Genomic DNA, 287,308 nt, shown 5'->3' on the forward strand with positions numbered 1-287,308 from the left:
TGGGGACCCAGACTCATACAGGAGAAACTAGACTGTCTGGCATCGGTCAGAACTCGAGGACAGCTTTCTCTTGGAGGTGCTTGCAGCGATTGCCAGGACACTGAGAAGCGGGGCCTCTGAGGGCAGCCATAGCTGCTTGCTCCGCCCTGTTGATCCCCTGGGACCCCGCCCCGCCCAAGCTGTGCATGGGGCTTTTGCATATAAAAGGCCTGGACCTTTGCAATCTGAAAATTACCTAACAAGCTGCAGCTGGCCCAAGGTCCTTCACAGCTGGCTCCTGCTAAGTAGCCTCAGGCAGAGGCTAGATTAGCACCTCCTTAGAGATCCAGGAGCCAGTGTGCCCGGTGGTCAGAGTGGGACCATCCAGATTGCAGCTCCTCAGATCCATAAAGGACACACTCAGGGGGCAGACTCAGTGAGCACCAGTGTAGTGCAGGGAACAAGAGTTAAGGAAGAAAAACCAAGATGGTGGCATAGGTAAACACCGGAGATTGCTGCTTAGCACAACCACTTCAAAAATACAACTAAAAGACTGAATGAACATCATCCAGAACCACAGGAAAGCTGGCTGAGTGTAAATTCTACAACTAGAAGGAAAGAGAAAAGCATACTGAAGCAAGTCTTGCCCCAGAAGGGTGTCTCCAGCACAGAAGTTCTCCCACTGCAAACACAGCTGATTCTCACAGCCAACTGGCCTGGAGGTCAATTCCTCCCAGTGATACCTACAACAATCAAAGCTTAACTACAACAAGACTGTGCACAAAAACCACAAGGAGGTGCACCAAGAGTGTCCTCCTCAGGTAATTGGGGAGGCTGAGCCACTGGGCCCTATAGGACACCTAGCACAGAAAGCCACTCTATCAACACAGGGAAGCATAAAAAATGCAGAGACAAAGAAACAGGTCACAAATGACAGAAATGGAGGAAAGCAAACTACTGGATATAGCATTCAAAACCACACTTTTAAGGTTTTTCAAGAATTTTCTGGAAACCGCCAATAAATTTAGTAAGACCCTCAAAAAGACTGGTGAGACTGCCGATAAATGTAGTGAGACCCTCAAGAAATCTAGTGAGACCCTCAAGGTTATGATAAAGGACCAACTAGAAATTAAGCATACACTGACTGAAATAAAGGATATTATGCAGAGTTCCAACAGCAGACTAGAGGAGCGCAAGAATCAAGTCAAAGATTTGAAATACAAAGAAGCAAAAGACACCCAACCGGAAAAGCAAAATGAAAAAAGAATCCAAAAATACGAAGATAGTGTAAGGAGCCTCTGGCACAGCTTCAAGCGTACCAACATCCGAATTATAGGGGTGCCAGAAGAAGAGAGAGAGCAAGATATTGAAAACCTATTTGAAGAAATAATGACAGAAAACTTCCCCTACCTGGTGAAAGAAATAGACTTACAAGTCCAGGAAGCACGGAGAACCCCCAACAAAAGGAATCCAAACAGGACCACACCAAGACTCATCATAATTAAAATGCCAAGAGCAAAAGACAAAGAGAGAATCTTAAAAGCAGCAAGAGAAAGACAGTCAGTTACCTACAAGGGAATACCCATACGACTGTCAGCTGATTTCTCAACAGAAACTCTGCAGGCCAGAAGGGAGTTGCAAGAAATATTCAAAGTGATGAATACCAAGAACCTACAACCAAGATTACTTTATCCAGCAAAGCTATCATTCAGAATTGAAGGTCAGATAAAGAGCTTCACAGATAAGGAAAAGCTAAAGGAGTTCATCACCACCAAACCAGTATTATATGAAATGATGAAAGGTATCCTTTAAGAAGAGGAAGAAGAAGAAAAAGGTAAAGATACAAATTATGAACAACAAATACGTATCGATCAACAAGTGAATCTAAAAATCAATGAATAAATAATCCGATGAACAGAATAAACTGGTGATTATAAGAGAATCAGGGGCATAGAAAGGGAGTGGGCTGACTATTCTTGGGGGGGAAAGGGGTGTGGGGGATGCGGGAAGAGACTGGACAAAAATCGTGCACCTATGGATGAGGTCAGTGGGGTGGGGGGGGAGGGCAGAGGGTGAGGTGGGAACTGGGTGGAGGGGAGCTATGGGGGGAAAAAAGAGGAACACTGTAATAATCTGAATAAAGATTTAATTTTAAAAAAAGAGTTAAGGAAGCTAAAATTCTGCTTTAATATCTTCAGTAATAATAGTCCGGCACTAGCAGAGATAAACGAGTAATTTCAGGGATGCTCATGGACTGGTTATTTGCCTTGCAGCTCTTTATCATCAATAAATGAATTTGATAGTGACCTGCAAAACCAAAGTCATATAGTCATTTTCATAAGGAAATTCTAAAACAAAACTGGGTTAGACTGATTCATGATTCTAATAATACTATCTAATAAAAGGTAATATGCAAATTAACCATCGCTCCATCACAAAGATGGCGGCTGCCCAGTCCTCTCAGCCCTGCCAGAGTCCCCCAGTTCGGTGGGGAGGGAGGGTGGCTGCTGAGAGGGGATGGCTGCTGAGAGCGGGCAGCTTGAGTGGACTGGGGGAATGCTTGCCTCATCGCTGTGGCGACGAGGCAAGCGGTCCACCCTGGCCACAGAGGGCCTCTGGGCAGCAGGAACAAAGCAGCCGGCGGGGACACTTGCATCATTGCAGGCTGGGCTGAGGAGGACCACCCCCGCCCTCGCACAAATTTCGTGCACCGGGCCTCCAGTCCTAAATAATATTCCAAATGTTATGATAAATGTATACTGTCAGACTGCAATATACCCTACCAGATTCTAGTCACACTGCTTTCTAATCCCAGTTTTGCCAATTACTAGCCAGGTAACTTTGGGTACGTTGTTTAACTTCTTTATACTTGTTTCCTCATCTGTAAAGTGGTTATAGTTATAGATCTGCCTTTCAGGACATTTATTAGAATTAAGGGATTTACATAGCATTTAGACAGTACCTGGCACATGAAAGTTCAATAAATATTTCCTATCATTATTCCAGGTACTAAGATTGGTGCTTATGGTGAGACAGAATGAGTCCCAAAAAGTTTTATTCTTTGACAAGATGATTAATAAAGATATTATGCCCTTCTTGGCAACTCTTAGTACCCATCTGGCATGGCTCAGTGGTTGAGCGTCAATCTATGCACCAGGAGGTCACGGTTTGATTCCCGGTCAGGGCACATGCCCAGGTTGCAGGCTCAATCTCCAGTGTGGTGCGTGTAGGAGGCAGCCCATCAATGAATCTCTCTCATCATTGATACTTCTCTCTCTCTCTTCCTCCTCCCTCCCTCCTTCCCTCCCTCTCCCTCTCCCTCCCTAAAAATCAATAAAAAGATACATATCCTAAAAAAATAAAAGGAAACGTGGAATAGAGATGTGCTTGTTACAGTGTCCTTTACTGAGGTTGAGTTATAATATCAAAGAGTTGTCACTGGGCTTAATCTCCAATGACATCCCCTACAAAGAGTATATAGTGATCCATGGTAAAAATGGGAAAACATTAGTAGGATGGTAAAATGAGATGGATACCAAGAGTTTCCAAGAAGGGGAAGATGAAGCCTATTTAATACCACACTCAACAGAAAGTCATTTAATACACAGAACCCAGGGGAGACTCAGCACCAGGTCCTAGGCCCTAAACAAACACATGTGCCCAAGGGGCAAAACTGATTCCTCAGTGATTCAGAGTCAGAATACATCAGCAAAATAGCAGGGACCTCTGCAACCATACCACAGCCACAGGAAGGAGCTGCCTCAGTGAATATGTTTCTCTAACATTTGAAGTCCTTTTCTCTCCTCACCCGCCACAGTTACAAATATGTGCAGAGAACTTCTCATCCCTACTCAGCTGACAAATTCTATTCCCAAGTATGTATGCTTATGACTCATAGGGGGTGGGGGAGGGGAGTAAAGTATAAAACAAACTTGAATTTAGACTTAAGTTGACTAAGAGTGAGGAATTCATTTCTATCTAATCAGAATATCTCGTAACAAATCAAGAAAGTAGCCTTTAAAAATATAGTAACAAACTCAAGACGGTTTGGAAATAGCCTGAAATCTGTCTACATGTCACGTCCCCTACTATTCCTTAAATAGACATGACACCAAAACACATTGCAAGCCCTCTGTGTAAGGCCCACCGTTACAAAGCAGTCTGCATCAGTACAAAGATAGCACAGGCCAAAGCAACAGGGTGTTTCCCACAGTTTCTGTCCCAGCAAATGGCCAAGTTAAGAGGTTCAGCCCCTACTACACAAAATCATTTCTTAAGGGTGCAGAGGTGTCTCAGCCTTTTCTGCTCAAACCTACATCAGGAAATTTGTATGCCAAGAAAGGAATTCATTTCCATCTCCCGAGAACTGACCTTTGTGATCAGTAAGAGAAAAAAAAGGAAAAAATACCACACACACTACTATTTTAATGAGATAAGTTTCTAAGAGAGAACCCAAAGACCATTTCTGACACTGTATTTTACCACCTTGGCATCCTCTAAAACATATTTTGTTAAATAATACAAATCTTGCCTCCTCACCCCATCCCAGAAATTCTGAAATATTCTCTATAATTTATAATTGCCAAAACAAAACAAAGCCAAACAAGTCACCTCTTTAACTTGAAAATCTGAGTCCTCCACAGAAATGTACACAGACAGACAGATGGACGCATGCAAGAACACAGACTTCGAGCCCTGGCTGAGCCCTGAGCAGGCCTGAGCCAGTATGGGTGCACAGGGCAGCCACACAGGCCTAGCTAGTGGGCTGCGCCTGCTGTTGCTGTACAAATATAGAAACCTGAAAAGTGGAACAGGAGCTTTAGCAGAACAGATTTTGCTCCGTGCTCAGAGAGGGAGGAGCAGAAGACCAGAACAGCTTTACCCATACATGGTTGCTGAAAGGGGGCATTAGTGAAAGCCCAATTATCTCACACACATGCACTCTGTTCACATGCTCCAGACAAAAAACAGAACCATGCAGGCTGGCACTTGAAGGAAGGTTTGAGAGATTGTATTTCAATCAAGGAACTTCCCAATAATTTCAGTCACTTACACCAAGAATCCCTCAGGCCAGGGAAACAGAAAAGACATTGTAAAAACTTTACTGGGTCAGATTCTTACCAGCTCAGCAGTATATGTGAGGCTTAATTTATCATCTAAAATCTGAAATTTAACACAAAGAAAAGATACTGGTATTTCCCATATTTGTGAATGAGCTTAATCTTTACGTACCACTTACTGTTTTCAGAAAGAAGGTCTCACTCCAATTTTCAGACTATATTTTGGGCTCTCTTTTTTCTGGTAAGAAGTAGTTAAAATAATTTCTGATATAATATAATATTAAAAATGTATTTCCCAGGATGCAGGCTTATAAAATGTACTTATATTCCCAAAATTACTTAGCTTGGAACAATTCATTCAGATTTATCTCAATGTGAAATATATGAAAAGCCTAATTTCTGATCAGAGTGAACGCTCCAAAGATAAACACATGGCTTTGCCCTGGTCAGTGTGGCTCAGTTGGTTGAGTGTAATCCCATTTCATGTTCGATTCCTAGATTACAGAGTACATGTCCAGATTCTGAGCTTGATCCCCAGTAGGGGGCGTGCAGGAGATAGCCAACTGATGTTTCTCTCTCTCCTGCCCTCTTCCTTCCTCCCTCTAAAAATCAACTAAAAAATTTTTTTTTAATACACAGCTGAGCCCTAGGTGGTTTTGCTCAGTGGTTAGAGCAGCCGTGGGCAAACTACGGCCCGCGGGCCGGATCCGGCTCGTTTGAAATGAATAAAACTTAAAAAAAAGAAGACCATACCCTTTTATGTAATGATGTTTATTTTGAATTGATATTAGTTCACACAAACACTCCATCCATGCTTTTGTTCCGGCCCTCCGGTCCAGTTTAAGAACCCATTGTGGCCCTCGAGTCAAAAAGTTTGCCCACCCCTGGGTTAGAGTGTCGGCCTGTGGACTGAAGGGTCCCAGTTCGATTCCAGTCAAAGGCACATGCCCAGGTTGCAGGCTCGATCCCCAGTAGGGGGCATGCAGAAGGCAGCCAATCAATGATTTTCTCTCATCACTGATGTTTCTATTTCTCTCCCTCTCCCTTCCTCTCTCTGAAATCTACACGAATAGAAGGGTAATGTGCTAATTAGAGCGAACATCCATCCATACAAAGCCACAGCGGCTGTGAGGGCCTAGGGCAGGCGCTGTGTGGGAGAGGCAGGCCGCAGCTCAGGCTGCTGTGGTGGCTGCAAGGGACCAGGCTCAGACAGCCGAAGCGGCAAGCAGGCAGTAGCAGCAGCTGCAGCAGGGTGATGGGGGCTGCACCTTCCCCTGATTGGCCAGGGTGCCTCCCGTAGAGGGAGGCCAGACTGTGGCTTAGGTGGGGGCAAGGCAGAGGCAGTTAGGGGCAATCAGGCCAGGAGGGGGGCAAGGTAGGGGCTATCAGGCCCGCAGGCAGGCGAGCGGTTAGAAGCCAGCAGTCCTGGATTGCAAGAGGGATGTCCGACAGTCAGACATCCCCCAAGGGGTTCCAGACTGGAGAGGGTGCAGGCCAGGCTGAGGGACCCCCCGCCCTCGGGCATTAATTTCGTGCACTAGGCCTCTAGTCAAATATTAAAAAAAAGAAACGCACAGCTGAATGGATCAAATGATTCTGTGCTTTAGCTCTTAATGAATCAACCAAGTACTTCACACTGTCTATATATTTATCTATTCAGTATTATATGGGCTATAGAACAAATATACACCATACTATCAATTAACCCCAATACTTACTAGTATAACCTAGTTCTTGGATAACAGGAGATAATAAAAGCTGATAGTATATGACTAGAACTAAAATGTGGAGTACAAACTATAAATGCTATGCAAACAGAAAGACTGAGGACAGACATGCCTACACCCTCCAGGGGTTCTACTTACCAGCACACTCACTAAGAGAACCTACAGTTATCTTAAGAGGCCCAGTGCACGAAATTCATGCATGGATAGGGTCCCTAGGCCTGGTCGGCAATCAGAACCAATTGGAGCCTTCTGGCTGCCGGCCAGGGGCCTTCCTTCATTCCGCGCTGCCCCCTGGTGGTCAGCACATGTCATAGCAAGCGATCCTCATAGCGAGCAATCCAACTCCCAAGGGGACAATTTGCATATTAGGCATATATATATATATATATATATATATATATATATATATAGATGTGAGGATATAGGATTTGGACTACATGATTTCTAAGGTCCCTCCATTCCTGAAATTTCTTTAGCACAGCAGTTCTCAACCTGTGGGTCACGACCCCTTTGGCAGTCGAACGACCCTTTCACAGGGGTCGCCTAAGACCATCCTGCATATCAGATATTTACATTACAATTCATAACGGTAGCAACATTACAGTTATGAAGTAGCAATGAAAATAATTTTATGGTTGGGTCACAACATGAGGAACTGTATTTAAAGGGCCAGAAGGTTGAGAACCACTGCGTTTAGCACATAATTTAAAAATGTAAAGTAACTTAAACCTAAAATGTTTCACAGTAGTATGCAATTAATACCACACTGTTCATGGAGGCAAAACTAGTTTTTTTCCCCAACCAAAGAGAAAGCGTATCCTAAAGAAAGATACAAATACAATCAGCATCCACTCTAACATCTCTAACTTTCAGGAAAATATTCTTTCATCTCAGAAACCTCTCCCTAGTACCACTATTCAGAGAAAAACAAGTACCTGCCATGGAGAAACAAAATGGAGGAACTAAAAAATGTTGATGCTGATGTACTCTGAGATCCTCAATTACAAAACACTGCTAAGTCATCCAGTCATGACGTGAGCTCCAGAGAAAAGAGCACTGCCCAGCTCCTTTCCATCACTGAGTTGTCTGAAGTACATGTGTACACAATCCCAAGTTTATGGGGCATAAATACACAAATATACTAGGTAGCCCTCCAACAACACACAATCCCTAAAACTTAAAGAAAATCCTTAAGATTTTACTGGTCCACCATAATTATTTACTTTAATACATTTTATTAGCAAATTAAACATTTGAAATTTTCTCTTTGCCCCTTATAGGTAATATAGCGGTAATGAACAAAAGATGCTCAATGATAGCACGTACCTATATCTCCTAGTGCAAGGCAGAGCCCCATCCATACCGTTTGATATACTGAAAAGAACACAGCAGGATTCCTACAATAGTGGCACTTTCATGTCCCAGAAAACACAGGCATACAAGTGTTCAACATTTTATTAAAAACCTCTTAACTGTGTATAGTGATTTATATGCTTTAATTTTTCTGAGCAGCCCTGTTACAGCAACTTTGATTCTTCAAAGAGTAGCTTAATGTGAATTGATATGCTATTTTGGTGAGTTAAGATCACAGCTTTAATTACCTGTTATGAACTTTATTAAGGTTACTTAAATGGCCCAGATAGTGTTGCTCAGTGGTTGAGTGTCGACCCCTTGCTAATAAGAAGTCAACAATTGGATTCCCAGTCAGGGCACATGTCCAGGTTTGTGGGCTTAATTCCCAGTGCGGGGCTTGCAGGAGGCAGCCGATCAATGTTGATATTTCTCTCTCGTCACTGTTTCTGACTCTCCCTTTCTCTGAAATCAATAAAAACATTTTAAAAAATAATAAGAATGTATTCCAGTATTGGCCAGTGTGTTAAGTGGTTAGTATCTGCCGGAGCACCAAGGGGTTGAGGGTTTGATTCCCAGTCAAGGGCATGTACCTGGGTTGCAGGTTCAATCCCCAGCACTGGTCAGGGCCCATGTGGAAGGCAACCGATATATTTGTCTCTCTCGCACTGATGTTTCTCTATCTATCTCTCTCTCCCCCCCTTCCCTGCCTCCCTTCCACTCACTCTAAAAATCAACAGAAAAAATATCTTCCAGTGGGGATTAACAAAAAATAAAATAAAAAATAATGTATTGATTCAAACTAAACCTAATTTTTTTTTGTTTTTTAAATATATATATTTTTAAATATATTTTTATTGATTTCAGAGAAAGGGAGAGGGAAAGATAGAAACATCAATGCTGAGAGAGAATCATTGATCAGCTGCCTCCTGCATGCCCTCCACTGGGGATCAAGCCTACAACCTGGGTCTTCACCCTAAGTTGGAATCAAACCATGACCTCCTGGTTCATAGGTTGATGCTCAACCACTGAGCCATGCCAGCTGGGCTAACCTGAATTGTTTTTACATGACAAACATCACAATGCTTTTTTCTTTTTTTCTTTTTTCTTTTTTTTAAATATATTTTATTGATTTTTTACAGAGAGGAAGGGAGAGAGATAGAGAGTCAGAAACATCGATGAGAGAGAAACATCGATCAGCCGCCTCCTGCACATCCCCCACCGGGGATGTGCCCGCAACCCAGGTACATGCCCCTGACCGGAATCGAACCTAGGACCCTTCAGTCCGCAGGCCGACGCTCTATCCACTGAGCCAAACCGGCTTCGGCCACAATGCTTTTTTCAAAAAAGTTTTGAGCCCTGGCCAGTTTGGCTCAGTGGATGGGGTGTTGGCCTGCAGACTGAGGGGTCCCAGGTTCAATTCCCGTCAGGGTCATGTGCCTTGGTTGTGGTCACATCCCCAGTGGGGAGTGCGCAGGAGGCAGCTGATCAGTGTTTCTCTCTCATCGATGTTTCTAGCTCTCTATCCTTCTCCCTTCCTCTCTGTAAAAAGTCAATAAAACATATTTAAGAAAAAGTTTTGAAGCCATTTTACCACCACTACAAGCTCTTCTCAGAGGGCTTACAGGAGAGAATAATTCCTTAGATGTGCTTAGAGATATTCCACTAGGATAATCCCTCTCTTTCCAGGTGCACTTTTTTGTTAAATTTACAGCTTCCAGTTTCCTACTTCTAACCCTATCATGTAGCAAAGAGAGTAACAGGAGACAGGTACACAGGGGAAAAAAACTAGAGCACGGAAGATAAGAATGAAGAAGACTGGTAATAGACAAAGAAGCTACCCATCCAGAGATAGCAAGAGGGGATATTATAAAAATGGCCACTGCCTAATATCTCAATTTGTAAAAAGTACGTTAGATAGCAAAAAACGAGCTTTCCTCTAGGACAGCAGTTGCCAACCTGTGGTCCACAGACCACTGGTGGTACACGAGGTCCAAAAGATTGGCGACCGCTGCTCTAGGACAACAAAAGAGAAAAAAAAAAAGTGTCTGCTACTGAACCATTTAAGCCTAAAACTTTTAGGTTCTCATGGCAACCTAAGTCATCACACTGCACATACTGTATATAAAACACATATTTAGAGGCTTAACTAGTAAACTCAAAATGTGACATATGTGCAATGTGGGCGACATTATTCTGGGAACTTTAACTTTAAAATCTTCCAACTTTTATTTTGCAGCCCCAAAGATGATATAATAGTCAACTATGCAGAAGGTACAAGCTCAAGGAAGAAGAGATACAAAGAACATAAATAGAAGCAGAGATGAAAGACAAGAAAATCCAGGCTATCAGAAAAAGTTTCTGAACACAGCTCTCTCCCACTGTGAATCAACTTGTAAATGGAGGCTTAAAAAAAAACAAGATTGCTAGTGAGGACATATATCAAGATAGCATTTGGAGTACTCTTCAACCAGGCCCAGTCAAAAGAGTAAGACCACAGATCAGGCCATTTGGTAAATGTGGCACTGACTGCAAGGCAGTCTGAAGAGGTTGATGTTCTTTTTTTTTCTAGGAGCTCACGGAATATAGCTGTTTAGAATCAAGAAGCAGTATCAGAGCCAAAAGGATGGCTGTGGGTCATGGGAGTTGGGGAGGAGGGAAGCAGACTTTAAGAAAAAAGGTTTATCCATGTGCCTATTGATGAATACTTGGGCTGTTTCCAGATTTTGGCTACTACAAATACAGCTAATATGTTTGCATACAAAAATTTGTCTGGACATATAACTTCATTTATTTTTTTAAAATATATTTTATTGATTTTTTACAGAGAGGAAGGGAGACGGATAGAGAGTTAGAAACACTGATGAGAGAGAAACATCGATCAGCTGCCTCCTGCACACTCCCCACTGGGGATGCGCCCGAAACCAAGGTACATGCCCTTGACTGAAATCGAACCTGAGACCCTTCAGTTCGCAGGCCGACGCTCTATCCACTGAGCCAAACCAGTTAGGGCTACCTTCATTTATCTTGGATGAATATCTGGGTATGGAATGGCCAGACTGTAGTAAGTACATGTTTAACTTTTTAAAAAATATATATTTTTATTGATTTCAGACAGGAAGGGAGGAGAGAGACAGAAACGTCAACGATGACATATAATCAGTGATCAACTGCCTTCTGCACACCCCCGCCTTGGGGATCAAGTCCCCAACCTGGGCATGTGCCCTTGACTGGGATTGAGTCCAGATCCTTCAGTCCAAAGGCTGACACTATCCACTGAGCCAAACCAGCTAGGGCTATGTTTAACTTTTTAAATAAAATTGTCAAACCACTTACCAAAAAAAGAAAGGGGGTGGGGGGCAGGGAGAGAAAGGACACGACAGTCTGACATCATCCTGTCTCATGTCTCACTAGGGAACAAAATAAAGATGTAACATTCAGTTTCTCATCTACACTAATAAAAGAGAAAAATGGTAATTGGCGTACGGCGATACCATTTTCATTGGCTAATCAGGGCTATATGCAAATTAACTGCCAACTAAGATTGGCAGTTAACTGCCAACAAGATGGCAGCTAATTTGCATACGTAGGCACAATGCAGGGAGGCGAAAGGGAAAGCAGAAAGAAGCCCCCTGCCACTGACAGTGATCTGAAACCCAGGGGGGAGCTAAGAGCTGGGGGGCAGGGCAAAGGCGGCCCTGGGTCCGCCTTTGCCCTGCCCCCCAGCCATGATCGGAGAATCAGGTGCCTTTTCCGCCCTGGCCAGTGATAGCAGGAAGTAGGGGTGGAGCCAGCGATGGGAGCTAGCGATGGAAGCTGGCAGTCCCAGGAGCTAGGGGTCCCTTGCCTGGGCCTAAAGCGAAGCCCACGATCGCGGCGCCCCCCGCTGCCACTGCAGGTCCCCGCTGCCCGGGCCGGACGCCTAGGCCAGAGGCGTTAGGCCTGGGCAGGGGCGGAGCCTGCAACCGCGGGGAGCTGGGGGTCCCCTGCCCAGGCCTGACACATCTGCCGGAGGCCTCAGGCCTGGTCAAGGGGCCAATCCGGTGATTGGTGATCGGAGGGTGATGAGGGTCAACTCCTCTGGCCGAGGCATCAGGCCTGGGTGGGGGGCAGAGCCGGGGGTTGGGGGGATATGATGGTCCCCTTGCCCAGGCCTGAAGCCTGGGTCAGAGGTGTCAGGCTTGGGCGGGGGGTGGAGCAAGCGATCAGAGGGAGATGGGGGTCCCCTGCCCAGGCATGATTCCTGGGCCAGAGGCCTCAGGCCTGGGCGGGGGCCAGAGCCAGTGATCGGGGGGAGATGGGAGTCCCCTGTCCAAGCCTGACACCTCTGGCGGAGGCGTCAGGCCTGAGCAAAGGGCCGATCAGGCGATCGGAGGGTGATGGGGGTCAACGCCTGAGGGCTCCCAGTATGTGAGAGGGGGCAGGCTGGGCTGAGGGACACTCCCCCCCCCACACACACACACACACCCAGTGCACGAATTTCGTGCACCGGGCCCCTAGTTTACTATATGATCCATGGGTGGGATACTTCCACCTGTCTGCCCTTAAGAACTCCATTATGCCCTGACCGGTTTGGCTCAGTGAATAGAGTGTCAGCCTGCAGACTGAAAGGTCCCAGGTTTGATTCCGGTCAAGGGCATGTACCTTGGCTGCGGGCACATCCCCAGTGGGGGGTGTGCTCGAGGCAGCTGATTGATGTTTCTAACTAACCCTCTCCCTTCCTTTCTGTAAAAAATAAATTAAAAAAAAATTTTTTTTAAAAAGAACTCCATTATGATCCAAACATTTCTTCTAAATGACTTGAAGATGCTATGCTATGAATGCTGCTTTAACACCACATTTTCATGCCACTTTTGCTAAGGTTAAATTACTGCTACTTTTCAATAAAAACAGTAAACAGTTTAGGTAGGGAACACAAATAGTATCTCATCAGGGTGGTTAACAGGTGTGCCTATTTTCCTAAAGCATTCAAAAGAACTCAGTGGTCGGTAAAACTCATTAGTCAACAGAGCCAAATATCAACAGTACGACGACTGAAATTTCTTTTGAGAGCCAAATTTTTTTAAACTTAAACTATATAGGTAGGTACACTGTTATTAATTTAATTAGGGTACTCCTAAGGCTTAGGAAGAGCCACACTAAAGGGGCCAAAGAGCTGCATGTGGCTCACGAGCCGCAGTTTGCCGACCACGGCCCTAGCTGGTTTGGCTTAATGGATAGAGCGTCAACCGGGGGACTGAAGGGTCCCAGGTTTGACCCCAGTCAAGGGCACATGCCCAGGCTGAGAGCTCAATCCCCAGTGGGGGGCATGCAGGAGGCAACTGATCAATGATTCTCTCTCATTATTGATGTTTCTATCTCCCTCTTCCTCTCCCTTCCTCTCTGGAGTCAATAAAATATATATTTACACACACACACACACACACACACACACACACACACACAAGCTAGAGGCCCAGTGCACGAATTCGTGCACCCTTAGGGTTCCTTGGCCTGGCCTGAGGGATCAGGCCGAAACCGACTCTTCAGCATCCCCTGAGCAGTCCCAGATTGTGAGAGGGCACAGGCCAGGCCAAGGGACCCCACCAGTGCATGATCGGGGCCAGGAAGGGACCTGGGAGGTTGGCCAGCCGGGGAGGGACCACACGGGAGGGCTCCAGGGCGTGTCCGGCCCAACTCGCTCAGTCCTAATCAGCTGGACCACAGCAGCAAGCTAACCTACCAGTCGGAGCGTCTGGCCCCAATGGTCACTACACGTCATATCGAGTGGTTGAGCAGCCTTAGCATATTATTAGCATATTACGCTTTGATTGGTTGAACGGCCAACTGGACACTTAGCATATTAGGCTTTTATTACATAGAATATAAAAAAGTAAACACTAAAAAAAAAATACAAACTTCTAGAATGAGACAGTGAATTCATATTTACATTACTGATTACTAGTTTACTCATTGGTTGAGCATCGACCTATGAACCAGGGGGTCATGATTCAATTCCCAGTCAGGGTACATGCCTGGGTTCCAAGCTTGATCCCCAGTGTGTGGGGCGTGCAAGAGGCAACCAATCAGTGATTCTCATCATTGATGTTTCTATCTCCCTCTCCCTCTTTCTTCCTCTCTGAAATAAAAATATATTTTAAAAAATTATACTACCACATGAAAGGGAGTGGCTACAAAAATAAATTATTCCATTATTCTTATAAGACTGAGCCTCAATAAGCAAGAAAAGTCCAGGAAGATACTGCAGCATTTGGACTATATGGACTGGTTCTGTCCTAGGATGCCCCAAATAAGTGACTGTCTTCACTGAGGTAGCTTGACTCAAGTTTCCTTGTTTACAAAAGGGTAAGTATGCAGTCATATCTCTTCCTCTCGCCCTCTCCCCATGGTCTGTCTCTACCTCTCCTGCCCACAATCAATGTGAAGTCTTTTTTCCCCCCTTAAATATATTTTTGATTTCTGAGAAGAAGGGAGAGGGAGAGAGAGTGGGGGAGGGGGAGGGAGAGGGAAACATCCATGATGAGAGAGAATCATTGATTGGCTGCCTCCTGCAGGCTCCTCACTGGGAATTGAGCCTGCAACCCAGGCATGTGCCCTGATCATGAATTGAACTGTGATCTTTTGGTTCGTAGGTTGACACTCAACCACTGAACCATGCCGGCTGGGCTCTTTTGATACTCTTTAGCTCACAATCATTTCATCACATTAAGTTCATTATAAGGTACTTTAAGCTGAACATAGAATTCATCATCTCTTTCCTCCCACCTGTTAAAGAACTAGTTTGCTCCAAATATGGCACTGTCTCCTCAAAGTTCTAGGTTAGGTGTAACATAATTCTTTTAATGAATCACCTGTCCTGTCATGACTGACACGCATGACTTAAATGGAGATAAACAGGCTAATGAAAAACACTCGGGTCTGATTTTCAACTGCTCTTTACTAAGGGGAGAAAAACAACGCATATAGCTTTACAGTGGGAAATCCATGTAAAACTGCATTCTCTTTGAACTTAGGCAGTGGGTTTTTAGGTAGCCCAACCTGAGGAAAGGGGAAGAGGCAAAGGCCGCCTGTCCAGAATATAGAACAGATTCTTTCCCTGGGTAGAAAGTTTCCCTGCACAATCTCTAAGGTCCTTTCCTAACCTCAGAAAATGAGGCTTTATTTATGAAAAGTAAGGCATGGTAAATGCAATGCATGGGTGGGGACAACAGAACAGGTATGCCAGAAAATTAGATAGGCTGAATCCTGCTTCTGCTTCTACGTGAACCTAAGTAACACATTTCAGTTCTCTCATTTGCAAAATGAAAAGATTAGAGAAAAATCTCTAAAGATTCCAACATTCTGAGACTATGGCTTCCTTCTATGCCTACCTCAGCCACCACTTTTTCAACTACTGCACCTTACCATAATTAGGCAGCTTTTTTAAGCACCTAATTAATGGAACACAGAATTAAAACCTTAAACTTTCTATTTCTGGCTCACTGCAAATGTACAACAGCATTTTATCAAAAAGTAGTTAATGCCACAGAGTTCTTGGGATATTGGCTTTTCTTTGAACCCCAATGACAGTTACACAGTGACAAGTTGTAAGCAAGGAGGCTGTTACCATGGAGACCCACTAGGATTCCTGGGGGTGGATCCAGCAGGCCTTTTCTTCCCCCTCCGCCCCTTCTTCTTTTTCATGTCAAAGCATTGTTTTTTATGTTCTGGATCTGGCAAATTCAGAAAGCCTGATCTGCTTTTTCTTCAGCAAGCTTCCTTCAAGAAATGTTACCATGTAATATACAGTTCTGAAGAAATAAAACTGTTCTAGTGATTCTCTTGCAAAAGAGCTAAATATATTCAAGTCTTAATCTTTCCTCTCCCTATTCATAAAAACAATTAAATACAAACCCAATGACGTTTCAGTGACTTATATATGCTGCCACTTCTTTCCAAACCATCATATTGCATAAATTATATTATTTAGTATCTTCTCTGTCAAGACTTCCAAGTTCTTCAAAGCAAGTTTCTACTCAGGAAGTTTCAGCTTCCCTATATATATTAGAAATATAACAGACACACAAAATATAATTATAATAAATCAAAATGTTTATAAAATAGATCAAACTGATTAAATGAGAAAAGTATAAGTTTAAATTCCAAGTCTGCTCCAAAGTTACTGTGTGTCGACAAAGGGACTATAATTCAGGGATATGAACGGCCACTCCCAGCTAAATGTGGGCTGCCACTCAGCTCTCCCAAGACACATTCTGTTAGAAGACACCTTAAGAAAACAGGTCATTTACAAATCTGATCTGTGCATTTGGTTTGTTGAGAAGCAAAGCAGTCAGAATTCAAAAGGAAGACTTCATTCTGTTCCAAAAAGCATACAACATTTTTCTAAGTTGTATGCTTCTTGGAAGAGAGTGAAGTCTTTCTCTAGGTCTTACTTAGCTCAGAGCAAAGTTATACCAGACAGATGATCATTAATAAATAAAAATAGCACTTGATTTCATAGTAATAAGTGGGAACTTCAGCTATCCTAGGCCTGATCCACAATAACTTGCAAGCTAGAAAGTACCAAAAACAAAGCTCAAAAAGCGTCCCTGCGCACACCGGTGTGGCTCAGTGGTTGAGCATTGACCCATGAACTAAGAGATCACTGACAAGTTTGATTCCTGATCAGGGCACATGCCTGTGTTTCTGGTGGGATCCCCAGCAGTGGGCGAGTAGGAGGCAGCCGAGCAATGATGTTTCTCTCACTGATGTTTCTATCTTTGTATCCCTGTTCCTTCCTCTCTAAAAAAATAAAATAAATTTTTAAAAAGTGTCCCTGCACTCATAAGTCTTTCCTTAATCTCAAATTAATAATCATTAAAAAGCCTAAATATAAATGCTACTAAGATAAAATGAGTTGAAAACCAAATTTTATAACCATATTTTAAAACAGAAATCAAGAATTCACAAGCCCAAAGGGGAAAAAATGATCTAAAGAGATAGGATATGCCATTAACTAAAGGTAAGCAACAGGCATCAAGATATTCCATAGCAGCCGAAGCCGGTTTGGCTCAGTGGATAGAGCATCGGCCTGCGGACTGAAGGGTCCCAGGTTCGATTCCGGTCAAGGGCATGTACCTGGGTTGCGGGCACATCCCCAGTGGGAGATGTGCAGGAGGCAGCTGATCGGTGTTTCTCTCTCATCGATATTTCTAACTCTCTATCTCTCTCCCTTCCTCTCTGTAAAAAATCAATAAAATATATTTAAAAAAAAAAAGATATTCCATAGCAATATTGTATCAGGTTTTTATACATTTATTCACCTAAGCTTTCTTCCTGTAGCAGGTCCAAAAGGGTCATTTTTAAATAGTTTCCCAATCCCATTGCCACAATCTATAACACAAATTAGATCATTAAATAAGTTTGCAGGCTTTTTAAATTGCACTTGTAAATGTATCCAGAGGCTATTAGACAGAAACAGCATATATTAAAACCAATAAATACATAATAAACATGCCCAGCTGGAATGGCTCAGTTGGTTAGAGGGTCGCCCTGTGCACTGAAAGGTTGCGGGTTGATTCCTGGTCAGGGCACACACATAGGTTGCAGGTTCAATCCCTGTCAAAGCACCTACAGAAGGCAGCCAATGGACGTTTGTTTCCTTCCTTCCTTCCTTCCTTCCTTCCTTCCTTCCTTCCTTCCTTCCTTCCTTCCTCCTTCCTGCCTTTTCTTCTTCCTCTTCCTCCTTCTTCTTCCTCTCCGCACCCCCCCCCCCTTCGCCCCCGGCCCTCCTCTCTCTCTAAGAATGTCCTTATGATATCTTTCACGATTATTTCCCATACATTTGAAAGAAGAGTGAAGGAGAAACCCAGAGGACATTTTTGCCACACTAGTTTAACATCAGAGTCTAAAAACAAAAAAGGAGAGACTCGGGTGACAGGACATGAGAGAAGGCAACCCCTGGATGCTTTATTCATTTTTACTACTGGTTTACAATTTCCTTGATTTTATTTTTAAATGCATGTCTTGGCCAGAAAAGTAAGAGAGCACGGACTGCCAGCAATATCAGGTTCTCCTTTTCTTATTCTCTGGGGCTACAGAAAACAGAGCCAGGATCAGGGTTATCTAAAGAGCCTTCTGATTTTGTTCAAGCAATATACAATATGAGGTTTCAATCACAGAACTACACAAAGGCTTTTATAGCACAAATCTTAGCCAACTTAATGTCTTTCAATGGAAAGCTGCTTACTTTTTTTTTCCCACCCAGAAAACTCCTTGGAGCTTTAAAGTACTTTATCTTCAAAAAGCAATAATTTGAACAAACAAGAAATTCACAGAATTTCAATTTTAATGTTTTCTTCCTATTCCTAGTCCTTATTACTAATCTATCTCAAAACATAAAAGTGCCATTAGGCCAAATATGGACTATTCAACATATATTTATTTAGTATCGACTTTATGCAAAGCCCCAATACAAGTAAGCACTGAGGACTGTAAAACTTCTACTCACAGCATTCAGTTTAATACTATATACATACGACGTGAAGGCATAACAATGTTTAGGTACACATTTACAACCACTTGGCCTCCAGTGTCAAGTAATGTCTTCCAGCTTTTTCTACCCTGCAATACTATTCCTTCTTGGTTGTATACAAATCCACATTTCAAAGCTGGCTCTTGTCGCTTTTTAATTCCTGCTCATTAATTAATATTACAGGGAAATTGTACATTTTTCTGGAATAAAGTCTTTCAACTTAAACTAAATGATCACAGGAAGAAAAGAAAAATCAAATTAGAAGCATTAAATTGTCTTTCTCAGAGTTTCCCCCCCCTTCTTCATTAACATTTCTCAAAGAAAAAAACTCCACTGTGATGCTCCTATTACAGATCATTTGTGAAGTTACTGAGCAGAGACCAGACAGACTTCATCAACTGGGCACACAGCCACTCACCATTACCCTTTGTTTAAAGTCTCAACTGCCATTCAACCCACATCATTGTATTCCACTCAAGTCCATTAACCTTTTTCAAAAGAGAAAACAAACAAGACACTAAATGTGTTACTTCCCTAGAAAAGAAAGAGACCTAATTCATATGCCTCACAAAAATTCTTTTTTTAAAAAATATATTTTTATTGATTTCAGAGAGGAAGAGGGAGAGAGAGAAACATCAATGATGGGAGAGAATCATCTATCGGCAGCCTCCTGCAGGCCACACACTGGGGATCGAGCCTGCAACCCACCCATGTGACCAGGAATGGAACCATGACCAACCTCCTGGCTCACAGGTCGACCCTCAACCACTGAGCCACACCTGCTGGGCCTCAAAAAATTCTTTAAAAATAATGGCTCACTTTAAGTTTCCTATTTGAAAAAGCAAGATTATTTTATTGTATGTCTAAAAATAATAGTTATAAAAAAATAATCTTTAAAACTTGTTAAAAAACAAAACAAAAACACCTTCAATGTTGATCCGGCAAAGCACCAGAGAGAAGCACTCTACACCAAAAGTAACATGAAATTAATATTCTCTAAATAAAACTTTAAAAACAGCCCTGGCCAGTGTGTTTCAGTTGCTTGGATGTTATCCCATGCACCAAAGTATTGTCAATTCAATTCCTGGGCAGACACATGCCCGGGTTGTGGGCTTGATTGCCCATAGAGGGTGTGCAGAAGACAATCCATCAATGTTTCTCTCTCTCCCTCTCCATTCCCCTCTCTCTAAACAAAAAACAAACAATAGTTAAGTATGAAGGAGAAAAAATCATCCATGTCCCAATGCCCAGAGGAAATGTTGGTGTTTATCCTTCTAGCTTGTGAAATAAAGTTTTTAGGAGAATTAAAGATTTCCTTAGCAGAAAAAATGTTAAATCAACATGGAGTTTTTAATGGATATAAAGCATCCTTGGAAAATTTTACAGGTCTGGAACTCAAAGAAGTATAAAATAAACAAATAGGCCCAGCCAGAGTGGCTCAGTTGGTTGAGCGTCATCCCGTGCACCAAAAGGGATCGATTCCAGGTCAGGGCTTATTTACCTGGGTTTCGGGTTTGATCCCGTCAGGGAGCATATGGAAGGCAACTGGTTGAATATCATTATCTCTCTCTCCCTCCCTCTAAGCATGTCCTCAGGTGAGGATTAAAAATATGAAACAATTCTGTAAGAAAACCCCTACTTTTTTTTTAAAAAATATATTTTATTGATTTTTTACAGAGAGGAAGGGAGAGGGATAGAGAGTCAGAAACATCGATGAGAGAGATACATCAATCAGCTGCCTCCTGCACATCCCCCAGTGGGGATGTGCCCGCAACCCAGGTACATGCCCTTGACCGGAATCGAACCTGGGACCCTTCAGTCCACAGGCCGACGCTCCATCCACTGAGCCAAACCGGTTTCGGCAGGAAACCCCTACTTTAAAGAGATTCTAATAGTCAATTTCATGGCAAGGGTAAAGTTACAATTATAAAGATCTCATCAAGAAAACTGTCTTTAGCAAACTACAAAGCTCAGATAAGGATTTTTGGTACAAGACAGTTTACAAAGCAAATAGCCCAAACTGATTAACTCTTTCCTCTACATTACAAACTTTATTTCTCCCTCCCTTCCTAAAACTAGTTACCTACTTAGGAAGAGACCCAGGTATCCCTATTACAAATCCGATAATATATTCATTTGTATTTTCAGTTTTCTACCAATAGACTCTCATGAAGTAGACAGTGAAAATGAATCTAGGAAACCACAGTACCCAAGGATTCCACAGGGAACAGTAAGCTAAACGGTTCTATGGGAAGGATGCCTTGTGCAGCAAAACATTTCAAATGCACAAATTGGACATTAGGAAACAATGTCTCATCCCTTAAGCCACAAAAGACACAGGAAAATTCAAAAACAAAATACACCCAAAAAGGGAAAAACAAAAGGAACCCTGAGTTAGTAGCTACTTTTTATGTATGGTACAACTAGGCATTTTAACTGTCGTTTTATTTGAACTGCATTACTGACCCATGGGATAAGTAATATACCCATTTTCTACACATGAAAAAAAGGAAATAGCATTATCAACACCACACCAGGCACTGTTCAGTGCCCAGCATAAGTTATCTCAATTAACTCTCACATTATCATTTCAGGTTGGTATCTCTATTTTACAGACAGGAAAACAGGCCCAGAAATGTTAAGGTCACACACAGTGATGGTACCAATTTTTAAGCCCACTGGCTTGAGCTATCACATCTATCCCTCCCAGGCTACTTATAAGCCCCATCCAAGTCACATCATTCTTTGAAACCACAAGTTTTCATTTTAAGGACTTAAAAATCAAACAATCAACTCTCAATTATGGAAAAGACTACTTCCTTTCCCCAAAAATTGTTTCTATTTTACTTGCTGTGTGCCACAGCACCTCTAGGAAGTTGTATGCATGTAAAATACAGGATTATATTAATATCAATCAACTTCAGAATTTGTTAGAAGTTCTACTGGGAAAGGCTACACAGAAAGTTAATTCTTGGTTCAAATTATATTTCCTGAAATACTTGAACTTCCATGATATATTCAATGTCTAACTATTATCAAAAATAATCAAGACTCAAAGAATAGTTTTGAACAAAAGAATGATTCATGTTGTTTGAGGAAAATGTATGCATACCCTCCCTGACACTACAAGTCTCATGTGTGAGGGCTGTAATACTTCATGGGACAATAGGGTTAACTGAATAAAATTTCTAGTTATCCCATGCCCCAAGAATTAATATTGAATTGCATTTATTACTGGAGAAGAGGAACATAGGGTGGGAGGCAAGGTCCAAAAAGCAAAGAGAGGAAAAGCAGACAATCAAGCAGACAAAAAAACAGTTATGAACCTCCAAAAAATACATACAGGCTCATCTTAATAAGAAAGCTTTTCATGCATGAGAATACTCTGAATAACTTTGTTCCTACTGAAACAAACTGGGAGTCCTAGGACTACATTTAACATGCTCTTGCTCTGGAAGTATTAGTTAACCAAACTTGACCATTAAATGTCAGGTTTTTAAACTTATCTGTACACAATGTAAAATACCTAGAGATCAGTCCACACTGACAAAAAACACTCATCTATATATATAAAAGCCTAAGTGATCGGAACAACCAGTTGCTATGATGCGCACTGACCACCAGGGGGCAGACACTCAACGCAGGAACTGCCCCCTGCTCGGTGCGCTCCCACAGCCAACCTCCCCCAGCCAGCCAACCTCCCTCGGCCCCTCCCCCTGGCCGTCAGGTCCAGATTGGCCTGCCACCCGCAGTGGCGGGGGAAACCGCGTGGTGGCGCAGCACGGATGGCGGCGTCCATTCCTTCCACACCCCCTTTCCTAGGGGGGCCAAGGGCCAACCTCCTATGCCCCGTCCCTCCCCACAGCCGGCAGGCCCCAATTGGCCTGGCCCCGATTGCCAGCCAGGCCTAGGGACCCCACCCGTATGTGAGTTTCATGCATCAGGCCTCTAGGATATTAAGAGGCAAAGGCAGAAACTTAAACCTGCCTATTTTTCTCTTCATGTGATACTTTTTCTGTATACAACCCATATTTTGAATATGCTGCACAAAGATTAGAAATTAAAATTAAATTAGAAGTGGTGCTATTATTTGTGATTTGGTTTATTGTTATGTACTTTTATGCACCCTGATATATTTGATTTTTCTAGAGATTTGAGCTTGGTGGTGGACATACCTGTGTGACAATCCACAGGAAGAGCATGAATTCTAATCAATTCAGCAGTCTTTGTAGAGCTCCAAGAGAGGAAGAACTATCAAGAGACATCACTGTACACAATGACCTTAAGAAGCAGAGAATTCAGCCACAAAAAGGAATGAAGTCCTGATGCATACATGCTACAACATAGATGAAATGAGTGAAACTTATTGCTAAGTGAAATAAGCCAGATACAAAAGGACAATATTGTAGGGTTCTAGTTATATGAAATACCTAGAAGAGGCAAATTCATACAGACAGTAAGTAGACTAGAGCAGCGGGGGTCCCTGAGGTCCGAAGGTTGGCCACCACTGGATTAGAGTTTACCAGGGGCTAGGAGGAAGGGGAAATGGGGTGTTTATTGCTTAATGGTTACAAAGTTTCTGTTTGGAGTGAAAAAAGATCGTGGTGGTGACTGCACATGAATGTACTTGACCTAAACCTAAAAATCTAAAATTATAAAACTCCTGGAAGAAAACAGGGGGAAAGCTTCATGGTTTTGGACTTGGCAATGATTTTTCAGGTATAAAACCAAAAGGACAAGCAACAAAATAAAAAACAGACAAATGAGAGGACATCAAGCTTTAAAAAAAAACACACCTGGTTTTTAAAAAAATATTTATTTTAATTGATTTCAGAGAAGGGAAAAGGAGGGATAGAAACATCATTAATGACAGAATTACTGATGGGCTGTCTCCTGCACATCCCCCACTGGGGATTGAGCCCACCACCAGAATCAAACCGTGACCTCCTGGTTCATAGGTCAACGCTCAACCACTGAACCACACCGGCTGTGCAATATTAAGTTTTTAAAGAACACAATCAACAAAGTGAAAAGGCAGCGTACAGCATGGAAGAAAATATGTTCAAATCATAAATTTAATAAGGGATTAATATTGAGAATATATAAAAAACTATAATTCAACAACAATAAAATCAAACAATGTGATTTAAAAATGGGCAAAGAACTTGAAGGCACTGGCCAACAAGCATAATGTTCAACATCATTAATCAGAAAAATGCATACCAAAACCACAATGAAGCCCAGTTGGTGAGGGTCAGTGGCTGAGCACTGACCTATGAACCAAGAGGTCACGGGCTCTCAGAGCACCTGTCCGGGTTGCAAGCTTGATCCCCAGTAGGGGGTGTACAGGAGGCAGCCAATCATTGTTTCTCTCATCCATGTTTCTATCTATCCTTCTCCCTTCCTCTTTCTCTAAAAATCAATAAAAACATTTTTTTTAAATTACTCTCAAAACCACAATGAGATATCACCCCCATCAGGTTAGCTACATTTTTTTAAAAAGTTTTAAAAACAGGGTAGCTCAGTTGGTTGGAGTGTCATCCCAATATGACAAGGTTACAGGTTTGGTCCACAATCAGGGCACATACAGGAATCAACCTGTCAGTCCATGAATGAGTGGAACAAATCGATGTCTCTGTTTCTCTCCCCCCCTTCCTCTCTCTAAATAAATAATTAATTTTTAGAAAACCACATGCACACAAAACAAATGTTGGCAAGGATGTGAAAATATTGGAGCCCTTGTGCTACTGCTGGGATTGTAAATTTTCAGATTAGCAAGACAGAAATTCTGTAGATATTTCCCAACAATGTGAATGAATTTATGTCACAAACTAACTATACACTAAAAAATAGTTAAGATGGCCCTGGCCGATACGGCTCAGTAGGTTGGTGACATCTGATGCACTGAGGGTTTGCGGGTTCAATTCCAGATCAGAGCATACGCTTGGGTAGTGGGCTCGATCCCTGGTGGGGAGTGTGCAGGGGGAAGATGATCAATGTGTCACTCTCACATTGATGTTTCTTTTTCTCTGCCCCCCTCTCCCTTTCGCTCTCTAAAAAGCAATTAAAAATCTTTTTAAAAAAATAGTTAGCATTTTAAAAAATAGTTAGCATTTAAAAAAGTTAGCAAAATAAACTGACAAAATAGAACCAGAGACATTGAAGAATGCATGCAACAGACTGTCGTATTTCAGAGGGGGAGGGGGTGAGAGAAGAGATTAACCAAAGAACTTATATGCATATGTGCATAACCCATGGATACTGATAAATTTGGTGAAGGCCTGGAGAGGGGGCAGGAGTAGGGTGGAGAGGGTGAAGGGGGGGGGGGCAATTTCTGTAATACTTTCAAAAATAAAGACAGCCTGGCCAGTGTGGCTCAGTGGTTGAGCATCCACCCAGGAACCAGAAGGTCACCGTTCGATTTCTGGTCAGGGCACATGTCCAGGTTGTGGGCTCGATCCCCAGTAGGAAGCATGCAGGAGACAGCCATCAATGATTCTCATCATTCATGTTTCTAACTCTCCCTCCCTCTCTCCTTTCCTATCTGAAATAAAAAATAAATTTAAATAAATATAAAATTTTATAAAACAAAACAAGGGTGATAAAGTTTATATTATGTGATTTTATCACATAAAAATGCAAATATAAAAATTGGTTAAAATGGCAAACTTTGTTGTGTATGTCAATCTATATATAGAAAAGCCTAAGCAACTGGCCAACTGGCCAACCGGCCAACCGGCCAACTGGCTGATCGCTATGACATGCACTGACCACCAGGGGGCAGATGCTCACAGCAGGAGCGGAAACCATAAGCATGGAAACATGGAACAGACTGATGAATCTCAGGGGGAAAGGGGGAAGGGGAAGGAGGGGAAGAGATTAACTAAAGATCTTATATGCATACTAGAGGCCCAGTGTGCAGATTTGTGCACTGGTGGGGTCCCTCAGCCTTGCCTGTGGGAATCAGTCTGAAACTGGCTCTCTGACATCCCCTGAGGGGTCCCAGATTGTGAGAGGGCACAGGCCAAGCCAAGGGACCCCATCGGTACACAAATCTGTGCACTGGGCATCTAGTTATAGAATGATTTACTATACCAAGAAACCACTGAATTATATGCTATGTGAATTATATCTCAATAAAGCTGTTAAAAAAAGGGGGGGGGGGGGAGAAGAAATAGCAATTTGTTGAGAGTACCCAAAGCTTTGAGCATAGAGGAGCCTAATGCTCCTATTTCTTCCAAATTTATCCTGGCCTCCAGGTGACAACTCTTTTCTTTCCCTTTCCAAAGCACTTCCTTATTAGGTCTAGCCTCACAGTCAAAGTAAGTTAAAGAAGCTGCAGTAGCATTCACAGGTAGGGGAATGGGATTCAGGATTCACACTCCATTTAGCAGCAGAGCCCAAATCTTTATTTTTTTATTTTAAATCATACTGTAGACATACAATAAATGTTAGGTCTGTGCCCTTCCTCTCCTCCTCTTCCAGGTCAGCAAGTATTAAAAGAGCAACTTCTCTGCTCCTATACTGGGATATCCACTGACCTACCTCACATGTGCTGGAGCTGTTAAATACAGAACACTATTTAAAATGTGGTTGTTAAACCACGCCTATCACCTATTATTAAATCTTAAAAACACAGCACAAAATTGTTACTAGGATAAGCTTCTTTTGGTAAAATAAACATTTCTATAGCATATAAAAAGGATAAGATAAAGACTGAATATCAATAATTACCTCTGAGTGAGCCTCTGAGAGGTGGGACTAGGGTGAGTTTCTGCCTTTTTGGCTTACCTGTATTTTTATAATGACTCTGTAACTTCTGTAATAATAAACAGAAATTTTATAAAAATTAATCAGCTAACTCAAAAATTCACTATTACACCGCAGGCACTTTCACATGCTAAAGCACTGAAGCTGGATTAGTACCATGTGTGAGGTAGACACATTTTCTCCATTTTGCAAATGAGAATAAACAGGCTCAGAACAATTACTTGATCAAGGATGTGTAGCTTAGTAACTGGCAGAGCAAGGATTACAATCCAGGCCTCCTAACTTCAAGCTCAGGGCCCTTTCCATTCCATCATATTTTAAAGGGCAATTTGCATGATACTGTTTTTTAAAAATCTGATGAGACTGTTTTAAGAAGACTTCCTATGTAACCTTGGGCAAAGTCACTTAACCTCGGAGGCCTTGGTTTCCTCATCTAGAAAGTGAAGAGCTGATGAACAAGAATAGATCCAGAGACAAATGGCAGGAGAGTGGGGGGTTAGAGAGCAACCAAAGGACTTGCATGCATGCATATTAGCATAACCAAAGGACACAGACACTGGGGCAGTGGAGCTTGCCCAGGATAGGAATGGGGGGGGGGGGGGGTTATATGTAAAACTTTAGACAATAAAAAAAAAAGGTGAAGAGGTTGGAAAATATGTATCCTACCTCTAAGAGCCCCACCTGCTAATAGATTTTAAGTCCAGACACTGAGAGATAGTATCTAAAAGAAAATCCCCATAGGCAAGAATGAATGGTTGGCCCAGCTGGTTAGCGGTTGAGTGTAGACCTATGAACTAGGAGGTCAGGAGGTCATAGTTGGATTCATGGTCAGGGCACATGACCAGGTTGTGGGCTCCATTCCCAGTAGGGGCATACAGGAGGCAGCTGATCAATGATTCTCTCATCATTGATGTTTCTACCTCTCCTTCTCCCTTTCTCTCTGAAGTCAATAAAAAACGTATTTTTTTTTTTTTAAAAAAAAGAACGGTTGGAGAGAAGTTGAGGCCTATCCTCTTGGCCAAGAGTCATTTACTTATTTATTTGGGGGGTGAAGGGGTTAATCAACACCCGAGGATATTTTTTCCATTGATTTTTAGAGAGTGGAAGGGAGGAGGAGAGAAACATCCATGTGAGAGAGAGAGAGAGATCGACTGGCTGCCTCCTGCACTCGCCCCAACCAGGGCCTGGGAATGAGCCTGCAACCGAGGTACATGCCCTTGACCAGAATCAAACCCTGGATCCTTCAGTCCACAGGCAGAGGCTCTACCCACTGAGCCAAACCAGCCAGGGTGACCCACAGTCATTTTTAATGGAAACAGGTGGCATACATACACGGTCAAGAGGAAATATGGAACCCACGGGGGAACCATAACCTTCCTGGTTAAAGCAACAGCTGAAAGCTCCAGATTCAATCCTGGCTAGCTCACGATCAGAAACCACGTATTACTGCCAAGTTAGGAGAACATAAACACAGACGTGGAGGGCGCGGGGTGACCAAAGCAACAGTTGCTGCAAGCTATGGTAACTGTGTGATTTTCCACGCGGGCTCATGGAAAGGCAGAAGAAACAGCCATTTGTTGGGAGCACCCAAAGCCTTGAGCCGAGAGGGGCCTGATGCTCTAAAGCAGAGAGCGCCCTGGGCGACCCGAAGCGGAGAAACACACCTTCCTCCTCCCCGAGAATTTCAGAGACTGAAGCGCGCAGAGAACTCTGGGAGACGCCACCCTCGGAACGAGCCCACCCAACACCACTTGTGGGAAAGGTGGCAGAATGCGATAGGAAGCCTGCCCATCCCAGGGCATCAGAGCGCGGAAAGGGCCTTTAGAAGGTGAAGTTCCTGTAAAGGGGTGGCTGGGCAGCTGCACCCTCCTTCCCACCCCGCGGACACGGCAGCACCCCCCGCTCCCGGAGACCGTTCCACGGCCCTTCCTCGAGGGCCAGCCAAGTACAGCGCTCACTCTGCGGGCGAGAGAGAGATTCCATTTTGCTCCGACAGGCTCCGACCCGCTAGGAGGACGAGCGCGGACGGACAGAGGGCTCCTTAGAGCCGGTGCCATCGTCTCGGAGAATTCAAACGACATCCAGCCCCGAGGACCGCAGCCGGGACACCGCCGGCTTCCCACCCACAGCCGGGCGCCTGGCAGCCGGCGCGTCGCGGGGCTCCCCGCGCTCGGGGGGCGAGACTCAGCCCCGCTTCTAGGCCACGACCCGGCGCACACCCGATGGGGGAGGGGGGCGGGCCGAGGCCCGAGCGGATCCGGGAAGAGGAGCCCGGGCCCTCGAGGCTGCGGCGGAGAAGCGCTGCCCTCCAGGGGCGGGGGTCCCGGCCCTCCAGGCTGAGCACCTGGAACACGTGGGCCGACAGGAGCAGCGAGAGGGTGTCTCGGGCAGGCAGCCTGCGTCTGGCACGGCGGCCGGAAAAAAAAAAAAAAAAAAAAGAGGCCGGCGCTCCCCCTCGGCAGGGACCGGAGCCTCTGGGTGCGGAGGGTGAGGCAAAGGGCGCGGGGAGAGGGAGAGAGGCCACGAGGGCGGGTCTCCCTGGGCGGCGGGGCACGCGCCGGGCCAGCGCGGCGGCGCCCGGGGAGCAAAGGACCCCGACACGCGGGAGGAGATCGCGGATCTGGCCCCGGGGCGCGGGGAACGAGGAGCGGCCGCGCCCGGAGGGCCTGGTGCCCCGCGGCCGCCAGGACCGGACCCGCCCCGCGGCGCCTCCCTCCTGCCTCCCTTCCCTCCCTCCCACCCGCGGCCCGTTATCCCGCGGCCGCCCCACTCACCAGCGGCTGCACCTGAGCCCGCCGCTGCCTCCGCTGCTGCCTGCGCCTCCTCAGCCGCCGCCGCCGCCGCCTCGCTGCTGAGGCCGAGTCCCCGGGGAGCCTCCGCGTCCCGCCGCCGCCGCCGCCGCTGCCTCCGGAGCAGAACACCCCAAAATGGCGGCACTTCCGGCACCTACCACCGGCGGGGAGGGCCGCGGGGGAGGGCGGCGAGGGGAACGTACCACCGCGGAGCCGCCCACAGCGCAGATCCGAGCGGAGCGCGGCGCGGCGCGGCGCAGGGGCGGGCCGAGCGCCCGGCGCTGCAGCGCCCCCTCGGGCTGGGGAGTGGAGGAGCAGCTGCACCGAAGCCCGGCGCCGCGGGGAGCCCTCCGGTTGGGGAGCTGCGGGGGCGCATCCCTTTGTCTCCGAGCTCTCCTGGAGGGACAGGTGGGGAGACCCCGGCCTGGGAGTCTGAGGATGTCAGCTTTGCGCGCGGCACCCACAGGAGCTCCGGAGGACCTGCTGGGCAAGGACCCCTGCTTGGCACTGACTATGAGCGTAATAAAATACGGGGTGAATGAATGAATGAATGAGTTGAATGGAAGGGTGTGCTCGGCCAGCCTTGGGCACGTGACACACCCTCATTTCTGCCCTCGCGGACGAGCAACAGGGTCCCTGCCTTCTTCCTAATTTACCGAGATGTGGAATGTGCATGTATTGCAAGCTTTCAGAATTAGGGGAATGCTTTCTAGCGGGATGATATGCTGTCTGAACCCACAACTTGGCCCAAATCCCTGCAGCGCCAGGAAGCTCATAAGGGTTCTATTAAGAAACCACAGATGGCCCAGCCCTAAACTTCTTTCCCTAGAAAAACATTTCTAAACAACCCAGGTTAGGACATGAAAGCTCTCCTTCAGAGTGACTCAGAAATACCAGGATCTAGGTGGAATGCAAACCGTACAATAGTTTTGTGGGGTGTTTTTTTTAAGGCTAACGTCATTTATTCCGCAGGTTCTACACCTTGTGGGACAGTGAAATACAGAAAGACAAGTAAAACTTAGCTCTGAGACCTTTTGGCACCAGCAACATGCAGATAACTCATGGGTTTGCAAATGATTTTTCTGTAACATCATCTGGCTCACCAGAGTAAATAATTCTTATACCCACAAATACTGATTATACCCTACCTTACCACAAAAAAACAAGTGGACTCCCAAGCAGAAGCCTCAAGGGTTTCCCCATGTGTTGGAAGCACCACTTTTCCCCTTAGGAGGAAAAAAAAAACTAACACAGTTTTTCTGGTATCATACAGATCAGAACAATTAGCCTCATTTATTATATACTAGAGGCCCGGTGCACGAAATTTGTGCACTGGAGAAGGGAGGTCTTCAGCCCGGCTGCACCCTCTTGCAGTCTGGAACCCCTCACTCCTTCGCTGTTTGGTCAATTTGCATATTAGGGTTTTATTAGTTTGCCATTTTATATACATTTATTATGTCAATATATGATCATAGTAATAGTTTTATGTGTAATTTGCTGAAAACATCCAAAAATTAAAACCATTATAGCTTGTAGAATGTTGTCACATACATTCCCACAATTAATGTCACCATTAAATGTCTGAATTTTTTTAAGAGTACATTTATTAAAGCTGGGGATAGGGAAACAAGAAAGGGCTCAGGATAGCAGAGTATCAAGAGAGAGCCTAGGCGGGGCTGCTGTCAGCTCACTGAAAAGTCAGGAAAAGGGGGCCTTAGAGACAAGTTCAGGGGGTTAGCCTGAGACAGGCTGCTGCTGTCCACTGTTCCCCACATTGCAAGTCCTATGGGGACCCTTAGAGTTTAGGACAGAAAAGTCCTAAGATACACGCCTGAGAAGGAGGGTGCTAAATGTCTGAATTTTAAATAGATTCTTGGACTTTTTTGAAGTTGGTGCTGTGAACATCACGCTGCATCACTTCTGGAGGCCAATGAGGTCAGGTTGTCCTGCTTCTATCCATATGGAGATTAATTAATTAGTTCAGGTGGCCTTAGCCTGATCCCTCCATGGGAGTTTCCTATCAGCTTTTCATCTCATGCTTTTATCCACTGATGACCATTGACTGAATCCATTTTTTCACCAGGGATTGCAAAATGCTGAGTCTCTAATTCTATCATTCTTTCCACAATTATTAGCTGGAATGCAAAATACCGAGTTTCTAATTTTATTATTTCTTCCCCATTTATTAACAGGTAGTTTGCTATAGAGAAGAACCTTCCCTCACCAACCAGAGATATTTGGTTATTCCAAAATACAGTGCACACAGGAAAGGCAAGAGAAGAGAGGGCAGCAACCCTCCCTGGTGTTCACTGATGTATCCCAAGTGTTGGAATATTGTCTGGAATATTCAGGCCACTCAATAAAAAATTGTAAGTTTAATTGAAAGCCGCATATTGGAATAATGTGCAACTCTTTGAAAATGATAAATTAAATAGGTATCTATACCAGCGGTTCTCAACCTGTGGGTTGCGACCCCTTTGGGGGTCAAATGACTCTTTCACAGGGGTCGCCTAAGACCATCGGAAAACACATATGTAATTACATATTGTTTTTGTGATTAATCACTATGCTTTAATTATGTTCAATTTGTAACCATGAAAATACATCCTGCATATCAGATATTTACATTATGATTCATAACAGTAGCAAAGTTACAGTTATGAAGTAGCAACGAAAATAATTTTATGGTTGGGGGTCACCACAACATGAGGAACTGTATTAAAGGGTCGCGGCTTTAGGAAGGTTGAGAACCACTGATCTATACTGACATGGCATAATACTTATATTGTTGAGTGAAAAAAAGGGAACAGAACAGTAAATAATAGGATGAGTCAACTTTTATAAAAAATTTATATTCTAAATGTATCAAAAATAGGATGGACTAATGGGTAAATGTGATAAAACAATTAAATGTTAATTGTAGCATTTAGGTAGGAGTTATATGGGTTTTTCCTGTTCAATTTATTCAGTTTTCCTGTGTTTAATTTATTTTATTATGAAAACGTTCATAACAAAATGATGGTAAAATACATATGCATAAAAATCTGTATTTTGAAAACAGGGTTTTGGGGTAAGAATGGAACTTTTTAGCTTATGTACTTTATTTAAAGCAAAAACTGTAAATGATTCTTTGACACAGTAACTCCACATTTAGGAGCCTATCCTACTATAGTAATTCTAAATGTAGGACGTACAGAAATAATATAGAGAAAAAATTATATAATATATGGAAAAGGGGGTGGGGGAGAAGTAGGCGAGGGTAAAGAGGGAATAAATGATGATGGAAGGAAACTTGACTTGGGGTGGTAAACACACAATACAATATACAGATGATGTATTAAAGAATTGTACACCTAAAACCAATATACCTTTTTAACCAGTCACCACAATAAATTCAATAAAAAAATTTTCATGCTGGAAATGTCTGGAAACAAAAATTTTGAAATAGCCTAGATATCGAATAGTAGAATAATTACTTTATTGTATAACAATTGGGTTCATTTTAAATGATAAAGACAATGTAATAACATGGAAAGTGCTTATAGTACATCATTTAGTGAAAAAAATCATGACAAATTTTTTATCAACATGATTTACAATGATTTTTTTAAAAAATATTTTTATTGATTTCAGAGAGGAAAGGAGAGGGAGAGAGAGATAGAAACATCAATGATGACAAAAAAAATCATTGCATTGAACCCACAACCCAGCATGTGCCCTTGACTGGAAATGAAACCGGGACCCTTCAGTCCACAGACTGACGCTCTATCCCCTGAGCCAAACCAGCTAGGGTTACAATGATTTTTTTTTAATAGTACACATAGACTACATAATGATATCATATGACTCAATAATTGCAGTTAGATGTATATCCAAGAGAAATAAAAACATGTACACACACACACACACACACACAAACTTGTATATGAATGTTAACAGCAATATTATTCAAAAAGTGGAAATAACCCAAATTATTATCAACTGATAAATGGAGAAAAAAAAAACATGGTATATCTACACAATGAAATATAAAAAGAAGTACATTATGATACATGCTACAATATGGAGGAAACTTGAAACATTATGCTAAGTAAAAGAAGCCATATTGTGTAATTCCATTTATTTGAAATGTTCAGAACAAGCAAATCTATCGAAACAGAAAATAAATTAGTGGTTACCTGGGGCTGTTGGGTTGGGGGGAAGTGGAGACTGAGTACTAATGGGTATAGGGTTTCTTTGAGGGATGATAAAATTGTTCTAAAATTGTTCGTGGTGATGATTGCACAACTCTGTGAATACACTAAAACCATTGACCTGTACACCTGTGCAACAAAGGGTTGCCAGTTCAGTTCCCAGTCTGGGCACATACCTGGGTTTGCAGGTATTCCCCATTGGGGCATATACAGAAAGCAACCTCCCTCTCTCTCCCTTTCTCTCTTTAAGCATGTCCTTGGGTAAGGATTAAGAAAACAAAAAGGCCCTGCCAGTGTTGCTCAGTGGTTGAGCGTCGGCCCATGAACCTGAAGGTCATGGTTCGATTCCCAGTCAGGGCACATGCCTGGGTTGTGGGCTTGATCCCCAGCAAGGGACATGCAGGAGGAAGCCGATTGATGTTTCTCTCTCATAGACGTTTCTATTTCTCTATTCCTCTCCCTTCCTCTCTGTAAAATCAATTAAAATATATATATTTTAAAGATTTTTTTGTGAGTTCATTTGAGCCAAACTGTCAACAATTGCTGGGAAGCAGTACCTCAAGGAATTGAGATAATGCTCCAGAGAATGGTGGGTTTTCCTCTATTTTTATACATTGCAATTAAAGGAGGGATGTAGGTGGGTTACATGAAATCCACTGGGGACAGTCTAGAGAGGTGGGGGGGAAAGCAAAGCGGGGAAACCTCTGGGAGGGGATAAAAAGTGAAATGATAGACAGTACTTAGGTGGGTGCAGGAACAATTAACATGATAACAATGAAGGAATTTGTGATATCTGTCCTGGTGCCCAGCCCATTTGGTTGTGCCTCAGGGGGTCCTGAAAAGGGAAGTTACAAGTTACTCAGACATTTCAAGGAAATGTTATGATAGATGCGAAAAGACGGATGGGCTCAGTTAAAGTAAAGGCTGCCCTTGTCAGCGAAGATACGGCCTAGGACGTTAGCTGCCCACCATAAGTGCTTTAGTTAAAGTTCAATTTCAGACCATCCTTGTGGTTACTGTAGGTCTCTGAGTTTGCAAGACTGCCATGCAGGCCTTCCCTGAGCTTGTCAGGTCAGCATGTGGCCCCTTTCGTCTACACATCCCCCTTTTGGTCGCAAATCAATCCAAAGGATGCATTGATGACCAACCTTTTGGTTGGATAATGGAGTTCCATGGTGCTAAGAAGGCTCATTCTTAGGATGTCTCACTGTCAGCATTTGTCCTGCTGAGCATGGTAGAGGACTGGGGATGGGGCAAGACCATAACCTTAGGTGGCATTAAGGTCAGATTAATATTACTTTTTAAAAGGGCAGGTAAATGGGAGGCAGTCAGATCCTATATGTCTTTGCTAAAAAGTATTCTGGATCATTTCTAATTTTTGAGCCAGCATGATCCCAGTCTTTTTTGCTGTTTGTCAAGTTTTGTTTTTCTGCATCTAGTATAACATTTACATACCAGGAACAAAAGTAACAGGTAATAAATCAGTAACACGGATTAGAAACAGAAAATGTCTACTATTAGACAAGGAAGGATCTGAAGGGACACTTCTGCGCAGTTAATTTCATCCACTCCTATATTTAGACAAAATTCATCTAAAATACTCATCTAAATTAGATCTATATATAATTCTACCAGGGGAATTATTAGGGAGGTGTTCTTGGAGAGGTTTGTCCAAGGTGGAAAAAATATTTTTTAAAAAAACAAAAAATGGGTGAATTGTATGGCATGTGAATTATATCTCAATAAAGTTATTGTAAAATTTTAAAATGGTACAAATAAAAAAGGAAATTGAAGAAAAAAATTAATGTACTGTGTTTGTGGTGGTAGGATTACAGATGATTAAAGTAAATTATACTTTCCTGTATTTTCCAGTTGTTATGGTATTATTTTTACAAGAAGAAAATAAGCCTGTTTTATTTATTTACTTATTTTGATGGTATAGCAAAGGTGGAGATTTAATGAAGAGCAAGCACAGACTCCCAAGTGGGGAGGGGGAAAGAGTCCCCAGAAACCTGTTTTGAAGGCACCAGATGCACATCCCAGACAACTACTTACCACCCTTACATCTTTGTAGGTTGTGGGTATGATGCTTAAGCGCATCATATTTTTCTTAATGGTCTATTAATGCATTTTCACAACACATTAGCGATCTGACATTTTTTCCAGAATGTGCATGTGGGTCAGGAGGGAGCCATGACTTCAGGCAGATGGGCGGGGGTGGGGGGTGGGAAAGGCCTCATCAGCCCGGGGTCCTGGGAGCCGTCACGCCCTCCCCCGGGGCAGAGGCCCCGCCCTCCCGCCGTCCGGGTTTCAGGCCGCAGGCCATTGGCCAGGCCCCGCCTCCCGGCCGGGGTCACTGTCCCGCACGCCGGGGTCAGGCCCGCGCGCCCGGCCACCGCCCCCTCCCGCGGGAGGAGGGTCGCCGGCCGCCGGCATGGGCCGCAGTTTGACTCGCCGCACGGTCCCGGGCCTCTGGCCCCGGGCGCGCCCTCCCTCGGCCGGGACCCTGCTGTCCCGCCCCGGGAGCCACGGTCCCTCCCCCGAGGCCGGCGGCCCCTCCTCCAGCTCCAGGCCGCGGGGCTGGGGATCCCCCGTGTCCATCTCGGAGACCTCGGGGGCCCGGCCGGAGGGCTCCGCGCCCGAGGGGCCCGCGCCCGCCGCGTCGCCTTCGCGGGAGGCCCCGGCCGACTCGCCGCCCCCGTCCTCGTCCCCCTCCTGGCCCTCCTCGCGGCCGCCGCCCGCGAGCCCGGAGGCGGACGGGCCGCTGCTGCGCCAGGGCGCGTGGGGCGGGATGGCGGCCGGCTCGTTGCTGGAGGCCGGCCTGGCCCGGGTGCTCTTCTACCCGACGCTGCTGTACACGGTGGTCCGCGGGACCGTGCCGGGCCGGGCGCGCCGCGACTGGTACAACCGCATCGACCGCACGGTGCTGCTGGGCGCGCTGCCGCTGCGGAGCCTGACGCACCGGGTGAGCGGCGGGGGCCGGGCCCCGTCGGTGCCCCCGGGGGGGCCGGGCGCCTGTTTGAGCCCCCTCTTTACCTCGGCAGCTGGTGGAGGACGAGAACGTGCGCGGGGTGATCACCATGAGCGAGGAGTACGAGACCCGATTCCTGTGCAACTCCGCCAAGGTGAGGGCCGGGCCGGGCGGGCCGGGGAGGGGCCCCCGGGGCGCTGCAGGGGGCCGCGGGCGGGGCGGGGCGGGGCGGGGCGGGGCCGGGAGGCAGGGGTCCCCGCCTCTTGGCCGCTTCAGAGGACGGCCCGGTACTCTAAGCTTAAATGGCTGCGGCCGGAGGTAGAAACTCTCTGTGAAACCAAAACTGTTGGTGAAAGGCGTTTGAAAGTAGGGTTGACAGAGTCTTGTTACTACCCCTTTGTGCACAAATGTATTTTTAATTTCGGTGATTAAGAATCAGTAAGCAGCCCTGACCGGTTTGGCTCAGCGGATAGAGCGCCGGCCTGCGGACTGAAGGGTCCCGGGTTCGATTCCGGTCACGGGCATGTGCTTTGGTTGCGGGCACATCCCCAGTGGGGAGTGTGCAGGAGGCAGCTGATCGATGTGTCTCTCTCATCGGTGTTTCTAACTCTCTATCCCTCTCCCTTCCTCTCTGTAAAAAATCAATAAAATATATATATTTTTAAAAATCAGTAACCAAATTTGAAAGGCAACTTTTCTTTGGCTTGCTGATCTCATTCATGCCACACTTACTGAGCACTACGTACGGGGGAGGCGCTGCCCTAGGCATTCAAGACTAAGGCCCCATAAACTTGGAGAAGAAAAGCCACCCCCACTCCCAGAGTAAATTTATCATAAAACCCATTGAAAAACTGCATCGGGTTAATTTGGCTCTGACTTGAGGGTATTTTTATTGAGATGTTACAGAGGTGGTGGAGTTACAAAGTGCTGTCATAAGGAAGTTCGGGCCTAAAACATAATCTTCATTAAGTGTGAATGCCCGCCTGTGGGACTCTCCACCGAGGTGATCAGGCATTGCCCTGTGTTGTCTTTGACCTCTACTAGCACATACAGCTATCTTCCTTGTTTACTAGCATGGCCTGATGAAGGTGCTGTAATTTCAACCCGTAGGTTTTTTGAAACCTGAAAGACTCACATTTAAAATATATTGATTAGTGATGGCATGCATTTTTAAGGAATGGGTAACAGTTCCTTCCATTTCCCAAAGTACTTTGCCATAAAGCTGCAGAAGCTGTTAGCCAGAATGGTAAAAGTTCCTGAGTGTGGTCAGCCCTGTGGAGCAAGAGGAACATAGAAAGGGCGTGGTTGCTGGCCGTGAGGTATTGACATTCATACTAAGTAGCTATATTATCCCACTAGCCTAGAAAAAAGAAATCTCCAAGGCAGTGGGCCTCACATTGTAATACGATCTACCAGGCTCCTTAAAATACCATATTCCTAGGTACAAGCCCCAGAGAGTCTAACTCAGGAACTTCAGCTTGGGTTCCAGGATCTGAATATTTACCAACCACTGTAGGAGTTTCTGGTGTAATCCTATATCATAAAACCCTAGTATGCAAATCAACCGAACGGCAGAGCGACTGGTCACTATGAGTCACACTGACCACCAGGGAGCAGACAATCAACGCAGGAGCTGCTCCCTGGTGGTCAGTGCGCTCCCACAGGGGGAGCACCGCTCAGCCAGAAGCCAGGCTCCCCTGCCTAGGCAGTCCGATATCCCCCAAGGGGTCCTGTGTTGCAGATTGTGAGAGGGCACAGGACTGGCTGAGGAGACCCCCCCCCCCCGCCCCCAGTGCACGAATGTCGTGCACTGGGCCTCTAGTTGTAGCATAAGCTACACATTGCAAAGCCGTTTGCTAATTTCATGAGCTGTAGTGACCTTCATTCAGAGTTCTAAAGTCTCTGGTTCTAAGAGATTAAAAGAGTATCTGAAGGCCTGAAGGCTTAAAGAAAAAAAAAGTTGCTCAGTTTGCCAGAGGCCTTTTTTCTATTTCTGAGTCTTTTCTTCTTTGCTAAGTGTAAACATTGCAGTAGCAAAGGTATGTGCATTGTTTTAATTTTAAAGTAACTCTATTTTGTTTTTTAGTGTATATTTTTATTGATTTCAGAGAGGAAGGGAGAAGGAGAGAGATAGAAACATCAAAGATGAGAGAGAATCATTGATTGGGTGCCTCCTGCATGCCTTCCACTGAGGATCAAGCCCCCATTCTGGGCACCTGCCCTGACTTGGAATCAAATCATGACCTCCTGGTTCATGGGTCGATGTTCAACCACTGAGCCACACTGGCTGGGAACTAACTCTACTTTCTACCACATACCCTCTAAAGAAAAAAGTGGTAATAGAAAGCTCTCAAAATATAGTAGCCCACCCCAGCAGCTAGGTCATTGCATAGCGACCAAGATTATGCAAAGAGACAGTTTCACAACTTTTGTAGATGAATTTTATATAGTTAACTAGAGGCCTGTTGCACGAAGAGATTCGTGCTATAGGCCTTCCCTTCCCCTGGCTGCCGTCACTGGTTTTTTTCCAGCACCCAGGACCCAGGCCTTCGCTCCAGCCGGAGCTGCCTTCAGTCTTCACTGCTCTGGCCGGAGCCACCTTTAGTCTTCGCTGCTCCGGCCGGAGCTGCCTTCAGTCTTCGCTCTGCCATTTCACGCCTACGTATGCAAATAAACCACCATCTTTGTTTGTTTAATTTGCATACTCTCCTGATTGGCTGATGAGCGTAGCAGAGGGATGATCAATTTACATGTTTGTCTATTATTAGGTAAGACTAGAGGCCCGGTGCACAAAAATTTGTGCACTGGGGGGAGGGAGTCCCTCAGCCCGGCCTGTGCCCTCTCGCAGTCTGGGACCCCTCGGGAGATAACGACCTGCTGGCTTAGGCCTGCTCCCGGGTGGCAGAGGGCAGGCCCAATCCCTAGGTGCAGCCTCTGGTCAGGCTCAGAACAGGGCTGATTGGGGAGTTGGGGCGTCGCCCCGTCATGCACAGAGCAGGGCAGATTGGGAGGTTGCGATGCCACCCTCAGTCACACTCAGGGTAGGGCCAATTGGGAGGTTGGGGCACCGTCCCCTGTCACACTCAAGGCAGGGTCGATGGGGAGGTTGCGGCGCCACCCCCTGTCACGCAGAGCAGGGCCAATCAGGGGGTTGGGGCGCTGCCCTCGTCACACACAGAGCAGGGCCCATCAGGGGGTTGGGGTACCGCCCTCTATCACCCACAGAGCAGGGCCGATCAGGGGGTTGGGGCGCCGCCACTCTCACACTCAGGGCAGGGCTGATTGGGAGGTTATGGCTCTACCCCATCACACACAGAGCAGGGCCCGTGGGGGGGGTCGGGGTGGGGAGCTCCCCCCTATCAGGCACAGAGCAGGGCTGCTCAGGGGGTTGGGGCCCCGCCCCCTGTCACACACAGAGCTGCAGGGCGATCAGGGGGTTTGGGCGCTGCCCCCTGTCACACTGATCCTGGTGCCAGGAGGCATATTACCCTTTTACTGTATAGGGTAGAGGCCTGGTGCATGGGTGGGGCCGGCTGGTTTGCCCTGAAGGGTGTCCTGGATCAGGGTGGGGGTCCCCACTGGGGTGCCTGGCCAGTCTGGGTGAGGGGCTGAGGGCTGTTTTCAGGCTGGGTGTGACTGAACTCACAAACGCTCCTTTTTTTCTTTTTCTTTTTTTTATTCTGGGCCAGCTTTACCTTGAGGCTTGGCTCTAGCTCTTAGGCCTCACGGCTGAAAGATTTCTGGCCTTTGCTTACAATGTTGCGAATCTGCTGGCTGAAGTCCGGCGGTATTTGTTACAATGTTTCTTAAACTGCCTGCTCAGAGGCCTGCAGCGGCAGGTGGGAACTTTGGAATCCTCCATCACTGAGGCAAGCAAGCCTCATGTTAGTTTCAATCTGCCTGGCTGCCGGCCGCCATCTTGGCTGGCAGTTAATTTGCATATCTTGCTGATTAGCCAATGAAAAGGGTAGCGGTCGTACGCCAATTACCATGTTTCTCTTTTATTAGTGTAGATGTTTTGCAGTTAAAAATTCAAATACCCAAAGGGCACTTTAAGAACACTTTAAATCTTGGACATAATTCTAACTCAGCAGCATAGTTATTGTTTGGTAAAGACCAACCATGTAGGTCAGTCATTGCAAAAATTCTTCTGGCCCTGGCTGGTGTGGTTCAGTTGGTTGAGCGCCATCCTATGCACCTAAAGGTCCCCAGTTTGATTCCTGGTCAGAACATGTACCCAGACTTGAGGCTCCGTCCCTGGCAGGGGTGTAGTCATGTGTTTGGGAGACTGTTGATGTTTCTCTCACATTGATGTTTCTCTCTTGCCCTTGCTAAAAATATCAATAAAAACATATTAAAAAAAATTTTTTTCTGGATAAAAGCAATACAGAAAATATTTCTGTAAGAGTTTCTTGTTAGAAAACAGTAAACAGTGTATTCACAGTGTAGTAAACCCTGAAGCTTCCTTGTTGCTTTGCTACCTCTTGGGAGCCCATCTTCATATGACTAACATCTGGCTTTTTTCATCCTTTTATGCTGGTGGACCTGGTCCCAGGAGTGGAGGAAAGTAGGAGTTGAGCAGCTTCGACTCAGCACAATAGACATGATTGGAATCCCAACCTTGACTAACCTCCAGAAAGGAGTTCAGTTTGCTCTCAAGTACCAGTCCCTGGGCCAGAGTGTCTACGTGCATTGTAAGGCTGGGCGCTCCCGAAGTGCCACTATGGTGGCCGCGTACCTGATTCAGGTAGGAGAGGTCTTTCTGGGTGGGTCCCATTTACAGCAGATTTCCAGAACTTCAGTAGCATAGTCTACAGGGGGGCCTTGCTGGAAGGAGCCGTGTCCCCCGTTTCAGACTGTTGGGAGGTGGAAAGTACCTGAGCTTTGTCAATAGGCCGACCAGTGGCTGTGCCAGCTGCCAGCTATGTGACCTTATGCAAAAGTGGCTTCTCTCTCCGATGCTGTTTCCTTAAACTAAACGTGTTAGGGAGTTTGAATGAGAAAGTATGTCAAGCACTGACTTACAGCAGACACTCAATAAATGGAGTTGCAAAGGATATTAACACCAGCTGAGGGTGAGAATCACTTGTTAAAAATAGCATGTCTAGTACTGTAAATAGTGCTGATCACTTACGGCTCTATAGTACTCGGATTTCTTCAAGTGTTTCAGAGTAGTTTTGGACATTAGTTTCTAGAAACAGGACAGGATCCAATGGAATTCCTCCTATCAATTTGTATGATCAGCAGGTGGGACACTTACTAGTAAAAATATTTAGAAGCAAATACTCATCATTCCATTGTATGCCCCGTGCTTAGCTCATTTTTGTTAGCTGTCTGGCCCCTGCAGAGCATTTACTAAGTCATGGGGATAGTTTAAGGAAAAAGGAAATGTAAAGATAACCACCTGGCCTTGTTTGTGTTACTGTGGATTGGTGAGTACATGATTTAACAATACTAAAGCTTTGGTCATTAGGACTGTTTGCTGAAAACAGGGTCTCAGGAGGATATTTTGGGCCAAGTGAAAATTGCACTGGCAGGCTAGAATCTATATTTTCTTGGTTCTGTTGCGTTCTAAACCAGTAAGTTTAGGACACAAAGATAACCCTACCAGTAAAATTCAAAGTGCTGTTTTTCTAGTTATGGTGACAAGTTACTTAAAAACATCTGCTCTTGCCAAAACCGGTTTGGCTCAGTGGATAGAGCGTCGGCCTGCGGACTGAAAGGTCCCAGGTTCGATTCCGGTCAAGGGCATGTACCTGGGTTGCAGGCACATCCCCAGTGGGGGATGTGCAGGAGGCAGCTGATCGATGTTTCTAACTCTATCTCTTTCCCTTCCTCTCTGTAAAAAATTAATAAAATACATTTTTAAAACAAAACAAAACAAAAACACACAAAAAAAACATCTGTTCTTTCCAGGAAATGTGTACCCACTGGTCCAGCTCAGGGAGGACACCTAGTAGGCCTTGGCAGGCTTGGATTTAGGATCTGAGCTCCACACGTTCAACCTTCTTTTGCCAGAGTTTGGCAGAGCATGAATTAAGTAGACTGACTTGTCCCCTGGCCTGTAATTTGAGGCTGGTTAACTGAGAGTGCTAAACTGCTCTCCCTTATAATACATGGAACATGGTTTTTAACCCCTCCCCCCCAAAATGGAGTTTTTACAAAAATGAAATTCTGGGAGCCCATTAGCACCTGTCATTAGGTCAAGACACCTTACACCGCTTCTTTCATTTCCCAACCCTGTACTTCAGGTGTACAACTGGAGCCCAGAGGAGGCTGTACGCGCCATAACCAAGATCCGGTCACACATCTTTATCAGACCTGGCCAGTTTGAGATTCTCAAGGAGTTCCACAAGATGACTGCAGAGGCAGCAAAGAAGGAGCTGTATCACCCGCCACAGACATGAAGCATGTGGATTAGAAAGAACTCAAGACAACCCAGCTGGCAATAGAATGCAAACACTTAAAGGACCAATGGGGCTTAAGCCCAGGCAACATAACGGAAGTGTGCTAAGTAATGGGTCATTTTTCTCCCTTTGTCATGGTTTCGGTTTCCTGAAATAACACTGCTGTATGGCTAGAAGGATTTAGCCTGGCTTTTATTTGCAGGGGATGGGGATGTGGGATAGGGATGAGGATGTCTTATTTTTTTAATAAGGTCAAAGAAATCTATCGTGCACCTACTATTGCACCTGGTGATATTTAGCACCATAACCCAAAGGCATTTAACACTAGGAAAGAGAAGAAATATCAGCTCTGGCTCTTTTCCACTGTCAGAATCTCAATTCACTGGCCCCTCACTTTTGGAGCAGCAGTCCTGTGTATAAAAAAGGAAATATGGTATTCAATCAGGATTGTGGCTGACTTAGAAATGTGTGTGCATGTAATTAGTTTCCCTCAGGAAATCACTCCTTCAGAATTCAAAACAGACACACGTATCCCTCTAGAAACTTTATTTGTATGAACAGTTTCTAGCTCTAGACTGGACTTAGAGCTTTTAAAAGAGTAGAGACCTTATATATTTGAGTTTGAAAAATGTTTCTGCTATTAATAAAAATAATCCTTTCTACTGTTTTCTGGCTTATCCCTTAGAGTAAGCCAAAAATCAAACCGAAATATACATTTCCTGACAGATAGATGAGAAAGCAATAGACACAATGTCCAGAATTTCAGAGTTGACTCTTGGTGGTGAAGGACACCTTCAGTTTTGTCCATTCTCCCACCAAAGCCTGAAGGAAAAACTCTTAAACACCTAATTCTTTGTGAAAAAATTACCAAATAACTTTGCAGACTATAGAAGAAAGATTGGGCATTTTTCCTTTTGTCCTGGGGTCAGGGCTGCTTATATTTAACACTGATCAGGTAAGGAGGGGAGGCGGTACCTCAGATCCAAGGAGCGCTTGCTCTGAGCAGTCTGTGGTGGGCACAGGGTGACCAGGGACGGCAGAGAACAGGCTGCCTGCACTCAGTCAGGCCGCCAGCTGAGCAGTGGCATCTAGAAAGCCCCACAGTGACTACCCCCGTGGATTCAGGGAAGCGCTGAGTGCTGCCTGTTGAACATGTGCCACAAAATAACATAGTACTCTGGGTTGGCATTTTGGAGACTTCCAGTTTGTGTGGGCAGGTACTGGCAGAGGGGAGGACAAAAGTCAGCCCCTTTTCCCCCGCTGCCTATGCCAACACAAACTGCAGATTAGTAAGCAGCACCTTAATGCCTCTGGTGACTGTGATGGTGGAAGTGGCAGGGTCCAGCTTGTAGGTGTTGGCATCCCCCTTTTTATATCGATCCCGAAAAACATAAATGCTCCCATTACAGCTGGCGATCTTCCAGAGGGGTGGGGTCGAGCTCCAGGCCTCAGGAAGGCAAAGCCGGGTAAAGCTGTCTAGCAGGGGATTGTAGCATACCAGGGAGTCCCCTTCAGCCACGATGAACACCAGATCCTTATGCACAGCGGCATGCATGCGGCCGGCAAAGGGCAGCACATAGGGCTTCATGTAGCACTTGTCTGTCTCTGTGTCAAAGCACTGGATGAGTCGGGAAGGTTTGGTAAAGAAGTCCAGGTCATTCTCCTCCCCCCCCAGTAAGTAGATGATCCCGTTGAGATTGGCTCCAGCGGCCCCTGACACAGCCACCTCTAGCTGTGTTGTCTCTATCCAGATGTTATAATCTACCTGGTAATAGATAACTGCATTGGAGAGGGTATCCTGCAGTGTCTTGCCACCCAGTGAATATATAGCATCTCTCGCGGGCACAGACACCATGGTGTGCTGGAGCCGGTCCCGGGGTAAGGGCGCACACCACTCCCAGTCCACAGTGGCGTTGTTACACTTCCACATGCGCCGTGGGATGGACCCTCCTACCACGTACAAGTCTCCACCATGCTTGCAGGCTGCAGTGATCTGGTGGCACAAACTGTTTTGGCCACGTACACTGATGGAGTCATCTTCAGCACAATGCAAGGACACAGCCAATGAGTGGGTACGAGATGACTCTTTCCCGATGAGATAAATGTGCACATTCTCCCCAATTTCCTATTGGAAAAATTAAAATTATAAGTGGTACCTACCGATTCTAGGCTAAGGTTCAGCTTAGACTCAATGCTTTAAGGTCTTAGGCCACACACTTGTATTTTGCTCTAGCCTACTCCCCTCCGGTTTCTGGGTGTCACCCTGCCTCTCCTCCAATCACTTTTCAGGCATTTTATGCCGGGGCGGAGAATCTGTTGCACTCATCCTCTCAGCTTCTTAAAACTATCACGAGCTGGTGATTCAGACAAAGGGTGCTTAGGATTGTTAATGCAGTGATGAAAGTAGTTCCATCGAGGAGCTTTGGAGCTCAGAGGCACACATATCCTTCTCCCCCAGCTCCTATCAACTTCAAGCCAGAGACAGTCACCATTAAAATGGCCAGCCCAATTGACGGGTGTAATACATGGCTAGTATAGTGTCCCAATCCAAAGAAATCTGCCTTACCTTCAAGCTACTCTTGAGTGACTCTGCAAAAGATTCTCTTTCCTCTTTATTAAAATTGATCCAGGCTTCTATTGCCTCTGTTGGGTTCTGGGAACATGGAACTCCATCTGTTGAGACCCAAAGGAAAGGCATGGTCAATGGCACTCTGACAATCCAAAAGGGAGATCTAGAGCCAGGGACTTTACATATATGAATCACTTTGTTAGACTACCACCATGTATGTATGTGTACACGTATGAGAAAATCTCAAATTGCCTTTTAATCAAAATGGGTGGTATGATGTACTCCCATTTGCCACAGAAGCAATCTACTGGGCTGCAGAGCTCACACCTGAAGTATGTGTATATCTCACTTGCAGTATCAGGACTGTAACCTAAACTTGGCCAATCACTTAAAATATTTTTTAGGGCCCAGCCGGCATGGCTCAGTGGTTGCATGTCAACCTATGAACCAGGATGTCATGGTTTGATTTCCAGTCAGAGCACATGCCCAGGTTGTGGGCTTGATCCCTGGGGTGGGGGGGAGGGGGAGGTGCGTGCAGGAGGCAGCCAATCAATGATTCTCTCTCATTGATGTTCCTATCTCTCCCTCTCCCTTCCTCTCTAAAATCAATAAAGGTATATTTTTTTAAAGTTTTTTTTTAGGTATCTCGACTTATCCATCATTCATCATAAATTTACTTAGGTAACAGGTACATGCAGAGTGCAGGATAGATAAGAACACCTATGGTGCCGAAACCGGTTTGGCTCAGTGGATAGAGCGTCGGCCTGCGGACTGAAAGGTCCCAGGTTTGATTCCGGTCAAGGGCATGTGCCTGGGTTGCGGGCACATCCCCAGTAGGAGATGTGCAAGAGGCAGCTGATCGATGTTTCTCTCTCATCGATGTTTCTAACTTTCTATCTCTCTCCCTTCCTCTCTGTGAAAAATCGATAAAATAAAAAAATAAAAAAAGAACACCTATGGACCTAGCAGGTTTGGATCAGTGGATACAGCGTTGGCCTGTGGACTGGAGGGTCCCAGGTTCGATTCCAATCAAGAGCACATGCCCGGGTTGTAGGGGGCGTGCAGGAGGCAGCCAATCAATGATTCTTATCATTGATGTTTCTATATCTGTCCCTCTCCCTTCCTCTCTGAAATCAACAAAAATATATTTAAAATAAACAAAAAACAGAAATAGAAAAAAGAACACCTATGCACAGGGGAGATTAGAGTATACATACAAATACTTCACTACCTTCTGCTTTTCTTTTCCTGGAGTCTTCCTCAAAAGGAACTCTCTCTGACAGCAGCTACACTAAATCTCAATTCCTTTCAGAAGATACCTAAATTCTCACCAATACCGTAAACTAACACCAGGAAGCCTGAGGGTTTCTTTCTCTTGAACTAGAATATCCACTGGGTATGATATGCCCCCTCCCTCAACTTACCGGAGATGATATCGGTGAGTAGGTGGTGGGGCAAGTGGAGAAACTCCTCTGTGTCCTGCAGCTGGGCTAGGTGGGCCTTCGCACAGTGCTTGGCAGCAGTGTAGAGCTCAGGATCACTGTGCCGATCTGCCAGCCACATCACCTGAAGGCAGTTCCCCACCTGCACTGTGCGGGCCAAAAACCGAGAACATTCCTCAAAGAGAGATGTCAGCTGATACATATCTGACACCTCATAAATTTCCTGCAGCTCATCAGCTCTAAGTTTCACAGTCCCGTGGTAGATATAATCAACCAGGAGCTGGAAGACAGACTCACTGACGTCCTGCAGCACAATCACCCGGTTGCGGGCCTCCTTCAGGTTGGAAGTGAACATGGACCGGAAGAAGCAGCTTTGAGCTGAGAGGACCAGCCGGTGGAGCTGAAACTCCCGGCCTTCCACTGAAATGGTGACGTCAGCAAACAGCTCTTCCTCCAGACACAGTTTCATGATGCCCTGAGCCACACGGCCTGAGTGTGACCGATCTTTGAAAGTGTAGTTCACAAAGTAGTTTTCATCCATGAATGCTCCAGGCTCCTCGGGTGATTCCATGGTAGCCAGCTTCTCTCTCTGCCAGTTGTCTGCAAAGTGACACCACCCTCAATAACAAGGAATCCACGCCCACAGTCTATGAATCAAATGGTGCAATTCAGAGGGAGAAGGAAAAAGTGGTTGTTAACAAAGTGGGCCCAGCTTGTCCTTAATCCTGGCCCGGCCAATAACATCTCTGATGATCTCCTTCAACTACAGCTGGGTTCACTCTGCAATGGCACCCCAAACCTACTAAAATCAATACAATTTCTTACTATGGGTGTTTCCTTTCCGTGATGTAACAAAAGGCCTGGAATTTTTGGTCAAGGCATGAAAACAAGTGGTTGGAGTAAGCCAATTATCTTAAAAACCTGGCAAAGAGCCTTCAAACCAAATAACTACTGGGTATAAAACTAGCGAGGTTCTGGAGAGTAGAACCAGGCAAAAAACACACCCCAAATCCTTGTGTCCAGGTAGACGCTCTCCCTCCCCCGGCGCTCGCATGAAGTCCAGACCTTCTACTACGAGGCTTGGCAGGGGCATCTGTCAGCCCCACATCTGCTCTTTTCTGAGTTTCTCCCCCGCATTTCTCAGTTCACCCTAATCACTCCCCAAGGCTCCGTCCCAGAACTCGAGACAGAGCCAGTCGTCCCAAGCCCAGGGCACAAGGAGGCCCATTGCCACGTGCAGTGTCGCCGCTCCACCCGGAGTCGGCCTGGGCACGGAAACGGTCGCCGGGGAAACCGTCCTCCGCCCCGCCGCCCCCAGGCCCGCCAGCCCGGCTAAAAGCTTAGCTAAGGAAGCGGGGAAGGGGTGTGGAATGTGGAACCCAGAACCCCGCCCCTTCCCCTCCTCTCACCGTTCCGATTCTTTAGGGTCCTCGCCTTCTTTCCAGATTCTGCCACACCAAGCTAGGGCCACGTTCACCTCACGGTTTTCCCACCAGCTTGCCTTGTTTTCTCACCTGCTTCCCTTCCGATCATTCGGAAGCCCGGACCCCGGAACCTCTGCTTTTGGCCCGGCGTCCGCCCGGAAGAAAATATAAGGAACACTCCCGCTTCCGGTCCGTGCCCTTGTGGCTCCGTGTCCTGTAGGTCTTGCCTTTGCTGCTTGGTCTGCATCTGGGGATCATGGCGGCCGCCGCTAGGGCCTGGTGTCGGGGGCTCGTGGGGGCCGTGGCGCTGCCCAGGGGTGAGCAGGGGATGACCGGATGAGGCTCGGGGCAGGAGGGCGGGCGACCAGCGCAGGGAGCCCCCCAGGCCTCACCCTGCGCTCCTGTGCCTTTTATCTCCCCGTGCAGGGGTTGGACGACCCTCGGCGCTGTTGCTGCCGGTGAGGAGGGAAAGCGCTGCGGCCGACAAGCGCCGTGAGTATGTGCGGCCCGGCCCTTCTCGGGACTACGGGCGGGGGCTCCTCATTCCCTTCGTCATGTTTGTCCTTGCTCTGGGATGCCCTTCCCTGCGGCCTGGCAAGTCTGCTTGTCCTTGGAGAGCTGACTGCTACGATCCTCACTCCGCAGGCCGAATCGGGCCCTCCCTGTTCCCTTAGGTCCCTCTGTTATGTCCATGATTGCCTCCTCGTCCACTTCCGTGATTCTCTTTTTCTGATTAAACTGTCAGCTGTTTGAGAGCAGGAAACATAATATTTGGGCCTTAGAGCCCAATATAGAGCCTGTTGTCATAGTAGCTCACATTGAGTGCTTATTGTGTGCCAGGCACCTGGGAGGTGTTTTTATGAATGGTCTTAAAGTCCTCACAACAATCTCATGAGGTAGATTGAATCAGGCTGGAAACAGTTCAGAGAAATAACTTGCTCAGGGCTACAACACTATTGAGTGACAGAGCAGGCCTGCTTGCTGCCAGAGGCAGAGAACAAATAGCCATTACCCTGCAGTTTATGCTGTTTGGGTGTTCAGTGATTAGGTTGCATGAATGACTGTATAGAGATACGTTATAGACAATATAAGCCAACTGTGAGTCAGGAGACCTGGCATTTCCCCCTTTTTGGGTCTCAGTTGCTTCATCTATGCGCAAAAAAATAAGGTTCAACGGGAGAGTCTGAGAGCTCGTAAGCCCTGAAGTTCTTCCTTGAGAGCCTGCTATGAGCCAGGTGCTAAGGAGATGCACAGGAGCAAACGTTCTGGCTCCCACCGTTATGGAGTCTGGTAAGAGAGCGGAGACATATGTTGCTTTAACAGAAATGCAGGCTTTATGAAGGGAAGAACCATGGAGTAGTTTTGAGAAGAGGCAAACATGCCAGCTTCAATATGAGAGTCTTTGCGGACTGTGTAGGTGGCATTTCCCCTAAGGTTTCATCACTTCCTATTCCCTCCATCCTCACCTTCAAAGTTCCACAGGGAGCCTCTTATAAGCCCAGACTGGATTGGATGCAGGGCTGGTTGCTGTCTTTGCCATTTGTTTGTTAAATATGCCTTCTCCTTTCAGCCACTGTCAGACCACGGAATGATGTGGCCCACAAACAGCTCTCAGCTTTTGGAGAGTATGTGGCTGAAATCCTGCCCAAGTATATCCAACAAGTTCAGGTAATATTCAGTACTGTTGTTTGGCCGGGGTCAAGAAAGAACCATATTCTCAGGTCATGTGGGAGTGGGCAGCCTGGGATCAAAAACCACAGATTCTGCCCAGCCAGTGTGGCTCAGTGGTTGAGCATCAACCCATGAACCAAGAGGTCACTGCTTTAATTCCTGGTCAGGGCATATGCCTGGGTTGCAGGATTGATCCCCAGTAGGGCTGTGCAGGAGGCAAACGATTGATGTTTCTCTCTCATCAATTGTTTCTCTTTAAAATCCTCTCCCTTCCCCTCTCCTCTAGAATCAAGAAAAACATATTTTTTAAAAAGCCCCCCAGATTCCTCCATCCCAACTCAGGTTTCTTTCTCTGCCTTAAATCAGAGAATCAGCTAAAGTTAGTTGCTCCCTTGGTAGCTCTTTGTTGTCTCTACCTCCTGTTCCATGTCTGCAGGTGTCCTGCTTCAATGAGTTAGAGATCTGTATCCATCCTGATGGAGTCATTCCAGTGCTGACTTTCCTCAGGGATCACACCAATGCACAATTCAAATCCTTGGCTGACTTGACAGCAGTGGACATCCCAACCCGGCAGAACCGTTTTGAGGTCAGTCAGGAGGTTTGAGAAGGTTTCCGGGGGTAAAGGAAGGAAAGGGAACAGAACACTTTTAGACTAAGAGTTGCCAGTAGGAACCATAGCCTTCTTAGTTTTAGTTGGGTCAAACAGCTTAACAAAACAGTTAAACTAGAGCCTCAGCATCAGGCAGGCCTCGAGTTTAAATCCTGGCTCTGCCATCTATACACTGTGTGAATATTTTGTTTAATCTTTGACTTTTCATTTTCTTTTGGGCAGAATAAGTATAAAATTGTCCCTAACTCAGGGTGGTTGTGAGGATTAAATGAGATAGTACAGGTAGATTGCTAGCACACAAGTTTTCAGTATATTTAACTATTGACATTTACTGATCATATACTATTTGCCAGATAGTGGGATAGAGAAATAACACCCAATAACTGCCTTCCAGGAGTCCCGCAAACTCCAGTCAGGAAGGATACATAAACAGCTTAGTGTGATAACATATGACACGTGGTATGTTAAAGATGTGCTATAATAATGAAGGAGGACCACTTAGCCCCGTCTGGAGGCTTCTTTGAAGGGAGAGAGAATGTCTGTGCTGAGTCTTAATGGATGGCCAGAAGACTAGGAATTAGTCCAGTGAGGATTGGGATTGGGGGAGATGTGGTTTGGAGACATCCTAGACCAGTGATGGCGAGCCTATGACACGCGTGTCAGAGGTGACACGCGAACTCATTTTTTTGGTTGATTTTTCTTTGTTAAATGGCATTTAAATATATAAAATAAATATCAAAAATATAAGTCTTTGTTTTACTATGGTTGCAAATATCAGAAAATTTCTATCTGTGACACAGCACCAGAGTTAAGTTAGGGTTTTTCAAAACACTGGCACGCCGAGCTCAGAAGGTCCGCCACCACTGGCCTAGACAAAGGGAATAGCATGAACAAAGACAAGTATGCCGACTGCTGAGCAGCTACATGTTAGTGTGGCTTAGGCCTTTGGAAGCAGTTGTTAAGTACAGCAGGATCTTGAGGTTTTGAGCTTCAGGATAGAAGGCAGATTTATCTAATTCACCTTGTGTCGTCATTGATATTCCCCCTCAGGGACTTCAGCTTGTGGCCATCTTGGTCCTCCATTTCCTCTGTTCTCCCTAGATTGTTTACAACCTGCTGTCTCTGCGCTTCAACTCCCGCATCCGTGTGAAGACCTATACAGATGAGCTGACACCCATTGAGTCCTCCGTCTCTGTGCATAAGGCAGCAAACTGGTATGAGAGGGAGGTGAGTTACTGGGCATGGTGGACCGTGCTTCGGAGCCAGAGTTGCAGAATTGGTTGGAACTACTGTGGGCAGCACAGGCCTTTACCCCCATGTTGGCCATGATGGACTGGTTGCCCGAGGACCTCTTTTTTCTAGATCTGGGACATGTTTGGAGTCTTCTTTGCTAACCACCCTGACCTAAGAAGGATCCTGACAGACTATGGCTTTGAGGGACATCCTTTCCGGAAAGACTTCCCCCTGTCTGGCTACGTTGAGGTAGGAGCCTTGGAACTGTGATAGCAGCCTCAGGGAAGGACTGGCAGGGAACCTGGGGGATCCTGGGCATGGCAGGATATATGGTTTGTGGATTGTGGTGGTTTAAGAGCATTGGCTCTGGATTCAAATCCTAGCTCCACTTTTATAATTTGGGGCAAGTTACAAATTTCTGTATGACAGTTTTACTCATCCGTGAATTGGGAACAATAATAGTACTTAACCAATAAGATTTGCAGTGTTCTAAATGATGTATGTGTAATACATGGTGTACTATAAATTCTCAGTTGATGCTAGCCATTATTGTAGTGATCATTTGAATGATCAGGGCAGCCTTGAAAACACAGTCTGTCCCCAAGATCTGAAAGTGGAATGTCATTTTACCCTACCCTGGATCTCTGAGAAGGAAGCTGACAGGGAAGACACTGAATATTCAGCCTTTGAGAATGGCCAGAGGCAGGACCAGTAACATCCTATCTAATAAAGAGGGAATATGCTAATTGGCCCTCACACCGTTGCAAAGATGGTGGCACCTATAGCCAATAAGGAGGGAATATGCAAATTGACTGCCCCGCCCTCAAAGATGGCAGCACCCACAGCCACAAGATGGTGGTTCCCAGTCCCCTCAGCCCCGCAGGGGCAGCAGGCTCCCAGCAAGGCCAGGCCCACCCCCAGATGAGCCCGGCCACTCTGCACACCTGTCTCCAGAGTCCCCCAGTCCCCTCAGCCACCCAGCTGCCCAGGGCCGCCCGAGGCTCAGGTAACCAGGGCCGGCTGAGGCTTGCGCTGCTGGCAGTGGCAGCAGCAGGGGTGTGATGGGGCGTTGCCTTCCCCTGATAGCCTCCCACCCAAGGGCTCTCGGACTGTGAGGGGGGCAGGCCAGGCTGAGGGAACCCCCCTCCAGGCCATGAATTTTCATGCACCGGGCCTCTAGTGTGACCATAAGGGCCTTATAAAGAAGTTCAGTGCTTTGCTTTACCATCCATGTGCTGCAGGTTGTCAGCAGGGAGATGATCTATTGTGTACATTAACACCAGTGATTTTGTAGCAAAGTGACTTAGAAATACCAAGATAGTGGCAATCCAGCCCTTCTCTTTAGTGCTCAAATGCTCCTCTTAGTATTTTGCATGGATCCCTTTCCTTCTCAAGCTACTTCTAGTCAGGGTTACTTCCCTCTCTTCTCCCTTTCTTTCACCCCTACTGTCCCCCTAATTTGGACTGCCTCTTAACCCTAGCACTTGTTTGTTCTTATCTTATCCAGCTGATCCTCCAATAACAAGAAAAGCCGTGCCAAATTGATTGCCTCACATCTTTTATTTTTTTGATTGCCTCACATCTTGACACTGATAATGCCAAGGCCCCAAGGCCTGAACTTGAGTGCCTGCCAGTTAGGTGCACTCTTTTCAGCCACTGACTTGCTCTCTAATCCTGGGCAAATTCTTATAAAGTGTGTGGATGGGTGAGCAAATTCAGTTCAACTGGAAAGAGCTCATAATGGGATGGTGGGCAGGTGAGCCTGACTGGGTGATGGCAGGGCATGAGACAGAGGGCATTTTGGACTATGGTTAATAAGTAACAGGTGTGAATGGAGACTTGCAACAGGCTGGGACAGGAATCAGGAATAGAGAAGTAAAGGGGCTGGCATGGGGAAGTGGGCTGCTTGCTGTAACAAGGCCTTGCTCCGTGCACAAACCTGCCTTTTTCTTCTTCAGTTACGCTATGATGATGAAGTGAAGCGTGTGGTGGCTGAGCCAGTGGAATTGGCCCAAGAGTTCCGCAAGTTTGACCTGAATAGCCCATGGGAGGCTTTCCCTGCCTATCGCCAGCCCCCTGAGAGTCTCAAGCTTGAAGCCGGGGACAAGAAACCCGAAGCCAAGTAATTCCAGGGAAGGCATCTGGATCCTAGAAAGCGCCTTATCTATAATTGAGTCTGTGTAAATAAAATCCTAGACTTGCCATTTCCTGTGTGCTTATCAACATGATGAAGTTTTTTTGTGTGTTTTTTTAAAAATATATTTTATTGATTTTTTACAGAGAGGAAGGGAGAGAGATAGAGAGTTAGAAACATCGATCAGCTGCCTCCTGCACATCTCCCACTGGGGATGTGCCCGCAACCCAGGTACATGCCCTTGACCGGAATCGAACCTGGGACCTTTCAGTCCGCAGGCCGACGCTCTATCCACTGAGCCAAACCGGTTTCGGCATCAACATGAAGTTTTTACTCAGGAGAGGGGAGATGGCAGACAGGAGTTTTCCCTGCTGACTACCAAACTGGGAGTCTGTTTTAACGGGACTGAATAGTGCAGTTACAGATGTGGTGACCTGCAGGCCTGGATGTATTTCTGAGGGGTGTTCTGCAGCTGAAATTCAAAGTTCATATAGCACACAGGCCTCAGGGTGGGTGTGGCATGGCCTCTAGCAGGGTCTCAACAACTGCTGGAGAAAGCCCATGTCTGGCAGTAACTTATGTGTCCAGGGGTCTGGATGGAACCAGGAAACCACTATCCACCCTCATTCCATCCAAATATCCACAGGGTTCCATGAGCTGCAGCTCCTTTTTGAGTCTTGAACCCTGCAACCTGACAGCCCATCACGCTTGATCTAAGGGAATCTTCCTAAACCAGTGATGGCGAACCTTTTGAGCTCGGCGTGTCAGCATTTTGAAAAACCGTAACTTAACTCTGGTGCCGTGTCACATATAGAAATTTTTTGATATTTGCAACCATAGTAAAACAAAGACTTATATTTTTGATATTTATTTTATATATTTAACTGCCATTTAACAAAGAAAAATCAACCAAAAAAATGAGTTCGCGTGTCACCTCTGACATGCGTGTCATAGGTTCGCCATCACTGTCCTAGACTCTGGCCTGAGCCAAGAATGTTGTAAACAAGCAAAGGAGGACCCAGGGCTGAGGCAAATGCCATTCGGGAGCCGCAGAGCTTCCAGTGGATAGGACTCCCACGCGAGCTGGTCTGGACTCTGTGCAGCCGGTCTGGCTGAGTGCCTGAGGTGAAGTGCTTGGCTTTGCCTGCCCATGGCACTGTCCAGTCAGTCGGGGATGCATCTGTAGGACTGAGCTTTGCAGCTGATGCTCTTGGCTGCTGAGGGGCTCCCTGGAGGCTGGGCTGGGGACTGGGCGTCAGAAGTTGGGCTCAGCTGCAGGATGTTTTGGGTATGAGGACAGATAAACAGTAAGGTAGTATTACGGCCTGGGCTCTTCCCTACCTTTTAGGAGGGCCAAGCTCAAGCTGTTTGCTACCCAACACCTTTTTTCTATTAACTAAGAATCCGGTCCATCTGGGTAGCAACAGCCTACTGCTGCCAACAACCAAGGATTTCACATTTCTACGGGATGGAAAGAGCCCTGGGAAGCCAGAGCCAGCTCCTCCCTGTTTTGCTTTAAAGACTGACACGCAAAGCAGGGAACACTTGAGCAGCCTGCAGTGGAAAGCTGGAGCCATGGTGTGTGGCAGACGGATGCAGGAGCAGAGAGCAGCCGGGGAGAGCAGAACTTGGAGGACGCGGTGGGGCATGGCGGGGAAAATTAAGTTCCTGGCTTGGCTAATGGTAGCCATCTGCCTCCTCCCTGGGTTGACTACAACCCAGCGCCATGAAGGTACCAGGGCTTCAGGGTGGGGTGGATGGGAACCAAGGAAGGCTGCTGGCTAATAGCAGTTAGAGTTGGTTCTGAGCCTAGCAGGGCCTCGGGACTGCGGGCTGACGTGTGCTGCAGAGGTTAATGGCGTGGGCCCCTCCCCTAGAACAGGAAAGGCCCAGGTGAAGTGAAGGGAGATAAACGTAGGTGCTGACCTTGGACACAGTTGTGCCTGGGCTTATTCTGGTTGATGCCTGAAGCAGTTTCCCTTGATCTGCCCTGGGTTTGGAACAATCATTTCAAGGGACGGGTGCACCCTGGGGTGGGATGAAGAAAGCTGTAACAGACATTCTGCCTTGCCTGGTCTCCCTGCCTTGCATACCATCACTATTGAGGAGTAAGGGAGTGGGTTCTTTCCAAAAGGGGTCCTCAATCTTTAAGGAAGGTCACTGTTTTAGGTTACACTGTAAACCAGATGATAGGGAGGGAGGGGGAGTGGGAAGTAAAGTGTCTCGTGACCCGTTGCCCTGGAGCTCTTGGCCAAGGGAACTGCGAAGTTCAAGGAGTTCTGGACATTTGCTGAGGTGGTATCTGGGTTTGGGATGATGATCTTGGAATAAGACCGATGCCTGGGGTGGTAAATGTCAATGTGTGTATGTGTGTAGGGAGGGTGGGGTGGAGGGGAATGGAATGGCAATCCTACTCTTGCAGCTAAAGTCTAGACACTCTCACAGGCAGCTAAGGGGCACTTCTGGGAAGCTGGGTTGTTTAGGATGGAGCTTGGCAGGGGCCTGACTTCTCTCTGCTGCCCCAGGGCAGCCCATGGACAGCACCAGCGTGGCAGGTGGCCTGCAGGAGCCAGAGGCCCCGGAAGTGATGTTTGAGGTCTTTCCTCCAGCTTGGGACGTGGGGGTAGGGGTGGGGGTGCAGTGTCCAGAGGTCCCTAAACTCAGAGTTGGGAAGGGGGATGTCTCAAGCTGGGCTTGCTGGGGGAGGGGGGCAACCCAGCATGGGACCTCCTGCCTGCTTATGCTCCCCTGGCCCACTCTAGCTCCCTACCCTGCCCCCGGAGCTCAGCCCACTCCTTACACAGCTCCCCTTGCAGCTGCTCTGGGCCAGGCTGGAGCTGGATGTCACGGGGCAGCTACACATCCAGGATGAGGAACTGGCGTCCACACGTCCAGGCCGCCGACTCGGGCTCCTCCTGCAGCACCACGTGCCCAGTGACTTGGAGGGTGCTGAGCAGCGGCTGCAGCAGTTCCAGGGCCTGCGGAAGGGGCCTCCTCTTAGCCCCTGGGATTTTGAACACCTGCTCCTCACCGGCCTATCCTGTGTCTACCGGCTCCACAAGGCTTTGGAGGCTGAGGAGAGGGGTCGCTGGGCCCAGGTCTTTGCCCTCCTGGCACAGGAAACACTCTGGGACCTGTGCAAAGGCTTCTGCCCCGAGGGCCAGCCTCCTTCTTTGGGGCCCTGGGCCTCAATCCTTGACCCCATCCCCTGACCCTCCCCTTTCACCTATCAGCCCCCTAATTCCCACCCCCAAGCCAGACTCGTCCTGGGCAGGGGCTTCCATTGGCACCTGGTTCTTCCCACCGTGCTCCGGTCCTTGGGCTTAGGGCTGCACCCTGGACCATGCTTACCTCTCCCCTGTCTTCTTCCCTGGGCCTGACAGGCAGCGGGTGCAAAACTAAAGGCAGGACTTGCAGGCAGTGTGTGTGGTGTGTGATATGTGTGTGTGTGGTGTGTGTACGTGTGCGTGGTGTGTATGTGGTCTGTGTGTGGTGTGTATGTGGTCTGTGCGTGGTGTGTATGTGGTCTGTGTGTGCGTGGTGTGTATGTGGTATGTGTATGTGTGTGTGTGCATGGTGTGTGTGTGTGTGTTGGGGTCAGGCCTGAGAAGTGTGTTTTAAAAGATGCTGGAAGGGAAGCCGCCCCTAAGTCGGGGGGCAGGCCCCGCGCTCCCCTGGCGTCCCTGAGGCCCTGGGCATCCGGGGCCTTCTGAACGCTCCACACCCCGGCTCGGCACCCCCTGAAGCCCAGCCACGCTCCGGGCCCTGAACCTCCACGTCCCCGCTGGGTGGGGACAGCCTGGCGTCCTTGGTTCTCTGTTGGGAGTGAAGGGAAGCGGGTGGAGAAATGCATTTTCAGGGCGGAGGGATGTGTCGGTCCATCTCAACCAGCCCGCGGGGAGCGGTCAGAGGAGGCAGCGGGGCTGGGAGGGGATGGACAGCGCAGGCCGAGCTGGTGGGGAGCCCCTGATCCCGAGCCCCCCCCCCCCCCCCGCCCCATAAAGTGTTCTGTTCCGGCCTCCTGGGTCCTGTGCTGAGCCGATCGCCCTCCGAATGCGGGCCGCAGGCGGTGGGCACCCAGGGGCCAGCTGCACCCTTCACCCCCGGGCCGGAGGAGGCATGCCGGTTGGACGCCGCGCTCCCAGAGGAGCTGGGTATGGCCGTCAACCACCCGCGGACCAGGGACGGAGGGCCCGCGGGGAGGAGTTCGACAGGGACGGACCGAGAGGGGCGCGCACGGGAGGACGCGCACGGGAGGCCCCCCACGGGTCGGATGTGTCGGATTCAAATTCTCCGCTCACCTTCCCAGGCCTGACGAAGCGTGCCCTCTGACCCCTGGCCCTCACCCCACCCCAAAGAGACAAGACAGAGAAAGTCGGGACACAGGCGCGGCGCAGGCCCGCTTTATTGGCATCCGGCCGCGCGGGGCTGGCCGCCATGCTCGCCGGCGAGTGGCGGGGCCGCGCGGCTCGGCCTGCCCGCCCTCGGCTCCTCCGGGCGGGCGCTCAGAGCTCCAGCGGCGCGGGGCCGGGCGGGCCGGCGGGGTCGGCGGCGGGGGCGGGCGCGGGCTCGGGGTCGGGGTACACCAGGAAGCCGGAGAAGGTGATGTACTTGCCGTGGTTGCTGTAGGCCCCGAAGCCGTCGTGGTCGTGGCTGAGCAGCCACACGGCGTCGCCGCGCCGCAGCGCCAGCATCACGCTCTGGCTCTGCATCTCGCGGCGCCGCGACGCGCCGTCGTCGTAGATCATGGCCTGCACCTCGTCGCGGTTCTTCATCAGCTTCACCGACAGCGTCTTCCGCGGCAGCTTGCCCAGCGTGAAGGAGAAGAAGTAGGCGCCGGGCAGGCGGCAGCGGAACACGCCGGCCTCCGCGTCGAAGTCGCCGCCGATGTTGACGAGCTCCGTGTCGAAGGCGAGCGGCCGGTGCCGCGGGCGGGGGCCGGCGTCCGAGCCCACCAGGCTGCGCGTGCGCGCCGCCGAGAAGGCCGAGCGCGGCTCGGGGGGCGCGGGCGCGGGCGGGCGGCGCGCAGGCGCGGGCGCGTCGGCGTCGGCGTAGACCAGGTAGCCGCTGAAGGTGGCGCCCGGCGCGCCCAGCGCGTACTGCGGGGCGCCGTGCAGCCGCAGCCACACCGCGTCGCCGTAGTCGAGCTGCAGCATGGCGCTCTGGCTGGCGGCGCGCCGCGCGCCGGGCCGCCGCTGCTCGTCGAAGGCCAGCGCCTGCACCTCGTCGCGGTTGCGCACCAGCATCACCGACAGGCTCTTGTGCGGCGCCTTGCCGGCCGTGAAGGAGAAGAAGTAGGCGCCCGGCACGCGGCAGCGGAACCGGCCCGTGGCCGCGTCGAAGTCGCCCCCGATGTTGACGTACACCTTGTCGAAGGTCACCGCCATCTCCGTCTCCGAAGTGCCCTCCAGAGGCGTGGTGCGCGCCGCCGAGAAGGCCGAGCGCAGCTCCGTGGAGCCGGGCCCAGGGCCCAGGGCCCAGGAGGCTGCCGGGCCCAGCAGGCCCAGCAGGAGCGGCAGCATGGCGCCTGCAAGGGGGAGAGGGGGGCAGAGGGAAGGAGAGGAGCGTTGGGCGGGGGCACCTCCAAATTCCCGGAGCTCTGGGCCCGGAGACCGGTTCTCTTCCAGCCCTGCCCTGGATGCGTAACTAGGACTCGGTTTCCCACGCACCTGGGTGAGACCAGTGATGTGCAAACTGCGGCAGTCTCGCCTGGAGAGCGTATTCACACAGGCATGGTTGGGCCTCATCGCCAGAGTTTGCATTTAGTAGGTCTCACGAGGCCTGAGAATGTTCGTTTTCCAACGCATCCCCAGGTAAAGTAGATGCTGCTGGTCCAGGGACCACACTTTGGGAACCATTAGATTAGGCCAGTGATTCTCCAAACTCCTGTTGTTACAACACCGGAACCCCTTCCTCCGGTGAAAGCTGGCACGCGTAGAACACAGATGCAAGCAGAGTGTTCTGTCTGTAGGGGCTGCCCCTGCCCCCTTCCCCTGGCACCAGGGGCCCTGGGAACACAAGGGGTGGGCAAGGGGTCTGTCTCTGAGTGCCCGCCATCCCCTGGGCTGCTGCATTTTCCTGTGGCTATTCTGTGGTCTCTGGTTTGCCTTTCCCTCAGGCATTGGCTTGCTGTACTGATGCCCTCCGTGATGGCTGCTGTTTCAGCCCATCTGGGCAGGAAAGGAAATGGCTCCTCCCTGACCCCTCCCTGGTCTCTGATCCACACCAGAGTCAGCTTCCACGCTGGGCTTCCGGATTCCTCAGGGGCCCTTCTGACTTCTCTGAGCCTGGGGGCTGGTCACAGGGAAAGGGGAGAGCCACCATTCCGGCCGGCCTCTGACAGTGTGAGGTCAGCAGCTTTGCTCTTCCGTGCAGTGGAGAGGACCGACAGCTAGACCTGGGCTTGCTTGGGTCCTGGCTCTACCACTGACGCTGTGACATCTGAGGCAAGTTCCTTAACTTCTCTGGGCACGGCTTCCTCTGTGTAAAGGGGAGGAAGCCTGACTGTGAGACTGTTCTGAGATAACAGGTGTGAACACAGTCTGCACGGCTGTGTCACCCAGGTGTGGAGGTGCTTCTGCTCTTGGCCTTGAGAAAAGCAACCTGATCAAGTTCTTGACGTCAGGGGTTAGGGACTCAGTAACGCCTACTCCTGGGCCCTTGGTGAAGGCACTGCTTAACTCAAAGGAGCCGCTCTCCGATGGTGGGGTTCCATCAGCTGCCTAGTAGGCATAGGCTCTGGGAATCGAATACCCAAAGGCCTTGAAATGGAGACAAAGCAGGACAGAAAATGCGCTGGCAGCAGCCTAGCATGGGGGCTTCTGTAGGCAGTATCCTGGGAGCGTGTGTCGCTTTATGTCTCTCTGAGACATGGGGACCTGCCAGGTGCAGCTGTACAGATGTGCTCTACACAGCAAGGCCATTCACCTTGGGGTAGGTGGGCACTGGAACCTAGCCCGCATTACACTTGCCTGAATGTGTGGGGCTGGAGAAAAGTGTGCCTTTTCCTAACCCTCTTCATAAAGACCCCAAGTCCCCAGCCCAGCTGAACCCTCTCCCCCCAGAGGAGGTACCTTTCCTATTTCCTACAGAGGCCCCCTGTGGGTTAGCGCCGAAACCCGTGGGGGGGGGGGGGGAGGCAGGAGGGACCCACCGCCGTTCGGAGTGGGGAAGACTGCACTTCAGTGCATCCCCCTTTGAAAAATTCTTTGGAAACATCTGGGCACCTGGCAGACGAGTGGGTCCTCGCCCACTTCATAGATGAGAAAAGCCAGGACCCAACAAGAGGGCGTGTTTTGGACCAAGATCACACATGGAGCACTGAGGCAAGCCTTGAAACAGGGTTTTTGACTCCAAAATCAGTGTGCCCTCCTCTCCACGGCCTTTCCCTCCTAAACACCACTATTTCCAGACAACCTGTCCTCTGCCTCAGTTTCCCTTTTTGCAAAATTAGGAGGGGAGTCCAGTGGAATGAGTCTTGGCATCGGGGGTGAAGAAAGAAAGCAAAACCAAATAAAACCAACCAAACAAGAACTCCCCCGTTTTGCCTTCTGAGAGCGTGGGAGCATCTGAGCTCTTCCAGACCCTGCTGCTCTCTCAGCTGTCCTGCTACGGGCGCCTGCCCATCCTACCCCCAGCCGGCTGGTGCCCCGTGTGTCTAGGACCCCACCTTTGTTCCACCACTGCCCAGTTCCCAGATGCCTAGGTGCCCTCCTTCCCTGAGCAGGCCAGAGGGGGGAGGGGTCAGGTGGGCATCACAGCTGCAGGGAGGGAAATGGCTGCTCCTAGCTCTGTCCAGGTGGAGCGCAAAATAGTCATCTTTAAAGAGAAAAAACTGGGGCACGGATAAGCGGGCAGACCCGGAGCCCGGGGACCCACGCGGGAGGTGCAGCGACGGCAGGCTAAGGGGATCTCAGCCCCTCTCCTCGCCCAGCCCGCTCCCCAAATCCTGCCTCCCTCAAGAGCTCCCCTCCCCACCTACCGTGAAGGCTCCCCGTGCTCCCAAGAAGCCCCCCCTTCACAGAAGCCAATGAATCATTGCTCATGGGAAAAAATCCCCCATAAAGGGGTACCCCAGACCTCCTCCCCTCATATCCCCCCGCCCCCCCAGAGCCTCCTTTATTCATCTTTTCCGAGAGAAAGCCCTTGAGCCTCATGAAAAAGCTCCCAGATCCTCCTTGCAGGGAAGGACCCGATTTCCACGCGCCCTCCCCGCCCCCGCCCCCAATTCAGGTTAAACCCCGCCGCCCGCACCTCCCCAGCCCCCGCCCTCCAGCTGCCCTCGCCTCACCTGGGTGAGAACGGGGGTCGGGTCGGTCCGCTGCGAGCCCGCTCGGTTCTGGGCTCCGGGCTCCGGGCTCCGGGCCGCGCACCGACCGCCCGCGCTGCGGCGGGAGGGGCCTGGCGGGGCGGCGGGGGCTCGGCAGCTGCTCCCGGGCCGGCGCGGGGTGCGGGGACCCGGTGGGCGCGGGGGCGAGGCGCGAGGGAAAGAGGGCAGCTAGAGAAGGAGCCGGCAGCCGGGCGGGAGGAGGGGCAGGGGCGAGGCGGGAAGGGAGAGCAGGGAAGCCGGAGGGCGGGGCGCGCCACGGCGGGAAGCCGAGCCGCGGACCCCGGGGCTGGGCACCAGCGCCGAGGAGGCCCCTGTGCAGGCTGCGCGGACTCGGGGTCCTTCCTCCTGCGCGACCTCCCTGGAGCTGGCTTCCTCCCTCTGGCTCTAGCGTGCGGGCTGCATTAATCCAAGCGAGCAGAAGGGGAAACTGAGGCCTGCGCAGAGGCCAGACTGGGGGCGTGGGGGTGGCCCAGGGCACTGTAGAGTCTACAGTATATAGACCGTCCTCCTCCCTGGTTGGGGGAGAGGGCACTGGAGCAGGACAGAGACCGGGCTGGCCTCCGGGCTGCAAGGACAGTGGAAGGTGAGAGTTTGGCTGGGCCGATGTCCAGGCTGAGTGGCACTGGGGTCAATGTCGCCAGTATAGGAAGGGCTTAAATTGACCTAATTTTTCTTCCTCGCCTCCAAATCCGAAAACAAATGCCCCCGGTTGGTTAGGGCAGGAGGAGGAAGACACAGCACCCAGACATCACAGGCTCAGCCTCGGCCTCCTGGGGAGGGGTGAGGAAGGGGTGGACTCTTTGGGGCAGAATTGAATTTTGGCTGGAAAGGCTGCTTTGTCGGTGCCGTGCCGGAGAGAAGGGAGAGGGTTGAGAGGGACAAGCAAAGGATTTGAAGGACCTGTGTGCAGAGGGACCCTGACAGCCTGCCTAGCAGGGCCAGGGTAGCAGGATTGGGGGTGGGGGGGTGGGGGGGGGGCAGGCGGCAGGGCTGGGAGCAGCTGTCTTCCAGGTCAGCACCCATGAGAGGCCCTTCCCAAGGCCCCACTCTAGGCTTTGATCCCATCCCGGGAGCCCAGGGAGCTGGACTCTCTTAATCAGAGCTGCTGTTCTCTCGAGACCGTGACCGTGGCCGCTGTGGAGGCGATGGCTGCCTGGCACTCAGTACACCGAGTGGAAGGCTTTTCAAGAGCCCTGCTCTGAGGTGCCAGCTGCTGGTGCCGTTCCTGACCCGGCTGACTAGGTGGGGGGCCTGGGCTCGGGTCCTGGCCCTCTCTATGTTCCCTTAGAAGCTTGGTGACCCGTGAAGCCCTCTGGAGCTTTTCGTATGCTACCCCCCAAAACTTAGTGGTCCCAGTTGATTTAGTACGTTAGTCCTCATGACGTCTTCAGGATGTTAGGCGAATGATGAATGACTACGTACCTTAAAGGAATGAGCGGAGGCTGGGCATGAGGGCATTTGGGGGCATAGGGTGAAACACCTGTCTAGCCCTGTCAGACCATGACTGTCTCCTTTACAAGCTTGCAAGGCCTATGGAGAGGGCATGAGGCGAGGGGAGGGTGGAATGAACCTCACAGGAATGTAGCAGATGGACTGGGGAAGGCAGGAAACTGACCTCTGGCAGCCTCAACCCTTCTGAGGGCAGGGCTGCCATCTTGAAGGTGCCTTTCCCCTTAAATTTGTTGTTCCGCATATTCTATCTACATTTATATACATACTAGAGGCCTGATGCACGAAATTTGTGCATGGGTAGGGTCCCTAGGCCTGGCCAGTGATTGGGGAGCCCCCACTGGCACCCGCCTTGGCCGGCCTGGCACCACTTGCTGGCCAGCCCTGATGCCTTCCTCCCAATTGCCGCCGCTAGTTGCCTCCCTCTGCGGGGTGACCAGAGGGGCGATTGGGAGGCCCCCTGCTGGCACCCACCTTGGCTGGCCTGGGGGCAGCTCCTGCATTGAGCATCTGCCCCCTGGTGGTCAGTGTGTGTCATAGCAACTGGTTGTTCTGTTCAGTTGATTTGCATATTAGGCTTAAATGCTGAGCTAAGGAGCTCAGTTTATCCTGCAGCAGAGGGGAGAGTGCTCAGCGCTGTGTTGTAAGACCACTCTGGCTGCAGAGTGAAGGACTGACAGGAAGCAGAGTGGAGAGGAGGGAGACTGGGAGAAAATACTGTGTTCAGATGGATCTGAACTGCGCAGGGCCAGTAGATAGGCAAAGGGAAGAGACAGATGGGAGAGAGGCTGAGAAGAGAGATGCAGATTGACAGGGTGCGGCATAAACTCACAATTATTATTATTTTTTTTTTACACCAAGCAACCTACATGGTTGCTTTTTCACTAAATTTTTAAAATATATTTTTATTGATTTCGGAGAGGAAGGGAGGATAGAGAGATAGAAACATCAATGATGAGAGAGAATCATTGATTGGCTGCCTCCTGCACACCCCACACTGGGGATCAAGCCCACATGTGCCCTTGACCAGAATCCAACCTGGGACCCTTCCGTCCACAGGCTGATGCTCTATCCATTGCGCCAAACCAGCAAGGGCACAAACTCACAATTTAATTAGCTTCCTGGTTTGCCAGGTGATTACAGGGGCATTAACAGACCTCAGAGTCTAGGGACCTGCTGGGAGGTGAAGGGAAGTTAATGAGAGAGACAACATGCCCCAGGGAGAAATGAGAGCAGAGGAGGAGGCAGCCAAGCAGAGATGCTGGCCGGAGAAACAGATGTCAGGGCGCGGAGTCTCTGCCTTCCTTGGAGATTTCAGACCTCCAGGGGAGAAAATGGTCAGAGCTCCCAGCCTGATGGGCTGGGTTCCAATTCCCCTGAGTACTGGGAGGGGAACGCTGGGAGTGGCTTCCAGGATCAAGGTCCCAACTCTCCCTTGGCCTTTGCCAGAGGGGAACTGAACACCGCCCCCCGCCCCCCTTTCTGCAGATGGGGAGGTTGAGGCCAGGGATGGGAAGTGACCTGCTCATGACCAGATTGGCAAACTGCATTTTCCAAGGACAGCTGTGGCAGCATCTCTTCCCACTTCTTACACTGTGACCTTAGGAGAATTTTGGTTCAGTCATAAAAGGTGATATTGTGTCTCTTTCTGGAAACTCTCCCACTTGGAACCCAGCCACCATGCTTGAGAAAGCCCAGGCCACCTGGAAAGTATAGATGTTGTGGCCAACAGCTCCAGTCAGGGCCAGCTATTTAACTGCAAGATCCAGTGCAGAACGAAAATGCAGGCCTCTTATTCAAAAATTAAGAATTTAAGTGGTGACAACAGGGCATTAAACCTAAGTGTGGGGCCTGGTGCAGCTGCACAAGTTATACCCCAAGAACTGTCCCTGATCCCAGCTGAGGTTCCAGCATCAATTGCTCACAATACGGGTGAGGAAGCCTTCAAGATGGCTCGGGGCACAGCCACTGTCTGACTGCAACTGTACAAGGGACCATGAAGAGGAATCACATGGCTGAACCCAGTGGCCTCCAGACTCGCACTTAGAAAAATCAACTGATGATTTGTAAAAACTTCCTGAGGAAGAACTTTGAACTATAGCATATATTCCAGAAGTCAAAAAAATGATGGATATGTATTTTATTATACAGCTTAAAAGGAAAACAGCGCCCTGACAGTGTGGATCAGTTGGCTGGGTGTCAGTCCATGCACTGAAAGGTTTCTGGTTCAATTCCTGGTCAGGGCACATACCCAAGTTGTGGGCTGGATCCCTGTAGGGAGTGTGCAGGAGGCAGCCAATTGATGGTTCGCTCTCATATTGATGTTTCTCTCTTTCTTTGCCTCTCTAAAAATCTTTTAAAAAAGAAAAAAGGAAAACATGGCAGAAACAAAATAGAAAGACAAACTACAAACTGGAAAACACTTGTAACTCATATCATAAAATTTCTTTAATATACAAAGAGCTCTAAGAAAGACAATTCAGTAGAAAAATGGGTAAAGGATATAAACAATAAAAAAGTATTAGAATAAGAAAGTTACATTAAGATGCCATTATTTTTTTACCCCTCAGATTGTCAAAGAGCAATAATATGTATAACACAATCTGTTGGTAAGGAGGTGGAAAAACTGACCCTCACACATTGTTAAGTGGTCACAACTGGACAATATCTACCAAATTTAAATGTGTATACCCTTTCACTCAGTGATTCCACTTCTCAGACAGCTCTTCTTCAGATACACGCCAACACATTTGAAATAAGTTACTCATTCATTGAAGCATTGTTTATAATAGCAGACCACTGGAAATGATCTATAGGTCCAGCAATCGAGGGTCCATTAAATAAATTCTGGCACATATATACGGAATACTGTGCATCCTTTACAAAAGAATGAGGAGTCATTTTGAATAATGATATGAAATAAGCTCTAAGATTTACTGATCAGTGAAAAACAAGATATACAGCATGCTACCCTTTATGTAAAAAAAGAAAAAGAAAGCATACATTTGCTTTTATGTGCAGAGGATCTACTAGAAACTGTTAACAGCAGGTGCCTCCTGGGAAGAGAAATGGTTATACGGGAGAGACACACTTTTCACTGTTTCAACCTTTTGTACCTAAAATAAAAATGGGTGGGAGAACCACTATCTTTTTAAGCAGCTGCTCCATTCCTATTGGCTTCTATTCAACCTGAGGCCGGTTGAAAGCCCTCAGCCTTTTCCTGTGTGCATCACTGTCAAGCCAAACTTCCTTCCTCCCATGCTTACGCAGCTGGTTAAAAAGAAAAACCTAAATGCATGTCTTCATACATTTTTGGGGGGACAAAGGGAAGCTCAAGAAATGACCAAAGGAGGCCATTTTTATTCTTTTCAAAAAAAACAATAAATGCCAAAACCGGTTTGGCTCAGTGGATAGAGGTCGGCTTGCGGACTGAAGGGTCCCAGGTTCGATTCCGGTCAAGGGCATGTACCTGGGCTGCGGGCACATCCCCAGTGGGAGATGTGCGGGAGGCAGCGGATCGATGTTTCTCTCTCATCGATGTTTCTAACTATCTTTCTCCCTTCCTCTCTGTACTCTGTAAAAAATCAATAAAATATATTTTAAAAAACCCCAAAAAACAAAACAATAAATTTGTGAGAAATTGACAAGACAAAAGAAACTAGGTTTGGGTGCTTAATTAGTGAAGAATCTGAGAATTTGAGCTTAGGTAGTAAATTAGTAAAGAAGTAACAAGGTTTGTTTATACTGTCTTCGGTCACTTAACAGGAATATATTCTGAGAAATGTGTCCTCAAGAGACTTTGTCATTGTACACACATCATAAAATGTTACACAAACCGAGATGGTATGAATGGTTATTGCTAGGCTACAAACCTGCACAGCATGTTGCTGTACTGGATACGGTAGGCAATTGTAACACAATGGCATCTGCTTTTCACTTCTTTTAAATTCACCCTGTTGGTTTCAGCCACTGTTTCAAGATGCTTTAGAATCTGGATTCGGACAAATATTAGTGTTTGCTCTCAGCAAGTGGTGCCGTCTGCAGACATGGTGAGTGTGGCGGGCACTGGCCAAGTATGGAGCTGACCAAGTGCAGAGCCTGCGGAGCCCCGAAGCATGGAACTTAAGGCTCGTCTCCAGATTTGTGTCCCCTGGACACCCAGCGGGGGGAGCGGCATGACGCCAGCTGATGGTTCGATCTCTGAGATCAGTTTTCCCAGCTGTCTCCTCAATCGGAGGCATTCAATGTCCAACTGGAAACAAGTTACACTATGGTCAAGGACTTTTCCTAGTGGCCTTCCAAATAAATAATAATTAATTGTTGGTATTATTTACTGTGTCTGTTCTTAGTGAAGGTACCGATTATTTTTCTAGGTGTTCCCAAACTCTGTTTAATATTGTATTCTAGAATAAATTTTGGGGGATTTACCTCAAATGTGCCCACCTAGAGTTTCCAGAATCTATTTTTTCCTGTCTTCTGAGTATCAGGACATCTGCAGCCATCCTGCACTGTGCTCCCTTTCCTTTTATCAGCTACACTGGCAAGGGTTCTCAGATGTTACCTGCAAAGGTATTTCAGCATCTTGGAATTTGCATCTCATTTTAAATGGCTAGGTGCCTAGATTTTTTTCTTCCCATCTCTTTTATTTGGGGTTTCAATTTCCTCTAAACCTTGTATTGCTTTACTCATTCCAGTTCAGAAATGCTTTTCCTCAGGGGACAATGAAGAAATCTGTTTCCAACAAAGGCCAGCCTGACACCTCATCTGAGGGGTCCTTTCCTGTTTATTCCTTAGTCTGAATATAACCGACATTTTCACTTTCTACATCCTTTCCAAGTCTCAGTGTATCAGGGACTTCGCGGGTTCATCTCCATCCCTGCCTTTTAATTCTCGAGCCTGTCAGGCGCTCTCTGCAGAGCCACATTGGTTTCTTCGGCGCTCCCTCTGTCCCAGGTCTTTCTGCTAGTGGGCTGTCCCCACTGCCTATTGTAGAGCTTCCTGTCTCTCCTGTGCCACATCCCCACTTCAAGTCTCTAAGTGTGGGATCCTAATTTTTCTATGAATTTTTAAAATTAACCCAGCCGGTGTGGCTCAGTGTTTGAGCATCGACCTATGAACCAGGTGGTCATGGTTTGATTCCTGACCCGGGTTTCGGGCTCAATCCCCAGTAGGAGGCAGCTGATTGATGACTGTCTCTCATCATTGATATTTCTCTCTCTCTCTCCCCCCCTCCCTTCCTATCTCTGAGATCAATAAAAACATATTTAAGGAATTTTGTTTTTCAAATTATTTCCTAGGATGTTTTATTCATCCATCCATTCCATGCCCCACATGCCCTCTTTCTTGATTTGACTTTCTCCTGTGGTTCCTGTTACACCCACAGCACCAGGAGGCAATTCTTGCCTATGGTCACAGGAAGCTTGTGGCAGCAGCTCCATGGTAGTTTTTTTCCCCACTGAGAGAGGACCCTGTCCCTGATGCCTGTGAAGGATTTGTCGCTCAGCAGGTAGCTGTGGGGACTCTGGTGGCCAGAGCAGAGGCCGTCTGCCAGCCCAGTGCCATCCTGCCCTCAGAGCACGGCTGGGCAGTTGAAGGTGAGCTCCCACAGGGACACAGCTTCCAAGAGTTCATCTTTCAGTCTCACCAAAGGCTCCGTGTCTGCCACCACCGCCCCCCGCCCCCCCCCCCTCTCCATGTGCTGCGGTACAAAGCATGCAGGCTTTGCTGTCAAACACCCAGGTGTGTCTGAATTCTTGCTCTGCCCCTTACTAACAAGTTGTTTGATGAGCCATGCTGCTCCAGCTCAAAGTATAAGGTTCCAGTGGGGCTTACCCTGGATCCTGACCCCTTCAGCTGGGCCTGAGACTCAGGTCCGGCCAGTCGAGTACTCCAGAGTACTGAATGGCTTGCAGATGGACCTGTATTTGAGGCCAGAGTCCTCCAGGAGCTTCCCTAAGAGATATTAGCTCGTTCTCTGGAGTAACAAGCCCTAAGAAGCCAACACGCCACTTGGCATGTTGCTGCCACATGGAATGAGCCTGCCTGAGGGAAACTAGGCAGAGGTAGGCAGACCCATGGGATGAAGATGGGAGTCCTGATGCCTTTGCTTGAACCAGTGGATTAACCACTGGCCATTTCTGCTACTTGAGCCAATAAATTCTTTTTTTTTTTAGGCCAGTTTGTTGGGTTTCTGACCATGCAACCATAATATACAATGTTGACCCTTTTATTGTTATAAAATCACGAGTTCCTGTTCATCAAGTTTCAACTCCTAAAATCTGTTCCCCTATTTTAATGCAGAAAAACAGTAGTACTCAATACATGTGCACAGCATATAGGAATTCCCCAGGCTTGCAGGCCTGGGTCTGAATCCTGGCTTTGTCATTCACCAGCCTTGGGCAAATCTATCAGTAAAGTAGGGGTGATACTGCTTACCAGTAAATGGCTGTTTTATGGGTTGGAACTAATGAATATATGGGCAGGACATGTAGTAGGCCACCAGCAAATACCCTATTATTAGGTGGTAAGTAGATTTGTTATTTCAATAGCTTTTACTCTGCACAGTTGTCTATACATGATAAATCCATTTAGTTTTTCCACTCTTTCCAGGTCACACCTCTTAGCCACTATGGTTTCCAGGTTTATCATGGCCGTAAACAAGGAGAGAGCAGGAATCAAAGACTTTGAGAGAAGATGGAAGATGAAGAGGTGGAAAGGAATTTCAAAGCTCAAATGGAGATGGAATTAGCCTTGACACATTTGCAGAACTTTACACCCACTTTCTATTTATAAATATCTTGCAAGGCTTCAGTGGAAGATAAACACAGAGAGCAACTACTGGTGAGGTATAGAGGCACAGAGCAGTGGAGGTTGTAGAATTGGGACTGTATGGCGTGGGCTCGGGGTGTAAAGATTTAGGACGCTAGGGCAAGAAGTCTTAAGAAATGTGGGTCAGAAATATTTTACCCCTGCCAGAAGCTTGCATAGGCAGGCAGTTGTAGCTGTCCTCCAGACCTTGTCATCGGGCAGAGCTCCAGCTTATCTACTGCCTACTGTGCCACGCTGATGGCAGGAAGACAAGATAACAGGCTGCTGCAACAGCTGAGCAGAGATGATCCACCAAGACAGTGGGGATGGAGGGAAGATGACAAATCCAAGAGGCATTTCTGAGAACCTAGCAGCAACTTCTTAGAAGTAGAGGTAAGGGTGGGAGGACTCAGTCATCTCCAGGGTGTTTAGCTTGGGAAACAGGGTGATAATTAAGTGTTTAATAAAGTTTGTGAATGCAATTACCACTGCAGACTTAGGGAGGTTGAGATATAATTCAATTTCAGGGTCCTGAAGGACATCCATTTATTCACAAACATTTACTGAGTCCTATGTGACAGCTACTGTTTTGGGTGCGAATTATTCAAATGAGCTTCAAATACAGCGTTGAAGAGATGCAATTCCACTCTTCAGCCTCCATCACCTCCATGACTTTGCCCACATTATCTGTACTTGTCAGATATCCTCTCCTCTTCTTAGATAACAGCTGTCACATACCAAATTTTTTCAGATGCTATATTAAACTCAATAATCCAATAAGCCCAGCTGGTGTGGCTCAATAAGTGAGCATCAATCTATGAACCAGGAGGTCATGGCTTGATTCTCAGTCAGGGCATGCCTGGGTTGTGGGCTCGATCCCCAGTAGGGGCTGTGCAGGAGGCAGCCAATCAATGATTCTCTCTCATCGATGTTTCTCTTTCCCTTTCTGAAATAAATAAAAATATATTTTAAAAAATACTCCAATAAGATAATTGCTCCCATTTAGAGGTGAGGAGATGCCCGAGGTATCACAGCTACTAAGTGAGCTGGAAATGGTTCCCATCTCACCATCCTGCTCCCTATTACCCTATCCTCCATGAAGTCGTCCCCATGTTCTCCCAATGGGATGTGAGCTTCCCCTCTTGGGAGACCATGGTGCTTGGTTTCAGCAGCTCCTGGCACATACTGCCTTGTACCATAGTCACCACAGTGTGTCTCCAGAACTCGGTGTCTGTCCCTTTTCAGTGCACCAGGCTTTGTTCTACATATGGTTCCGTTTAATCCTCCCACCACTCCTCATTTTTGTTCTTGTCACACCACATCCCTCCCTCAGGGCACAGCAAGTGCCAGGGAGGACAGGGAGAGATTTACTGCACGCTGTACATTCTCCCGACCCTACCACAGGACTTTGCCTCGGCTACACGTTTAATAACGGAGGGCTGCACTTATAAATTCTAAAGTTTAAGTCCCTTGGGGGGAGGAAAGGCATGAAATACCAAATTCCAGTGGGAGGTGAGCAGTATGCAGTGAGGTGTGGCTGTTGTTTCCATTTTCACCTTCTCTTTTCATTTTTAGCCAAAGGACATTCTCCCCAGTCGTTCTGACGCCAGGAGGGCAGGGCCCCAGACTGGATACAGAGTAGGTACAATTCTGTTTCTTGTCCTTATTTGACCTTTAGCTCCTCAAGCTAGTCTGTCTGGAAACAAGCTGCAATACCAAGTAGATTTTCCATGGAAATGTGGCATGACCAGAGAACATTCTTCTGGCTGCCTTAGTGCGCAGGAATTGGTGTAGAAAACTTCCTCTTACCCACTGTCATTGTGGAGACTTTGGGAGGGGCGGGGCTTGTTTCAGCATTTGCCCTTCCTCTCAGGAAGCTGGTGAGTCTTTTTTTTTTTTTTTTTTAATACATTTTATTGAGTTTTCACAGAGAGGAAGGGAGAGAGATAGAGAGTTAGAAACATCGATGAGAGAGAAACATCGATCAGCTGCCTCCTGCACACCCCCCAATGGGGATGTGCCTGCAACCAAGGTACATGCCCTTGACCAGAATCGAACCTGGGACCTCTGAGTCCACAGGCCGACGCTCTATCCACTGAGCCAAACCGGTCAGGGCTGGTGAGTCTTGATTAGCACCTCCAGGTCACGTTTCTTTTTCTCAACCTGTTCTCCTTGACACTCTCTAAAGCCCTGTTCTCCAACCATATTTTGGAGGGTGACAGTGACCTGAATCTATTTGAAAATACTCTTTTTCAGGGCCATAGTAAGTTGGGCCAACAACTGTGGTTTTAAAATTTGCCTAATTGGTCCCACACTGGAGATTTGGGCCTGGATTGCAGAAGAATGCACTATAAGAGCAAGGCAAAATGGGCTTTCCAAGATTTCAGCTTGTGGCCATGAATCACGGAAGACTAGTACAGTGTGTGGGGGCCTCCCCAAGACATCTCTTTAGGCAGGCAGACAGATGAGGAAGCTGATTCTTAGGGACAAAGTTTGTTGGAAGGAAAACACTCAGTTGCTTTAGAAATTTAATCAGTCACCTTCAAAAATATTCTGAAAAGAAGGCATTGGTTGGTGGCAGAAGAACCTTTCATTTGCAAATTTCCCCTTAAGACAAAAATCAGAGTGCAAGATTACCTCAAGTCTGAAGAGACAATAGGATGTGGGGCCAATGGGGGTGGGGGTAATGAGATGTCACATGTGACATTCTTAGGTACCCGAAAAATCTCTGCAAAGGAGATAAACGCTCATCTTTGTCTATATTTAAAAAACAAAAAACTCCAAGATTAAATTACTATGGCATTTAGAAAGGCAGCCTGAATAAAGCCCCCCAATATACAAGGATGTTCTAGAAAAATCCATCAGAGCTGACACATAGATCACTCTGAAGAAATGTTATCCTCCAAAAGCGGTAGAAATCCAAATAAGGACTGATACTACTCCTAAAGAGTAAATCCTAAATATACAAGAACTTTGCTTTCCAGCTGTATAAACCATCATAACAGTCTAGGTGGGCCATGGCAATTGTATCTATTTTCAGTTACTTCACCTGTTTATCATTCTGCTGAGGCAAGAACTATGTATTTCCTGATTTAAGACCATTCTGCTCTCTGTCCTAGGGGAGGCCTGTTCTTCAGTTCACTGCTTTCACTAAGAGCTGGGCCTTTTTCTTCAGATGGATGACTTACTTACCATTTGGTTCATTTGGCTGATTTTTTTCCTCAGCCTCCATGAAGCAGTAAATAGACCTTACAATTTGAAACTTGGGTTTGAATGCAGCTTTGAAACCTACTCTGCAGTTTTGAATGAATAATTTAATCTGAATCTCATTTTCTTTATTTCCACCAAAGATTATGAGAAAACTTATGCAACAGGCTTGGCAGTTATTACTTCCCAAAGCTCTCTCTTCCTGCTCCCTCACCTCAGACTGACCAACTGCATATACTGCTGCTCCTTGATCAGCTAGTTTTTCTATAAAGTCCAGTGTTTTAGGAGGCCTGTCTAAAAGGGCTAAATGTAATTATTTTCACAGAATTTCAAATCAGAGAGAAGTAATGCCCTGCTGGGTAAGCCTTACACTTGGTTTTGGATGTAGTTTCCATTTTGTCAGTTCAGTTTATACTGTAATTACGGGACTTGGGGGAGGGGAGTTTGAAGGCAAGTACCTTCAAACTAGGATTATGAGTGAGAGACTTCACAAGGAGATCACACAAGAGCTGATTCTTACTATAGAGGACAAATGTCAATGGGAGAGGGAAAGGAAGACAGTTCTAAAGTAGATCACAACAAAGCCAACGTATGTTCAGGTAACAGTAAGAAGCTGGAATGTAGGGTTATGTTTAAAGTTTATTTCATTGTAAGGTTGCTTTTACAACCACCCCAAAAGTTCCAGGAAACCCCTCATTCTTTTCTTTATTTAATCAAGGCTTCAATGACCATCACACTCCCTAGAGGGGGATATTTCCTGGCACTTTTGCTCAGCACTGCCAAAGCAAAGCACCTGCCCAGTGTCACGGGTGCGGTTTACTAGATAACTCTCATATAACTCTATATTACATATATAATGAGTCAGTTCATTATTTTTACATATGTATCTTAAGAGTACCTTTGAATTTAATAGCCCCTGAATAAAGTTCAGACTTTTTATTCTATGGATAGCCTTTAAACTTAATGAGGAACATAGGAATAGCACCCTTACTGGACCTATTGCTTGGATGTAATCAGATTGCCTAGACTAGTACTTTGAACAATTCCAGGCCTTGGTGAAATATTTTAGCAGCCCAACTTGCACAGGCAAAACCAGAGTCTTGGCGCCCTCTGGTGGTAGAATGGTCCTTACAGTCAGACTCAACTAGGAAGAGGCAGGTGTGTATGAGCACAGAAGCCACAGGATAATAAACATGGCACATTTTCCTAGATCATCTTTACTTGAAGATTTTTTTGGGGAAAAAGATGGGTAATGCAAAACATTTTTATATTAAAACAAATGCATATAATATTGAATAGAATATAAAATTTACATTACTTTTTAAGACAAAGTAAGAGACATCAAAGACATTTCAAGGTAAGCTACTCATGAGCTTCAGGCTGATTCCTAAACCCTGGGGAAGGAGAGACCTGCATGCTCAGTCGGATATCCTGGGGGCTGCTGCTTTCACAGAGAAATCTGAGAAGCAGCAAATTAAGTGCTTACTCATTTGGCAACATCCTAGTGGGTTACTTAAATAAGTAAAACAACACGCTTTCTCATCTTGGAGCATTTTAACCTGCTTTTAAAAGTCCTGAGTAAATAGATGCTTTATGCTTGAATTGAAATTCATTGCCTCCTAAAATGATTTTTTCCCCTTCTATAAATGCTGTTAACATGCCTAACTGAGGGTATGACATGCGAGGTGGTCAATATCCTAAGAACCCTGTGGACTGCATCACCTGATATGCAGTTACAAGTACACTTTCCAAGGGTGTCATAAGGAATGAAAAACAAACTACTCACCTTCTGCAACAAAAAGGAAACAAAACAAAAACTGAAGAACAAGAGTATATACAATTAGAACTATGTAATGATGTCATTTAGGGACTGGAAAACACTTAGCTTTTAGAGAAGGAGCTACTGCTGCAGCATTTGCTTTTTATATTTTAAATAACAAGAATTTCTTTTTTGGGGAAAAAGCCAGTATGCTTCTTTTCCAAATCTTGCTTATTCTCTATAATTGTCTTTTTTTTTTCTTCTGTTGACAACAATTTATTACTTTGCAATAACAGACTGAAGGTGTGGATGCTTCATGTAGAGATTTTGTAGGGTGATTTAGCAATGGATTGTCCCTTTTATGAAGTATGAGAGACAGGATTAATAAAAAGTGCTTAGAAGCATATAATGGGAGGCAAATTCTGGAGGATACTGCTGAGTTTTTAGGGTGTACTAAAGAAAGGTCATTCATGACCTCCCATACAGTTTGCCTTACTATTCTGAAATTTTACAGTATTTATCTTTCTTCTTGGGACTGTACTCTTCATTTTACAAAGCCTTGAATTAAGACCAAATCACATGACAGTAGTTAGGAAAATGCAACTTTTTTTCCCTGTTTAAGTAAGATAAAGAGTCTGGAGCAAAAATGTACAATTTCAGAATAACTAAAGGGGGAATATTAGTGGTAAATTATGCTGTGCTGGGAAAAAGAACAAAAAAAAGGCAGACACCAAATACCTCCATTTTCCCAAGATTAAATGATTATTAAAAAAGCGTGCCACACTGTATAGAAATCAACATTCTCTCCCATAATTCTGTGCATCTGGGACTATAGAAATGTCACTGTCCCTGTCCCACATCTTCAAATTAACATTCTCAGGTCACAACAATAAGTCTTCCCAAAGGGGACCTTCCGGAAAAACAAGCTATTTCCTCGGCTCATATTTCCCTGGAAAACAAATAAATACAAATAAAATCTAGTGTAAAGATGAGATCAACCAGTCCAAATCAGTAGAGATGCTTCTAGACATGTTTCTAGGAGATGTAACTAAGCAGCTAGGACAAAACCAATGATCATTAAGAGTAACAATTTGTACTTTCTGACTCATGCTAAGCTTTTGTGGAACTAACTCCAATTTTGCCACATGGATAAGGCAAAAAATTTCTTACTTATTTAGACAAAATTCCCAGTTTGGACTCTGGCTCTGACACTTGCTGGCTGGGCTATGAAATGAATCACTATATATAGAGTGCTGAGAACAGTCCTAACAGTCAGTAAGTGCTAGCTTTTATTTATTTTTAAAAATACATGTCTTTATTGATTTTTAGATAGAGAGGAAGGGAGAGAGAGAGAGAGATAAAAACATCGATGATGAGAGAGAATTATTGATCAGCTGCCTCCTGTACAGGGATCTAGCCTGTAAACTGGGCATGTGCCCTGACAGGGAATCGAACTGTGACCTCCTGGTTCAGAGGTCAGCACTCAACCACTGAGTCACACTGGCCAGGTGCTTTTATTTATTTTTTAATAGAATGGTCAGGTCTCTAGGAAGTGGTTATACAATCTTATAATTAAAACAGTAATGTGTGAGTTTAACTGAGTAGACTGTGAAGTTAGATAGCCTACACATAGATCCCACTCTCCCAAATATAGGTTGTGTAACCTTGAGTTACATAATTGGTGTTATTTAACTGTTCAAAATCCCAGTTTTTCCCATATGTAAAGTAGGATGATAGAAAATGGTTATTTTGCCCAGCCAGTGTGGCTCACTTAGTTGAGCATCATCCGATGCACCAAGAGGTCACACATTCAATTCCTGGTCAGGACACATGCCTGCACTGTGGGTTCCTTCCCCAGTAGAGGGCATGCAGGAGGCAGCAGATCTATGATACTCTCTCATCATTGATGTTTCTATCTCTCTCCCTCTCTCCCTACTTCTCTCTGAAATTAATAAAAATATATTTAAAGGTGGTAAAAAATATATACATATATATATTTAAAAATAAAATTATAATAAAAACATAAAGAAAAAAAAAGGCCCTAGCTGGTTTGGCGCAGTGGATAGAGCACTGGCCTGAGGACTGAAGGGTCTCAGGTTTGATTCTGGTAAAGGGCACATGCCTGGGGTTGCGGGCTCGATCCCCAGTGCGGGGTGAGCAGGAGGCAGCCGATCAATGATTCTCTCTCATCATTGATGTTTCTACCTCTCTCTCTCTCCCTCTCCTTTCCTCTCTGAAATCAATAAAAATACATATTTAAAAATAAAAAATAAATAAATAAAAGAATTCTAGCCTGGATTCAGGAGGGGCTTGTTGTGTATGCACACTAAGCATAAACAACTGCAGTGGTACTGAGCTTTATGAACAAAGGCCTTTCTCATATGTATCACTAGTGCTATAATATAATGAAACAAAGAGTTTCTTCATGTATTTTCTTCTACAATCCTATAAAAAGTGCTACCCACTTGCCCTGGCTGGTATGGCTAAGTGGGTTGGACCATTATCCTGTGCACTGAAAGGCTTCAGGTTTGATTCCCACTGGGGGCACCTATGTGAGGCAACCAATTGATGTTTCTTTCACACATCAGTGTTTCTCTCTCTCCACTCCTTTCTCTAAACTTAGTAAAAAAAAAACATTTTTGGGTAAGGATTGAAAAAAAAAAGTGCTTTCCACTCAAAAACAGCTTTAAACAGATGGCAATTTTAAGTGGTCCTGTGTTAAATTTAGCACACAGCCATCCATTACTTTGGTTCCTAATAAAACTTTGCCTAGAGTGATCAGGAATTTTTGGTTGCAGATGATATATCTCACAGCAATAACAAACAATAAATTGGAGTCAAAACAAAAATGATTCACTAACATATTTAGGAGACATAACTAATTGACTAGGACAAAACTGGGACTAAGCCTCTAGCAGTAAGAGATCAGGTCTATCAACATCATTGTGAACAAATAATGACATAAACAACTTCTCATTTCTCCGTTTACTCCTACCACACTGTGAGAAAAAACTTGAATACATAAGGAGATTCTGAGAAGTTACAAAAAGGTGAGTGGGGAAAAAAATCTGAAATCAAGGCTATCATTTTCACAACCAGGATAAGCGTTTACTCGGAGCCCATTTGTAATTTGAATGTGGTAACTCAAAAGGCATCTGGATCACATCTAGGGATTCCTGCTTCTTCATTACCCGTGCTGATTTCTAAGCAGCATATTTTACTACTATGCCAGATGACATATGGAACACTGTCAAGGGCACAGTAATTGGTAGCTAAAAGGTAAGCTACAAGAATTAACCTGGGATCCCAGAAACATTATTTAAGAAAACAAACAAGAACAAAATAAAGTAAAATATATGGAGGAGGAGGTGTGTGAAGGGGGGAAGAATAGGGGCAAGAGAGGAAGAGAGAATGAGAGAAGTACCTCTTTTTGTAGCATGCTCCAGCAGTCTATCCAAGAAGTATATATTGGGGAGTAAGGAGGGCACCCACCAGCAAGCCTGAAATAGAAATAAAGATGAGCCATTCAAGTTAATATTCACAAAACATTCTCTCAAGAGTCCAGTAAATTTGTCAAAACATTCTTCTGCCTAGAAGTTTCTCTGAGAGGCAATTTTAGTTCTAATAAATTTCCCTTATATTTATGTTTTGAAATCAACGAATAAACTTCAGTTATGTATTTTCTAAAACATCTAGGTTTTTAATTTGTGGAGATACGAAATTCTAAAACACATCAATTATATAACTAAAGAGTAGGAAAATGGGATTTAAAAACTAAGTGGTGTTTAAAAGCACCTATTGAGGGAACAGTGGCTCTTTTTTCCTCCCTGGCTGCCTGAAGATCAACCTTCATCATGAATGACACAGGAACTATATGGATCAGGAAGCTAATGACCAACAGAATACTTCAGCAGAAGCAAATGGTCATTAATGTCCTTCACCCTGGAAAGGCAACAGTACCCAAGACAGAAATTTGGGAAAAACTAGCCAAAATGTGTAAGACCACACCTGATGTCATCTTTGTGTTTGGATTCAGAACCTACTTTGGTGCTCGTAAGACCACTGGCTTTGGCATGATTTATGATTCCTTGGATTACGCAGAGAAAAATGAACCCATATATAGACTTGCAAAACATGGCCTAAATGAGAAGACGACGACCTCAAGAAAACAGAAAGGAACGCAAGAACAGAATGAAGAAAGTCAAGGGGACTGCAAAGGCCAATGTTGGAGTTGGCTAAAAGAAGGAGTAAAGGTTCTGCAGGACTTTATCTGTGGTGATTGTGCAGATTTTTCATGAAAAGATTAATAAACTAAACTTATATGTGAGGGAAAAAAAAGGCACCTAAATATGACAATGGATGTAACAGTGGTGACTACATGCTCTTACTCACGTATAATCACTTCCTCTCCAAAAATTATAAGGAATAAACACAGTGAACTCGTCCTTCAAGTATGCTCTGGGCTAAAATATGGCAGCTACTCTACAAAGCAAACAGAATGTAACATGATATGAAATACTAGAGGCCTGATGCACAAAATTCGTGCGATGGTAGGCCTTCCTTCTCCTGGCTGCCAGCACCCAGGACTGGGCTTCCCTCCCGGATCGATCACTCCCCCCACCCCAGGCAGAGGGAGGCCCTGCCCACCCGCTGCAGCGCTACGGGCCGGGTAGCCTGGGCCTCCCTCTTTGGGGTGATCACGGAGCCCCCTGATCAACTGCCCTGCAGAGGGTGGCCTGGGTCTCTCTTTGCGGGGCGATCATGGAGCGATGGCGGGGCCCCCTGACCAATCGCATCGCACCCGCCTTGGCTGTCCTGGCACCAGTGCATGTCATAGTGTGGTTGTCCAGACGGTTGTTCTGCCCTTTGGCTGTTTGGTTGATTTGCATATTATGCTTTTATTATTATAGAAGATTATTATAGATGACAACTGTGCTCAAAACTCCATACAGCTTTCCAGTTGCTATCTTGTTGGAAAACAATGACATACACGTCCAATGGTATATTGTATCAGGTACTGTATTAGAACAGAGTTCTCCTGAATCGAATCAAGAGGCAAAACCTGTTTCAACTTGGTATGGTCACCTGGCATCTAGAAGCTTGAACTCAATGGTGTCCAGCACCACATCACACCTATCCTTCCTGACCAATACACTAAAAGGTTAAGAAACTTTCCATGGACCAAATTCCCCATTTTTCTTTCTTTAAAACTCACTTTCTCCTAGGAAAAACAGGTACAGGTTGTCATTCAATCCCTGATATACCTGTTGTAACTTTCAAGGAAAAGAGGATAAAGATGTAAAATAATGGAAAGATGTAAAAATAGAATAATTTGGTAATTATCCAGTCCTTTTCGGAATAGGACCTATAATGGCAAGTGCATATTATATTTAAGGACTTGAGAAACATTATCTATGCTTTCTCTATTCCAAAAAAAGAATATGAGGTGGCCACTTATAATATAAACTAGAGGCCTGATGCATAAAATTTGTGCAAGAGTAGGCCTTCCTTCCCGTGGCTGCCGGCATCGGCTTCCCTTCAGCAGGCACCCGGAACCTGGACTGGCTTCCCTGGGGCCGCCTGCAGGTATCAGGGGCCCAGGCTGGCTTCCCTCGGACCACCTGCCGGCCCGGGCTGATATGTAAGCCTGGCTTCTCTCTGGCCCCAGCTTTGTCAGGAAGGACATCCAGAAGACGTCTGGTCTAATTAGCATACTGCCCTTTTATTCTTATAGGTTAATGCCACTGCTGATACATGGGACTTACAGAGAAAAAAAATTGGAAATATAGTAATAGCATCAACTGTACTTTTCTCCCTGACATTTCCACCAGGACCACTCTGCCTGTCAAGCACACAGCAGCCAATTACCAGGAGAAGAAATGCAAAGCACTTACCCGCAGTTGTTGACAGCCATGAGATTAGAGACAAGCACAAAGGGATAGGTCAACATACTGGCAAAAAACTGTAAAACAGTAAAACAATAGCTAAGTTATTAGGTCATCAGTCTCCTTTCTTCTCTTCTTTCTTCTCCCTTAAATTCCTAGCGCCTCTGTGGTCAAATACTCCAATACTGGCTTTGCTTTTTCAGTATTCCAGAAAAGACTAAATGTCAAATTTTCAGCTTGAGATACGTCCTTCTCTTAATATACCACTATAGCTAACATATTAATAAAGGCCAGAAGAATTCCTTATTTTGTGATTGAGTCCTCATTCAAATAAAACTGAACTACAGTATTTAAGAGAAAAAGCAAATATTACTAAATACAATTTCAAAACACCCCTGAAGAAACTAAGAAAAAACGCTTGGCTAGTGTGTTCAGGTGTTGAGCACTGACATATGAACCAGGAGGTTAACAGTCTGATTCCCAGTCAGGGCACATGCTCAAGTTGTGGGCTCAATCCCAAATGTGGGGCATGCAGGAGGCAACCAATCAATGATTCTCTCTCATCATTCATGTTTCTATCTGGCCCTCTCCCTTCCTCTCTGAAATCAATAAAAATATTTTTTTAAAAAAAAAAAAGAAAAAAAACATGAGTAGCCTTCCAAAAACAATGAAAATGACTTCAGAAGTCAACTACTGGAAGGCTCCATATGACTAAAGTGGGTGCCTTCTCCACAGTAAGATCAACGGGATGCAGGGAGAAGCAGCCCTGAGAATCAGGGAAAGCGGTGATGAGAATGCCCACATCCCTCTCCTGAAAGCTCAACACGAAACCATGTGGGCTCATTATCACTGGTACTGTTATGTAGGAACTCTGGGCTATTCTTAGCTCTGCCAAACATTAACAATCTGACTTTCCTGGGAAACATCTGGTTGCTTCAAAGCAGTGATAATACAGGCCAAATTAAAAAAAAAACACACACAAAATTCCTAGGAGGTTAAAAGGATTTAAAAAAAACAGCAACTCACTCCTGTGACAGCTTGGGAATAACTCTTCATTTCATTCATGGTAGAAACCTAAAAGAGTAAGGAAGCCTTTATTAGAATGAATAATGAGATGAAGTTGATATTAACAGCTACTTGTCCCCAACCATACCCATATATTCTATCTCTAAATTATCAGTGACAGCTTAAAAATTAATTTTGAGCATGAAAACATAAAATACTGATTATGAACATAAAAAGATAGTGGTCAAAATGATGAATTTGATTCAAAATCAGTAGACATATTCACAGTAGATGAATTTATAAAATGGCTTAGGAACCAATGTAACAGCCTGAGGATTTCAAAAGAAAATGAGATTGTTAACCTTTCCCCATGTCCTAGAAATAAAATCTCCAGAAATTCCTTTTACCATATACCTCTATGTGCACCCAGCTGTGTTCCAGATGCTTTGGAGACCAGGCTCTGTATTCAAGAAGCTTACAGCATGGATTTAGTCCTATCCCTGGGTCTGTTCTATTTTCCACCATGCGAGGGACTGCTTGTGTACAAAGAGGCCCACAACTGCTGAAGTGGAGGAAACATTACTTCTAGGGAAGGCCGACTCCCCAAACCTTCCAGACTGAGGTTTCTAGAAAGCCCAATACAGGAGTTACCTTAACATTTCAGATTAGATAAAACACATTGAATAACTACAAAACAGTCCTGCTTCATGGTGGCCTCTACAATTAGCTATCAATAAAGAAGTGATCTCCTTGCAGCAGAGACAGGGATAAATCTCTTGGGCTTACTCTGCTACACCGAGGACTTTTTAGGTACATTTCTCTATGGTAAATAGCATGGGTCATTCCGTGAGCCTTTGAAAACTTGACTGATGTTTAGCTACATAATGATGAGTCTGGCACATAATAAACTGCCATCTTACTTTTTAAAGCTAACCTAGCTGCCGCTCGAATACAATAAAGTCAGCACTAGCACATCTCATCCAGGTCACAACCTACCCCACTGTCCAGTGCATAGGTATTGACGAGGTAGGCCAGTGAGTTACAGAGCCACAAAGAAATGATGTCACCTAGGAGGCGAGGAATAAGACCCCTACATGGAGAAACAATACAAATAAGAATTAAGAAGTGTGATCAATAAAAAGATAATCCAAACACTTCCCAATGAATTAGAGATTTCAAAACATTCTAGAGAATGGAAAAGACATCGAATAACAGAACCTAGTCCTTATTCTAGTTGATACAACTGTACATGAAGCTAATCTCTAATGACTTTCATTCCTATTTTTAAAATGCAGGCCAGCCATACCCTTTAACCTATGGCCAATGGCTCACCTTACTATTAACAACTACTCTGGAGAAGAGACTTAAATACCTTTTTTGCTAAACTATACTTTATATTCAAAGTTGGCAGGGCAAAAGATGAAAAAAATTACAAAATGAAAATGATCCAAACACAGGTACAAGTAAGAGACATAAAAAACCCATGTTTTGAGAGTCTCAGTGATCTTTGTGGGGGAGCATGGAATAGTGGGACAAACATTAGTCTACAGACTGAAGACCAGACTGTCACATCTATCAGATCAGCTATATGACCAGCATCAAATGAACTTCCCAGAGCATCCATTTTAAAATATATATCTAAAATGAGAATAATATGGCTGTTCTGCCCATTTCCCAGAGTACTTATGACACATGAATAAAATCAATTATGTAGAAACACTCTGAAAATTAAAAAGAACCATTTACTTAATAATGTAGTTTTTACTATTAATTAAAAAAGAAGAGGGTAGTAATTTTAAGTTCTTTCAAAGTAAATTCAAGGGAATTGATATACCCTTGCAAAAACATATTCTCTCAGGATACACGTTAGATGATTTCCCTTTTTTCAAACATTAATTTTCCTTATTTACACTTACAAAAATCACACACACAAATCAGCGATTTACTCACGCAAAAAATCCTATCATGCCCTCTTCCCGATAGATGGTTACTATGGAGTCACAAAGTCCACTAGGTACAGAGGAAAGAAAGGTAAAATACATTAAGATTTTTTTCAAGCTATTTTTTAAATATCCAATTATCATTTCTGACACGGTCAAATCTCCCCTCCCCACCCCACCACTTTTATCACTCTCCCTCTGCAAAGGCGGTTGATTCTGGGCCCAGAACTGAAGGTATTACTACCTAAGGATATTGTCACATGGAGCCATTGTGAGTTTTGGCTTCAGTGGCTCTGTAACTTATGAGGTCCCAGGTAGGCTCCTAAACCTGCCTGGGCCATTTTCTACTATTTTCTGGTTTTTATGCAGATCAAATGATATAAGGTATATGAACTGTTCTATAAACAGGCAACATAACAATGTAAAGCACTATTATTCTAATACATTGGTTTCAACATATCTCCTTGAATACTTGAAAACAAAGACACTTACCAGTACTTGGATTCTCTGCCAATGAATTGTACCATGGATCTCAGAGTGATCACTACAGAACACAGAGAAAAAAATTTTTTTTAAACTATACTGAGATAAATTTTGATAGCCCTGAAAAAAAAAAAAAGGTTTTCCCACCTAAAGCCACTTTGCTTTCTGGATTAGATAAAAGCCAAAACATGAAGCATACAAAAACATGCAGGCAAGGCACTTTACTGAAATCCCATGTCAACCATCTAAGCAGTCAGGAGAGATCATGTTATAGAAGACAATAAATCAGATTTCAGTTATCAATTGCTAACATACCATGGAAGGGATGTGTGATGAGGGTAGCAGCAGAACGAGCCATCATCTCTCGTGTTGTCTAGAAACAATCAACACACACTTCTGAAATCTAAATAAATGACACTCAAATTCCTGTGAGAAGTAATGTGGGTGGATATTGTAGAATAAGAAAGTGAGCGACCAGCACCCTTGCCCTGAAGTCAGGAAGAATAAGTAGTTTAAATAATTACAATATAACACACCATCACTGTATCATATCTTTCATTCATGGATTTCAATGTTTAGTTACTGCTTAAAGTTTCTTGGCAAAGATTTATTATCTTCTCAATTTTTCAGACAAGAAAAACAAAAGTAAAAAAACAGGGAGGGCCTGGCCATTGTAGCTTAGTGGTGGATTGTCAACCTATGAAACAGGAGGTCACGGTTTGATTAGTGGTCAGGGCACATCCTGGGTTGTGGGCTCAATCCCCAGTGTGGGATGTGCAGGAGGCAGCCGATTGATGATTCTCTCTCTTCATTGATGTTTCTTTCTCTCTCTCCCACTTCCTTCCTCTCTGAAATCAATAAAATAAAAATAAATAAATAAATAAAAATTAAACAAACAGGGAGAGTCACCGGGAGTCACTGAGCCAGAATAAAACTATGAGGCCTGTATTCAGATTATTAAGTGGCTCTCTCATTGTGAGTGATTTCAGAGACTGATAACTATGCTAGACAAATGTACCAACATCTCTGGGAGAACAAAACTTTGTTTTTTTACCACAACCCTATAACCCTGCAGTATCTTAGAGCTGCTATATTTATCCTAGTTTATCTTTCTTTTTACAGGACTCCATATAAAGGTAGTAAAGAAAGCTAAATTATAATACTTGGAGGCAGTTATAAACAGATCAGGTCAGTTATTCATTTTTGCATGTAAACATCTTCAGTCACTAAGTTAAGACATTCCTCACTCCTATTCCAGAGGTAATTCTGAAAAGATCCTATGAGACGGGATGGGTAACTAAAGTTAAGAAAAGACCAAATGCCTATTAATACATTTATCTCTACTTTTAAGGCAATTCACTGCAAGGAAAACCAAGTTGATTCATCTGACATCTAGACCTACAGTAAGGTTTGTTTTGGAATATATATTTTAGATGGCAGCACTTACTAGAAAATTGTGATCTTACTAAAGACAATTAGACAATGTAAAGACTAAGAAATAAGAGTAGTTATGAAAGCCATAAATATTAAGTCAGGAATGAAACAGACTCCAATGGCAGAGTATAAGAGTGGGAAATGAGTCATGAGGAATCTTCCAAAGTCAGAATAATGTTGCAAAAGCATTTCTGGATATATAGTATCAAACACACAAAGGGCCTGGCCACTATTTTAACATCTCTGTACTAGAGAATTGTAACTCTACTCTTTTAGTAGAAACCTCTTCAATTTTAAAGATGAAATGAGTGGCAAATTAAGTTTCCTTGAAATGTACATATTCATAACAGCATGCAATGCTTTTCTTCTCTTTTTAAATATTTTATACACACACACACACACACACCAAATTACATTGAAGGTTTAATTCCATTTGGAATAGACACTGCACAGACAGGCCTGATGATCCTGATCCTACAACCACCACACTGCACATCCCCTTATTTAGGGAAATAGCATAGGCCATAACTCATCTCTTACCTCCTTGATAACTTGGTCGAAGGAACATGGAACTTCTTTTGGTACATTTCCTGGTCCTAACTCCTGGAAATCAAATAAAAGACATAGCTCGATGGTTTTAAATAGAACTGTTAAATAGGAGGTCACCCTCTATGCCAACATTCACTGAGATGAAAGGGAGACTGCCTGCTTGCCCCTTCTCCTAAAGAGGACCAAAGAAGAATAACTTGCAAGGGAAATGGGCCCAAGCATACAAATCAGCTCCAACATACCTCAACCTTGTCACTCTCCTGGTAATGCTGCAAAGGAAGAGAAAAGAAAGGATGAGAAGGGCTGTCACAGTGTCACTGAGGGAGGACATAAAATGAAAACTCTATTGGTAGAAAATAAAACCTTTTTTTTTTTTGCTGCAAATCTCCCATTAACTTCTAACTTTAACTAGTCAATTATAAGTAAGTAGCTCTAAGACAATCTTGTTGCTAAGTTTAACATACTGGGTCAGCTGAAGGGACAAGCAAATGCTCAAGAAAACACATCTAAAAGGAGAAAAAGGAAAACAAAAACAAAAATCTAAGATCATTTACTAAACATATATTTAACAGAAAACAAATTTGTTAAAAACATAGCCTAGGACTAAGGCCATGGAAAAAACCTCCTGTCTTTCACAGAGAAAAGCAGGACCAATACCAAATTAGGGCAAGACTCTTTTCTTCACTGTACAAAAGAACAGAGAGCTGGTGCTAAGTCTGAATAGCTGAAATCGCTTCACATTGTCTTTTGTATCTCTTTCCAAAACAAGCAAAGAGAGACTTTTTTTCTACCAGGGAAGAGAACATGAATACTGATGGAGCTCAGTTATATTGAAAGAGGAAATAGTATTTGTGGGATATTTCAGAAATAAAAGATGGGCTAGGTGAAATTGAAAGACTCAGACAATTAAGCTCCTAGTCACACCAGATTAAAAAATAGACAACACTTTATCTTGTAAAAAGAATTATGTTTTTAAAGATCAGAGGCAAAAGAACAAAGATCAAGATTAAACAAAATAGTGTTTTTTGGTCAAATTAGAGGTCTCTGACTAGAATTAATTGTAATAGTTTCGGGCATGTTTAAAACAATTCTCACTCATTTCTAGACTTTGCTTTTTATTCCATTAATAAAATTTTCTGTCACTTCTACATTATTCCAAACAGATTTTAGTTTAACCCTTGTTCAGATAAGTAGAACTCTTTCTTATAAAGTTTAACAGTTGCATCAACCCTGAACTGGTCTGTCTTCTTGACTGCATAACCTCTTTTTGATACTAAATGTAGTACCAATCCCGTTATTTTAATTTAACTGCACGTGAAACACATATTCCAATGGATATTTGGATACCTCAAGTTTGTCCTACTTTCTGGAACTTGGTTTCAAGCAGTAATTTCACTTTGCTCTCAGTCTATACCTAAACCTCTTTGACTACATGACAATTGCCTTTGTGTATATGAATCTCATTTAGGTAACAGCAACACTTTCCCTGAGCCCAGAGTACGGTGTGACTAGAAAAGAAACAGTAATCAATGCACCAAAAAATCATTAATACTCCATCATTCTGACCCATAGACTACCCGGAACTGGGCTTCTAAATTCAGTCCATAGGCACGACAACAGGAGTAACATTAAGAGCTCAGCTGGCATGGCTCAGTGGTTGAGCATCGACCTATGAGGAGGTCACAGTTCAATTCCCAGTCAGGGTACATGCCCAGGTTGTGGGCTCAATCCCCAGTGTGGGGCATGCAGGAGGCAGCTGATCAATGATTTTCTCTCATCACTGATGTTTCTCTCTCTCTCTCTCTCTGTCCCCCCTCTTCAGCCCTGAAATTAATAAAAAAATATATATATTTTAAAAAAAGAATAACATAAATAATATTAAAATAACTGGAGGTTGAAATAGTTTCCATGTGAGAAACTGACTGAAAAAACTCTCTAATTCAAATCAAGGTCGAAAAGCACTTAAAATCTAAGGCAATTAGATAATGCAACTATTTAACAAAATCATGATTTGCTGATCAGATGAGAAAACATTAGAATTGGGGCAATGTTAAAGCCTAAAAAATTACAAGGAGGATTATACTGAGTACTATTTAAATAAGCCATTAGTAAATATTTGGAATTTAGCACATCTGATACATTATAGGTTGAAAGTATTATACAGATTTGGTTAGCATACACTACTATATATTTTGAGTTATAACACAGAGTATAACACACTCTTGGTACCAGTAGGAGACAGAATAATTCACTAGGAAAAAAACCATTAATTTTGCATTCTCAATTATACTAATGCTGAATAACCTTCTCATAGACTGTTTTAAATGATATAAAATTTGTATTCATAACAACCTTTATAAATAGAGCAAAGGGCAATGCTGTTTGACCTACATTGTAATGGTGCAACTGAGAAACCAGTACAATTAAAATTATATGCTTTAGCATTTGAAGTTAAAAGAAGGTGGTAAAACAAAGGATCGCTAAAAAAGAAATAAATATAACTTTGATGTTTTCAAAAACATTATGAAACATCTCAAACATACAGAAAAAAATTCACCTTTATATCCACCACCAATAAATGTTAAATAGAGGTTAACATTTTGCCCCTTTTGCTTAAGATCTCTTGCCTTCTTAAAATAAAATGCCACAGCCCTAACCGGTTGGGCTCAGTGGATAGAGCGTGAGCCTGCGGACTGAAGGGTCCCAGGTTCGATTCCGGTCAAGGGCATGTACCTTGGTTGCGGGCACATCCCCAGTAGGGAGTGTGCAGGAGGCAGCTGGTCGATGTTTCTCTCTCATCGATGTATCTAACTCTCTATCCCTCTCCCTTCCTCTCTGTAAAAAATCAATAAAATACATTTAAAAATAAAATAAAGTAATAAAATGCCACAGATGTAGCTAAATTCCACCCTTACCTCTTCCCCTTTCCCAAAAGTAACCACTACCCTGCAGCTGTTGTATATTTTAGTGAGGGTTTAAAACAAATTTTCAAATTTATGCAAATGTAACACAGATAAAGAAACAGTGCACAAAATACAAATGTATAATGTAATAAGTAATTAAAAGGCAATATCCATATAGCCACGGTCCAGGTCAAGAAAAATCATTTGCATTAATTACCCCAGAACCAATGCAAGGTCCCTCTTCCTCTCTCTCCCCCCACAAATAAGTATTATCCTGACCTTTATGTTGATCTTGTTAAAAAACCTAAATTGTAACAGAAAGCATTTTACTAGGGATTACTCTAGAAATAAGAGAATAACTTCAGAATGAGTTATGTTTCAATCAGCTTTACTTTTTCAAAGAAATAAAATCAGCTATACAGGAGATCAAATAAGTGTATTTAATTTTTGCTCCAACAATAGGTTCAATTCTGGTCAAGGGCAGAATGCAGACTTGACCCTCAGCCCTGGTTGGGGTGCATGCGGGAGGCAACCAATCGATGTCTCTCTCACATCAATGTTTCTCTCTCTCTGTCTCTCCCCGTCCCTTCCACTCTCTCTAAAAATGAATGGAACAATATCCTCAGGTGAGGAAAAGAACAACAGGTTCAGAGGAAGAAGGTTGTGTAATAAAGATCAATTATTTCATTTCACACAAATTCCCTTTGCTTCCCAAGATAGAATTAATAATGGGTATTTCATGCAAATATTTTTAAAGAAGAAGAAAAGCCACCGCATATAAATATATATTTGGAATCGATAAGTAGGACAAACTGCATAAACGATAATCTAAAGCTGTAGGAAGATTATCTGATTTTCTTCTTACCTGTAAAACTTTGCCATGGACCACAGTCCCGAGAACTCCTGAACACAGCCTTGGAGTTAATCCTGTGAACAACCCACGCTTCCCATCGATGCTCGCAATGTGCTGAGCTAAGAACACAAGTCAGAAATTTAAATTCTAGTTGAAGGAAAGGGTTACACAGAAATTTCAAGGAAACATGGTTTCTAACAATTTTTTTCAGTAACTCCTGCCTGTCATGATCCTCAATGTCATCCAATTCCAAATAAATCAAAGACACTTACCGTAACAAAAGAGACCAGGAAGCTGACATACTTGCCGCCCAAAAATATTTCGTCCAATTGTTGGAGGAAGAGGTTCATATCCCACCTTTGCAAACAAGAGAATACATCATCACTACTAAGCAATATTCCCTTGAATGCCTTGGTTGAAAGGTCTTGAATTAAGAACAAAATTAGGGTTAATATTTAACACAAGTTAAAATGCAGTGTATGTTTTCCAAGGCGATGATGAAGCATCATCCTTGACAGTTTTTTGTTTTGTCGATTGATAAGACTCGTTTCAGTTAACTCCAAGTTTTCTTTTGGTTCAAATTCTATAAGGCAAGCCATTTAGCTGAGATACACTAATATCAAACTGAAAGTAGAAAAAGGGAACTTTTGTGCTAGGAAAGCAAAAATATTTTCTGAAGAAAACTAACACATTTCATATATTTGGACAAAATGAGAAGACTAAGCTATCAACTTTGTATTTGGTTAGCAAAACAAAACACTCAAAAAGCAAATGCAGATACAGCTGGATAATTCACGTGGGGAATAATTACAAGCTATGGCCACGTTAAACAGCAGACTGTCATGAACAACCAAATGAAGGCCACTTTAGAGTTAATGATTATCATCTTATTTCTACAGTATATTCTTTTTAGAGTTTGAGAGAATGAAAACGCTGTAGGACACAGTTTGGGCTCTACTGCGGTGATTCTTAACCTGCTCAGTTAAATAACTCCTGACGGAGCTCCCTGAAAGTGTAACTATGCCACTATTTTAAAAACTATGTATTTGGATTTCATCTTGAAGGGTGTTTGCTGGTTTCCATTGTCCAAGAACTGCATTTAATACCAGATAAGACTCATCATGATCCCGTTTTCTCAAGCTTCCGACCAGGGGAGCTGGTTGCTGAGAATATGGCAGGGATGGTTTCCCCAGGATTTTTACAAATATATCTCATTTTTAAATATTGGATTAAGCATTCTCCTACTGGGAATTTCTGTGATCGCTTTCTTATCCAGTGATATACCTTTTTCTCTTGCAATGATAATGGCTGTTTCTGGAGTTGTTTTTGCTGTGATTGTTGTAATGTTCATTTTCTATGAAGCTGGCCAAAACTCAGAAGATTCACCATTCGCCTTAGAATTATCAAACCTTGGAAACACTCAGGGGCGCAGAAATATTGATTGTGAAATGGATGCATGGGCAGCAGGCACTAGACCAGGGGTAGGCAAACTTTTTGACTCGAGGGCCACAATGGGTTCTTAAACTGGACTGGAGGGCCGGAACAAAAGCATGGATGGAGTGTTTGTGTGAACTAATATAAATTCAAAGTAAACATCATTACATAAAAGGGTACCGTCTTTTTTTTTTTAGTTTTATTCATTTCAAACGGGCTGGATCCGGCCCGCGGGCTGTAGTTTGCCCACAGCTGCACTAGACTATAACTTCTATTAAACCCAAATATCTTTGGGCCTTTGGACCCCTGTACACATTGTTTTAAATAGAAATAAACTCTGGCTTTTAACAAACAAACAAACAGAAAAACAAAACTATGTATTTGGGAATTTTACCATAACCCCTGAGACACTTGGCAACAGGTAGATTTTGTGTAATTAGGATTAAGGATATTCAAGTTTTTGAGGCAAAAGCTTTGAATGTCACTAGAAAATCCTACGTTCCGGAAAAGTACTGGGCAATGGACTCATACCGATTTACTGTAAAATGCTGTCATCGGAGATACTCTCTGGCCACAAACCTGTCAACTCCGGTTTAGATGACATAGTATACATTCCCATCCAAGTCTTTGTTCTTGGATCAAATAACTTATTTTACAATAGCGTTTTACATATAGAATCCGAATCCACACGGGTCAACTCAGCAACACACCATTTGGGTCAGCATCAACTCAAGAAGAAGAAAGGTGGTCCTTCCTCCCCAGTGTCTTGCATATATTTTTTGTTGCTGTTAATCCTCACCGGAGGCTATTTTCCCATTGATTTTTAGAGAGTGGAAGGGAAGGGGAGACAGAGAGAGAGAAACATAGATGTGAGACAGACACATCAATCGTTGCCTCCGTACTCACCCCAACCAGGGCTGGGGATGGAGCCTGCAACCCAAACACTTGCCCTGGACCAGAATCGAACCGGGACCCTTCAGCCCGCAGGCAGATGCTCTCTCCACTGAGCCAAACCAGCTAGGGCGTGTCTTGCATATTTTTGACAGAAAGGTAGACTTCTTGATTTTTTAAGATTTTTTTTATTGATTTCGGAGAGGAAGGCAGAGATTGAGAGAGAAAAGAATCACAGATCCCCTGCCTCCTGCACGCCCCACCCAACCGTGACCTCCGGGGTCACCGGGGGTCACTGAGGCCGGCCGGCTGGGCAGAAAGGACGACTTCTAAAGGCGTCCATGCCTTGGCACAAGGCGTGATGTAAGTATGTCAACTCTCAACAAAGGTAAGCTCTGTGAGTTCCCTCCCACCGCAGGGAAGCTAAAAAGGCAACTGGTAACACTAACTTTATCATAGGCTGAAACCTGGCCTACTTGCCTGTGAATACAAATACCTTTAAGAATTGCCCTGAGCAGCGGCCTGCGGACTGAAGGGTCCCGGGTTCGGTTCCGGTCAAGGGCATGTACCTTGGTTGCGGGCACATCCCCAGTGGCAGGGGGCAGCTGGTCCATGTTTCTCTCTCATCGATGTTTCTGACTCTCTGTCCCTCTCCCTTCCTCTCTCTAAAAAGTCAATAAAATATTTTTTAAAAAAGAATTATTTTACAGGGCACTGGAAACTAACATATATGTTTCAACGCGCTGACACTGTTTCCGCTGAACTGATTTCCAGCGCAGACATGTGATTTCGGCGTCAGGTGCCACATGGGCGGCTGCCGTCGAGGGCGCTCGGGACCCTCCGCAGTTCCGGGCCCCCTTCGCGGTCCCCGCTGAAAGGGCTCCTGTGTTTATCTGGGGCTAAAATCTCGGAACAGAGGAGCGGCAGTAAGAGCAGTCAAAGAAGAAAAATAATGCTCATGAAATGTTAGCTCTCATTTCAGATTTTAACAGATCTGCGTGTCTCCCGTCCGGGCAGGGGAAGGAGGGAATACCGATTTCGGAGAGGCGAGGGGTGGGTGGGGGAAGCCCTCGGCGACGAGCGGCCGAGATCAACCTCAGGAGAGAAAATACAAAGTTCAGAGGAGCCGCCGTGCAGAGTAGGGCGGCAGTTGGCGACGGGGACGGGGCGGGCCTCGCCTCCTGGCAGAGAAGCCGAGCCCCCGAAGGCCCACAGTGGCAGATGGACGGCGGGCGGTGGAAGCTGTCCCTGCCGGGAAGGACGGGGCCGCAGAGGAGCATCTCGGGCGGCTGAAGGCCCGGGAAGGCTGGAGCCGGCCCTCCGGCGCCGCGGGCAGCGGCAACCGAAGAGGGAGCCGGGCGGGGAAGGGAATGGCGACGACTCATACCTGGATGAGCACCTTCACGTACATGAGCGGCTGGGACAAGATGGTGAGACCGGAGCCCAGGAGCACCTGACTGGCCGCGTCCGCCATGATGGCACCCGCGGACGGACGGACAGACCGAGCCACCTAGCGACCAAGCCGGTCCCGGATCACTGGCCCGCCCGCGGCGCGCGCGCACGCACACACAGCGGCGCGCGCCTCTCCCCCAGGCCCCGCCCACCGCCCCGCCCCGAGAAACGGCTGGCGCTCGCGCGCCCGCGCAGGGGCCTGGGCGGGGCCTACGGGTCTGGGGCGCATGCGTTTTGTAGTAGGATCCGCGCCCACCACTAGGAACGGCAGTTTCTCCTGCGCCTGCGCAGGCCGGAAGCGCCCGGAAGCAGAAGCATGGGCGTGGCAATGGGGTGTGTGTGACCCTGACAGCTAAGGCAAGGTCAGAAGAAGAAAATAATGGGAAGGAGTCTTCGTTATGACTCGCCTCTGCAGTTGGCATTTGGGCATCAGCAACATAAGGTCCAAAGGGTATTCGCCGTCAGAACCATAAAAAAATCTAATAGCCAACAAAAACTCGGGTTGCTATTCATGCATTCATTCAATTAATGCTAGCTTCTCAGAAATGCTTTTTCTGGTCTTTCTGTAAATTTACCTCCCCCTTATTTCCTACCACAGCGTCCTGTAGGACATATCCTTGTAATTTATCTGTTTGTCTTCTCCACACTACAATGTAAACTGAGTTCAGGAACTTTCAGCCTTTTTTCATTGTATATTGAGCCTGGCACATCCCAGGTGCTCATGAATGAACAAACATTTTCGTGACCATCAGAGTACAGGCTTTTAGAAGCAAAAAGAAAAAGACATTGTCCTTACCCCTTCAGCCCCAGCCCACATGTTCTATATCAAACACTTAGTGAGACAAAGTGGGGCACAGAGAATGAAATGCCAAGACGTCTTGTATTAGATCCTGACTTTATTTTCTTTTTCCGGCTTTCTTTTGTATCGAAGTGATTCAGAAGTCATTTTCTCTTCTTTTGTTTTCAGATTTTGTATTGAAATTTAAGAGTAACTCTAATACCTATCTCTCAGGGTTACTGAGCATTAAGTGAAATTGTGTACAGGATAAGATTTTTTAAAAACTGTATAATAAAAGACAAAAGTTAGTTTTGATTAATATTGTCCTGTACTCAGCACAGTGCTAGGTGATATGGGGAGGCAGTTTACAGAGCAGGAAGGAGCTTGGTCTTTAAAATTCAGTGGACCTGCTCCAAAGTCTTCTTCTACCAGTTATTAACTGTGTGACTTTAGGCAAATCACAGGACCTCTTTGAATCTTAGACAAATTAGTATTGTAATGTCTACTTCATACTGTTATGAGGATTGAATAATATAATAAGCCTATCCATCCTGGCACAAAATAAAATAATATATAACTGTAGCTTTTAGAATGATAAGAAACATAAGTTACTTCTAACTAAACCCAGGAAATTTTAGGTATCAATACAATTGATAATCAAAACAACAGTGTCTAACCAGACAATGTCTGAGATCATTTAGCAAGAGGACTTTTAGTCATAGATTTGTATATTGGTGGTGCCAACAAAATATCCACTGTCTCTGCCCCACTGATACGTGTGGGCACTGAGAGGTACAGAGCCTCTGGCAAGAGTGGGTGGTTGGGAGATACAAGCGGCTCCACCATATTCTCCTATGGTACAGGAGAGAAGTTGCCCACGAAGTTTGGGGAAGAATCTTAGAGGAAAGGGAGCAGAAGTCAGCAGCATAGATAAGAGAAGTGAAAAAAGGTATAGGGCCCTAGCTGGTTTGGCTCAGTGGATAGAGCATCGGCCTGTGAACAGAAAGGTCCCAGGTTCGATTCTGGTCAAGGGCACATGCCTGGGTTGTGGGCTTGATCTCCAGTGGGGGACTTGCAAAAGAGGCAGCTGATCCATGATGAGCGAATCATGGATGTTTCTATCTCTCTCTCCCTCTTCCTTCTTCTCTGAAATCAATAAAAATATATTTAAAAGAAAAAGAAAAAAGGTATAGGGCTGCACCCCAATGTGATAGGAAGAAAGTAATTCAAATGGGAAGCCTGGGAGGACCTGGGGTGACCCTTTCTGAACATGATACTAGCACGCTGACAACATAGGTGCTTGTGAGGGACCTAAAATTCCTGTTCACAAAAGCTTATGCAGTTAACCAATCAATGGAAACAACTGGTTATAGAGAAATAATTTTAATAAATGGGTTTTAAAACTTACATAACTGTGTTGAACATAATATATGCAACATTAAATTTCGGGTAATACATGAATTGTTTTCTATATGTGGGAACATCTCATCCTGAGCAAGTCTGAGATACCACAGTTTGACATCACTAGCAAGTTGTGACACATTTTTAACATGGCACACTCACAGAATATGTTTAAAACAGAGTTTATCACTTAAAATTGATTTGCACATAATTTTAGACAGGATATCTACTGGTTAAAGTGAGGTATTTCTGTCTATAATTCCAGGAGAACACACTTGAACTTCTGATAAAGGAAGCTTTTCCATACATCACAATGAAGCTTCATTTTATGAAAAGTAATTTAATGAATGAGGTGTGCATCTTGAAGGCATGCACATAGTGGAAGGTCAGTGCATGTGAATGCACAACACAGTACACCACCAACAAGCGCAGTTACCCACCACACAACTCCCTCATTACAAATGAGGCTCACCCAAAACATGCCACGGAGGCACCGTGTAGTGTGGCCCCAGGGCCCTAAGGGAATGTGTATATGTGCAAGGACGGGTACCCCGCCACGGTGATGTGGCCTCTCTTTGTGGCAAGAAACCTGTTCCTGGACCAGTGTGGCTTCGTATCCGGATCTGGCTCTTTGCCGGTGTTTGTGCTTCTCTTTGAAGAGCATGCAAATCCTGGCTTTTCTGTCTGTGCAAACAAGATATAAAAGTTGAGCTCACTTTATGTTGCAATTTGTAAAGTTAGAATAAGGATGCAGGTTGGTTTACAAGGAGTTAGTGAGAAATAGTTGTTACAGGGCAGAGGCAAATCAAGCATTTGCCTTTGTCCCTCAGAGTGCCAGCTGTCTGTGGCCAACATTTTTTAAAAATCTTTATTGTTCAGATTATTACGGATGTTCCTCTCTTTTTCCCCCCATAACCCCCCTCCACCCGGTTCTCACCCCACCCCGGGACCTCACCACCCCACTGTCGGTGTCCATAGGTATAAGATCTTTGTCCAATCTCTTCCTGCACCCCCACACCCCCCTCCCCCTGAGAATTGTCAGTCCACTCCATTTCCATGCCCCTGATTCTATTACATTCACCAGTTTATTCTGTTCATCAGATGTTTTATTCATTTGATTTTTAGATTCACATGTTGATAGATATGTATTTGTTGTCACTTTTTTGTTCATAATTTTTTATCTTTACCTTTTTCCTCCTTCTTCCTCTTCTTAAAGAATACCCTTCAGCATTTCATATAATACTGGCTTGGTGGTGATGAACTCCTTTAGCTTTTTCTTGTCTTTGAAGCTCTTTATCTGACCTTCAATTCTAAATGATAGCTTTGCTGGGTAGAGTAATCTTGGTTGTAGGTTCTTGCTATTCATCACTTTGAACACATTGTATGCGGGAAACGTATTTATATGTTTTACGTATTTATACGTTCTACCAGTGTAGTAGAGCGTGGGACACATATTAATACGTTTTTTATAGACTAGCGGTAGAATGCGGGTAACATATAAATACGTAAACTAAAGTTATCGTAATTTTACTGAACATTGCCATTTGCGCAAAAAATTAGCAAAAATGGCCCACGCCACCTGTTAGCGCGCGATAAAAACTACCCGCAAACAATGTGTGAATATTTTTACCACTCCCTTCTGGCCTTCATAGTTTCTGTTGAGAAATCAGCTGACAGTTGTATGGGTACTCCCTTGTAGGTAACTAACTGTTTTGCTCTTGTGCTTTTAAGAGTCTCTCTTTGTCTTTTGCCCTTGGCATTTCAATTATGATGTGTCTTGGTGTGGTCCTCTTTGAATTCCTTTTGTTTGGGATTCTCTGCACTTCCTGGACCTGTAAGTCTATTTCTTTCACCAGGTAGGGGAAGTGTTCTGTCATTATTTCTTCAAATAGGTTTTCAATATCTTGCTCTCTCTCTTCTTCTGGCACCCCCATAATTCGGATGTTGGTATGCTTGAAGTTGTCCCAGAGGCTCCTTACACTATCTTTATATTTTTGGATTCTTTTTTCTTTTTGTTCTTCTGGTTGGGTGTTTTTTGCTTCCTAGTATTTCAAATCTTTGACTTGATTCTTGGGATCCTCCGGTCTACTGTTGAATCTCTGTATATTATTCTTTATTTCAGTCAGTGTATGCTTAATTTCTGACTGGTTCTTTTCCTTTTTTTTTTTTTTTTGCATTTTCACTAATATCCTTGAAGGTCTCACTAAGTTCCTTGGAGGTTTGAACTCTATATCCAGTAGTTTGCTTTCTTCCATTTCTTTCCTTTATGACATGTTTCTTTGTCTCAGCATTTTGGCTGCTTCCCTGTGTTTGTTTCTATGTATTGGGTAGCTGTTAAGTCTCCTTGAGTTGATAGAGTGGCCTTGTGTAGTATGTGTCCTATAGGGCCTAGTGGCTCAGCCTCCCCAATCACCTGAGGTGGACACTCTCTGTGCACCCCTTTGTGGACTGTGTGCACAGTCTTGTTGTAGGTGAGCCTTGACTGCTGTTGGTATCACTGGGAGGAATTGACCTCCAGGCCAATTGGCTGTGAGGACCAGCTGTGTCTACAATGGAAGAGCTGCTGTACAGGAGACACCCTTATGCGGCAGGACTTGCTTCAGTGGGGCTTTGGTGCTCACTGAGTCTGCCCCTTGAGTGTGTCGCTTATGGATGTGAAGAGTTATAATCTGGTATGGCCTCACACTCACCATTGGGTACACTGGCTCTTGGACCTCCAAGGAGGTGCAAAGCCAGCCACTGCCTGGGTCCACCCAGCAGGAGCTATGGAGAGATCTTCAGATTCTTCCTCTTTGTATCAGGTTTGGAAGTGCCCAGATACAAGCAAGGCACTGTGCAGCAAGGCAGGCTGCTGCTGGTGCCAGCCTTGGGCCTTCTTTTGGTAGCTTTGGGGCTCCCTGACCTAGCTGCAGCTTGTTAGACAGGTTTTAGGCTGAGAAAGGACAGGCCATTCATATGCAAAAGCTGCTGTGCACAGCTTGGGTGGGATTGTAAATTGGGTGGGGCAGGTTCTCAGGGAATCTCCAGGGTGGAGCAAACAGCAATGGCTGCCAGTCAGCCCTGCACCTGGGAGATGCCAGCACAGGAGCAATGACCACTGCGAGCATCTCTGTCTGGAAGAAAGCTGCCCCCATGTTCTTGCCCCGATGCCAGACAGTCCAGTTTCTCCCCGTATGTGTCTGGGTCCCCCAGAGTCTTGCCCAGCACTGGAGTTCAGAGCAAGTGGGAGCTTGTATCTCCCTCCTGATTAAAAAAGCAGCGCACCTGGGTACCAGCCTGTTCCGTGCCTCCACACTTCCTACCAGTCTCGCTATGCTTTCCTCTTTACCTCTCTAGTTGTAGGACTTCCACTCAGCCAGCTTTCCCATGGTTCTGGATGATAGTTGTTCTGTCTTTTAGTTGTAATTTTGATGTAGTTGTCGGAGGCAGCAAGTACAGGTGTTTACCTATGCAGCCATCTTGGTTCTCTATGGGCAACATTTTAATTGCTCTGAGCAGTTCAGGAACTGCATTTTATAAGCTGTCTTGAAGCTGCATGCCTACATTTCTGTTAGAGAGATACTACACTAGGAACTTTAGGAAAATTAAGTAAAGGTACAGGTTTGGAAGGCATTCATCCAGTACACTGGGTTTCACTGAATCCCTGGTTACATGTTGCAGCTTAACCAGCATGATTCAGTTGCAGGATATGGTTTTAGGCACCCACAGCTTCTTGTAATAAATGCTGAATGGGGAGAAAGGGCAAGTCCATCACTTATTTGTCTGTCAGGCCAGAAACTCTCTTTGTTTTGACTTTATTTAAACATCTCTTCTTTTTTTTAAATTATATTTTTTCAGTTATTTCAGAGATGAAGGGAGATAGATAGAAACATCAATGATGAGAAAAAAAATCATTGATTGGCTGCCTCCTGTATGTCCCCTACTGGGGAGGGGGGTCGAGCCTGCAAACTGGGCATGTGCCCTTGGCCAGAATCAAACCTGGGACCCTTTAGTCCACAGGCGACACTCTATCCACTGAGCCAAAATGGCTCGGGCTAACCCTCTTTTTTCATTGCTCTTCAGTTTCTGTTATACCAGGTGGTTGGACTATCTTGCCCCCCCATGTAGAGGGTCATTGCCTTAAGGGAGGGGTCATATCTTACTGTCCTCAAAGGGCCTGGCACCTAATAGGTTCTCCATAGGATACTGCTGAATAAATGAGAACATTAACTTGACAATTCTCAAGCAACAGATTTGAGAAGAAAGGAGGGACTTCCCCTCAGGGGAACTGTGGGTGCTATATCCAGTATACCTACTCAATCCAGAGGTTTCCAATCTTTCCCTGGACACATGAGCTGCACTCAGTGGTATTTGAAACAACAGCTTACTTACCATATGTCCCTCTCTGCCTCCCTTTCAGGAAAGACTATGCAAGTGCCAAGGAACAAGAGCGATGGATAGGGATAAATATGAGCTCACGCTAACTTATTCTTCTAAGAAAGCGAACCATTCACAAACCTCAGCACTGAAGGATCACTGTAACACAGCGCGTGGGCACACGTCATAGCTACCCTACTCCGCGTGCTGCTAATAACTCTTGAGGTGAGAACTGCTGCATTACACTATCACTATTTTACCTGAGACGTTGCCTGGAGTTACAAAATAACAGCTGCCTAACAAATGTTCGTTGAAATAAAGGTACCTTCTCCATGGCAAACTGTTAGCTCTGGGAGGGCTGTCTGTGTCCTTCAGTACCTGGTGGGCTGTGCCCCAGGGTGCAAATTACCTGAGCAGAACAAATCTGAGAAGGTGAAACTGTGTGGACTGTGGATTACCACCCCTCCAAATCACATAATACATTTCAAAACCAAATAAAGTAAATCACCAGCATAGAGGTATAATATATGTTAGGCGAAATACCTGCTTTCTTTCTTTATTCTTAGTCAGAATCAAGCTAGTTGCTTTTGACAGGTCCAGGGAGATGCCTTTGTCTCTTCCATTTAACTGTGACTAGAATAAATGAACACATTCTCATTAAAATTTCTACTTGGATAAGTGTGAGTATGTAGAATATACATTCTCTAAGTGTTTTTCATTCATGCATGTTGATTCATTATGATACTCTTAACACAAAAAGAGAGGCAGGACACAAATAATTCAAAGAAAATAATTCAAATAATTCAAAATAATTCAATAATATTTATTGAATACCTACCATATGCCAGGCCCTTTACACACAGATTCACATCTAATCTTCTCAACCAACCTTATGTTGTTGATATAATTACCCCAACTAGAGGCCTGGTGCACGAATTCATGCACAGGTGAATGCACAGGTCCCTCGGCCTGGCCGGTGATTGGGGCCAATTGGGGCCCATCTCGCTCAGTCCCTATCAGGCTGATGGGGGCCAGCCATGGGAGTTTGGCTGTGGGAGTGCACTGACCACCAGGGGGCACCTCCTGCATTGAGCATCTGCCCCTGGGTGGTCAATGCATGTCATAGCGATTGGTCATCCGGTCGTAACAGTCACTTAGGCTTTTATATAGATAGATATTTTAGATGCAGAAACAGAGTCCCAGGATGGTTCAGTATCTCACAAAAAATTACATGGTGGGGGTGACGTTTGAACTCAAGACAGATTTCAGAGCTGTTTCCTTGTCACTATTACACTAAACCCCAGATGTCCCTCACTACTGCATGGAGATGCCTGCGCCTGTGAGGGTTCCTCGTGTAACACAGCGGGGCCTCTTTATCTCACTGTTACTCATGGGGTAGCATTCTGCCACAGGAGGGCCAATTTTACAGTCTACCCACTAAGAATTAGCTACTGTTGTACCAAAACTTATATTTATACGTAAAGGAACCAAGGACTGCCCTAGCTGGTTTGGCTCAGTGGGTAGAGCGTCAGCCTGCAAACTGAAAGGTCCCAGGTTCAATTCTGGTCAAGGGCACATGCCCAGGTTGTGGGCTCGATCCCCAGTGGGGATCTTGCAGGAGGCAGCCAATCAATGATTCTCTTTCATCATTGATGTTTCTATCTCTCTCTCCCTCTTCCTTCCTCTCTGAAATCAATAAAAAAAAAAAAAAATTTAAAAAAAGCCGAAACCGGTTTGGCTCAGTGGATAGAGCGTTGGCCTGCGGACTGAAAGGTCCCGGGTTGGATTCCGGTCAAGGGCATGTACCTGGGTTGCGGGCACATCCCCAGTGGGGAGTGTGCAGGAGGCGGCTGATCGATGTTTCTCTCTCATCGATGTTTCTAACTCTCTCTCTCCCTTCCTCTCTGTAAAAAATCAATAAAATATATTAAAAAAAAAAAAAAAGAACCAAGGACTTTAGAGCCACAAAACTCGGAAGTATAAAAGCTGGCTCGGTGCTTCTCCTCTGTGATCCCTACTCTGTTGTGTCATTTGCTGTTTACTTGTCCAATCCCCAGCCCAGACCCTAAGGTCCCTGAGGCAGGGAGAGTGTTTTGTTCAATGTCGTATTTGCAACATCCAGGAGAGGGCCTGGCACATAGTGGTTACACAAAGACAATTTGTTGAATAAACGGCTGGCTGGATGGTAAAACAGACTGTTCTTATGTTCTAGATATAAAGTCACAAATCACCAAAATTTGGTGTCAGACTTCAGTGGTGTGTAATCTAAAGCAGAGCCAGCCTCCCCACCAAATGTTAGTGTTCCCCTGCTCCCAGTGTCACCGACAGGTAAGGGTGACACAGAGGGCTATTGTGTTCTTCGCCCTGTGGGAGAGACCTACTAATTGGAAAAATTACAGAATCTGTGTGAACGAGAGTTAAGAATGGACCAGAATATAGAGCCCAGAAATAAAGTCATGCATATATGGTCATTTAATTTTTAACAAATGAGCCAAGAATATACAATGGTGTTTCAAAAACTAGATATTCACATGTGAAAGAATGAAACTGTACCTGTCTTACACCATACACAAGAGTCAACTCAAAATGGATTAAAAACCTACATTTAAGATCTAACTCTGGAAAACTCCTAAAAGAAAACATAGGAAGTAAGCTCTTTGACATTGGTCTTGGCAATGATTTTTTTTTGTTTTGACAACAAAAGCAAAGACAACAAAAGAAAAAAATAAACAAACAAGTGAGACTACATCAACTAAAAAGCACAGCACAGAAAATCAATAAAGTTAAAAGGCAATCTACTGAATGGGAAAAAATATGTGCAAACATATGTTATTTAGCCATAATAAAGAAGGACATTCTGCCATTCATGACAACATGGATGATCATGGAGGACGTTATGCTAAGTGAAATAAACCAGACAGAGAAAGACAAATACTACACTTATATGTGGAACCTAAAAAACTCAAACTCATAGAAACAGAGTAGATGGTGGTTGCCAGCGACTGGGAGGTGGGGCAAATAGGGGGAGGATGGTAAAAGGGTACAAACTTTTAGTTATCAGATAAGGTGTGACGATCTGATGTATAACATGGTGACTATAGTTAATAATACTGCATTGTATAAATAAAATTTGCTATGAGTAGAAATGGACATGTTCTCGCCAAAAGAAAAAAAGATGACCATGTGAGGTGATGGATGTGTTAGTTAACCCAATGGTGAGAATCATTTCACAATGTATGCACATCAAATCATCACGTTGTACACTTTAAAAAACTTAACAAAAAAGTTTTAATACATTTTTTCCATGAGTGAGTTAAAAAAAAGTCAAGCAAAAACATTACCTCATTCATCCTTGGTCTTTCATTTTTTACTGTTGAAGAACTGGCATTCTCAGAATATTTTAAAAAGGAAGGCTGCTTTTGCATCGTGGAAGCAAATCCTGGTCTTTTCTAGAAGGATTAGTGCAAAGAAAATGTTTTTCAATTGACGGATTGCAATTAATCTGCTCATAATTGACCCAATTCACCCAACAGTGAAACGCCCACCTATGAAAGCATTTTCAACTTTAGAAAGCAGAGGGTATGATGTAGGTACAACAGCTGGGAGAAAGACAAGGAAGGAGCTATCCAGGTGTCCTTAGTGTTAGCGGGGCCAGGCCTGACCCCTCAGCACCCAGCAACCCTGACTAGCTCCAGCCCCTCTTTTGCCAGCCATTCCACCACTTCCCTCTGGAAATCCAGACTTGGTCAGCACCCAAACTTGCAGCTCCAGAGCACAGCAGAGGACCATGAAAGACACAAAGCTTTCTGCCGGGGTCCAACCCCAGCAGGTCCAGGGGTCCCCAAAGGTGTGGACGGAGTCGGCGAAGAAGGAAGGACACGGAGACAGTGTTCAGTTGATCAGCAGCCTAGCCAGGATCTCCAGCCAGGATCTCCAGCCAGGATCTCCAGCCAAGTTCTGGTCTGGATCTCCAGAGAGGTTCTGCTTAGGATCTCCAGCCAAGTTCTGGTCTGGATCTCCAGCCAGGTTCTGTGTCCATGTTCTCTTGCTAGGTTCTCCAGGTTCTCCAGCCAAGCTCTGTAGCCATGTTCCCTCGCTAGGTTCTCCAGCCAGGTTCTATCCAGGTTCTCCAGCCAGGTTCAGTCACCAGGTTCTAGTCAGGTTCTCTTGCCAATTTCTGTAGTCAGGTTCAGTCCAGGATCTTTTGCCATGTTCTCTTGCTAGGTTCTGTCTCTAGGTTCTGAGGCTAGTTTCTGTCCAGGATCTTTTGCCATATTCTCTCCAGCGAAGTTCTTCTGTCTCTAGAGAATGTTCTGTGTAGGTTCTGTGCCTAGGTTCTGTCTCTCTGTGTCTCTTGCTGTCTTGTTACATCTGTATTTATACCAGTTGATTCAATCCTATCAATCTCTATTACAAAGGTTAGGGCATTTCTTATCTCCATTCCAGGGAGTAAAGATTATGTAGCTTAAGCATGATTGTTCATAGTTAAAGTGATTAATTACCCGCCTGGCACTTAGTTAAGAGGTTTTATTCCCTCCCTAACTTCAGGGGAAAATCCCTATCTGGGGAAACAACCTTTCTCAGAGACTTTGGTTAAAACACATAGTGCCAAGAAGGTGAGCAAACATATTAAGAACAGTATGCCATATATGCCAGGTCCCTTGAAACAGCAAGCATGGACCGGCTCCCGGCAGCTTTCACCTCTGACCCCCTTCTGATTTAGAGTAAACCTTAACCCCTAGTACTGCCGTTAATGGAATACTCTTTACCTGACAGTAGAGGCAGGCAGCAGAGCTTTCTTACCAGGGCATCTTCTGTTGACTTCAACTCCCGTATCATATTATTTTTCCGATACTGTTCATTTCGCTGTTTCCTTGTCTGAAGTGGCTTCTTTTTCTTCTTCTTGTATATCTTCTTCTTATGATGCAACTATTTCAAAAAGTACAGAGAAACTAGTCACAGAGGATCCCAGAGGACTCTTCACACAACACTCAAGACACGATGGCTGAGCCAGTGTGCGGTCCTCAGGTTACACTGTTGGTTTGCAGAACAAATAGTTGTTACCTCCTTATCGGAGGCTGCTTCCCATGTAACAGCCCCCAAATCCTACTATCATACATACTCCAATGACCAAGTATTTGTGACTTTTAATTTAAAGCCAGATCACTTACGGCAATAATGTCAGGTACAGGCAATACTGACTATTTGATGTGTGGTTAAAAGATTCAATTTGGGCCCTGGATGGTTTGGCTCAGTGGATAAAGCGTCAGCCCGCAGCTGAAGGTCCCAGGTTCAATTCCAGTCAAGGGCACGTACCTCAGTTGTAGGCTCAATCCCCAGCCCTGGTTGTGGGGTGAGTGGGAGGCAACCAATTGATGTGTCTCTCTCACATGGATGTTTCTCTCTCTCTGTCTCTCCCCCTCCTTTCCACTCTAAAAATCAATGGAAAAATATTCTTGGGTGAGGATTAACAACAACACCAAAAAGATTCAATTTGGTTGTTACTTCAAGCAAATGACGCTCAGGACAAATTTTCTAGGTACCTATGGTGTGGTGAAGCTTAATCTGATGTTGCTGCAAATACAGTTGAAGAAATTGCAGGGCTAAGTATAATTTGGCTGGCTCCTCCTGACAGCCTTAATCTCACACTATGATGGAGATACTTCTTTTTTTTTTTTAAATATATTTTATTGATTTTTTACAGAGAGGAAGGGAGCGAGACAGAGAGCTAGAAACATCGATGAGAGAGAAACATCGATCAGCTGCCTCCTGCACATCTCCCACCGGGGATATGCCCGCAACCCAGGTACATGCCCCTGACCGGAATTGAACCTGGGACCCCCCAGTCCGCAGGCCGACGCTCCATCCACTGAGCCAAACCGGCTTCGGCAGAGATACTTCTTAATGCAATTAGGAAATCATGTGCATAATAAATCATAAGAAATATTTTGTTGTTTGTAAATATCTATGTAAGAAAACGTCTGTGAGCAGGTGGGGCAAAAAAAGTTACTTAATATGTGAAAGTATAAAAAACGATCTAAGACGACATGAATAAAGAAACACTTTTTAGTCCTGCCAGATAGTTGAGCTGGTTAGAGCATCGTCCCGACATGCCAAGGTTTCAGGTTTGATTCCCTGTCCGCGCACATACAAGAGTCAACTAGTGAATGCATAAATGAATGGAACAAGTTAATGTCTCTCTCCCTTCCCTTCTCTCTCTAAAGTCAATCAATAAAAAAATGTTTTTTTTTGTTTTTTGTTTTTTAATATATTTTATTGATTTTTTACAGAGAGGAAGGGAGAGAGACAGAAAGTCAGAAACATCGATGAGAGAGAAACATCGATCAGCTGCCTCCCGCACATCTCCCACTGGGGATATGCCGCAAACCAGGTACATGTCCTTGACCGGAACCGAACCCGGGACCCTTCATTCCGCAGGCCGACGCTCTATCCACTGAGCCAAACCGGCTTCAGCAAAAAAATGTTTTTAAAGAAACACTTTTTAAAAAAAATTATGGGTCAATTTTTTTAAAAATATATTTTATTGATTTTTTACAGAGAGGAAGGGAGAGAGATAAAGAGTTAGAAACATCGATGAGAGAGAAACATCGATCAGCTGCCTCTTGCACATCCCCCACTGGGGAAGTGCCTGCAACCCAGGTACATGCCCTTGACCGGAATCGAACCTGGGACCTTTCAGTCCGCAGGCCGACGCTCTATCCACTGAGCCAAACCGGCTTTGGCATTTTTTAAAATAAAATAACTAAAAACAACTTTAAAATTTCAATTTACATTTTTTTAGTCTCAGGTGTACAGCATAGTGGTTAGATAATCATATAATTTCCATAGTGGTCCCTGATATTTCCAGTACCACCTGCCACTATCCATAGTTATCACAATATTATTGACTCTATTCCCTGTGCTGTACTTCACATCCCCATGACTATTTTGTAACTTGCCAACTTGTACTTCTTAAGACCTTCACCTTTTCAACCCTCTTCCCCTCTGGCAACCAAGTATCAGTCATTTATAATAACCTATTTCTTAACATGGTTTTCACTTTTAGTTAAACTTTCTTTTTCTCACTCTCAGTTAACTTGGAATAAATATGGAGTCCTCACCCCTCACCCCCCATATTTTTAAAATGAAAGTTATAACAGACAAAGACTTCATAACCAGTTGGGACACTATTGCTCTATTTTCTGCAGATCTTAGAATAGTTGGAAAATTCCACCACATTATCCAGTGGTGCCATGCTTTTTTAAGGCTGCTACTCTTTGGGTATAAGAGTCTATCTAATCTCACCTCATGTGTTATGTTCAGGAGTTGAACAGGGAGACCGTCTGAGAGGGAACTGTCAGAACCACTGGTGCTGTTTTCAAAAGGAGAGAAGAAAGGGAAAAACCTGTTATTCATGTCTGGAAGTATACCATTCACCAAGCCATCTGCATGGGGTTAGGATATCTAGTCCACTATTTGCCCACACTGTCTGTGTTTTAATTGTTAAGAATTCTTGACAAGCATATTCATTCATTCATTCATTCTGAATGCCCATTGCATGCCAGGTAGTGCATCAGGCACAGGAAACAGAGATGGACAGGGCAGAGCTCCTGCCCCAAGGAGTTTGCAATCTGTATAGCAAAAAAACAAAAAACAAAACAAAAATAAAAACACCAACCTGCCCTGGCCAGTGTGGCTTAGTTGGTTGGGCATTGTCCCATGCACCAAAAGGTTGCAGGTTTGATTTCTGGTCAAGGCACATGCGAGCGTTGCTGGCTCAATTCCTGGTTGGGGGCTCAATTTCCGATTGGAGGCATGCAGGAGGCAGCCAATCAATTTTGCTCTCACATCAATGGTTCTCTCCCTCTCCCTTCCTCTCTCTAAAAATTAATTTTAAAAATCTTTAAAAAAAATACCAACCAGTCAGATGGGCAGAGCTGCCCTTGGCAGCAACTGTGAGAGGCTGCAGGATTCTCAATGTGCAGCCCTAGAGAATGCCAGGGAACTGTAATTTGTTTGGAAGCAGGGACTCTGTCTCATTCATTCCTGTCTGGCCATTACCAGTTCAGAGAGCCAGGATCCTACCAGGTCTTCTTTAAGAATGTGTTCAATATATAAATAAATATATTTAATACAAAGAATCTATAGGTCAGAGACTAGGAATATTATTTTCATCACCCCAATTCACCTTTCAAAAGTTCTGGATGCATGTCTAGACTGATCACAAGTCCTCCCTCATGAACTGTCCCCGCCCCCAGTCTTCAAGGGCTAGGATGAGTGAGTCCTCAGATAATGAGCCCTTTCTTCCTTTATCATGTGTCACATTATCTTTCCCCCTTTCCTGGAGCGTGGCTGGCTAGAATTGAGAGCTGTGCTCTGCAACATGAGCTCCATACAAAAAAATGTCTTCGGCACAAAACTCAAATCTGGGTAAAGACAGCATTTCAAACCATCCTTTTGCTCAGCCCTTTCATTCTGTTCTTGCTCCCCTCCCTCCCGCCGGTGCACAACAAGGAGGAGCCCGACAGAAGACCGCGGGAAGAAAGCCTCCTCTTCTTTGATCTAACTCCCAATTCCACAGCCTTTGAGGCCACTAGATAACAGTCTCTGAGGTGCCTTTCAGAGGCAATGGAGAGCGTTAACAAACGGAATAAGAGCATTAGATGCAGTATGTATGGCCCAGAAATGCTCAAAACCAGTGTGTTCACACCCAGACAGAGCAAACTCCAACTGAGCTTGTACACTCAGTCTGCTTCTCTGTGTAATGGTGAGAATGGAAAGGGGGTTCCTGATGCAGAGGCTGGCAAACCGGTTTCCATAATTCCTAACTGAATGCGTCGGCATTCCCTGCTGAGCGTCTGGCTGTTTCTGAGTTGAGTCCCCTGGGCTCTGTTGTATGAGTTGATATGCAGGGGACATTTAGTTTTTGAGGGTGAGAGTGGGGTTGGTGCACTTATCCTGGGGAGTTAGGCAAAGGATTCTGGGAGAATGGAAGAGGAGACCTGGTGAATGGGGTGCTTCACTGGGCCTGATGGTCTGGCTTAAGGCTCCTTAGGAGGCATCTAGGAGACTCAGCCAGCAGAACTGCTTTAGGGTCAGATGTCGATGTGCCACAGGGAGTGTGGGAGAGCCATCCGCTTCCCACTGTCCACACAGACTACAGTGCAGCCCCTGGCAGAAGACCTCCATGCCTAGCCCAGAAACCTTCTGACTGAGGGCAGCTGGTGCAGGCTTGAGGCACCTTGGCCAGAAGCTGGAGTAGCTGGTGTTCTTGCACACATGTGAGATACCCACGCACCTATAGCTGTGGAGGCTATGAGGGTGGGGCTGAGATCTATGTACTGAATTAATTCAACAAGTATTTACTGAGCTCTCCCCATGTGCCAGGTACTGTTGTAGAGATGCATGAGATATAGAAGTGAACAGAATAAAGATCTCTGGCCTTGTGAAACCTACATCCTTGTAGGGGAAGATAACAAATAAGAGACACAATACAGTTGTAAATGATACAGAATGACAGAGGTGATAAAATGCTATAGGTCAGAGACTAGGAATATTACTTTCCTCGGTGCTCTGAAAAAGTCCAAGGAGCTAAGGCGGATGGGCAATGGCAGGAGGGTGAAGGCAGGGGAGCAAGTTGCAATATTAGCGTGAGGAAGGTAGGCCAAGTTAAAAAAATTGCATTGAAGCCTGGCTGGTGGAGCATTGACCTATGAACCAGGAGGTCACAGTTCGATTCCCAGTCAAGACACATGCATAGTTGTCAAAGGAATGAAGTGTATTTAAGTGTGCCATGATTTATTTAATATTTTGCACCTGAGGTTCAAAACCAACAACAGAGCAGAGTAAAACTTTTCTGGTTTTTTTTGAAATGAAGTTTGTTACCTGGATTCGATGTCAGAGAAAGAAATGTCATTCCAACTTCTTTCTAAATCCGTATCTTGTCCAAGTTCATTGAATTTCTTAGAAATTTCCTTTTGTAAGAGCTCTTTAAGCTCTACTAGACACTGCATGAACTGTGGAAATGAAGAAGGAACTATTTTTGATTATTTATTTATTTACTCATCAAATATTACTAAATATATGCTAAAAGGCACTTTATTGCTGGGGACATAAAGATGAGTAAGCTGTGCCCTGGCGGGGTGTGGAGGTGGGGAGGGCTAAGTTGGTTGGAGTGTCGTCCATACACCCAAAGGTTGAGGGTTCAATCCACAGTGTGGGCATGTTCCGAAGGCAACTGATGTTTTTCTCTCATGTTGATTTCTCTCTCTCTCTCTCTCTCTCTTTCTCTCTCTCTCTCTCTCTTTCTCTCCCTTCTCCCCCTTCCTTTCTCTTTAAAATCAATAAAAACATATCCTCAAGTGAGGATTAAACTTTTTTTTAGTTTAAAAAAAGAAAAAGGATGAGTAAGCTGTAATGTCTGCTACTAAGGACATGTTAACAGATAGCTACATGAGCTGTGGGAACACAAAGAAGTGTTGCCAAGTGGCCAAAAAAAGAAGGAACTCTTCCTTTTTGCAACAGCATGGATGGACCTGGAGATTATTATACTAAGCAAAATAAACCACTCAGGGAAGGACAAATACCATATAATCTCACTTATATGTGAAATCTAATGAACAAAATAAACTGATGAATAAAATAGACACAGGCATGGATACATGGAACAGACTGACAAATGCCAGAGGGGAGGTGAATGGGGTGGACTGGATGAAAGAAGGTGAAGGGATTAGACAAAGAACATATATGCATAGGCCATGCACACAGACAACAATGTGGTGAGGGCCAGAGGGAGGGGAGGGCAGGGTCTGGGTGGAGGTGGGCACAAAGGGGGGAAATCTATAATAATGTCAATAATAAAAATAAAATATTTAAAAAAAAGAAGTGTTTTTGGGGCAGAACACCAAAGAGCACTGCTTTAGCCACTTTTTCCTGCCCATAGCCAATTATAAACTTCTTAACCCAAAGGCCTGATTAATTTAATTTAATTTTATTATTATTTTTTAAAATATATTTTATTGATTTTTTTATAGAGAGGAAGGGAGAAGGATAGAGAGTTAGAAACATCGATGAGACAGAAACATCGATCAGCTGCCTCCTGCACACCCCCTACTGGGGATGTGCCTGTATCCAAGGTACATGCCCTTGACCGGAATCGAACCTGGGACCCTTCAGTCCGCAGGCCAATGCTCTATCCACTGAGCCAAACTGGTTAGGGCTAATTTTATTTTCAAGTAGTAAGAAAGGAAGTTAGTTAGAATGAGGTGGTGCAGATTTTGGCCTATGGCAACTATGATTTAACGGGCCACGTTGCGATCAAATTCTCCTTTAAATATATTTGTTTAAACAGTTGCATCCAGCCCGGCCAGTGTGGCTCAGTGCTTGAGCATCGACCTATGAACTAGGAGGTTCAATGCCCAATCAGGGCACATGTCTGAGTTACAAGCTCAATTCCCAGTGTGGGGCATGCAGGAGGCAGCTGATCGATGATTCTCTCTCATCATTGATGTTTCTGTCTCTCCCTCTTCCTTCCTCTCTCTGAAAGCAATAAAAACATATTTAAAAAAACCAAAACAGTTGCATCCAGAGTGGTGCATATCAGGTGTTCCCAGGGCCGACAAGTCAGATGGGGTCTGAGAGAGGGGGTTGTAGGGATGCTTAGCAGGTGCACCAAGGGCAGAGTTAGTTTTGGAGAAGAGAAAGGACAGCAGGTTTTCTGAAATGGGAGAAAGGGAATCAAGAATGAGTGCTCTCATGGTTCGCCTGGACGTGAGGGAGAGGAGTGCGGAAGGGAAGCCGGAACGATGGCTCCTATCATCTTGGTGGATTGAGGTCTTACCATTTGCCGAGAGTGTGTAGGCTGGGCCTTTCTTATTTTCTCTGATCATAAACGCTTCAGAAAAATACTAAGAGGAAATAAAAATCACCTGAAATCGCACTGAGCTGCCTGTGGACCCATGGGAAACTGATCACAGTAGCGGCATCACCACACTTCTTGAAGCCCCATTTTTACCTTGGTTCGGTCAGGATCACAGAAATCCAGGAGGGTGTCGCAGACGTGGTAGCCTAGGGACTTCAGATCCTCAGTGGTAAAATGAGTGTCTCTTTTATTGCCTGGAAAAACCCCATAAACATTTCTCATGAAATCTTAATGAGCAAATAAATGCAGATATAATTTACGAATATCTCATTAAAGAGACCACCTCTTATTCTAGAACACTGTGCTTCTGGACAGGGTTTCTCTCCTAGCTTTAGGTTGGTTCAGAAGAATCTTTGACAATGAAAATGTTTACAATCACGATGGCTGTAATTGTGAAGCTGTAATTACAATGATAACGTTTTACTCGGTAGCAGGCACTCTACCAAGTGCTTTCCATGCACTAGCTCATTAAGTAGTACCCATAATGCAGGCACTACTACTGACATTCACAGAGAAGATGAGGTTCGAAGAATTAGGTAACTTCCTCAGGATCACACAACTCGTAAATGGAGCTGAAATTCAAACCCAGATCTGCCTGATTCCAGGCCCTTAGCCACTACACTATATTGCCCCATCAAATACTATATTTCACACTCATATTCTGGGTGCTCAAATTTGGCATAAGGCGCAGACAAGAAAAGCCTCTAGATCAACTCTCCTCTCAACATGTTTAAGGATTTCATCTCCCCAGTGCTTTACGTGGCTCCCCTGGCCATGCTGGCCCACGGTCTACAGAAGTGAACTCACCCAGGGTGGACCCGCCAAAGGTAGACTCCATGGTGTAGCTGTTCAGGATTCCCATCCGCCACATCACGACTCGTCCTGTTCCTTCTTTGCACTTTTGGACCTTAAAATTACAACTATGAAAAGAGAACTGAAGAGAAATCCAAATCCTCTGTTAATCATAGACTGGCAAATGTAAGATATAGAAGATTCATTGATATGCTACAAGAATGTTTCTCTTGGGAATCTATATATTACTTCCTAAAGTGTGTCCCCTACAATACTGGTTCCTAGGGATGCTAATAGGTATTAGGGAGGAAAACATGAGTTCTATGGTCATGTTCACCAGGGAGATAAAGGGCTAAGAAAATGGCGCAGGCTTCCGCTGCAGCACCTCTCAGGCTATTTAATACGCTATTGTGGACTGTGATCCTCCAAAGGCGAGAGAGCATGTTGCTTTTCATTGCCCATGAACCCTTCCTTCTCCTCCCCATCTTCTCCAGGGGCATTCTGCAGGACTCGGGTTCCTTGAATGTCTGTTTGGGAATGCTGGCTTTCTTTGGCATTCAAGGCTAGTAGCCAACCTTTCTAAGACTTATTTTCTACCTCTCTCCAATTTGAACCCTTCAATATGGTTGGGTTGATCCTCTCTATGTGATCTGTGTATGCCTCAGCCCTACACTACAGTCTCTGCGTGGAACGCTCTCACTCCCTTATGCCAATGTTCTCAGGTCGAAGTTCAGTTTCTTCCATTGTCTTTCATGACCATGCCAATGCTCTTTCCTCTCTTGAAGTTTGTAACATATACTTGGCACCTATCCCAACCTATCCTAGCCTGTCCTGCTGAAAACGCTTTACATTTGGGAGATATCTCACTACCTTGTGGTTTCTAACTTGTGCTCTATAGAATCCAGGGGTTCTAATGAGGAGCCACAGGGCATTCCTGTCCAAGGCCTGAGGGAGGAGGCCGAATGGACAGGTGTCCCAAGCCTTCAACCCCTCTTCAATAACATAGTTCTGCTTTTATTTTATTTTTTAAATATATTTTATTGATTTTTTACAGAGAGGAAGGGAGAGAGATAGAGAGTTAGAAACATCGATGAGAGAGAAACATCGATCAGCTGCCTCCTGCACATCTCCTACTGGGGATGTGCCCGCAACCCAGGTACATGCCCTTGACCGGAATCGAACTTGGGACCTTTCAGTCCGCAAGCCGATGCTCTGTCCACTGAGCCAAACCGGTTTCGGCAGTTCTGCTTTTAATTGTTTTAGATACTGGGTTCTGGATGTGATTTCACTTGAAGAGATACCTGGCAAAAATCAAAATGTTTAAAAAAGAAAAAAGAATGACCCTAGCCTGTTTGCTCAGTGGTTAGAGCACCGGTCTGCAGATTGAAGGGTCCTGGGTTCAATTTCGGTCAAGGGCATGTACCTCGGTTACAGACTCAATCCCAGGTCCTAGTTGGGGTGTGTGCGGGAGGCAACCCATCAATCAATCGATGTATCTCTCTCACATTGATGTTTCTCTTTCCCTCTCCCTCTTCCTCTCCCTTCCACTTTCTCTAAAAATCAATGGAAAAACATATCCTCGGGTGAGGATTAACAACAACAACAAAAATATTAACAAAAAAAGAAGAAAGGAAGAAAGGAATGAAGGAAGGGAAAGCGAGAGGAAGAAAAGCTTCCTCTTTTTTTTTTTTTTAATAATAAGAGCAGCAGATACAAAATATGTCTTAAATATCTTTATGTGAGAAAATTTGTAATTTAAATGTTTTCCTGAATCCAACCCAGTTTCTTCATTATAAGGACAGTTACATTTTGTGGATGTATTTATGATGCTGAAAACCAACTTTCTAAATCAATGCAGATACTCTGTATATGCCCGACTGTCACACTCAGCCAACTATCAAAAACTTGTTGCTTTAAAAAAAACAAACAAAATAAAACTTGTTGTTTTCATTAGCCCTTTAATATCTTTGTTATTTGTGATCTTGCATTACTCAAACTTTTCTTTGGAGGCTCATGTAACATTAGCATTTTGTCTGTCCTACAATCCCTGCTTCCACTGCAAATCACAGGATTAATGATAGATAACTCTACCACTAAGAGTTTGAACTTGTGCCCAGGCAAAGCAGCCAGAGCAATTTTTTAAAAACATATATTTTATTGATTTTTTACAGAGAGGAAGGGAGAAGGATAGAGAGTTAGAAACATCGATCAGCTGCCTCCTGCACACCCCCTACTGGGGATGTGCCCGCAACCAAGGTACATGCCCTTGACTGGAATCGAACCTGGGACCTTTCAGTCCGCAGGCTAGAGCAATTTTTAAAAATCACCTTTATTGAGATATAATTCACATACCTTAAGATCCACACATTAAAAGTACACAAGTCAAAGGTTTAAGTATATTCACAGAGTTGTAATATAAGTTTAGAATATTTTTAATACCTTCCCAAAACCCAGTACCCATTAGAAGTCACTCCCCATGTCACTTGTCCCCAGTTGAGGCAATCACTGAACTACTAGTAAGTTCTGTCTCTACAGCATTGCGTAGAATGGAATCATGCCATATGTGATGTTTTGCATCTTTTCTTTCACTTAGCGTCATGATTTCAAGGTTCCTCCATGACCTAGCTGCACGGTGATGGCGAACCTTTTGAGCTCGGCGTGTCAGCATTTTGAAAAGCCCTAACTTAACTCTGGTGCCGTGTCACATATAGAAACTTTTTGATATTTGCCACCATTGTAAAACAAAGATTTTTATTTTTGATATTTATTTTATATATTTAAATGCCATTTAACAAAGAAAAATCAACCAAAAAAATGAGTTCGCGTGTCACCTCTGACACACATGTCATAGGTTCGCCATCACTGAGTCCTAGCATATCAGCAATTAATTATTTTTAAAAATATATATATATTATTGATTTTTTTACATAGAGAGTTAGAAACATCGATGAGAGAGAAGTATTGACCAGCTGCCTCCTGCACACCCCCTACTGGGGATGTGCCCGCAACCAAGGTACATGCCCTTGACCGGAATTGAACCTGGGACCCTTCAGTCCACAGGCCAACAGCCACTGAGTCATACCAGTTAGGGCAGCAGTTAATTATTTTTATTGCAGAACAACATTCCATTCCCTCGACATACTGCATTTTATTTATCTGCTCATCAGTTAGTGGACACAGAATAATTCTTAAAACCACACCTTTCTAAATTCTTCAAGTCCAGGTTGCTGGGATTTACCCAAGATAAAAAAGAGAGACAAGCCGAAACCGGTTTGGCTCAGTGGATAGAGCGTCGGCCTGGGGACTGAAGGGTCCCAGGTTCGATTCCGGTCAAGGGCATGTACCTTGGTTGCGGGCACATCCCCAGTGGGAGATGTGCAGGAGGCAGCTGATCGGTGTTTCTCTCTCATTGATGTTTCTGGCTCTCTCTCTCTCTCCCTTCCTCTCTGTAAAAAATCAATAAAATATATTAAAAAAAAAGAGAAACAAAATGGCAAATCAAACACTATTATTGGGTATAGGAAGCAGAGAGTTTCCTTCTTCCTTAGTCAATGAGCAGAAAATGACCTTATGTGCTTACCTTGTCTGGTACATTTTTGCTCAACATGAAAGGAAAGACTCGTTCATGAAGCCAGTACTTGCGATCATGGCTATTACAGCCATATAGGAAGATGTTATTCTTGCGGCTGTGGCCATGGAAATCACAATACAAGAGAACTTCCCTTTCTTCGAGAAGTCTATTAAGGGGAGCAAACAAAGGACTCAGTGGACTCCAAATGCATGGATTTTTTTGGAGTCTCTTCCTAAGTATGTCTGTTGACACCTTCCTTTCTAAGAAAGTGTTGACCCCTAATGGCCTTCTGAGGACCCTATCTCTACCCTCAGCCACTGCTGTAAACTCGGCCTCAGTCCTCCTTGCCCCTGCCCAACAGAAGGACTTGAGATGTGCTGACGTGGAAAGGGGTGGTGGGTAGGCCTTGTGTAAATGGACAAGTGGAGGGAATCTGTTGAAAGAAAGCCCACCCTGGTGCAGACTCGTGGGAAGAGGGGAGAGGTAGAGAGGCTGTAATCACAGGGATGAAAAAGACAGAACCAAAGAAAGCCTTGGGTCCTCATTTCCAGGGCTCGTTCCTATAAGGCTCAGATCTGCCTGATCTCCTGATCACCCAGGACACCTATTCAATCTTCCAAATGAGGTCACCATCCCCCTGATGGTCACAGGATGAAGAGTATGATAACAATGCCACACATTAACAGTGGCTGGGGACTATGCTAAATAGATAACATGGTAGCTCACCATTTATATATATTTTTAAATAGATTTTTATTGATTTCAGAGAGGAAGGGAGAGGGAGAGAGAGATAGAAACATCAATAATGAGAGAGAATCATTGATCGGCTGCGTCCTGCATGCCCCGCACTGGGGATCAAGCCTGCAACCTAGGCATGTGCCCTGACTGGGAATTGAACCATGACCTCCTGGTTCATAGGTCAACGTTCAACCACTGAGCCACGCCAGCCTGCTCTCACCATTTATATTTTCTATCTCTCCCTCTCCCTTCCTCTCTGAAATCAATAAAAATATATTAAAAAAAAGACTGTCTCAAAAGACATTTCCAATTCTTATAACATTAGAAGAGATCTTCCCTCTCCCTCCAGTCCCTGCCATTAGATAGTGCTCACAGTAACCAGAGAAAGTTCAACAGATTAGGGGACTCACCTCTTGATCATGTTCCTGGTGTGCCAGATGCAGGGGAAAGACTCCTTCAGAATGGTTTTATAATGCCTGTTCAAGTCCCTGCCAGCCAATGAACACCGGTAATTCCCCACAATCACTCCATCTGGATTTAACATGGGAATCACTTTGAAGATAAAGATATCTCTGAGGAGCTCGGCATCTGGGGAGTTGCTAAGAATGAAGTCCAAAAAGCCTTTCATGATCCAGGAGCCATTACTTTCCCCAGGGTGGACCCTGGCACTCAAGACCACGGCTTTCTTTGCAGCAGCCTCTTGCGTGGTTCGGGATGGGTTGGTGATGGTGAGCAGGTACACGGTATTTCCTGCAAGGCTCCTGCATAAAGTGCGGAGTTTGCAGAACTGAGACTGGACAGGGTTTTTTGCCACCGACATGAGGTAGCATTGCAAATCCGTGTATGTATATGGGTAGAAGTGTGCAAAGAAGCAAGTGTCCTGGTCATGAGGAAACTGAATGGTCCACGTGAGACAGTAAAAGGACTGCTGCCCATTATCCGTGTTGTTCTTGTAGTACTTGATTTCATTTCCTTCTCTCCTCCAGCCAATGTTGTAGATGTTGGCATCCAATTGGGAGTACATGAGTGGCTTCATTCCTATAGTATAAAGGCTCTTGGGTTTTAGCAAGTTGACGATGGTGAAGCGATAGGTGGCATCTTTTCTGGTGTTCTGAACTCGAAAATAAAACCACTGAGTGTGTTTGTTTGTGTAGAGGTCAGTTCGTAAGGTGAGTTCATACTCATAGGTGTCTCTGTAATGAAGAATATAGAATATCTCTGTAATACCTCCCTCAAAAAATAAATGTGGGAAAACATTGTTTTTCCCTGGTAAAAATAGATCAAATCACAACAGAAAGGGTGCTACATCAAACATTTGTTTTCTAATTTACTTAGTTCTCCAACTCATGTTAGGCTAACAGGGACTTGGGGGAAGAACGTGCATTTGGGGTGGGACAGAAGAGTTTCATAATTCACATGCAGCACCGGATGTTTGGGCGCGCTGAGCTTCTTGGTGCCTTTCTAGAGCCCAGAAGGTGGTTTCCAAACACTTCAACCCATTTCCCCGAAACACACTGAACTCAGGGAAGCCGGAACCTCTGTTGGCTGTACCTACATCCTGGGCATCACCAGGATGGATCAGACCCGTAAGCTTCCTGTGCTATTTTTATCTCTTATCATCAATTGTTTGAAGATAAGGGGGCTTTGCCGGAATGCATGCACCTTGTGGAAAAGAAGGCCTAACCTGCAGAAGAGGAAATACAAATGCCAAAAACATGAAAAGATGTTCATCCGCATGCATCACGAAAGAAATACAGATTAAAAGAGGATGCCGTCCTTTCTCCTCCATCTCAGCAACATTTCCACATTGGGCAACAGGCCCTCTCATCCACAGTTGATGGGAACTGAAATCATGCTGGAGGGCAATGGGGCAAAAACTAGCAATGCTTAGGGTTCAAACCCTTTGACCCACCAATTCTATATCAGAATCTGTTCCATAACACCACAAATACTAAAAAGTATACATGCACAAGGGTGTGAATTCTGTTCATTCATTTAATAAAAAATTGTAAATGTCTTAATTTCTCATCAGGTGGGAATAGGGTAAATAGGTATGGAACACTCATATAATAGAACAATATGAACTATTGAAAATAAGGACATATGTCTGTGGTATTGTCATAGAAAAACATCTAAAATGTATTAAGTGGAGCCCTACCTGTTTTGGCTCAATGGACAGAACATGGGGGTCAGGGTTTGATTCTGGTCAAGGGCCCCGTACCTTGGTTGCAGGTACGTGTGGGAGGCAACCAATTGATGTGTCTCTCTCACATCGATGTTTCTCTGTCTCTCCCCCTCCCTTCCACTCCCTCTAAAAATCAGTGGAAAAATATCCTCAGGTGAGGATTAACAAAAAATAAATAAAATAAAATGTACAAAGTAGAGAAAAGCCAATTTGCAAAAACAGTGTCCAAATATATACACCATTACCCTATTTTTTTTTTTTTTAAAATATATTTTATTGATTTTTTACAGAGAGGAAGGAACAGGGATAGAGAGTTAGAAACATCGATGAGAGAGAAACATCGATCAGCTGCCTCCTGCACATCTCCTACTGGGGATGTGCCCGCAACCCAGGTACATGCCCTTGACCGGAATCGAACCCGGGACCCTTCAGTCCGCAGGCCGACGCTCTATCCACTGAGCCAAACCGGTTAGGGCCCATTACCCTATTTTTAAAAATATATAATTTGTGTGTATTAGAGAGAGAAACAATTAATGCATAGACATCAAAACGTTATCAATTGCTTGTGTCTGGGAGTCATGATTATAGGATTCAAAATTTTGTCAATATGAATTTTATATGAGCACTAATTTCTTTTATAAACAGAAAAAAAACAATTTAGATAAATTTTTATTCTGGGGGAAAAATCATTTCCCTTCACCTCTTCTGCAGAAACACTCCTGACTCCGACTATGATTCCTGAAGACACTTCTCAGTCACTTCAATCACCATCCCTTTGGGTAAACCCACTTTGTTACTCACACTTTGACAGCTTTTTGCAGATTCCCACTCTCAAACCTTGATTCAAACAGGAGAGTGTTATCTTCGGGTCCTTGCAGTGTGACAGCGAGCTCCTTGATCACTCCCCGCTTGCCTCCCACTCTGGAGCTGGTGAAATAGGAGCCTTTGGTGGGCACTGCAGGTGAGACAGACATCTTTAGCCACATTCCTGTCAGAACCCATTCATCCAGCATATTCTTTGCGCCCTTCTGTCTTCAGCAGCACTGCCCTAGGTTAACAACAATGAATATTCTAATTTTCAGTTGTTCTTGCTGAGACTTTTCATTCTAAAGTATATTTCTCTGAAGGACTCTTAGAGCACTTCCTTTTGCTACAGGCAACCCTTGTCAGCGCAGATAGTACTGCTTGTGCCCATTTGAATACTAATTTAAAAGGATGTTGGCAAAAGGTAATATTCTAAATCAAGCATCTGAGAACATTTGAAACCTTATTTATAAACACACAACAAATAGCACCTATTTATTGATTTAAGAAAAAGATAAGGGGAAAAACAAAAAAGAGAACACATAGTAGACGCCATAAAATGTTTTGCTATACGCTTCCAGATTTAAATAAAACAAAAATAGCAGTTTGAGAAGACTTGGTATGGGTGAATGCCCCTGGGAAAGGAACCAAAATGTAGTTATCAGTGAAAAGGAAGGTCACAATTGAAATTTTAACTTTAAAATGAAATTTTAAAAATGTATGAAATTTATCTTATTTAACAAAATTTAGATTATAATCACAACCTCTTTCTAATACTTGGGATAATAAAGAATCAATTACTATTATTTTTTTGTGGGGTTATAATTTTTCAGACAAATTCAGTAAGGGTGCCATATGACATCTTTGGTTTGGGCAGTTACTTTTGCAAAACTTTCTTAGGACTTCATAGTTCCCTAAGGACTTCTCTTTGTACCACAATGTTCTCATCTTTGTGTCTAGAAGAACCTATTTTTGTCATCTTTTGTTGATTTTGTCTTTGCCAACTGATAAAAAATTTTCTAGGTTCTCATTTGTCAGTGGTTTTGCAAATGATTCAAGCAATTCTGTAACATTCATCAACTTCTATTTCATAAAATCCTGCATCTCTTGTTAAAAATCGTAATTTCACTTTGCAATGGATATTTATTTGCATTATATTACCAGATGTTAATAATATCCATCAATCAGCAAGTGACTGACACCATCAAAGATGCTGACCATGGAACATTAAACAAATAGTAATATGTGTGGGGCACGATTATATAAGTGGCCAGTTCATTAGTAAATACAGTAATGCTATGAAGACTTTTCCTCCTATGCAACCATGTCACTAGAAAGACTTTATAATAAACATATAATAAATAAACTATATAATCAAATAAGTGAGAGTGAAGGAGGACTCAAGCTTGAAAAGAAGTGGGTGAAAGAAGAAAACAAGCACAGAGGAAGGAACAAAGGCAGAGGCCAAGAGTCCATGTTGTCTAAGTAAAAGCTGGGGCCCCCCATGGTTCAGTCTCCTCATGAAACCAGAGTGCAGCCCAGTGACCAGATGTCATTAATATAGAAATTCCAATATTTTCTTGAGTCTCTTAGGTAACATTAAAGATCCAATTCATAGTTCACAGTAACATTTCTCAAAAAAAACCAAAACCAATTTCCTTTTTTCCTCCAATATTCCCACAGCATGTAGTTGCTGTGGGGCCCCTAAAATGACAAACTCCCAAATTCCCTCTGGAGCCCCATCTTCTCAGTTTTCTGCTTCTTTATTCCTCCAGTGAGGTGGGTTCAACTCTCCATGGATCCCAAGGACAAGATTAAGGCAGTGGCCACAACTGTGTGTTAACAGAACAAGGACATTCTGCAAGGGCTGCCATATCAGGAGAAAGCACTTCCACCCCAGGGTTCCTTCTTGGGTAAGACACAAAAATATCTCTGGCTAGAACAGATGAAGCGACTCCAAACCTGTAAAACAGGTTTATAATCCCGAGGTTGTAGAAGCAGCACATAACCTATTATCTAAAACCTAAGTCTACCCACTTATACCTCATACCTTTTAAATGCCTTCCAAACGCCTCCTCAGACATTCCACAAGGTGGAGCTAGGTGGACTGAGTTGCTCCACCTTATTTACTTCACTAGAGGCCTGGTGTATGCAATTCATGCACCGGGGGCGGGGGGTGGGGAGGAGTGGAGTCCTCAGCCCAACCTGCACCCTCTCGCAGTCTGGGAGCCCTCGGGGAGCAGGCCTAAGCTGGCAGTTGGACATCCTTAGTGCTGCCATGGAGGCGGGAGAAGCTCCCATTACTGCCACTGCGCTTGCCAGTTGTGAGCCTGGTTTCTGGCTGAGCGGCGCTCCCCCTGTGGGAGCACACGGACCACGTGCGTTGAGCAGGATCGGGCTGAAACCAGCTCTCCAACATCCCCCGAGGTATCCCGGATTGTGAGAGGGTGCAGGCCAGGCCAAGGGACCCCACCGGTGCATGAGGGGTTGGGGAGGGACACAGGAGGTTGGCCAGCTGGGGAGGGACTGCGGGAGGGCTCCAGGGCGTGTCTGGCCCATCTCGCTCAGTCCTGATTGGCCAGATCTCAGCAGCAAGCTAACCTACTGGTCAGAGAATCTTCCCCCTGGTGGTCAGGGCACATCATAGCAAGCGGTTGAGCATACTTAGCATATCATTATCATATTATGCTTTGATTGGCTGAACGATCGACTGGCCAACCGGCCACTTAGCATATTAGGCTTTTATTATTTAGGATTGCTTATAGCTTTTCCCAACATATTATTATTAACATGAGAGTTCATAATCAAGGAAACTGTGGTGGAGTATGTGCAATTACATCTCAGCGGGGCCCTCAGGAATAACTGGCTCATTTTATTCTTCCACTTGAGGAATGTAAGCACATGGTTGTCCCTTCTGTTTCTGGTTGTTTCTCCGAAAGGTTTCCCTTATGTCACTTCTTTAACCTTTTGCGCTCCAACGTTGAGGCTGACTCAACAGACCAGCCACTAGTAGCAGGTCCAACGTCGAGTTGGTGATTGAGCTAATTGGTAATTTCCGCCAGGGAACTATTGCAACCAAGAGAGGAAGGACTTCCAATTCGAACCAGACTGTTTGAATTCCAAAAATAAAATTGGAGCGCAAAGGGTGAACACATTCTCTTTCTACTAACTAAACTTTGTGCAGATTCCTCTTCCAATAAAACAGGTTTCCTTTCTGATAATTATTACTTAACAGAGATTGATTTTTCAAATTAGGAGGATATTTTTTTGCTTTCTATTTCTTGAATACAGTATTTTCCAACTTCAGAGAATTCCTTTTAAGAAGTTCCAATGAGCTCTGGTACCTGTGGGTTCAATGAGCACCAGGTGATTTTTGGTGATGACGAGGACGTCCTTGTTGGCAGCTCCCTTCCATGTCCCTCCCTATTACTAACCTAGGATCCTGACATTATTAATTCAAAATTTACTTCCCTTTCCTCAGGAAGGTTCATATTGTATTTCTTGGCTCATTGCTCTTTAACATTACCTTTCCTTTCTGTCTTAAGTGTTAGTATTACCACCTGCTCCACATCCTCCCCAGCACTGGTTATTGTCTATATTTTTATTATAGCTATTTTGGTGGGTGTGAAGTTGATCCATTGTTTCTGTAAATACCATTTATCGAGTTGGTTAAGAGAATTCTCTTCTATTCCTGGTTTTCTGAATGTTCTTACCACGAAAGGCTGAATTTTGTCCAATGCCTTTTCTGCCTTGACATGGCTGTTTCCTCCCACTCTGTTCTACTAATGTGGTTCTGCTTATTTTCTTACTAGAGGCCCAATGCACGAAGATTCATGCAAGGATGGGCTTTCTTTCCCCTGGCTGCTGGCACTGCCTTCGCTCTGGCCCAGAGCTGCCCAGAGGCCCGGGGTGGCTAGGGCGGTGCGGAGCGCCCTGCCCCACCCCACCCCCGCCGCTTGGCACCTGCAAATTAACCTGCCCTCTTTGTTGGGTTAATTTGCATGCTCACTCCTGATGGGCTGGTGGGCATCATGAAGGTATGGTCAATTTGCATCTTTCTCTTTTATCAGTGTAGATAGTGAACCACCCCGGGCCTCCTGGGGCAGATCCCCTTCGGTCATGGTGTGTAATCCTTTTAATATGCTGTGGGATTTGGTTTGCTGGTATTTTGTTGAAAAATTTTGCATTTATATTCATAAGGAATACTGATCTATAGTTTTCTTGTAATGTCTTTGTCTGGCTTTATTACTAGTATGATATTGGCTTCACCAAAGAGAGCTGGCAAATGCTTCCTTCTCCTCTGTTTTCAGAGTTTATAAGGAATTAGTACTATTTCATCTTTAAACGTTTGATACAGTGCAAACAAACCCTGGCAAGCCATCTGGGCCAGGGATTTCTTTACAGGAAGATTTTAAATTACTAATTCAATTTTTTTGTTATAATCTATTCAGACTTCTAATTTATTCCCGAGTCAGTTTTGGTGATTTGTGTCTTTCTAGCAATTGTTCCTGTTCATCTATGTTGTCTATTTGTTGGCGTAAAGTTGTTACAGCATTGTCTTGTAATTCCGTTGATTTCTGTAGAGTTGATGCTTATGTTTCCTTCCATTGCTGATTTTGATCATTTGTTGTTTTTTTTTAATATATATATATATATTTTTTATTGATTTTTTTACAGAGAGGAAGGGAGAGGGATAGAGAGTTAGAAACATCGATGAGAGAGAAACATCAACCAGCTGCCTCCTACACACCCCCTACTGGGGATGTGCCCGCAACCAAGGTACATGCCCTTGACCGGAATCGAACCTGGGACCCTTCAGTCTGCAGGCCGACGCTCTATCCACTGAGCCAAACCAGTTTTGGCTGATTTTGATCATTTGTATCTCCTCTCCCTTTTTCTTGGTTGAGCTATTTTGTCAATTTTGTTGATTTTTCCAAAAAACCAACTTGATTTTTCTGATTTCTATTTCACCTATTTCATTAGTATCTTTATCAGTTCCTTTCTTCAGCTTGCACTGGATTTATTTTGCTCTTATTTTTAAAATTTATTAAGGTGAAAGCTTGGGTAATTAATTTCAGATCTTCCTCCCTTATTTAATTAATTTATCCCCCCCCCCTTTTTTTTTAACTGTCCTAAATTGTTTCTTAGGTAAGGATTTTACAAACATTACTTATATTAGCAGTAACGGTGGAACTGGAGAGTAGTGTGCCTTCTCCAAGCTGCACTGCGAGAACCACTAATAGTGTGGTGGGACTTGTGGCCCTTTCTAAGGCCACAGCTCTTGTGCCTGCAGATGTCAGCCCTCACATCTCCCTGGGCTTGCAGACTGGTTTGGTGATCTACTAGGTGTCAGGATTTCTTCTGATAGCCTATGGAATGGAGCAGTGAGGATAACCTCCAAGAATTTGTGTGTGGAATCTTCACCAACCCAGTGAGAATTCAGGACTCTCAGAGCCCCAGAGTGGTGCCCAGCTAGCTCCAGAGCAACATACTGAGGCTTCCAGCAAACTAGCTGGTTAGCACCATGATGGACAGGCTTGCCACTGGTTGTATCCTTAGGAACAGGGTGTTTGTGGCCACCACAGCACACACGAGTCCAATATATGACATAACCTTGTATTCCAGTCTGCTGTGCTTTATTGGGCTTGGTAGGCAGGGGTCCCAGTGGAGCGCAGAGAGCTGGCGTACTGCCAGCAGCACAGCCTGAAAAGAAAGCACATTACGCTGGCCTGCTTCTTCCTCCATAGCTCCTGGATGTACTTGTAAGCGCCCATCTTGGTTTACCTGACGGCTGTGGGCAGCTGGGAAGGAAAAGACTTTCTCCCACAATCCCTTTTGGGCTCCCCCTCTTCCTTTCAAATATATGTATTTAAAACCATAAATTTACCTTGCAGTGCTTTAGCTGCATCCCATAAATTTTGATATGTTGTTTTATTTTCATTCCAAAATATTTTAAACTCGCCTTGTGATATCTTTAACACGTGGGTTACTTAGAAATGGGTGTTTCCGTCTTGTTCATCACTGTATCTCTAACACTAAGCACTGTACTTAGTATATGGTAGATGCTCAATTTCCAAATATCTATAGATTTCCCAAATGTCATTCTGTTGTTGATTTCTAATTTAATTTTGTTGTGATAAGAGGATATATTTGGTATCATTTCAATCCTTTTACATAAAAGGTATTAAGACCTGCTTTACAACCTAGCATATGGTGTATACTAGAGAATCTACCAAGGGCCCTTGAAACAAATGTGTATTTTGTGGCTGTTATTGGTACAGTGTTCTGCACATTTTTATAAAAGACATGCATTCTATCTCTAGGAAATCTGCAACTTAATGCAGGAAGCCACATGGTAAATGACAGTCATATGCACATACTATAAAGTACTCACCCAAGTACATATAGGAGGTGGCGAAAAGAAGAATGCGTTTCCCAAAGATCCAACCTCTGAATTTCAGGAAGAGGAATTACAAGGGAGAAGCTATAAAATGGACTTAGATTTATTAAGAAAAAGGTACTGTCATTTTAAAAAAATGATTGAAATTTTAAAGCTGATTATTCATGAATATCTGGGTTCCCATTCAGATTGGTTTGGAAAAGACAACTTATCACTGAACTATGGATTTTCTAAAATCACATTTATTATAGAAAATATTTATAACCTTATCACGATTAATTAATTACTCACTGCTCAGCGTAATGACAATACCTGAATCTAATTGATAGACAATTCTGCCTTTTTCCTCTCCTACAATTTCTGGTACCTTTTCATTTCCTGTAGGTTGATAAAAATATTCGGGTTGAGGTGGAACTCCCTCTGAAAGAAGACATTTAAAAAGTACAAAATAAGAAATAATACAGAATCACTTTGTCAGAACCTAAGTTTCTAATTTGTTTATAAGTTGTCTTGCTTCTTTCCATAAGACTACGAGGAGACTTTTAACAAAAACACATAAACTTTAAATAGAAGATTTAGAAGTAAGCTGGAAAAGTCAATTTAATTGCTGTACTAACTCTTTAAAATTTGGTCCTGAGCTTCCTTTTAAAATCAGGAAAATATGATCCACTACATACTTTTTATTACCATAGAGGAATAAGTATATCACTTGTTTCTGAGAAAACAAGGCTTTTTCATCAACATTCAATTCTAAAAGATTCTTCGTATGAAACTTGGGGAACTTCTCCATATCATTTTAAGTGATGAAAACCAAGGGCATATAAAGACACAACTCAGTAAAAGACAATGTTCCTTTATTTTCTTTAAGGGAATGGGGAGTAATGAGACTCTGACAACTCAGTTTAAACAGCAGGTACTTGCTATTAGAGTTCTTTGAAAAAAAAAAAAATTGCTTTAAAAAAAGATTTAATGGTTTTTTAGTGGATTATGTTTTACACTTTTTAATTTTCCTTTTGGAATTGAGTCCAAAATCTTCACAGGAATTCTCTATCTTATTCTATTTTATATAGAGAACTATAAAATCCTATTGTCTGGCCTGATCAACTTGGGCTTTTATCTAAGAACTAGAGGCCTGATGCACGAAATTCCTGCAAGATAGGCCTTCCTTCTACTGGCTGCTGGCCCCGGCTTCCCTCCTACATCCCGGACCTGGGCTTTCCTCGTAGCCCCGGCTTTGTCCAGAAGGTCGTCTGGAAGGACGTCCAGTCTAATTAGCATATTACGCTTTTATTATTATAGATTGTACAGAATAGGGGCAGATGACCTTAGGACTTCTCAGCTACTGTGCAAACTCAAAATGCGCCCCTCCCTCCCCCCTGCCACACACATTTCCAAACACCGAAAGAGCAGTTCTATCCCAACCACGACACTAAGCCCATCCCTATATTTCAGCTTCATCTCATCTTTTTTTTTTTTTTTAAATATATTTTATTGATTTTTTACCGAGAGGAAGGGAGAGAGATAGAGAGCCAGAAACATCGATGAGAGAGAAACATCGATCAGCTGCCTCCTGCACATCTCCTACCGGGGATGTGCCCGCAACCCAGGTACATGCCCTTGACCGGAATCGAACCTGGGACCCTTCAGTCCGCAAGCCGACGCTCTATCCACTGAGCCAAACCGGTTTCGGCATCATCTCATCTTTCAGGCTCAATGTTTCATGGTTGCCCAAACATGACATTCTCTTTTTCTGTTCCCTCTAATTGGAATACTTTTCTTTGACTCTCTCAATTGGATTACTTCTAACTTCTCCTTCAGATCCCAGCTGACATTTCAACTCCTTTTGGAAACGCTTACTGATCTTCCAAGCTGAGATTAAGTGTTCCCAAGGGATCAAACTTTATGCAATTGCCTGGTTGTATCTTTAACTTTCCCACTAGTCTGTGAGCTCTGGGTATCTGTCTTGTTCATAACTGTATATCTAACACTAAACATTGTACTTAGCATATGGTAAATGCTTCATCAATATTTATTGAGTGAATAATAAATGAGGAAACGGAGAAAATAAGAAACATCCAGTTGTTTATCCAGCAGTCTAAAGCAGAGGCATTATGTCTGGTAGATATATGTATCCGACCAATTAGCAAAGTCCCCACTTTTCAATGCAATCCACTTCTGAAAATGCTTCATAAAATGAGTGCTGAAGATTATATTTGCACCAATAGCTCAAAGATATGACCAGCAATGCCATAAAAAATGTCTCTAACTGCCCAGCTGGTGTGGTTCAGTGGTTGTGTCTCGACCCATGCACCAAGAGGTCACAGGTTTCATTCATGGTCAAGGCACATGCCTGGATTTTGGGCTTGATCCCCAGTAGGGGGTGTGCAGGAGGCAACCGATGGATGCTTCTCTCTCTCTCTCCCCCTCTCCCTTCCTTTCTTTAAAATAAATTTTTTTAAAAGTCTCTACCATTCCCATAAAAACTCCAATAAACTAAAAATATGATTAAAAACAGTACAAACTGCCTAAACCGGTTTGGCTCAGTGGATAGAGCGTCGGCCTGCGGACTGAAGGGTCCCGGGTTCGATTCCGGTCAAGGGCATGTGCCTGGGTTGCGGGCATATCCCCAGTGGGGGGTGTGCAGGAGGCAGCAGATCGGTGTTTCTCTCTCATCGATGTTTCTGGCTCTCTATCTCTCTCCCTTCCTCTCGGTAAAAAATCAATAAAATATATTTAAAAAAACAAACAAACAAAAAAAAACAGTACAAAGTACGTTCTGACATATATGGTGTGCATCAACTATAACAAGGCCAGTAAAAATACAACTTTTATAAAACTCAACTAAGCACATTAATACTGAGATGGGAATAATCTAGAGAACAGATTTAAGTAAGAATATATTTTGGCCTCTAATAAGGTATCCTTCATTCCAATGGACTCTGAAACATTCTAATTTACACATTAGTGTAACTTTTGACTTTGGTGAGTGTATTTCAGTATCCCAGGGTGAGATAATCATTTTGGGGTGAGATGAGAGGTGTTGAATTTGTCCTGCCTTGTACTTTAGCATATAGGATTTAAAACTATAAGGTTTTGTAATAAAGTCTGTCAGAACAGCAAGACTATGACACATAAGTCACATACCAATATGATGAATGCTTTCTTTGATGACCTCGCATTCTATTGGCCACCTGGGAACCTGCAGTTGCCCGCTGCAAGAGTAAAAGGCAAAGAGATCTTGGGGTTCCCGAAGACATGGGTTTACTTCACCAAAATCATCGTGAAGAAGGAGTCTGCTCCTGAGAAGTGATGAACTCAGCATAAAGGAATCTGCCAAAGGGCAAGGGAATGAGTGAGTGGCTTCTTTCTTCCTTGGGAACTTCACTGATCAACTAGAACCACTAAGTAACTCTAAGCACTACTAAAATATGAGCACAGCCCTAGCTGGGTGCTAAGTGGTTAGAGCATTGGCCCTTGGACCAAAGGATTGCAGATTCTATTCCCAGTCAAGGACACCTACCTTGGTTGGAGGCTTGATCCTTGACCCAGGTCAGGGCATGTGCAGAAAGCAACCAATCCATGTGTTTCTCTCACATTGATGTTTATCTCTCTCTCTTTTCCCCTCCTCTCGTCCTTCCATTCTCTCTCTCTCCCTCAAAAAAAAGGCACAGATGTGCAATCCTATGACATATTTCTCCTTCAAGGAGATTTAGTTCAGGATGATGGCATAGAAATGATAAAAATCAAATTAAAATTTGACACAGCCTATTAAATATTTAAGTGTGAAGTTTTAAGAGTAAATTAGAAGAAACATTTTTGTGTTTTAAAAAAATCAGAGCTATGTATTTAAGACATCTCAACAGTGGGTTGCAAATGAATAAAAAGTTATTTAATGTGTTCTATTACTTTTGTTTAGAGTGAGGCAAGAGAGGGAACTTTCAATTCACCCATTAGCATTTTAGAAAAATGTACATAAAACTATTAAAAACAACCTGCAAGTTAAATTTCAAGTTCAAAATATAACCATTCAAAGGACAGAGCGACTTCGAAAACAGGATGATACGGGAAGTGGGAGAGTAGCGTGAATGGTCAGGAGAGAGAGAGGAGCTCTTGGCAAGTAGAGAATGAGAAAAAAGGGAGGAAAAGAAAGGTTTTCAGGGAGAAAGAAAAAGGAAACGAGAGGAAGAATGAAGAGACAGAAAATAACGGGGAAGGAACGAAGGCCCCTCAGTGTGGTGATTCTCAGCTCTGGGGGCGAGAGAAGGGGTGAAGACATGTTCCCACAAAGGAGTTTTGAGTTTTCTGGTCTGGAGGGACATGAAATACCTTTGCTCACAGCGTCTGTCTGTTGATGCACAGCTGAGGATAGACAGGTAGGCCCTAAAAAGAGGAAGGAGGAGGCACGGTTTGTCTTTCTTTTTTCTGCCCCTTTCCATCCTCCCATCCCCACTTTGGAGCCCACTATTTCTGTCTCTAAATCTTTTCCTCACTGTTTAATTGGAGGGTGGGGCAATAAACATTTTAAAATATGGTGAAGCTGTTCAAGCTCATTCATAAAGAAATTTAATCAAAATGAGAAGGAGACGTCAGTTTTTTTACCTAATGGGAAAAGCATTTATAGGTTTGCACACTCATCCTGGCAAAGGTGTAAACAAAGAGGTATTCTCAGGCACAGCTGCCAAGAAGCTCAATTGGTGCAACCATTCTGGAAAGCAGTCTAGCAGTATCTGGTATGATTTATATTTACATACTTTTTTTTTTTAAAACCCTAATACAGAACCTGGAGAAAAAATTCAAAGGTCATGCTAGCATTTATTGAGCACTTACAAATAATTAGAAAGTATAAGAATATCTGCATATATTCAATAGTGAGAAATGATGGTAACTTGGGCTGGGGGCAGGGAGGATGTGGAGTAAAGAGAAGCAAATTGATGTTTGGTTGAATATGTATTTAGGGGGGAAATCTATTGAATTCCTGCTCTTGGATTCTAGAAGAAATCTGTGGAATACCTTTAAAAAATTATTTTTGCTTAAGCTGGAATTGGTTTCCACCACTCTTTTGCGAAGAGCCTTAACAAATATATCCATCAAACCTGTGTGAAAAATCAATGTTTTACTCTTGACCAAAAAGTTTTAACAAATTTTCCAACAATTCGGAGGAAGATAATGTATAGTATTTCAATTTAAACCTACAATCCAAAGTAGATCGAGAGAGAACATTTCTGAGTGATGACAGAAACAGTGGCCAAGGCTGCTCCTCTGGCTTCTCCTATGGTAGACCATGTTCTCCGGAATACCTAGAGCAGCTGCTCAAGGCACTGAGGGTTCTGGGGATCAGACACAGGGAGTATTACTCACATAGAAGGTTCTCCTTTTCCAGGTGGTCTGGTATCAAATCATCTCTTCCCCCAAAAGAGTCACTCAAGACAAATCGGGGCTTATTCTTCCAAACATGCTGGTGCGTAGCCGCGTTTGGTACACTGCCTCTTTCATCTATGAAAAGGCAGTTTAAATGAAAGGTGCTGGAAGGCTAGTTACCACCTCTAACATCTAGGTGCATACCCAAACCGCTACTACCAACCCCCATACCACAGGCCTTTACAACGAATACATCTCATTTTCCAAAGAGTCTTCACATTCCGATTTATTTGAGTTAAACATCATTTTCTCCATTTTACAGTGAGGAGCAGACTTGAGAGGCAGCATGATATAGTGGAAAGAGAAAGGGCTTGGGAGGCAGAAAGACCTGGTGGCTCTAGTATAAGAGCAGCCAAGAGAGCCCACCAAGTGAAGGCTGGTACTCCAAGTGGGAGTGGAACTGCTTTTGTCCTGAGGGCTCTGCTGAATCTGGCAAACTGGAAATTCAGTTTTCAACAACTTAGTAATCACTTAAAAAATGAAATAGTTAATAGGAAAGTTTAACAAGGTTGACAGAAATAAAATCAATATAAAAACTTAATTGTATTTCTCAATACTAGGAACAAAGTTAGAAAACCAAAATTTAAAAAGATACCATTTCAACAGCATAAAAATATAAACTTCTATGAAAAAACTATACTAGTAAACCTTTATTGGGAGAAATTAAGGAAGACCTAAATAAATGGAGAATTCGACTATATTCAGAGATTGGAGAACCCAATACTGGGAAATTCTCAGTTCTTGTGAAATTAGATTTTATAGATTCAGTGTAATCCCAACAATTTTTTTAAACATCATAAGCCAATTCTAAAATTATATAAAAAGGCAAGAATAACCAAGACACAATCCAGCATATTGAATTTTTATTTTATTTTATAAAATATATTTTATTGATTTTTTACAGAGAGGAAGGAAGAGGGATAGTCAGAGAGATCGATGAGAGAGAAACATCGACCAGCTGCCTCCTGCACACCCCCCACTGGGGATGTGCACGCAACCTAGGTACATGCTCTTGACCGGAGTCAAACCTGGGACCCTTCAGTCCGCAGGCTGACGCTCTATCCACTGAGCCAAACCGGTTAGGGCCATATTGAATTTTTAAAGGCAAAACCAAAAATAGTCTTAATGCCATTTGGTAGAATTAACAAAGAGTGGTATTAGTTTAAGGGTAGACAAACAGATAATGGGAAAGGAATACTTTTCATTAATAGTGCTGGAAAAATTCATCATTAGTTTATCCTAGCATAACTCTCCCAGTTAATGAGACAATTTACTTCAGGAACCCAGGAAAAGTGATGCTGGATAAGAACAAGGTCTTACCTTTAAAGTAGCCATAGTACTGGAGGTGATGGTACATAAAGACTTCATAGGGATCAGGAAGAGTCTGTAAAAGGAAAGGCCATCTCAATCAGGAAAGTCCTTTCAAATAATACTGAACTCTTAACAAAAGGTAGGCAAGCACTGTTGCAGAGGGCAGTATACTTGACTTCTGTAAATAAACCAAGTGAGATATTTACACAAATCATTCTGTCTTGGGGATCAAGATCTCCAGCTAGAAAAAGGTGCCACCAGCAGGTACATTCTGATCTAGTACTGGATTTCTGTGGAGTTTCCTGGAGAGGGGTGTGTACCGACCTTCTGCTTTAGCTCTGCTTCCAATGCTGGGAACATGTTGCTTCTGTATGGCATACTGAAGACCAGTCGTTCACATAGGCATCCAGCCACCACCCTTGCCCGGTTTCCCAAAGGTCAGCTGATTACACAGGAGAAGCTAAAAAACCAGAACAGGGCAACTGAAACACCTGCCGATAGTCATCATTCCCACCCTTTGCTTCCGCAGCTCCCCCGCGATTTTAGGAAACCCTGACACATGGCTCCTTTCCTGCCAACTCGGTGTCTGCTCAAACAAGGACCGGGCTGGTTGTTCCATAATGAGGCCCGGAGGCGTACCTGAGAAACTAGGGAGGGCGACACGTCTTCCAGCCTTCTCCTCCCGAGGCACCCTTACCCTGGCAGGCCCCATGCTTTCCTCTCCGCAAGCAGAAAGGTGCCGCAAGATGTGAAAAAAAACGAGAAAAGTTGTCTCGGAGTGGATGGAAAAGAAAAGTCAGAGGCCCGAAATTTAGGGGTTCAGGGCGGGGAAGGGAGATTTCCGAGAAGCGCAGAGGGAAGGGTGCAACCGCCTCCGCGCTCCTTCCTGCCTGTCCCAGGCTCAGTGGAGGGCGCGGCGCCTAAGGTGGTTGAAAATCCTAGGCGAGGCGGGAGACCACGGCACAGCAGGTAGAGATGCCCAGCTGTGCACGGGGCAGAGGAGCTAACCTCGCTCACCCGCCACCGCTTTCGGCTAGGGCGCCGGTAGCCTAGCAACCAGGAAACCAAAGCAGGAGGGCGGGGCAGACGGCGCTTCCGGGGAGGGAGGCCCCGCCTCCCAAGGAAAAGTTGTTGCGCCCTGTTTGGGTAATCAATGGTAATTGATTGAAATACAAAGCCTGTAGTCATACTCCAAACTGCTTTGCTGTTCCATTAGGTAACAAGTAAAGCCAGCTCAACGAGAGAAATGAAAAATTACTTTCGCTGGGCAGGTGTGGCTCAGTAGTTGACCTTGGACACTTGAATCAGGAGGTCACGGTTGAATTCCCGGTCAGGGCACATGCCCGGGTTGCCAGCTCCATCCCCAGTAGGGTGCGTGCAGAAGGCAGCGGATTAATGATTCTCTCATCATCTCTCTCTCCCTCTTCCTCTCTGAAATCAATAAAAACATAAAAAGTAAAAAAGCAATTAAAAATACTTAAAAGAAAAATTACTTTCTACAATAAGAAACAAAATTAAATTAAACCCACATATTTAGTAAGATTTTTAAAAATCTCAATTTGGTAGGATAGTGACAAAAGCACTGGTGCTCTGTAGAAATTTAACAGCTAGTTGACAGCCTCAATTTCTAGAAATTTGCTCTATGCAATTACAAGAAAAACAATTTAGCCTTGGCCAGTTTTTTCTCAGTGGCTAGTGTTGGCCCACAGAGAAGGTCCATGGGTTCAATTCATGGCACAAATCTAAGTTCAAGTTCTCAGTCCCTGTAGGGGTGCATGTGGGAGGTGACTAGTCTCTTTCATGGCCATGTTTCTCTCTCTTCCCCTTCTCCCTCCCTAGAAATCAATGGAGGAAATATTCTCAGGTGAGGATTAATAAAAACACACAATCTATATATATAAAAGGCTAATATGCAAAATGTCCCCTTGGAAATTCGACTGGTAGACTGGGAGCTCGCTCACTCGCTCTGACATGTGCTGACCACCAGGGGGCGGTGCAGAATTAAGGGAGGCTCTGGCCCGGCAGCCAGAAGGCCTCAATCAGCCCTGATCGCCAGCCAGGCCTAGGGACTCTCTACCTGTGCATGAATTTCATGCACTGGGCCTCCAGTTTATACATAAAACGGTCACCCCAATACTTGCATAATGGTAACATCTAATGCACTAGCATACATGACACTGGTTAGGTAACATTTTAAAATTACATATATATACCAATATCAAATTTAAACTACAGTGGGGCCTTGACTTACGAGTGTCCCGACTACAGAGTTTTTCGAGATACGAGCAGTCTCTCGGCTGATTTTTTGCTTTGAGTTACGAGCTAAAATTTGGGTTACGAGCCAGCTTCAGATACCCCACTGCTAGCTGGCGCAGTGAACGCCACATCAGCCCAGCATCATGTGTCTCACTCGTTCACTTTTTGATTTGACATACGAGTAATTTGAGCTTCGAGCTCCGTCACAGAACGAATTAAACTCGTAAGTCAAGGCCCCACTGTATTGTCTTTGGTTGACTTTATATGTCCGTATCTGTAAGTAAAGGGTGTTCCAAAACAATGTATATACAATTTTGCATTAATTCCAATGGGTTAAATCTGAAAAAGAAACATCAAGTGTGTATTCATTTTTTGGGGACACCCTGTATGTATTACTTTTATAATCAGAGGATTGAAAAAGCACCTTTATTTTCTCAAAATGTTGAACATATTATTTCCTGGATTTTAGTAGGTTAAACATTAGCTATTATAGAATGCAACCTCCAAAATTGAAGAAACACAGCATCTTCTGGTACTAGAAGCCTTTTTCTAACCCTGCTGCCCTCCAACCGATTCAAAATCTTGCTCTTTTTTAGAGCTGTCCTTTAATGTTTGCCTCCCTACCATATTTGATTAGAAAAAAACAATTACTATTGACTTGTCTTGGTTACATAATCATGAAATAACAGGTTTAGAAGAGCAAAAGGACAATCAGAAGTATAAAAAAAGCTTTATTAGTGTATATATACAAATTTACAAGGTCAGAAACTGGAGAAATACAAAGAGCTTTAAAACACAGTTTGCCTTTTCTTCAGTTTAAAGTGACTTTTACCTGATTGTGATACAATAGAAAATACAGAATAGTAAACTTTTTAAATACTGGAATTTTATGGAAAATACGTTCACACATGAAAGGGAGGTGAATTTTGGAATAAGACAATATCAACACATACAGTGGCTTCTGTTACATTTACTGCCGCAGATGTAAGGGGAAATTCTCAAAATCAAAGACCTGAACTTGCTGCTGCTGCCTGTACTGAAATTTAAATTTCATCTAGCACACGAAATGACAGCTATCAATTCTAGAATGTGTGAGATAGAATACTTTTGGAGAGTGTGGCCATCTATCAGCACATGATAAATGACTTGATATATCCTAGCACTCCAGGGTGGCAGACTGGAGGAAGGTCAGAAAGATCTGATAATCCCAGTTAAGCAAGGTAGTATACACAGCTGCCTTCTTAATTGCACTTGTTCTGGAGTAGAAGTTAATGAGAGAGAGAACCATACTAGGAACCCTTATTGAGCCTCCATTAGGCAGGGAAAATCCTTCACTTTCTGTCAGTGTCCTCTAAAAAGGTGTCACACTCATGAGCCACATGTTCCAGAGTGATGAGGTTAATGTACCTAACATGCTGAGTTTGTCGGTGTGAGAGCAAAGGCAGCCAGGTCAAAACAGTCATCTTACCCTTCAGCAAAACAGAAAAAATATCATTTCCCAAATGTGAAAACTTTATAGGTGTTATGTTCTTGCCCAGGAAATTCAAAATTCATATGCTCTCCCTCATAACATTTATAGTTTATTGACAACATAAAACAGATTAAGACTCTGAACTGAATACACACATCCACACACACACACATCCACACACACCCAATAAACATTTGTTTTTTAATTTTTTAAAGTATTATGTGTTTGGTGCCATTTTCCTTCGTTTTAGTCTTGCTCGCCAATCTTCAGGAAGGGCTTCAAAATTAGCATTTCTCTCTGCCATGCCACTGTGAAAACAACAAACAGATTACTTCACTGGGAAGAAAAAGAATGAATCGGTTCATTACCTAGTACATAAGAAAATACCTCTTAACTGAAACTGAAAATTTGACCTATCACATCTATGTTCATGAAAATGCTTCAAGTTTCTCAGCTAAGTACCAGCAAATTCTTTATCAAATTTCTTCTGATGGGTCAACAAAAGACATACACACATTTTATTTTTATTTATCTCCAACAACCATTAAAAATACACTGAAGGAGTAAAACATTCTTATAAAAGTTTCTCTTGGCCACTAGGAGTTATGATTCTTTAAGGAAGATTTTTTAATCTTCAATATACCATAAGGGAACTTTGGACCTAATGTTTTAGAAATTCTTTTGATCAGTTCTATTTGTAAAGATTGATATCTCATGACAGTCATCTAAAAAATAAATTAAAGCTCATGTTCTATCTTGCAATGATCAGAATGGGTGCACTGGATGCTTTTATAAATCTAAAATAATCTAAGATAAATTACAAGATCACTGTGATTTCCTCCCATCATCTTAAATCATTGGCTAATTTCATCTTATAGGAATTCATCATTCAATTCCCAGCAATACTAAAAAATACTAAATAAAAAAAACTGAATGGAATCACCTACAAGGATGATGCAAAAGTGAAATAAACTATCACTAACACCATCCCTCAGTTTTATTATTACGTTACCGAAAATAGTGCATCACTTTTCAAGGAAGTAAAAAATGAAGTTTGGAGACATTTGCATAGTCTTTTTTGCTTTTACAAGTATAAGATGAATGCAAAGAGAGAGTGGCACTAGATTCAATTTCATAACCTAGTATTTTATAACATGAACCTGGACCATCTCGTTTTCCTAAAAAGATGTGTAGCAGGAATCTTCCCCGCTTTCCGATGCTGCATGCTAAAATTTATTTGATAGGGTTCTCAAGTGGACAAATGCTGAAAGCAAGCGTGCAGTGATTGGAGAGAAGTAGATATTTTAGAAACAAATTCACTGGAATGACCATTCAATTGACATATATGTATTAAAACATGAAAAAATGTTTTCAATTGTGAAGCAATGAATGACTATCTTCTCTCAAATTTTTTCTAGTGAGTACATAAAGTATGATACTATTTATTTTGTATAACTTTTTTTAACATTACAATTTTGTTACTTCCAAATGTTTTCATATGTACTGTGTTTATGGATGTTGCAAGAGCAAGAACCATAAATAATAACCTAGGCCTATCAGAGACAAATTTGAAATTGGCATCAATCACTATTTATGAGAGAAGTGTGGTCCAGATTACACATGATAATTGAACAACATTAGAAGGATGCTGCTCATTTCAGTATGTGTACCTTTCAAAACTAGGAAAATAAAGAATACAAATTTGGGTTAACTATGTGTAAATTCTTATTAAAATTTATTTATTTATTTTTTAAAATACATTTTATTGATTTTTTACAGAGAGGAAGGAAGAGAGATAGAGAGTCAGAAACATCGATGAGAGAGAAACATCGACCAGCTGCCTCCTGCACATCTCCTATTGGGGATATGCCCGCAACCCAGGTACATGCCCTTGACCGGAATCGAATCTGGGACCTTTCAGTCCGCAGGCTGACACTCTATCCACTGAGCCAAACCGGTTTCGGCCAAAATTTATTTTTTAAAAAATATTTTGTATTAATTTCAGAGAGGAAGGGAGAGGGAGAGAGAAACATCAATGATGAGAGATAATTAATCATTGATCGGCTGCTTCCTGCATGTCCTCTACTGGGGATTGAGCCCGCAACCGGGGCATGTGCCCTTGACTGGAATCGAACCCAGGACCCTTCAGTCCACAGGCTGATGCTCTATCCACTAAGCCAAACTGGCTAGGGACTTATTAAAATTTCTAATGAAGTGTTCTCCCTTTCTCTTTATTTTTACTTTGGTAAATTATCCTATATAATAGAAACCTAATATGCTAAGAATCTGATCGTCCAACCAGTCAAAGTGAAGTGCAGTGAAGTGCAGTCCTATCTATCTTATCTATCCATCCATCCATCCATCCATCCATCTATCTATCTATCTACCAGTGTCGTGATGACTAGGACGATCAAACGACCGGTCACCATGAGGTGCATTGAGCACCTCTCGGTCCCTCCCTGGCAGCCCACAGGCTCCTATCGCAGCAAGGCAGGCAGCAGATGGGTGGGACTGCAAGCAGCAGTGGGCTACTGTGTGCGATTTCGTGTGTGGGGCCTCAAGTCTATAATAATAAAGTATAATATGCTAATTAGACTGGACATCCTTCCAGACGAAGCTGGGGCTATGAGGGAAGCCCAGGTCCTAGATGCCGGAGGGAAGCCAGTGCCGGCAAGGGGAGGAAGGCCTACTCTTGCACAAATTTCATGCATTGGGCCTCTAGTATAATAATGATATGCTAAGGCTACTCAACCACTCGCTATGATGTGCACTGATCACCAGGGGGCAGACGCTCTGACCGAGAGGTTAGCTTGCTGCTGGGGTGCAGCCAATTGGGACTGGAGATGGGCTGGACATGCCCTGGAGCCCTCCTGCATCCCTCCCTGACCCTGATTGTGCACTGGGCCTCTAGTCTGTAAAATTGAAAAGAAAAAAAAAATTATATATATATATATATATATATATCTACTGGATCCATAAGTAAATGGGGAAGTATGCTGTGTTAAAAACCATTCCTTTGCATAAGATGAGCAATTGATGGGAGAAAGTATTACAATTCTGATAGTTCTGATGTTGAAAAAGGCGAAACCATAATTTTTATAGATAAATGTTTCTATGAATTAATCACAACCCACCCCACCTTTGGTCTCTTTTCTTTTACCTGACCAGCTGCTGCTGTTTCCACTCTTCAATTCGCTTCTGTGCAGTTGATTCCCGGTCCTCTTCACTGGAACTAGAGTTCTCCTCTTCATCTAACTCACGCTGTATGCTCTGCCACTTCTTTACCAGAGATGGCATTTTTGTTTTACTCTTCTTTGCCTATAACAAAGGTTAAAGGTCAGAAGGAATTGAATACATAAGGAAATAAGACCTTCATATGACATTAAGATCTTTTCTTAGTGCTAAGGATAAGTAAACTTTAAAACCAAAAGAACAGAAACACAAAATAAGTACCATTCTACAGTTCTGGTTAAAAAGAAAAACTGTAAATGTAGCTATTTTATGAAATCAGGTCAGAAAAATTTCCTGTATTAGCCTCCTTTTTCTATGGAATTCAGAACTGTAGCCCTTATCTCACCTCAGAATTATGGTGCTCCCCTTTACAAATTTTAAACAGATGCAGTGTTAATAACATCAAGTGAAAAATAGAACTAAGATACCAATGACCAGCTTTTCTGGAAAGAGCAACAAAGTCAATAGCAACTATTAAATATGAAAAAAGCAAGAATCTATCAAAATATGAATGATGACATTAATTCTAAGAAGGGGGTATTATGATAAATTTTCTTTTCTTTTGGCTTAGGTTTGTTTATAAATTGTCTATAATACATATGCACTTTTGTAGTGAAGAAAAATAATTGTGATATTTGCAAATAGAGAACTATATATCTGTCATCTTATACTGCTTCCATGCTTCCCCCCACTGCATTTTTAATGAAAATAAAAAAATGTTTTTATTGATTTCAGAGAGGAAAGAAGGCGATAGAAACACCAATGATGAGAGTGAATCATCTACTGGATGCTTTCTGCACCCACACTACCGGGCATCAAGCTTGCAAACTGGGCATGTGCCCTGACCAGGAACCAAACCATGACCTCCTGGTTCATAGTTTGGGGCTCAACCACTGAGCCATGCCAGCCAAGCCTTTCACTGCATTTTAAAACACTTAACATTTATTTGCTTATCTGTCTTCCCAATTCTATTCCTGTATCTCCCCCAATCAGTCAGTAGAGAAACTCCACAAAAGCAGGAATTATATCTGTCTTACTACCAAATCCCAAGCTCCTAGGGAGAATGCCTGATAAGTAGTATGCATTCAAAATATACTGGTTGACATGTGTGATTAGTTATGTGAAATTAGAGAGCCACTGTATTAGAAATTGTTTTTAAAGAGGAGCAATGATTCTCCCTCATCATTGATGTTTCTATTTCTCCCTCTCCCTTCCTCTCTAAAATCAATAAATATATTTTAGCTCTAGGAAATTTGGCTCAGTAGATAGAGCGCTGGCCCATGGACTGAAGGGTCCTGGGTTTGATTCTGGTGAAGGGCACAGGCCTGGGTTGTGGGCTCGATTCCTAGTAGAGGGTGTACAGGAAGGAGGCAGCTGATCAATGATTCTTTCTCATCATTGATGTTTCTCTCCTCCCTGAAATCCATACAGATATATTTAAAATATATTTTAAAAAAAGAATGTCTTAAACGCACACATATTCTATGCAAACAGTGATCAAGACAAAATAGGCTATAAGTAAAAAACAGTTATAAAACAAACAAGGATATTATTTGATAATAAAAGGGTAAATCCAAATAAATTAAAACAATACCACTTACAATAGCATTGAAAAGTGTAGGGAGCAGCTAAAGGGTTAAGCCTGGGACTGACCTGTTGGCAAAGCCACAAACAAGTCCCAGCTTAGAGGGCACAGCCCTCTTAGCATGATTAGGCTTGACTTTATGAGCTCCCTAGATCTTATCTGGGTAGCTAATGGGCTGAGGGAGATGCAGCAAGTGCTGCCAAAACAAGTGAAACTCACAAGAACATTGTAAGTATGGTGACCACTACCTTGTTTACCTCTGGCTATAAAATAAAGGCTCAGTTTGCTGTCTGGGTCTCTCTCTGTGGCCTTAGCCAGGCACAGGAGATCCACCTAGACCCAGCTTATTCTCTGTCTTTTCTTACATCCTTCCACATCCACCCTCAGGCTCACTGAACCCTTGACTGAGCAGGCCCGGCACACAAAAGAATAAAACACTGAGAAAAATATAGCCTAGTAGGTAAAAGACTTGTACACTAAAAACTACAAAACATTTCTGAAATAAATTGAAGACCTAAATAAATGAAAAGGAATCCTGTGTTCATGGATTAAAAAATTCAATTAAAATTGTCAAAATGGCAATATGACTCAACAGATTAACACAATCCCTATTAAAATTTCACTGGCATTTCATGCAAAAACTAGTGGCCCGTTGCACGAAGATTCATGCAACAGGTCTTCCTTCCCCTGGCTGCCGGCACCCAGGACCCAGGCCTTTGGTCTGGCCACAGCAGTGAGGCTTGGCTTCTCCACTCCGGCTGCTCCCAGCCCCTCCTTTTTATTTTTTTTCCAGCCCCTTCTTGAGCAGAGCCCAGGGTGGGCGGGAAGCTTGGTTTCCTCTGTTGCCGGGAGCAACCCAAGCCTTCTGCTCGCTCCAGTTCCATGGCCACCACCATCTTCAGCGGTCTCCGTGCCTGCATATGCAAATTAACCACCATCTTTGTTGGGTTAATTTGCATAGTTGCTCTGATTGGCTGGTGGGCATAGTGGAGTGACACCAATTTGCATGTTTCTCTTTTATTAGTGTAACTAGCATATAGACCAGTGGTTCTCAACATTCTGGCCCTTTAAATACAGTTCCTATATTGTGACCCAACCATAAAATTATTTTCGTTGCTACTTCATAACTGTAATGTTGCTACTGTTATGAATCGTAATGTAAATATCTGATGTGCAGGATGGTCTTAGGTGACCCCTGTGAAAGGGTCGTTTGACCGCCAAAGGGGTCGCGACCCACCGGTTGAGAACCGCTGATACAGACCAATGGAATAGAACTGAAAGTTCAGAAATAAACCCATACATTCATGGTGAACTGATGGGTACATACCTCAGTTGCAGCCTCTGGTTGGGGCATGTGCAGGAGGCAATCAACTGATGTGCCTCTCTCACATTGATGTTTCTGTCTCTCCCACTCCCTTCCACTCACTCTCAAAATCAATGAGAAAATATATCCTCAGGTGAGGATTAACACAAACAAAATATATATAAAAATGAATAAATAAAAGGACCAAGATCAGAATGAAGACAACCCTCAGAGCAGGATAAAATACTTTCAAATCACATATCTTAATGGGGACTTTTACCTGTAACATATACAGAACTCTTATAATTCAATAACAAAAGACAATCAAATTAAAAAGTGGACAAAGGGCCCTGGCCACATTTGCAGCTTAAAAAACATGGGGTCTTGGCTACTGTGACTCAGTTAGTGTTGACCAGTGCACCGAAAGGTTGCCAGCTAGATTCCCAGTGAGGGCACATGCCCACACTGTGGGTTCGATTTCTAGTCGGGGGTGTGTACAGGAGGCAACCAATTAATGTTTCTTACTCGCTCTCACCTTTCCTCTCTAAAATCAATTTTTTAAAAATTTAAAAAATTTATTAAAAAAAAGGACAAAGCACTTAAGTAGACATTTCTCTGAAGATATACAAATGGTCAACAAGCAAATGAAAACATACACAATATGATTACTCACTATAGAAACAGAAATCAAAACCACGAGAAGATACCACTTCTTGGCCACTAAAACTTGTATAATAATTTTTTTAAAAATAAATTTTTATTGATTTCTGAGGGGAAGGGAGAGGGAGAGAGAGATAGAAACATCAATGATGAGAGAAAATCACTGATGAGCTGCCTCTTGCATGCCCCCCACTGGGGATTAAGCCCACAACCCAGGCATGTGCCCCTGACCAGAATTGAACCCAGGACTCTTCAGTCTGCAGGCTAGTGCTCTAGCCACTGAGCCAAAACAGCTAAGGCTATAACAACTTTTTAAACACAGAATCATCCTATGACTCAGCAATTTTATTCCTATATATCCAATAGAAATGAAAACAAGTACTCAACATGCATGTACTCATATACACATTTATATCAGTACTATTCATAATAGCTAAAAGGGGGTAAAACAGCCAAAACCGGTTTGGCTCAGTGGATAGAGCGTCGGCCTGCGGACTGAAAGGTCCCAGGTTCGATTCCGGTCGAGGGCATGTTACCTGGGTTGTGGGCATATCCCCAGTAGGAGATGTGCAGGAGGCGGCTGATCGATGTTTCTCTCTCATTGATGTTTCTAACTCTCTATCTCTCTCCCTTCCTCTCTGTAAAAAATCAATAAAATATATTAAAAAAAAAAAAAGGGGGTAAAACAGTGTCCATCAACGAATGCACAGATAAACAATTTGTGATATATACAAATAAGAACCTTTACTCAGCTATTAAAAAGGATGAAGTACTAATACTAATACATGCTACAACATGGATAGACCTCGAAAACATTGTGCTAAGTAAAGGAAGCCAGGCATTGAAGGTCACATATTCATGATTTCAGATTAGGTAAATCCACAGAGACAGAAGATTGGAGGTTCCCAGAGACTTGGGTAAAGAGGTGATGGGGAATGGCTACTTAATGGGTACAAGGTTTTATGCTGAGGTGATGAAAATGTTTTGTAATTAGAGAGAGGTGGTGGTTGCACATTGTAAATGCTATAGAATTATATACTTTAAAATTGTTAAATTTATGCCGAAACCGGTTTGGCTCAGCGGATAGAGCGTCGGCCTGCGGACTGAAAGGTCCCAGGTTCGATTCCGGTCAAGGGCATGTACCTGGGTTGCGGGCACATCCCCAGTAGGAGATGTGCAGGAGGCAGCTGATCGATGTTTCTCTCTCATCGATGTTTCTAACTCTCTATCCCTCTCCCCTCCTCTCTGTAAAAAATCAATAAAATATATTAAAAAAAAAAAATTGTTAAATTTATATAAATACCATCTTAATAAGACATTTTTTCAAATAAAAACTAGAAGGGAGATTTACTATACCTTATCTTTCTTTCCTTTTTTTGTCTTTTCAGGCGGTGGCACTTTGGGAGCTGGCGGTGGTGTTGATGGAGGAGGAGGTGGAGGAGGTGGAGGTGGCGGTGGTTCTACAACAGCAGTTGTAGGCACAGCACCTCGAGCCGGGACTGGCTGCAATGTGGGAGCAGTCACTGCCATTTGGACAGAACATTCAGCATAACTCATAATTGCAGAAGCTGATGCCAGTCCTAGGTAATTTGACTGTAAGCTTATTCCTCTGGCCTGATGACCTATTCCAGTTGCTGGATGGCTAACTGATGATACTGCCTGGTGTCCAATCCCTGCAGACTGTTGTCCAGTCCCTGTTGACTGGTGACCTAACACAGAAAACATAAAATGAAACTTTATGACAAAGGCCAAAAACAAGAAAAAGAAGGAAAAGGGAACCGAGGAATTTGTAGATCAACATATCTTTTCCTAAACAAACAAATAAGCCACATTTTCTGGTAGCAAAATGTTAATTTCTTAGTACTTTTAGCATTAAGGTACCCGAACATAAAAATCATTGATGTTATGTAAATGCACAGAAAACAACCTGGAAGGAAAGATAACCAAACTGTTAATAGTAACTGAAGTGTTTATCAAGTGAAAAGAAACACATATAGTCCTTGCAGTGAAAACCCATTAAAATTTCTTGATGACATATAATTCTGGAAACAAAGATATATCGGAGAAAACATTTTAACCATAATGCTTACCTGTAGCTATAGCTGACTGGCTGTACAGGACTGGAGAACTACCAATGGTAGCTGATCTCTGAACTACTGCAGTACTAATTTCTGTAGCTTTTCTCTTTACAGCTTTAGTGGAAGGAGAACTAGAGGTGGTAGAATCAACTGAACTCTGAAATGCAAAAGATCCTAGTCAGTGCTGCAAAAGGCCCTAAACATCTTCTTCTAAAATAGAACATGGTGTCAATTATGCCAGAGTCCCCAGAAACTCTTTAGGATGTCAAATGGCATTCTCACCTGGCTAGTTACAATTGCAGTTTGTGTAGAAGGTTTCAATGGAGTATCCTCCTCTGTTCCTGGGGCAGGAGGCTCCTCATTTCCCTCATCCTCCATCTCTACCTCCTGGATCTCATTATCTTCTACAGGAGGAGGAGGGGGTGGAGGAGGAGGAGGAGGAGGGGGAGGAGGAGGAGGAGGAGGAGGAGGGGAGTCCGGGGGTGGAGGTGGGGGTGGTGGCATTTCCAAAGGTAATGGAGGTTGAAGCACAGGCACATTTGACTGAAGGAGGGTCCAGAATGGAGTAAGTGGCATGAGTGATGAAGAAGACACTTGACCAGAAAAGGACTCTTTACAAAGAGAACCTAAAAAACCAAACAGGAGTCAGGGAAAAGGCAAGACAAAACTCCGTATTTACAGAAATGCGCAATTGAGTGGTGAGACAAAATCTGACCCACAGATCTATTCTACACTGATGCCACTGAAATACTAAATAACTCAGTTCAAAATGATTCTCATGGAAAGATAAATTTGTAAACCTCACAGTGAGCACTCACCCTAGCTATGAAATACCAATTTTGTTCTTTGGGTCCAGATTTATGAACAAGTAAGTGAAGCACATCACATCAACCCAATGAGAAATTCAGTCATCTGAACCTACACTAGATTTCAAAATACACAACCTGGCTCTAGCTGGGTAGCTCAGTTGGTTAGAGCATTGTCTGATACACCAAGGTTTCAGGTTTGACCCTCGGTGAGAGCACATACAAGAATGAAGCAATGAATGCATGAATAAGTGGAACAACAAAAACCAATATTTCTCTCTCCCTTCCTCTTTCTAAAATGAAAAAAAAAAAACACACAAAAAAAAAACCACACCACCAAACCACAACTAGAAGACAACACTCTAGAGGTTCTTTTTACTCTTAAAGGTGAGGAGCGGGGAGTGATGCGCATTTGCGTTACTGATTCCGTGTATTTTTAGTGGGCTAAACAAGTATTTGAGGATAACCCAGAACTCCCACACAAATTCTATCCATTTTAATTAATTTGGATTACTAAAGTTAAAAAAATCCATTTGCAAGGTGCTATTGTTAAACCTATCATTCCTTCACATTTCTGAAGGAATTGTGAATTATACTCATTTGTTAAATCACAGCAACACAAACCAGGAGGTTAATTTTATTTCTGTGAAGAGAAAAGGGAAATTTAGGGGAATAAATCCTCAAGGTAAATGATAACTCAGAGGTGTTTGAAGATGCAGAGGATTTGAAATTGCTGTTGAATTCTGAGTTAAATTACAAGCTGAAAAGCTGTAGGATCAGCTTTCCTCTGGTTTTGCAAAATCCAGTTAACTACCGTCCTTTCTCTGCTGGGAAAAGCTTTAAGGATTAGAGAAAATAGGAGGATATACTTACTTGTAGCCTTCCCCATCCCTCTTTATCGTCAATAGGGAAGTTTCACAATATGTGAAACTATTAGATATATATCCCAGGAATGTTGAAGGGGATTTTCTCCCTAAAAATCATAGAATTTAGGAGTAGAAGAGACATGAGAAATCATCTAGTTCAACCTTCTCTTTTAAAGGTAATGAAACCCAGGAAGGAAATAAATTGCCCAAGATCATACAGCTCTTAGTGGCCAGTTATGACTCCTAGTCTAGTGCTATTTTTACCAAGATTTCCTGGTGAAATATCAAAAGTCCAAGAGCTTTAGAAATCTCAAATAAATCTCACTTCTCCTGGAGTAGAGATCCAGATGCAGGTACCTGTTAAATTTCATGGTCAAAAGCAGTGGATTAGATAAGGGCTCTATTATAAAAGGCTCTGGGACAAGGATAAACATTTTACTGTAGCTTGCTGAAAATACACCACACAAGGGCATTCAACAAAGTGACCACGAACCATGTGGCTTTTATATTAGCTTTACTTTTCATGGATCAGAAAAATGACACATTATGTAAGACTAAGAATCTGATTCATATGGTTACTGTAATTATTTTGAATTGTTTACTACTAAAGAGCACAGAAAAAATTCATCAGAAAACAGAAATGCAGTTTTCTAGCTAAAGACTTCAAATATGTCATTTAAGACTTTAAAATATGTCATTAAACTTGTATTTGATTATATCTAATATGAATTTAAACACTAACTTTTAGACAAATAAACTCTTGGTAGGACTATATTCTAATAATATATCAGAATTACATCAGAACTAAGGTAATAAACATTACTAAACTTCCTTCTAATAAACCAACCACAACATATGGTTGGTAAAATGTCAGATTTTATATAATGGCAGATATCTCATCTAGAAGCATAATGCAATGCCAATACGGTAATGATGGTGATATGCTGCTGTACAAAGGAACTCAAGAAAACATGGGTTCAAAATTAATAATGTGATTCACAACTCCCAAAGTTAATCAGAATTAAACTTTGTAAATATAAGGCAAACTAATCTTGATAAACTTTGCAGTGAACAAGAGCATTTTAGAGTTAATATTTGAATCTCAAACTACATTTACTCAAGACAAAAGCTGTGTCTTAACATTCATTGATTATTTTTTTTAGCTTAAATACAAAGAACGTCAAGAAATCTAGTTTGAATATTCATGGATGTCATAATGCTTTTCTTCATTTCTAAATGTAAACCAGTTGTAATATATTTTGAAGTCTGAAGTCCAAGGAGAGATTAAAATGGTATACACAGCTTTTATTATATGCTAACAGATTAAAAAACTGTAAGCTTAAAGACAGTATAGTGCGGGGAAACAAATTTTAAATTCTTTAAGAACATACCTTTTCTATGCATCTTTATTTTTATTTATGGGTAGGCTTCCTTTGTTTTTGTGTATTTCCCTGAGAAAATTTTGCTTAGAATTTTGAGCCAAGAGGCCAGTTTAGCAATGTAAAGCAAAAAGTTATTATATAAATAACAGGTCCCACAGAGACTTTTTTTGAAAAAGCAGATATATTTAAACTAAGTGACACAGTCCAGTAAGACAGACATACTGGGTATCTTGAAATATTGCTTATCTTTAGAGACATGTTAAATTCAAACACTGATTATAATAGAACTCTGGAACTTCCTTGCTCCACAGTGTAGTAATTTTTCTTCTTTAAAAGATGGTTTAACCACTGCTAAACTGACTAAGAGCACATATTAGAAACTTTCTTTATAGGCTTAAAATAGTGATCAGTATTGCTTTTAAATCCTTAAGGCTTATATACAAATTTGGATTCTCTTTACATCAAGTTTACCATATGGTTTTAGTGATTCTCTCAATAAAGATGCTGAAGAATGTAAGATGGTCTATCTCTGGCTTTTCCCTACATTTTAACTTAGTTTTACTTTAATCAGATAGGAATGCCTCAAGGTCTTCCAACTAGTTGTGTCACAAAAAACCCCCTAGACAAAATAACTTATTACTTAACTCTAAGGTGGTCATTTTAGACTATCCAGCTTTGGAACATACAAAAAGGGACACCAGACAGTGGTCAGGAGTGGAATTACCTACCCAGAACCATCACTACGCCTCTTACGTTCACTAACTACAAGAAAAGCTAACAATAAAACCAACTTATTAGACTCTGTCTGTCTGCCTGTCTATCTATCTAAACTATCACTGCTACCAAAAGAATGGGAAAAGTAAAATATCCCATAACTTGAGAAAATGTATTTCTATGAAAAATAAGGCAGAATAAAACCACCCTTTTGCTGTTATAAAATTATCACTGCAGTGATATGTGGCTTTTTATTTAGAGCAATCTGATAACAATTCCTAGACTATTTAAGAAATTAAAATCACGACTAGTTTCATCTGCTACATCATCAGAATTTTTCTACTGAGATTAGGCAGTACAAAGCATCTTTTTGATAAGCAGAGGACAAAAGAATTCTGCTTTTTACTCCCTTATTTTCCAACAAATTCCACCTCTTTTTATCTTTAAAGGTTTATTACTTTAGAAGCCACTCTTGGTCTCTTGCCTTCATATGCCATCATTTTAACAAATAGCTACCAGTTTTTTAGATCAAACGGTTAGTCAGTCTTGATTATACTTCATTATTCACTTATTTTTGTCATTTCAAGATGGACTTTAAGGGAAAAAATATGTATCATCTTCCGTAATGTGGAAATCAAACCACGACTCTTAGAAGAGCTATCAGATTCTCAGAGTAACCGAGGAACTATGGAAGCCTCACTCCCCATTTTAATGTACAGCAGGTCCTCAAATTACGTCATTTTGTTATAACGTCAATGAGATGACATAGGAAGTTAACTCGTTTAATTAATTGTAAAACTTACTTCATTATACATTGTTCTGCTTAAAGTAACAGAACCTATCGAAGAGTTAAGTGAGGACTTCTGTATTTAACTGAAGTGAAGAGCTCTGACAGTACTTTAAATGTGTTAAGCCATTCTGATTACTTTATAGAGGAATGTTGTTGACTATTTGCAATGATAAATTATTTTGTTTCTCTGAACAAGTATGGTCCTAATTTCATAGCATTTCTTCAGATCATTATGATTTGTAACAACCACACTTCTTATAGGACTTTTTTATAAGTGGAGCTGAAAAATGAGGTTATGCTAGTTCTACAGAAAGGTGGAACAAATCTCACATTACTCCACATAGATATTAACAATTCAACAATCTAGTCCCTTAGCAATAATTAGCATTCCGTTATTGGAAATCCACAGCTTGTCTGTGACATGAGAGAGTGGTTATGGGACAGCATTTTAAAATCAAAATACACTGGCTCATCATTTCATTTTTTTATCAATGGTATGCTGATTTCCAATCAGTCACTGTCTGTTTTCTTCAGTCTAACTTCTGCAATTTTTTTTAGGTTAAGCCACTAGTTTTTAATTAAAAATCTGTTATGATTTAAATTATTTCTTTTTTTTTAAAAAAAATTATTTCCTTTTTCAATGATCTTAATACAAGTCTTTTTTCTAAAATAATTTCTCTCCAATTAGTACAGGGCAAATTGTCCCACCTGTGGAATTCTCAGAGGGTTCTGTAGAATTTGAATCAGTGCCAGTTTTGTCTTTCAAGGTCTGTTTAGGAAGAGTCTCGTCTTTACTTTCTTGTGCTTGGCTTTCTTCCTCCTCCTCCTCACCATCTGGGAACTCCCACTGAGACTCGCCCGAATGTTCGTTTACATAGAAATATCGTCTATGATCCCTAAATTACAAGAAAGAAAAACACATGTCTTAAGACCCATTCTCCAACAAAGACACTTCCATTTGGTCCTGTCCCAGGACAGCAGTCTGCTCTCACAGGGACGAACCTCTTCTTAATGGACTGCTATTCACAAAGGCAACAAAGAGCTTTGACATTTGAGGATGGAGAACCAAGGAAATTCAAAGCTATTTGCACTGCCAGCAGCTCTGTGAATACAGCCCTGAGCCCTCTCAACTCCAACAGATGACTTAGAAAACACCTCTCATATTCAGTTTTTTTTTGTGTGTTTTTTTTTTTGGCCAATGCTTTTCAGGATTTCAAGTGTCATTAACGGAGGGACTCAATTTCCTAGAACACTAATTTCCCTTCCAAAGAAGAGAACAACGAAGTTTGCGAAAGGTGACTCTTCCCCTCTTGGACCGTGGAATTCACATTTCATATTCTTGATACCAAACACAGTGAAAGCTAAAGAGAGGGAGAGTATCTGGGAGCTGAAAAATAAAAGAGCAAAGATTTCAAATAACGAAAAAAAAAAAAAATCAAGAAAAGCCAAATATAAAAAGAAATGTTTTCATCTGACCTGCTGGCAGAAGATAGTAATCTTGTTCTTCATTCACATCTTCAGCCACGAAGCTTTCCTTAACTTCACCGAGGTTAATCAGGAGTAGTTGCTTCCAGAGGTCCTGTAAAGCGCACAGAGCTCTCGCATGCGCTTAACCCCCAAGCCCGCCCTACTCCGTGCAACACTCTGGAGAGTGAACCAGCTTGTCCAATCTTGGAAAAAAATCCGTTACATGGAACACTGTAAACATTGATTTGTGTTTCTCCAACACGTGGCTGGCGCAAACTCTGTAATCGCTTGTGGTGCTTTGCCTGCCAAGCACCGCTAACTGCAGCTGCTCTCAGTCTCCAGACAGGCTGTCATGTTGTCAAGGTGGTGGTGATCACAAATCATGTCTGAGATGTCAAAGGTGAAAGGTGAAAAGGGGAGAAGAGTGCGTACCTGTCCCAGTGGCAGGACCAGCCTTTAGGAGTGGCGTTTATTTCATACTGTTTTAGTTGTTCTGCTGCATCCTGAAGTTTTCGTTTAAGGTAGTTTCCATTAAGAGCACCTTCCCGCCAGTCTGCAATCCGAGTCTAAAATCAACAAACAGCAATAAGTGTTAAAGACTTACTATTATTTCAGGAGACAGAGATAAGAAGTTCATGAGTCTTCTAGTCCGTGACTGTATTACTATACTGTGGCAGGAGTAAACCAAAGAGGAACAACATCAACAAAAATCCCATCTTAATTACCTAAAAAATCTTGTTTGTCTGCAGTTTCCTGAAAAATGAGATTGGACCCCAGTACATTTTTACACTGCCAACTCTCCTGTCGTGTGAAAATGAGAAGCAGTTTTGGTTTTCCCCTTTAGATTATATTAAGATTGGTTCCCCAATAATTTTGGATAGTTCATTCAGTTTAGCAATGTTATTAACCAAAGTAAAGGTTCAGTTCTTAGGGAAACCAGTCAGCTTCCTATAGGAGTTCATTACCTAATCCTACCCTACATTTTATATAGTATGCTGGTTACAAATATGACTGATAACTTTTCTTTTTAAATGTATTTCTAATGCTTTAACAATTATAAAATAATTTCAACATTATATCACCTTATTGGATCATTATGAAGAATTTTAACTTACTAGAAATAAATCTGTATTAAAATATATGCCCTTTCAGTTGTACACCTGAAATGTTATTAACCAACTAGAGGCCCGGTGCACAAAAATTTGTGCGCTGGTGGGGGAAATTAGGGTCCCTCAGCCTGGCCTGTGCCCTCTCACAGTCTGGGACCCCTCGGGAGATAACGCCCTGCTGGCTTAGGCCTTCTCCTGGGTGGCAGAGGGTAGGCCCAATCCCTAGGTGCAGCCCCTGGTCGGGCTCAGAGCAGGGCTGATTGGGGAGTTGGGGCACCGCCCGCTGTCATGCACAGAGCAGGGCTGATTGGGAGGTTGCAATGCCACCCTCAGTCACGCTCAGGGTAGGGCCGATTGGGGGGTTGGGGCTCCTTACCCTGTCATGCACAGAGCAGGGTCGATCAGGGGGTTGGGGAGCTCCCCCCTGTCACGCACAGAGTAGGAAAGATAGGGGAGTTGGGGCACTGCCCCCTGTCACACACAGAGCAGGGTGGATCAGGGGGTTGGGGCGCCGCCACTCTCACACTCAGGGCAGGGCCGATGGGGAGGTTATGGCTCTACCCTGTCACACATAGAGCAGGGCCCGTGGGGGGGAGGTTGGGGCGCTGCACCCTGTCACACACAGAGCCGCAGGGTGATCAGGGGGTTGGGGAGCTCCCCCATATCAGGCACAGAGCAGGGCTGATCAGGAGGTTGGGGCACCTTCCCCTGTCACGAACAGAGCAGGGCGGATTGGGAGGTTGTGGCCCAGCCCCGTCACACACAGAACCGCAGGGCAATCGGGGTTTGGGCGCTGCCCCTGTCACACTGATCCCGGTGCTGGGAGGCATATTACCCTTTTACTATGTAGGCTAGAGGCCTGGTGCATGGGTGGGGCTGGCTGGTTTGCCCTGAAGGGTGTCCTGGATCAGGGTGGGGGTCCCCACTGGGGTGCTTGGCCAGCCTTGGTGAGGGGATGACGGCTGTTTGCAGCTGGTCACACACCCTTCAGGGTGGGGTTCCCCACTGGGGTGCCTGGCCAGTCTGGGTGAGGGGCTGAGGGCTGTTTTCAGGCTGGGACTGAAGCTCCCAACTGCTCCTTTTTTTCTTTTTTATTCTGGGCCAGCTTTAGCTCTGGCTCCAGCTTTGAGGCCTCTGCTGCTGAAAGAAGGTATCTGGGGTTTTGTTTAGCTTCTATATTTGTTACAATGTTTCTTAAACTGCAGGCTCAGAGGCCGGCAAGGCAGGCGGGGAACGTTGGAGTCCTCCGTCACTGAAGCAAGCAAGCCTCATGTTAGTTTCAAGCTGCCTGGCTGCCGGCCGCCATCTTGGCTGGCAGTTAATTTGCATATCGCCCTGATTAGCCAATGGGAAGGGTAGTGGTCGTACGCCAATTACCATGTTTCTCTTTTATTAGATAGGATGTTACCCCAATACATTAAATAAATCATTTATGACTACTGAAGGTAGTGAGTATAAGCATCATCATTTTATACAAACTCTCAGTATTCATCTTAATAATTATATTTTGCTTTAGCTAATACAGTTTTATTTCCTGGGTTAGCAGTTAAAATATACATCAAGGTTAAACATTCAAATTTAGGATTAAAACATAAACAAGACAGATTCTTCACTTGTAGCATTTCATTTAAACACTGACTATACCAAAAATGGCTAATTACCTCAGTCTGTAAGAGCAGCACATGAAAGTTGGAGATGGACTGTCTATTAATGCCTAAAAACTCAAATTTACTCATCAGGGTATTTGCTAGTTCTCCAATCTGAAACTGTAATGTAGGAAAGAAAAAAAGTTAAATGGAATCAGCAATATTTTCTGTATTAAATAAAATCTGGTATTATTATAGACACTAAGAATATGGGTCCCAAGTAGCTGCATCCAAATAGTTATGCAGAAGGTAAGTTTATAATTTATAGCAACATAACTCTAATAAAATGAAGAATAATGACAGAAGGTTTAGAGAAATTAAATGTGTACCTATTCTAACACAACATGGAATTCAACAGTTGAAAACAGATCTGAAATGATGCAACTCTCGGTATTGTTCAAACTATCATTTATCCATTATTGTGTATACTGGCCACAAACTGAAAAATATTAATTTCCCAGTCCCTTCTACATGGCTGTACACTAGCTAGTAAATAAACTCTTTAAGTCAAAAGGATATGCTAACTGGTTTTCCCAACAAACCAACTCTAAATAGCCACATACTTAATATAGGCCAATCCTCCTATTAGAAATGACATCAACCAAAGGACTTATATGCATGCATATAGGCCTAACCAGTGGACACGGACAACAGGGAGTGAGGGCATGAGTGGGGAGGGGACAAGGGGGTAATGTGGGGATAAGGACACATATGTAATAACTTAATCAATAAAAAAATTAAAAAAAATCATCTCATGTCATAGAAAAAAAATGACATTGGAAGAAAATTTGCCTTTGTTTAAGGACATGTAGTTCATGTAGAAATTAAATTTATGACTTATAATCTCTTTAGTACTTTCAGACTAGAGAATCCTTTACATCCTGGCTGGTGTGGCTCAGGGGTTGAGCCAGGAGGTCATTTAGATTCCATCAGGGCACATGCCTGGGTTTCAGGCTTAATCCTCAGTAGGAGGCCTGCAGGAGGCAACCAATCAATGATTCCCTCTCATCATTGATGTTTCTATCTCTCTCCCTCTCCATTCCTCTCCGAAATCAATAAAAATAATTCGGGTGTTCTTAAGTTGTTCACAGAACAAATACCTTGGTTGTTGAACCGAAGTTACAAACTTTTCAAGCTGGTAACTCAGCATGACAAAAAGCGTCTCAGACAACCAACAAAGGAGAGAATGCTTTTACTGCTTGCAAATTAACCATTAGCACAATTTTAAAACATAAAGAGGCCATCATGAGTGCTAATGCTGTTAAGGGTGTGATCACAGACAATTGAAGAGGTAGAAAAACTGTTGCTGATTTGGATAAAGAAAAGCAGTTAGCCGGTGACAAGCCATTATGGAGGCAGTGATATATGAACAACTTAAAGATGCTGCACAATGACCTGAAAGAGATCCCTGGACCAAATGCTAAAAGTGATTCGTTTAAGGTGAGTAGGTAGAGGTATCGATATATATAAGAAAATAAATGTTTATTTATAGATTAAACAGTACATCAGATATGTACTATATATAAGAAAGGTTAAAACAGAGAATCATTTGGGGGTTTGGAATGGATTAACTCAATGACCCCACTGAGCCATGCCAGTCAGGCTCAACTAATATTATCTCTAATGGGAAAAAATGATTTGGCTTTCCAACAAATTGCTTGTCGAGATGCCTTCCAGAATGGATTAAGCTCAAGAACTGAGGTTCCACTGTATTTGATAAGCTATTGCTTTCTAAAGGCGGCTTCTTGTAAGAAAGTAATTAAGAATTTATTAGATAATTTATCTACATAAAGTCAGTCTTATACTTCCTTATTTCAGTCTTAACCTTTTCACCTAAGTAAATAATTTAGATTTGGAGATAAAGATTACTTTTACTACTTGCTAATAAAAGGTAATTTAATGGTTAGCTAATTTAAAAATATTTGTCAAGTTACATTAAGGAATATGTATACATACTTTTAAATCCTGTTCTTCTTCTACTTTAGGTGCTGTTTGTACTTTATTCTTCTCTGAAGATTCTTCTACTTCCATTTCTTTGTCTGAATTCTCATCTATTTTTTCTGAATTTTCAGCACCAATTGCTGCAAAAAGAAGCCACAACAAAAAAAACACATAAACATTTTCTTACCCCTGTAGAAGAGAGATCTGAAAAAGTTTACAAATTCTCTCTGTTGCTCGTGTTTCTTTCTTGTTAAAGAAGCCCTAATGCCTTGGCCAGTTTGGCTCAGTGCCTGGAGTGTCAGCTTGTGCACTGAAGGATCATGGGTTTGATTCCGGGTCAAGGACACATACCTGGGTTGTAGGTTCCATCCCCGGCTCCAGTTGGGGCGAGTGAGGGAGGCAACCAATTGATGTGTCTCTCCTACATCGATGTTTCACTCTCCCTCCCTCCCTTCCACTCTCTCTAAGAAAATAACTGGGAAAAATATCCTTGGGTGAGGATTAACAACAAAAGAAGCCCTAATGATTTATCAACCTATTATCTTGATAACCAAAAAAACGTTCTCTCTCATAATCACCTTTCTTAAAATGGGCCTATTTGTTTACGTCATTACTCTGTAGTTTCTGCTTTCCCTTTAACCTTTATTAATCTTTCTAATCTCCTCTTTCAGAATACCACAAATTCACTTACTTACAAAAGCGAGATATCAAACTCAGAATATCTGAGGATTATCAAGTGAGTTCTGAAAAAAAAAAAAAAAGACAAAAAAAAACACACCTTTCTTTTTATTTTATTTAAAAAAGTTGATTTCAGAGAGGGAGAGGGAGAGAGAGAAACATCAATGAGAGAGAATCTTTGATTGGCTGCCTCCTGCATGCCCCCTACTGGAGATGGAGCCCATAACCAGGAATCGAGCCATGACCTCCTGGTTCATAACTAGTGAGACACACCTGCCGGCCAAAAGGCTTTCGAAATCAGAGCAGCATTTTAAACTACCTAATAACTTCATTTCTGAACTGGCTAAGACCTGTAGACAATCTGTATTGGACCAACCTACTCTTCTGGTTCGTGCTGATTCTGTTAGTAACGGGAATCTCCAAAAAGAACAGGTTTACCACCAACTTGGAGAAAAGGATAACTCTAGCCCTGGCCAGGTACATCAGTTGGTTAGAGCATCATACTAATACACCAAGGTTGGGGGTACAATCCCAGTCAGAGCACATGAAAGGAGCAACCAATGAATGCATAAATAAGTGGGTCAACAAACCAATGTTTCTCTCTCTAAAATCAATTAAAAAGAAAAAAAAGTTAGTCCTGGCCAGTGTGGTTCAGTTGGTTCGAGTGTCGTCTATACACCAAGATAGCTGGTTCGATTCTTAGTCAAGGTACAAAGGTTGCAGGTTAGATCCCAGTTGGGGTGTATATGGGAGGCAACATCAATGTTTTTCCTTCCCTCCCTCCCTCCCTCCCTCGATCTCTAAAAATCAATAAAAAACATATCTTTAGTGGAGGATTAAAAAATAAATAACAAATATGAACTCTTTGTTAGGCTTGCTTCAAAACACCTGCTTAACAACTAATCCCCATATAAAATGTAATTTTTTCAGTCATGAGAACCACTTTTTAAAAAAATAATCAAATTTGAGCCCGGCTGGCATGGCTCAGTGGTTGAGCGTCAACCTATGAACTAGGTCAAGGTTTGATTCTGATCAGGGCATATGACCAGGTTGTGGGCTTAATCCCCAGTGTGGGCACACGGGAGGCAGATCAATGACTGATTCTCTCTCATCACTGATGTTTCTCTCTCTCCCTCTCTGAAATCAATAAAAGTATATATATATATATATATATATATATAAAAGAGACATCCATACCACTTTGTGGTTAAAAACAAAGATTTTCAAGCCATGTTTTTAAGTGAAAAAAATTATGTTGCCTACAGGGCTAATCTCATCTCATCCATACAATAATATGTTCATGTATACATAACTTTAAATGTAAAAGGTCTAGAATACATATATAGGTAAAGGAGAATGGATGACCTTAGGGGTTTGGAACGAGAATAGAGCAAAGATGAAGGGGGTCTTTTAGAATTCTACTTCACGTTCTTCTATATTGTTGATTGAAAAGAAAAAAAAATCAAACAAAGATGTTTTCATTTATCTGTTTTTGTTCATTTGTTGCTTTTTTAGCCGTAACCTATAAGGTATCTTCTTCTGCTAGATATACTCTATTAAGGTTTGGTAGTCAAATCTTATTGCTAACTTTCCACTACAAAATTAGGGTCAAATGGAGATAAAAACATTACTTCTGATAACAGACTGGGAAAATGCAGCAGGATCTCTTCTACATTACTGTGAATGAAGATAACCTGAGTCCTAATGACAGCATCAAACATATCTACACAGCCAACCAGAGGCTGGGAAACTTGCTAGAAGTTGTCAAAATTTGCCCTGCTTACCAACTGGAAATAGTGAACCAAGTAAGGAGAGCCCATGGTCTTATACAGATGAAGAATTATTGTGTCCCTAGCCAACTTTCTCAGTGGTTAAAGCGTTGGCCCGAGGACTGAAGGGTTGCAGGTTAGATTCCAGTCAAGGGCACATACCTCAGTTGCAGGCTCAATCCCCAGTTCGGTTGGGGTGTGTGGTAGGGGGCAACCAATCGGTGTGGTCTCTCTCACATTGACGTTTCTCTTTCTGTGTGTCACCCTCTCCCTTCCACTCTCTCTAAATATCAATGGAAAAAATATCCTCCGATGAGGATTAACAAAAAAGAAAAAAAAAATTAGTGTGGCAAGAGAGTAAGAAAGGAGAAAGAAGAGCCAATCTTGTTTTTCTGTTTTTGAGGGAGAAGTAACCTCCAATCAGTAGTGAATACATAACTGAACAGATGCCATCCTTTCAGAATCTTAACTCTTCCATTAGTGGACAGGAAAAGGTTGAGGGAAGTGAAAGGAAGCTTCCTTCCCAGCATTTCTGTAAAAGGGTAAAGTGCTGTCCCCTTTTTTGCAGAAGAGGGAACAAAAAAGGGAAATGAAGGAATTTCCTTCCACATCTTTCATCTTTAAAGTTTAATGTAAAGCATGAATTACCAGTTTCTCCATTTTCTGGAGTCTCCCGTCCAGTTTTGCTAGAACTCCGGCTGGTAGATTCTGGACTGGTAGCTCGAACAAATGTCTTCCATTTTCCTTTTTTAGACATAAGTCTACGCATTCCATCTTGTGATGCCGGCTGGCTGATATCAGAACATGGACTAGACCCTGACACACTACCATCTCCTTCCTCCAAGGCTCGCAACTCTGCCTACAAAGAACATGAAAATAAAGTTAGTGCCATTAACTGTTAGTAACATTAAAACGTGTGAGAAGCCATGTGTTTTCTAAATTTAAATCCTTCGAGGACAGGAAGCATTTCTTCCTGAGAATTGAATGTTCAAGGGCACATACCATATTCCACATTCAACTGTTACTCAATAAATGCTAACTCATGATTATAGTCAACAAATATGGATTTGAATGAGATAGGTTCTAGAGATCCACTAATAGACAAAATTTGCAATACGTGTACAAAAGAGACAAAGCTTAACTTTGCTAATCTCTCTTTATAATGTCAAGGAGATATTACTGTTATAACACGTTATGATTTTCCTTCATTCAAGGTGGCAGTAGATGAAACTGTTCAAAGGAAATCAGGGTAGAAAAGATGGTGCTTTTTCCCCTTTTAAAGAAAATCACATGAAATTATAGGTTCCTTATAATTCTTCTGTTCTTACAAAGTCCATTTAATATCAAAACATGATACGCCATGGCTGATAAGCAGACACCAACTTGTACTTTGTTGGATTAAAAAAAGTTAATTGCAAGAATTTGCAATGCTTATTTGTTAAGAAGCTAAATAAAATATATTTTATTCACTGTATCTATTCTAAATCAGGAAAATCTCAGTCTTTATTGGTTGTCAACTACCAAAAAACATTGTCAGGGACCAAAACAACTACAATTCCCTAATTCAAGTTTCTACTGCATAAGCTTAAACATAGCTAGAAGAAAAGAAAAACAAAATCCCAGTAAGTGTGTTATAATTTACGCCCAATGACCCCAGAGTATGATAGTACTGAGGGAAGAAAATGCACCTTAGTTAAAATTTCAAAGCTTACTTTTTTCCTTTCCAAAACGAGCTCCAGTTCAAGGGTATCTTGTTCCTCCTCCTCACTTTCTCCAGATTGAACAACACTGCAAAGATCCTCCTGAGAAGGGTCTTCCATATTGTCCAATACAGTTTCCTGTGGCTTTACTATTGTTGCTGTTTCTTCTGTTGTACTTGTTTCTTTCACTTCTGAAACTGGCTCTACTTCTTTACAAATTACTTTTCTTCTCCATCTCTCTTCCTCCTCTTTTATTCCCTCAGGCAATAAAGGAGCAAGCAGTGCTGCTGCCACCCCTTTTCTCTCTTCCTCACTATTTGAGAGAGCTTGAATTCCTTCATTTACTTCCTATAAAGAATAAAATAATTTCACTTTTCAAATAAATCTCACCTGAATATACGTAACTTTTCATGTAAAAAAATGACTGCATTTTTCAGTCATTGATTTTTGAAAACCAACTTCCAACAGATAAGAATGTTTGTATAATTTTCCTTACATGTGCATAATGGAAACATTGCTATTTAGGAAGGCAACCTGAACTAGAACCTCGTTGTGGGTGGAACTCAAAACATATCCTTCCACCATTCTCCCTATGTCAAAAGACAAACTAATAAGAAGCACAAGTAGATTTAAGGAAGGTCAAAGTTGTCAGCTCTATACATGACTGTTTAGCTATTCACCTTTCTCTTCTCTGTGATAGGATAACCTCACATTTATTCTATAAAGGTGATTTAAAGGGCCGAAACCGGTTTGGCTCAGTGGATAGAGCGTGGGCCTGCGGACTGAAAGGTCCCGGGTTCGATTCCGGTCAGGGGCGTGTACCTGGGTTGTGGGCATATCCCCAGTGGGAGATGTGCAGGAGGCAGCTGATCGATGTTTCTCTCTCATCGATGTTTCTGACTATCTCTCTCCCTTCCTCTCTGTAAAAAAATCAATAAAATATATTAAAAAAAAAAAAAAGGTGATTTAAAGGAAAGCAAAACATTTCTAAAATGAAATGTGTGATTATATTTAAAGTGTCTATTTCCTCCACTGGGATATTTACTTTACCTCCCTCCTGGAGTTGCAAATATTAAATTATTCCAAAAGTAATTTTTGGACACCCCCCCTACTCCATTATGTAAAAATTCAAGACAAATTAAATTTCAACTCACACACTCTGCAAAATACAATATAGTTTTCTTATTGATGAGGCTACAGAAATGCTCATTTCACTAGTTTTAATTAAGGTAACTGATCACTTTATTTTAAAAGATCTTCACAACTGTTAGAATGGCTATTAGCAAAAAAATCAACAAAACTCTGTCTGGTGTGGCTCAATTGGCTGGGCATCATCCTGTGCACTGAAAAGTAGGAGGTGTGCAGGAAGCAGCCAATTGATGTTTTGCCCTCACATGGATGTTTTTCTCTCTCTCCCTCTCCCTTCCTCTCTCTCTAAAAATAAAAAAAACAAAACAAACTATTTTTTAAAAAAATCAACAGTCAACAAGTGTTGGCAAGGATGGAAAGAAAAAGGAACCCTGATACATGTTGATGGCATAGTAAATTAGTAGTCACTATGGAAAATAGCATTGAGGCTTGTCAAAAGATTAAAATCAAACTACCATACAGCCCAACAATCCTAGTTCTGGGTATTTATCTGAAGAAAATAAAAATGATAATCCAAGAAGATATATACACTCTAATGTTCACTGCAGCATTATTTACAGTAACAATGATATGGGAGAAATTTAGGTGTCTATCGAAAAATGAATAAACATGCAGTATACATATAAAATGGAATATTACTTAGCCATAAAAAGAAAGGAAATCTTGTCATTTGTGACAACATGGATGGCTAAGTGAAATAAGTCAGAGGACAAATACTATCACTAATGACTTATGTGAAAAAAAAAAAACCAAAAACAAACATTTCGGAAATACAGAGAACAAACTGATAGTTGCAAGGGGGGGCTCCTCAAATATAAATAAGTCAAAAAGATACAAGATACAGCATGACGAGTATAGTCAATAATATCGTAATAACTTTGTACGATGACAGATGTTTAGTAAACTTATTGTGATGATAATGTTGTAAGGTGTATAATTATTGAATCACTATGTTGTACACCTGAAACTAATACAATATTGTATTGGCAACTATACTTACGTGGAATCCCAAAATAAAACTATTCTGAAGTGAAGAAGGGGGACTGAAGCTATGGCTACTGGCTGCTCCCATATCTTTTAAAATGACCCAAGGAGCCTCTATGGTACCCTAAAGCTCCAAAAGAATCACTGAACTTGTTTAACTCCCATAAATGCCACATAATAAACAGAAACAGATTAAGTAAAATTTTAAGAAACAGGATTTATCTTATTACTCATCTGTGTTGTAAAATACTAACAGAAGGCCTGGCCGGTGTTGCTCCAGTGGTTGAGCATTGACCTATGAACCAGGAGGTCATGTTTTGATTCCTGGTCAGGGCACATGCCTGGGTTGCAGGAGGCAGCCGATCAATGATTCTCATCACTGATGTTCCCCCCTCCCTCCCCTCTCTGAAATATCTATATAAAAGCCTAAGTGACTGTCCGATCGTTCACCCAGTAGCTATGACATGCAATGACCATCAGGGGGCAGGCACTTTGACCAATAGAGGAGGGAGCCTTATGCCTCATGGAATGGGCTGTGTGTTAGGTTGCTGCTGGGGCACTGTTGGCCCTGAATCGGCTTCACCTGCACCCCAGACCCATTGGAGGATGTCGGGAGGCCTGGTGCTCATGTACCAGTGGGGATGCTTGGCCTGCGCCCTCTTGTAATTTGGGACCCCTCGGGGGATGTCAGAGAGCTGGTTTTGGCCCAATCCCCGCAGGCCAGGCTGAGGGACCCCACTGGTGCATGAATCCGTGCACTGTGCCTCTAGTATATCTATATATATAAAATGCCAGTAACCTTAACAGCCATAACGACCAGTCGCTATGACGCCCACTGTGGTCCAATCAGGGGGTGGGGCCAGCCGGCCAACCTTGCAGCCCCTCCCCCCTGCCAGCTGGACTCTCCCACCCAGATCAAGAGTGGGGTGGCTGGCCAAATGCCCCCTCACACTCCTCCATAACAGCCCCACCCCCAATCAGCCAGCCTCACCACGATAGGCCCACAGCCCCTCCCCCTGGCCATCCCACCCTTGATCACACCCCCCACCCCAATAGGGGGTGGGGCTGGCCAGCCAACCTTTTACAGCCCCTCCCCCTGGCCAGCCCAGCCCGATTGCTATCCCATCTTAACAGGAGCGGGGCCAGCCAGCCAACTTCCCGCAGCCCCTCCCCCTGGCCATCCTGCCCCGGAATGCCCCCACCCCAATCTCCTGCAGCCCCTCTCCCTGCCCGGCTCCACCCCTGATCAGCACCCCCACCCCATTCAGGGGCAGGGCCAGCTGACCCTGCTCCCAATCAGCCCCCTAACCACAACCGGGGGCAGGGCTCGCCATCCAATCGCCCATAGCCCCTTACCCCAGCCGGCCCAACCCTGATTGGGCCCCGATCGGGGGGGCTGGCCCGCCAACCTCCTGCCATCTCCTCCTCCCAACAGGCCCAGCTCCGATCCGCCCCATTGGAGCTGGGTGGCCAGACCCCACCCTTGCATGAATTCGTGCACCGGGCCTCTAGTATATATTAACAGAAGTCTTCTATACCTGTGCCACAGTAACATTCAAATTCTTTAGATATGGCCCAGCCAGCATGGCTCAGTGGTTGAGCATCCAACCTGGAACCAAGAGGTCACCAGTATTCCCAGTCAGAGCACATGCCCATGTAGCAAGCTTGATCCCCAGTAGGGGACATGCGGGGGGCAGCCAATGGATGATGCTCCCCTCTCACCAATGTTTCTATCTCTCTATCCCTCTCCTTTCCTCTCAAAAAAATAAAAAAAATCTTTAGATTTGAAAATATGCAAATGGGGTAAGTTGTAACACTGACCTTTTTAACTTCTCGCTTGGCTATGACTGGTCCACTTTTACTACTGGCAACAGAAATATTTTTCTCCTTGTTATACATGTCTGTATTCACCACAAAATTAGTTTCAGTACCTGTTATTGAACTTAAAAGAAAAAAAAAAGGCAATTATCATTAAAAGATAAAGACTTAAATTTCCTTCTAGGTAATTTCTTTTTCAAGGTATTCCTACCTGGGTTGGTAATGTTGTAATCCCTGTACCTGGGTGGCAAGATACGGGGGTAATTCCCATGTCACTTCATTTGTTTGTGTATTCCAATAATAATAGCATCCTGTGTTCTCATCCCAGACTTCTTGCCAATCTCCCATCTCAATCTCAACTATAAGAAAATAAAACAAATTTTAAGAAGCACAAATTACTCCACAATTCTGACTTATAACCCGTCACCTCTAAAGCCCTAACAATCTAACACAGGATTTCTCAGCCTTAGCACTGGGACATGATAGTTCTCTGTTGGTGGTGTTGGGAGGCAGTCCTATGTAGCGTTTGGCAGCATCCTGGCCTCTACCCACTAGATGCAGTAACACCCCTCCCATCTCCTGTTGTGACAACCAAAACTGTCTCTAGACCAGCCATGGGCAAACTACGGCCTGCAGGCCGGATCCGGCCCGTTTGAAAGGAATAAAACTATTGAAAAAAAAGACCATACCCTTTTATGTAATGATGTTTACTTTGAATTTATATTAGTTCGCACAAACACTCCATCCATGCTTTTGTTCCGGCCCTCTGGTCCAGTTTAAGAACCCACTGTGGCCCTCGAGTCAAAAAGTTTGCCTACCCCTGCTCTAGACACTGTCAAATGTCTCCTGGGAGGCAACTCCCCACACCCCATCATCTTGGCACATGTTTTAAAAAGCAGTTTGATAGTGCAAAAACATATTTTGAACCCCAAAAGACTTTTTAAAATAATGACTTCAATCATTCACTTGGCAAAATCTGCTACTGGTTAAAAGGGCAAGCAATTGCCCTAGTTGGTTTTGCTCAGTGGATAGAATGTCAGTGCAGACTGAAGGATCCTAGGTTTGATTCTGGTCAAGGCACATGTTTCTATCTCTCTCTCTCCCTCTTCCTTCCTCACTGAAATCAATAAAAGTATATTTTTTTTAAAAAGGGGGCAAGCAATTACCTTTCAAAAAATAAAAAATGTGTTCTAATAATTCCCAGAGGTAACTACCCTATCTTACTTATTTTTCAAAATACTACATTTAAAAGGCAGAATCCCAGTCTGGGGCTAAAGCACTTGGGTGCTCATCTTTCGGAATCTCAATGCCTAGAACACCTTTTATGATTGCTCTTTAGACTTCTTTAAAAATCAAAGGATTGGTGTGCCCTCCCTAAGCCCTTCCTTGTTTCACTGTCCTTAGTTTTAATAAACACACTCTCAAAATATATATATCTATATATATCTATATATATATATCTATATATATCTATATATGTATATAGATATGTATATATATAAAAAAATAAAATCAGCCTTAGCCAGGTTGGCTCAATAGGCAGAGCATCAGCCTGCAAACTGAAAGGTCCCAGGTTCAATTCTGGTCAAGGGCACATGCCTGGGTTTTGGGCTTCATCCCAATAGGGGCTGTGCAGAGGGCAGCCAATGAATGATTCTCTCTCATCATTGATGTTTCTCTCTTTCCCTGTCCCTTCCTCTTTGGGGGAAAAGAAAAAAAGAAAAAATTTATTGGTTTTTTACAGAGAGGAAGGGATAGGGATAGAGAATGAGAAACATCTATGAGAGAGAAACACTGATTCAGCTGCTGAATGTGCCCGCAACCAAGGTACGTGCCCTTGACCGGAATTGAACCTGGGACCCTTCAGTCTGTAGGCCTACGCTCTATCCACTGAACCAAACCAGTTAGGGCTCAATAGATATATTAATAAATAAAAATAAAATAAAAAGGATCAAGCTTACCTCCTGCCAGTGAACACTGAGTGTCATACTGCCACCCTGATGTCTGCGTTGAGTCTGTTCCATTCGAAGTAGTGGAAGAAAGGGCAGATGCTGCTGATTCCTTTGGCTCTGGGCGAGGTGGAGTTGGAGGTGGAGCAGAAGCTCCTGTAGAAGCAGCAGGCTGAGGAGCTGTTATTGCATCAATCTCCTTTAGAAAGAAAATAGTAACAAATGCATTAATCACATCAAAACCAGAAAAAAAAAATCCTACATGCTCAGTTCTTAGCTTCTCAAATCAAAATCCTCATATTCTAATTAAACAATTTCTCCAAACCTTTCTATTATCCACTTTTTTTTTTTTTACAACCTTAACAAAAAGATAATGCGAAGAGCCTTAGCCAGTTTGGCTCAGTAGATAGAGCATTGGCCTGTGGACAGAAGGATCCTGGGTTTGATTCCAGTCACTGGTCCAGGCCCTGGTAGGGGCACCGCAGGAGGCAACCAATCGATGTGTTTCTCTCACATCGATGTTTCTCTCTATCTTTCCCTCTCTCTAAAAATCAATGGAAAAATACCCTCAGGTGAAAATAAAATAATATGAAGAGAGATGGGGAGGGACTAAGGAAGACAGATAAAAGGGGAGAAGTGAGAGGGAGAGACAGATTGACAAGTATGCTAACCAGTGAGATCTAAGTCCCCAAAGTGGTTCCAATATGTTAAAAACCCAAACAAAAGCACCACTAACCGCTAGGAAGTTGGCCAATGTACTATCAATATCAGTTGACTGATTTCCATTCGCTTCTTTAGATTGTGCTGGTTTTTCCAAAACATCACTCTCTTCATCATCACTATCAGCATATGCACCAAGTAAGCATAAACCGCCTAGAAACAAAGAGGTAAAGAACTTTAGTAATAACAATGCTAATATGTCCTAGGTAGCATCCAAGGAAAAATATAACATGGCTCTTCAACTAAACATTTAGTTTACTTACAGATTAGAACAAACCTTAAAATAAACCATCAATTAACTACCTGAGAGGCAGAAATTACATTACGCATTTAGAGCTAAGAAAATCAATTTGCACAGCTACTTGACACCCTACTCAAAATACATGCTCAAGCATTCAACTTTATACTCTGTCAAAATAGAATATAGTGTATCCTGACTTTAATATTTGCTGATTTATGTATCCATCTCAAACAAGTAAACCAATTAGGATTTAGTAGATGAAACAAAAAGATTTTCAAAACTAAAAACAAAGTTCTTTTCCAATTATTTTTCCCTCAAACAAAACATTTCAAAACGCTAGACCCAAAACAAAAAACTAACAACACTAGCACCAATGATCAATGTCTTCCTCAAACTCAAGTCCAGATATGGCTCCTGAAATGTTGTTATGCTATTTCCTTTGTATCACCTGTGGCTACTTTAATGTCACAAACTAAGTGAACACATACAGGGGTGGGCAAAAGTAGGTAAGAACTCTGTGCCCAAGTGAGCTTGAGTATAACAACTACACTACAGAATGTGTAAATAATTAAGGCTGGCAATTTGTACACTTATATGAAATTTCTTTGTCGTACTTTCATAAACGAATTCATGGGTTCACATAAAAGTAAACACAAACTGTTCCATTTATCATACAAGAAGAGTTCATATTAAATGCTTTAATCACATAAATCTTGTTTTAATACATAGGCAAGTTCTTACACTAAACATTAATTTCCAAAATACTACTTTAAACTGATTAGAATAATGTGAAGGAGACATTTGACAATGTTACCAAATACTTCATTTTTCATGATTTTGGGGTACACCAGCCAATTTTCCTAACAAGAGTATGGAATAGACTTGTAAGGGTACAGCTACAGAAGTAGACATTTCTGGACAAATTCTGCCCGTTAGCAATCAGCACTGATGGTTTTTTGAGGGAAGGGGGAAGATGGAAAATTTGTATTTTTACATAAAAACACTTCTTAGTTTAGAATCAATCATAGATCTAATCACCCAGTTCACTGTCTTTAAAACTTCATATACTCTTTGGTAAAAGGTTCCAAACCAGGTGAGTTGTGTGGAATTTTAATTACGAAATTCCCCAAGCTTGGAATGAATGGGTCTCACAGGCAATAGGTTTCACCAAGGCTCCACCTATTTATTCCTTTTTTCTTCACCTAAGAACATTCCATAGCACATACATCAAACCTCTTCTAAGCTCCTAATAATATAATTACTATTAAATAGCAAAGTAAATTATTAAATTTGGTATTTGGGGGAAGAGGCATACTTAATATTGTTAGAGACACCATACATTAAATTGATTCAATATATTTTAAGAACAATCTGGTAACATGTACCAAGAGCTACTACTTCCAGTTTCTTTTAGTTATTCTCATCTTTGAGGATATAACCCCAAGAAAGAATTAAAAAATTTTTTTGCACAACATTTTCTAACAGCCTTACTTAAATAACTAAAAGCTGTGAACAACTCAAATGCTCTCAAATAGGGGACTGGCAAATCAAACTACAGCACAGTACCAGATGCAGTATTGTTTTATGATTAATCAGATCATTACAGTATTACATGGAACAGTGCTATGGGGACAAAAAGTAATGTTAACAGAATAAAAACAAGATAAAAGCAAATAATAAAATGTATGTAAATTCTAATTACATTTCTGAAAATTTAATCCATACATTGATAAGAACAGGAATAAGTTTAGAACACAAAAAAAGTTCACAATATTCTGCAAATTAATCTTAGAAAAATAAGTCTCACAGAACCATGTCTCACAGAGTACATATACTCTGTCAAAATAGCATATAATGTATCACAGAACCATGTCCTAGACCAGTGATGGAGAACCTATGACACGCGAACTCATTTTTTTGGTTGATTTTTGTTAAATGGCATTTAAATATATAAAATAAATATAAAAAATATCTTTGTTTTACTATGGTTGCAAATATCAAAAAATTTCTATATGTGACACAGCAGCAGTTAAGTTCGGGTTTTTCAAAATGCTGACACGCCGAGCTCAAAAGGTTCGCCACCACTGTCCTAGACTATTACTGGGATGTTGTTGCTACTTGAAACTAGAGGAAGCAAGGCTATTCTTTGGAGCCATAGTCCTTAGCAGCATTTTTTTGAGAAGAATATTAACTCCTCAAATTTCAATATGCTTACTTTAATGTATAGTGCCACACAATTTGCAAATCAACTAACTATATCTGGCTGTAATTTCTTAGATTATATTTTTTACTTTCCTGATAAGCTTCAAACAGTAACTGCATTATACTTTGAGTAACTATTATAATTTCCTCATAATATTGCTGAATAGTTGTTTTTAACCCTTTTAGTCACAGAAACTATTAATAATCAAGATGATAAAAGCTATATACTTCCGCGCAGGAACACACATTTGAGTGTGCAATTTCAGGGGTTCCAGAGACCTCTGACACTCATTGTGGTTGTTGCTAATCCTCACCTGAGAATATTTTACCCACTGCTTTTTCAGAGAAGGGGGGGGGAGAGAGAAACACTGGTATGAGAGAGACACCTTGACTGGTTGCCTCTGCATCACCCCAGACAGGGATGCGGGCAACGAACGAGCTTGAAACCAAGGTATGTGTATGTGCCCTTGACCAGAATGGAATTCAGCACCCTTCAATCCTCGGGCGACACTATCCACTGAGCCAAACCGGCTAGGGGGCTTTCTTTGTTTTTTGTTGGACAAACTTTTTCCTATGCATTATACCAACTGGTAGGTTAAGACCTTTAAAAACTGAATGGAAAAAAAAAAAATAAAAAAAAAAATAAAAACTGAATGAACTGATATATTATTACCTTGTAGGATGATGCTGGACAAAATGAAAACATTTCTGTTCATAAGGCATATAAAGGCCTGAAGTGCTGACATAGCAATCAAGGAAATTTCTCCTAGAAACACTGAAATTCTATCTTACGATTCTTAGACTCAAATGAAATAATATATGTACTTTACAAATACAAAATGGTATTTTCTAGTTTGGGAATTTCTCTCAGAACCAAGTTTTAGCTTTTCTAACCCACACAGGGTTTTCTTCTTTTTTTTAAGTGACAAATGGGAGGAGGGAACAAGCATCTATTATTTTCAGGATTTCAGGTGTCATAAAGTACAAAAAGTACACCACACTTAAAAGAATAAAATTATTACCAATTAATAGGATATTTAGTATCAGAACTATTATTACCAATTAATAGGATATTTAGTATCAGAACTATTTTAATCTTTCAATCTATTTATATATAAAACTAACATTTTTTGATACTTCCCTGTCAAAACTTGATATAAACTTTTCAATGTAATCACCAAAAATAACATAGAGCTTAAGATCCACTTTACAGGTGAATGAGATCCTGATTTCTCAGAATGAATGCTGAAGTGAAGATTTGAACTCAAATTTGTCTACAAAACCACTGCTGCAAATATTCCTTAATGCAATTTCAGCTCCACAAACATTTGGTAGGTACTAATCAAGGCAATGTGTTAGGAAATTAACAGAAATCGATGGTGTTCCCTAAAGCCAGGTGGGGAAGCCAGAAAACTCATTATAAAATGGCATTAGAAGAAAAAGTAGTATATTTTGGGTACAGATTAAACAGCAACAAATTTTACACTGGTTGCAGTGTACATATACTAACAAACTCTCACAAATAGATTTAAAATTCCCATTTTGGGGGGGAGAAATATAAATTAGCCAACACTGAAGCCGTCAACAAAACACTCAATAAACAAACCCAATTGGATCCTTATGAAATATATTATAAAAAAGATGTTTAAAAAAAAATCTATACCTGTTGCTTTCACAGCGGTCAGTCTGGTGGTCATGACTGGTTTTGGAGGATTCTGAACTCTGGGAACCTCCACCACCACTTCCTGTTCATCTGGATTTGGAAAACGAACAGAAGAGAACGGCAGTCATTCGATGGACCAGAGAAAACACTACAGGGGACAAAACCAAGCTTTGATTTGACCTTTCAAGTCTAGATTCCATCTTTTTAAAAACAGTGTACAACCCATCACTGACCCAAATAATTCGGGAGATAATAAACAAGCATAGCTAGAATCTTCTGTCTGGTGACTTTAACATGAGGAACGTGAGCATTATAAAAAAAAAAAAAATCAAATTACATCTGAAATAAACTCTCTTTCTCTCTCTAAATGTGCTCTAGGCTACTACAAAGCCTTTACAACAAGCACAGCCATAGCGTTTGCTTTCGCACGAGCCACCCAGCGTGTTGGGTTTTTGTTTTTTTTTTTAAACATCTGAAATGATCGTAGCTTCTCCGGGGTCTGGTCCCTGGATTAGAGCTATCGAATTACTCTTGTTTTAAATAAAAAAATATTTTTTTTTTTTTAAAAAATTACAGTTTGCATTCCATATTATGTTGCAGTAGTTTCAGGTGTACAGCGTAGCGGTCAGACAAGTTCCAGTCCCGGGAGAAACACACAAACACTTGGGCTACCCAAAAGTCTCACTTCAGAAATTTTCGGGTGGGGATACCTGCCAATCTGGGGGTTCCCGAAGCTTTGGCTGACATAATACAAAGGGCTCGCTCACTTCTAAAGAGTCTCGGTTTCCACAAAAGCGAAAGGAAACGCAGATGACGTGCAGAAAAGGCCAGGTCCCCAGTCACCCAGCCTCGGACCCGGAACCTCATACTCTCACGTCCACCCCGCGAAGAGTCCCACACACAGGGCGGGCGTTGGCGCTCCAGGCCGCCGCGCCGCGCGGCCCTCTGCAGCAGAGATGGCGCCTCTGCGATCCCCGCGGGCGGCTCCGCGTCCCTCCGGTCGTCTTGGGGCCCACAGCCGCCCTCCCCGCAGGCCCCACGCGCAGGCCTCGGATGCGGACGCCGCCCTCCCGGTTGGTTGTCCTCCTAGGGTCCTGCCCGAGGGACTAGGCCGCAAGCCCGGAACTCGAGTTTCGGATGCCCCTCCTAGGGGCCCCTCGCGCACCCTTACCTTCTGAAGGCGAGTCTTCCGGGGCCGCGGCGGCAGTCACCGCGGTCGTCGGCGCCGCCGGGGCTGGCTGGCTAGGCGTCGCCGCCGTCGAGTCCGGCTCGGTGTCGGGTTCGGGCTCCGGGTCCCGGCCCGGCGTGCTGCTCCGGGGACCCGGCGGAGAGAGCTGCAGGATAGGCCTTCGGCCGGGTACCACCCGGGACTTCTTCCCCATCGCGAGCCCGAGCGCGAGGTGCGAACGTCGGGAAGGCGAGAAGGGCGGTGCTCGGCGCGGCGCTGCGTCATCAATATTCATACCTCGCGACACCGCCTCTGGCGAGGATCCGCTTTTAACGGCGGAGCGCGCGTTGCGCAAGCGCCTTGAGCCCGGTACAGTCTTCTGGCTCCTCCCCCCAGGGGAGAGGGCGGGCTTTATTCACAGAGCTAGGCTATTGGCTATTTTGGCCTATTGAAGGGGCCTATAGCCAATGGAAAAAGGAAAAACGAGTGCGCGTCAAGCCAATTGTACGGAAGGGCCTGCGTTTAGAATGATTTTCCCTGCACCTCCGGCCCCACCCATGCGTCTTTGGCGGCGTCTTTTCTTTACCCGCTTGTCTTCCATATTGTGCCTGTTTTCTGCCGACTGTTCCTTATCATTTGTCCTTTAGGAAGGTGGGCTGCTTTCCAGGTCTTTCCCCCAAGTTTCTCTCTGATTATTGTGGCTTACTTTGGGTATAGCATTGAACAGTAAAGAGAGTACTGGGTGTTTTATGCTTTTGTACATTTTTTCTTAGGGCATAACGATGATGTAGTGTTGCTCATCAGTTGGGGGGGAAAATCACTAGAAATTACACTACATACGAGGTAAAAGCCTAAGCTGTTGCGGTGAGATACAGGAGCTTCCCAATCTGGCCCACTGGTAGCCTTCACCTGCTGGATGTATCTTCCTTTGCACTCTCCTTTTCCAACCCCAGCCCCCACCCCTTCTCTGGAGCCAGCCACTAGGAACATCACCTATCTCACCTTAACGCCTTCACATTACCTGGAATAACTACTGCATCACATGGCGAATTTTTTTTTTTAATTCCTCAAGACCCGTGCAGGCATTACCTCTCTGAACCTTCTATCTCAATGTTGAGCTCCTCCCCAGCACTTGGCGTTTATTTATACTGTTGGTACTCACTTACCGCCTCCAAATTGAGCTTAAGAAATCCAGTGGGATATATTTTTATACCCCTGACTGCTCAGTTCTTACTAAGCATACTAATAATATCTAACAGTTATCGAACTCTTACTGTATGTCAGGTACTAAGCGCTTTACAAGTAGAATTGCATTTAATTCTCACAATCGTGTGGGGTAGAGATCATTATGCCCTACATAGGGATGAACCCTCATATTGGTGGTGGAGGTCCCTGTAAAAGCTGGCCAGTGTCTTATGAACTGTCACCATGGCAACCCCTGCTTTGATAAGCAGTACAAAGGATAGGTTTCTTCAACAGTGCTGATCTCAAGCTTCTTATCCTCTAGAAATGGCAACAACTACGTTTGATATTTTTCAGACTGCGGGTTATGATCCATTAGTCACTCACGAAAACAGTAAGAGGATACATCTTTTGTGAAACCTTTGTTTTCTTGCTGTAGTTGGCAGCCACAGGTTTATAATGCTGGGAGGACAAGGGCTGTCCCAGTCCCGAATTGCATTAAACACTTCATATTTATCATGACAAAAGTTACAATAAAAAAGAACCAAATACTACAATTATCTACCAATAACAATACCATAGGGAAACTTGTTATTTAAAATATATAATGTAAATATGGTGTTGATATTATAAAAAAGGCTTATGAAAAACTCAAGAAAGGTCAAAAGGTATACAAGCAAATATATACAGATCGTTTCCTTAAAAGATAATTTTAATATACAGAATAAAATGCAAGATCTTATTTTTCACTTTCCCCAAATTTGTGGGCATGAATGCTTTTGAATCTGACCAGGAACATTTATATTTTGGCCCAATACATGATTAGACTAACTGTATGATCAAGTCCGGCTTGATTATTATAAATCACAGAAGTTAACAGAATTTACTTTGAAAATTTATTACTTTTATAGAGGATGTATTTCTGATTTTTTCTTAGCTAAGAGTTGATTCAACTTTAGCCTGAGAACCAGATTCAAAATAAGATATCTTCTTTGACAGCTGGTCTTTGTTTAGGCTTAATCTAGGCAAGTTATTTAATACTTTATTGAAGATCATACAAAAATTCCACAATAAATAATGAAAAGAGTATGTAAAATCATAGCCTCTGTTTGCAATACAGAAAATACATGTCAGTTCTGGACCAAAATAATCATTGAAATACAAAAAGTGAGAGGGAAGAATGAAAGGATTTGCAGTGACTGCTTTTGGTGGTCAGCTACAACAAACCAACAACCATCACCCATTTGGAAAGTGAAGGTGGGTTTAATTTGCAGATAAAGAATGTCTCCGGTAGTTTAAAAAAATATAAACTCTAAAAAAGCTTGTGAATCATATACAAAAGCAGCTGTTTGAGACCCAAGATGAAACCGGAAATTGTATATTAGCACCGCCAGCAAGCGCAGGTCCTGTGACTCCTCTGTCCAACTCTCATACACAGAATGCAGACTTGAATGTTGTACACATCATTTACAGGTATAAAAATTAGCCTGGAGTACAGGGCTCCTGTAGGGTAAAGTCTTAAACCCTAAGAGGCACCAAGCGGTTACAAAGGCTAGGCGACCATCTGGATCACAAGTTCCGACGATATAATAAATCCCGTGTTGCCTTATCAACTTTTTGTTGGTAGTCCTCCAATTTGTCAAGTATTTTTTGCGACAGCTATTGGAGAAAAGGAAGAAATCATTACAAAATATGTCAAGGACTGCAAAAGACTGAGGCTTTCATTTTGACTTCACCAAGCAGATTCCCGTAATGAAGATGTTAGCCACTCTGCTTCATTTAATCACTATCCAGTATATGAGTCTGCTTTGGGACTCTACTGATAAAACTGGATTTCTGTTATACTAGTATATATAATACTCCAATCCTGTTTGCCTAATGATTTTCCAATTATGCAAATCACACCAAGATCTTCAATAAAAGCATTGCCAGCTTTCTTCCCAGAATCAGAGAGGCCACATCTGATTTAACTAGTCATTTTATGAAGAGACTAGAGGCCCAGTGCACGAAATTCATGCACTGGGGTGTGGGGGTGGGGGGTGGGGTGAGTTTGTTGTCCCTCAGTCTGGCCTGCACCCTCTCACAGTCCCGGAGTCCTTGGGGGATGTCTGACTGCTGGCTTAGGCCCGTTCCCTTTGGGCCTCTGGATAGTGGGCCTACGCTGGCAGTCAGACATCCTTAGCGCTGCTGCCACTGCTGTGCTTGCCAGCTGTGAGCCTAGCTCAGGGCTTCTGGCTGAGTGGTGCTCCCTGTGTGGGAGTGCACTGACCACCAGGGGGCAGCTCCTGTGTTGAGCGTCTGCCCCCTGGTCGTGCGCATCATGGCAACCTGTTGTTCTGCTGTTTGGTCAGTTTGCATATTAGCCTTTTAGTATATAGGATTGAGGCAGCATGTTAGGGGAATACATGGTGCTGCCCTTTCCTTAACTCCTTGAGAACTGGAAAGCCAGCTGTCAGATGTAACAGCTAGTACAGGGGCATAGAGAGGAGAGGACTGACTCACTGCAATGTTGTGACTGTTGGCACTATTCTCTCCCAATACTTGGAGAAGCTGATCAATGGAAGAGTATGGAAGCCACACCATTGGAGCCGTCGCAGACAGTGGAAACTGAAAGAAAAAAATATCTATAATTTAAAGAAAACCAAAAAGTGGACCATTTCTTCTGGTAGTTACTTTCATAGGCTTTGATTAACATAAAATGTTTTACTTTTTTTTTTTTCACAGTAAGAAATTGCATGAGTGCGTGCACATGCGCGCACTCTCACACACACACACAATTGGAACCCCACCTACCCCCTTTCTCTTTTCAATGGGAGAACTTGTGCTTTTTTCAAATATGAAATTAAATATATTTTTAAATTCATGTCATCTCTTATTTTAAAAGAGCCCTCAGGCTCCTAAGTTTATCCCATTAAGGATAAACATACTCAATAAAACTTCTCTAAAATTTCAAGGAATGATACTATTTTCAGTCTGAAATTTAGATTCCAATTATCTGGGAAAAAAAGGTTTGGAAAGAAAAGTTTAACTTTGAACGTTCTGAATACTTTCCTGAGAGTTTGGGAGCTTGGCTCTGCTGTTATAACTAGACTTGAATTTTAAATGTGGTTCTCCTATTTACCATCTGTGCAAACTTCCACGACTTCAAGTTAACACCTGAGCCTGTTTCCTTATGGGTTAAAAAAAGGGGATTAAAACAGTCCCCTATAGGCTACTGTAAAGATTGAGAAAACACTGGTAGAGACTCAGCATAGTCTTCACACACAAAATGCCATTTTGTTCTTATTTACCTCCCTCTTCCAAGTACTAACTAAAGCCACACTCCTTTGATGGAGAAAAATGAAAGTATTCCCATTTTATAAACAGGAAACAGAAGACTCTTAAGAGTGCCAGTCCCTAATCTTGGAGAAAACTAGTTGTAAAATTACTAACAATTAAGGTTAAATCTACTACTCTGTAGTCTAATTGTTTCAGCTCCTGATTTTACTTAGTGTGCTAACAGAATGAAATGAAGTGTTATGTAAACACTAGGAGGCCCGGTGCACAAAATTCATGCACTGGCGAGGGTGGGCGTCCCCTCAGACCAGCCTGTGCCCTCTCGCAGTCCAGGACCCCTCGGGGGATATCTGCCTGCCAGCTTAGGCCTAGCTCCCTACGGCCCTAAGATGGCAGGCGAACATCCCCCAAGGGGTCCTTAACGCTACCGCAGAGGAGAGAGAGGCTCCTGCTACTGCTGCTGCGCTCGTCAGCCATGAGACCGGCTTCTGGCTGAGTGGCGCTCCCCATGTGGGAGTGCAATGACCATTGGGGAAGCTCCTGCATTGAGTATCTGCCCCCTGGTGGTCAGTGGGTGTCATAGGGACCAGTCATTTCGCCATTTGGTTGAGTTGCATATTAGCCTTTTATTAGATAGGAAGCCTACCTCAATTCCAAAGTACTGGTGTCCTTTTCCCAGAACAGCATCCACATATTCTGAAACCAAATCCACAGCTTCTTCCAAAAGGTCATAATTTAAGTACAGACGGAGCAACTCAGCGGCATCAACCTTCTGTAAAGAGTCGGTGATTAAAAACATCTGCTTGTTTCTATCTTACTTAGGCAATGATCAAAGGATGTTGTGTCTAATTCTCTTGCACTGATACTTCTCAATAAGAATAAAAGACCACCTTGGTTTACTTATCTTGGTTTATTTATCTTGGGATAAGGTTTGGATTCCCAACAGCCCAGTTACCCTCTGGCACCTAGTGAGGTCCTATCCTGATTTGTGATGTAAGACACATTTTAATTATTTTCTACTTGTTTCCACAGTGGTAAACCTTCCCAGCAATGCTGAGTACTAAAGACAATATATTTACATCAATTCCCAGAAATAAACAAATGATAAATGCAAAAGAAGTTAAAAGAATCATCAACTTTAAAAGCCTGAATTAAATTCATATTTAACTTAGGGTGTGAGAAAAGTGAATATAGCCTCAGTTGGGAAGGGCTCCACTCACATTAATTAGGCTTTCTGTATCCTGATTGGATCACAACCAACCTTTACAATCTTAGCTGCCTTCTCTACTTTCTAACTTAAAAAAATGACTTTCTGGACGTTAAGCTTTACATTCCCTCCTCCTCTATTCTCCCAAGGCATTTCAGTTCTAGTACTTCTCAAACTTAAGAGTGCATCAAATTAAATTAGGAGCTTGTTAAAATATAGATCCTGCTTCCTAGCTCCAGGAAAGTTGATTTTGTAAGTCTGGAATGGGATGGGGCCCAGGAATATATATTTTGAAGAAGCCCACTATCCAAATAATTCTGAAACAGGCTGTCCAAACATCCAACTTTGACAAAAATGAAAGACTGCTGTAGTAATCTGAAAACTACTCCACCCACTCCTGTTAATTTTTTGAGTAGTGAATAGTAAATACTGTGTCATGCATATACTCACTGTGCTAAATATACTAGTACATTCATTGTTCAGTGAGCACACAAGCAGGCATTAACTTAATCACTAACCTGCAGAACTTTAATCACTCAGTACTTCATGTGGAGTAGAAATTAAGACTGTTTTGTTTTTAGCTAAGATTGAGAAGCTGCCCAAAGTATGTAAGTCAGTATATTTCCATAAATTATTACTCTTTATATATTTTTTACTCATCTCAGAAGTTATTCAGAATCTTAAAGATCAGCTTTTTACCTCTACAAGTGAAGATACTTACCTTGTAACTGTTTATAAGCCAATTAGGCAGAGGCACTCCATGAGACAAAAGCTTGTTGATTACACAGTGGTGGTATAAGTTATTTTGGACTTTGTACCTTTCCAGGTATGTTGATAACAGTCGCCATGCTTCATCTGTAGCACTTGATAAAAGAAAGACTAATGAGTTCCAGATTCTTAACAGATATTTATAGTACCATGTATTTACAAGGAAAAAAATCTTTGGCTTTGTCTGGTTTGGCTCAGTGGATAGAGTGGCGGCCTGCGGACTGAAGGGTCCCAGGTTTGATTCTGGTCAAGGGCACATGCCTGGGTTGTGGGCTTAGTCCAATATGCAGAAGGCAGTCAATCAATGATTCCCTCTCATCAATGATGTTTCTATCTCTCTCTTCCTCTCTAAAATCAATTTAAAAAAAATTGTTGGAAGCTCACTGAATTAATAATATAGCTAAATGACACTTAATATTAGGGTCAAAGTGACTTTGGGGTAGTACTAGAAACTAGATGACTTAAAGTCTTATATTTCGTCTCCCACTAACCACATATTTACTGGACTATACAATTCACTTAATTTCTTCCAAATTTCTAAAATAAGAAAAATGGCTTAGATTACTGTTTTCAAACCTGATCAAGCACTACAATCATGTATGGGCCGCGAGTTTGACATGCTTGATGTACAAGTTCTGATTTAGAAGGCTAGGGTATTATCTCATAATCTGTATTTTACGTTTTTTTAAGAGAGAGTGGATGGGAGAGAAAGAGAAATATCGATTGGTTGCTTCCTGTATGCACCCCGACCAGGGATCAAATCTGCAACCTGGGTCTGTGCCCTGACCGGGAATGGAACTAGCTGGCAACCTTTCTGTGCATGGGACAATGCTCAACTAACTGAGCCACAATGACTAGGTCTCGTAATCTATATTTTAATAGTGATTCTGGTGTGCTAATTTAGGGGTTAAGAGACTTCCAAACTGTAAAATGCTACAACTCTAAAGTGCTATGCTACATGATACAGATTGTAAATGCATTTCAAGGAAGGAAAGTTTTGAGAATTAGAGTTGTCAGAGAAGCACTCTGAGAAACGGAGATAGTCAGGTAGACACTAATTGGCTGTCCTAGGGAAGTACCTGGAGGGTGAGCCATCGCAGGGTCGGAGGAATACTAGGGCTGTACCTGGACTCCTTTGTGGTGATAACTGAAGAGAGCTGATTGGCTGCTAGCCAGGCCCAGGCTTCTGCTTGTGCTGCCTCTCCTCCAAACTGCAATTTGATGCATCTGCAATGAAAATGGTTCCACACACAATAAACCAATTTGCTGAAAAGCACCACCTTACTTTGTTACTAAAACTAGAGATAAGACGACAATTTTAGCTCTAGTCTATTCTGAATTCACTACTGGGGTACTGGCTCTTTTCCCTCCTCATAGCCAAAAAACTGAATGACCCACAAGGCCGTCAATAAATGTTAAGAGATTATTTACTTTCAAGAGAAAATTGATGTTGAAAAATTCTGGAAGTTGATATTTCCAATTCACAAAGTACTTGACCAATATGTAGGTATAAGGTAACTTCAATAAGGAGTGCTTTTTAAGAATGCTTCCAGGGACCAGATGTCCTAAAGGACTGAGAAGAGCAGACATTGGCTAAAATGGACACAACCATTCTTTTTTTTTTTTTGGTGCGCTTCACTGGAATTGAACCTGGGACCCTTCAGTCCTCAGGCCGACACACTATCCACTGAGCCAAACCAGCTAGGGCGATACCACTATTCTTAATCCAGGTTATCTACTGTCCTGTAGGAATGAGGTCCAGGAATGTCAGATCTTCTCAAGAGAAGCTATAACTCAATTAATCTAAAAAAATCACAATTGACTAAAAGAAATTAAACAACCTTTGTGTGAACTAAACAAAACACTGGGTTATAGGAAACTGGCTTGTGTGACCCCCTGCTTCACACTAAGCAACAGCACTGTGCATTAGGACAATGAAAACTACGAAAAGACAGTGTCATACATACTTGAAAGCAAGGCCCTCAAAGACTGGTGTTAAGGGAAGCTTAAATGTCTGACACAGTGATATGGCAGTGTCGAAAAGGCCAGCTTGAACCAAGAGAGTGACCATCTCCTCTGCTGATGAGCTTCCTATGGAAATGGAAAAGCACCACTCAGTGCAACCAGAGGTATATGCAAATGAGCCCCCAAACTGTTGACAAGCATCCAGAATAACAACGAAAAGCTTTATAACCATCGAGCATGCCAAGTCCACTACCTGGCCCTCAAATGTGCTGTTGGTACCGACAGACTAATGCATCCCTACCTGCAACAGCAACTGCTGACGGCTCATGGTGAGCCAGGGCGAGGCGCACTCGAGCCAAGGAGCACTCTTTCTCCAGGTCTTCCAGGTCCAGGATTTCAATCTGCCGATTCGCTATCAGCCAAAGACAAACAATTTCAATTCTCAAAGTACAAAGGAAGTACCTATGAGACTAACCCAACCTGTCAATTTCCACTAAATATTAAGTAACTTTCCATTTAATTTCCAAAGGGAGAAAATGGGAGGCTCCATAAAGGCTAACTTAAAAAATAAAGCAACAGCTGAGTCAAATCAAAGCAGTACTGCAGTGAGGAGGTGTTTACAAGGTATTCTACATATAATTTCATTTAAACCTTATAACTGTAAAATACTATCTCTATCAGTAAGAAAGGAACATGCCCAAAATGAGAGGCAGAATTGAAACCAGGTGTCCCACTCTAGAGCCCAGGCTTCTGAGCAAGGTATCATGCCTCCATGGAAGTATAAAGGAGCCTGATAAAACAAAAGCTTGCTATGAAGCTGATTTAAATACAACAAGCAACAAAACATACTTTCAAAGCATTTTCATGTCTCATACAGCCATACCAAGTTTTGAAAGGGCCACCAACCAACTTTTAGCAGATTAAAATAACATGTTTTTCTCTCTCTTTCTCCCTCTCCATTCCACTCTAAAAATCAATGGAAAAATGTCCTCAGGTGAGGATTAACGACAAAAATACAAAATAATAAAAATACAATAAAAAGGAACTCTATAATATAACTACTAGACATATGTAATACATAGTATATTACGATAACTATATATACTGCAGTAGAAGTATATTAAAACATATATAAATCTAAAAATTACTACTATAACACAATATAATTAATTATTGCCCAGCAAAGTATCAGTGAGACCCCTGACTCACTTGGGGCAGCAGTGCACTCTCCATCATGATTCCTCTTAGGGGATGCACCAGGGCGATCATACTGAAAAGACAAATTTATTTAACTGAGAAATTACTATTTTAATTTGAATCCAGAACTTTCCCTGCTTAAATTCTCTCAACATAAATTATTCAACTAGCACTGCTTCTCTTATAAAGGTACTATAACTATCATACAAAGAAATGTGGTGTTTGCCAGGTTGGCTTACTTAGCTCTAACATGTTATTGGATTTGGACTTCTTACAAGGACATGGATTTGATTTCTGTATAAGCCACTTGACTTTCCATGGTTGCAGTTATATTCTCCATGGAGAACTCTGGGAAGCAACCTACTAAATGTAGGAACTATACAATAGAAGTAGCTGGGCATATATGACATCAGCATGGCAGAAAAAAGTCAAAGTATACATCGACATCCTTTAAAACAGTAATTGTAGATGGAATGAATAAAAACAAATGAAATATTTATTGAGCACTTTTTGCAGGCCAGGCACTGTCACAGTTCTAATGTCCTAACAATTCTATAATGTAGACATAAACATCATTATCGCTTCTGCTCTGGTGGGGGCATGGCCTGGGGGGATCAGCCTGCTATGGGAGCACCGCTCATCCCGGTCAGCCGAGTGGCACTCCCCCTGTGGGAGCGCACTGACTACGAGGGGCAGCTCCTGCATTGAATGTCTGCCCATGGTGGTCAGTGCACGTCATAGCGATTGGTCGACCAGTCGTTCTGGTAGTTCCACCGTTAGGTCACTGGGCTTTTATATATATAGATTTTATGCAAGATTAATTTGCTTTTAGTTAGTCAGGTCTAACTCCAAAAGTGCTTTGTAATGCTTCTTCCTACAGTGATTCTGAACTTGGGAACTGAAGGTATAGTAATATATAACAACTGAATTGCTGAAAAAATAAATTAAGTTCACAAATATCACAGAAGAAATTTTAAATGAGGTCATAGTTCTAAAAGAACCAGATAAGTGAAAATGAATTCCAGGATGAAAAGTTTTCATACCACTGCACCAGAAGCTGGTTGCACAATCCATGCGTATTCTGGACGAATAAGTCGTAAACAATTAATTGCAGCCAAATAACAGTTGCCTTGCTTCTCAAGTCCCCGGAGAGTTCGAACCTCTCTGCCAAGACGCATTCCATACTCAAACATCACTGTGCCAGCTATGAGACAATAATAAATTAGACATTAGAATTTCGAAACTATCTCTTTAGAGAGAGAATTTGCTTTACTTATCAAATATTAAAATTTAAAACAAAATTGAGTTTAACCTAAAACTGTATGGCAGTTCCTAAAAAGATTACCTTATGATCCAGCAATTCCACTTTGGGGTATATACTCCCCCAAACTGAAAGTAGGGTCTTGCCCTAACCCAGCCGTGGGCAAACTACGGCCCGCGGGCCGGATCTGGCCCGTTTGAAATGAATAAAACTAAAAAAAAAAAAGACCGTACCCTTTTATATAATGATGTTTACTTTGAATTTATATTAGTTCACACAAACACTCCATCCATGCTTTTGTTCTGGCCCTCCGGTCCAGTTTAAGAACCCATTGTGGCCCTTGAGTCAAAAAGTTTGCCCACCCCTGCCCTAACCGGTTTGGCTCAGTGGATAGAGCGTCGGCCTGCGGACTCAAGGGTCCCAGGTTCGACTCCGGTCAAGGGCATGTACCTTGGTTGCGGGCACATCCCCAGTAGGGGGCATGTAGGAGGCAGCTGATCAATGTTTCTCGCTCGTCGATGTTTCTAACTCTCTATCCCTCTCCCTTCCTCTGTAAAAAATCAATAAAATATATTTTAAAAAAAGAAAATAGGGTCTTGGGAGAGATATTGTACACCCTTATTCATAGCAGCAGTATGCACAACAGACAAAGCAATCGAAGTGTCCATTGAGGAATAAATAAAATGTGATACATGCATATAATGGAATATTATTCAATCTTAAAGAAGAATGAAATCTGACATGCTACCCCATGGATGAACCTTGAAGACATTATATACACTAAGTGAAATAAGCCTGTCACAAAAAGGAAAATCCTGTATGAGCCCTGCCAGTGTTGCTCAGTGGTCAAGCATCAACCTATGAACCAGGAGATCATGGCTTGATTCCTGGTCAGGGGACATGCCTGGATTGTGGGCTTGATCCCCAGCGTGGGGTGTGCAGGAGGCAGCTGATAAATGATTCTCTCTCTCTGAAATCAAGTAAAAAATATTTTAAAAAATAATGTATGATTCCAGTGGCAAATTTACAGACACAGAAAGAACAGTCGTAGTTACCAAGGGGAAGAGGGCAATGGAGAGTTGTTTAATGGATAGAAAGTTTCAGTTTTGGAAGATGAAAGAAGTTTGGGGGATTGGTTGCACAACAATGTGAATGTATGTAACACTACTGAGCTGTACACTTTAAACTGGTAAATGGTATTTTAACACAAAAAATTATTTATTAATGCTAATTAACTCTTATTTAGAAAAGTAGCATGTTAGTTATTTCAAGTAATAAATTACAACTTATGTTTTAACACAATTAAAAAATCAATGGGAAATTGTTTAATGAGTATAGAGTTTCTGTTTCGCAAGATGAGTTTTGGAGATTGGTTAAAAATAAATAGCTCTCATAAGTATATATAGAAGGTTATCGAAGGTGAAGCTGATTTTGTCCTTAAACATAATATTTGTCCTTATACATAATAATTTTGTCCTTAAACATGTGAATGTACTTAACACCACTGAATTTTATGTTACGTATACATACCACAATTACCACCCCACCCTCCCATCATGTAAAATGTTTTTTTACTTTTAGATACTACATTCCCAGACAAGACAGAAGACTAGCTTAGAGAGCAAGTCTCAGCCAAACTGTCACCTCTCTCAACCCAGGATTCTGAGATCAAGTAATGTTTGGATGGCCTATTTAAGACATACTTATTTTTTTAATAATACTTTACAAGGTTGAAGAAGATATTGACTATTTTCCTGAGAGCATGCAACTCCAGAAACCAAATAGCATTCAGTTTTTGAATGAAACTATTTTTCTTCCCAACAAATATTTTTGAGTGCCTGCAATATGTGAGACATTTTGTTAGAACAACAGATGTTCAGGTCTTGCTCCAGAAAGACACGAACATTTATCCAGTTAAACTGGTCTTAATCAGATTGATGTAAGGGATGTTGCTATAGTGAAAGCAAACAATAGGAGATCTTTAACCATTATTTCCCTTTCTGTATGATTCAAGAAAATAAAGAATATGCAAACATGTTTTGCATTAGGAATATTAAGAAAATGTTTACAAATTACTTCCATTCATTCTTTCCAATGAAAATCAGCAAAAAATATAATGAAAAATTCTGAGTGAAAATGGTATAAAAATGTGAGATGTTCAAAAGGGGAACCATAATGCTTATCTCATTTTAGCTGTTCCAGTAAAGACTTCATCAATCACCATACAAACATAAATTAAGATGTACTCTACAACAACGACTGGCCTAAACTCTTCAAAACATCAATGTCATCCAAGGGCAAAGTAAGGTTAAAAGAAGTGCTTCAGATTAAAGGAGAAGAAAGAGGTATGACAGGGCAATACAATATGTGGTCCTAGGTTGGGAGTGAGGACAGCTATAGAATGAAAGGAGTGTGTTATTCAAGAAAATCAGTGACAACTGGCACAATTAAATATGAGCAGCACATCAGATGATAATACCACATTTAGATTTAATTCACAAAATTAATTTGTTACATTTCCTTAATTCAATAATTGCACTGAGGTTATGTAAGAAAATGTTCCTTAGGAGATGCACCTGAAGTATTCATCCACTGAGTCATAACGTCTACAACTTACTCTGAAAAGGATCAGCAAAAATAAGTAAGGAAAGCGAGAAGGCCCATGCAAAATGGCACAGGAACCCAAAACCAGCCACAAGAATTCAAGGTGCCTTTAAGGAAAATTTTGTTTAAAATCAGAAGATTCACACAGAAGGTCATCTTACTGGAAATGCCTCAGGATTGGAGGTGTTTAAGGCTAACAGGTAATCCTCAAGAAGGTGAAGCTAATTTTGTCCTTAAACATAATTTCCCCAAATGCTCATGGAGAACACTTATCCAATATTAAGAATAAGGTAAAAATTACGTAAGTCAAACATAATATATTTGTAAAATGTGATTAAACTGGTAAGGTTGCCTCCAACAAAGACTGCCTGCTTCAAGTGCTTACCCTTTCGGTAATTGTGGCGATAGATGTGAAAGGCATAGAGAAGCTCATAGTAATTATGAGTCATGAGGTCCACAGCTCTGGCACGTGATTCAATTATTCCCACAACCTAAGGAAGGGGAAGCAATCAGACATCAAAGTTAGTAGTCATCATGACAGCCAACACAGTTGCCATCAGTCATCAGTGGGTACCTAAATTACCTCGTTATGCAGATTCACATAGGGAAACTCTACAAGATCCTGTAGCTGTGAGCGTTCACAAAGAACCACCACCAGCTGCCGTAAACAATCTAACTGCCTAGAAGGAAAGAAAGGCAGACAAGGGTAAACTGTCTTCGTGGGTTAAATATGTTTGGTAAATCACCTTCTTCAAAAAGATCAAGATTGATACCTGCTGGAATCGGGAATTTGGGTTAAGGCTTCATATGCTTGGCTATTGTGACCCAAATCCAAATGATGTTTGAAAATGCATGTTCTTAAAGTAGCCTAAATATCAGATACAGGGGAAAAAAGAGTAATAGAAATTAAAACATCACATTCATGACAAATCTCAAGAGAAATAACTAGACTATAGTCAGTTCTTACCTGACTCTTCCAGTCATCACCTGCTTCAGTTACTGCTGATGCAGCCAACTGAATAACGAGTTCAGGCAAACCAACAACATCTAGTAGGCGCAAAACCTGAGGAGGAATAGAAGAAACTTGTATTAAAGTTAATATGCATTTCAAATTGATATATGATTTTAAATCCATTAGATAACTGGGTAATATAAAAATTAAATCAAAGGTGCTGAGAAAAATGAGGATTATTTGGTCAATATTTGAGATTTTCCTTTAGATTCTACTGTTAAATAATAGGCTTGTTGTAAAACTTTCTATTGGTCTTTTTTGTTCACAGCTCTATCCTCAGTGTTTAGTATAGAGTAGGCTCTCAGTAAGTATTTGCTGAATGAAGGAACAAATACAATTTCACTACTAACTTCTCATACTAACTGTTTGGGTCATAGATAAATTTAAAGCCTAATAAATAAATTAACACCATGGCCTTATAAAAAAAACAAAAGAGCCCTGGCCAGTGTTGTTCAGGTGGATGGGCATTGTCCCATGCACCGAGAGGTCGCTGGTTCAATTCCTGGTTAGAGCACATGCCTGGGGTGCAGGCTAGATCCCCAGTAGGGGGTGTGCAGAAGGCAGCTGATCGACATTTCTCTCTTCCTCACCTTTCCTCTAAAATAACTAAAAACACATTAAGAAAACAGGTAATAACACACAGGTTATCTAAAATACAGCATCAAGCACAGTTAAATGTTATAAAGCAGGGCCAGGAGACTCCCCTCGGTGCCTGTCTGCACGTGTGAATATAAGGGAGAGGGAGCAAGCACACAGGACCGCAAGGGTTATTCTACATAGATAGGCAGGGAGGTGACAATGAGCAGACACCTGAATACAATGAGGGCATGAGAAAGTTGACTACCTGGTGGAAAGCATTTCAGGCTAAGGCAATGGCAGGCAGAAAAGCTCTGAAAGGACCAGAGTATGTGCTCAGCTTGCATGAACAGTAAGAAGGCCACTATCATTACAGTTGAGTGACCAGAGGAAAGTGGTAGGAAAAAACTCAGGGGCCAAATCATAAACTAAAGTTAAATATAGCATTGCAAGTTAATTCTTTGAGTTATCAGCCAAACTAATGTTAAGTAATAAAAGTTTTAATGATGACTGAGCTAATAAAATGATATTTAAGTTAAAAACATTTATCAAATTTAATTAAAAATGTTTCTTCAATTTCTCTCAGCAAACTCATTTTCTCTTTACTTAGAAATTTAGGGAATGATTACATTTTTATCTTATTTTTCTCCAAAAATACCAAGGTAATGTATTTCAAATAAATTTCTACACAGGATAGTAAAAAAAGAGAGCCAAACCATGTCATAAAATACCTTATCATAATACTGTAGTCTGGGATTGGAAACAATCTCCCCATCCTCCGACCGGATCAAGCGATCTAAGAATTCCTCTTTGCCCACTTCAGATGCTGCCTGACAGAAACATTCCAGAGCCTGGAGAAGGGAAAGAATACAAAGTGACTTACAATGAATTGTTCCAACTCTAGGTACTCATTTGCTAAACAAAGCCAAAAAAGAAACAAAATTATTTAAGACTACTGACTACATTCATAATTTCTGCCATTCTAAACTCTATCTAATGAATTATTTAATACCTTGTATCTCACTTCTTTAAACACTATTAAAAAGTAAGCTTTAAGTAAGATAATTGGTAAATATATAATAAAGCAACTGAGCAACATGTTAACATTTGTAGGATTTGAGTGGTATGCATATGACTGTTTATTATAAAAGTCTTTAAACTTTTTTGTATGTTTGAAAATTTAGATAGTACGATGTCAGGGGAAAAAAAATAGAAATGTAAACTACCATACTGGGAAAAGCAGCTGCATTAAAAAAAAAAAAGACATAATGAAAACAATGTAATTGAGAAATACATTATTTATCAAAATCAAAATGCATCCCTAAAAACACCTGCACGGGCAGGGAGGTTGCACTGTTTCCGTATTCATATTTTCTTGTGTCCTAACTAATCTGCAAAATACCTGAGGCTGAACATCCTCCACAGGTATATAACGCCCCTCATGGCACCTGATCTAGAGGACTCTATGCCTCCCACTTCCTCCAACCTAGCTAGATGGAAACTAAGTGTCCTCCTTGCACTAAAGCTTGCTCATCACTTAAAATGCAGTTTTACCTTCTGTCCCTCTCCTGTAACCAGGTAACACCTTCCCAGCATAAATCGACAGGAACCAACATTGACTTGACACCAGGGATGTAGCAGATGAATATAATCCTTAAAGGCATAAGAGGTGCTTTCTGATTAAGAAAATAAATACTCATTTCCAAGTTCTTCACAGAGGGAGAGAAGATATGGTCAATCAACACATATATTTCCTGATATCTCTGGAGAGTAGAACCTAATTCTGTGAACCAATTCTTGGGTTAGGCTATTAAGATACTTTAAGAAAGTAAATAGAACTCCAATAACACAAACACATACATCTTCCTAAATTTTAGCGATTTTCCAACTTTTGGTATTTACTGGTTCAATGACTAGATGCCAGTAAAGGATTTATATGAAGATAATGGTATGTTTGTTTTACCTAATACAGAGAATTAAAAAAAAAAAAGGATTCTAGAAAAACTTATGTTAGGAATGATACTGTGAAAGAGGCAAGAAGAGAAAATCCGGAGTATGTTTTGGTGCAATGGAGTATAAATTATTATGGTTCTTATTATCAGCCCAATTAAAATGCAGGTAACATTTACAAAGAAAAATGTTCCAGAAATCCCATTCTTTACAAGAATAATTAAATCTGAAATATTCAATAGTACTCACTTGCAATTGTACATACTGACAATTTCCCATCAAACATTCTAGAAAGAGGCAACTGGGATTGCTAGGCCATCTAAGTTATTGGTTAAGGAAATTTTTTTCTTTTTTGGACAAACTTAAACATACACACTGGGCAATCAGACTCCACAAAATGGCTTAATTTTTAAAAAAGAAGGTAAAGAGAGGTTAGCAGAGCACATGTTCTTTCCACATAACCATGTAACTTTAATATTAGACAAATATAATGAAAAGGTTATATACAAGGAACCTTGTCACCGAACTCAATTAATTATGGGCTAAAGAACGTATTTCAACCTTGTGTGATCATTTCTAATCTAGCTGATAAATTGCACAAGCACCTAATATAGTGCGTGGCATATACAGCCATTTAATAAATATCTGATAAATGAATGTATAATGCTACAAGAGATCTACGCATGGAATTTGTTCATACCAAAAAAATCTGGCTTAACTCCTGAGCAAAAAGCAAACCAAAATAAAATAAAAATTGGGATCATATCTGAAAGTATTATCATCTCTTGTTGGGGGAATAAGCACCCAACCTCATTAAAAATCTTCATTACAGCCCCAACAAGGTGGTTGTTAGTTGGAGCATCATCCTGTACAACAAAATGGTTTAGGGTTTGATTCCTAGTCAGGGCACTTACCTAGACTAGAGATATGATCCACAGACCAGGTGTGTACAGGAGGCAACTGATCAATGTTTGTCTCTCACATCAATGTTGATCTCTCTCTTTCCCTCCCTGCCACTCTCTCTAGAATCAATAAAAATATATTCTCAGGCAAGGATTAAAAAATACATATTTATATATAAATAAAATCTTCATTACACAGACAGAATAAGAGCCTTAGACTATTTAGATAGAAGAAACCTTTCAACTGATCTATATATATAAAAAGCCCATGGCCCTAACGCGCCATAATGACCAATGACCAGCGCAGGTGGGCGGGGCTGTGAGCACAGCAAGGCACCTGCGGGTGGGTGGGCAGAACGCGCAGGGCCACGTGATTTCATGTGCTGGGCTTCTAGTTTTTAAATAAAAGGATACAAGAGCTGCAATAAATAACTAGTAATTGCAGTAATCATCTCAGGCCAATTCAACCCAGTCTGGCTAAGAGGTGCCTTTGGTTGAGAGAAGAGATGAGATGTAATATGTTTTCTTGCAACTTCTTGGAAGAATAATTCCACAAGTGACTGAGGGCTAGAAACTTAAAAAGAAAAAGTAATGACAATGAGCAACTTGTGATATAATATCAATTTTTAATGAAGAGAGTCTATCAATTCATTTTATGCCTATAACAAAGAACACTTATTTCAAAATATAAAATGCAACATTGATATTATCAATGGCAATATAAATAAAAGCAATTTGTAAACTGTGAAGCACTATACAAATGCAATAAAAAAGCCATTTAACATTGTAGTCATTTTTTTTCACTGGTCTCGCTAAACCTAAGTGTCTTCCCTAGAATGTTTATAATAAATACAGTTCCAATATTCAAAAAAACACACAAAATAAATTCTCCAGAACAGTTCTCAAGCATGAGAGGGGCTCCTTTTGAATATTTACTAATTAAGACAGATTTTAAAAGCTACTATGAACTTAGTAAATGTGAAAACAAAAAGATTTTGAGTTAATCACTGGAATATCAATATCAATGAGAAAGCAGCAGTATGTCTATCCATGTATTTTATGCCTGACCTGGGACTATGGTTTCCAAAGACCCCTTGCCACAACGAGAAGATTCAGCTTGCGTACCCCCTCTCAAAGTGAAAGCAGAGCCTTGTCAAATTTGCTAAAGCAAAGGTGGCAAAGACCATTTTAAATGCTAAACGTAAAATCCAATGCGTATCCGCCCCGTCCTTACCAAACTTATTCGCCACTGAAGCACTGGAGTCAGTCAGTTCCAGCACTGACAAGTGTTGGAGGTTAGACTCCCTGTGAGGAAAGGGGGAAAACAGCTTAGTACTTCTATGTCAAATACAACTTCCACAAGTTGTCCTATCCAGAATGCTGTCAATGTAATTAGCAAACGGCACCTGAAAGCTCCATTGAAAGAAAGCATGAAAATATCTGGAAAACACGTCACAGTTTAGACACTTGCCCATGACACCACTCATTGATTCTGCAATGAGATGCCGCGGAAGGAATGTCTCCAAGACCTCCATGTCATGAAAAGCCTTCCTTTGCCAGAGAAAACGGGTGGTTTATCTTACAGAAAATGTGAATCTTGTAATTGTTGGATTTTCTTTTTTCTTGGGGTTATAAAGAATCTCAGCCTGCCTTTAAGAATTTGCACAGCCCTAACCGGTTTGGCTAGGGCATCAGCCTGCGGACTCAAGGGTCCCAGGTTCGATTCCAGTCAAGGGCATGTACCTTGGTTGCGGGCACATCCCCAGTGGGGAGTGTGCAGGAGGCAGCTGATCAATGTTTCTCTCTCATCAATGTTTCTAACTCTCTATCCCTCTCCCTTCCTATCTGTAAAAAATCAATAAAATGTATTAAAAAAAAAAAAAAGAATTAGCACAATGTTTCTGTGTGTAGCCTAACTTCCCCTCTGACCTCTTATTTTGCCTTCAACAAAATTTATCTTTACATTATATACATACATACATAGAAAATACATATTTTTTGTTGTTAATTCTCACTCAAGGATATTTTTCCATTGATTTTTTTTTAAAAGTGGAAGGGAGGGGGAAAGGGGGGAGTGAGGGGGGTGGGGAGAGAGAGAGTGAGAGAGAAACATTGATGTGAGACACACACATCAATTGGTTGCCTCTTGCATGTGCCCCAACCAGGGCCAGGGATCAAGCCTGCAATCAAGGTATGTGCCCTTGACTGGAATCAAACACAGGACCCTTCAGTCCAAGGGTTGATGTGCTATCCATTGAGCCAAACCAGCTAGGGCTATTTTCATTCTTGTAAGTCGCCTTCAACTTTTAGAAAATGAAGCATCTAAAAGCTCCTTGGTCCTGGCTGGTTGGCTCAGTTGGTTAGAGCATTGTCCAGTGCACCAAAGGGTTGCAAGTTTAATCCCAGGTCAGGCACATACAAGAAGCAACCAATGAATGCATAAGTAAGTGGAACAAATAGATGTTTCTCTCTCTCAAATCATTAAAAAAAAAAAATTAAAAGCTCTCTGAATTTTAAAGGCAAAATACATAATAGCACAATGTTTACAAATTCCTTCTTGTAAGATAGTGAAAAAATAATTAAACTTACAGTGTGTCAACTGGAACATCAGTTGCCAAGCATTGACATCCCCACTTAATGAGGCGATAAGATAAGAGTAGGGGAGCTGTTCGATGGAGTAAGTCTTGCTGAGCCTGAAAGAGCTGACCAGCTCCCAAAATCACCTGTACGTAACGGGTAGGGGATGGGGTAAGATAGTGAACAGCAATTAGTAATGATAACTCTTAAGGCTCAGGTGGAGGTAAAATAAAATTAACACAGTTACAAAGGGCATTTAAAAAATAACATTTACACATAAATAACAGCAACATTATATTTTGGGGAGGCAGATGGCAAAAGTATCTACCCAAACATTTAACAGTATAAAAATAATCAAGAACAGCTCACCAACTCATGGGAGATGACGGGGAAAAAGAAAACAATTTGAAAAGCTTAACTTTCATTAAATCTGTGGGTTGAGAATTCAAGAGGAGAACTAGGGAAATCTAAGACCTTTTTATGCTTCTGGTCTTGGGTAAAAATAGGTATGACTATTAGAGAAAAATTTGGCATTGCAACCAAAAGCCTTAAAAACATATATAGCCTATGACCAATCAATTCTAGTTCTTACACTTTATCCTGGAGATATAATCAAAGGTCTACAGAAAGTTACAGCTATAAGAAAAAACTGGCAATAACATGGATGGCCACAAATGAGATTGGCTGAATAAATTAAAATTGTTACTAGATAATCCTATATAATAAAAGGCTAATATGCAAATGGCCATGACGCCCTCACACTATAACAACTGATCAAGCAGGAGGCTGAGTGTGCGGCAGGCACAGGCGGGCGGGGTTGTGTGTACAGCGAGGCTGGGGGACGTGAGGCTGCGTCCCCCACTCGGCAGGGCTTGACAGGGGTGGGGCCGGCCGGGTCTGGGTGTTGCATGATATATTATTTTCATATACATTTTACTAATTTTCTTTCATTGCTGACACTTCTATTATAGAGAAAGGGCAAATAGCAATATTAAAATATTTCCTCTAATTAATTCCCTTTTAATGTGCACAAATTTCATGCATCAGGCCACTAGTCCTATATAATAAAAGGCTAATATGCAAATTGACCCAATGGTGGAATGACCAGTCACTATGACACACACTGACCACCAGGGGGCAGACGCTCAATGCAGGAGCTGCACCCTGGTGGTCAGTGCAATTTCACAGGGGGAGCGCTGCTTAGCCAGAAGCGGGGATCAAGACTGGCAAGCGCAGAGGCATGGTGGGAGCCTCTTCCGCTTCTGCAGCAGCACTAAGTATGTCTGACTGCCAGCTTAGGCCCGCTCCCTCCTGGGAGCGGGCCTAAGCTGGCAGTTGGCCATCCCCCAAGGGCTCCTGGACTGCAAGAGGGTGCAGGCTGGGCTGAGGGGACCCCCCCCCCAAGTGCACGAATTTCATGCACCGGGCCTCTAGTTAAAAATAATATGATAGAATACTTAATGTAAAAATGCTGATGAAATTTTAAGTAGAAGAATAGAAACCATCAGATTACAAAAAAAATAACATGTAGAATATCCTAATTTTATGAATAAAACAAAAAACAATTTGCATAGAAAAAGGGTGCACAACAAAATGTAAATCATGGTCATCGCTGTGTAGAAGGTTACAGATGAATCTTTATTTTCCTTTTGTTTACTAGAAAAAAAAGTCTTCCATATAAAGGCTCTACAATAAACATCTATTACTTCTATGTTTAGGAAAAACCAACAAAGTTTACAATAAAAAAAAAAAACACCCCAAAAACCCCAAGCTCCTAAAGAAATGGGAAAATCTATAAAGATCGGAAAGAACTTAATAAGGGCTGCCCTAAGGGACAGACTCTCTTTCTCCTTGGTGGCCCTAAACAAATCATCTTCTCCTAAATGTTTTTCCTTATTTTTACCCTAAATTGTACCATTAGCAATGTATTTGAGTTAATAAATTCTGGTTTAAAAGTATTAATACCTCTGAGAACACAAGGCCTTTTAATTCTTTACACATTAACATGAATTAGTTTAATCAGACTGCTTCCTGTCAGGCTCATTATAAATCACTGAGGGAGAAACAAAAGGGACTTCTTCCTGTGGACAGAAAGCTAATTTTTGAACATGGAACATTCAGCGGGTGAGTGGCATGGACTGCAGAATCTTTAGAATCTGGTAACCTGAGAATAAGAATAGTGCCGAAGCCGGTTTGGCTCAGTGGATAGAGCGTCGGCCTGCGGACTGAAAGGTCCCAGGTTCGATTCTGGTCAAGGGCATGTACCTTGGTTGCGGGCACATCCCCAGTAGGAGATGTGCAGGAGGCAGCTGATCGATGTTTCTCTCTCATCGATGTTTCTAACTCTCTATCTCTCTCCCCTCCTCTCTGTGAAAAATCAATAAAATATATTTAAAAAAAAAAAAAAAAAGAATACGGTGGAAAAGAAAGCACAGAATGGAGCTGGGAGGATCCTAAAGACACACTGCAATCTCAACATCGTGTTTAGGGTAAATCCTGTACTGCAGAAAGAGAATTTTCTTCTCTTTCTCTCTCCTCCCACTAAATGGAACCCAGCCATCACATCCAAAGTCGTACTAATGATACTCAATTTTGGGACAGCCAACCTGAGAAAACTTCCTAGCATTATGCATACAAAGGGAAACGGTGAAACAATCTGCTCCTATGTTCTTGATCTGTGATTTTAGAATCCTATGCTTACTCATTCCTAATGCAGCAACTTTTATAGAGGTCTACTAAAGGCCAAGCATGGGAGACAGAGCAGAGAATAGACAAAATCTGTGTGCTCATAGAGTTGGCACACTGCCACATTCCTGTAGGTGTACAACAGGCTTCTTAAGTTTTCTCTCAAATAGTACTTACTGCATCTCCTAGTCTCATTAATAGTTGCTGTAAGATCAAAAGGTCTCGGCAGATGAGGAAGCGAGTTGTGGCAATTTTATGCACACCTCTGCACATGATATACCCTGCTGTGCTACTACCATAGAGCTGGGAAAGATTCATTCGAACATTCAAAGGCTGAGCTATAATTAAAAAAAAAAAAAGGAGTTAAATCATTTTCTTCTCTAAGTCAAAAAGGCACGTCTGTTGTTTTGTCATTACCTGGATCGAATCCCTTTTCCATTTCCACCTCTGTTTCATAATCCATTTCCCGTATAAGAAGCCCAATGGCATGGATTGGGTTCCTAATCTCTTGCAGTTTACTACAAATATCCTCCATCACATTTTCTCTAGAAGGACAATTAGAAAACTCCTATTACTATCAAAGACATAGAAGATAAACTTTGTTTAAGTCCTGAAAACTTAAATGTGCTTAGAAATAGGAAATCCAGCCACAGTGAAGGAATGGAGATAATCATTCTGGCATACAAGATACTTCTACTCCATGAAGCAAATTTTACCTTATTTTTCCACACATGACAGACAATATGAATGTGGAAAAAACACTTAACAGTGAACAGTTTAAGCCACTACTTTGTACGTACTTTAATGTATATTAGAAACCTGACTTTGGTGCTAAAAATTGCTAAATTTCCATTAGGAAGTTCACTTTACCCTAAATTCTCCTTACGTATCAATAGTGATCAAATCTTCCAGAATCTGTTCTGCAGCCTTTTCTGGGGACTGTAGGTTGAAACAACTCATCTCCATCATTACTGACATATCCATAGTCACAGACTCTCCAATCAGCCGAAGGCATTTTATAAGACATATGACATCCCGAGCAACATCCACATCTATGAATAAGAGAAGGGTAACAATCATGTCTCAAGCCAATGAAGAGCTACTGATTAATTACTTTATGAAAACTAGAGGCCCGATGCATGAAATTCGTGCAAGAGGCTCGGCTCCTGCCCACCGCAGCCTTGGCCCTCACAGCCCTGGCTTCGTCCGGAAGGACATCCGCTCTAATAAGCATATTACACTTTGATGATATGGATATCAATAATTAAATGCCAAGGATTTATCTGAGGTCTTAGAGATGCTTAGGACTCTTCAGGTTTCCTTAAAATATCTAGTGTGATAAAACGACCAGGCAAGGTCACAGTGGCTATTGAAACAAAGCGCAGGGTTCATGCAGGAAGGGGATTACATATAGACATAACATTACTATTACCATCAGATATGGTCGTCTCATCCTCAGTCAAAAGGTTCTCATCAGGCAGGAGGTACAAATGATCCACTAACGAGGAAGGCATAAGGAAAGACAGGTACCCCTGGAAATACAAACCCAGTGAACTTCATTTCAGTGAATGTTTAAAGGTAGAAAACAATTAAGACCTGAATCTTATCATGAGGAAGCAACCACACAAATCCAAATTGAGGGACACTACAAAACAATAGGTATAGACTTTAAAACATGTCAATATCATGAAAGACATAGAAAGGCTGACAGCAGTTTGAGATTAAGGTAAAAAAACCCATGACGTAACATGCAAGATCTTAGATTGGATTCCAGATCAAGAAGAAACTCACGGGCACAACTGGTAAAATCTGAATATGAACTGTATAATATTACATCAATATCAACTTGCCTGATCATTAACTTGTGCTGTGATTATGGAAGAATACCCCTGAACTTGGACACACGCTAAAACTACGTACAGATAATGGGGCATGAAGTCCTCAACTAACTCTCAGGTGGAGCAGGGAAGAAAAAATATAGAAGGAAAAAAAGCAAATGGATGTTAACAAATGGTGAATCTGGATGAAGGGTATACAGTTCTGTGTGCTATCCTTGTAAGTTTTATATTAAGTTTGAAATCACTTCAATATAAAAGGTAAATAAAATGGAATGCAAAGAAGTGCAAACAATGCAGAAGACTATCTAAATACAAATGAAATAGAATTTTGGGGGACGGGGGAGTCCTAAAAGCCAACTGCAACATACAGCAGACTAGCATTCTGCAAGACTCATCGACTGTCTAAAGGAGTTCTTCTCTACGCCTCAATGTCCTTACTTTTTTCAGCAGGCACACCATGTTTGTGTGTGGATTCAAATGTAGGGCGAGCGGATGAGAGAGGGCTTCTTGATACTGAAGACAGCAGGCATAGAACTTGCACCAAAATTCCTGTTGTAAATTTCGAAACTGTTCCTGGGAAAATTCATACTCTGTTACACTTCCTTGGAGCTGGCAAAAAAAAGAAAAGAAACTCTTAATACCATTAGGGATCTTTCTCCACCAAAGCATAACTGTCTAATATTATTTTACTAAGCTAGAGCCAAATGAATAATCCTTATGGCTTACATGCCACAGTCTATGTAAATATATATCTAATTCTCTAATTAAAAGATTTAAACATTTATACTCCTAGTGAATTCCTCAGTACCAATCTGCCCATATCAATATGGAAAAATAGATTTATGTTTTCTTTACCCAGACCTCACCTCACTTTCAACAGCTAAAGTAACTTCTTTCTTTAGTTCACTCCAGGAAAGATCTAAATTCCTCTCAGTTCCTCGACAGAAAATCTAAAATTAAAAGAGACATGTGGGAGAGTTATATAATACCTAAAACTAAATGAAAAAATGCTCTAGTTTAGAAGGCACTGAAGCAATATATAACAACACATAGAGACTAGACATGACCGGAATAAACAATTATCCCTAACATTGTGCAAATAATTCCCATAACTGAAATCAAGTTTAGGGTAGTTTAGACCAGAATAAACTATAGAAATCCACGATTCTGAAAGAGTTATAATAGGGCACATTTAGATCATTACAAAAAGCAAAAGGAAGGAGAATGGCTATTCCTCAGCTGGAAGGAAGACAAGGTGACACTGAATACACACACGCTGAGACCGGCACAAAGCTAAGCTAGAGCAGTGATGGTGGCTCACTACTGACAATGATTTTCATAGAGGAAAACACCTGATAAATGCCTTACTGATTATCCAGTATCTCAGTGTGCAAGAGACATTGTGAGAAATATTATCATACACTTGATTATTGTTAACAAGAAAAAAGTGCTGATGAGATGGAAAGAAGAGGAGAAAGTGACCATATCATTCAGAAGTTTTATCAAAGAGAAAACAGAAACATAGGGTAGCCAGATATTAAAAAATGAACCTGGGCCCTCGCTGGTTTGAGTCAGTGGATAGAGCGTCGGCCTGCAGACCGAAGGCTCGGGGTTCAATTCCAGTCAACGGCACATGCCTTGGTTGCAGGCTCTTTCCTGGCTCAGGCCCTGGTCAGGGCTCGTCCAGGAGGCAACCAATCGATGTGTTTCTCTCACACTGATGTTTCTCTCTGTCTTCCCCTCTCTCTAAAAAAGCAATGGAAAAAATATCCTCGGGTGAGGATTAAAAACAAACAAACCAAAAAATGTACCTGGAAGAAAAGTCAAGGGTCTGGAACATTTTCCTCCCCACTGTTTGTTTATTTTATTTTATTTTTTAACCAATTGGGAGAAAGTTAAAGAACTGGCATATTAATTCTGGAGAAAAAGAACATGAAAAAAATTCTTAAAATATCTGAAGGTTGCTTTATAGGAGAGACAAGTTCTATGATGTTATAAAAGGAAAAAGCCACTAAAAGGTAAGGGTTAAGTCTGACCCAATACCGGGAGGAACTTTTAAATGACACAGTCTGTGAGCAATCACTAGCACAAAGGCCACTGAACACGTTGCCACTGGGAGGCAGAGGCAACTAGAAGCTGAGGAGCTTCCTGCACAGAAGCCTCACTTCTGCTGTGTGTGGGAGGTCAGATCAGGAGACTTTAAGGGGCCTTTCCATCCTGAGTGATATTCTATTTTAAATTCACCAAGTGTGGCAATTTAAGGAAGCCTAGGTGACTGTAAAGAGTCCTTTTGTAAAATTTTTGTTTTTAAATTTTTTTAATGTATTTTTTACAGAGGAAGGGAGAGGAATAGAGAGTTAGAAAGGTCGATCAGCTGCCTCCTGCACACCTCCTACTGGGGATGTGCCCGCAACCAAGGTACATGCCCTTGACCGGAATCGAACCCGGGACCCTTTGGTCCACAGGCCGATGCTCTATCCACTGAGCCAAACCGGTCAGGGCCCTTTTGTAAAATTTTAAGGATCTCTTAAACCATGTAATTTTGAAGTTTAGATTTTAGATTGAACCTGAACCAAGTCAGACCTTCACTGTACTAACAAAAGGGTAAAAAGAGAGTACCACCGAAACCAACCAAGAAAATATTTTATTTATTTTTAACTGTTTTTATGTTTTATTGGAAAATATTTTAAATTTCTTTCAAGTATAGAGATTACATGTAGTGTAGTGTGGTATCTTTTCATAATAGGGCAGGCACAAATTTCTCTTTGTACCACTGACATGCTTAATTAGTCACAGGGAAAGTACTTCATCTTACTGCCCTGCTGGGAGTCTCACTTAATAGAAAGACCATTTATAAAAATTATAATAGCATTTACAAACACATTTATAAGTAGTGTTTATTTAAAAATTACATTATGCAATTGCAAAAACACATTCACTGTTGATAGTACGTGCAAAACAACAAACATTAATAGCAGTCATTAATTATACAATAGTAATAACACAGATAAACTTAAATAAACATTAAATATTTTCTAACTGACCTGTAAAGCTTTACATAAAGCTGCATTTATGAACCGTCCTGGTGTAAACAGACTCTGCAAATACATCTCCTGTTAGAACATTAAAACAAAAATTAGTTATCATTCTAAAAAGATAAAAATTGGAATAACTGAAGAATTTAACATGTTTCCACCAAAGCTGAGTTTCTATTATAGGAACATGGAAATCTGGCCCTTGGACATTTGAGCAGTGACAGGTAGTCGAGCAGTTCTATATCTGCCCGCGCCCCCCGCCCCCTGCCCCAGAAAGTGAGCGCTGTGGTGTCTGAACCAACTAGAAGCACAGTGTGCTTCTCATGAGCACCACCGGGTTCCACTGGAAACCAGTTTATTAAACTCCCAACTTAAACCAAAGAGAGGCAAATCTCACTTACTGGTGATATGCACTAGTAAGAACAATTAAACTGGTTTCTACACTACCCACAAAGTACACATTTTATGGCTTACATATTAAAGAAAACCCCCCAAAGAATAATAGGAGTTATGTGTAAAAAACAAACAGAAAACTGCAAGAAGCTAAGTGGGGAAATGATGTAGTGAGAATAAAATGGAAAATCTCACACTATCTAATTATTGTGACCCAATTTCATTAACCAGATTTGCCAGAATAATAAACCTGACTGACTTTCTTTCAAGTTCTTACCTTGTACTGGGGTTCTGGGCATGGTAAAATGACCAAAATGAAGGGGAAAAACAAGGATTTTAATAATCAGCATCTGATTTGGGCGTTGAGACTAAAGTCAAGTGCTAATAAACTCTTGGGATTAGGAACATGGCAATATTCAATTGCAGATATTTAAAGTGGGCTTTCCAATCCCACAAATAGTCAGTTTCAGAATCATAGCCCATAATCTTTTACATCTCATTTTAATACCAAGGCATCCACTGAAAGCTTTTTCTACCATTTATCCCAAGGGTGACCCTGGAAAACAGGACTGGCCTGTTTGTTCCCTAATGCACTACCTGTTAAAGTTATTTTCTTTATAGCATGTACCTCTACCAGCATTTATATTATTTCAAGCTTATATGCATGTACCATCATAGGTAGTACAGTGATTTGTGCCTGCCCAGAATCCATTTCCCCTTCTTTTACTAACAAATCCCTTTTCTTTTTCTAGGGAACCATTCTTCCACTATCTATACTCAACTTACTTCAACCACCTTCCACAACAGCAAGGCCCAGATTGGACATGTTTCTCATGCCAAGCCAGAATATTCTTTCCTCTGATCAAAGTGACTGTGTCAGGAATTACTAGATGAGCCAAGCCAGGCTAGTGAGCATCTATTCCAGGACCTGGGACAGAGGTGCTCTCTTCCCTCTGGGGTTGCTTGGTTCACAAAATGCACAGGCTCCGGCAGGGAGCTTGCCTGAGAATAAAGCCAACAAGGAGGAAAGCAAAACAGAGACAAAGCAGAGATCAAGCCTTGACGGCACTGTTCCAGCCACGGCTGAAGCCACGGAACCAGCCAATGCATTCTCCTTTTAAACCCGTCAGTTAGAGGTGGTTTCCCTCACCTGCAGCTGCAGGAGTTCTACTATAACTGGCTCTTCTGCAACTAGTAATCGGAGTAAACCACCCCCTTATGTAATACTTTAGCATTGCTTACTCTGGGGTCTTGATCATCTCTGATAATGATCTCTTCCTCTGGCAGAGGCTGCATAAAAACTGGATTCCACTGACCTGCAACATTGCTAGAGAGAAAAAATGTCCATCAGTCTATAGAACAATCCTACATAATAATCCTACATAATAAAAGGGTAATATGCAAATTGACCCTAAGACGGAATGACCGGGAACCACTGACTGGAAATGACCTGTTGCTATAATGCACACTGACCACCAGGGGGCAGACACTCAACACAGGAGCTGCCCCTGGTGGTCAGTGCGCTCCCACAAGGGGAGCTCTGCTCAACCACAAGCTGGGCTGATGGCTGCAAGTGCAGCGGCAGTGGCAGGAGTCTCTCCCGCCTCCTCTGCAGTGCTAAGGATGTCCGACTGCGGCTTAGGCAGTCAGACATCCCCTGAGGGTTCCCAGGCTGCCAGAGGGATGTCTGACTGCCAGCTTAGGCCTGATCCTCCAGGGAGCAGACCTAAGCTGGCAGGTGGACATCCCCCAAGGTATCCTGGACTGTGAGAGGACGCAGGCTGGGCTGAGGGCATGAATTTTCATGTACCACCTCTAGTGATGAATAAAAGCAAAGCTTATGCCATTGGCAGTATCTGGGCAGGGAGGGCCCTATCACTGAACCTCTGCATTGACCGCTTGATCAATTGTTAAAAATCACTCTAAAAATCAATACAATATTCTTAAAAAAAAAAAAATTCAATAAAAAAAATCTTCAGCCCTAATCGGTTTGGCTCAGTGGGTAGAGTGTCGGACTGCAGACTGAAGGGTCCCAGGTTCGATTCCGGTCAAGGGCATGTACCTTGGTTGCGGGCACATCCCCAGTAGGGGGTATGCAGGAGGCAGCTGATCGATGTTTCTCTCTTATCGATGTTTCTAATTCTCTACCCCTCTCCCTTCCTCTCTGTAAAAAATCAATAAAATATATTTAAAAAAAAAATTACCAGATGTATGTTAGAAATTCTCAATACTGATACATTAAATTGTATTATAATATTCATAAACCCCTAGGTTTGTTATATAGTGGAGTTCATTATCTTTTGGGGGAAAAAAGGGTTTCCTGTTTTAAAAAATGTTTGAGAAGCACTGTATTTGTGTAATCTATTTCCACACGATGAGGAAACTGAGATTCCCAAAGGGGTTTCAGTGTCTTTTGGAAGTGGTGCGTATCAGAAATAGTCTTTGCTTAGAAGCAAAAAATACCCTCCCAGATTAGAAGTATTTTGGATATGTGCTATCTCTCAAAAAAACAACAAAAAAATTCAGTATTTTCTTCATTTCATTCCAATGCTAAGAATCCTCATTTCATCCTAAAATCAAAAGGTAAGAAATAACACAAACATAAAAGGTTTTTCAGAAAACAGTTAACAACAGCCAGAATTCTTTATATACAAACACTTGATTTTGGTTCTACATAAAAAGCTCTCTTTTCCTTAGTATGAAACTGCCTGGGGTAAGGTAGGATGACAGAGGTAAGTGATACATACTGTTCAAAGTTGATGTATTTCACTACTGTTTGGTTTTCAGCATCATGCCACAGGGCCCAAATATCCGTAGAGGTTAAGGCAAAGTCAATCAGTGTTTCCTAGGAGGAATTAGGGGGAGCGGGGGGAGATAAGGGGTTTAAAATAAGAAAGAATAGACCTCGCCCGGTTTGGATAGAGTGTTGGTCTGTGGACTGAAGGGCCCCAGTTTGATTCCAGTCAAGGGCACATGCCTGTGTTGCAGGCTCGATCCCCAGTGGCAGGTGTGCAGGAGGCAGCCGATCAATGATTCTATCTCATCACTGATGTTGCTATCTCTCTCTCCCTTCCTCTCTGAAATCAATAAAAATATATTAAGAGTAAATAAAATAAGAAAGGGTAGCAGTTTATAATGTCTTAAATTTATATCCGTAGGAGAGATAAAAGCATAAAAACAAAAGACAGTGCCCCAAGAACGAGGTGAAACCAAAATGAAATTTTGTTTGCATACATCATGAACTATTCCATTTTAGCATTTCAATTCCAGGACAATATAGTTGAGTTAGCCAATACTTCTTTCCTGTATTTATGTGACATGCAAAGGATGATTGAACCTACCTGAGAAGTGAACAGGGAAGAAATGTGATCTAGACTGTAGTGGTTATTCTCAGCGCTCACCAGTTGGAAAATGCAGAACTGTTAAAATGTAAGTTGGTAATTTATTACTTGAAATACAATATGCAACTTGTCTAAACAAGAGTTTATTAGCATATAGAAACCAATTCTTTAAAAAGTATGGTCAAATACACAATAACATTTATCATCTTAACAATTTTTAAGTGTACAGTTCAAAAGTATTAAGCACATTTACATTATTGTGCACCTGATCCCTCAAACATTTTTCATCTTACAAAACCAAAACTCTGTACCTATTAAACACTTCCCATTCCCCTCTCCCACTAGCTCTTGGTAGCCTCCACTAGATTTCCTATCAATATGACTTTGACTACTGTAGGCATTTTATATAAGTAGAATCTTAACAGTAATCGTCTTTTTGTGACTGGCTTATTTTACTTGTCCTTAAGGTTTATCTATATTGTAACATTTATCATAACTTTCTTTTTTAACTAAAATGTATTTATTCTATAGCAAGGTAAAGGCATTTTTGTCTTAAGCAAAATACAAATAACTTAATTGCTGCTACTGTAATTCAAAAAAGTATAAAACAGCATAAAAACACAATAAGTTAATAGCAATGAATGGTTCATGTCACCTGTGTTTACTTTAAAGCCTTGTTTATGAAAACTTTTACAAAATGTGATATAAAAACTTACAACTTTGAAAGAAAATATTTACATTGATTATTCGGATGTGGTATGCCTTTAAATATTCTACCAGTATTTCATCATAATAAAATGCTTGCCACTTCAATTCCTGGTCAGGGCACATGCCCAGGTTGTGGGCTCGATCCCTGGTTGAAAGTGGGGGTGCAGGAGGCAGCTGATTGATATTTTTCTCTCTCTCTCCCTTCTTTTCTCAAATCAATTAAAATATATTAAAAAATAATAAAGTGTGGTATAAGAGTCCAACAGGAATGAGGACGGCACCCAGGCAGGGCCGCAGCCAGCATGGGAATCAGCTCTAGCACAGTGAGGACAAACCCTACTGGAATGCTGTTAAGATTAAATGGATTGGGGAAAAAGAAGATATATGTAAAACTTTAGACAAAAAAAAGAGAAAGAAACCCTTTAAAAAAATGCTTTCTTATATTTTGGAAAAAAAAAAAAAAGATTAAATGGATAATATCTAAAGTGTGAGCTCAGAGCAAGCAGTACAAGCATTTGTTATTTAACTTAAATGGCACTAACGCTGTGCCAAACACACAATACCAAATAAATGGTGGTTTATCACACCATTATATCATTGTATTACTTCCTACTTACCTCATTTACATACAACAGCTAGTGTTTAGATGAACAAATTTCTAAAATTTAATTTCCCCTCAACCACCTATGAACACCTATATCCCTTTCATAACTCCATTTTTCACACAGACTTGCAAGTTTGTTTTCTTATTGGTTTTTGGTTAACTTTTCCTTTCATATTCCTTTAAACTCTCTACACCCTTTCATCCTGACTTCTCCTGCATGATCTTTTAATCCACACATGAGCACAAAACCCACCACCTCTGCAGAAAGGAGACATTGAAGCTGACGTAAAGAGCTGAAACAGACTTGATGAGTTCACAACCACTTCCCCACATGTAGAATAACTTGATACACATGTCATGTGTTTCATACCTGTCCCCGTTTTGGTGCATGCACGTAAATCCCCAGATAGAGTCCCATTGCAGGGGAGTAAGCAAGTCGTAATTTGTGTCCAGTCCCAGCAGTGAGCTGAAGGTCTTTTTTCACAGGGACATACTCCAGTATGTTGGCTACCATCAGGCACATTTGGTCCTGCCCAAGTAATAAGTGGCATCAAAAAATATTTAGGTTAAAAAACAAGTCTCCTCCCCCTTTAAAGGATTCATCCATTACATCTAGCACTCTGCCTAATTTATGTGCTGAAGGACCATACAGGTGTGTGGGTGTGTGTGTTTTGTGGTGTTTTTTTGAGGGCTAAGATGAAATTATCTTAGTCTGATAGAGATAATTATCAGCTGTTTTGTGAACCTTGGAAACTATTTTACCAACTGCATTTCAAAAGCATATTTAGCCTGGCTGGTGTGGCTTAATGGTTGAGCACTGACCCATGCACCAAGAAGTCATCAGTTCAATTCTGGGTAGGGCACATGCTTGGGTTGTAGGCTTAAGTTCTGGCAGGTGGTATGCAGGAGGCAGGCAATGGATGTTGATATGTCTCTCATCAATGTTTCTATCTCTCTCCCTTCCTCTCTCTCTAAAATCAATAAAAACATATTTTTTAAAAAAGCACATTTGTTCATCTTAAGGGAAGGATATACTCTGTAATATTATTTCAACTTTTCTATTATTTCATAATTTTCAAAATATAGATGAAAATTTAGCTGAGAAATGTATGAAAAATGAAACCAAATGAAACTGGAAATGGCCCATAATTTTCAAACTAAGTGATCTGATAATCTAACAGAAGCAGCAAGATTAACTTCAATTATCTTACAATTCACAATCCTTTTTTAACTTACTATAACTAAAAATGTAGCATTTTACCTTATAAGACCACATGCGTAGTTTATGATCCTGGCACAGAGCAAAGATGAAGGCATCATTCTCAACACAATGAACAGCAAGACTGAGGGGACGATCTGAAGACCCCTGATCACCTCTAAAAACGCAAGGCCAAGTTTTACTATTGCAAATCCTCTGGTCGTTATAAATCCCAATTTAAGAGATAATGCACAGTTAACAGGAGCAACAGATTGTATGTTGGCATAAGGTCACTACAGTTTCTATTTAATTTACAACCAATGACTATGATAAATTTTAAAAGGCTCTACATAACAATGGAATACTGTCTAAACATCAAATACTTTCTACTTCTAGTATTACATAAAATTGGATTTGGTAAGTCAGGGCAAAGTGCCAAACTGGATGTTGAGAGCATACACAGGAAGCCAGTTTCTGTTGTCAAGGTGTCCAATCCCAAGTTAAGTGGGCTTTGCACTGTGGCTCTCCTCAGATGGAATGTGATGTTGGGCATACTCTGACCCTTTCCAGTATCATTTTTATCTGCCTTGGAGTAAGAATGGAAGCACTACTAACAGTGCCGAACAGTGCAAAAAGATTAAATTCTTAGGCCTTTTGATTTACCTGCCAGGCACCGCTTACCTGATAGCTGTTGGCATCCAGCCTACAAGCAGTCGTTGCATTACTGAACTCTGTTTCAGTTCCACAACTGACGCCATCCCTACAAGATTGAAAAGAGACCAATGATGTATCCAAGCCACCTCCTGATGATACTCAGCGAAACGCAAAGGTGAGAAGGATGCAACTATGAACTAGGTCTTTATAACAGGTGACAGGCTTACACATTTCTATCTAGGGAAATCTTAGGATGTGCTTTCCATGAATATTATAACCTAAAATCTTTTGAATCATTATTGGCTCAATAAAAATGACATTTTCAGATTCCTAGGGAAAATTGTTGCCATTTATAAATAGTAACTCATATTGCTCAGAAATACTTCATTCCTCTCAAAAAAATCACTGAGGACCTTTCATGTGTTGGGCAGTGCTAAGTGCTACAGATGGAGCAGTAAACAAAATAAAAAACTCCTGCCCTCATAGAATTTATATTCCACTGGGAGGTGGGAGAAGCAAGAGTTAACAAATTAAGTAGAGCATAACAAACTAAGTAGAGCATTAAGAAGCGAAAAATAAAACACGGAAAGGCTACAGTGAATGCTAGGGCGGGTGTGCAACTTCGAAAAGGGTGGTCAGGGAAGGTTCACCAAGGAGACACTGAGCAAAGACCTAAAGGAACTGAGGGAAGGAGCGAAGCTGGTAGCTGGGGAAAGGTGACTCCAGGCCAAAGGCCTGCGGAATGTATGCCTGGTACGTTCGGGGAATTGTGCGAAGGGAAGCAGCCGATGCCGAGAAGGTGAGGGGGAAAGAAGGTAAAGTGAGGCAGCAGGGGGTCACTGTCTGCCAATGTAAGGACTTTAGGTTTATTCAGAGCGAGACAAAGAACAATCCTCATTTGAATGATTTGAACAGAGTGGTAACGACTCGACTTAGGTGTTAAGTGTATCAACCTCCCAAGAAGTTTCTGTAGAGGCGAGGACAGGTCTGGAGAGGCATCTGGGAAGCTACAGCCATAATCCAGCGAGAGGGTGGTGACTTGGAGCAGGAGATCAGCAAGCCAACTTCCTTGTGTCAATTATTTTGGTTATAATACCTCAACCTCAAGACCACTAGTCAACTCATCTCTACTAGCGGCCTTAGAATAGGCCGTCTTGCAGTTATCTTTTCCCATATCCTAGTAAGCCTTCCAGTTCCTCATCCACTGTATAAAATCTTGCTCTTTTGGAAAAAACAACAGTAAAGCAGTAGGCTCACTACACAAGTGATGCTGAATGACCATTGGTATGGAAGCAATTCCTGTACTGAATGATGGGTTTGGGCTTTTAAGCCCAGCCTTCCTTGTTTAAAGTTAAATCCACGCTCAGTTCCCATTCTTACCAGGTATGTCATAAGGAGGTAGTTTAAGAATAAAGATTCCCCCAGCAGCAGATGGCAGAGCAAACAGGGCTTCCCCGTCACTGCTAAGCCAGGCTGCCGAGGCGGTAGAATTAGGGGGGAGTCCAGGGACTGCTGGAATTAACTGATAGTTGCAAGGATCCCTAAAGTCAACTTTTCCAACGTCAGTGAATATGGATTGCATTTGACTTTCAACTACCAACTCCTGTGGAGAAATCAGAAAGACAAATCTGTTAAATCCAGAATGAGCAGAATTTTGCAGTTCCTCTCAATTGCTAATTGTTGAGCTTAAAAAGAAAGCTATTCTTTTTAATAAACTCTATTTCTTCAACTTAAAATGTGTCTGATCATTTTAAGCAGTAATTATCAAATTATACTTGGTAAGGGCTAATAAGGAATCCACATTTCCTTCACTTTCAAAGTATATTCCTCTAAATCTGTGACAACCAGGGGCACCTGGGAAATAAATGACTTAACCAACTTACACTCCTATACATCCGGGAAGGGTGAGGTAAAAGCAACCTGTGCACTGTCTGATTGGTTAATATCAAGATTATCACATGATTCTGAGTCTCAGAGACATGAACCCCTCCGGGTAAGAGGCTACAATTTTGGAATTTGAGGCGAACTGCATTATTCAACAGATTTATGTCCAGTGACTCTTCTACTAGCTCCAGTGTATCTCCGGAGGTCTTCCTGTTTAAAAAAAAAAAAAAAAAAAGGAGACAAAAAAAAAAAGACATTTGTTCAAAATGCTTATGCTTTTCTTTCTGATTGTTGCACTGAAATATATGAAAATAATTTCCAGGTGAACTTTCCCAGTATGAAAATTTTGGACAAAGAAATTCAGACCAATTTTTACATTCCAAACCACCACATTATATAGATATACAAAACAGCACAATATAAAATTCAAATATTATGTGCCTGTTAAAAAGAGGTATTTCCAAACTAGATAGTCCACTTATTTAAATTCCACTATAATGAAAATCCACGCCACCTCCCTCCCTCTTCCACATTACTTGTGAAAGAATGTGGCCTCCATGTATGTAACCACAGCCTCAACTCACAGTGACCCTAATAAATACGGGTATTTCCCCCTCTAGTACTTCTGTTACTTATTCCCGCTAGGATGCAGGGTAGACTCCTCTTCAGGTGCCAACTCTGCCATGTGGTAGCCCATCATCTCATCTACCATATTACCCACATTATTCCCCCAAAATGGGTCTCCTTACAGCAGGGGTGGGGAACATACGGCCCATGAAATCATTTGGTCTACTAGCCCTGCCAAGGCATTAGGAGCAAGTTAAGAAAAGGTTTGACTAACAGGCTATATATATAGCAGGCTAATTTTAAGTGATAATTTTGTATTGTCTACAAATGTTATAAATATCCAAATGGCCCTTGGCAGAAAAAAGTTTCCCCATCCCTGCCTTACAGCAATTAAAGGCCAATTCCTGACTGTCTCAAGCATATCCCTCCTGCTTCCATAAACACTCAAATACACTCTTCCCAGGCCTCTGCCTTTCCGCCACCCATTCTGGCCCCCATCCAGCTATCATGTTTTCTCCACTGTCCTCTATGGCTGTGCTTTCTCTATTTCCTCACCTCAATGAGTCCCTCCTACCTCCCCAAATCTCAGCATCTCTCACATCACTTTCTCCCACTGCACTCAAGCCACAGTCAGCTCTTCAAGTTCTTCCCACCTCAGGGCCTTTGCATATGATGATCCTTCTTGCCCAACTGCTCTCTCCCCCAAACCCCTGCCTGGCCAACCCTTCATCCTTCAGATCTCAGGTTAAATGGGACTTCCTTAAAGGCTTTCCCACCCCCACAGAAAACATTTGGCCCTCCCCTTAGCCTCTCACAGTCCCTATACTTTTCCCCTGAAGCAAGTATGAAAAATATGTATTTATATACCTATGCTGTGGTCATTGATTTAATATCTTTCCTTCTGAAATGGGCCCCATGGAAGGTGAGCCCCCATCTAACGCCGCTACATCTTACATGATGACAATGGTGGTGGTTTTCGTTCATCACTTCATCCCTAACACACCTAGCAGAGTGCCTGCCGGGCTCAAACCTGTCTGCAGAGTGAAGGGCGCTATGAAGCATTATAAAAACACAACGGGCTTATGTTTACACCTGGCCCCCGGGGCTCTATCCCTTACGCTGCCACATTTCCGCTGCGTTCAGTACTGCCCTGATGGGGCACATCCCCTAGGACCCTGGTTTCCTTCATTTCCTCCGGATTCACATAGGATTAGAAAACGGTCTTTCTTTTTTCCTGCGGGGCATCGCTTTGGAGGATGACACTCGGAGAACGACCCGACCTTCCTGGGGGTTTGGCGAACACCGCACTTACCAATGAATGAACCGGTTCCTGGTGACGGATAACAGCGTGCCGCTCTCCACATAGCAGAAGCCTCCCGCGCTCTCCGTGTACTTCACAGTCCCGGCCGCGGCACCGGCGGTCCCTGCAAGAGGAGAGCGATCAGCCTGCGCGCAAGGTTCCCCGGGGACGGCAGGCACTGAGGGCGCCGAGGAAGCGGAGGACCACAGCCTGACAACCCATACAGAGAGGAAGGGGAGAAGGAACAAGAAGCAGGACACTACGGAAGCCCGTGCCCGGCTCTAGCCATGTGGACTTCGGAGGATGAACTGGGAATCAGACACTCAGGGGCCCAGGAGAGGGGCGCGAGGGGAAGAATCGGGTCGCGCCCTCCCCGGCTGCTCCCGTACCAGCGCCGCACACTGTGAATTCCCGAAAGTGCCTCGGCCTTTCGCGCTCAGCACCGCTGAGCTCCAGGAAGCTCCGTTCCAGGGCTCCCGCCGCCGCCATCTTCCCGCCGCTGCCGCGAAGCCCGACGGGACACCAGCGGGACCGGCCGCGTCGTCACTTCCGGGGGCGGGGCGGGCGGAGGCGCCGGCAGGTAAAGAAGCTCGGGGAGGAGGAGGGCGGCTGCGACCCTGCCTGGCGGGGCTCCCACCGAGTTGGCCGGAGACGAGGGCGGAAGACCGAGGGGAAACGGGAAAGAGGAGCCGGCTATGTCTGCGGAACCTTCGCGCGGCGGTCCCGGGCGTCTCCGGGGGGGCGGTGCCCTTTTCCCGGCGGCCTCGGGGCGGGGGGCGGGGCCGGGTTTGTTTCCCTGTTTAAAAAGCCGGCGCGGGCGGCGGGGCCGAGCTCCCGGAGGGCGGGGTTCTGGGACCTGGCGGGCTCCCCGGGATTCCAAGTTCGCGGTCCCCTCTCCCTGCGTCTGGGCGCCCCGACCCGGACTCCTTCTCGTCACTCTTCCCCGACACGTGGGATCGGGGCGAGCGGAAGTGAGAGGCAGAGGGGCCTTTTGTGTTGGAATTTCCCCCCCAAGACTATTCTGTGTAAGGACGCATAATGGATGCAATAAAACGTTGATGCTGCAACCTGCTGAGGTGACCTACATGCCGTTCGCATGGATACGTGAAAGGAATTTGCCTTTCGTTCACCCGTGATCTGAAGGTTTGGAAGAGGCTGCGGCCTTACCCGGATCTAGCGCCGCGCAGATGCTCAATATTGAGGAATATGCTAATTTTGAGGGGAAAGCCCCCCCCCCCTTGGTAGAAAGCGTTTGTTAAGCACATCTGTTGTTATTTCTTGTTATTACCAGTGACCACTGCCCTTCGTGGTCTTTCTCTGTTTCATCCCTCCTACTCCGACCACTCCTTTCTCTCTTTGCAGCTCACTCCTAGGACACATCAATGCAATCCGTTCATTCTGCGTCCAATCCACTGTTCCTGCCCCCTTTTCGCCGTGCCTCGCTTCCTTAATGTTTCCTTCTTGCTCTGCTTAAATTTTATTAAAGCCTGGCAGGTGTGGCTCAGTGGTTGAATGTCCACCCATGAACCAAGAGGCCACAGTTCAATTCACTGTCAGGGCACATACCCAGGCTGCAGGAGGCAGTCGATGTTTCTGTCCCTCTCCCTCTCTAAAAATCAATAAAAACATATTTAAAAAATTTTTAAATTAAAATACTCCCTTTCTCAGTTCTGTTCCTCATACTCGGGTAAAAATTACAACTGTGATTAAACCAAATTTGCAGCCGAACAGGCCTGCAGAAAAATATAGTCATGCTGACATGCTTCCCTGTACCTCCATGATTACTCTGAACCTGGAATGCACCCTACTGCTGCCCAGCAAACACATTGTATTTCTTTTGTCCACTTCCTGTCCTACATGAGTATTTACAGCTCCTTTAACCTTGCCCTCGTGTTCACTCTCAGCTTGTTCTGCGCTTGGAAAACTGATGCAATCAAAAGAGCTCCCCCAACCACCACATCTCCCTACCTACGAGCGTCTATACCAGTGGTTCTCAACCTTGGCTGCACATTAGAATCACCTGGGAATCTTTTTAAAATCCTGACTTCTGGGCCTCATCCTCCGGAAATTCTGTTTCTTTGTTATGGGGTGGGGCCACAACATTAGTAACAAAGAAACAGAATTTCCGGAGGATGAGGCCCAGAAGTCAGGATTTTAAAAAGATTCCCAGGTCATTCTAACGTGCAGCCAAGGTTGAGAACCACTGGTCTATACCCACATACTCTGCCTTTCCTTCCCGTTACTATAGCCTGAATTGCCCCTGGGCATACAAGGACAACCTTTCCAATTTTTCCTAGATCACCTGCCTAAAGACATCAGTTCAGCAATTCTTTCCTCTCCTACATCCTCAATCCCCCCCACCTTAAAAAAATTATTGATTTTAGAGAGAAAGGGAGAGATAGAAACATCAATGATGAGAGAGAATTATTAATCTGCTGCCTCCAGCATGCCCCACACTGGGGATTGAACCTGAGACCTAGTATGTGTCCTGGTTGGGAATGGAACCGTGACCTCCTGGTTCAAAGGTTGATGCTCAACCACTGAGCCACGCTGGCTGGGTTCCTCCCTGCTTTCTATATCCTCCTCACCCCCCTTATCCTTCTACTTGACTGCACACTCCAAGAATCATGCCTGGCACAAAAGAGGCATTCAGTAAATATTGATGAATGAATGAATGAATATTTCAGGTGAGAGTTGATGAGGCCCCCTGCATGGCATGGAGAAAACAAGAGTAAATTTGAAGGAATATTTAGGAGATAAAATTAGGGTCTGGTGAGTGAGCATGAAAGTAAGAAAAAAGGCCAAGTCTAGGATTTTTCCTATGTTTACAACTGGATGAATGGTAGATGCCTTTAACTAGGTGGTAACTAGTAGAGGAGTAGGAGGTCTGGGGAACAGGGGGGAAACCTGAGCTGTATTTCTTTTCAGGAACAGTCAATATTGGTGGTAAAGGTCCTAATGTTGCTGAGTGAAAATGCACTGTTGAAAAGAACTACCATTTAAAATATTTTTCCTGGCTGAAACCGGTTTGGCTCAGTGGATAGAGCGTCGGCCTGCGGCCTGAAAGGTCCCAGGTTCGATTCTGGTCAAGGGCATGTACCTGCAGGCACATCCCCAGTGGGAGATGTGCAGGAGGCAGCTGATCGATGTTTCTCTCTCATCGATGTTTCTAACTCTCTATCTCTCTCCCTTCCTCTCTGTAAAAAAATCAATAAAATATATTAAAAAAAATAAATAAAATATTTTTCCTGAATCAGGATTTCAAGCTCCAGAGATTCCACCAGATAATACGGAATAATCTCCCCATCTCTAGCCCCTTAAACTTAATCACACCTACAAAGTTCCTATTGCTATGTAGGTCTCAAGGATCAGGACATGGACATTTTTCTTTGGGGATGGTGGTGCTTTTTCTACCTACCATATTAATGATTTACTAAATATGTCACATTCTAATGCCATCCTCATAAGGTAGTATTATTTCTGCAAGGTAGATAACTTTTCTGAAGCACTTGTTAAAAATATAGTTTCCACCAGTTGTTACCACCTTAACCCAGAATTCGACCTTAGCATTTTTCACCAATAAGGACAACCAGATATAAAGTATCTCCTGGTGTGATACAAAGTGAAGAATACAGCCCAGCCGTAGTGGGTCAGTGGTTGAGCATCAACCAATGAACCAGGAGGTCCCGGTTTGATTCCCAGTTGGGGCAAATGCCTGGGTCACGGGCTCCATCTCCAGTAGGGGGCATGCAGGAGGTAGTCAATCAGTGATTCTCATCATTGATGTTTCTATCTCTCTCCCTTCCTCTCTGAAATCAATAAAAGTATATTTAAAAAAGAATATAGCATAATTAGAAAGCACTTTGAAACAACTTTATTAAGATAGTATTTTTATACCATAAAACTCACCTCTTTGTACAATCCACTAATTTTTCTCTACCACCTGGTTGTGTGACCATCACCACAATCTAACTTTGGAACATTTTTATTACCCCCTTCTCCAATTCCCATATCTATTAGCAGCCACTCCCCATCCTCCCTTCTCCCCAGCCAAAACTACTAGTCTACTTTGGATGTTTGCTTATTTATTTCCTATAAATGGAATCATACATGTGGGACATTTGTGATTGGCTTCTTTAACTTAGCATAATTTAAAAAAATAATCCTCACCTGAGCATGTTGGTTTTTTTTTTAATTGATTTTCAAGAAAGAGGAAGGAAGAGGGGGGGAAGAGAGAGAGAGAAACATTGATGTGAGAAACATTGATCGGTTGCCTCTTGCATGTACCTTTAATGGGGATCAAACTTACAACCTAGGTATGTGTCCTGCCCGAGCCTAGAACCCACAACCTTTCAGTGTTCAGGGTGATGCTCTAACTAACTGAGCTACACTGATCAGAGCAGCATAATGTTTTCAAGGTTCATCCATGTTATAGCATGAATCAGTACTTCATTCCTTTTTTTATGGCTGAACAATAGTTCATTGTATGGATATACATTTATATTTATCCATTCATCAGCTGCTGAACATTTGGGTTGTTTCCACATTTTTGGCTATTGTGAATAATGCTGCTCTTGCCATATGAAGTGTTTTTACCAAAAAATGTTTCATCCAGATTGTGATAGGCATAATAATGGCCCCCAAAGATATCTACATCCTAATCCCTGGAACCAGTGAATACTTACATGGCAGAAGGGACTTTCTACATGTGAATAGGTTAGTATGTAGAGATAATAGGTTAGTATGTAGAGATAATAGGTTAGTAGGTAGAGATAAGACTGGATCACGCAGGTGGGTCCTGTCTAATTATATAGTCCTTAAAGCGAGAGAGCGTTTCCCTGATGTGGTCAGAAAGAGAGAGATGTGAGGACAGAAGAAAGGTCAGAGATATGTGACACTGCTGGCATTTAAGACAAAGAGAGGGCCCCGAGCAAGGAATGGGGCCAGCCTCTAGAAACGGTACAGAAGCAGGTTCTTCCCTAGGGCCTCCAGACAGGAATGGAACCATGCCAACACTTCCATTTCAGCCCCCCGATTTTTAAAAATATTTTTTATTGATTTTTTTACAGAGAGGAAGGGAGAGGGACAGAGAGTCAGAAACATTGATGAGAGAGAAATATCGACCAGCTGCCTCCTGCACACCCCCTAATGGGGATGTGTCCGCAACCACGGTACATGCCCTTGGCCGGAATCGAACCTGGGACCTTTCAGTCCACAGTCAACCCCCCGATTTTTGCTCTTAGCTGAAGGAAGCTCCCTTGCCTGTGGTTATGCTTCTTGCATCCAATGAGCGGTCCATATGGAAAGTCTAAAGGTCCTGCCCCCTCCCCTTGATCTAGGATGACCCTGAAGGACCATCTCAGCTCCAGAGTGCTGTTTGGTTTGGGGGAAGCCTAACTTCTTTTTCTGCCCAAACCTGCCTGCCTCAGTCTTTTCGAGGTACAGGTCCTAAGATCCCCCTCCAATAAACCTCCCACATGCAGACCTCTGCCTCAGAGTCTGTTTCCTAAAGAATCCAACATGAGACATACACACATGACATCTTGTCTGAGGATGGGCAGCCAGGTGGGAACCAGCAGGGAAAAAGAATTTGGAAAGGGAAAGAGTTTAGGAGAGGATCGACTCTAAATTGCAAAATGGATGGTGAAATTTTGGAAAGAACATCAGCTGGGCATTAGAAAACGGGTTCAAGTTCTAGCCGGGTCTCAACTAATCTCTTACCACTCGGCAAGCCGCCTGATCCTTAGATTCTAAGGCTTAGAAGATCGTTGAATGTATTGATCCTCAAGCTCTCTTCTGGCCCTGAAACTCTAGGGTCTGGGGCCTAAAAGTTAGAGACGGGGAGCATCTTCACCTTCATCTCTCCTTAATTTCCAGGCTCTGACCTGAGCCCACACCAGAAGCTCCCCAGGACTGAGGACAGGCCTGTCCTCCCTGAGTCATGTAATCCGTGTGCATATTTAAAGGAGCCATATTTCTTGTAAAGAACTGTTTGTTAAATTGATGAGGGTGTCTTACAGTTTCCTAGGAATCCAAGAATTACAGTTCTTGACAGTGAGCTATCTCATTCTTCTTCTCCAACTCACCAGAGTTATCAGGATGTAAAAGTTCCTAATAGGTGTTTGGAGGAGTGACTAAATGAGTGAGTCAATGCACATTTGCATTCTTAGCAGACTCAGATACCTCTTGAACTATTAATCTGGTTGGAATGGTTGTACTATAAATGGAATATATTGCCATCTAGTGGTCAGGTGGTAACTTCATTTAGAAACAACATGCGGAATGTTACTAAGGTTATTGTTTGTGCAGCAAGTTTTATTTACGGATACTTTCATAAGAAAAGTGTTTTTGTGTTGTTGTTTTTTTTTTATCACTTGGCACTATATTTTGAGAATGTCTTAGTTTTCCAGATCATCCCTAAAAGGTACGTATCAGTGAATAGTATTGTAAATTGAACTTTAAAGCAGATTTTCCTAAACTAACTTAATAGCTATTCCTTGAAAGATGAATTTGGTAGCTTAAATAAGTATAGGAAATGGTGATACAGTTCAACATATTATTTCCTTCAGAACTTCTCAGAGACATTAATATGTGCTTTGTGGAGCTCCAAGAGGGGCTTATGCATGATGTGTTTTCCAGATTCTATGGGAAACTATTTGGGGAAACACTGCTTTATTGTCATTGTTACCATATGTTAAAAATATCTATTAGTGCACAGTGTTTTCCTGGCTACAAAACCTTCTCTAACCTTCATATCCACGTTCTAGACACAGTGAGTGCAAGGAGCATTGAAAGAAATCAGTAATCGTGCCTTACATTTATATGGAGCCTAGCTTTTAGGTAATAATTTTAAAATTTAAACTAATATTATTTCACATGGAACTTTTTTGGTTGTTTTTGTTAATCCTCAACAGAGGATATTTTCTCATTGATTTTTAGAGAGAGTGGAAGGGAGGGGGGAGACACAGAGAGAAAGAAACATAGATGTGAGAGAGACATACTGACTGGTTGCTTTCCAACAGGGCCTGGGATTAAGCCTGCAACCAAGGTATGTGCCTTTGACTGACATCGAACCTGGGACCCTTCAGTCTGCAGGCCGACACTCAATCCGCTGAGCCAAACTGGCCAGGGCTCACATGGAAACTGTTTTTATGTAATCTACTTCTTTTGGGTTCTAGGAGTGTGGTCTCCTGCCCCTTGCACAGTTACTTTCAATAACTATGGTTAACGATTGTAGAAATGACTTAAGATTTTTCATCTCTGTGGGTTTTCTATGTTGACTTTTACCCGTGTGTGCCTGTGACTAAATTTCAAATTCCTGACAAGAGCTTCATGTGTCCTTCATTTATTCTTTCATTCTTGATTGCACATCTACTATGTGCCAGGCGCTGGGGTGAGAAAGTGCCTGCAGAATAGGAGCTTATGCAGTCAGGGATCTTGTCTGCCTTGTTTTCTATTGTCTCTCTACTTCCTAGCGTGGTGACTAGCACTGTTCATAAAATATTTGTGGGCAGAATAAAAATTTCACACACTCTGCTTTTGAGGTCCTCCCAGTTTTATATATATATATATATATATATATATATATATATATAGAGAGAGAGAGAGAGAGAGAGAGAGAGAGAGAGAGAGAGACAAAGGAGAAATACAGATAAAAACCAAATATGATAATTATAAAAGAGATAGGTAGAAAAAGGAGAAAGAGCCCTGGCCAGTTTGGCTCAGTGGATAGAGTGTTGGCCCAAGAACTGAAGAGTCTTGGGTTCGATTCTGGTCAAGGGCATTTACCTCGAGTGTCCCAGTGGGTGCAGGAGGCAGCCAATCGGTATGTGTCTCTCATATTTTTGTTTCTCTCTCTCTCCCTCTCTCTCTCGCTCTCTCTCTCGCTCTCTCTCTCTCTCTCCTCCTCCCTTCCACTGTCTCTAAAAATCAATGGAAAAATATCCTTGGGGTGAGGATTAACAACAACAACAACAACAAAAGAAGGAGAAGGAGAAGGAGAAGAGAAAGAAGGGAAGAAAGAAAGAAAGAAAGAAAGAAAGAGAAAGAAAGGAAGAAAGATTTTGGAAGCATGGAGAAACTGGGTTGAGGAGTACTTGAGAAGGTGGGTCATGTTGTAGAGAGCTTTTCCTTTCTTGTCGAAGAGCTTAGATCAACTTAAAAGTCTTTCTTTACAACTCAGTGCTTAATAACTTCTTATTGTAGATTTGGTATAAGAATTTTATTTTATCTCAAATAAAACTTTGTAAGTAGCTAAAAATATTTTTGAAATGTTGATCCACCCTTAGTACAGTGAGCCTTAACGCGTGGGCCTGTGAGAACCTCGCTGAACGAAAGCAGACATCCCCTTAAGGTTGGTGACTCCTGGGGATGCCAGGACGACATTGTAGGTGCTTGATAATTGGCCTGTACTTGCTGTCTCGAAGGTAGAAATTCTCCCCAGGAAACCCCCAAAAGGAGAATCTTCTTTGAAAAGCAAAATTATCGAATAAGTGAAGTATGTCCGTGACTTCTCACTTCCCCTTTCATTTTTCTTTCTCCTCGCTTAGGAAACCACCGCGCCTTCAGACACCAGGGCCCCCGATGGCCCCTGCCCGCCTGGGGTTCCCGCCCAGGCTGACCCTCCTGTGCCTTGTACTTATCCTTGAGGACATGTGTTCTGGGTATTTTTTTTCACATTTGATGTAATATTTCTCATACATTTCAATATGTCGGGACTCATTACATGCTTAATTAAATGTTATTTTTATATCCTTGAAAGAACGTGCACATAATTTAATTCACAGAATCAGAGAGAAGAATCCTTGCTTGAACCATATGTCCTGAGGTTTGCTTCTGAAATGTGCTATCTCTATCGAAACCAGCTGTGACATCATTGGAAGTGGTCGGACATGGATTCACACGGAGGTACTGAGGAAATAAAAGCTTAATAAGTTGCCCTTCCCAGAGGTATGGGAACTGCATGCACGTTGCCTGCAAACATTGCCACTCTGCCCTTTCTTGCTCGTTAGGTGGGGGTCCTTTCCTTCCTCAATGTCATTTTTGACACAGTGAAGCTGCTTGCAGTTGACTAGAGCTGGCATGTGATATACAATTGATTTATCATCTACTTCAAAGGAATGGAACTCCAGTGGTGGAACTGGAGGCATTAACAAGGAACCAGATGTGTAGGTAGGCTTAACAGGGGCAGGTAAGTCATCTCAACAAAATATGATTAATATTGACCTTAAAGACCAAGATCAAAGCTGATCCGCTAAAGAGTTCTATTTGCATGTGCAGAGCCCAGAGCTGCTTTTTCATGCAACACTACCATTAAGAAGCTAATCAGATTTTTAAGTATAGACTCTCATTTAGACCTACACTCGTATGAAAGTGAACCCCCTTCAGGTGCTCCCATCTTATTCTTCCTTTTTGAAAACCTCGGGGCTGTCACTTCTTTTGTTGCTGTGCGACCACGGGCAGTGCCAATCCACCTGCACACATCTTTGCATCTTGCTCTGCACAGTAATGATGGTGATAAAGAGCAATTGGAAGATTATTGTCATCTGTTTAATTCTTTTCTCCTTTCCTCTGCTCCTGCACGTTCTCTAATGTCTTCCTCCCGTTGTTCTACTCCTTCAAAGAGTGAAAAGGTCCAAATCATAAAAATAGGAAGCATTTTTAGAAGCATTAGCCCTTCCTCATTTTGCCTGCCAAGTTCCAGGCGCTGCAGGCGCTGTCAGATGTTTATAAGCAACTAAAAGAAGTCACTTCCATATCGCAGAGCAAGGGTGCTGGTCCGCCGGAGTGAGGGCTAGGGCTCTGATTAGAGGCTCCAGTTTGAGGTCAGAGGCCACTGCTTTGCTAAATCCCAGACTGCAGTGTTGTTTCAGCTCGCCTTTGTCATTGCCCAAATCACGCAAGAATGTGTGGAAATTCAATAAGTCAAAATGTCCGCCTGCAGCCTCGGGCCTGGCAAAGCTTCTATAGGCAACCGCTGGTCGCACCCAGGCACTGTTTATATTTCCCCGGCATCCTCCAGGGTCCTGCTTACGCACCCGTTTCTGTGCGGAGCCAAATCGGAACGGTCATGTTCTTCGTCTGCCTGGCCGGCCGCTCCTGACGCTGGGCCCGACAATGCCAGGCTTGAGAACGATTTGTTTCTGATCTCCAGCCAAGAAGCCTAACAATTCTCTCCCTTCCTTTCCATCGCCCGCTTCTTCCTTACCCATGCCAAGTCTGGGGTTTTCCTTGTCTAGAGAACATGCAGGCAAGGAAATGAACTTTCTTCGGATGCGACAGACCACTTAACGGAAAATGTGCCCTTTGTTCTCATTCAAATGCCTTCTCCTCAAATGACATTTCTCTCGAGGCTTCTGTGGCTAGCTATATGGGTACTCGCCGCTTAATTTCTACCAAGTCCCTGTGAGGAGATGAAGAAGTGGGCATTGGAATTCTGATTCTTCTGATTGGGGAAGCAATAGTTCAGAGGCAAACTGATTTCTCCAGGGATTTAGTCAGGCGATTCTGTTAGCTGTGTCTGAATCCATTTTTTAAAATTATCGAAAAATCCTTTTAGCTCCTAGCAGCCATGTCCAAGGCAAAGGAAGCAAACGCTCATAGTCACCTCCAGAAAACAGAACGGTAGGTCTGGTTGTTGATCACTGATTCCTCCACGAGCCAGAAAACGTTAGGTCATGTGGACACAGGCCAGGACAGCCCAGCAGGGATTAGCGTCCTCCTTCCCACTGTTAACGAGGCACTTGGCCTTGGGCAAGTCACTTCACTTCTCTGGGCCTCTGTGTCCTTGTCTGTAGAATCAGGCGGGTGGGTTTCCTGAGCTCGGAGGTTTCCTTCTAACGGTAGGAATCCATAGCCAGGAAAATGCCAAGATAAAGGCGTAAAGCTGAAACATCTTTAAAATGTCAGCAAAGCATCTCTATATCACACTTTAAGAAGAATCTCTGGTAAATGAAAATGTGCATATATTGTGACTCAACAATTTCACTCTTGGGGCTTTACCCTAAGGAAATAATCAGAGATATGCTTCAAGATACAAGGATGACTGTCACAGTGGTGTGTGTGTGTGTGTGTGTGTGTGTGTGTGTGTGTGTGAAATAACTGTTTAATTTTAGATTTACAGAGAAATTACAAAGACAGTAGAGAGAGTTCCTGTACACTCCCTCCCCATTTCCTTCATTGTTAACGACTTTTATTAGTATCTGCATTTATCACAACGAATGAACCAATACACTATTATTTATAACTAAATATATTGTTATTAACTAAAATCCATTTTATTCATATTTCTTTACTTTTTACCTAATGTCCTTTTTCTGTTCTCAGATTCTATCCAGAACTTCTCACTGCATTTAGCTGCTATATCTCCCTAGATTCCTCAAACCTGTGAAAATTTTCAGATTTTCATCCTATATAATAAAGAGGTAATATGCAAATTAACCATCACGCTGTCATGTTGTCACAAGATGGCTGCACCTACAGCAGAGGCAGGGTTCCTGTAACAAGCTATAATGAGCTATCAGCAGGGACCTGAGGCTATGTGGCGCCGGGCTGGAGAGGGGGACCTCAGGCTGTGCCCCCCACTCGGCAGGGCTTGACGGGAGACCTCAAGGCGCGCCCCCCCGCCCTGGCGCTGGGCTGGGGGATCTCAGGCTGCACCCCCCCCCCACCTGGTGGGGCTTGACAGGGAACCTCAAGGTCCGCCCCCCACCCTGGTGCTAGGGATCTCAAGCCGTGCCCCCCGCCCCGGCACTGGGCCAGAGGACCTCAGGCCACACCCCTGCCCTGGCGCCAGGCCAGGGGACCTGAGGGTGCACTGAGGGACCTGAGGCTGCACCCCCCACTCCGCCTGGCACTGGGCCAGGGGACCTGACTGTGCGCCCTCCCCCACCCGGCCTGGTGGGGTTTCACAGGGGTGGGTCCGGCTGGGTTTGGGTCTCGCCCAATGGGGGTGGGGCCGGTTAGGTCTGGGTCTTGTGTGATTTTGAGGCGTGCGTGGGTGGGCGGGGACTTGACCCTGGGTCCCATGATGCACCCCAGACTCTGACAGGAGGAAGATTTTCATATATATTTTACTAATTTTCTTTCATCTCTGACACTTCTATTATAGAGAAAGGGCAAATAACAACATTAAAATATTTCCTCTAATTAATTCCCTTTTAATGTGCACGAATTTCATGCACCGGGCCACTAGTATATGTGTGTGTGTGTGTATATATATGTATATATATATATATGTACATGTATGTATATATATGTGTGTATATATATGTATATATGTACATATATTTACATATATGTACATATATATACATACACACATATACTAGTATATATATTTATTGATTTCATAGAGGAAGGGAGAGAGGTATATATAAACATCAATGATGAGAGCAAATCATTGATCAGCTGCCTCCCGCACAGTCCATAGTGGGGATCAACCCTGCAACCTGGGCATGTGCTCTGACTGGGAATTGAACTGTGACCTCTTGGTTCATGGATCGATGCTCAAATGGTGAGCCACACTGGCCAGCTGTGCTATCCTATCTAATAATAGACAAACATGGCAATTGACCATACCTTCGCTACGCCTCCCATGGGCTAATCAGCATGATTTGCAAATTAACCGCCAACAAAGATGGTGGTTAATTTGCATACATAGGCTCCAAGTGGTGGAGGGAAGACTGAAGGCGAGCTGGAGCAGCGGAGATGGAAGACTGAAGGCGTCTTCGGCCGGAGCGAAGGCCTGGGTCCCAGGTGCCGGAGGAAAACCTGTGCAGCAGCCAGGAGAAGGGAAGGCCTATTGCACAAATCTCTTCGTGCAACAGGCCTCTAGTCTTTTTAATAATAGAAGTTCTGAAATAAACCAAAGGTCAATAATAGGACTGTGAACTCCATAAGGGCTGGGTTTTGCCTATTTCACTCCCCACTGTGCAACCACTGCCAAGCACACTTCTGACACGTATTTGGTGTTCAGTGACTAGGATTTGTTTAATGAAAAGAAGATCGATTAAATAAATTACTCTATACAATATGAAGGAATACTAGCAATCATCATACATATTTGGTGATGAGGAAAAACTGTTAATGATATATTCAGTACAGAAAACAGATAACAAACAATTTCTATACATCCTATTTTCTATAAAGTATGTGCATGTGTGTGCGTGTGTGTGTGTGTGTGTGTGTGTGTGTGTGTGTAGAAAAAATAGAAGAATATTGTCAGCCCTGGCTAATGTGGCTCAGTTGGTTGGGCATCATCCCGTGCACCAAAAGGTTGCAGGTCTGATTTTTGGTGGGGTTGTGCAAGAGACAGCTTATCACTGTTGTTTTGCTCTCGCATCCATGTTTATCTCTCCCTGTCCCTCCCTCTCTCTCTAAAAATCAATAAAAAATCTTTTTTTTAAAAAAGGAATATTGTGAGCATATTAACTGTGGTCATTAGTTTTTTGGTGGGTAGAAGGATTATGAAGGATTTAAATTTTTCCCTTGTTCAAATTTTTCAAAAATGTTAATAAATAAAAACAAATTACTTTTGAAATTGGAAAAAAAATACAATAAAAATGAAGAGAAGTTTTCAGTTTCAAAAAGATTCTCGAGCAAGAAAAACAGATGTTTGGATGCAATGCCCAGCAACCGCGTTATTATTTAGCCGTGTATTAGTGTCCGTGGAGGAACTGAAATCAGTGGTGTGGTGCACAGAGTGTGTTGTCCTCAAAATTCCGCAGTTTCTAGGAAACAGGGTACACTAGGCACCATCTGGTTCTGATTTAGAGCATTAGAGTTGCAAGATGGTGAGCTGTATCTTTGTTACTCTCATAACAAATTGTTTAAAGTAAAAAAAAAAAAAAAGGAGCAAAGAACAAAACCAAAAGCACAGGATGCCAGAGTAAATGGCATTATTGTATCGTTTGCTTTCTCCTCCCTGGGGCTTCGCATTTTAAAAACACATGTTGTGGTTTCTCTATGATTATCTTCCCACTTCCTGTGTTGTATCTCCCTTACTGTAAATATCCTTTTGTATAGTCATGCTTTTCTTCCCTTGTGTCTTGCCTGTGTGTCTTTCTTAATAGCCACGAACTTTCTCCAAGCTTCCACTATATATTTTTCTAATACTAAGTTGTATGAGTCTAGTGGTATTTTTATTTTCCAACGAGATTTTAAGGGCCCTGGTTTCAAATCCTAGTTTCATCTTTTATTAGCTGTGTGATCTGGGGAAAGTTGTTTAATTTACCTCTCTGAGTTTCCCCCTCAGAAAACGAGGACATTATTATATACCCACTGTGAGTATTGCAGGGATTAGATGAGATTTAATAAAAATATATAGAGGATCTATCCAGTGCTAGTTACTAATGGGGCACTTAACCTTCGAGGTCTTTCCCTTACCTCGTTCTCCCCTTCCCTGCTTACTCAGTACTGGGTCTCTCAGTCTTTCTAAAACGCCAGGAGGTAGTAAAAGATCAAGTTTAACGTAGGCTTTCAGGGTTCTCTTCAAATGAGCCCCAACCCATCTTTGTGGTCTCACTAACTTCCAGGCGCATTCTATATATACATTACGCTCCAGCCACAGCAAATTACTAGCTGTTGCCTAAATACATGTTACTCTTTCTTTTCTGTCCATGCCCCTACGCTTGCTATTCTCTGTGTCTGGAAGTCTTTTGTGCTCCTATCCGACAGACTTTGTGAAGCTTTCTCTAACCGCTTGAGGCCTGCACGTTCCCCTTTGAACACAGTACAGTGGGGCTTTGACTTACGAGTGTCCCGACTAACGAGTTTTTTGAGATACGAGCCGTCTCTTGGCCGATTTTTTGCTTTGAGTTGCGAGCTAAAATTTGGGTTATGAGCCAGCTTCAGATACCCCACCGCTAGTTGGCGCAGCGAACGTCACAGTGAATGCCACAACATCAGCCCAGCATCACGAGTCTCACTTGTTCACTTTAAGATTTGACATACGAGTAATTTGAGTTACGAGCTCCGTCACGGAACGAATTAAACTCGTAAGTCAAGGCCCCTCTGTACCTTGGTCAGAACTGTATTAATGCAATTCCTTCCTCAAGTATCTACACCATTCACTCACTTATTTAACAAATAGCTATCCAGCCCCTACTTGTGCCAGGCACTGAAATGCAACCTCTAGTTAAATTGTGAATTCCATAAAAACAGGGGTCTTGTCTTATTTTCCCCATCAGTGTTAGCACAGCGAAAAAGCAAACACTCAAGATTTGTTTGTTCAATACTGGATAAAATTAGATAATTTACTTTCCAATAATCAAATTGAAAAATCATAATGCTACCAAGTACTTCCTCCTTTGCCCTTTAAAGGCAAAGATAAAACACACACACACATTTTCTTTTGCATATGACATATTGTTATGCTTATTAACAATTCCAGGGGGCTCAGAAATATTCCTTTGCTTTGAATGTTCTCCATCTGGAAGAGTTTAGCTAATTAAACCAAAGCCTGCAGATGAGTTGGCCCCATTTATCTCCAATGGATGCAATCCTCTTCTCTCCAGAGGACTCCTCAGACAAATATCAAGGGTCAATGTTATTTTTAGTAACATGCCATATAGTTTTAAAGTCTGTACTTGTTTTTTCAATTTCTCAATTTGGTAACATATATTTTGAAACTCTTTTTCTTAAAAAATTTAAATTTACTAGTAAACCTTAGCCTATATATAGAAACATTTTACTTACTTATTTATTTTTGGTAAGTGTAGGATTCCTGTTGGCAGTGATGTTCTGTGCAGATTGAATGGTGATTCAGAGAAAGCTATTATTATCTTTCTTTTTTAGGGATTTTCAATTTTTGGTGATTACTATTTGCCACTATTTCTGAGCTTTCATTCCAGTTCATACCCTCTCCCCTTCTCCATTCTCTTCTAATGTAGTCAAGCATATGGGCCTTGTTTTCTTGAATTCATTTGGATCCCCCTTGTATACTTCCCAGAACAATAATGAAAATTCAAGTATCAATTACATACTAATTTCTTTGAGCAGAATGGAAACACTTTATAACTTCACATTAGCAACCATTAAACTTGGCCACAAGTCTGTTTTCTCCAAATTCCAAATTCTTGTTTCTCCAGTTGGAAACAACTTTCCCATCTCCTGGGTTATCATGAGATTTTAACTGACAGGCCTTGACAAGAAGGAGCTACATCAGGCTTTAGTGAAAAAGATACTATGTGAACTTTGAGAGTGAACGAACCAAATTTAATGTCTAACACTACCGTCCTTGCCAGGCGATGTCAGCATGCACAATGGACTCAACTGAGTTTCATTAAAAGCTAAAAACCAATAAAGAAAGTCGGTGTGGAGCAGAACTCGCAGGAGTTCACCCAGCTCTCTTCAAGGAAGGTCCTCTATCACATCCCACCTCGGGCTGTAGCTCAGCTTTTATAGACCCTGACCTCCTCGTTCCTATTTTTCGGGGGGGGAGGGGGAGGAACAAAAGGCCCAACCAGGACAGAGTTTTGGGGGGGTGGCTGTGGAATTCAGATTATTGAGTTTAATAAAATAAACAGGTTCTGTGGTCATCACAGCCCCAAGTAATAGATTTGATCCCATCTTTGGCTCCTGAGTGCTGTTTGGCATTTTACGGTGCCCCAAATGTCAGAAGGCTGTCAGCAGACACTTTTCTCATTTCTCGGAGACCTCACAGCCCTTCACAGCTTCTGGTCACTGGCGCTTTGATATTATAAGGACGGCCCATGAAATCCTTCTCTCTGCTTTGAGAAAGATGTGGTTAGGGCACTGTTCACTGAAGTCCTTCGGGAGGACCCAGGGGAGACACGCCGGTTCAGAACAGCTGTGCTATCTTTAGGGTCACTGTGCATCTGTAACTCATCCTACTTTCTCTTTGTGTTGGTTACCGGCGGCTCGGAGCCAACTTTTGTCCCATCTATAGCAGAGCCTTCCTGACTTGCATCTTACTTCTGTCTATACTTTTGCTTTCCCTTTGCTTTATGTTTATTTCAAATTCATTTTATCTTGCTATGGTGTTTGCATTTCTATAAGCAGCCTTAAATGCTTCTTAGAAGAAGGCAGGTTATAGATAAATAAATAAAATAAACATTTGTGGATAGGAAAGTCCAGAGACAATGAGTTCTGACAGGCAAAAGACAGCTGCGTCGGCAGGACCTAGGCCTGGCACAAGACAGCCACAGCATGTGGATGTGATAGAGAACGCAGCGCCCTTTTGAGCATCATGGCAGTCCTTATGCTGTGGATAAATACGGCAACGGATGTGTGAACTGCACCCAAGTCATGAAGCGCAGGAATCACTGAATGGGTGGTAAAGCGGGGATCTAGCAAGGTCTTTTTAAAGGTTGTTGTTAAAGAGATTAGATTTTCCTACGGGAGAAAAACTCAAGTGACCCAAAGGAAATGATTCACAGCAGATGAAACCAGAGCGTGGTGACACAAGGCTAATGATGGCGGCCCAGAGGGAAAACGGGAAGTGCCAAGCAGAAACTACAAAAAAATAAATAAGCATTTGTTGAAAGGCGAGTACCTAAGCCGTCCAAACCAGGGTCACCAGCTCCCAGCAAAGTGGCTAGAATTTCTGCTGATGAATTGAAGGAAATTTGCAATAAGGAAAAATACACCCATTTGAAAAGAAATCCAGTTCATAAGGTCAGCCCAACCCAAACAACATCAGTGAACAGGAATTTCATTCCCTGAACAATACCAATCTTAGCCCTACCGTGGCCAGCTCATTCCTTCCCAGAGTGCACCCAGTTCACACCTATTTTTATACTGAAAATTCTGCAGAGAATTTTTGAAAAAAGTCCTGGACAGTCAGGAACCCTTCAAAAATGTGACTTTGTTTCCTGGTACAGCTGCATGCTGGCACGGGTCCCTCGGACGATGTGAGCAATTGCCAACTTCGCTGGACTGCACAAGTGAGGGTAGTGAAACTGCCTGTCACCTCACACACACAAACCCTCTCAGAGCAGGGAGACAATGTTGCATCGTAAGAGTTCCCATTTAAATCCCAGCAAATAACAAATGCCCACAACCTCTCACAAGGACAAGTAATGAATACCAATCTCTTGTAGATGTGGTTATCCTAATAATTAGAATAGCTCTCTCTCACATAGTGCTTCTACTAGTAAGCGTTTAACACATATCGACTCCTTTAATTTAAACCTCACAATACCTCCCTTGCAGGTAGTCACAGAAATCACTTCCCTTGAAGGCAGTCCCATGGTATCCAGGCTTTACCATTTCAATGCGCCTCCATTTATCTGTCTCATTGTCATACACTAGGTCAGCAATTTACAACCCTTATGCTGCAAGAATTTTTAAAACATGCAATACCTGACTACTTAGCCAGGGGCACTGATTTCTTTTCCTTTAAAATATATTTTTATTGATTTTTTACAGAGAGGAAGGGAGAGGAATAGAGAGTTAGAAACATTGATCAGCTGCCTCCTGCACACCTCCTACTGGGGATGTGCCCGAAACCAAGGTACATGCCCTTGACTGGAATCAAACCTGGGACCTCTCAGTCCGCAGGCCGACGCTCTATCCACTGAGCCAAACCGGTAGGGCTGATTTCTTTTCCTTTAGATCAGCGGTTCTCAACCTGTGGGTCGCGACCCCTTTGGCGGTCGAACGACCCTTTCACAGGGGTCGCCTAAGACCATCCTGCATATCAGATATTTACATTACGATTCATAACAGTAGCAACATTACAGTTATGAAGTACCAACGAAAATAATTTTATGGCTGGGTCACAACATGAGGAACTGTATTTAAAGGGCCAGAAGGTTGAGAACCACTGCTTTAGATTGTCAAATAAAAAACCGACAACAGCCAACACAACCATAGCAGTCCAGTGTGAATGAATCAAAATTATACCCATTTTTTTTTTGGTCAGATCAGCAAAAAAGACAACATTTTTTTTGGTGTACCACAGAATTTTAGGAATTAGTTTGTGTGCCATGAGATGAAAAAGGTTGAAAATCGCTGCACTAGGTCAAAATTCCCCTGAGACAGAATATTTTTCAGCCCCTTCAAATTCCTTGGTCGACTCTTTGTTGAATCCCGACTCTGGGCCCACTCTAGGCTGGGCACACACATATATCACAACACCGGGTCTTTACGACTACCCTTTAGGTAGTTTCTACTATTACCCCACTTCACATTTGCACCAGTTAACTTAAAAAAATTAGGTGCATATAGTACCACGTGGAAGGCTGCACAGCCTGCAAGTGGCGAAGTTGGAATTTAAACTCAGATTTGTTGAGCACTAGAGTTTTTTATTTTTTTGATTTTTTTACAAAGAGGAAGGGAGAGGGATAGAGAGTTAGAAACATCGATGAGACAGAAACATCGATCAGCTGCCTCCTGCACACCCCCTACTGGGGATGTGCCCGCAACCAAGGTACATGCCCTTGACTGGAATCGAACCTGGGACCCTTCAGTCTGCAGGCCAACGCTCTGTCCACTGAGCCAAACCAGTTAGGGCTCAAGTTTTTATTTTTAACCATGGCTCTGTACTGTTACTCTGCTCGGCTCCATCTGAGGGGGTGGGTGTCTCAATTGCTTTCAGGTTGAAAAGGGAGCAGAGTGAGGAGGGGAAAGTGGGTTGGCCATTCCAGATCCTCCCAATTTTACCAGCTGTCAAGGCAACCCATTTAAATGAAATGAGCGGATGTGTGTTAAACCCTTTAGCACTGTGCCCAGCACAGAGTTACCATTGTGTAAAACATCAACCTCAGGCCTTACATCACACTGACGAAACACGCAATGGCTCAGAGCTGGGTTACTCTTAAAACAATAGTATGGCTCCCAGAGCTTGAGTCTAAGCTGATTGAAAGTCGTCAGTAGAAGTAAAGAATGTGTTAATTAAATAAGGATTTTGATCAGATAAGAAAGTGGAACATTTTCTTCTCATACAAGCACAATCCAGGAAGGCTCAGCCAACAAACACACGTGTAAGATTTCTGATCCCTTGCTGTGGACGCTTCCGATTGTCAGAGCCTGATGCCATGAGACTTGAATCCTTGCTCCCTGCAGCAAGCACCTTCCCATTTATTTCTTCCTGCACCCAACAGGTTTATTCAACACTTAATTGCTATTTGCTGAGGCCTCTGTGCTTAGGCACTGGGTATGTCCTGGGGAAGAAGAAGAGCGGATAGATCCTTGACTTCATGGGTCTTCTAGTCTTGCCTGGGAGCCAGATATAAAACACCTAAGGCCACACATAAATAAATACTATGAAGGGAAGCAAAAAACAGGGTGCTTTGATGAAAGTAACAAGACCTATAAGCTTTGGCTCTTGCCCCAGCCTCCTGCATCATCGAATGCCTTGTCCCTTCTCCATGAGTTCCAGCCCCACTGGTCTTGTACTTTCTCTCGGCCCCTTGTTTGTTTCCCATGAACACTTATTACAGTTTATAATTACAGTGAGTTTTATCTTTCTAAAAATGTATACTTGTTTTTTAATGATCACCCTTATTAGAATGTGAGTTCCTCGAAGGTAGTGATGGTGTGTCATTGGCATTAGCATATTCCTGGTTCTTAGCTGTTCCAAAGTTACTTATCCAATGAATGAATGTACAAGGTGCCTCAGATGGGTTGGGGCAGCTCAGGGAAAGTGTCTCAGACAGTGTTGTGCTCCATTTTGGGTCTTCTCAGCTTCCCTTGTTTCTCGTTCCAGCTCTGTGGGTTCCTGATGATGTCATATGGGTGCAACCCAATAGCACACTGTCTCTGTCTAGACCTCACACCTCTGGCTTCCTGCTCTGGTGCCACCCTTTGGTGCTGCCAGAGTCTAGAAATGTGGGGGAGTTAACGTCCCAAGAGGGAATCCTTGAGCACGGGAGCCAGGAGCCAGAGGATAATATCTCCCCTTTGCTCACCTCTGTGGGATGTTCCCAAGATAGTCTTTTAAACTTCTTGGGGATGTGACCCTGATTAAAGCAATCAGTTGCATTTGGAGATTGCCAGCACATCCTCCATTCCTGCATCCCTCCCTTCAGATGTCTCCCTCCTACTCCCTGGATTGTCCTCCCTGTTAAAATAATAGCCCAGCAGCCTTTGCCTTGGGCTTTACTTTCTGGGGAACCCAGGCTAACATGGAAGCTTCTTTAAGGATACTTGAGCTGAGACTAATCAATAAGTGTGTGTGTGTGTGTGTGTGTGTGTGTGTGTGTGTGTGTGTGTGTGTTGGAGGGGGGTGGAGAACGGGGGAGGGAAGCTGGAAGGAGTGTGAGAGTTGGTTTCTCGATAGGCAAAATGCAAAGTGTGCATCCGAAGGCAGTGGAGAGGCCAATGCATTGGGGCACTGAAAGGCCACTGTGCCATTACCTGGGGTGAGTGAGGGGTGAATGGGGAAAGGGAGAGACGGAGTGATGGAGAGATGAAGAGGTCAGCTCATGTGGGCTCCTAGGATCTGGCTTTGTTCTCATGCAATGAGAGCCACTCACTGAAAGGTTGAAACAGGGGCCTGTCATAATCACATGATCTATTTTAAATGATCATGATGCTGTATGGAAAAGTAAGCTATTTTTGTCTTTGGGGAAGAGGCAAGACTTGTGAAGATGGGGACAGCAGCTAGGAGTCTCCATAGTAGTCCAGATAAGAAATGATAATTGCCTGGAAATGGAGAAGAGTGGATGTATCTGAAATGAAGTATAATCCTTAGGACTTACTGGTGGATTGGATGAGGGAGGGAGAATGGGAGAGGAAAGTATGGCTCTCAGGTTTCTGATTTGAATGATGGGCAAGAATGAAAAAGTACAGAAAGTTGTTTGGTTTTGGATATGTTAGTTTTGAGATACCTTTAAATCATCCAAGTGGAAATGTCAAGTAGACAATTGGGTATATAAAACAAAAGTGCTCAAAAGAGAAGTCCAGAGTAAAATCACACATTTGGGAGCAGGACTAGCTACCTCATTTGCAAGACGCAGTGTAAAATGAAAATGTAGGTTCCCTTCTTAAAAATTATTAAGGCCCTGGCCGGTGTGGCTCAGTCAGCTGGGCATTGTCCTGAGCACCGAAAGGTTGCATTTTGATTCCAGGTCAGGCCACATGCTGGGTGATGGGCTCAATCCCCAGCAGGGGGCATGATCAATGTCTTACTCTCATATCACCAATGTTTTTCTCTCCCTCTTCCTTCCTCTCTCTAAAAATCAATTTTAAAAATTTATTAAGAATTTCAGGTTGGCAAGAGAAGAGCATTAAACCAAGCTCAGAGACCTCTAACTAACATGGGGCCCTGTGTGACTGCACAGGTCCCATGCGCATGATGCTTACAGGTGGAATCTAAAGCCAAGGAAATGGATGCGATACACAGAGATGATTGTGTCTATGCTGAAGTTCAGATCCATGAGCATAACTGCCCACTCAACATCTCCACTTGGATATCGAATAGGTATCTCAAACCAAATGTTCAAAGCCGAAATGATTTTCACCCTCCTGAAGAAGGGAAAGGAGGAGGGGATCAGAGGAGGCATCCTGAGGGAGTGACATGCAAATGGATTATGATTTGGTGTCCCCTGTGGGTCCATCTTCAGGGAGAGAGTGCCTTGGTCCTGCTGACAAGGATATTTGTGTCCCCAAGACAATTGCCTTCTCACTGAGTGTCACCTCTATCACCTGGCTCCTATAAACAGAATATGCAAATGGCAGTCATATATCCAAATGATGCTGGCTACATGCTCAAGCAGGAACCTGGCCCCCAACACTAACGTATTCCCACGTAACTTCTGCGAGCCCTCAGCGAAGTATGTCTCACATCCTCTCGGTGGGCCTCTTCTTCCTCTTCAGGTTTGGTTTCCATTTGCCCAGATCCCCTGCTCAGAGGGCTAGTTGATGAAGCCTCCCTGTGGCCAAAGGTGAAGGGTCACCATGTGAGGGCACCCAAGTATGGGCCAATGACACCCAACCACGTGCCAACAACACCTAAGCGCGTGCCAGTGCCTTCTTCCCAGGCTTCTAAAACCATCGGTCTTCCAGGTGAGAAGCAGGGCTGGGTCTGGGTGGAGGTGTAATATGCTCTACCTATCTCCCAAAGCAGCATTACCTGCGTTCACAAAATCTCATTCCCGGTTCCTGTCAACTTTCTGTCCTGTTCAATTCTAATTCAAAGACCAGATGGGGAGAAGATGCATGGCTTTGGGCAAATTAAACTTCCTTGTATCTTTCTTTTCTCATCTGTAATATTGGGATAATAAAGTACCTATTTCAGACTATGTGAACAAATTCACGTAGAGCTTTATAGGACAGTGACTAATGGTAGATGTTTGGTAAAGGTTCGCTTTTATCACTTCTACTGTTATGATTATGTACTGGAGAGTTTGGCTATGCCAAGCATCCGAGCCCCAGTTCAGCTAGTCAAAGTTTACTGTTTACTAAGCGAACATTCTTACTTCATCCATCAGTCTCCCCAGTGTAACTAATGTGTGTCTGCCTCGAAGGGCTAACAGCGCCCTGGGCACCGACAAGATCTGGGTTCTGATGGGGAAGCTGAGGACAGGGGCACCCCTCTGCTTGACTCAGTGGGCCTCCTTCCCGTTCTCTTCCTGAGCCAGGCAATGCTGTGCCGAGCCCCAGAAAACTCCCAGGGAAAGCCGTCTGCCACAGTGCAAACCACGGAAAAAAGATAAAAGCAACAACTTTGATGGGAGGGGAGGAGGGGAGGAAAGCACGTACCTGTCCGCTCTTTCCCCGATTCCTTCTCCTCATTTCTCAACTGCAGGACGCGGAGCCCCCTTGGGCTTTGGTGACCTCCATCACTGAGGACTGTTTATTTGATGATTGATTTTGCTGTGCCGGGTACTTCCATTTACTATCATTTTGTAAAACACATGCTGAATTTTTCCCTTCCCCTCTTTTCCCTGGGAAAAGAAAATGAATGAATAAAGACTTATTCCTACTGGGGGAAAAAAAAAAAGTGCAACAACTTTGAACCAGGCTGGCATAAACCTTGAGCCCTATCTGCCATATTTAATTTTTCTTACTCTAAAATAACAGAGATAACATACACAATGGACTTTCTAACTTGCCACTTTTCCCTTATCTTTTTTCCCTTTGTGAGCGTAAGACATCGTGTACTTTCATACAATCCCTAAAAAAAAAAAAAAAAAAAAAAAAAAAACCCACAAAAAAACCCCACCACACCACACACACAAAACACCCTTTGGCCATTCCATTCCCTGCTGCCCATGGAGAAGAACAGACTCTATCTGATATTTCAGCTGGAAGGCAGGGTGGCAGATTCTTTCCAATGGGGTGGCGACTTCCTCCCTACTTTCAGAACACACCCCTTCCCAAAAATCCGCCCTCCTGGGCAAGCAGCACAAAGGGAGCAGACCCAGCTCTGGGCGTCAGCAGTGCCCACATCCCTTCCTTTTCCTTTTACACCCAGTGGCCTGGGAATGGCACAGGGGCTTGGGGAATCTGCACCACCAATCTGTGCGTGGCCCCGCCAGGCCTGGACGTGGCCTTGCTCTCATCTCTCGCCCTCCTGCTCCATCTTCCAAACCAACCGCCAGGGTGACTGTCCTACACCCCAAACCCAACCATTAGTTCATCCCTTCTACGTAAGAACTTGCCGTGGATGAAAATGTTTTAGACGTAGATAGTAGTGATGGTTGCACAACATTGTGAATGCACTAAATGCCACTGAATTGTACACTTTGAGAGGTTAAAAAGGTGAGTTTTATGTTATGTGGCTTTAAAAAAAGCACTTGGTGTCCAGTTGTCGCTCTTTTAATAGTCATTAATAATCAGTGCCTGCATCCATTATTTCTCTAGGGCTTGGGTAGTATTGCTAAATCTATAATTCCTTCATTTATTAGCTGGAATACTTTTATCCTGAGAAAATTTCCCTTCATCAGCCACTTGGTTTTCCTGAGGTACGTTTTGTACCCCCTCGGCCCCATGCTTCTGCATGTGCCAACTCATCAGCCTGGAATACCATCCCTCCTCCTCTCTGCCTTGGTAATTCCTCAGTCAGCCAGATCCTTCGTGACCTAGCTGCAGTGTCAGCACGGGGAAGCTCCACCAGCTCAATCGCAGAACTTATGGCCCTTTATTGTAATTTCTTGTTGTTCTCTATTTCCTCCACTGGCTTAGCTCTCTTTGATTTGGCCTCAACAGAAGTGTGGGTGCTCAATCAACCTTGTGAAATGAACGTGAGCTTCATCATTGCAAGCAATGGGCAAAAAAGTTAGTGCATTGGCTTTGTATTGCTGTGTAATTAATGACCACAGATCTAGAAGCTTGAAACAACGCAGTTATTGTCTGCCAGTCCTCTGCAGCGGTTCTCAACCTGTGGGTCGCGACCCCTTTGGCGGTCAAACGACCTTTCACAGGGGTCGCCTAAGACCATCCTGCATATCAGATATTTACATGACGATTCATAACAGTAGCAACATGACAGTTATGAAGTAGCAATGAAAATAATTTTATGGTGGGGTCACAACATGAGGAACTGTATTTAAAGGGCCAGGAGGTTGAGATCCACTGGTCCTGTGTGTCAGGAGTTTGGCTGGCTCAGCTGGATCCTCTGCTCCGGAGCTCATCAAGCCACAGTCCAGGTGGTGGCTGGGTTGCATTCTAACCTCAGGCTCCACCAGGGAAGAATTCACTTTCACGCTTATTTAGGTTGTTGGGAGAATTCATTTACTTATGGTTGTATGACTGAGGTCTCTGTTTTCTAGCTGTTGTAAGCAAGGGGCTAGTCTGTACTAGGAGGATGAGACCTGATCTATATCATTGCAACTGAAACCACACTTGCCACACTCTACTGGCTATAAGCAAGTCAAAGGTCCCACCCTCACCCAGATGGGGTGTGAACATAGAGGACCCCCAAGGGCCTGTCCTCCACGTGAGCTATGACTTATGGAGAGTCTACTGCAGTGGTTCTCCACCTTCCTAATGCCGCGACCCTTTAATACAGCTCCTCATGGTGTGGTGACCCCCAATTTCATTGTTACAAATGGAACATAATTAAAGCATAGTGACTAATCACAAGAACAATATGTAATTATATATGTGTTTTCTGTGGTCTTAGGCGACCCCTGTGAAAGGGTCGTTTGACCCCTAAAGGGGTCGCGACCCACAGGTTGAGAACCGCTGGTCTACTGTGTACAAGACACTCTGTACAAGGCACTTTTCATGAATGATTTCATTCAATCCTCAAACTTACCTTATGAGATGACTACCCCGAGAGCTGTGTTATACATTTGGGAATCGAAGGTCAGAAAATGTGGTGTTTCACTTGTTCAAGACCCCATAACCAATAAAGGACAAATCTGGGATTCAAACCCCAGTTTGATTTTAAAATCACCTTCTTACCCCGCCAAACCTTGCTTTTTAAGTGGTTTGTCCCAGGAAACCCTTAAAAAATTGTCCCATGCTTCCTCGTTCTCAAGGGTAACAACAGAAATAGGAAACACACATTCTTTGCTTCCTGGATTCATATTTTCAAGCATAGTCAGAACGAATTCTTCCTGCTAAGAGTGAATGTTCAGACAGGAGCTGGCCCTTCTAGGAAATGCTGTATTGCAGAGTTAGGGCAGGCTGCCAAAGCAGGGAATGAGACCTCGCCTGGATTTTCTCAATGCCACTAGAAAATAATTATAATAATACCTCCTAGTTCTATATTGAGTTATCAATTGCTGTCTCATTTTTTAAAAAAATATACATTTTTATTGATTTTCAGAGAAGAAGGGAGAGGGAGAGAGAGAGAGAAACATCAGTGATGAGAGATAACCATTGATTTGCTGCCTCCTGCACGTCCCCTACTGGGGATTGAGCCTGCAACATGAGCATGTGCCCCGACCTGGAATCGAACCGCGATTTTCTGGTTCATACGTCGATCGATGCTCAATCACTGAGCCATGCCACCTGGGCTGCCATCTCATTTTATTCTCAGTGTCCCTGTGAGTCAGCCAAGGTGGGGATTTTACATACTTAGTGCAGAGGTTATATACAATTTTGTATTTTGGCTTAAAAACTTTGCATGACTATTTCCTCATATTCTTATATCTTCTTGCTAGGCATGATTCTTGCTGCTTAATTGTCAACTCAATAGACAACTCCTAGTTTACTAAAGCTGTTTAGGTTTCTTCTTGTTTTCCCCTAATTTGGGCTATGTAATTTTCTTCTTCTTGTTCACTATTACAAAAAGTATTGTGATGAACATCTTTGATGGTCAAATTTTCCCCACACTTACACATACACACATACTTAGGATAGAGTCCCCCCAAAATAGATGGCAGTTGACAGAGTCAAAGCACTTGGTACATTATAACCCCCATTTTTCAGGTGAGGAAACAGACTCAGAGTGAGACTCACTCAAGTTTACGTGGCTCATGAATGCACAGCTGAGACTTGGATCAAACTCTCCTGCTTCTTAGATGACGTTAGCTACTCACAGTGTGCTACACGGACCAGCAGCATGGTGAACCCTGCAAGAATATTAGAAATGCATCATCTCAGGCCTCACCCAGCACCTTGTGAATTAGAATCTGCTTTTACACCTGTTGAAGTCTGAGAAGCTTTGCTAACAACACATCCTCCCTATAATGCTGTGAAGTGCTTTGAAATCAGGCAAAACAACCGGCGATGGTGTTACCAGTTCTCCTCTTTAACATTTCCTTGTTTCAGGGCTGTGTGCCGTGTGCCCACCTCAGGACAGATCGTTAATTTCATTGTGAAACCCCACAATGGTTACCTTGCCTCCATATCATCTCCTGCTCAGAATTGTACAAATAGAATTTAAGAATAATTTTCAGTGTGGAACTGTCACGGTGAGGGAGAAAGAGCATGACACCAGGAGTTCTGGCCCGGGTCCTACCATTAACAAGCTGCATGACCTTGGAGAGCCCTTGAATCACTCTCTATTGAATTAGAGACAGTGATGAGAGCACGCTTTGTACATCATAAAGCACTGGGAAGGCTATATTTAGACACCGTCTTCCCTGTGAGATGAAATGAAGACATTTGGACCAGATGACCTTTGGGGCAAATATTCAGAGGACCAAATCCTTCTGAGGAAGCCTCTTTTGTGCCCTCCAAGAAGGTAATGACAGAGACCTATGTGCCAAAGTAGGGTGGGGAGGAGTGAGAACTTTGAGTAACTGATCTTCAAAGTCTCCTTTTAAATTTAAAAACTTAGGATCTACTGTTCCAACATGAAAAAAGAATCATAGAATTCTAGCCTCAGCTGATCATTTTGTACAGCTACTGGCTTTCAGGGAAAAAAAGCAGATTCTTAGAATCCATTCCTTAAGAATTTGGATTTACTTTAAATCCCATTTCTGGTACTAAAATACTGTATTTCGTTTTGTATGTGATTTGATTAATTTCATTTTCCTTAAGTGCATTAAGCAATCAGAGACCAAGCTCAGGTCTTCCCGATCAGATGTAATTACTGAAGGCACTGACCTCTGGTCTGGTTTGTTTTTTTCCTCCACACATTACCTTTCTTAGAAGAAGAAAGTTAAAAGCTTTCCTTAGACCAGTGATGGCGAACCTATGACACGCGTGTCAGAGGTGACATGCGAACTCATTTTTTTGGTTGATTTTTCTTTGTTAAATGGCGTTTAAATATATAAAATAAATATCAAAAATATAAATCTTTGTTTTACTATGGTTGCAAATATCAAATAATTTCTATATGTGACACGGCACCAGAGTTAAGTTAGGGTTTTTCAAAATGCTGACACGCCGAGCTCAAAAGGTTCGCCATCACTGCACTAGAACAAGCCTGTCAAATTTGCAGCCCAGCCAATATGTGAGAAATATTTTAATAAAAATTTTGTAACTTAATTTTTACAATATCCTGTTATACATAATTATTAATAATGAACTACAACATTCGCTAATGACTGATTACTATAACCGTGTTGCATTCATTTCCCTTGCGCGCCTTACGCGCAGGCGCACCATTTCACTCCACGAATTCTAGCAGCGAATATTTTAGCAGCCGATTGCCATGTCATTAGTCTTGTACTGACTTGTTTGGTGTGCGCAACAGGAAATATTTTGCTTTCGGAGAACAAGAAAAATAGGTTTATTTGCGTTACGCTTATTAATTTGTCAGTTATTCAGTGCCTGGTAAGTTAATGTTCAAGAATAATATTAATTTTTATTAAAATTTTGTATTATTTTATGTTAATGATCATTTATTTCAGCCCTTTCAGCATGTCTCTATCGAAATAAACCTATGTTTCTATGAAAATGAAAGCTTTTGGTTTTTTGTGGCCACATAAACTTAAACCTACCTTGTCTATTTGGCTTGTGTTAGCCTTTGAGTTTGACATGCTTGACCTAGACTCTCTGTTTTGTAACTGCATTTCTCAAAGTTAGAGTTTGAATATTATTACTATAGGGGCAGCCCCGACTCAGCCCCTTGGACAACCAGATGTTAGAGGAATGTATATGTCACATGCAGCAGATTCCAAAGCCTGGTTAATGATGGCCATTTACCCTGAACATCCCAGTAATGTCCTCAGAAATATATCTTTAAGACTAAAATCCAAAAGGTTTCTTTTGTTTTAATGTGTTACATAATTGGTTTTCTTACAATGAATCAGACTATTTAGTTTTTCTCTTTCTCTTAAAGCTCCCCTAATATGCATGGGGATGTTAAGTTGAGCTTTTTGATATTGAGAGGTCAGTATTTCTAAAATCCCAAAGTTCCAAGAGGAAAAAAAAAATAGTGAGAGAGACTATTGCTACCACTTTCAACAGCAGGATATTTGCACAAGGGTCTGTTACTTAATGCCCGTTACTTAGGCGGTGGTGGGAAATGAACCACTCCTTCATTCCGCACATATTCAGTAAGAGCCTATTTAAGTGTCAGAAACACAGAGATCGCAGGTGAAAGACATGGATCCTGTCCTCAAGGAGCTCAGTGTGGAAGGCTGCGCTGGCTGCTAGGATGAGGGTATGCACAGGATAGCGTAGCCTACAGCTGTCAAGGACAGACAATTCTTCCTAAGGGGCTGAAGAAAGCTCCCAAGAAGAGATGCCCCCTCAGGTTGAGGAGGAGATAGCCAGAGGGACGAAGGAGTTAAGGTTGTTTCAAGAAGAGGGAACAGAAAACACAGAGGGAAAAGCAAATGCAAAGGTGCAGAGGCAACGGAGCGCATGGCAAAGCATTAAGCCTGAGTGGACCACAGCAGGTGTGGGGAAGACTGGGGAAGACGCAGTGGACAGCAGGGTACAGGGCAGCTTTCGCTGAAATAAATCAGACAGGCTGAGCCAAAGCCTCCACTGTATGAAGATTTCAGAGAGTAGAGTTACTTTCAGGCACTTTAGAAAGAATACCTGTTAGGAGTGAACTTTAGTTTGGAGAAGGTACCATATCAAGAAATCCACGGGCATTACTCCAAAGTGGCGATTATAATTCTTGCTTTGCCTGGGCTCTCCCCTTTTGGCCCTGTTCTCCCCCTGAGTGTAACGGCTCCGTCCTTGTCTGGAAAGAGGAGCGTCTCGGCGCAGGCAGCGTTTCAGCAGCGCTCATTTGATCTGGTTGATTCAGGAAACAGATGCATCCTCTTGGTCTCAACACAAATCGTTGGGGTTTCTTTTCTTTGGTTTCACCAAAGCCAAATCTATGTCTCAATCAGCCCAGAGGAAAAAAGTAATTACCGAAGTATTAGTGAGATTATTATTTCCTGATATGAACTACTGCATTCCTTACTTGTATCTCGCTCTCTCCCTGGGCCAGGGATAGAAAATGTAAAAACAAACTCTTTTTTTTTTTTTTGAACAAAGCTTTATATTATTATTTTTAACCTTGTTTGCATCGGAGAACTCTTTGATAATTTAAGGACAAAGATACACCCTCTCCTCAGAAAAATTCCCATTTTCTCACACCGACGAAATGGAATACGGTATCGGTAGGTTTACAGGCCTCTTGAAGGCCCTGAGGACCCTTGAGGAATCTGTAGACACTGCCTACACAGTCAGAAATAAAAGGGAAGAACTGCTTTGGAAATCGGGCTGTGACAGTTGTCTGCTAATTCTGGCCGAACATTTGGGAAGTCAGAATAAACCTGATTTGCACTGGCCCTATAGGTGCTCCAGCCTCTTCCACAGTATTGATTCAGAGGGTGGGCCGCAGCTTCCCAAAGTCCCCACTTCCAGGCCAACCCAAACAGGAGAGAAGGTCCTTGAGAGGAGGAGGCGGAGCGAGAAATCACTCAAGACATTTCCTTTTCTAAAGTTAAGACTCAACAGCCTCAAAGTTAGAAGATCTGTTTTTGTTTTTAAATATATTTTTATTGATTTCAGAGAGGAAGGGAAAAGGAGAGAGACAGAAACATCAGTGATGAGAGAGAAACACTGATTGGCTGCCTCCTGCACGCTCCCCCACTGGGGACTTGACCGGGAATTGAACCGTGACCTCCTGATTTATAGGTCTACGCTCAAACCACTGAGCCCCGCCAGCTGGGCAATACAGAGGATTTTTAAGGTAGTGAATCTATTCTGTATAATACTACACTAGTAGATACATGTCATTATACATCTGTCCAAACCCGTAGAATGTGTACCACCAACAATGAGCCCTAAATTATAGACTTTGGGTGATAATGATGTGTCAGTGTAGGTTCATTGTAACAAATATACCACTCAGGCATGTTGACAGTGGAGAGGTTGTGTACCTGTGAGAATGGGATATATAGGAACTTTCTGCTCAGTATTGCTGTGAACCTAAAACTGCTCTAACAAGGGAAGGTTATTAATTTTAAAAAAGGCAAAAAAAATTGTGGTGTGCTTCCACTCCCACAAGTAATTTGAACTAGAACAACCAATCTATATATATATAAAAGCCGAATATGCAAAGTGTCCTGACCACCAGGGGGCGTCGTGGAACGAAGGAAAGCCCTGGCCTGCAGCCGGCAGCCGCTGGGACCCTACCCATGCACGAATTTTGTGCACTGAGCCTCTAGTATATAATAAGCAAACAAGGGAAAATATTATTTTTTCCTGTGATGAAATCAGAGCTTTTTAAAAAATATATCAAACTTGATTTGTTTTGTGTGCTTGCACATGTGCTTGTATGTGTGCTTGTGTGTATTTGTGTGTGTGCATCTGCTGATGTGTGAGCCTGGCTTGCTGGAGTCCTAGGAACATGCTCTATCTCCCAACTCAGTCCCCAGCACCGAATTCCCCAGACACATAGGTGATAACCAAGGAGGTCAGGAAGGAAGGGTCTTTGGTGGTGTGGACACATCATAGGTTCAGAGGCACGAGAACGGTTTCCTCTGAGGGTGTGCCATCAGGACTCCTGCCCATGGGCCACTCTCCTAGCCAGGCTGCCCCTTCCCTCTCCCTGCGTCCTTATAGTGGCCACCTCAGTGGATGGAAAGTGCTCACACGGCCCTGTGTAACCACCCCTTCGATGTGGGTCACCTCAGGTCTCAGGTGCCTTTTGTCTTTTCAAAGCAGAACTGAAATTTCACCTGGGCAGTCGGCTCTAGCGACCACAAAACTTTCATTTCCTTTTTATTGCAGAGAGAAAGTTCCGAACACTATTATTTCACCAGAAGAATCTGGGTGCTGGGTAGTGAGTAGACGCTGGGTGGGGGTTTGGTTCACAGTTGTGGTTCTTAAGTAGCAAATCACTGGAATCACCTGGGGGAACTCATTATGATGCAGATTCGTAGGCTCCATCCCCAGAGGGGACTGTGTGGAGCGCAGGAGCCTGTAATTTCTTTTTTCTGTTAAATTTTTTTTTTTTAATTTTTAAATTATTCTTTTTTTCTCCCAGTTTTATTGAGACACATGGACAAACAACACTGTATAAGTTTAGACTGTACAGGATAACGATCCGACTTACATATATTGTGAAATGATTCCCACAATAAGTTAACATCCATCATCTCATACACATATATTTTCCCCTTGTGATGAGAACCCTTAGGATTTACTCTTAACAACTTTTATATAAACCACACGGCAGTGTTAATTATAGTCATCATGTTGTACATAACATCCCTAGTACTTATTTTCTTCTCACTGGAAGTTTGTGCCTTTTGATCACCTTCATCCAATTCGTCCTCTCCCCATCTCTGGTAGCCACAAATCTGATCTCTTTTTCTATGCGTTTGGTGTTGTTTTTTCCCCCATGATCCTACAGTATTTGTCCTCTAACTTTTTTCACTTAGCATAATGCCCTCAAGGTCCATCTGTATTGTTGCAAGTGGCAGGATTTCCTCTTTTTCAGGGCTGAATAATTAGGTGATTCTCATAGTCCTTTAGGCTTGGGAACCACAGTCACAGAGAAATAAAGCTATTGCCCCATTCTGTCCACGCATAGTCTTCCCTAAACTGGCCACTATCTCTGATCCCATCTCAGAAGGTCTCTCTGCTTGCCACCCACCCCATAGTATTTAAACTTAACTTTATGTCACTTATATGACATCATCTGTGTTTCTTTATTTCTTTCCTTGACCAGGGGAGCTCCTCGTAGAGATCATGTCTTGTTCATCTTTGAGTTTCCTGAATCCATGGTTGCCACATACAGGTTGGTCAGTGTATGAAGGAGCTCAGCATGAGGGATAAGTAGGGCTGAGTGGGACTGAAATCTCACCTGATTCACCAAGTCATGAGCCCTGAACTTGACCTCTGAGTGCCTTTTCCAATAGAACAACAGTGTTATACGGGCTAATGCTGGTCCTGTGTGCAACAGCATCACAACAGTAGTACAAAAGCTAATGTTCACTGAGCATCTATTCCAAGAAAGACACAGTTTAGTATTCTTGGTAGAGATGGGTGATTAAATAGTGTTTGTTAAATTGAATTGAAAGCCTTCTTCCTCAGCTCCTTCTCTCATAATCTTCTCATGCTGCAAGGCCCAGGCAAATATTACTTCCTCCAGCCCCAATTCATTGCACAGAATTGGTCCGAGAGAGTCACTTTGACTTATGGACCAAGTGTGTTCCTGGGGGACCGCCTCTTCAGTCAGCTGTTAACAGCAAATGGATGTGCTGTGGATATAGGATGAAATTGGTGAAGGTTGTTTTCGGGCAAGTCAAGTCTTTGTTTATGCACATTCTTTCCTCCTTTGGATGTAAAATCACATGCTCTTCTGGGGCCCTCTCTAAGTCATACTGGAAGATGTGGATACACGTGGCAATATTTGAGGTCAAGCAGAAGGAGATAAACCTTATGAAAGGTAGAATTTGTGGAACTGGAATCTTCAGTAGCCCCAGATCGAACCCTGATTGTGGCCTCAGACTGACTGTGACCCTGACCAAAGATAGCAATCAAGGGGAAGACAAGTTAAGTTACATTGTGGACTGGGGTGAGCAAAATTCTATAAAAGGCTGGAAATTGTATTTTAGGTTTTGTGAGCCTTCAGTCTCCATTGCAGCTACTCAGCTCTCCTATTGTGGCATGAAAGCAACCATAGCTAATATGTAAATGAATGAGTGAGGCTGTGTTCCAATAAAATTTTATTTACAAACGGGTGGCAGCAGATTTGGCCCACAGGTACTCCGGAGTCCCATAAGCAGAAATCTGTGCATCTCCCAGTACATCAAGTTTAAAACATGACCAAAGAGCACTTTCAACTCCATAAAAGGGATCCCACAATTAAGTGGGTTTGAATCTCAGGTCAGTTATTTACAAGTTGTGGGACTTTGGGGAAAGCGTATAACTTCTCTCATCTCAGGCTTCTTATTTGTAATACGGATATTATAAAGCCTGCTTCCCCAACCCCAGGATTATTGTGATTATTATTAAGTAAACTGCAATACATCAACAGAAAGAAGCTCTTATCAGTGCTGTTATGGAATTACATAAATGCCTTTTGAGTTAAAGATTAAAGCTCTTTAATGGAGGAATTATTCACCATTGAATCTTTAGTACCTGCCACATATTGGCATTCAGAATAACTGTATAGACTTTATAAATGAAATAGATAAAATATTTCTTTTAAATAAATATGGTATCATTTGAATGACTGAAGCAATAGAAGCCCATAGTGAATGATCTGAAACTAGGACATGGGCCATTTAATTTTTGGTGTTTAGCTACATTTGGGGAGTGTTTTTGGACCAACCTGCCTATACACCTTTGGCCATGCAGAGAAGAGCTCCCATCAGGATATTACATGCTCATTTCCAGCTCCACTCAGATGTACTGGAAGTGTTCCATAATTGATGGAGGATTTTCTCTCAGGCCTTTAAAAATTTCTCATTAGTAATATTCTCTTCATAAGAAAACCCTAAGCCATCTGACTGAATACCCCGTGATTGGACATGAGCATGTGCACAAACTCCTCAGACTCATGATACCAGCCTGTTAAGCAGGTCAAGGTTTTGCTGGTGTTTTACAGAACTGTCATTGCTGAAAGAAAGGCTGAAGGGAACAATCTGTTGTGAATATTACTGATGCCAGTAAAAAAGAAAATGAAGCAAAAATTTTAGAGTGCTTGTATCCTAAATCAAATAGAATAGCTCATTTGTCTTTCCATTTTGGAGGCAGGAATGAACAATGGAAAGAACATGAGTTTTGGAGCTAGTCAGACCTGACTTAAAATTATGACTATAGAACTTTAGAGAACCATGGCCTTGCATGGTTGACTTAATCTCAGTTTTACTTCTCATGGTTGTTGTGAGAATAAAATGAATCCATGTAAATAACAGTGCTGCTGGGACCCATTCTTGGGGGTGAGTGGGGAACATCCTGAGAGGGGGGGGGTGTTGGAGGCTGGGTAGCCTCCACCAGAGGGGTCTCTACAGTGGCCTTCTTCCAAGGCTTTGCCTTCTGCTCATCATGTTTATTTTTTAATTTTTATATATTTTTATTTCAGAGAGGAAGGGAGAGGGAGAGAGAGAGATAGAAACATCAATGATGAGAGAGAATCATTGATTGGCTACCTCCTGCATACCCCATACTGGGGATTGAGCCCACAACCCCAGGCATGTGCCCCTGACAGGAATTGAACCTAGAACCTTCCAGTCCGCTCTATCCACTGAGCCAAACCAGCTAGGGCTGCTCATCATGTTTAGGGTCAATGAGACCACTCTTGGCTGAGAGTAGATGAAAAACATCCCTGATCAGGGTATGATGTGGGGGAAAGGCTTCTGGACAGTCTTGAAAGGAGTGACCAAAAGACTAAAGGCAGGGAGAGAGGCCCTGATTAACCGTCCCAGGTAAAGGAGCCACCAATGACCCTCTTGTTCATTCCCTATGAACATTTCCCTCCATTATCTTGTAAAAGGATTTGTTTGCATCAGTGTAATGCTGTTGCTTAGGTGGCAGCTTGAAAGTATGGAGTGCTGGTTGGGAGAGTCCCTATCAGAATTAGACTAGCTGTTGGGCAAGTTAGTTGTCTGCTCTGAGTGTCCATGTCCTTATTCCCAAGGATAATAGTGTTTATTCTCTACACCCTGTCTTTTCCTTGCATTGTGGCTTCTGCCTCCTCCTCATTGCAGCTCACGCATAGCCTTCACGGTTAATCCCTGAGGTCTCTGGGTGGGATTGTTCATGTCAGACTCCCAGAAGCTGCTGGCCAGCTTAGGGTTGCCTGTTTTTGGGTCAGGTGTCCAGCCCAGATCTAGTCAGCATGGCCAGCAGGGAGACAGGGTGGACATGGTCACATGGTCACAGCCTCTTAGCCAGGGACTGTGGAGTACAGGCCATTTCTGAAGGGATTGTGGATGTGGCATGCACCATGATTGGAATCCAGGACAGAGATAGACAGAGAGCTATAATGCAAAGTAGACAGTGGTAACTGCAATATAAGAAATTTGGACAAGGTGTTTTTTAGATGAGAACGAACTTGCTCTCTAGCCAGGGGAGTAAGAGAAAGGATCCAAGGATCTGGGGAAGGAAAGGCTTCAGAAGCATGTAGGACCCTTGGTCAGTCAGGACCCATCCCTGGAGTTGAAGGTCGGGGTCATTTCTACACAAACTTCGTAACTAGGAAATTTCTAAATCAGCCCATCCCATCCCCTGCTCACAAGCATTGCTTCAAGGATGGGTGTATAACAAATGTCAGGCCAGTCATTGACAATGAGATCTCCCAGGAAACAATGAGATATATCTTCCCTTTTCTTGCTGAATGTGAGCACGCATGTGGCCTTAAAGCCATTGGCAACTATCTTACAGGCACCAGGGGAGAGACTTCTGGGAAGGGAACCCTCACTGAGGAAGTAGAACTCCAGGGGGAGTGGAGGTGAGGAGAGAGAGACAGAGAGAGAGAAAGTGAGAAGAGACACTATGCCCTGGACATACCATTTTTTGGGGGAAAGTATGGAAGGTAGAAGGTGATAGTGACAAATACAATTTGCTGAGAGCTTTGGAGCAGGGATGTGAATATTGGAAAGGCAGATTAGAAAGAGATCATGGAGGGTCTTAAATGGGGGAGAAGAGTGTCTTTTCTACAGACAATAGAAAGCTATTGGCAGGATTAAGTACTATGATATGAGTGGTGTTGGGGAGAAAGCGATCAGTAATGTGTATAATCAGTTAGGCGGGAAAAAGGCTGTGGGTGGGAAGACCATTGGAGTTTTCTCCAACTGAAGACCTGAACCAGAGCAGCTTCAGTGGGGCTGGAAAGAAGAGAAGGTTGTGGAAAAATGAGACCACAGAGTCAAGATTTTAGGGGAAGATTTTGTCATTGACTAAAGGCTGCATGAATGAGGGAAGGAGGGAGGGCGCCTACACACAAGCCGAGGCCTCTAGTTCTTGGACGGCCCTCTAGGCCAGCAGTTTATCACCGTAAAGATGGACATAAAGATTAGGCAACAGAGAAGGTAATATGCTTTCTTTAGGTACACGGCTCAATGTAAATGGGCGATGATGAAATCCTACAACATTGCAAAATGATGGCCTCTGGTGTTGACTCAGGATCCTTACCATCAGCAAACTTCAGGAGCTATTTATAGAGATTGCTAGCCACAGACTTTTGAAAGGGATGGCAACCGAACAACATATCTGTTGAGATTTGAACTTTTTCTCGAACTAGCTGTGTGACTCTGGGTAAACCACTTACCCTCTCTGAACTGTAGTTTCCTCAGTTGTAAAAAGGGGAAAGATAAAAGCTTCTTCCCAGGCTTTTGGTCCTCAACTCATGCTCTCATAGACACCCCCCTCCCCCTGCCCCTTCCCCCACGCCTGTTTCTAATAAATAAAAGGTAAAAAAAAATTAAAAATAATAAATAAAAGATAAGTATGTTTTAAACCTCCCTCCTTTCCTTTCCCCCCTTTTTTTCTTCTTTTGTCAAGTATGCTTTGTGTTTGCAGGCTGACCTTCCACAGGTACTATTTGTGTTGTCACAGCTTATTCTTGGGTTTCTTGTCGCTTTTATGGTTAATCCGTCTTCTAGATTCCAGTACCACCTGCATTACAGAATCGGGATGGCCTTTCCTTGCTCTGTCTTATGTAATGGGGGAATAACTAATACACAGTATTTTATGATGATGATGTGCTTCAGGAGCTAAGAATGACCTCTGATTTACCTAGTGGTGGGGAGGGTGTGCATCTCAACAAAGGGCTGTGGGTGTGGCAAGCACTGTGACTGGCTTGTCTGGAGCAGGGGATAACAGCAGGGAAAGCGAGGAGGGTGCCTGCAGCCCAGTGTGCCGATACCTGCCAGTTGCCCCTCAGGCCTGCTCTCCACCCCCTTCACCCTGTGCGGTATCCTGGGAGGCTGCCCTGGGTGGACTGCATCCGTGAGGTCCCTTACCCTCTGGCTTCCAGTTTTCTTAGGCCACAGGGAAGTACACACAGGAAATCAGAGGTCAGGAGGAGAGTGAGGAAAGGGTATTACTTCTTCAACTTCCTCCCTGCCAGGGCATCTTGGATGGGCTGCACAATTAAAGGAAGAAGCATAGATGAAGTACCATGGCTGGGGAAGGGCCCTATTGTGGATGCAGCTCCCATTGAAGGCTTACTATGTGCTGTTTGCGCTATTTTGTTCAATTCTTGAAATAATCCTATGAGGAAGGTAAAGCATTATTATGATGTTCATTTGACTGATGAGGAAACTGAAGCCCAAGGTCACAAAGACAACTAGTCAATGACAGAGTAAGGACTTGAACCTGGGCTTTACTGCTTTGAGAGCCTGGTTTTCACTTCTGTCCCAGATTGTCTGTGCTGAGATTTCCTGGGACGTCCTCTCTTGTCTTTTCTTTTATAAGCACAAGATTTATATCACCCATCTGGAATGGGATGGGGTGAGAAAGGGGATTCAGGAACTATTGTCTCTCCTGGGAGCCACAGGGCTTGTCAGTTAGAAGGTGCTGGAAAGAATTAGATTGCTCCAGGGTGTTCACTTGTATGCAGTTTATTATTTCTAGAGATAAGGCCCATGGAGACCTCTATATTGCATTATATTTCTTCCAGTGAATGATGGCAGAGGGCAGCGGTTTTAGCATTTGAGACATGCACCTGGCTCACTTAGGCTAACAGAGAAACATAAATGTTAAATCCAAAGAATCCAAAGAATTATCCCCTCTGTGGATGGTTTGCCACTGTTCTGAGTATGGGACTCAATGGCGTTTATTTAAATTTGGACCTGCCAGAAAAAGGATGTCCTTGATTGACTGGAAAGACTATAGACCTCCCTGGGAGAGAGCTTGGACCCATTCCTGGCTCTAACCTTCTGGATCCAGATCTGAAGCTTGGAAAAGTGCTGAGAATCTGTCAGAGGGTAGGATAGAAGGAGACACCATCTCATGCAGCACCTCCCTTGAACTGGGGAAGACTCTGCAGCCCAGTGTGCTGATACCTGCCAGTTGCCCCTCAGGCCTGCTCTCCACGCCCTTCACCCTGTGCTGTATCCTGGGAAGCAGCCCTGGGTGGACTGCAGCAGTGAGGTCCCTTACCCTTTGGCTTCCAGTTTTCTTAGGCCACAGGGAAGTACACACAGGAGATCAGAGGTCAGGAGGAGAGTGAGAAAAGGGTATTACTTCTTCAACTCCCTCCTTGCCAGGGCTCCTTGGATGGGCTGTACCCCTCCTCTGATGGCCACAGCTCCGATCAGGTGGCCTCTCCATACAGTTGCCTTCTCTGGTCCAAGTGACCACTTCTCCCTTGTTCCTTCAAGGCCTAGAGGTAGTAAGGGCTCACTGTGGGGAGTAGCTTGAGCTATTGCACGTCTATCATGTTGTGCACACATCTTTAGCCCCCTTATCACACTCTAATCAAATTACCCAGTTTGGATGTGCCATCTGTTTCCTGCTGGGCTCTGAGTGATATACCCAGAGAGGTCAATGACTTGCCTGAGGTCTCAGGAGGATTCAATTACATACCAGTACGTGCTAACAAGAAGAGATAACCCTGGCATGTTTTACAGTTCATGAAGCACATTCATAACCATACTCTCAGGTGCAGGAAAGGTATTAAGCTTTCCACTTAGAGACTAGAAATGGAATCTTAGAGACGAGGAGGGATTCACCACGGCTGGTGAACATTAGAGCCAACCTCACACCCAATGCATGGCTCTGCCAATCACACCCTGGCCCGCCTCCAGTCAGGGCTACACTGCTAATTCTTTACTAGCACAACTCTACACCCGGAGCATCAGGAAAGCAAACATACCCAGTGTTCCATCTTCTGGGCCCAGAACTAATGATACTACTTACACAGTCCAATAACTTGTGTGGCAAGGGGTGTCACCCCGATTTAATAGATGAGGAAAGTGAGGTTCAGAGACTACATATCTTACTCAAAGCCATGCAGCTGGGAAGTAGCTGGAATTTGAACCCAGGCCTGTCTGCCTGCTCTTTCCACTACCCCACACTGCTGCTGCGTGCAGAGATGTGGGCTTCTGAAGGTGCCAAAGGCTGCAGGCCTAGCATATCCTCTGTATTTTCCCCCATCAAACCAGTCCCAGCCCGGCCTTCATACTGACTCTGAGATCTTGGCCTGGCTTTCCTGTTGGGCAGCCAAGGAGTCTTTTGTGGATAAAACATGACAGAAAATGGAGTGTAGCTGATTAAGACCACGAGATAACAAGGCAAGGCCTGCAGGCCCTTTGCCGGAGGCAGCCTGGGAAAAAAACACAGTGGGGTCAGAGCTGCCTCCGCTGTTACTCCTGCGGGGGTGGGGTTCCAGAGCAGCTGGGACCAGCATCCACGCAGCAGGGCTGAATGTGGTCTACCAACCTAGTGGCAAAATGTTTCCCTGGGCCCATCAGTTTTCACGACACAGAAGCAGAGTCAGGGGCTGGTGCTGCCTGAACATTGACCTGGGGTCACCTACTCTCTGTCTGGCCTTAAGTACTCACTTCCCCAGGTTCGGCCTCAGTTTCCTCATCTGAAATCGGGGGAGGATGGGTGCATCCAGTGCTCTGCTACCTGTCTTCCCAGTCTGTCCTTAATGAGTGTGTGAGTCTGTGAGCCTTCCATAACCTACCCACTCACCCCTGCCCTATCCCCCCCCCCCTTTGCCCTGTACCTTAGCAGGACATCGGGGTGGTATTATTGATGGATATGCATCAATGAATTCACATTTTCTTTTCCATTTACTCACATCCATAAACAGCTGGCCAAAACCAGGTGGCGGCTTGTGGTTGTGGAGGGGGCAAGATAGGACTCAGAACTTGATCTGCTCAGCCTTTGTACTAGCTGCCAATCCTTGAGTGGTGTTTGCAGTCTTGGGAAGTAATATAGGTGAAGAGATGGTCTAGTTTCCTCTTACTTTACAACAGTGACAGCAGACCCTGGGATACTGAGTGACTTGCCTGAGATACGTTGTGACCCTGTGTTAGAACGGGGCCTCCAGCCTCCCATGCCATACTCTCAATGCCAAAGAAAACCATTGCTATGCCGGATGATGGTCTCCATTGGAAGCTACTGCTTTGAGGATGAAACAGATATAATAAACATGCAGTGTAGGGGAAACAGAAAATAGATAAGCAAAAAGAAGAAAATGAAATGAGTGATTCAGTGCCCTGCTGGCTTGGGTTAAGCAGAGCAGGGCTATTGTGAGAGGAACTGGAGCCTGGCTTAAAACCCAACAGAGACGGAACTTCTTGTTCTTGTTGGCAGGTTCATGGCCTAGTGGTCACTCTGCTTTCTGTTTTAGGAGGGCCCTTGGCCAGAGTCTTTGCGTACTAAACTCACGCCAAGTGACAAGGCAGTTGCCAGTAGACAGAAAGGAGGAGTGCTTCTCCTGGCTGAGTGAGGAGCCAGGCTTCTTGGTCCAGCCCAGAGGATGGGGCAGTGACCGAGACAGGTGGGTAAATCTTCAGACATTTGCTCTGTGGGGAGATTTGCCTCCCTCTAATGCCTACCTTTACACAATAGTCACTCTTTCATGTATCCTGAGAACTAGCTGCTTCCAGATGCATTTTGGTACTGAAGTCTGTGCTTCCTGTGGCCAATTTACAAAACTCCGTTCAAGGGTTAAGATACAGAATTTTGGAGTGTCAGAGCCCGAAGGACCTAACAGCCCATCTAGTTCCAACCCACTTATTTAACACCTGCGGAAACCGGGGTTCAGAGATGGCAATGGGCTCATTGAGTGTCATGCGGTAAGTTATTGGCAGTGCCAGGCCTAACACGTAACTTTCTGATTCCGTTCTTTGTGCTCTCAGGCTGGACATCAACTTCAGATGCATGGGAAATGCATTCCAGCCAGCATGGGATGGGGACAGGGAGTCAGTGCTTACAGACCAGCGATAGTAGGCTTAGTTCCATTAACATAATAATGAGCTGGATTTTATTGAGAGCTTATTATGTGCTAGCAATCGTCATCTCATTTAATGTCCATATGAAGGAGACGTTTGCATTATTAGCTTTACAGGTGAGAAAACGGAGGCTTTCTGAGGTGACATCACTTGCCCAAATTGACATAGCCAACAGGTTGGGGGTGGGGGGCGGGGACTTAAGTCTGTTAGATGCAAAGCCCTATTTCAAAGTCACTCGATTAACCTAAATGATCCTGTAAAATTTGGTCTGAACTGAGACACACTTTGAGGCACCTTTTTCCTCCAGAGTTGAATGGTGTAAGTAAATCCACACAGGACTGAACATCATGGTTTAAGCAGCATGGGCCAGCTCCGGTGGGCACCAGAATCACCCGAAGAGCTTCTGCACGTCCAGACTGTTGGCCGCGGCCCAGAATGGCTAATACCGTAAGTCTGGCGCGGGGCCTGAAATGTGTATTTCTAGCAAGTTCCCAGGTGCTGCTGATGCTGCTGATCTGGGGATCACACATAGAGTCCCCGATTTAAAGGAATCATGCAAAGACTTAAATGTCAGCTGAATTTTCTTGCATTGAGTCTCATTTTCCAAGTAACTGTTCAGGAGCTAAGCTCTTACTCCTCAGTGAAAGAGGTGCTTGTCAGGAAATAAGGGGGACAATATTATCACTTGATTTCCCAACTGCCTTCTCGAAGGGGCTGCTGAGGGGTCTTCAGTTGGGTTGAACGGTTCAGAAGGCTGAAGATTTAGACCAAAAAGCACAGGATGCTGCGGCAGAAAGAAACAACCTCAGCCATTCCTTCACTCTCATTGGCCAAACCCGAGCCTCAGGCCCACCCCTAAAACAGGAACTTCAGAGCCTTAGAAGGGAATGTGAGTGGTCCTCTAGCCCAGGGGTCCTCAAACTTTTTAAACAGGGGGCCAGTTCACTGTCCCTCAGACCGTTGGAGGGCCGGACTATAGTTTAAAAAGAAAACCTATGAACAAATTCCTATGCACACTGCACATATCTTATTTTGAAGTAAAAAAACAAAACGGGAACAAGTACAATATTTGTATTTGCATGTGGCCCGCGGGCCGTAGTTTGAGGACCCCTGCCCTAGAGGATGCCTGGGGGTGAGGACACCAGAAAGAAAGGTAAATGGATGCCAGGGCAAAACCACCTTTTACTTTTTAGTTCTGTTTATTCTTCTTCCCCACAAAGTTCTCATGACCTTTCTATAGATGGAGGGGGGCCAAGCCCAGGAGGCTTTGAGTGAAGTGGAAAGAGATTACAGCTGGAGATTTGGGTTTTAGTCCGGTCCTGCCACGAATTTCCTTCCCTTCGTGAGTCTGCTTTTTCTTCAGCTGTGCAAGGAGGCGAGTGTGTGGGCCCTTGCAGCTCTGACAGGCTGTGTTCTGGGCAGTGTCCCAGGCAGTGGGGCCCTCCCAGAGCCGTTCACGTGATATCTCAGAAGTGAAGGCCGCTTTCTCTAAACATGCGTGGTCCCTGCCATGGAAGAACATGGGCTGCTAGAAAGAGCCTTGAACTTGGCATCAGGTAGACTTGTTTTGACTCCTGACTTTGATTCCTGATTCCTCTGTTACCTGTGTGACCTTGATAAATTAGATTAACCTCTCTGAACTGCCTTATATAAAGTGGTGGAATTAAAATAATCCCTGCCTGGTCTCAAAGGTTGTTGAGAGGGTGAGACAGTGGATGTGAAGTGCTTCGTAAGCCCCCAAGTGCTGGTAGATAGAAGGCGCACCCACCAGGGCTCCTGCTTCCCAGGGCTCCAGGTTGGTTCAGGGACTCAGTGCTCCTGAGAAAAGGCTGTTGTCCACATCCAATGAGCATGAGCCCTTTTACAAGGCAAATGTCTGCTGCTTGTAGAGCACTTGTCCTAAACCTTGTTATTCTGCACACAGGTGCCATGTCAGGTGGTAACAGGCAGCTGGGAGGGTGGGATGAGGGCACGAGGGAGAGGCCACTGCTGATTCTAAATCTTGCAGGGGGATCTTTCTTGGAGTCTAAATGTGGGGTCCCAGGGCCCAGAGGCTGGCAGTGAGGGACCAGAAAGCCAGTCTCTGGCCCAGCCGGTGTGGCTCGGTGGTTGAGTGCCAATCTATGAACCAGGATGTCAGGGTTCGATTCCTGGTCAGGACAAGTGCCCAGGTTGTGGGCTGGTTACCCAGTGTGGGGCGTACAGGAGGCAGCCGATCAATGAATCTCTCTCATTGTTGATGTTTCTATCTCTTTCTCCCTCTCCCTTCCTCTCTGAAATCAATAAAAATATATTAAGAAAGAAAGAAAGGCTCTGCCCTTCTGATCATCCTGTCCCTCTAAGTGGGCATTTGGACAGTCACCCTCTGACTTGTCTAGTGGGGCGTGGGACAGCCATCTCCACTCTGCTATCTCACAGTCATCTCAAATTAATATGTTCACAATAGTTTCTTTTTAAAATATATTTTTATTGATTTCAGAGAGTAAGGGAAAGGGAGAGAAACATCAGTGATGAGAGAGAATCATTGATAGGCTACCACCTGCACGTCCCCTGCTGGGGATTGAGCCTGCAACCCAAGCATGTGCCCTTGACTGGAATCAAACCTGGCAGTCCGCAGGCTGATGCTCTATCCACTGAGGCAAACCAGCTAGGGCCACAATGGTTTCTTGAGTTCAGTCCCCACCTCCAGAATTTGTTTTCTCCTAATTCTGTGGGTCATGACGTTTGACATCTCTCCTCTCTTAAGTCCCCCAATCCATCATCAAATCTGGTCAACTTCCCCTCTAAAGTATATTTTATTTCCACTCATTTCCCCCTCATTCCTACCACTACCACCCACCTGAGATACTGTCCATCTCTTACCTGAACTGCCTCCCAACTAGTTTTCTCATTTGGGGTCCTGACCCCCTTCATCCCAGTGTACATACATTGGGAAACAGTGCATATTATTATTCTCCTCCCTCAGCTTTGCCTGGCATGTACATATGATAAGTCTCTGAGACTGCAGTACTATAAAAAACATCAGTTTAACATTATGTAATCCAGAGTGTTATGAACTTATTTGTTCACGGATATGATCAAAGAACACCAAATAATATCCGTACATCAGCCAGAGTAAACTATCCAAAATGCACATCTGATGGTGCTGCTATCCACCTTACAGGCCTTCAGAGGCAGACTGTTGCCTTTGGGATGAAACCCAAAGTCCCTAGCGGGGCCTATCAGCCCTGCAGGAACTGGCTCTGCCCACCTCTCCGGCCCAGCCACCTCTCCAGCACTCCCCACCTTGCACCTGACACTCTGGCCACACTGGCCTTCATCTCACTCATGAACAGGCCAGGTTCCTGCACATTCTAACACCGCAATGTCCTTTCCCAGGCTGTTCCCTCCCTGGTCTGCCGGTTCTCCTTTCTTCATATCCCTGCTTCTGTTCATCCTTCAGGTCTCAGCGGAAGGGTCACGTTTTCAGAGAGACCTCCATTAATGACCCTGTCCAAGCAGTCCTCATGTCCCTTCCCACTCTCCACCAATTACTCTCTTGGGCGTCTGTTTTTCTCCATAGAATTTACTGCAATTCATAGGGGGTGCTGTGTTCACTTAGTTGCTTATTGCCCAGCTCCACTACACTGTAAACTCCACGAGCGCAGGGTAAGTGCCTTCCTCCATATACCCAGCCCCTGTTTGTTCAATAAATAGTTCTTGAATCAAAGAACTAATGCAAAAATTAGAGACCGTGCCCCTGTGACTTCTACAAATTTCCCTCAAAGGTGCTACACTGTGAACTAGCAATTCCAGGTAACCCCTGGGAGCCAGGAATAAAAAGAAATGCTGGCAATGCCTGTCTGTACCCAGAGTGGTCTACCCAGTCCCCTGACTTTGACCTTGACCATGACCTTCACCTCCCATATGACCACAGGTGCACAGCTGGACCCTCAAGCTCTCCGAAAACAGCTTTCAGGAAAGGATCTGATAAACTCAGGTACACTGGGAATGAAAACAGACACTCTATTTTCCACAACAAACAATAAACCAGGATACTGGAGATGGCAAGGACTGACTGCATCATTTGCAGGGTGCAGTACAAAATGGAAATGTGGGCTGCTTGTTAAAAATTTATTAAGAATTTCAAGATGGTGACAGCAGAGCATTAAACCGGGGTCAGGACCTCCTAACCCTGAGGCTGGCCTTCCTGCCTTCTGAGGCGGCCAGGAGGTTAGTGTGGATTCTCTGGGCTGGCCCTGCGGCTTTCCAGACCCTCTTTCCTCAGCTCAAGAATGTTACTGGTTCCACCCAGGACTCCCTGCAGCCAGGATACACCAGGCTGCCACTTCTTTCTCCCCAGCTTCCCCAGCCTCCATGGTTTCTAGCTAAGCCAGTCCACTGAGAGCAGAGCCAAGTTTATTTTCTTTTATCTAGCAGCTTAAGGAAGCAGGAAAGTTGTTTTTGTAAAACTCCCTAGAAGGTAAACATGAAGACATTCTTTTATTCCGTTTACAGGAATACACTGGCCTGGAGGGAATCTGTTGCCACCACAGGCTCCTGTTTACCTGTCCTTCACATACACCTCCAGCCAGCAAGTGGGACAGCCTTCTGCAGGGGCCCAGCCTTCAGGAATTCAGCCTTATTTTACGGGCTGCGGGGAGGCAGGGAGAGGAAGAGTGAGGGGTGTGATCCTGAATGAGAATGGGAGGGGACACTGGCTATATTTCCTGAAAGCCACCAGGGGCAACTCTGAACTACACTCATCAAATTATTCAATCAAGATATGTTTTAGCCCTAACCGGTTTGGCTCAGTGGATAGAGCGTCAGCCTGTGGACTGAAGGGTCCCAGGTTTGATTCTGGCCAAGGACATGTACCTTGGTTGCGGGCACATCCCCAGTAGAGGGTGTGCAGGAGGCAGCTGATCGATGTTTCTCTCTCACTGATATTTTATACTCTCTATCCCGCTCCCTTCTTCTCTGTAAAAAATCAATAAAATATAAAAAAATATTTAAAAGATATGTTTTAAATACGTAAAAATACTTGTTTTAATTGATTTCATTTTTGAGTAGATAATACATTCTTATTGTTCAAAACTCCCAAGTTACAAAAAGGTTTATGGTGAAAAATCTTCTTCGTGATTCCCAAGTGATCCCGTTCCTCTCCCTGCAGGTAGTAATCATAACTAGTATTTTTGCACCTGGGTAGGAGTGCCGTGTGCCTAAACAAACAGATATGAATATAGCTTCCCTAGTTTTTTGTCTCCCTGCCCCCCCAATGCTAGCATACTGTAACGCTGACCTTGGCTTTGTTTTTTCACTTAAGATTATATCTGGGAAATCTTTTTTATATTAGTTTACAAAGACCTTCCTGTTCTTTGTCGGTATGCATAGTCATCTCATTGCATAACTGTATCATAATTTATTTAACCATGAAGACATTTAGATTGTTCTGGCCTTTTGTTATTACAGATAGTGATGTAATACATCGCTTGGATGAGGTTCCTTTAAGGTTACCCGAAATCAGCTACCCTCCTGAGCTCATCTGCAGTCGCTCTGAGTTGAGGGCCTGTGCGTTTGTAAGTTTGGTGGATGCTACCGTTCAGCCGTCTGTGCATTTCCACAACTGCTTATCGAGAAATGCTGGCATGTGCCCACTTCAGGCCAATGTGCAGAACACAGGGGACACTGGCAGTCCCTCCACAGACCCTGCTCTTCTGGGGACACAGTCTGGTTGGGGGTCTGGGGAGGAGAACTCCATCAACAAGAACCAAAGGAATGAACAAGAGAATTCCAGATAGTGGTCAATGCTGTAAGAAAAAAAATCGGACCCAGGTGATATGATGCAGTGTGTGTGTGTGTGTGTGTGTGTGAGTGTGATGCAGTGTGTGTGTGTGTGTGTGTGTGTGTGTGGGCGAGGCGGGGGGGCATTTAAATGGGGACCAGGGAAGGTCTCGCTTGGATAACAGCTATGCTTGGGGGAGATGGTTCCGGGAGAGACACAAATCGTACAAATCCGTAAAACTCTTTCAGGCTGTCCCCATCTGGATGCCTAAATAGCAGGGATTACTTTAGAGTGAAGAGCTGGGAGGCATTTTCTTTTCTCTCTCTCTCTCTCTCTCTCTCTCTCTCTCTCTCTCTCTCTCTTTCTCTCTCTCTCTCTCTCTTTCTCTCTCATTCTGCTTCTGCAAAAGAGAAAAGAATCTTCAACTATCCACTCCAAGGAGGGCTGCCCCTCAAATGTATGGAGAGAATAAACCACAGGGTCGCAGCCCTGGGCCAGTTCTGGGGAGGCCTGGGCCTCGGTCATTCAAGCCACCAGAGCTCAAGGTTTTCGTCCCCTCCAGGGGCCCCCAGGCTGCAGGAACTGAGTCTCATGGCGGTGTCCTTGGTGGTGGCAGCTTCAAGGATCCTGATGGGCCCTCTGTTCCCTGAGCTCACCTCCCTCAATGGTGTGGTTCATCTTGTTGGAAGGTTCTCAGAGCCAGACAGGTGGAGTGTGGGAAACATGGCCGGGAATCCCGGGCATGGAAGGTGGCAACCCTTCCTGCCATTCAGGGGTAACATTAACACCTTAGAGCCCTCGGCCCAGTGCCAGCCCTGACCAATCAGGCGGAAGGCCGCTGCTGTGCCAAGTGGGGCATCCCTTCCACTCCCCACCTCTGCGGCGTTTCCTGCTGTCTTTTCCATCGCCAAGGTAGACAATTCCTTAATATTCCTGTTCAAATCCTTCCCATCCTCCAAGTCCCAGCTCCAGTGCCCCTCCTCCATGAAACCCCGCTGCTTACAGCCGGGGTGAGAGCCTTAGGTCAGGGCAGGCATCGCCTTCATTCCCTGCGAGCAGAAGCCCTGACACACGTCTCCCCTGAGCCTGGCACGACAGAGCCACGCCACGCGTAGAAACTCAATACCTGCGTGCTGTCTGCGGAGTAAAAGCGCCGGCCTGGCTTGTAAGGTGACACTGTGTCCACAGACGGGCCAGCTGGGTGCCCAGGGGCTGGGGATTAGCACATCGCTGCTACTTGAAGTTATTCTAGCAGGCCGACTTCTCATCCCAATCGGCATGCTCTTGTTTGCTATTTTGGGTCCTATTTCACCAGAATGATTAAACAAAAGGGAAATCATCAAAAAACCACAGCAGAGCCTGATGGGGGAGAGAGAGGAACAGGCAGAAATGAACGCGTGGGACGGAGGGGAGGGTGACAAAAACACGGTAAGCGAGTGAGAGTCCCCCGGAGCTGGAGCCAGTGGCGCATGCAAAGCAGGACCCTGTGGCGAGTCTGCGGAAAGCGCTTTATGAGAAGGGGGCTGAGTCCAGATAACTGCACCCCGGGCGCTGGTCAGCTGTCCTGATGTGTAAGGGGGGGAAGCCAACATTGCTCCGCAACCTTTCTTTCCTTGAAAGCAGCAGGAACAGAAATTCCCGCTGAAGAGCCCGTGGCCCGCTCCCCTCTCCACTCCTGGGCTGGGCAGGCAGTTCCTTTCTCTGGAGGGGGAGGGTGCTGGAGAGGGTTGGGGAGGTGCTGGGGTGGGTTGGGGAGGTGCTGCGGGGTGGAAGGGGTTGGGGGGGGGGCGGATGGAGGGAGGCTCTGGTCTACCACATTCCTTCCCCCCATCCGTGGAGAGGCTGCCCTTGGATACTCCGCCAGCATCCTTTTCTGGGTCCCTAGTGTCACGGAGTGTCACAGAGAGGGAGGAGACCTGGAAGGAGCAGGCGCCCACAGCGCCCGGGGGAGATTCAAGAGCCTAGAGTGGCCTAGGGCAGGGGCGAGGGCAGAAGAGGGAAGGAGGCGCGGTTGCCACTGGAGCTTCTGCCAAGGGGGCTTTCTTTTTAACCAGCGCTTTTGGTCAGAGGCTGTGCGCTCCTGCTCCGCACCTCGTACCCCACACCCTCTCCTCCAGAGGCCGATGCGGCCCGGTAACCACTCGCCACACTGTGGCTGAACTATGGCTGGTCCAAGCGGAGATGCCTGTAGGTGTAAATTACACCTTGAACCTGGAAGTCTTTGTAGGAAAAGAGGATGTGAAGTATCTCGTCAACACGGCCTACACTGATTACACGTTGAAATGGTATTTGGATATATGGATTTAAATAGTGTTCTTAGAATTAATCTTGCCTATCTCTTGTTTACTTTGTTCAGTGCGGCTACCAGAAAATTTAAAATTACATGTGTGGTTTGCATTGTATTTCTGTTGGCCAGTGCCGCTCTGGAGAGTCTGTGCCTGAGGCTGGAAATAGGCCTGCAGGGAGGTGTCTCTAGTTTAAATATTAAAAAACAGCCCTGGCTGGTTTGGCTCAGTGGATAGAGCTTTGGCCTGCGGAGTGAAGGTCCCGGGTTGGATTCTGGTCAAGGGCACATGCCCGGGTTGCGGGCTCCATCCCCAGCAGGGGGTGAGTGGGAGGCAGCTGATCAGTGATTCTCTCTCATCATTGATGTTTCTATTTCTCTCTCCCCTCTCCCTTCATCTCTGAAATCAATAAAAATATATTTAAAAACAAAACAAAACAGCCTGGCCGGTGTGGCTCAGTGGTTGAGTGTCGACCCATGAACCAGAAAGTCGTGGTTTGTTCTGGTGAGGGCACATGCCTGGGTTGTGGGCTCCATCCCCAGTAGGGGGCGTGCAGGAGCGAGCTGATCAGTGATTCTCCCTCATCACTGATGTTTTTATCTGCCCCTCTCCCTTCCTCTCTGAAATCAATAAAAATATATTTAAAAAAATAAATTTATATTTAAACAACCCATATGTGGTCGGTAGCTACCATTTGGACAGGACATCTTTAGAAACGATGAGTTATGGGGGAAAAAAGAAAAACTGTTTGGGAGCATTTTAAACAAATGCAGTAGTTTATAAGGGTGCTTTACAGAATTAAATCCACTGCATCCAATTTGGAGCGTAAGAATGTATCATATAGACTTTGATTTGCTTACAAAATGTTGGGATGTTTAAATATACGTAAATCATTAGCAAAAAGGGACATTTCCTCTGTCACTTTCTTTCTGCTCCTGCACTTTCTCAGCTCTGGTTACTTGGCTCCCTTTATGTTTTTCTTTTTTCTTTCTGGGCCTCATTCTCTGGCTGGAGCCGAGAGCAGCCGCAGTGGGTGGGGGAAGAAAACGGCCTTGGTGCACTGCTCATCTGTTATCCAGGGACACCCTGGTGCCATCTCAGGACCAGGAGGGGCTGCCACTTTGGTTGTTCATTAGATTCAAAGAATACAGGACAATTCAGGACAGCTCAGTTGAAAAATCATACATTTTTGAGCTGGGAGGTACCTGAGAGGTTGTCTGGTCCAACCCCTGCATTTGTAAATCCTATATAATAAAGTGCTAATATGCTAATTAGACCAAACAGCAGAACGACCGTCCGGATGACCTTCTGGATGAAGCCGGGGCTGCGAGGGCCAAGCCCCTTGCATGAATTTCGTGTATCAGGCCTCTAGTAAGGATATAAAAACCCGGAGAGGGGAAGTGACGTGTCCAATACCCAGTGCTTATCTCCATAACTCACAGTGGATGGACCACATATTTTTCCAATTCTTTTTCATAAAAGCCATGAAAACTCAGCTACACTAAAGCAAGCAAAGCAAGCCAGACTTTTAGATTTTTGTCTTCCTATTCCTGAGCCTTTTAGACAAATATCCGTAACAATTTTTTATCTTGATGCATGGGAAAAAACATGAAAGACATTTGGGGAATCTGGGTGAAGTGTGCAGTGTAACTCGTATTTTTCTTACAATATCTTTGTAAGTCTGAAATTATGTTAAAATAAGTAATTTTTAAAAAACAACTTTTACAAAGTCCTAAAAAAGAAAAAAAGGAACAGAATTTTAAAATGCAAAGAACTTTTTTTTTTTTTTTGCTTTGATAAAAATAATCCATATGTGTATGGTGAGAGATGTTACTTAAGAAGAGATTGTTCTCAGAGTATATGAGGTTGAAGGAAGGATCCAGCAAATGCCGGTAAAGTGCCTCCAACAGAGGGCGCTGCAACATTATGCAGAATACATCACATCTTACGGGTTTAGGGTAACATTAAAGTAGATTCTAAAGTGTTAACAACTAGAACAGAGGCACTGAGAATCTTAGAGCTGAATAGTATCTACATCCCATTTTACAGCTGAGCAAACTAGACTCAAGGAGGGAAAACTACTTGCCCAAAGTCATAGCCACAAGCAGCACAACTGTCTTGCAAATAACCACAGCGATCATTGATCATTCGTAGCTTCTTTTATGACAGGCACAGTAGGTACTAAGTATGAACTAAATAGGCACTTTATATGCATTATTTATTTAATTATACTTCTATTCCTTTCTTCCAATTCTGAATCTGAGGCTCAGAGAAATCAATCACTTATCTTATGTCACTAATAAAAGATTCTGGCTGTGCTCATAGCTAATGTGCATTCTGTCCTACAGTTTTGCTGGGGTACCTTTTCTTAAATAATTGATCACCTTATAGAGAAGACAGAACACAGCCATTAAAAGAGAAAGTTAGGCTGGCTGGCATGGCTCAGTGGTTGGGTGTTGACCTATGAACCAATAGGTCAATCCTGGCCCAGCACATGCCTGGGTTGTGGGCTCAATCCCCAGTGTATGGGGCATGCAGGAGGCAGCCGATCAGTGATTCTCTCTCATCATTGATGCTTCTGTCTTTCTCTCCTTCTCCCTTCCTCTCTGAAATAAATAAAAAATATTTTTAAAAAAGAGAAATTTATCTCAGCATCTACTGGTGGAAACATGCACACAAGAAACCAGAGGTTCAGTGAAGGAAGATTCCCGAGACAAAAGAAAGCAGAAAAGGAAGGTGCCACTGAAATGCTGGAGCTTACGTGACCTGTGAAAACGGGTAGGTTCAGAGATTGTAATGAGAAGGCAGAGAGCCCTGCCTACCTCCCTGACCTGGTCTCCTAGCAACCTCTTCCTTGTCCAAGTTGCTTCGGCCCTACCCTGAGGCCATGTGAAGCTTTGGGGCTGCCTTAGAGCCTTTGCATTTGCTGTTCTTCTGTTTTTTAAATCTTTATTGTTGAAAGTGTCACATACTCCCCTTTTCCCCCCATCAACCTTGCTGTTCCTGTTGTCTGGATCACTCCCAGGCCTCCACATGACTCTCCCTTTCTCACTCAGACCTTCCTTAAAAGTGGCCCCACAGAGAGGGGTAGCTGTGAGGTAGCCCACTGCCTTTCTGTCCCCACAGCCTGCTTTGTTTGTGCTGTCGTGTGTGATATCATGATCTTAGCACAACAGTGACGTATATCTTCATCACTACCTGAAATCATCTGGTTTCTTGTTTGCTTGTTTATTGCCCATCTAGAATGCACATTTCATGAGCACAGGAACTGTTTGTCACAGCAGACCCCACAGCTGTGAATGCCTGGCACATAGTAGGCATGTGATACATGTTTTTGTTTTGTTTTTTAATTTTGTATTTATTGTTTGAGAGGAGGCGAGAGAAAGAGAGAGAAAGAGAGAGAAAGAGAGAGAAACATAAATATTGATTTATTGCTCTACTTAGTTATGAATTCATTGGTTGATTCTAGTATATAACTTGACCAGGGATCAAACGCTCAACCTTGGCATATCAGGATGATGCTCTAACAAACTGAGCTACCTGGCCAGGGCCATAGTTATTGAATAAATGAATGGCTGGGTGAATGAGTTGAATTGATTGAAGCAGAGGATTCTGGCGCAACAGAGTAGGGCAGCTGTCAAGATAGATATATTTGAAAAGGTTATTAGGGCAAGATTGAGAAGGGCCCCAAATGGTATGATAAATCCTGGAACTATGTTCTGCAGGCAGTGGTAGGCAGCCACTGGAGGTTTTGATTTCCTGAAAGCAAGGTTTGTTCATTTAGTTTCCAAGTAGTATGTGAATAGCTTGGGAGGGAAAGCCTGGCAATAGGAAATCAAGTTAGGAGACAAGTGGAGGAAATGCAGCGAAATGCAGAGCGATGAAAAAAATGAGATAAATCACCTGCTTTGGCCACATATCAACTACTACCACAACTCATCGTGTGGAACTTACCGTGTGCCATTGAGCGGCTCAGCAGGCCCAGCAGGAGCGGCCCTGTGGAGTGAGTTCTGAGAGACCTGGAAATGGAATCGATGGACAGAGGTTTCAGCTCAGCCTGATTTTGCAATTATGGTCTGTAAGTAGCAACAAGTGAGTCAGTATTTAAAGGGCTAACCATCAAATGAGTCACAGGATTTAAGAATTTAAAAGTCTTAGCCCCAGAAGGGACCCATTCCACATCTTTTTACGGATTAGGAAAGGTGAGATTAGAGCAGGGAAGTGACTTGCCCCAGGCCCGGAGGCCAGAAGAGCTTCCTCTGTCTTCCAGAAACACACATCTGTCCTTAGGTTTCTTTGCCTAGAAAATGCAGAGACACAGTCTTCTGTACAAGATCAAGTAAATATTGTACCAGGGCTTTGCGAACTGTGCAATGAGGGGCACACACGACATTTCATTATTATTATGATGCCATAGCTGCCAGCTTGGCTTCAGCTCAGACCCAGAGTCATTCTTTCAACAAACTTTTATTTCGTGCCTACTAATACGGGACCTGTTCTGAACACTGGAGACCGTGCACTGGACATCCTCATCTGTGCTGCGCTTACATTCTGGTGAAGCGTGTGTGTGTGTGTGTGTGTGTGTGTGTGTGTGTGTTTGTATGTGTTCAGTGGTGACAAGTGCTCTGGAGAAAAGTAAAGCAGACACTGGGGAGTGGCCAGAGGTGGGAGAGGGCCTGGAATGGTAAGTGGGGGTTGTCAAAGACAGCCTCTCAGAGAAAGCGACCCAGATTCTGGACTGCACCTGGCACTCAAAGCGGACAGTTAAAATTTAAAAATTATTTTAAAAGGAAATATATTTGTTCTCGGGCAGAAGAGTCTCAAGGGAAAGGCTGACTTTGCCAGGGTGCGCAGTGATGACTATCTGACACTGTGGCTAGGAGTGTAGGCTGCAGAAATGAAACTTTTGTCATCAGCACTCTTAGGCCATCAGAGGCAACTTTCTGCTTCCTTCTCATAAACCAAAGGCAAGCAAAAAACCTCAGGGTTTATCAGAAATACTTTGCATAAGGATTCATCCCCACATTTTCTGTGAGTAGTTTGGGAAGGGGGCAGAAAGTGATGCTGGTTGAGCCCTAGGGTGGGCTGAGCACAGTGCAAAGCTACTACAAACCCCTCGCATTTTATCCTCTGGGCAGCCCTACATGGGAGATTTAAAATATATATATTTCAGAGAGGAAGAGAGAGAGAGAAACATCAGCAACAAGAGAGAATCATTGATCGGCTGCCTCCTGTATGCCCCCTATTGGGGACTGAGCCCACAACTTTGACTGAGATTCAAACCGTGACCTCCTGGTTCATAGGTAGATGCTCAACAATAGCCACACCTTTTATAGGTGAGGAAACTGAGGCTCAGAGCGCCCATGTGATTTGCCCAATAGTCAGCACCGCTGGGAAGTGACAGACTAGAGACCGGAAGCCAGGTCAGCCTGGCCCAGATCCTTTGTGACATCACTGCCTCTTCTCCAGACTGAGTTTGGGAGGATTTGAAAGCAGCTACCAAAACTTTTCCCAGAGGGAAGTTGGAAATTATATTGGCCAATTCCTTCATTTTACAGATCAGATAAGTTAACAGTACAAACGCCTGCCTACACTTGGTAGGGGGGTGCAATGGATATCTAGTCCCTGTCTTTGCAGATTAGGAAACAGAGGTTTAGGGAGATGCCTGGGGTTACACAGCAGGTTAGCTGCAAACTCATACCCTCAGCAGCCTCAGGACATCCAGCTCTCTCACTACCCTCTGAACCATTTCAGGTTCAGAGTCAAAGGCTGTAGAGTCAAGGACAAAGAGAAACAGGGAGAACAGTGGGGCCTACAGAGGGCACAATGTCCAGTCACAAGACCCCACGGGCAGGAGGAGTGAGAAGAAAGTCTGGAAGGCCCCTTCCCTGTGGACCTGTTCCCCACTCCTCCTAGGGAAGGGGGGATGGGGATAAAGTTTAGGGGAGGGCGAGCTAATTGAGAGGAGGCAAAACTCATATATACTCTTCCCAGTACCCAATCAGGTTACTTGATTTTTCACAGATGAGAAGGCAGAGAGGTTCAGGGAACTTCAAGGTTTCACAGCTAGTGAAGCTTAGAAGTCAAGCCTGTCTAGGCTCCATTTCCCCAACTGTACATTGCAGGTGTGTGTGAAGAGGGAACTAATTTCTTCTTCTATTTTAATGAGAAAATGCCATGGGGTGGGAGGAGGGGGGGGGGGGGAGTTGGGGTGGGAAGGGAGGGATGCTGGCAATCTTTGTTTCCAGGAGTAACTTTTGAAGCTGTCTCTCTTTGTTTGGGAAATTCACCAGGATGGGCCTTTATACAAACAAGAGGCAAAGTTCTCGCCCATTGTCCTTGGTGAAGAGGGTGGGGTCACCCGGTCTCCACACAGATGCAGACTGCAGTGAAAGTTCTTTTTAATGGTGCCAATGGGTGTCTTTTAAAGGGACCCTTGAGGATTTGGGGAGAAATAATCTTCCCAGAGAGAGTCACGCTTCCCTGGAAGGTCATTGAGGATCCAAAAATGGAGACCAGGAAGGTACGGTGGCCCTTGTGACTCCCCCGTCGGAGCCATCAAGTCATTCATTCATTCACTCGTTCCTGTGTGTCACCAGCTTGGCTGGACTTTGGGAATGCGCTGGTTCGTTGCCTCCTGAACTTTGGGGAGTTAGAAGAACAGCAAAGCAGCCCCAAACAGGGCAGCTAAGATCAGAACTGACTGATGGACTGTGAAGCCCACCTTGGGTCTTGATGCCAAAATGGTGGGAGAATGGGAGGCTCTGGGTCATATTAATATCTGCATATTTTTAAGAAATCAGAAGGGTCACGTGGGTGATATAATTAGCAGTTAGAGTCTGGAGTTAGGGAAACACATGTTAGGGATGTGTTTGGCTAGTGGAGACTATTTTTTTAATTTGAATTTAAGTGCCTTTAGGTGGGGATTACATTCACCACTCCATAATGGCCCCATCTGATTCACACATTTACATATCTGCCATCTGCTCAGCCCCGGTGGCTAACAGAGTTTTCCACCCTAAAGGTGGAGCCCTCCAGCTTTGAGAATCTATTTATTCAAGTATTTATGAACCAAAGGCAGATTTGCAGAATTGTAGTGTGGTTTTTAATGTTGAACCTTTCTCTGATTCTCACTGTAATGGAATGAATAATCATGGTGATCTTTACTGATGGTCTTTATTGATGACAATGGTAATTGGTGATAAATCATGTTGAATGAGCTGACATTCATTTCCATTCATTTAACAAATGTTTATTGAGAGCTGCTATGTGTCAGCACTTTTCTAGGGCTAGGGAGTATAGCAGTGAAGAAAGCAGACAAAAATGGAACTTGAATTCCAGTAGGGGTGGGGGAGATAGAAATAGAGAAGATTCCTGATGAAAATACATAGTCTATTAGATGATGATAAGTAGCACTGGGGAGAAAAAGTGGGGAAGGGAATAAGAAGTGTTGGGGGAGGTGGAAAGGTTATGGAAATGAGGTGGCCACTGAAGGCTTCTTTGAGAAAATGAATATTTAGTAAAGACCTGAATTAAGTGTGGGAGCTGGCCATCTGGGGCAGAAACATTCTAGGAAGAGAAAACAGCACATGCAAAGGCCCTGCGGTGGGACCAGGCCTGGCATGTTAGAGAAGCCCTATCAACATACTACACACTGTTCCAAGCTCTTTCCCTTCGGTGAGGGAGATAATGCTATTGTTCCAATTTACAGATGGGCAGACTGTGGCCAGAGGCTCTAAGAAACTTGCTCTAGGTTAAATAGAGGCAGAGCCAGGCTCCTAACCCAGTTAGTCCCACACCAGAGCTCCTGCACTACACTGTTAAGCTATGTTAAAGCAATGATGTCATTGGCCTGGGTAGACCCAGGTACAGAAGCTTTACACCTCCAGCTCTAAGCAGCTTTCCCAGCCCTGGAGGAAAACGCTGGGTGTGGCCGTAGGGGAGGGAGTGACTCAGGCCCTGCTGGCTTCCTGCTGAGTCACTGCTGATGGGCCTTGAATGCAGGCGAGTGGCACTTAGACTTTACCTCCTCACAGCGGCAGGTTCCTGCCTTTTGGAGGAGAAGCCTGGTGACAGGTCTGAACTGCACACTGTTGGCAGATGAATCCACCTGACTTTCCTAAGAACTCCTTGTGAAATTGTGGGTGGGCTTCATTTCCTGGTGGGGCCCCGTGGCCAGCAAGAGGGAACAGGCCCAGAGGGTGACTTTCTGCCCAACCTCACTCCGCACTCTCCAACACGTCCTGGATAGACACATTCTGCCCCTTGTCAGGCTGTCATCTCCAGAGAACAAATCAAGAATAGCTGTGCGCTTGGGATGCACCTCCAAAGGAGAACAAGAAGCAGAGGGCAGCCACGCACATCCCTCTGGACCTCATGGTGCTCACCCTCTTGACATGTTCATTCACAAATACAGCCAAGAAGGAATGGGTAAGTACTGTAATATGTATACCAAGTTCAAATTTCAAAACCAGGATCAATGGATAATAACAACTAACATATATTGACCACTTACTATGTGCCAGGTAGTGTTCTAAGCACTTAACATTAAAAATATATATATATTATATATATATTTTTAGTGATTTCAGAGAGGAAGAGAGAGGGAGAGGGAAATAGAAGCATACTAGTAAATGATGAGAGAGAATCAATCGGCTGTCTCCTGCACACCTCCCTACTGGGGACTGAACCCAAAACCCAGGCATGTGCCCTGACTGGGAATTGAACCGTGATGTCCTGGTTCATAGGTTGATGCTCAACCACTAAGCCACACCGGCCGAGCCATTTACCATGTTTTATCACATTTCTGTAACTCTCACAACATCTATTAATCAAGCTATTTCCCTTTTTAAGGAAATGGAGGCTCAGAGAGGTCAGAGTGAGACAAGGCCAGAAAGGACAGACAGAGCAAAATCCGGGAGTCAGGAAAGTGCAGGCTGGATTTAGGGAGCTGTGGGGGGGATGAAGCAACAAGAAGGAGGAGATACAGTGAGAGATGAAGCTGGAGAGGACAGTGGTGCCAGACTGTGAAATTGGACTTGAGCTCATGGTGGTGGGGAACCACTGAAGGTTTTTCAGCATGTCTCTCCTTGGGTTGGAGCTTTGTTGCTTTGGTTTAGACTCGAGTCACCTTGGAGCATGAACAGTGGGGATTGACTAAAAACTGTGGGAGGGACTCAGACTTACCGTGGTGAGACCTCTCCCTTGCTCCTTGCTCACCAAGAACCTCTGTATTTCTTGAACTTCTGCTCCAGAACATCCTTAGATAAGAACTGTGTGTTCCAGGAAATGTCCTGATTGGTGCTGCCACAGCTGGCTGGTCCTCTCCTTTCTGGCCACGCCCACCTCCCCGATTCACCTCTTCTCCTGGCTTTCACCTCCTTGCTTTCCAAGTCTAATGTGCGCACCAGTTGTATCTCTGTTGCTAGCATTTCCACTTCTTTTCCTGTCTTCTCCTCCCTGTTCCTATTATGTGATCTGGTGAGAGGGCTTTATAACACCTCCTGTGGTAACACCATTCGTTACCTACCTAATCTAGTTTCTCTCCTTCCTAGAAGAAACCCCAATTTTGTTTAGGGTGACCATGTGGGCACTCCTGGCAATGGATCATGATCATGATCGTGATACATCTAAGCCAACAACAATTTTGTTTCCTACTTCCCCAGCCTCCCTTTTGGCTAGGGGTATTCATGGGACCCCCTTTTTGTCAATGAGACCAAAGGGGAAGTTACTCTGGGACTTCTGAGAAAGCTGTGTTTTGTTTTGTTTCCTTCAGAAGAGAACAGTCTCAGCTTCCTCCCCTGGCAAGCCCTCCCCCCTGCCCCCAACTTCAATAGTCATGATGGTTAGAGCTCTCTGCAGCTGGAGTGTGGTCAGCAGCCATTATTTGGAGGACGTCTGCCTTCTGAGAAGAGAGTGCGATCAAATACAGAGAGGAAAACACAGGGCAGGGAGAGAGAAAAAGAGGAAAGTTGAGGCCTTATTTGAATGTTAGGATTCCTGAATGAAACCAGCACAGCCTTGAACTCCAAGTTATGTGAGCGCTACATGCCTTTCCTTTTTCCTTATGCCTGTTTGAGATAGTTTCCATGGTTTGCAACCAAAGGCCCAGGAGCTATTTTGATGGCTCCAGCCACACATTATCTACCTGCCAACCACCAACCTCAGCATCCCCTTCCCCAATGCACACACACCCCTCGCTCTATACCCTGTTGGTCAAAAACTGGCCCAAGGGAATGAGGAAGGAGGAAACCCAGGGTGTCACCACATACCAAGACCACTTCAACTCCACAGTGTCCTCAGAATACCCTCGCAACAGCCTTGTTTGAGAAATACTGGGGTTAAGAAATGGGAGTCAAAGAAAAGCAAGTTGGTGGGGAGGTTCGGGTGGAGTAAGCAGGGGTCTGTCTGATCTGGGAGGGACCTCAGAGATTATGCACTTATTTGTTCATAGAACACATGTTCTTAGCCATTTCATAAAATTCTCAATTGAGATATAATTGACATATAATTTTATATTAGTTTCAGCGTACAACACAATTCAATATTTGTATATAAATATTGTGAAATGATCACCACAATAAGTCTAGTTAACATCCATCCCCTCACACAGTTACAATTTTTTTTCTTGTGATGAGAACTTTTAAGGTCTACTCCCTTAGCAACTTTCAAACATACAATATAGTATTATTAGCTATAGCCACCAGGCTGTATATTATATCCCATGACTTAATATTTTATTAGTGGAAATTTGTACCTTTTGACACTCCTCCAACTCATTTTGCTCCCTGCTTCCTGCCTCTGGCAACCACCAATATGTTCTCCACACAACACATTTTTGTTGAACATCTACTTTGTGCCAGATTCAAAAATGGTCCCTACCTTCTCTACACAGGCGAGGAAATGTGAAATACAGTGTATGAAAGACATAAAAGAAAGAAACGGATTGTTGAGTCCCCATCTTCCCAGGGTCTCAAAGAGGAATGACTTTAAAACAAAACAAAACAGATGAAATCCAGATTGGCAGAGCAAGAGCCTTACTTCTAGGTGGGATTCAGATGTTAAAATGAGGTGTCACAGTGGGTTTAGAATCTCCTTTTCTGGGAAACCTTCAGGAATGAAGACCTAAACTCCTGATTCGTTTTCAGTTGGCAGCTCCCTGGGGTAAGGCATAGAGCAAGGGCTCCCGAGTGAACAGACTTAGGTTCGTATCCTGATTCCTTTCTTGAAATGTGTGGGTTTAGACCAGTGGTCGGCAAACTCGTTAGTCAACAGAGCCAAATATCAATAGTACGACTGAAATTTCTTTTGAGAGCCAAATTTTTTAAACTGAAACTATATAGGTAGGTACATTGTTATTAACTTAATTAGAGTACTCCTAAGGCTTAGGAAGAGCCACACTCAAGGGGCCAAAGAGCCGCATGTGGCTCCCGAGCCGCAGTTTGCCAACCACGGGTTTAGACAAACTGCTAAACCTTTCTAAGCCTTAGTTTCCTTAGAGTTCTGTGAACAGTGTATGAAGACAGCAATACTATGTAATACTTTTTGAGGAGGTACTATATTCTGGTTCTGACCTAAGCTCTATACATGTATCAACTCATCTAATCCTCACAACAAATGAAGAAACCAAGGCATAGAAAGGTCAAACACCTTGCTGGTCAGTTGCAGAGCCTGTCTTTGAACTCAGGAGTCTGACCCCAGAGCCTGTGCTTGTAACCAGTTCATTTCCTGCTGCCATTATTGGTCAAATGTAGATCACCCCCCATTTTAATCACTAGAGAGGATAGTGAAGTGCTAAGAGGCATGGGCTCTGTGCCTGGAGAGCCGTTATAGCATCCCAGGTTTTATCACTCTTTAGCTGTGTGATCTGAATTAGTATGAGCAAGTCATTCAACTTCTCTATTCCATCTTGATTTCCTCATCTGTAAGTGGGACTGATAACAAGGTTCTTAGGGTTCTAACGAGAATTGAGTGAACTGACACATACATGTACAATCGAACCTGCTACCTGGTAAGTGCTCAATAAACACTGCTGACTCTTATCTTCCAGGTCTCCTCACTTCCTGGGGCTCATGTCCCTCCCAATCTGACTCATGTTCCTCCCTGTTTCTCACTCTCACAGCACCCCATTCCCTTCCCATATAGCATGAAGGACAACTTGCAATCGTATATAAGAGTACCCACTTCACAGGGCTGTTACAATGACTCAGTGAGATAATGTGAGTAATGCACAGAGCTTGGCACATGGTTGGCTCTTGGAAAGTGCAAGTTGTTATATCATTATTATTTACACTGGGTTACTTCCTTGGTTAAAAATCACTGACATATCTACGTGTTGATAACTGCACCAAATCTAAGGCACCCATCATCGTACCCTACACCATTACTGACGTATTTCTAAAACATAGGAAACCATGACACAAAGCTTTCCTAGCACTTAAAATTCTCTTTCTATGCATATTGAAAGAGCTCTTTTAAGTCTTATTTAGATGTTTAGCGTCTACCCAGCTGCTCTGTTTCCTTGCCTTTTTAGCACACAACTTTTCATTTTAGTATCAAATCAGCATGGAAGACATTTTGAAGACACTTTGAGTGGTGATTAAACCCAACACCTGTGGTGCTAACACCTGCATGACCTTCAAGGAAAAGGACGACAAGATGGAGAGCTGTGACCGAGTATGTGCGTGTGCAGCTGATGGCAGCTACATCACAACTATCGCCCGGCTGTCAGCAATTTGAGATGCCATCAACGCACGGCATTATCTCAGAGGTGTGACAATATTAAAAAAGTTAAATTTTATGAAACACAATATTGAAATCTAAAGGTTTTTCCCAACAGTGGCATGGTTCCTTATTTGGTTTTCCAAAAGCCACTGTGGTTTAAATCGAGCCTATTTAGGTTTTCTTTCTAAGCAACAGCTTCATCTTTAATATTGAGCTTTGTGTTGGTTAAAGCAATGCCAGCTGCTGTAAAAGATAAACCCTCACACACACTCCACAGCCAAAGCTTGATCACATAGCCACCTCTAACAGCAAGGGAAGCTGGGAAATGTTCTCCGGCATGTCTACAGGAAGAGGAGGAACTGAATTTGGTAACTAGAGCTTGATAGGGAATCAAAGCGCTGTGATGGGCATGCCATATAAGTGAATATGAGTGAATTCATTTCATCCTTACAGCAACCCCACAAATGGGTATTATCTTCATTTTATAGGCAAAGGGGTGAAATGACTTGTCCAAGGTCACATTGGTCCACAGTCACGGAGCCAGATTTGAGACCTTGTCTGCCTATATCCTTCTGTTTACACCCACTCGCCTCTTTGAATTATACAAGAAAGGTGAGGGGGGGGGGGAGAGAGAGAGAGAGAGAGAGAGAGAGAGAGAGAGAGAGAGAGAGAGAGAGAGAGACTATAGTTCCTCCTGTACAAGGCTGACTCACATAGAGGGATCCTTTGTTTTTTCCAAAGGCCAGAGATTTCATGTGTAGTCAGTTACCTCTTACCAGTGGATGGAAAGGACCAGGCATTTGCCACCTACAAACAGCTTGGGTTTCCTTTGACTGGGTCTGGTTAGGATGTATTCTCTTCTGGGTTCATGACAAGGGCAGTCATACTGACAATGGAGATATAGCTGTAAAGTAGATGAGATGTAGATATGGATATAGATACTAAAAGATTTAAAGACAAAGACAACCAAGCATCAGGTGCAGATGCTGATTGAATCCTATTTTAAAAAACCAGCATTAAACACTATTTTGGGAAGAATCTATATATATAAAATTCTAAGTGACCATTCGACCGTTCGACCGTTCAACTGGTAGCTATGGCATGCACTGGCCACCAGGGGGCAGATAATCAATGCACAGGCATGGAAACCTGGAACAGACTGATAAATCTCAGAGGGAAGGGGGGAGTGGGGAGGGTGGGAAGAGATTAACCAAAGATCATATATGCACATTAGAGGCCCGGTAAACAGATTCATGCACTGGTGGGGTCCCTTGGCCTGGCCTGTGTGGATCAGGCCGAAACCGGCAGTCTGACATCCCCTGAGGGGTCCCAGATTGCAAGAGGGCACAGGCCAGGCTGAGGGACCCCACCAATGCATGAATCCATGTACCAGGCCTCTAGTTGTATATATTTGGCTATGGACAGAGTATTTGGTTATATAAAGGAATTGTTAATTTTATTGATTATGATAATGATGTTGTGGCTAAGTAGAATAATGTCTAAGTTTTAGAGATGTGTATTTAGGGGTGAAATGTCATAGTGTGTGTAATTTAAAACATATCAACAATAAAAACAGCAACAGAAAAACAGATGAAAAAAATGAGGCAAAATAACTGTTAAATATAGGTAGTAAGTATGAGTACGCTCACTATTAGTTTTCTGTGACATATACTGTTTGATGTAAGATGGTAGGGATATTTAGATGGGGCTTAAAAATGAATAGTGCTTATTGCTGGTGTTTTCTTATGTTTGTTTATTGATTGATCAGTCAATTTTCTCTACTCCCGAACCCCTTGACTATAACTCCATGAAAACTGAGACTTGCTAGTTTCAATTATTTCCAGCACCTGTATCCCACCTAGCACAGTACCTAGTACAAAGTTGGGTTTTTAATATTTTTTCCCTGCTATACTCAATTCTCACTGCAGTTGTTTGCTCTCATCCATCTTTGCCACCTTTGTTTTGGTTCTCCCTGGTCCTGGCTGCATCTCTGGCTTTCCAGCTCCCCCCCTCCACAGCCCTCCCCGCCTCATCTCTGTCTAGTCCTGGTCACAGGAAGCAGAAGGCTGCTGGTGGCCCTCGTGCCCACCATGGCCTCAGCATGAGCCTGCAGCCATCTCCCACTCTTCTCTGTGATTTGCTGCCATTGACTCCTGGAGGGCAGGGACCTTGCCTTACACTTCTTGGTGGCTGCTGAAGCTCTGGGTGCTGCACACAACTGGTGCTCCCTAACTATTTATTGGTTGATCACTTGTAGTCATCCCTTTCCTGGATACACATATTATTTTAAAATCCTCACATGAGTATATGTTTATTGATTTTAGAGAGAGAGGAAGGGAGAGAAAAACATCGATGTGAGAGAGAAACATTGTTCGGTTGCCTACCATATGTGCCCTGACTGGGATCGAACCTGCAAGCTTTTGGTGTTTGGGATGACGCTCCAAGCAGTTGAGCCACCCTGCCAGGGCGACCCACTTCACTCTTTATTGAAGAGAAATATTTTCATGTATTAATTTATTTTCTCCCATTATTTTTATTTAGACAAGTCACACATGGGCATGGTAGACAAATTAGAAAGTGGAAAGAAACTAAAAGAGAAAGGATGAGAATGATCTGAAATCTCATTCCCCATAGTTATCATTTGGTGCATTATTAACTTTTGTCTGTGCATATATTAAAATGTTTTTCTCTGTATAAAATGGGATTATTTTCGTCTTGCTCCCCCCCCCCCCGACGAAATATTGAGCATGTTCTTCCAAAGCAACAATATAAACCTATGCTGTCACTTTTTAATTATTTATTTACTTAGTTTCTCTTTCTTTATCTCTTATTTATAATTAAAATGCCATCCTTTTAATTATCTTTATTCTCTTATAAGGCTACATCATCACTTATTTAACGAGCCCCCTCTTGGTAGGCGTGCAGGTTGTTTCTAATTTGCTGGTGTAGTGACCATCCTTGCATATATATCTCTCTCTACACATGTTATTTGTCCAGCCATTCATTTAGCAGTTGTTTTTTTTTTAATTAAGTCCCTTCTATGTGTCATGCTTTTTTTCTAGGCTGTGAACAAACAGTAACGGCGGATTTTCTGGGGGTAAATATGCCTTTATTATTGTTGTTGTTGTTAATATTATTGAAGACTTTTCATATATATTGCCAAACTGCCTCCAAAGAGACTGGATTGGTTTCCATTCCTACCGACACCGTGTGTGTGTGTCTCATGCTCCATCCCACCATCATCCTTAGGAGCCAGCTCCGCAAGCCGTTTCAGGGAGGCATCCAGCAGTGTGTCCGCTTCCATTCTACTCTCCTCTCCTTTGGGCATTTTCTTGGCCACACCCCTGCCTGTCAGTAGCAGCTCTGGCTTCCAGCTGCCTTTCTCTGGCTGCCTGGCCCCAGCTTTCTGCCTGCTTCTGGGAAGGCTTTGGATGTGGAGGTTCCCTTCAGATATTCCCTCCACTTGTGCTGGCCCCATGCAGTGCTCCCCACAGAGTCAGCCACTGCTCCGAGGCCTGCAAACAGAGGGCAAGGAGGAGGCAGGAGCCTGGGGCTTCATGGGAAGGCAGGTTTTATCCTTCCTTTGCTTCTTAGTCTAATGTCATCAGTACTCTCAGGACCCAATCAGACCTTGGCCTAAATCCTTCCAGGGCAGCAGGCATGTTCATTGGCTTCCAAGGTTGAGTGCAGAGTGAGCAGTCATATATTTGAATGTGACCTTGGAAAGGGAGGGATCAGTGGTTCTATGGAATGAGCATTCTGCTCTGAGACTCCAGACGGGGCTTCAGTCCTGATTCTGCAAGTCCTATAGACAACCTTTGGGGGTATCTACCGAGCTCACGGCCACATCCCCCTGTCTGTGCCTCTGCTCCCAATGCTGGTGGTCTTTGGTCATTTTTATATGATTTGATTAGACAAGGGTGGGCATGGGATCGGAGCTGGGCCAATCAGATCCCTTCTGGGGACTGGGATTTGAAACGCACTAGGAATCACTGTCAAAACCTGAAACAGGGGTGAGAAAACTGGGAAGAAGTGCAAGAGATGCAGAAGAGGGCAGCCTGCAGGAGAGAAGCAGAGGCAGATGTGCAGACACACTGGCCTGGGCTCTTGTTGGCTTTTCCAGTCTTGGTGCCAGGCCTGGCGGAGGCCCTGTGTATGCCTGCCTTGGGGGTCTGCCAGACACCTCAGGGGTCTCATAATCAAGCTCCCATTTTTGCTTAAGCTATTAGCTAAGATATTAGCTAAGATGGTGAACAGGGCTAAACGTCCACCTTTCTGAGCCTCCATTTCCCCGCCTGTGAGGCGGGAATACTAACAGGGCTCACCTCCCAGGATTGTGGAGAAGGCATAGGGTGTTCATGTGTGTAGGGCTGTGGGGTGGTGCCTGTCCTGATTCATGAGAGCCAATGCCTAATGGGGGAAAATATTGTGAGTATTGTTTCTGACCTTGTGTGAAAGAACTTTGTAAACTTTAAAATGACAGAATCACTTCTTGGCCTTTTGGCTAAGGTCAAGTGTAAAATGGTAGGATATGTATATGTATATGTATGTGTGTATATATATATTTCACCTCCCATCCAGTCCCCATTTGACTTTTCCTATAAACTTCTCCATGGCTTTATATAGTTCTTGTCTTTCTCTGGACCTTCATTTATTTATCATTAAAATCGGGTGTTGAATGCACGACCGCTAAACTCTCTTCCAGCTTTGAGAGTGAGTCACATTGTCTGGCTAACATCTGCTCTGGTCCACGTGTACAGAGAACACACCTGCCTCAGGTTGATGCTGAAGGCCAGGGGGCCAGGAGCCAGGGATCCTCCCAGTAACATGGCAGGTTGAGTTAGGGAGCGGGGCAGGATCCCTTCACTGTTCTGCCCTGTGTGGGTTAAAGCTCTGCATTGTGAATGTCGCGCCCCAGGCACAATGAGTCTCCAGGTTGTCAATGTGTCCGAAGGGATCAGAGCAAGGAAAAAACTGAGCTTTGCCAGAAAAGCTGAGACCTTGAGGACACCTGCTGTCGCCTTACCTACACTGGGACCACAGCTGGCCTACAACTCTGGATTTCTCTGCTTAGGATGATGGCCAAGTCAGAAACTGGCCCAGGACCAGCCCAACCCAACTTGCTTTCCAAGGGCCCAGAGGCTCGATGCAAAAAAGCTTCACGTTCTGTATGTCTTTGGTGACTGCAGACTTCTAAGCTTGGGTTACTAGTAAATCAAACACGATGACATTTCTTCACAGCCCAGAAATGAATGACAGTCAGTGGGGAAGGGTGGAGGCCCAGCATGAGGGAGATTTTATTTCCTTCCCTGCCCACCACTCAGAGGAGAGGGAGCAGAGTCCAGTAGATCACAGGACAGAAACCTTATTGCTAACACAGCGCTGACACCCAGGCCTGCAGTGTGACCCATTCGCAAATCACTTAACCTCTCTGCGCCTCCGTTTCTTCATCGGTCACATGAGCAGGCTGGTCGGGACGGCCTCCACGGTTCTTGGTGATTTATCACATTTTACAGTTCCCTGAATCTCAGAATGGTATACTCTGAGACAGTGATGGCGAACCTATGACACGCATGTCAGAGGTGACATGTGAACTCATTTTTTTTGGTTGATTTTTCTTTGTTAAAAGGCGTTTAAATATATAAAATAAACATCAATAATATAAGTCTTTGTTTTACTATGGTTGCAAATATCAAAAATTTTCTATCTGTGACACGGCACCAGAGTTACGTTAGGGTTTTTCAAAATGCTGGCACGCGGAGCTCAAAAGGTTCGCCATCACTGCTCTGAGAAGAGCAGCGGCGTTTTTCATCAAAGTGGATGCAAAGCTCAGAAAAAATGCTTGACGAAAATGTCAATGAGAGGAAATGACAGCAACCGATGAATAAGAATTGAGGTAGCTGAGGAATTTGTCTTGAAATCGTTCGTTTACTGTGTACATGCAGGAAATGCAGGAGCCTCTGTGTCATGCTGTCCTTGGCAAAAGGCTGAAGAGCCACGTGGGAGATGCGCAGGGTGGGGAAGGAATTCTGCAGGAGGACCTGCTTAGGATGCCTCCCTGGAAGCCATCACGTAGTGGTTAAACTCCAGGCAGATCTGTGTCTGCCTCCTGTGGGTCTTTGAGCAAGTTCCTTAAACTGTATGCTCTGTAGTTCCCTTAACTATAAAATGGGGTCAGAACAGGGCCCCTGGTACAGGGCTGTGGTCAGGATGAAGGGAGATCAAGTGTTTAAAGTGGTTTGCACGGAGCCTGGGACAGAGCTGCCAATAATGGTAATAGGTATTATTCAGGTCTTTACCACCTCCCTACCTTAGATTAGAGTGTCTAAGTAAGTGAAAGGAGACCCTCAGGTATTCTGCTTCTATGTGATAGTCTAGGCCTTTTAAAATTCATTGTGCTTTACAGGAAAAAAAAAATCCCACAGACTTAGCATGAACCTGAGAGGATTTTCTCAAAGTGGGGTTGGAGGAAGCTAACTGCACCTGTGCGGCTGAGTGCAGATTCCTGGGCTCTAAGTCCAATGAGAAACAGCACTCTGAGCTGGAAATCCACTGGTAAAGGCTGAGAGCTGGGCTCTTAAGCAGTTTGCTGCCCTGCTACCCAATAGATCAGGCCAGCATGTCTCAAACTTGAATGTCTATAGAAATCTACCGGGGAGCTTGATAAAATGCAGAGTCTGATTTAATAGGTGTATTAGGCAGGGTTCTCCAGAGAAGTAGATTCAGTAGGATGTGTGTGTGTGTGTGTGTGTGTGTGTGTGTGTGTAAAACGTAGGAAATAGATCCTAGGTATTATGTATACATGAAATAAGGCATTGGCTCCTGTGACTATGGAGGTTGAGAAGCCCTAGGATCTGCCATCTTCCCACTGGAACCAGGAGAACTGGTGGTGTAGTTCATATCTGAGAGGCAGCGGCCTACAGGTGTAGATTCCAGTCTGGGTGTGAAGGCCTGAGAGGGGCAGAAGATGAATGCTCCAGCTCAAGCAGTCAGGCAGAGAGAGAACTGAGCCATCCGCCACCATTTCGTCCTCTTCAGGCCCTCAACATGTTGGATGAGGCCCACCCTCATTGGGGAAGTACACCTGCGTTCCTCAGTTCACCAATTCAACTGTGAATCTCTCCCAGAAGCTCCCTCACAGACACACCCAGAAGTAATGCTTAACTAGACATCCGGGCATCCCGTGGCCCACCTAAGGGGACACAAAATTAACCATCGAGATAGGTCTGGGGTGGGGCCAGAGATTCTGCATTTCTAACAAGCTTCCAGGGGACGGCCATGCTGCTGGTCAGTGGATCACACTTTTTAAAAATATATATATTTTTTATTGATTTTTTACAGAGAGGAAGGGAGAGGGATAGAGAGTTAGAAGCATCGATGAGTGAGAACCATCATGAGAGAGAAATATCAATCAGCTGCCTCCTACACACCCCCCACTGGGGATGTGCCCGCAACCGAGGTACATGCTCTTGACCGGAATTGAACCGGGGACCCTTCAGTCCACAGGCTGACACTCTATCCACTGAGCCAGACTAGTTAGGGCTGGATCACACTTTTAATAGCAAGATTTTAGAGGCCATTGTGCGGGTCATGAGTGCTGTTCACCAGGCATTTCTAGCTGTGCTTTCTGGGCACATGGTAGGACTGTCCCTTCCTGGCCCCTCGTATTTGGGTGGGGCCACATGACTAGTTCTGGCTAATGATCTGTGAGTGAGGGAGATTAGTGTCACTTCCAGGACAGAGTATTTAATTTATGGTTCAAGACTCTCCAAAGCTCCTTTTCCCTTTGCCACAGCAACTGGCCAAGTTTCAGCTCCAGCAGATGGCTCCTGGGGTGAGGATGATGTGAAGCCCAGCCCTCAGCTGATCTGTGGGGACATGGAGTGAGAACGACACATACATGTTTGTTCTTTTCAGCCATTGAGATCTGGGGAGATGTTTTTCACTGCAGCATAAGCTAGCTCATCCTGACCGATACACTAATCTAACCCCCATTGTGCAAAGGAATAAACTAAGCCGTAGAGGACTGACTGGTCAGTGCCCTGATACCTGGGTAATAAAGTCTTAGGGCTCTGACTCTCGATCTCCTTCCCTTTCTGTCCATCACTATGCTTCTACCGCTCGGGGCTCCTGGGATGCATGCCGGGCACTTTGCATGTGTCATTTCCTGTCATCTTCATGGCAATGAATTATCATTCTTTATGTGAGAAACTGAAGGCCAAACTGTGTAGCAAGTATATAGGCTTTGAACCTCTGATCATCTGATCCAAAGAACATATTCTTCCCATCATACCACCCTGCCTCTAATCTGTCAAAAAATTATTTTAATAATAATACCTTTTATTACATGGTGTTTACTTTATTCCAGGCAGTACTACCAGCGCTTTAACTATTTTTAAATACTTATACTAGTAATAATCCCATAATCCCATGAGGTAGATGTTATCATCAAGAATGTCCTCATTTATAGATAAGGATATTGGGACACAGAAAACTTAAGGAACTTGTCCAGGGTCACAAAGCTAATAAATGGCAGGACTAGGATTTGAACCCAGGCAGCTGACTCCAGAGTCCAGTCTCATACCCACTACAGTTTATTGCGACGAGCATAGCTCATGCACATGTCAATCAAATATGACATGTATGTTCATATACCAGTTATATACATGATGTAACAATATTGCCGTACATGATTTTTATTTGTTTATTTAGATTGCAGGGTATTGTCTTCCCTTCTGGCGAGATTCCACTACATAGCTGTTAACAAGTTGATTTCTCACCCTAACCCTGACCCAGGTATTCTGTTCATCCATCACAGTGTGATTCAGACATTTTTAATTCTTCTCAAACCCGAACAACATTAATTTACTGTCAACAAGCCTGGAAGGACCCAGCTGCCAAGCAGCCCTGGGTCAGTGGGCCTCCTGCTCACGCTCCCTCTTCTTGTCTTTATACCTTGCAGCCCTTTCTTTGCTTGAGGTGACATTTCTGCTGCAGGCTTGACGGCCTCCTGCCCCTGCCTGCCACTTGTGGTCTTTGTGCAGAAGTTGTTCTCAAGCCCTGGACAAAAGTCCCCTTGTCCCCGAGGTCTCCCAGTCACACACTCCCTGTGTTTCCAGGTGCCCTAAGACCGTGGGGCCTGGGTCTGCCTCGCCAGCACATGGAGAGTCTGGGCTCCCTGGGAGCTTCACAGCTGTGAGCGCAGAGGTCAGTGGGCGCACCCCTGTGGCTGCCTCGTGCTTGGGAGAGGCTGGGGCTTGGGAGGGCAGGGGCTCGGTCCCTGTTCTCCAGACCCCGAGCTGGCTACAGGAGGCTTCCATGCCTGCGCTGAGAACCTGTCCCGTGCAACTGCTTCTTTGTGAGCGAAACTTTGCTTTCAGTCTTGACACACCACACGAATGAGGAAAATGCTAATGTTGCAAGTGCTTGGAGGAACAGAAGAGGCATTGCCAAGGCGCTCCCTGGCTCTGCACGGGCAGGTGATTAAGGCCCTGTTTAGGGAGGATCTGAGGTCTGGTGGACAAACATGGAGTTCTAACCACAGCTCCGGTATTAGTCCACAGGACACATCCTGTTACTATTATAAAGATGAAGTGCTCTACTTTTTTTTTTTTAAAGAAAGAACTTTCTAAGTGTTCCTTTCCATTCTGATTCAGTTCAAGGCTGTGAAGCAGGAAGGTCTCAGGGCAGCCATGCCTGTGACATTAGCTAATCAGACTCCCAAGAAACATTCCATTCCGCTTAGGAGGGCTTTGGAGAATGGTCTGCTCTTGTGGTGGCTTTTAAAACAAACGGAGGGTTGCCAGGCTGAATGGACTCCCTGCGGGGCTGGTGACCTGGTTCCAGGCTGGCGCCCAGCAGGCCTGCCTCCTGGTGGGATGGTGGACGCGCCATTAAACGTGGCTGCCTGCCTGCTCCCAGTTCTTGGGGGATGAAGTAGAAAGTCTTGTGTCCTCTGTCCCTTCCCATTTTAGAATTGAGAAAAACGGAGGCTCAGGGAGTGATAATAAAAGTAATAATAACAGCCAGCACACAGAGCACTTTATAGTAACTTTTTATTTATAAATGTCAAAGGGCGGGACCCTGGGGCATAATCGCAAGAAAGACAGGGTGACATCCTGGTTTTGCCACGCTGAGCTGTGGGACCCCACATAAGTAACTAAACCTCTCTGAGGCTTAGTGTCCTTGTTTGTCAAATATTGATGATGATACCTACTCTGCAGGGTCGTTGTGAGGAGTAGAAATAATGTCAAGTCTCTAGAATAGTGCCTGGCCCCCAGTAGGTGCCTGATCACTGCTCTTATTTCTAGTGGGAACACAACACAGGCCAGTGATAGGATGAGCAGTGCTCTCCAAGCCTGCGCAGCAGCAAGAGTGACCCAAGGCGCTGGTTAAAAATACATATTCCCAGGCCGTATCCTCCATCGTCTATAGAAAACAAGGAGAATCTATGTCATAACAAGCCACTGGGGTAATCCCTACCAGGCGCTTTTGGAACACATCCAGGAGCCCTTCATTCCAACCTCTTGGGCTGGCTCTTTTGTTCCCTATGCACCTGCCTTTATATTCAGCAAAGCTGTCACTTTTGCTTGAAGGCAGACATGATTAAAAGGTCAAATATCATTATATTCTCAAAGAGAATGAGCCCTGAATTTTGCACAGTAGATTGATCCCTGAAAAGCTGTTTGCAAATTGAATTTGGGAGGTGTGTGTGTGTGTGTGTGTGTGTGTGTGTGTGTGTGAGAGAGAGAGAGAGAGAGAGAGAGAATAGGCATATATAGGCATACGTTTAATTCCATAGTTTGCAATTCAAAGGAATGCTTTCAGTTCAACTAAATTAATATTTTTTGGATGACTTATGTGCTGGGCATGCAGTGATAAGATGCAGCCCATCTTCAAGACTTACTTAGAGTCCCATGAGGAAAATGGTTAAATAACAGGCAATTACAACATTGTGGCTAGATAAGGTTCACACAGGGAGATAGGAGACCGTGAAGGGGATGCCCATCCAACTTGGCTGTGTGGTACCTAAGAAGTTCCAGGGGAAGTAACATCTGAGGAAGAGACCTATAAATTGGGATCAAGTCTCTCTCCTCTCCTCTCCTCTCCTCTCCTCTCCTCTCCTCTCCTCTCCTCTCCTCTCCTCTCCTCTCCTCTCCTCTTCTCTCTCTCTCTCTCTCCAAAGCAAGAAGATACATTTTTCTACTTTACACTCGCAGAAAAGTGAAGGTTCACATCGTGATACCCCTGGATGCGCTTATACAAGCACGCGGCGGCACACGTTTTGAGTTCCCGCGAGGGCCAAGGCAGAGTGAGGTGTGGTAGGGTGACCTGGGTGAGAAAAACCCAACCCCCTGCCCTCAGGTAGTTTGCACCACAGCCCCTCAGGCTCCCGTCTGCTCTCATCTGGGTCATCAATCCAGGGTGATCTGTTTATGACTGAACAGGTAGTTTACTACTCAGGTTTTAACTCCTTTCACTGAAAAGGCTGTGTGCTCTATTTCATCACCATGTGGCAGGGAAATCCGGTTCCCACTGACACTGCAGCGCAGGCATCCATTTCCTCCAAGAGAAAACCAACGGCACGCTGGAGTTCATGGAGCCGTTTGCCGTGACGCCGTGGTGGCCTGGAAGCATCCGGAGGGCTTGTGAGTATCGGGGCAGCCCGCAGGCCTGGCATCTTTCCTTCCCGCTGGGCATCATGAACACAACCGCCTTTCAAACCATCTGTCTCTGCCCCAGAAGGGGAGGAGGCAGGGAGGAACATGATTCCTTGTGAATTATGATTGCATCATGTTTAAACAAAAGAGGGCAGTTAGCAGGTGAGGTCCCCTTACCTTCTCTGCTTGTCTGGTAGGAGCTATTTGGTTCCTTTTGGTGTAGGTGTGTTCCCGTCTTCCAGATGGGGAACCCCGAGGTACCAGGGGTACCTGGGGGCAGTGCTAGTCATCACCTGGCGGTTTGTATCCTGCTGCACATAGCAT

At 43.6% G+C, this 287,308-nt stretch overlaps 10 protein-coding genes and 2 pseudogenes across 19 annotated transcripts; 4 read left to right on the plus strand and 8 right to left on the minus strand.

Moving 5' to 3' along the window:
- The first annotated feature begins 35,797 nt into the window (after window positions 1–35,797).
- On the plus strand, window positions 35,798–42,938 carry PTPMT1 (protein tyrosine phosphatase mitochondrial 1). Of its 2 annotated transcripts, XM_081100454.1 has the most exons (4): window positions 35,798–36,349; window positions 36,429–36,509; window positions 40,911–41,102; window positions 42,607–42,938. In XM_081100454.1, the coding sequence occupies exons 1-4, from the start codon at window positions 35,819–35,821 to the stop codon at window positions 42,760–42,762; spliced, it is 960 nt and encodes a 319-aa protein (XP_080956580.1). In that variant the 5' UTR covers window positions 35,798–35,818; the 3' UTR covers window positions 42,763–42,938. The 2 variants fall into 2 exon arrangements, with proteins under 2 accessions (XP_080956580.1, XP_080956581.1); XM_081100455.1 differs by lacking the exon at window positions 40,911–41,102 and having other exon boundaries at window positions 35,798–36,509.
- Window positions 42,939–43,293: 355 nt separating this feature from the next.
- Window positions 43,294–48,331, minus strand: KBTBD4 (kelch repeat and BTB domain containing 4). 2 transcript variants are annotated; one of them, XM_081100452.1, is made up of 4 exons: window positions 48,183–48,331; window positions 46,756–47,420; window positions 45,329–45,435; window positions 43,294–44,887 (listed from the first exon to the last, which is right to left on the minus strand). In XM_081100452.1, exons 2-4 carry the CDS (start codon window positions 47,342–47,344, stop codon window positions 44,027–44,029), a joined length of 1,557 nt encoding a protein of 518 aa, XP_080956578.1. In that variant the 5' UTR covers window positions 47,345–47,420; window positions 48,183–48,331; the 3' UTR covers window positions 43,294–44,026. The 2 variants fall into 2 exon arrangements, with proteins under 2 accessions (XP_080956578.1, XP_080956579.1); XM_081100453.1 differs by having other exon boundaries at window positions 46,756–47,373; window positions 48,183–48,329.
- Window positions 48,332–48,357: 26 nt separating this feature from the next.
- On the plus strand, window positions 48,358–53,915 carry NDUFS3 (NADH:ubiquinone oxidoreductase core subunit S3). Its single transcript, XM_081100456.1, has 7 exons — window positions 48,358–48,514; window positions 48,624–48,689; window positions 49,768–49,865; window positions 50,305–50,454; window positions 51,580–51,705; window positions 51,841–51,960; window positions 53,670–53,915. Exons 1-7 carry the CDS (start codon window positions 48,454–48,456, stop codon window positions 53,835–53,837), a joined length of 789 nt encoding a protein of 262 aa, XP_080956582.1. The 5' UTR covers window positions 48,358–48,453; the 3' UTR covers window positions 53,838–53,915.
- Window positions 53,916–55,420: 1,505 nt separating this feature from the next.
- Window positions 55,421–57,863, plus strand: FAM180B (family with sequence similarity 180 member B; the record flags this gene model as incomplete). 2 transcript variants are annotated; one of them, XM_081099472.1, is made up of 3 exons in its annotated part: window positions 55,421–55,577; window positions 56,371–56,441; window positions 56,662–57,863. In XM_081099472.1, 3 exons carry the CDS (start codon window positions 55,421–55,423, stop codon window positions 57,055–57,057), a joined length of 624 nt encoding a protein of 207 aa, XP_080955598.1. In that variant the 3' UTR covers window positions 57,058–57,863. The 2 variants fall into 2 exon arrangements, with proteins under 2 accessions (XP_080955598.1, XP_080955597.1); XM_081099471.1 differs by lacking the exon at window positions 56,371–56,441 and having other exon boundaries at window positions 55,464–55,577; window positions 56,662–57,757.
- A 357-nt stretch (window positions 57,864–58,220) lies between these two features.
- On the minus strand, window positions 58,221–62,553 carry C1QTNF4 (C1q and TNF related 4). Its single transcript, XM_081099870.1, has 2 exons — window positions 62,136–62,553; window positions 58,221–59,372 (listed from the first exon to the last, which is right to left on the minus strand). The coding sequence occupies exon 2, from the start codon at window positions 59,365–59,367 to the stop codon at window positions 58,351–58,353; it is 1,017 nt and encodes a 338-aa protein (XP_080955996.1). The 5' UTR covers window positions 59,368–59,372; window positions 62,136–62,553; the 3' UTR covers window positions 58,221–58,350.
- Window positions 62,554–74,834: 12,281 nt separating this feature from the next.
- Window positions 74,835–94,371, minus strand: MTCH2 (mitochondrial carrier 2). Of its 2 annotated transcripts, none has more exons than XM_081098852.1 (13): window positions 94,161–94,371; window positions 90,721–90,805; window positions 90,461–90,567; window positions 86,935–86,961; window positions 86,684–86,746; window positions 85,025–85,082; window positions 84,719–84,770; window positions 84,237–84,296; window positions 83,283–83,376; window positions 82,308–82,355; window positions 81,291–81,358; window positions 78,821–78,896; window positions 74,835–76,345 (listed from the first exon to the last, which is right to left on the minus strand). In XM_081098852.1, the coding sequence occupies exons 1-13, from the start codon at window positions 94,245–94,247 to the stop codon at window positions 76,259–76,261; spliced, it is 912 nt and encodes a 303-aa protein (XP_080954978.1). In that variant the 5' UTR covers window positions 94,248–94,371; the 3' UTR covers window positions 74,835–76,258. The 2 variants fall into 2 exon arrangements, with proteins under 2 accessions (XP_080954978.1, XP_080954979.1); XM_081098853.1 differs by having other exon boundaries at window positions 94,183–94,317.
- On the plus strand, window positions 79,251–79,635 carry LOC308524666 (small ribosomal subunit protein eS24-like; annotated as a pseudogene). The gene has a single exon. The product of its transcript is annotated as a small ribosomal subunit protein eS24-like (transcript).
- Window positions 94,372–96,368: 1,997 nt separating the features above from the next.
- AGBL2 (AGBL carboxypeptidase 2) lies at window positions 96,369–134,591 on the minus strand. Its single transcript, XM_081098069.1, has 18 exons — window positions 134,539–134,591; window positions 134,224–134,359; window positions 133,909–133,972; window positions 132,529–132,663; window positions 131,497–131,550; window positions 130,315–130,500; window positions 127,483–127,590; window positions 120,768–120,921; window positions 118,192–118,974; window positions 117,053–117,209; window positions 113,488–113,614; window positions 112,774–112,874; window positions 110,646–110,776; window positions 108,066–108,132; window positions 105,564–105,689; window positions 104,102–104,209; window positions 101,304–101,393; window positions 96,369–97,088 (listed from the first exon to the last, which is right to left on the minus strand). Exons 2-18 carry the CDS (start codon window positions 134,275–134,277, stop codon window positions 96,921–96,923), a joined length of 2,613 nt encoding a protein of 870 aa, XP_080954195.1. The 5' UTR covers window positions 134,278–134,359; window positions 134,539–134,591; the 3' UTR covers window positions 96,369–96,920.
- On the minus strand, window positions 125,946–126,544 carry LOC308524667 (large ribosomal subunit protein eL15-like; annotated as a pseudogene). The gene has a single exon. The product of its transcript is annotated as a large ribosomal subunit protein eL15-like (transcript).
- A 2,275-nt stretch (window positions 134,592–136,866) lies between the features above and the next one.
- FNBP4 (formin binding protein 4) lies at window positions 136,867–173,626 on the minus strand. 4 transcript variants are annotated; one of them, XM_081098998.1, is made up of 17 exons: window positions 173,249–173,626; window positions 172,078–172,167; window positions 167,988–168,124; window positions 167,264–167,450; window positions 165,514–165,661; window positions 165,306–165,426; window positions 161,364–161,699; window positions 160,300–160,510; window positions 157,220–157,344; window positions 155,279–155,383; window positions 152,941–153,074; window positions 151,750–151,937; window positions 146,766–147,109; window positions 146,496–146,640; window positions 145,762–146,114; window positions 140,787–140,944; window positions 136,867–137,934 (listed from the first exon to the last, which is right to left on the minus strand). In XM_081098998.1, exons 1-17 carry the CDS (start codon window positions 173,538–173,540, stop codon window positions 137,844–137,846), a joined length of 3,165 nt encoding a protein of 1,054 aa, XP_080955124.1. In that variant the 5' UTR covers window positions 173,541–173,626; the 3' UTR covers window positions 136,867–137,843. The 4 variants fall into 4 exon arrangements, 2 of the variants coding, with proteins under 2 accessions (XP_080955124.1, XP_080955125.1); XR_013996409.1 differs by lacking the exons at window positions 136,867–137,934; window positions 140,787–140,944; window positions 145,762–146,114; window positions 146,496–146,640; window positions 146,766–147,109 and adding an exon at window positions 152,518–152,620 and having other exon boundaries at window positions 151,529–151,937; XR_013996410.1 differs by lacking the exons at window positions 136,867–137,934; window positions 140,787–140,944; window positions 145,762–146,114; window positions 146,496–146,640; window positions 146,766–147,109 and adding an exon at window positions 152,518–152,620 and having other exon boundaries at window positions 151,659–152,428.
- Window positions 173,627–174,991: 1,365 nt separating this feature from the next.
- Window positions 174,992–202,982, minus strand: NUP160 (nucleoporin 160). Its single transcript, XM_081098932.1, has 27 exons — window positions 202,916–202,982; window positions 201,290–201,358; window positions 199,112–199,195; window positions 198,684–198,854; window positions 197,840–197,939; window positions 197,294–197,459; window positions 196,825–196,952; window positions 196,585–196,745; window positions 193,735–193,868; window positions 192,380–192,450; window positions 191,560–191,719; window positions 190,493–190,562; window positions 189,848–189,946; window positions 189,025–189,144; window positions 187,673–187,768; window positions 187,479–187,573; window positions 187,289–187,385; window positions 187,091–187,196; window positions 183,884–184,044; window positions 182,853–182,913; window positions 181,945–182,055; window positions 181,646–181,769; window positions 180,804–180,905; window positions 179,632–179,773; window positions 178,350–178,475; window positions 176,930–177,034; window positions 174,992–176,086 (listed from the first exon to the last, which is right to left on the minus strand). The coding sequence occupies exons 1-27, from the start codon at window positions 202,967–202,969 to the stop codon at window positions 175,997–175,999; spliced, it is 3,003 nt and encodes a 1,000-aa protein (XP_080955058.1). The 5' UTR covers window positions 202,970–202,982; the 3' UTR covers window positions 174,992–175,996.
- A 1,251-nt stretch (window positions 202,983–204,233) lies between these two features.
- On the minus strand, window positions 204,234–210,418 carry LOC308524753 (nuclear pore complex protein Nup160-like; the record flags this gene model as incomplete). The annotated part of the gene is made up of 8 exons (XM_081099301.1): window positions 210,062–210,418; window positions 209,559–209,781; window positions 208,206–208,284; window positions 207,588–207,702; window positions 206,697–206,855; window positions 205,015–205,092; window positions 204,421–204,518; window positions 204,234–204,243 (listed from the first exon to the last, which is right to left on the minus strand). Exons 1-8 carry the CDS (start codon window positions 210,317–210,319, stop codon window positions 204,234–204,236), a joined length of 1,020 nt encoding a protein of 339 aa, XP_080955427.1. The 5' UTR covers window positions 210,320–210,418.
- Between the last annotated feature and the right edge of the window lie 76,890 nt (window positions 210,419–287,308).

Source organism: Myotis nattereri, assembly GCF_964212035.1.
Source record: "Myotis nattereri genome assembly, chromosome: 9".
Classification (NCBI taxonomy): Eukaryota; Metazoa; Chordata; class Mammalia; order Chiroptera; family Vespertilionidae; genus Myotis; species Myotis nattereri.

Bases quoted from the DNA above. Each gene is read 5' to 3' on its own strand.
- PTPMT1 (XM_081100454.1), top strand. From the start codon at position 35,819: ATGGGCCGCAGTTTGACTCGCCGCACGGTCCCGGGCCTCTGGCCCCGG. The intron at 36,510-40,910 runs GTGAGGGCCGGG...ACCTGGTCCCAG, and splicing joins TCCTGTGCAACTCCGCCAAG to GAGTGGAGGAAAGTAGGAGT. The intron at 41,103-42,606 runs GTAGGAGAGGTC...CCTGTACTTCAG, and splicing joins TGGCCGCGTACCTGATTCAG to GTGTACAACTGGAGCCCAGA.
- KBTBD4 (XM_081100452.1), bottom strand. From the start codon at position 47,344: ATGGAATCACCCGAGGAGCCTGGAGCATTCATGGATGAAAACTACTTT. The intron at 45,436-46,755 runs GTAAGTTGAGGG...GGGTCTCAACAG, and splicing joins ACTCACCGATATCATCTCCG to ATGGAGTTCCATGTTCCCAG. The intron at 44,888-45,328 runs GTAAGGCAGATT...TTTTTCCAATAG, and splicing joins CACTCAAGAGTAGCTTGAAG to GAAATTGGGGAGAATGTGCA.
- NDUFS3 (XM_081100456.1), top strand. From the start codon at position 48,454: ATGGCGGCCGCCGCTAGGGCCTGGTGTCGGGGGCTCGTGGGGGCCGTG. The intron at 48,515-48,623 runs GTGAGCAGGGGA...CTCCCCGTGCAG, and splicing joins GGCCGTGGCGCTGCCCAGGG to GGGTTGGACGACCCTCGGCG. The intron at 48,690-49,767 runs GTGAGTATGTGC...TTCTCCTTTCAG, and splicing joins CGCTGCGGCCGACAAGCGCC to CCACTGTCAGACCACGGAAT.
- C1QTNF4 (XM_081099870.1), bottom strand. From the start codon at position 59,367: ATGCTGCCGCTCCTGCTGGGCCTGCTGGGCCCGGCAGCCTCCTGGGCC.
- MTCH2 (XM_081098852.1), bottom strand. From the start codon at position 94,247: ATGGCGGACGCGGCCAGTCAGGTGCTCCTGGGCTCCGGTCTCACCATC. The intron at 90,806-94,160 runs GTATGAGTCGTC...TTGTTTGCAAAG, and splicing joins ACGTGAAGGTGCTCATCCAG to GTGGGATATGAACCTCTTCC. The intron at 86,962-90,460 runs GTAAGAAGAAAA...CTTCCTTTGCAG, and splicing joins TCCATGGCAAAGTTTTACAG to CATTACCAGGAGAGTGACAA.
- AGBL2 (XM_081098069.1), bottom strand. From the start codon at position 134,277: ATGCCATACAGAAGCAACATGTTCCCAGCATTGGAAGCAGAGCTAAAG. The intron at 113,615-117,052 runs GTAAGCACATAA...ATTTCTCTTCAG, and splicing joins GCAAAAATGTACCAGACAAG to TTCTCTTTTCATAGTTGTAA. The intron at 97,089-101,303 runs GTATTTCGCCTA...TTGTTTGCACAG, and splicing joins AGAATAAAGAAAGAAAGCAG to ACAGAAAAGCCAGGATTTGC.
- FNBP4 (XM_081098998.1), bottom strand. From the start codon at position 173,540: ATGAATATTGATGACGCAGCGCCGCGCCGAGCACCGCCCTTCTCGCCT. The intron at 167,451-167,987 runs GTTAGTGGTGCT...TTCTTTCTAAAG, and splicing joins CATTGGCCAACTTCCTAGCG to GAGATTGATGCAATAACAGC. The intron at 140,945-145,761 runs GTATAGTAAATC...CCTTTGTTATAG, and splicing joins AAAAAGGAAAGAAAGATAAG to GCAAAGAAGAGTAAAACAAA.
- NUP160 (XM_081098932.1), bottom strand. From the start codon at position 202,969: ATGCAGCCTCTGCCAGAGGAAGAGATCATTATCAGAGATGATCAAGAC. The intron at 192,451-193,734 runs GTAAGTTTAATT...CTTTCCTCACAG, and splicing joins GATGTTCCAGTTGACACACT to GGAGTCTAACCTCCAACACT. The intron at 180,906-181,645 runs GTATGTATGACA...TTTTCATTGCAG, and splicing joins TTTGAGGGCCTTGCTTTCAA to ATGCATCAAATTGCAGTTTG.